At 43.0% G+C, this 288358-nt stretch overlaps 1 protein-coding gene across 1 annotated transcript; it reads left to right on the top strand.

Annotated features, from left to right (window-relative positions):
• The first annotated feature begins 93776 nt into the window (after window positions 1-93776).
• On the top strand, window positions 93777-249317 carry LOC126484830 (trissin receptor). Its single transcript, XM_050108426.1, has 6 exons — window positions 93777-93780; window positions 110407-110551; window positions 148807-148966; window positions 203000-203302; window positions 248694-249143; window positions 249222-249317. The coding sequence occupies exons 1-6, from the start codon at window positions 93777-93779 to the stop codon at window positions 249315-249317; spliced, it is 1158 nt and encodes a 385-aa protein (XP_049964383.1).
• Window positions 249318-288358: the final 39041 nt, after the last annotated feature.

Genomic DNA, 288358 nt, shown 5'->3' with positions numbered 1-288358 from the left:
AGTCCTGGCTCTGGCTCTCGGCTATGGTACTGAAAATAAGAATCTTAAAGCTACGTATTTTCTGCAACGTCGGGCGGCTGTGGAGAAAAATTAATATTATGTTAATAGCGAGCGAGTTTTTCGCTTCCGCTAATTTTCCATAAGTTAATGTCGCCACGTAATGGCGTCGTTGGCTGCATCGGCCGATGCGATTGTTGAACTGTAAATTATTTGAATGCAGGTTAATTCAAGGAAGGCGGACAAGAAATCGGGATCACCTCTTACAAATTAAAAGTGCACAATAATATTAAATCAATATATTATCTCCTTAACTCATACAAATATGCTTATATTTGCCAGCACTCGCAAGATGTCCGTCTACACACAACAAAGACAAGAGAAGAAGAAGTGAAGACGACTAAAAAATTAACAAAAGAGCTTATCTTGTCGTCTCTTTAGATCAATTTGTTATATTTCTTTGCATTCGAAACTTAGACAGAGAAATTATTGTTTTACGGCTACATGATAAAAATATATTATTCAATTTTTAACTGTCTCTTCTTTATAAATACTGTTTTTTAAGTCTTTTCGTAATATAGCACTGGGGACGCTATATTGCCCCCCGAAATGTTTATGTCATAAAAAAGTTCGTGTTTTTTGACATAAATATTTCCTCTTTCATGTCCATAGTGTCCACACGCAGATGTTTCTTTCACAGTCTCCATATATCACATCGTATGTTTAAACCGTTGTAATTACTGATATGTGTTGCACACAAAGTGTAATACAAATGAAGTTATCTACATAACAATATAATATACAATTGGTTACGTATACAGTCATGTACAAAAGGACATAGAATACAATTAGTTTCATTTTGGCTGCTTCTTTTTAGGGTTGCAACTTTTGCAGTGTTCAAGGTATACAACCACGAGTTAGTCCGTAAAGTTGAAGTCCCAGGGGTGTCAACTGTTCGCTCCCCGTATGAAAACCCTGGGAAAAACCTCGGCGGAGCGACAGAGTAACTACTTTGGTTACTTTCACTTAATTGTTTGTGGGATGTCATTGGAGTACAGAATGTGCATACATTACAAATAATTTTTTGTTGCACTATGCAAAAAATGAGGTAATCATAACAATTGATTGCGGTGTCGTTGATGACCTACGCCGCGACGTTTAGCTCGCGACGGCGCCGGTTGGTGTGTTTCGGTGCTCTGCGTTCGCGGCGGCTGCGGAGAGGTCAACGCCCGCTCGACGCCAGCGTGTCTCTCGCCGTCGTGGAACGTCAGAATCAGCTGATCGGCTGCACGGTTGGCGATGCGCTTCTGTCTCGTCCGGGCGTGGCGGAGTGGGATGATATTCACCCCCCGCGCTTGTGGACAGGAGTCAGCTCTGCTACGCATCTCCGACGTAGTACATGAGACATACATACAAGCAACGTAATACTTGTTTCCCGTTGCAGATGGTTACGCTAGTGGGAAAGAAGCATTTATTAGTGCGGCAGTTGTTGTTAAGTTTTCGCCAGTTTCCGAGTGTCAAGCCAGCACTGTCCTGCAGAATACATGACATGGATCTTCTCCCGTGAATGAAGTTTTGATGCGCCACTGTTTCCATTACACGTCAGTTTTTGTCTTGATAAAATTATTTATGTTTTCGGCGCACTCGAAGGCACTGGTGAGTGTCCCAGTACGAGCTTAGCACAAACATTCGCCGTTTCTGCGGTCGCTGTTTTGCAACAGTCCACGTATCGCATTCCAATCTCGCATTATTGTGCTCACTGAAACTACAGTCTGTCCCAAAAATATTGACTGTGGGTTCACTTCACGTTAACAGTTCACATTTATAAGCAAATTCACAGTTTTTCGTGCGTAATATTGGCATTTGGCGTCCTTATCGCTGTTGAACGTTCAATACTAGCACTTCACTGTCCGTATCACAGTTTCACCCTCACAGTTTTTCACACTGCTTAAAGTAACTGTTTCGATTAGTTCACAAACACTAATGTATTTCATTCAGTCTGAACTGGATTTTGGCTCGTGCTGGATTTTACCAGTCTCTCGCACTAATTATCTCTTTTCATTTTCCACTTAGAGTCGTACTTGCCTTCAGATTTTTTTGGCTATACAATTGTATTTCCGTCTCATCTGAGGTAAGTCCCCATGTCATGTCTGCCCACTCATTGCGTACTTGCCCTCCAGAGCCAGGCTCGGCTTTACAAAACTTTGCCTCTCGCATTATTGTACACATTTTATAATCTAGGCCTAGCGTGCAAGTTCCTAGATTAGTGTTAGATTTGTGACTTTTGTTTACACGATAAATTCGTGCAAATCTCTGCCTTAGCAGATGGCAATATATTTTAACAGTGCTTAGCGGTAGTCGCGTTTACTGATTTGCTTTGTACCTTGTCCACAACACATGAGGTACCTTGGGTGATGTACACCCTGCACTCATGTTGTTTAGTAAATTATGATTGAGCATATTTCAGGATCGGTATAGACATAAATACATGGAACAACATATACTCTATAATATTGAATTTCATAAGTTTCATTACTACTACAGTTCAAAAATATTCGTGACACACTAATGAAAAATTCTTTCATCAATAAATGCTGTTGAACTTTTTTAAATATTTTTAAAGCATTTTTAAACATGAAATTTGTAAAATATTCTTAAACCTACGTTCATTTTTCCTTCAAAATGAAATTACTTAAAAATACTGTTATTCCTTAACATCTACAAAATTGAATCGCACTAATCTTGCGTGCCTCATTGTCTTTAAACGTTACACTAAAATCAGAACATTTACACACAGAAAAAAATACACTATAAACTTAACCTACTACTCATATATGTAAACGTTGCTCTACTGAGCGAACTTATTTAAGTCTTTGTAAGTATTTTTCTTTTTTCCGTCGTAATTGCCTCCTTCCTTGACCACGGGATGGTGTAGTTTGCGTGACTTATAGTATCGTGAGGTACCACTTCGATGTTATAGGTGTATCCCTCGATAACACCGGGTTTTTCCGAAAACACATTCTCATAATCTGTAAGTAGCTGAGTCAATTTGTTTTGTTGTGCTTCAGTCAAATGTTCTGACGCCCTGACTTTCATGGCTATCAGTTTCCTTTTTTCCTCTTTGTCTTTAGTAATAAATTCCTTATACTTGTACTTAAGTCAGAATATAAATTCATTACCTGTATTCCTTCGAATCTCGACTGAAAGCTCCGGCAATATTTACCGTGCACTTCCCGTGTCCTCAACAATGGCAAAATTACACGTCTACCCTCATTCATAAGGCTTACTTCCCCGCACGAGAGGTCGATTTTTGCGTTCCTCTGGCGTAAAAATTCCATCCCCAGGATGCAAGCAACACCTAATCCCTTAACTACTAGGAACGAGCTTTTCATTGCTTCATTTCCTACCGTAAACTCGACTTGCACCTGGTGCTTTATGATATGAGATTGTGCGCCTGTTGCACCTGTTACACGAAAATTCTTCACTGACAATACTGGTATTCTATTATTTTGACTCAAGCACTTGTAAAAATTTGCACTCATGACATTGGTTGGCGCACCGGTATCTACTATTATCTAGCCTGCACAACACTTTTGTCGGTTCGGTTACATTTCTGCGGTATGTCTACAAGTTCCTTTTCTATTTTTATTCCCTCATTGTATCTCAGTATACAAAGTTTGTGGCTGTAATCCGTGAATGTGCCCTCACTACACCATCCTGCAGCCAACAACGGAGAACGTACTGTGGCTGTCTTTAGTTTAACGGAAGAGCATTAGTGGGTTGACAGTTGTCTGTCACTTCCACTAACCTCACATTGTGGTTCTGGTTGTTATTGTTGCTACTGTTGGGTTGGCCGCCCTGCCTCACCGATGGTGTATTTTGATATTGTGTATGGCTCTGGTTTTGCGGCGGTCGGTTGTAACTTCCGGACATGCTCTGTGAAGGACCTGGGTTGGCGTTCCATTGTGGCGCTGTGTTTTGTTGCCACTGTGGTGTCGGTTCATTACTACCACGCCACTGGTTTCGGTTGTTCCGCCAATGCGGATTGCCATTACCGTTATATCCATTAGTCATACGTCCATCATGATGTCTCTTTCGATTTTGACGATTATAACCGTTGTCGTTATAACCATTGCCACTGTTTGTGCTTCGATTCTGTTGCCGGTGCTCTTGCCTATTCCCGTTACCATTTGGTACTAAGTTACTACCGTTACTGTGGCTGCTATTGTAATCGGCTTTTTGTTGATTACAGCCTGCATGGTTCCACTTGTTTTCGGTTTTCATGTCTTCGATCAATAAGTGAACAGAATCCACTATTTCCATGAATTGTTCTATATCGTATTCCGGCACATTGATGAAATGTCTTTTAATTTCCCTGGGCAACTTCATTTTTATTAATCTGATTATGTCACGATCGGACATTGGCTCGTCCCAGTACCTGGTTTTGTTTATATACTTTTCGAAATATTTGCGTAACATTCCCATCTTAGGATTCTACATTTCTGGACTGTACAACTCCTTTCGTAGTCTTTCTTGGACGCTATCGGACCAGAATTTTTGCAAGAAAGCACCTTCAAACTGTTGCATCGTTAGACATTTTTCGGACACGTCGGTGGCCCACAGCGCCGCGTCACTCGAATAAGGGAGACCACGACCTGTATTCTTTGTCTTTCCGTCCATGTCCTGGGAAACACATTCCTGAAGCTCTTAATAAATACCACAGGGTGGACATTTCGTTTTTCGCTATTGAAGGGTTGGAATGTCCTGTGTTTTATTACATTGTCCTCTTTTTTGCACATCTGATTGCTACATTCTGTGACATTCATTACTTCGTGATGTGCGCTGCACGGTATCGCATGTTGTTCGTGCCCGTAATTCACATTAGGTTGCGGTTGCGCATTCGCACCCTGCATACAGTCTGCGTTATTATAGTAATCAGTACGCGGAGTTGGATTCATCATCTGTCCGCCACTGTTTACATTGCTTTCCAACACAGACAGTCTCCGCGCGACCTCCTGTTGCCAATTTGGCAACTCCGCTGTCACACGGGACTTGATCTGTGTTAATTCGGCACGTAGTGCAGCAGCGCTAGCGTCAATATTTACACTCGCGGCCGCAGTCTCTTGTTCTACAGCTGTTTTTACATCGCTTTCAATCCTTGCAGATATCTCGCGATCCTTTACTTCTAGCCATTCATTAAATTCTTTTTCGACTTTTTGAGCTTGCACTTCTAAATATGTATCAATACTTTTCCGTGCATCCATCTCCACATTATCCACGCGGTTGGTTATAAGTTTGGACATTGTGTTCAAGCCTAGCCTGCGATATCTGTAGTTTTTGCATCTCGCCGGCTAAGCTTTGCACAAGATCGGGTATTTCTTTGCACGCGTCCCGCATCTCGGCAAGTTCGCTTTGGATACTGTGTGGCTTCGCTTCACTGCGCTGCTCTTGCTCACTGAGCTTTTGCGTAAATTCTTTCCCTTGGTCATGTAGCATTTGCGTTAATTTTTTCTCCTGCTCATAGAGCATCTCAGCCAGTTTTTCGTCTCTTTGTTTTTCCCTCTGTTCTGACATTCTTTCTTTTCCATTTCTTTGTGTTCTCTTTGTTGCTCTTGCTCACAGAGCATCTGAGCCAGTTTTTCGTCTCTTTCCCTATCTCTTTCTTCGAGCCTATGCAGAAATTCAGCAAAAGGGTCTGCAATTGGTGAGCATACTGGTGCCCCGCTTAATCTAGCACTCGATTGGCCCCACTGCCCAGGCAGTGGAGTTGTTATTCTATTCCCATTCTGCTGTGGAGCGTCATTCACCGTCCACAGATCCTCGCCCCCCGCCCCGGAAATTATGTTATCCGAGGCGGTGGCTTGGGATTCGTTTGCGTATTGCAAATGACCGTCACTTTCCATATTAAGAAAATTTTGTTCGTCTGGTACGGATGCTTTAGCTTGTCCTATCTTACCCATAATAAATTCACTTTAAGCCACTGACGAATCTTTAACACTGATACAGACACGAATAATTATCCCCTCCAACAATAAACATATAGAAACACAAAACGAATAATTATCCCCTCCAAAAATAAACACATAAATACACAAAACACCGAAGGTATGCCCGCATCTCGTGGTCGTGCGGTAGCGTTCTCGCTTCCCACGCCCGGGTTCCCGGGTTCGATTCCCGGCGGGGTCAGGGATTTTCTCTGCCTCGTGATGGCTGGGTGTTGTGTGCTGTCCTTAGGTTAGTTAGGTTTAAGTAGTTCTAAGTTCTAGGGGACTTATGACCACAGCAGTTGAGTCCCATAGTGCTCAGAGCCATTTGAACCACCGAAGGTATCTCATGTGCACATGGGTTCGATATTCCGCACAGAGCTACACAGGATGCTTGCACAATAGGCCTTACCTTACTTATTTTTCTTTCTCGCAATCCTTTTTCTTTTCTACACTTTTTCTTCTCCAGATCTCCTCAGGGTGTGGTTTTGTTGTTGTACATGTAAAAGAATTCATATAGGCATTAATATCTTAGAACAATTAGACACATCTATAATTAAATTCATTACAATAGAATCATATTGATCGGGCCCCACGTTGGGCACCAATCTCGCGTCCGTCGGCCGTCGTAATTTAATATATTATTATTGTTATTATTATTTTTTTATTGTTGCCGACTTACGTGGTGGGCCTTAATTAAAAATGATATTTCATTTAATTTTGATTTACGATTAAATGCTTTCCTGAAGTTCTCCTTTTTAACAAAGTTAATCTCAAATTACTTGTTACGTTAATGAATGTTAGACTCGCTGAATCTTAAAACATGAGCATACAAGCTGAACAATGGAATAAACTTTTCATATTAATTTCCTCGGCTAGTCAGTTCACTTTAAAGCAAGAAATCTTTAGTTATTAATTACAATTGCGGCCTACACACGCGCGAGAGTATTTTTTCTTACCTCCGTTAACCATTGTATTGTAGTCGGAGTCCTGGCTCTGGCTCTCGGCTATGGTACTGAAAATAAGAATCTTATAGCTACGTATTTTCTGCAACGTCGGGCGGCTGTGGAGAAAAATTAATATTATGTTGATAGCGAGCGAGTTTTTCGCTTCCGCTAATTTTCCGTAAGTTAATATCGCCTCGTAATGGCGTCGTTGGCTGCATCGGCCGCTGCGATTGCTGAACTGTAAATTACTTGAATGCAGGTTAATTCAAGGAAGGCGGACATGAAATCGGGATCACCTCTTACAAATTAAAAGTGCACAATAATATTAAATCAATATATTATCTGCTTAACTCATACAAATATGCTTACATTTGCCAGCACTCGCAAGATGTCCGTCTACACACAATAAAGATAAGAGAAGAAGAAGTGAAGACGACTAAAAAATTAACAAAAGAGAGTATCTTGTCGTCTCTTTAGAGAACTTTGTTATATTTCTTTGCATTCGAAACTTAGACAGAGAAATTATTGTTTTACGGCTACATGATAAAAATATATTATTCAATTTTTAAATGTCTCTTCTTTATAAATACTGTTTTTTAAGTCTTTTCGTAATAAAGCACTGGGGACGCTATAATGTTCAAGAAGTCTGCAGCAAACCGTTGAGAATGTTGGCCTGTTATTTATCTGATCCTTTCTTTTACCCTTCTCATATATGAGAGTCCCATGATTTTTTTTTTTTTTCAGTCACTTGGGACTTCTCACTGGGAACGATACTCGCGATAAATACGAGCTAAGTAGGGGCAATACTGGCTCCTTAAAACAGAACTGGGAATCCACCAGGACTTTGCGAATGATTTGTTTTCAACTCAGATGCTTTTCAATATCAGGGATGTCTTTCTGTCCTCCATACTGGAGTTTGTGTGGCGTTTAACAATTCTCGTACTAAAATGCTACAGATAGCACCTTGCAAATTTTACAGAGTAATAATCGTGGCAGATCTAAGTTTTGAACGTGTAAAGCTAAACTTAATATCTGGAAGAATTTTTAATTCCTATAGTATTGACCCAGGAGCATTTATACGCAACTGAATGGCAGATTTAGAAGGAAATGTTTTCTGTTCACTTTCATTTGAGCCCCAGTATATAATGGGTTTGATAGTCGTCATGGAGATGAAGTAGAGTGGGAGAGAGACAGAACTGTCTGCAGTGTGTATGTACGAAACGCAAGAGACAGAATGCAGTAAAAACGTAGTAACAACAAGAGCTTTGTAATTATAAATTTATTTGTGTCTAAATATTGACACTGGAAACTATAGGCTAATAATTATGTTCAGTATACATGGTGTTAATAAATTCCCGTACCAGACTTGTAGGACTTGTACAGGAGTGTAAGTAGATAATATTTTTAAAGGGTAGTTATGGTGAAGGGAAGGGTGGAGGGTACGTCGGATCAGTTGACGTCATTTGACGTCCATCCTACCTCTCTGACCTTGTTCGAGCCTCATTCACGTGTCCATAAGTGTTAGAGCAATATAGTTGACTACACGTTTGCAGAACGCACCGACGAGGTCCTTCTGTACGGTGAAGTTCTCGGCAATGTAAGAACTGCTTGTCGCCTTGATCAACGTTGTTATCCACAAAGTCCAACTCCATGATATACGCTTTTCGCCAAAAAAAGCTAAGCGCTTCGAGAAAGAGGTAACTTCACCACCAACAGGCGTAACTCTTGTGCTCCAAGGAGATGCGACACACCCGAACTGGAAGAGGCCGTACTGTAAACCACAGTGTTTATGAAACGGGATTAAGTTTTTTTTGTTTCTTTCCTTATTAATGACTGGAACTGTAGAACAAGCGATGTACTGCATTATGCCTAATAAATTACTTGTAAAAGTGGCGGCGTTACCAACATGTATTCAAATGGTTGAAGCACGGAGACGGCACATTTCGGAACATGCGTTCCAATTCAAATTATTATCCTCTCATTCCACTCTAAAATTCCTAAAAGTCTGTAACTGGAATTTCCAAACAAGATGTAGAGAAAATGTGCATGGCATGTAGATTCTGAATGTACCTCAAGTACGTGATAAAAACCACCTTAAATATGATCTTGTACGCAAATATTCTGTTAATTATAAAGTAGATTCTCTCACTGTAAAAAAAATAATAACAAGTGAGACATCATAATTAAACAATTACAACTTCTTCTTCCTCATGGCGCCACCCCGTTGGAGCGGAATTCGTTTTTTGGGTAAACGTATGCCCTTTCTCATGGTCTAACACTTCCCGTGGATATAGGCTTCCTGATTTTAGGTCCATGTTTATAGTGATTAGCCACCGTTGTGCAGGTCTTCCACAATGTCTTTGGCCTTCGACAGTGAGATGATCGCCTGACCTGACGACTGAAGTAGTTGGCGCCCGTATGATGCGTACATGCCACCGAGTCTTCATTCTGGCATCTTTTCATTAATTGGAGCCTCTCCATCCAGCTGTCTGTTGTGGTCGAGCATGGAAATGGCTCACGATTCTCACTATCCGCCATTTCCATGAAAAATAGTGAGTACACAGCACTATTAGGTGTGGGCCAGCACCAGGTACCATTTAACGCAACTGGCCTCGACACTGATTTTGGATGGATAGGCATCATCTTATTACAAAGAATACTAGTGACGTTTCTGAATCGCATTCAGGTAGCTTTGATTCTTGGTTGCACACCGTCATCCATGTAGCTGTAACACTGTAGTCGAAAACCTAGGTATCGGAAAGTTTTCACCTTGGTAAGAGGAGCTCCATTAATGTGTATAGTTACAGGAGATGGATTCATTTCGAAGTATTCAGTCTTATGGTTGTTTAAAAGAAGGCCAAATCCTTGTAGACGATCATACGATGTTTGGACTTGAGTTTCAAGATCCTCCCTGGTATCTGCCGCAAGCATTACATCGTCATTTATTTATTTTTAATGTACCTTGTATGGTATAAATCTTGTAAAAGAAGTGCTCACAGACTAGTGAGTATGCAGACGTACAGTGCGGGTAGCGATTATACAACGAATGCATTGAAGCAAACGGTACAGACGATCGCCACAAGTGTAACAGAGATAAACGTTTGTTAATTTGCAGAATAAGATCCACTATCACTCAAAACTGGAGGTAATTTATTTAAGACACGACCGGTTTAGAACTTGTGTGTATCTTCAGGTGATTACACATTCAGTCACATATCTCTACATCCAGTGTTGGAGTTCACTGTTTAAATGAAGGGCAAATTACGTCATTCTGACCCGAGTAACACAACTAAAAGAATTGGAAGCGTCGAGGTGACATATGTTGGAAATATTTGTGTACTTCCACATAGCTGGAGTATCCAAATACTATTACACATCTTCAATACTTTTTATGAGCACGTTATCGATTTTCACTCTTTAACTGCATAGTTATCACCACAGTAATTAGCTGAATTACCGAATTATGCCTTTAACACAGTAACGGCATTTTAGATGTTAATAACTACAGATACGATAGGAACTCGCAACATCCAAAGTGTTTGCATTAGAATCCAGAGATTATTATCAAAGAACTTAGATCTAAGACGTGCAGAGACATTGCACACATACAATCGCATCAGATATTAAAAATTAAGAAAATGAAAATTTATAATATATAGAATGGTTACTGGTAAATTATATTATGTTAAATAGTAATTGTCAAATAATATATATCAAATAAAATGGAAGTGAGTTCAAAATGACCAATTTTCATTCTTTATTTTCATATGATTTATACAAATCAAGCGTTTACATAAAATTATCTTATGTTGTAAGGTGTTTAACACGTTTTTAGTGCTGTGACGGAGCAGCCGTGCGGTTCTAGGCGCTACAGGTTGGAGTCGAACGACCGCTACGGTCGCAGGTTCGAATCCTGCCTCGGGCATGGATGTGTTTGATGTCCTTAGGTTAGTTAGGTTTAATTCGTTCTAAGTTCTAGGCGACTGATGACCTCAGAAGTTAAGTCGCGTAGTGCTCAGAGCCATTTGTGAGGGAGCAATCAGTTACAGTTTTCTAAATATTCCATAATATTAGCTTAGAAATGACTCTGTAACGTCTACTTGTTCATTAAGAACGTGACCTGTTACAAAACTCTCAAACTGCCTGGAGAGGACGCTCAATACAACACTGACTTCGAAAAAATATACACTATTGGTCATTAAGATTGCTACACCAAGAAGAAATGCAGATGATAGACGGGTATTCACTGGACAAACATATTACACTAGAAGTGACATGTGATTACATTTTCACGCAATTTTGGTGCCTAGATCCTGAGAAATCTGTACCCAGAACAACCACCTCTGACTGTAATAGCGGCCTTGATACGCCTGGGCATTAAGTCAAACAGAGCTTGGAAGGCGTGTACAGGTACAGCTGCCTATGCAGCTACAACACCATACCACAGTTCATCAAGAGTAGTTACTGGCGTATTGTGATGAGCCAGCTGCTCGGCCACCATTGACCAGACGTTTTCAGCTGGTGAGGAATCTGGAGAATGTGCTGGCCAGGGCAGCATTCGAACATTTTCTGTATCCAGGAAGGCCCGTACAGGACCTGCAACATGCGGTCGTGCATTATCCTACTGAAATGTAGGGTTTCGTAGGGATAGAATGAAGGGTAGAGCCACGGGTCGTAACACATCTGAAATGTAACGCCCACTGTTCAAAGTGCCGTCAATGCGAACAAGAGGTGACCGAGACGTGTAACCAATGGCAACCCATACTATCACGCCGGGTGGTACGTCAGTATGGCGATGACGAATACACGTTTCCAATGTGCGTTCACCGCGATGTCGCCAAACACGGATCCGACCATCATGATGCTGTAAACAGAACCTGGAGTCATCCGAAAAAATGACGTTTTACCATTCGTGCACCCAGGTTCGTCGTTGAGTACACCATCGCAGGCGTTCCTGTCTGTGATGCAGCGTCAAAGGTAACCGCAGCCATGGTCTCCGAGCTGATAGTCCATGCTGCTGCAAACGTCGTCGAACTGTTCGTGCAGATGGTTGTTGTCTTGCAGACGTCCCCATCTGTTGACTCAGGGATCGATGTGGCTGCAAGATCCGTTACAGGCATGCGGATAAGATGCCTGTCATCTAGACTGCTAGTGATACGAGGCCATTGGGATCCAGTTCGGTGTTCCGTAGTACCCTCCTGAACCCACCGATTGCATATTCTGCTAACAGTCATTGGATCTCGACCAACGTGAGCAGCAATGTCTTGATACAATAAACCGCAATTGCGATAGGCTTCAAACTGACCTTTATCAAAGTCGGAAACGTGATGGTACGCATTTCTCCGCCTTACACGAGGCATCACAGCAACGTTTCACCAGCCAACGCCGGTCAACTGCTGTTTGTGTATGAGAAATCGGTTGTAAACGTTCCTCATGTCAGCACGTTGTAGGTGTCGCCATCGGCGCCAACCTTGTGTGAATGCTTTGAAAAGCTGATCATTAGCATATCACAGCATCTTCTTCCTGTCGGGTAAATATCGCATCTGTAGCACGTCATCTTCGTGGTGTAGCAATTTTAATGGCCGATAGTGTACTTATGATTAAATACCAGTTATGAACAGTAGTCTATACTTATTCATCACATCCACAATACCCATGATTAAGAAGTTCGTTTCATAGTAAAATAATTGTTTCAACATAACATCAGCGTATGGAAAATGAAAAGTTAACACAATGGTCTCGCACGAATAAGACTCTGCAGGTTATATCAGACATTGTTGTATACTGTTTAGGATCGCAATCATTTGAGCGTAGACCTACGGACACTTTGTCATTATCTTCTATATTCTCCCATAATACAGATCCTGCTGTGCCACTCTGATTTGCTCTGCCACGAACAGCGCAAGCAAAACTATTAACATTCGTTGTGTCTCCCTTCTTATGTATAGGATATTTTATGTGTTGATATTTTATGTATTGGATGTTTTGATTTCATTCGACATTTTCTCAGTTTGTCAGATATTCGACATGATCTATATAGTTTCTTTTAAGGTTTTTAGAACAGTTGATTTCAGGAGGTCTGCCAAAATTCAACCTTCAGCAGATGTTCTGCCATTTTTAGCCTTCTAATTTGTGTAGCAAATTCCTATTTATTTGGTGCTTATTAATCTGATTTTTTTTGCTAGAATTTTTTTCTGTATGCAAAGTTCAGCTTTTCAGCATTTTATTGGTTATTAAGTGACAATTTTCCATTTCCCTTCTTGTAGCTAAGAGTATCTTCAACTTCTGTGCGTATAAAGCATTTTCTAAGTACGTAAACATATTGCAGCCTTACCTGTTAGTAATAATACGATTCCATCAATAAATTAATTAACCCATTAAATGATAAATTATTTCTGTTAAGAATTATATGTCAAATATCACTGTATAAACGAACATGTTAATTAAGTAGCAAATTTATGACAACTTACTATAGTAGTATATTCCATAGTCTCCTGCTGCACACGTATTTCTCTGTGTTGTTCTCTGTGTTCGTTTTCAACTTTCTTGCAAACATTTGATAGCACTGCAGTACATTTACGGGAGTAAGCTGTCATCATCTAATCCCGATGGCGTCCTTCCCTCGTTTATTGTGTGTAATTAACCAGCCTTAAAGCAAATTGTGTCACTTCTACTGTTGTGCCTGACCTAATATTGATATTAAGTATCTCATTATTTTCCTTTCCTAAACCGTCCATTAATTTCATGAAACTTTCGCTCAACTTTAACCAACACATTGTGCTAAGAAGCCTGTCGATTCCGTTCAATAGGTTACCTTACATTTGCATCGTCCATAACTACTGATTCTCCGATGACCCTGAGAATTTTCATCCTGTAGCACTGCAGTTTTAATTTTCAGTCGTAATAAATCTATGATGTAAATAATCGACTAAAGCTTTTCAGCCTTTACTTGAATCACTTACGTATTTTATAAAGCCAGCAAGAACTATAGTAAAGGCTTTATATCGTGAGCTCTACAGAGGCACTATGTGTTCTCGACGTAAACCAGCCACCGTTGATTCTAATCTGGATTTTGACTTATAAACGCAGCCTCCTACCTCGCATGTTATGGAACACTCCAAAAGAATAATGGAGCTTGTTTTGGTTGCCAAGGGGACGCCGTACCCTTCTCGCTTTCTTGAGAGTGGCGGCAGAACACCTTTGAGTTTCATACTGCCTTTGCGCTTCGTTAGGCATCTGCCTCACTTCGGGGCACGCGTCTTGTGTTCACGGAAGCATGACGGAGAGGTTCACAAATTCACGAACAGGAAGTCGCAATAAGACAGCGGCCGTCGTGACGGAAATTTACCATATCATATGCATATTTTTTCACACACTTTCTATGGTCTGTGTCGTACACTGCTTCATAATTAAAACAAAAATGTTTGTTTGTGTATAAAGAATCAATTACACACGATTAATCAGCTAAAACGTGCATCAGAACACTTCTGAAATAGATACAGTAGTCTGCGCAGATATCGGCATTAATTGTTGCTTTGTGGATCAAAGAGTACGAGACTGCGGACATCATCAGGCTATATCAAGGTGTAATAATTGTTCTGTAGGTAAAAAGTAAAGGACGTCAGTCTTATTGTACATTTTCCATAAACTTGTGTCAGTGAACAACAGTGCATGAGTCTGCACCCACCGCTGTCGTATAGTTAAGTGTGTACGTGAAGTCTATGGTAATTCTTTGAATGGTTACAAGGTCTACGTATATCGGAAGTCCGTTTCCGTTCTTGCGCCTATGAGCTCGGCGATCATGGAAGACGTGACCGAAAAAAAAGGGCCGTCGTTCAGGCACATTGTTCACAACAAGGGACAATGCTTCGCGGTGTATCTGCCAATTTAATTTTACACCACCAGATGTCTACTTTTCTAAATGAGTTTCTGTAAGACAGTTCAGTGAACTAAATAATTACAGTCGTTTTTATTTTGATTTTTTAAATTATTATTTCAGAGTATAGATTACCACTAGTTAGACTTGACTCTGCGGCGCCCTGGTGAATGGTACATACGTCATTAACATCTGATGCGGCTAAAGATGGCGACATGTTCTTCTTCCTGCTTTTTGAACACTTTTAAATGTGTATTCTGTTTCCATCGTGTAAGCAGCTACGTTACATGTAATTCCTGTTTCTTCTGTAGTGACAGACCTGAAGAACGCAGTTTCGAAAAGCAACCACAATGTGATAATTAGGCTCTTCTAGGGCAAGATATTCTTTGGAGTTTTCGCCTCATGGTCTCACTACCCTCTGTTAATCACATGTATTACAAGTAACATTTGGTATGAAGCTGGTGAATCTATCAACGTTTGTGTTAAGTGTATTAGAAGTACAGGATGCAGTGCTTGTTACAGTGAGAAAAGTAAAACTGAAGAGCCAAAGAAACTGGTACATCTGCCTAATACCATGTAGGGCCCCCGTGAGCACGCAGAGGTGCAGCAACACCTCGTGGAGTGGAATCGACTAAAGTCTGAAGTAGTGCTGGAGGGAACTGACACCATGAGTCCTGTAGGGCTGTCCATAAATGTGTAAGAGTGCGAGGGGCTGGAGATCTCTTCTGAACAGCACGTTGCAACGCTTCCCATACATGCTCAATAACGTTCTTGTCTGGGGAGGTCGGTGGCCAGCGGAAATGTTTAAACTCAGAAGAGTATTCCTGGCGCCACTCTGTAAGAATTCTGCACGTGTCGGGTGTTGAACGAACATCGAAATGGCAGAGATAACCAATCGCGGAATTGAAAAGCACCTACAATCGCTTAGTAGTGGTAAGGTTTCAGGACCAGATGAGATAGCTGTAAGATTCTATAAAAATTACGCGAAAGAACTTGCTCCCCTTCTAGGAGTAATTTATCGTAGATCAAATGAGCAACGAAAGGTACCTAATGACTGGAAAAAAGCACAGGTCATTCCCGTTTTTAAGAATGGTCGTAAGGCAGATCCATACAATTATAAACCTGTATCGTTGACGTCAAACTGTTGTAGAATTCTAGAACATGTTCTATGCTCAAGAACTATGGCGTTTTTGGACAATGAACATCTCATCTATAAAAATCAGCATGGATTCCGCAAACAGAGATCCTGCGAAACTCAACTCGCTCTGCTCCTTCACGAGATCCACAGCGCAGTGGACAACGGCGCTCAGGTTGATGCCGTGTTCCTTGATTTCAGTAAGGCATTTCACACCGTCCCGCAGTGCCGTTTAACGAAAAAATACGAGCTTACGGAGTATCGGAGCAGACGTGCGATTGGATTCAAGACTTTCTTGCAGACAGAACTCAACACGTCGCTCTTAACGGAACTAAATCGACAGATGTAAAGGCAATATCCTGAGTACCACCGTTGCTGCTTACAATGTTGTTCTTGTTGTGGTCTTCAGTCCTGAGTCTGGTTTGATGCAGCTCTCCATGCTACTCTATCCTGTGCAAGCTTCTTCATCTCCCAGTACCTACTGCAGCCTACATTCTTTTGAATATACTTAGTGTATTCATCTCTTGGTCTCCTTCTACGATTTACAATACATATAAATAATCTAGTAGAAAGCGTCGGATGCTGTATAAGGCTACTCGCAGATGATGCAGATATCTATACCAAAGTAGCAACGTAAGAAGACAGTAAAAATTTGCAGAACGATCTGCACAGAAGTGATGGACGGTGCAGACTCTGGCAGTTGACCCTGAACGTAAATAAACGTAACATATTGGGCAAGCATAAGAAAAGAAATCCACTACCGTACAGCTACACTATTGATGACAAACAGCTGGAGACAGCGTCTGCCGTAAATATCTAGGCGTAACTATCCAGAGCGACCTTAAGTTGAATGACCACATAAAACAGATAGTGGGAAAAGCAGACACCAGGCTCAGATTCATCGGAAGAATCGTAAGGAAATGTAACTCACCCCCAAATGAAGTGGCTTATAACGCGCTTGTTCGCCCTATTCTTGAGCATTTTTCATCTATCTGGGATCCCTTTCAGATAGGACTGACAGAAGAGATAGAGAAAATCCAACGAAGAGCGGCACGTTTTGTCATGGGATCGTTTAGCTGGCGAGACAGTGTTACGGAGATGCTAAGCAAACTCCACTGGCAGACGTTACAAGTAAGGCGTTGTGCATCACGGACAGGTTTACTATTGAAATTTCAGGAGGAGTCTGACAACATATTACTTCAACCCACATACATCTCGCGTATTGACCACGAGGAGGAAATTAGAGAAATGAGAGCCAATACAGAGGCTTACCGACAGACATTCTTCCCTTATTCCCACGCACTATTCGCGAGTGGAACAGAGTTGGAAGGATCAGATTGTGGTCGGTAAGTACCCTCCGCCACACGTCATTAGGTGGCTTGCGGAGTATGATGGAGATAAATTATCCTGCTGGAATTCCCGAAGTCCGTCGTAATGCACAATGGGCTTGAATGGAAGCAGGTGATCAGACAGGATTCCTACGTACGTGTCATCTGTCAGAGTCGTATTTAGACGTATCAGAGGTCCCATACCACTCCAACTGCATATGTCCCACACCATTACAGAGCCTCCACCAGCTTGAATAGTCTCATGCTGACATGTAGCGTCCGTAGATTCATGAGGTTGTCTCCGTACCCATACACGTCCATCCTTTCGATACAATTTAAAACGAGACTCGTCCGATCAGGTAATATGTTTCCAGTCTTCAACAGTCCAATGTCGATGTTGATGGGCCCAGGCGAGGCGTAAGGCTTTGTATCACGCAGTCATCAAGGGTACACGAGTGGGCCTTCGGCTCCGAAAGCCCATATCGTTGATGTCTCATTGAAAGGTTCGCACGCTGACACTTGTTAAAGTCCCAGAACTAAAATCTACAGCAATTTGCGGAAGGGTAGCACTTCTGTGACGTTGAACGATTCTCTTCAGTCGTCGTATATCTCGTTCTTGCAGGATCTTTTTCCGGCCGCAGCGATGTTGGAGAATTGATGTTTTGCCGAATTCCTGATATTAACGGTACACTCGTGAGTACGAGAAAATCCTCACTTCATTACTACTTTGGAGATGGTGTGTCCCATCACTCGGGCGCCGACTATAACACCATGTTCAAACTCACTTAAATCTTGATAACCTGCCATTTTAGTAGCAGTAACCGATCTAACAACTGCACCAGACCCTTGTTGTCTTATATAGGTGATGCCGACGGCAGCTCGTTGTTCTACCTGTTTACGTATGTCTGTATTTGAATACGCATGCCTACACGAATTTCTTTGGCGCTTCAGTGTAATTTAGCTATGTGGCAATTGGTATATGCAGAATTTAATTTCGGCCGGAACGACATTCCGGCGCCTCCTTGGGAATTGTTTTCGAACTCACTGGAACAAGTCGGCACCAGAGACTTACAATGCATCCCTTGTATAAAATGGCATCTTAGCTATAATTTGCCGCTTCGCCAGCGCCAGTGAACGTTCCGAAGTTGTGATCATTACGCACGGCTAACCTTCGCGTCAACTGTCTTGTGGTTACGACTGTCAGCATTCTCAGCGATCTAGTAGCATGATGACGTTCCGTGTTATATGTTTCAGCGAGAATAGGATAACGTAAGAAGCTTTTCAACATGAGCGCCTATATAATGTGCTACTACAACAGACGTCAACCACTGTTTCAATTAGATATTGTGCTTACACTGTTTAGATTTTAAGAAATTATTTACAATGGTTGCCAGTTTCGCTCAGTACGCGACAGACCATTGATACTATGATGATAAGAGATGGTAGTGAACTGCGGTCAACTGCAGTTGACGTTCTTGGATTCGTAACACTTGCTCCGTTCACCGCCAGCATTGTATAATTTGTCTAAAGATGGTCACATTCTGAGCGGGACCTGTAACCGTAGTAAGTAAACATTTCACTGCGGTCAAGACTGTTTTTAACCTATTTTAAAGTATTTCTAGCTACACCACTCATAAATCACTCATAAGAAATTTTGTTTTAAAAACTAGAATTTCAGGGCAGTATTTAGTAAAAAATGATGTCTCATTGAGAATCGAAAGTTGTTTTTTTTGTGACTGGGGAGGGGGCGTTCCCGTACCTAAAATTTAAGGAACTGAGCACCCGATATACGTATCATAAACCATGTGACTAACGTTGAACAATATACAGCTTGTGGCTACTTGCGCTACTACTTCATTTGACTTCCTTTGCAACAAATATAATCCATAGAAAAATTCAGAAAACATCTTCAGTAATTATGTCAGTATGTTACAATTTGCCGTCGTATAAAAATATTATAATCTAAATTATGAGGCTATGCGTAAGATGTTAATAATCTGCTACGAAATTTCTTCTTCGTCAGGGAGTTTTTTCCATAAGTACGGAACAAATAGATTTTGTGACACCCTTACGTCAAAAAAATATTTAAATTTAACATGACTGCCACTGAATGCGTCCAGCCTTCATTGGCTTCATAGCTCAGTGCAGAATTCATCATCGGCAACGCGGGACAGGCACACTGCGGATGCGGATAAGAAACTGTAGGATGCGTATGCGGGTAAGGGTCTTGCGGATGCGGTGCGGATAACATTTTTCTTATCCACGAAGACCGCTCGCCTATCGATGTGGTGTTCTGACAAAAATAAAGTTTGATCAAGGGTCCACAACCTCAGGACACACACATTTTAATACTCACTAGAATCTATGTTTAATTTACGATGCCACATCTTTGAATGATACATGCCAGTTGATAGTAACATAAACAAGTAAACTACAATGCCAGATGTACAAGGGTTGCCCAGAAAGTAATGCAACGCATTTTTTTTCTTTCTGAACCGAAAACAATGCTACGGATTCGTAACCTTACGTACGTATTATTCGAAGTCTCCTGAGTGAGTGCGCCGAGTTTTCGTCACTTCCAACAGATAGCGTAGCTGCAGGACAGATTCAAATGGCGTCTGTAGGTGATGTACGTTACAAGCAATGTGCCGTCACTGAATTTCTCACTGCAGAGAAAGAAAGTTTTGGGAATATTCACAAACGCTTGTGCAACATCTGTTGAACATCCGGTGTCGACAAAAGTACAGTTAGTCACTGGGCACAGAGGCTGAGGTCGTAAAATGGCGGTTCGTGGGAGCTCCACGATTTGCAGCGGTCGGGGAGACCATCCACGGCTGTCACACCTGACATGTTGCAGCGAGCTGATGCTGTCATTCGCGAGGACAGACGCATTCGTGAAGGCACATTGAGGACGATGAGATGATTCACACAGTGAAGCACTGGCTCCATTACCAAGACAAGGATTATTACCGACAGGACATACATGCCATTGTTTCGCTCTCGAAGAAGTACATAGAACGGAATGGAGATCGCGTAGTAAAATAGCATGTATAGATAAAACACCATTCTTTTGTGTGTTATTCTTATTATTTTAAAAAACAATTGTTGGAAAAAATGCGGTGCATTGCTATTGTGTACATAGTTCCGCGTAGTCAGCACGTACACAACTTTCCCACTAGAGTGCGCTCCGCTAAGCACAACAGCGCAGGCGCAGCGCTCGTCCGTCTCCGCACTATGAGATGACGCTGCCTTAGAGACGGACCAAATTCTACTTCCGCCGATCCGCGTATTAATATATAACCCAGCCAATGAGATTGCTGCTAATGTAGAACATTTTCTCCTCACGGATCACACTCGCGCTGTGATACCTGAACGCGCGAGGTATTATAACGACTGTACAGACCTCTGATTAGTCAGTCTTCATTCGTCTGCACCTGTCTGTACCAGTCTGCATTAGTCTGTACCAGTCTATAGTCATGTTTCAGTCTGCACCTAATAAGATTATCATATTCCTGTAAATAGCCATGAAGATAAATGTATAGACACTTTGTCAAGTATCAGAGATATGTGAGAATAAGATTAACGTACCAAGACCAAAGGAACTTCAGATTGTCAATTGTAAATAGCATCCAGAATCAAGTTACATAATGTTTATGCTTGTTATTATTTTAATAAATGTGTGTGAAAATTAATGAAGTTCTGTTTAAAGTTGGTCACCGTCAATCTGCTGCTCTAAGCGTGCAAGTGGCATTTCTATCGTATGACCTAACGGCAGAAGATAAACGCGCCACGATAAGACCACGAGACATATTGCTGACACTCACCTACTTCGTTAGAGCGACAAGTCAAATAATGTGACGGTGTGTGTACCGAAGGTCTTACAGTACGCACACCACAATTACTTTCTGGGCAACCCTCGTACTTTCTTCACAGGATTCTAGTACAAGCAATCGGTGTGCTGGCAGTTGCCTGTTACATGAACCAGCACTAATGTAAAGGAAAGAGAGTTAAAAGGAAAGATGTTTTGGATTCTCAGAAAGAGAGAGAGAATTGGCCTTAAAGATGATGTTCAAAGGGCAGAGAACCTGCTTGAATACAGTCTTCCAGTCTAACTTGTAAAGTCTGATGATCTACAATTTCGTCACAAATTTCAACGCAAGCTGCACTGACATGGTGTTTCATATCGTGTGGTGCAGTCGTTGTGTCCTTGAAGAAAGTATTTTCTAGCTTTCACTGGAGGACAAAATATAGGACCACTTTGTCCAAACAATTGATTAGGAAACAACCGTTAAAGCAAAGACATAGTATATCGTGCACTAGACGCTGCAAAACGTCATGCAGGGAGACAGATTGTCGCTGGATCCAACGTACGGGTATCTACCTTGATGGCGTCCCGAGCGTGCTCATTAGGACTGAAGTAAAGCGACATCAGCAGGCCGTTACAAGAGCAGCAGAGTGTTATTTAAAACGAGTCGTTACGAATTCTGGGTGATACATTCAATTTCGGTGGTGATATAAGCGAACGAATGCACATTATTGGACACTAGATTCTTGCATCGTTGGCAGGTGACGAATCCTGGAAGACGTAGCTGTGTCATAGTGTCATGAAAACCATGTATGGAAGAATAAGATTGTTCGCATCTGATACTGTGATTAACCGCCCCCTCCTCCCAACACGTCCCCTCCGGGAACGTCTCATACCAGAGGAGTGTAACCCCAAATGTTTGCGTGGTAGAGTGATTATGGTGTACACGTACATGGAGATAGTGCTTGCTCAGTAGGCCCCGACATAGCGTAACTAAGGAACTAAGGCGGAGTAAGAGGATCCAGCCCGAATTCGCCGAGGCAGATGGAAAATGACCTTCAAAACCATCCACAGGCTGGCCGGCACACCGGACCTCGACACTAATCTGCCGGGCGGATTCATGCCGGGGACCAGCACGCCTTTCCGCTCAGGAAGCAGACCGCGCAGCTAGCCGGGCGGGCTCGGAAAAGATCATGCTTCTATGGCTTTAATTAGCCTGAAAAGTTGAGAAAATGTTCTATTAAATAGAAATAAAAAAAATTCTATGCATACTATACAATCTTTGCTAGTGAAACAGCGGACTCTAAGCTAGTATTATTAATAATAATAATGATGGTATTAATGGTAGTGACAGATACAAAGAAAAAGAATTTATAGGTGTACAAAATAGATGTTTTGTGCCATAGCGGATTCTGGGGAAAGGAAATTAAAGGAGATTGTACCAGCTAAGAATGCTGCGAAATGAGGAAGATCCTGTTGGAAAGAAGGATGTACAGGGGTAGTAAGTGCATACAAGGACAATTCTAGTCATTATTTTTGCTTCAGCAGATATTGAAACGTCCCCTTTGAACAATTATATACGACTGTGCTTAACCTGACACACAATATTTTTTGCGCAACGCAATCTGACTTTCAAAAATCCCTACAAAAGAATGGCCCTGACTAACATTAACCTATACCTTTCACAAATCACTTACCTCACAAAAATCTTCGTTACTGGAACTACTGCAATACAGCGAGAGCCATTACTGCGCAACGCTACGCGCTGTTCACAGCCAGCTGACGCTGCCCAACACTACAATGGCAGACAACAATGCAAACTAGACACAGACTGCATACAGCACAGACAGTGATTTTTATACAGAGGTGGCGTTACCAATCAAAAAACCTAAACAGCCTATTTACATAGCCCCCATTCTCCCCACAAAAAAATTTGCTAATTGTTTTGGGCAGTGGCCAATACAGATTTGAAAAAGTTTTTCATAATTACAATAACAAAGAAATCAAATGCACACACTTATTGATACAATGTTGGTCAAAAGCTAAAATTTTGTCACAGTCCATAAAGACAGTCCTGATCATTCATCATAATAGTAATTACAGTTTTTTTCACAAAGTCTCATTAGTAAAAGAAATTGCACACAGAAGTAGTGGATTTCCATGCAGTCTTGAAGAAGTAGTGTTGTCCTTCCAACGGAAAGAGAGCAGAGCAAACCCACAGCAGAGTCAGTCGAAGTTTTGAAGAATATTGGTAGGTAGGTCATCACAGAGTAGACCCACTGTAGTCCTGGTAGAGAGTATGGTACTGGTGGGCCACCAGCGGTGCAGACCCACTGCAGTCCTTGTAGAAATAATGGTACTGGTGAGTCAGCAAAGGTGTAGACTCACTGTAGTCCTTGTAGAAATAATGGTATTTGTGGGCCATCAAAGACGCAGACTCACTGTAGTCCTTGTAGAAATAATGGTATTGGTGGATCATCAAAGATACAGACCCACTGTAGTCCTTGTAGAGATGCCCAGCAGCCATCTGTTGTGACTATGCAGGTGCACAATCACCATTGAAGAGTTTTGTGGATAATATAGCAAGTCCATAAACCACCACTAGTGCACTCACAAAAAATTTGTTTGACATGTCCTTAGAACCAGCAATGCTGTTATCCAGTCCCTTGCTGAATTATTAACACACGTGCAAACAGTAACAGTCCCTACTTCTCACATATTGCCCATATACTATGACCAACAGAAACGTGTGCAGTGAAATGTAACTTACAAGGTACTTAATTTGATGAACTGGTGTCAATTACAATTTTATAACATGAGAATAGAATTACAAAGGTACAAAATACATCATTAAAGAACATAACAATACAGATAACATTTGTAGTAACACAGGCTTTACAAAAGAATCGAACTAACATATATATCAGTGTTACAGGAATTATGACATAAGTACATACATAAAAGATCAGAATAATTATTGAAACATCGACTTCACACATGAGCATGAAAACAGAACAGAATTAATAATATCTAACATCTTTACAAAGTAAATAACATATTATTAATGCAAATTATATTTGAGGATAACAGTATTCCTCGTCATCGTTCATGTAGCTGAGTATTAGAAACATTCTACAACATAAGTCTTATCAGATAAACATATTAAGACGGGAAAAACACAAATACACAAGGGAACACAAACACATACTGGGATAACATAAGGAAAAGACAGGGTTTCTTTTACTGCAGTATTTTGCAAACAAAACTTTCTTTACTTCTCGGAGATCTCCCTTCATTCGTCATTATTTCCAAAAATCCTATCTATACCTGCTTTCTGTATTCTATTCATATTTCTTTCAAAATGATTATTTCTCAGTGCACAATACTCATTTTTGCCAAATCTGTTTCTTATAGCTTCTCAATGCATTTCTTCCAATTCATCACAACTCGTTCTCTTATATAGCCTACACCATTTTAAGCTAACTTAAATCTACTGAGCTCAGATGCTAAACAAAGGAACGAGGCAATGCAGCAGCACAAAACAGTTAATACAAACAGCAATGATAAAAAATACAAAACGCAAAGCAAGCAGCATAAATTACAACTAATATAAGGCAATAAGCAGCAAACAAGAAAAATAAATCAGTAGTAAAACTGGCTTAACAGAGTAATGTATAGTGAAATTTAGTAGCACTATGCCTGGCAGACAATAGCAGAAAATGAAATAACTTATACCTAAACATGACATAGCTCAAGCAGAAAAAATAGTACACTGAAGATAACAATGCAGATAAGGGAAATGTATAATCACATCTTAATGTCTAAGTAATTAAAGTGGTGCACCACAACAACTTATTGTAAAAAAAATATTACCATGTACTTGAAAAGAAAATTATGAATACAGTTCCTGTGAAGGTAAATGTCTTTTTGTGCTCCCTCATTTTTTTGAAAAAAATTATTATTTACTCGATCTGTAGACAGAAAATATTTGTATTAGTACATCTATAAAATTTTATTTTAACCAATGCTGCAGTTCCGCTAGAAACTAGATATTAAACAAAATGAGCAATCTCTCAACTAGCAAGACAATCGACATAAAATGTTTCTCATCATTTCATTTCAGTAAATATCATAAATTAAGAACTCTACAGTGTAATCATGTTTTCAAGTTTGAGGGGGTCGTATTTACGATGCTTTCTACAAAGGAATGTCGATAGCGAGGATTATGGCCTCCCTTTTTTTTTTTTTTTTTTGCACCTAATGGCTTTCTTTTGTCAGATGCCTACCTCTCAGCTGTGCACCCAAAACGAATTACGCCAAGGTCACTTACCTTTCTTGCTGAAATATTTACGACGGCAGTTTCCGCCACAGTGACAGTCTCATATAAAAATATTTCACAGGTCAAGAATTTGGGTTACAAATCTATAGAAACAAAATCCTATAAATATAACAGCGTCCAAAAAATTTTCAACAGAATTGTGATACATTCACGCATATACACACATTTCATAACTCTTAAAGTACGATTCTTGGTTTCCAACAACCTTTTTCACAAACCAGAGTCCCTAACCACTGCTCATTATTCCTTACCTTATTCGTCGACACTTTTTCAATATTTCATAATTACAGATATGTAGCATAATCAAATAACTCATATAGCATCAGCTTACTGATCATAAACATACCGCAACAGCATAATACACATAGTCATCATAATAATAACATCATAACACCTCAGTCAACTCTCAAAATCGTTGTAGCTTCCTCCAATAATTTCAAAACCTAAAAAAATTCTCTGCTCATGTCAAAAGTGTCATCTGCCTCAAACGCACTTTAAAAATCATGATCCCATACCAAATACATCATTCAAAGCTCTCATAGTATCACAATGGTTCCGAAAATATAAGAACAGTTTACAAAGTACAGACAAAATACAGTTTCATAAGTGTGAAGTTATCCAACTGTGTAATTGCGTAAACATCTGTCACAGATGTAATAAAAAAATGTTTGTTTCTCTGTTAAATAATCAGATAGCTGTGTAATTCTGTGTTAGAGAAATATGGTACTGATGTGTAAAGTTGTATAAGCAAATACCATATTAGCTAGGGCTCCTTGTGCTTGCCAAACACATGGTACACAAAGTAGGCGTGTACCCCACTGAGGATTAATGTAATTATACCCTCACGTGTTACAGATTACAGCAATGGAATGAAATGTGTCATGGAAAACCTTTGTATCATTGTACTTCAAATATCTTTAAAAATAAATGATTTAAGTGCAAAATTAATCACTCAAATACGTGTCCTGTAGCGCTAAATGTGTGTCTTGCTGTAAGATAATCTCTGTGGAAGTGTCGTAGTTATTGTCCTCCGAAAGCTAAGTTCTGCAGAAGTCAATGTACTTACCTCATGATAAACAAAAGTGAAATGCTTTGCGTATAGATATCTTAGTTATTACGCTTATTGCCATGATGAAGAAAGTACTGTGCTGTAACGTATTGTTGTGCTACGGAAAAGGCAGTCTCATTGTAGCTATACCACAAAAGTTACTACTAAAACATATTTTACTTTGCAGAAGAATTCAAAAAAACTGTGCAGATATAAAGCAGATACAGCACAAAAGCAACAATGTAAATTGTGTCACACATTAGTAGCGTCGTGATATAATTGTGTAGCTGTCAAAGAAACCAAGTGCTAAGTCATCTTTAATCCCACAGAAAGTACTTCAAATAAAGAATGTATTTTCAAGTAAACCAAAATGTTGCATGAAAATCTCATTAGCAGTGCCGGTTTACGTTCTAAGTATGTGAGCATGATAGGTGTTACGCAATCGTGCAACTAACAAGCAAGAATGTACAAATACAACACTGTGTCGTCTGTTCACTATAACAATGCAATCGTATTTTCTGTTTAAAAATGTTCCCTAGGTTCTAGACTGGATATTTAACTTCAAACATTGTTACATGTTAACAGTTTCTTAAGTCTGACAAAGCATACTAGAAATGTGAAGTGAAAAGTTTTATGGCAAAGACAAAGTTAAAAAGCAGATTATCTCTCAATAAATGGTTTTACATGTGAAATGTGGTGTAAACCTTTACTCTTCCTAGTACGCAGAGTTTCAACTTCAACGCAATTATCATGTGGTATACGTCAGATTCTGTATGGTCCATTGTAAACTAGAAAGAATTTGTGACTCAAGTGTTTCTTCTTATGTGACAATGAATGAGCTTTAATGAGAACTTTCTGACCAATGTATAATTTCTTTGCATTTGCTTTACCGTGTAGTTTTCTCCTTTTGTCTGCTGCAGATTTTATATTTTTAATAGCCAAATCAATTATGTCTTTGTGTCGAAGTTTACGTGTATTCGGGAAAGGTACAAGCTCTCTGATTCTGTTCGGTGGTTCTTCATTCTTTAGTACAAGTGTAGGTGGTAAAGCAGTGGAGTCGTGAGGCATTTCATTCAGCACGTTTTGAAATAAGTGTAAATATCTGTCCCAATGCTGATGCTTTCTGTGACAATAAAGTCTGCAAAGCTTATTGATTTCTTTCATAATCCGTTCAGACGGGTTACAATGTGGTGAGTACAATGAAATAAAAACAGGTTTGATTTTATGATTCCGAAGCGTGCGTGACCAAACTGCAGATCTGAATTGCGGTCCGTTATCTGAAATGACTTTACTAACGTGTCCAACTTCACGTAAGAAATTTTTAACAAAGGCGTTGTATACAGACCGTCCAGTGGCTTTACGTAACGGAGTGAAAGAAACAAATTTTGAAGTAAGTTCAACAGCGACTAGAACGTACGAAAATCCATTAGATGTTCTGACAAGCGGTCCCAAGAGATCAACAGCAGCAAATTCTTTTAATTTAGAAGGAATAATAGGAAACAACGGAGCACGATGTGAGACAGTAGATGGTTTCGCCTTTTGACAAAGTTTACAAATAGACAAGACTCTTCGAATTCTTTTTTCCATATTGTTAAAATAACAAGTCGTTCGAAGAATATGATAACATTTTCGTGGACGAAAATGTGCGTAGCTGAAATGAATGTACCAAATGAGCTTATTAACAAAATCGTCTGGAATGCAAAGTACCCATAGCTTGTCATCGACAGTGCAGCGTTTGAAGAGTATGTTGTTTCTAACCAGGTAATAATGCCGAATCTGTGTGTGTGTCTTTCCATGCCATTTGCTCTTGATGTCTTTCCAAATCGGATCTTTATCTTGTTCATGAGCAATGTCCTTTAAAGATGTGGTGATGAAGTTTTCAAAGGCAACTTTCTGAATGTAAAGAATACCGAAATTTTTTTCGTGGTTGCCTTCTGTGTTACTTTTCTCAAGCCCAGCCAGTGCGCGTGACAGTGCGTCCCCAACAATGTCCTCCTTGCCGGGAATGTAGACTATTGTGAAGCGAACTCTTGCAGAAACAATGCCCAACGTTTTAACCTGTCATGATTTAATTTTGAAGACATAAGAAATTGTAATGCACGATGATCACTGTATACTTTTACGTGCTTACCAGAAAGAAAGAAACGGAATTTGTTAAATGCCCAAACGATAGCTAAAGCTTCTAATTCAGTAACGGAATAATTTTTTTCAGATTTTGTTAGCACTCAGCTAGCAAAAGCAATGGTTTTCTGAACAGTAGTGTCATTTTCTATGGCTTCTTGAAATAAATGGGCACCAAGACCGACTTTAGAAGAATCCGTGCTAAGGCAGAAATCTTGTGACAGATCTGGATGAGCTAGTATTGGCGCGTTAAGTAACGCTTCTTTCAAAGAATTGAATTCCAACTGTGATTGTTCGTCCCAGTTCCAAATAGTATTTTTTCCAGTGAGAGAACAAAGTTTTGGTGTAACAAGAATTTGCATATTCATAAAACGACGGTAAAAATTTACGACACCTAGAAAACTGCGGACTTGTTTTTTTGTGGATGGAACTGAAATGGCTCTGATTGCTTCTAACTTTTCAGGATCCGGCTGAATGCCTTCAGAAGAAATAATATGTCCCAAAAACCTCACGTTTGACCTACCGAATTCAGACTTTTCCAAGTTAATTGTAATTCCAGATTCTGCAAAAATACGTAACAGACTGTTGAGGATGCGATTATGTTGTTCCCATGAAGCTTCCGCTATTAGAATATCGTCCACATATAAGGTGATGTGACGTTTTAAGAACTCAGGTAATATGGAATTTAGCCCGCGAATGAATGCTGCTGAAGAAATGTTCAAACCAAAAGGAAGTTTCCGAAACTGATAACAAACGCCGAAACAAAGGAAAGCTGTGTATTTTCTACATTCTGGATGAAGTTCGATCTGATAAAAGCTGCATCTGAGATCAATAGAAGACATTAAAATTTTGAAGAAGTTCTTCCAACGTTTGCGGCCTGTCTGTTTCAGGAATGATGATAGTATTGATTTGTCTCGAATCTAAGACAAGCCTGATCGATCTATTTTTCTTCTCGACAACATGTAATGGATTGTTGTATGAGCTTACTGCAGGCTCAATAATGCCCTTATTAAGCATAGATTGTATTTCTGTTCTAACACGGTCCCTATAATGTGCTGGAATTACATATGGTCTAACACAAAATTTAGTATTGGTATTGAAATCCCTTGATTGTTCCTGTTTTGTGAGTAAAAACTGTGGAATGTGCTTGTAAAATCTCAAAAAGGTCCTGCCTATCAATGTCATTACAGTTCTCAATTGTTTGAATTTTATTTTGAATTAACTCATTAGTATCAAATATGTCGTCGATATCATCCCTGTCAGTACTTGCAGAGTGATTGTTAGTGTCTAGTTCCGTAGAAAACTCCGAACTGTTGTCTAACAGAAGGTAAAGCCGATTAATTTCCTCGTCATGGTTTGAGAGCCAATCATCAAATTTCAAAGCTATTGACTTACCTTCTTTCTCGAAACTTATTTCAGCATCGTGAAAGTTTAAGATTGCTTTGTATTCATTCAAAAAGTCTACTCCCAAATAATTTCCGTCGACAATAATGGAACAATAAGAAAGCTCATAGAGAAGCTGTGGCTTTGACAAAAGAATTCTAAGTTGGTTTGTTGGCGTACATCTACACTTTTTCCAAAGATTGCACCTTGTAATTTAATCTTACGTAACGGAAGTGTGGGGCAATCGTTCGATTTGTTACATTTGCTAAAGGCTGTTTCACTAATTACTGAAATGGGACTGCCAGAGTCAAGTACTGCCGTAAATTTTACGTCATTTACTGTAATGTGAATCACAGGATATGCAATGTTATGTTTTACGTCGTGTTCCTGGAATAAGATGTCCCTAATGTCTTCCATTTTTACGTAATTACTAGTTACGGCAGCTGCTTCGTCAGTTTCATACGTACGTTTCGTGGCTGCCAGCGGTATGAGTCATTGCCTATTGTCTCTTTGTTGGCGCGCGTCGTTATTGCGATTTGCAGACCTAACTTCTACAAATTCACCTCCTCGAGAGGGCCCTGCTCTGTTTGAATCCCGCCAATTCTGGTGCAATTCAGGTCTGTCGTTACGATCATATCGTCTGTCGTCATGTCGGTAGATGCCATAGTTTCTTTCTTGTCGGTCAGGTGGTGGAGAATTTCTCCCTGAATCGTAACTGCGCGCTGGACCGTTGCGTCTAAAGTTATTCTGTCTCCCTTGATAATAATTATTTTGGTTCCCAAATTGTCTGTTTCTCTGATTGTCTCTGTGATAGTCACTACCGCGGAGAGGTGATCTTTCCCTGTAATTATTACTACTCTGCCAACGGTTGTGATACGGGTGGTGTCTGTTTCGTTCACGATTTACGTTGAAAGAATAGCCTTGTCATATATTATTTCTGTCATCGCGGAATTGTGACGGATGTGATCTGTAATTGTTGTGCTCCTGTTTCCGCGTTCCCCGACTGTCAGTGTCAATTTCCAGTTCTTGTAACAGTCCCTGAAAAGCCTCAATGTCTTCTTTGCAACGTCCTGCTAAAATAATATGTCGTAAATGTTCAGGTAATTTGATTAAGCAAATGCGGATGAGTTCTGAGGGGCTGTATGGGTTTGTCAGGTACTGATTCTTGTGCAACATGTCTTCAAAATATTTCACAAGACTGGAAAATTCAGATTGTTCGAAATATTTCATCATTATGATGCTATGATTTACTCGGTCTTGTGTAGCTTGAGACCAATATGCTGACAGGAAGGCATGATAAAATTCTACTTCACTGTGACAATCGTGAATGACCGATCACATTCTTACAGCTGGTTCATTCTCTAAATAGCCACACATAAATTCTAATCTGTGTTCTAACGACCAGTTGGGAGGAAAACAATGAGAGAATTGATGGAGCCATGCCTGTGGATGAATGTCGTTGCCAGAATTCTTAAATGTTTTGAATTTACGTGTAGTAATGAACAGCTTATAGTCAAAATCATCATGTCGGCGAGTTGCATATCTGTCACTGTTAGGTCGTGTCGGCCGTTCCGTCTCAAAATTCGGTGCACATTGCCAATTTCTTTCATAACTTCCGAAATGCCCTGTGTTATTATTTTGCGGCTTTTCCGTATTTCTGAGTCCCTCTTCCCGTGTTGGAGCGCGAGTGTCCTCTGAAATTTGTAATTTTTGTATTACTTGTGCCAACTGATTATGTACTTCCCGGATTTCTCTTTTGTACTGTATATTGATTTGATTTTGATTGAATTTCCTAATTTGCTCGCACTCTTCTGTGTCATTAAAGACTACCGGTTTTTTGTCATTCAGATTATCATCTACCTTCGTAGATAAATTAGTGAACTGATCCGAAAGTTCGGCTACTTTTTCCGATAGTGTACTTATTTCCTCAGTGTGCTTTTCTGAACCAAGTTTCAGAGTATCTACTGTGTCCTTTAAGTTTTCCTGAGTTTTTGCAAGTTGCGTAACTGAATCGGTAGATGCAACTGAGTCAAATTTAGCTTGCAAGGTCTCATGATTTTCATAAACAATAGTTTGCAGTTCTTTTATGGCTGCTTCGTGATTCTGTAATGCATTTTCATGCCACGAAAAAATAGGTTGAAAATGCTCACAAATTTGTGTTTTTACGTCATTATAGACTTTTTGAAATTTCGATTCAATGTTATGTAACTCAGTTGTTATATCTTCACGTGTTTGTTCAAGTTTGGTGTCTAACTTTTTTAGATTTTGTTCCACTGTGTCTAACTTTTGAAGATTTTGTTCCATTGTGTCTAACTTTTGAAGCTTTTGCTGTGTTTATCTCTGATTTTGTTCCATTATGTCTAACTTTTGAAGCTTTTGTCCCATTTGTTGCATTAATTGTAATAACAATGCACTGGTGTCTGAAACATGTTCCTCAGTGCAATTCGGCAATGCATTTGAACCGGCAATATTCGCAGTTTGAAAAGCAGAAAATGTGTCTTGACTTATTTGAGAAAAGGGTGAGGACGCAAGATTGTGTCCTGTCATTTCGGATTCCTCAGGCAAGCTGTTGCCGACCGATCGATCGATAGTGCTTCCCTGTTCACTAATTGTTTCACCGTCTACACCATTCTTTGCAGCCCGCTCCATTTCCCTATGTACAATTACCAAATTACTACTTTGAACATTAGTTAATTCATTACTCGGTGGCGCTAACACACTGCTTTCGTCTTCACTGTCATTTCTCAGTTTACTTTGGAGCCTAATATTACGTTTTTCACACGCCATTATTGTCACAATATTTCACACGATAACACAGAAAAACACAATTTGAAGAGCAAAAATAAGAGAACACATTAACATAGCACTGAAAATAATATCTCGTTAATCGCAAGCGCAGCAACGAAATACTTGGTGCAAATGTACATGCGTGCCACAACTGTTTTACTGTACAACAATGAAAGGCTGCAACTACAAAGGAGATTCTCTGTACATTTACGCGCTAGCAATAAAAAATCTACACTAATTACACAAACTACAAGAAAAAAATCAGACGATTCCAGTGAGGTATCCTCGGCTAAGGGTCGACATATGAAACGTCCCCTTTGAACAATTATATACGACTGTGCTTAACCTGACACGCAATATTTTTTGCACAACGCAATCTGACTTTCAAAAATCCCTACAAAAGAATGGCCCTGACTAACATTAACCTATACCTTTCACAAATCACTTACCTCACAAAAATCTTCGTTACTGGAACTACTGCAATACAGCGAGCGCCACTACTGCCAGCTAAATAAAAGATTCAAACTTAATAGTCATAATATATATAGCAGTTCATGACAAATTACAAAAACTCCGCCATCTCTCTCCACACATCCACCACTGCTGGCGGCTCACCTCCAACTGCGCAATGCTACGCGCTGTTCACAGCCAGCTGACGCTGGCCAACACTACAATGGCAGACAACAATGCAAACTAGACACAGACTGCACACAGCACAGCCAGTGATTTTTATACAGAGGTGGCGTTACCAATTAAAAAACCTAAACAGCCTACTTACAATATGACAACGGTCTTGTGAACCTAAAAATGCTACACGGTTCTCTACATTACGCAAGAGTCGGGTGTTTCAAAATCGGTTTTTGGTTAAGTGCCGACACATTACCTGCGTATTCAGATATGCTGGCAACTGATGCGATATATATAGGGATCAAATCAACCCGTACCGTGTGAATAACAGCCTGAAGATATCGCATTGAAGCGCTGAAACTGGTTGTAACAAAATAAAATAAAATGAAAGGGCCGGCTGTAAGTGTTTTATTTTGTCACAATAGTAAACAGCTGTCGCCAAAAGGCCTCCTGCCAAAAGGATGGACATAGGGAATGACTTTGCTCTTACGAGAACGGATGTTCCTGCCATGTTGTTCAGACAAGAGCGTTAAGGTCTAAGAGAGATATGGGGGACAGATTACATTGATAAGACAGTAAAGAACACAGAAGGTATGCAATTGTGAAATATGATCAAAGAGTCGAACGTAGTAGATATATCGAACATAAACATCCAAAACCAGATCCAGTTGCCGTTAAGTTTACACACCTCTTGCACATCACGGTTATGCGCTCAGTCCAATTTAGATTTTCATCTGCTCCTAGGCTCTTTGCTAAGAGAGAGAAGTTAACACACGGCTAAGGTGGTTCGGGCGCTGCCGCCAGTATAGTTACTGTTAGAGTACTTTTACTACTACTATGTTTACTTCTACTACAAATAATACTAATACAGACTTGTAATATTGTAAAAGTTTTTCAAGGAATTATAGCTGAAATTGCTTAGATTTCCAACTTACATAATTAATCGAAGTTTAGAAATGTATGATCCTATAAATTCAGAAAATTCTCTTGTGTAGCAAGAGCAAGCTGTTCTTAATGTGGTATATATATGAGAGTCTGTCAGACTGGATTCTTGATGATGCTCGTAAACGAAAAGTGACCTCGCAAATATACGTCGAGCGAATACAAGAATCAGTTTTCAAAGCAACACAAACGGTCATGGGGTATTTATTTCTGTCCACATAGTCCATAAATAGCTTAAAATTACAAAATATTCCAATTCTAATTCTTCAAAAGTACAGCTTCTGAAGATCTCAAATATCCCATCTCCAAATAAAGTAATGTCAGCTGAAACGAATGAACTGTTGGTAAACAGAATCATTGGTTCGGGTGTTGAAAAAGGCTGAACCTGTTACTAATTTTTGTGACTAAGATTTCAAGTCCCTTGGCAAAAGCTAGATAATCATAGGTGGAAAGTGTGGTAGGAAATTTCTTTTTAAATGTGCAGTCCAAAATTTTAGTTTCCTTTGAACATTGTTTTCGATACAGAACATGACTGAAATGTTGAGAATTTTCCCTTTGAAATGGAGGTTTAATTCTCAAGTTTGCCAAGAAACCTAAATCTGGGAGACATGGTATCTCGTCACGTTCTTGACAATATAGACCTGAGAATGATTTCATAAAATCACATAATTCGCCCAGAAGACTGCAGAAAGAAAAGTCCCAGATTTTTCCTCCTACTAAGCCGTCTTAGGTCTGCACGAATAATTATTTCACCATGTTCAGAATCTGATACATTCAAAATATTTTTGAACAATCGGGGACATGTAGAAGATGATTTACTACACGAATTAAAACTTTCATGACGTGGTCGAACTTCAAAACCTTCCCACATTAGGCTTCTTAGTGGGTAAGGCAGTGATAAGAAAGATATTTTGAAAATGAATCACCTTTGCCACGAACAAAAAGAAACCAACTGCTCTTTCCAGTCACAGAGCTGTGTTGTTGTAGCGAGATGTTTCGAGGGTGGAAATTTGCTACATTTCGCAAATTTCAGAACTGCATTAAACTTATCTTCTCCTCTAACACGTTCATGAAGTTGCAACTCTTTTAGGGATTCCTGCTTCAATGTAAAAACATGAAACACTATTTTAATAAACAAATGCAACTCTCCAGTATCGGAAATAAGAGTGCTTCGATAAAAACGAAGTGAAAAACATTCACACTATTGCAAGTGGTGATATAATGGAGCTTCTAGATTTTTAGAATCTGTTCAACACAGCCGGCCGGAGTGGCCGTGCGGTTCTAGGCGCTGCAGTCAGGTGCCGGGTGACCGCTACGGTCGCAGGTTCGAATCCTGCCTCGGGCATGGATGTGTGTGATGTCCTTAGGTTATCATTCTATGTAGGCTTTCACAGCCGGCGTATTTATCAGTAAACTCTTCCGGGCTAAGTTGCCGTGGTCGATCTGTAGAACTTCTTCTCCCTGACGTTTCGTTCTCAACTACGGAGAACATCTTCCGAAGTTCGTCGACTCACCTCGGAAGATGTTCTCCGTAGTTGAGAACGAAACGTCAGGGAGAAGAAGTTCTACAGATCGACCACGGCAACTTAGTCCTTAGGTTAGTTAGGTTTAATTAGTTCTAAGTTCTAGGCGACTGATGACCTCAGGAGTTAAGTCGCATAGTGCTCAGAGCCATTTGAACCATTTTTTTTTTATCCAACACATCTAGAAACTGTTTAGTGAAACACTGAAATCTTTTTATAGGGGACGTAAGTGCAGGTTTATCATTTCAAGCATCGAACGTAGATTCTGCACCATTGATCATTGCTCGTTTAACTGCTTCCACATCACAGAATTTTTTTTTCTTATCGCTAAAACGTAACAGACTTCTTAAGCAGCCATCGTCACGTTGCTATTTTGCTATGCTGCCTTTGTAAACTCATTTTGACGTAATGTTAATTTAGATTTTAAGTCTCTAGCTTCATGTCGTTGTAATTCACAATTAACAGGATTTGTCGATAAATGACGTTGAGCATTACATTTCTTGGGAACAGACGCCGTACTATTACAAGATAATCACGCGGGTTTTTCCCTGTACTAGACAATGCAATACAACTCTCTCCAAGCACTGTTCTTTTAGCCATATTGTATTAAGAATAATCGATCACACACAAGACACTCACAAACTCTCAAGTTATACTGGATAGCGCCAAAAAACATTGCATTGGGAGGAGCTATCGGAACAAACAACTATGTTCAAAAAGAGCAAACGTATTGTTTCCGACAATTTTGTTAGTTTTAGGGAGACTCTGTCTCCAGCTACCAACTATTCAGGTATAATACTCGTGTAGGAAAATAAAGAATACAGATTTGTTTGTACAAAAACAGTATTCTGAAATTTTATTTAATATTAGAAAATGTTGAAACAGAAATTTGCTTTTGAAGAGCACCAGGAGAACATAAAAAAAGGCACCATGGCGCCCAGGGACATTACACTACGTTACGTAGACTCACCATAATAATAACAAAGGACATAAATTAACACCAATAAATCGAGATAAATTTTTTGAGAAAAGTGGATCCAATTCTATTCGTTTTTTCTTTCGATGACATTTCTGATATTTACAGTGAGGCGAGAGATGCAAAAGAAAGTGTCGGGCAACGAACATTAACGACATGTTTGCATCCTTCGGTTGGAAATTCTTTGCACAGTCCACATGTCATGCCAAGCGATTTGTCCATGTGGAAAGCATACCTGATTCGAAAGAGGTAAATAATGTAAAATTCGAAAATTGATGATAAAAGTATAACTGATTCAGAAACTGGAATGAATACTTGCCTGGGTCTCAAATACATAACAAAATAAATGTAGGAAAGTGATTTCTAAGACTGAATCAAGTGAACATTATAATATGATGTTTTTCATGCAATGATGCTTCCAGTGTAATATCAGAGGGTTATAATTAAAGTGCAACTACTCACATAGGTCCAGTGTGGGCTTGGTAGATACTCTAATGCATTAATGTGGAACCAACTTACGCTGGAAAAAAATAGTTCCAATTTTGGCAAATTGCTGTAGATGGAGCGCTGTGAATGTAAGGAAGAGGTATAGAAATATTTCCATATCTAATAGATTAGGAACGGGACATAGGCAGGAAAGGTCGAACAAGTGAGAAAGGTATAATGTTGATGTTATTACTAACCGACGCTTATCCAGTTTGTTGAATGTGAGTACCAGAGCCGCCAACGAGATGCTGTATTGCGCCATTTTTGCACCTGGTGGTCAAAATTGGAACCAATTTTTTCTAGCAAACTGTTCCACATTAACGCGTTAAAATATGCACCAAGATTCGCTGCCATTATGTTAATTACAGCCCACATGGAGCTCCGTAAGTAGTTGTACTCTAATTACAACCACCCAGTGTTATTCACCTCTAGAAGAATGATACTGGGCACTTTGGAGGGCTGGTGCCTATGTAGAACTGGTACCAGGGGGTCATTGGACTGTCCACTGCTGGCGTAAGTCATGAGAACGGGTATGGTTTGTGTGGGTTAGTTCAGTGGAGCAAGATATAGGTCGACATGTGGATGTGACATAATGGCAGAAACGAGCTCGCATGTTTGGACGTGTCCATACCACACCCTGTCTGAAGTTACCCAAGACGTTGGTATAGCAAAGTAGACTTTCCAACTTATCTACAAGGAATGGTGTGCCACTCACAGTCTTGTAAAAGTGATCGTAAAAAGAATCTTACCGATGGAGACGCGTGTCGCGCTTTGTAATGGCAGTTCGTTTCAAACATGAGAGGAAATACTACTTCCAGTGTATGCAGGTTCACTTTAACTAGTTTCAGGGTGACATTCATGATGGGAAGTGCGTGCAGTGAACATTTGCGATCGGGTACGTCATATGAGGCCACTATCTTCAGTGGAATATACAGGGTGTTACAAAAAGGTACGGCCAAACTTTCAGGAAACATTCCTCACACACAAATAAAGAAAAGATGTTAAGTGGGCATGTGTCCGGAAACGCTTAATTTCCATGTTAGAGCTCATTTTAGTTTCGTCCACCTACGCTCAATGGAGCACGTTATCATGATTTCATATGGGATACTCTACCTGTGCTGCTAGAACATGTGTCTTTACAAGTACGACACAACATGTGGTTCATACGCGATGGAGCTCCTGCACATTTCAGTCGAAGTGTTCGTACGCTTCTCAACAACAGATTCGGTGACCGATGGATTGGTAGAGGCGGACCAATTCCATGGCCTCCACGCTCTCCTGACCTCAACCCTCTTGACTTTCATTTATGGGGGCATTTGAAAGCTCTTGTCTACGCAACCCCGGTATCAAATGTAGAGACTCTTCGTGCTCGTATTGTGGACGGCTGTGATACAATACGCAATTCTCCAGGGCTGCATCAGCGCATCAGGGATTCCATGCGACGGAGGGTGGATGCATGTATCCTCGCTAACGGAGGATGTGTTTGAAGTCACGCTGATACGTTCTGTTGCTGTGTGTTTCCATTCCATGATTAATGTGATTTGAAGAGAAGTAATAAAATGAGCTCTAACATGGAAAGTAAGCGTTTCCGGACACATGTCCACGTAACATATTTTCTTTCTTTGTATGTGAGGAATGTTTCCTGAAAGTTTGGCCGTACCTTTTTGTAACACCCTGTATAACTGCGCGTCTTCATGTAATAAATCAATCGGGAAGTAGCTGATGTGCGACTTGTAGCCGAGATTTTCCTTCTTATCAAATTAGGCAAGGCACTCGATGGCGGAATGAACAGTTTAACCTGCAGACTGTGCAGGGTGCAGTTCCGACTAGAGGCGGTTTTATGATGATTAGGGGGTCACTTTCGTATCATGACTTCGGATCACTCACTGAGGTTACCGTTGACACGAACCTGGCTGTTTGTTGGCATTCTGAGTAGGATAGTGTTGCCCTTTCTTCTCCATAATAATGAATAGACTGTTGTGGACAGCCCTTCTTTCAAATGACAACATCAATGTTCATAGGACTGAATACATAGGCAGCCTATTTTATCTCGATTAGCTCCTTTCGTCACCCGATCATATTATCCAAAAAAACGTATGGAATTATTTCGAGCAGCAGGCGAAATGTAGCGGTCGGCGTTCCTGCAATGTGCAGTGTTCTCGTATGTATGTCGTATGGGTGCATATTTCCCCCGCTAATAAGCCACATTGTCTAATTCGTGGAGTGGTAAGAGCAGGAAATTGCGAACGCTTCGCATTTAGATGGTAATGCAGTCGCACAAGGAACAGTGAACGGCTTGCATGCAGCTTAATTTCATCATTTTTATCAGCTAGACGGGTTACAAAAAAAATAAATTTTACCTTATTATTTTGTTACTTTTTCCATGCTGAAGACGTAATAAAAATTTTATTTGATACTAACTGTCGGGGTACAGACATATGCAGACAAGTTCATAGATTTTCTTCTATCAGTTTGCCATGTAACAATGACTTATTTCGTTTCACATTCATAAAATATTGTTCACACACATACGTTGATAGATACATTATATCATTTTTGGAACCTTATTACGGAGAAACTTGATAGGATTAGAAAATAATCGCCAACCAGTCGCAGAATTAAAGGGTTAGTAACCCATTACCATGGTATCGAGAAATATGAATCTGTATTCTTCAGAAGGAAAATGGAAGTACTGAACAAATTGTTACAAAAAAGTTACAAATAACGACCAGAGAAGGAACCAAATTCGATAAAAACAAATTGAAAACAATTCTTAGAACAGCATGCTCACACCACAAATTTACATAAACGGATGTTGAAGCCATAAGGCTCTTGTCTTGTGCTTGCCACCCACAAATATCAATAATTAATATGCTCAGTTGAAGGTAGTAGCCCGATACTGCATATATATGGCTTAAAAATTTAAAATAAAAAACACGTGACATTGGCTCCAACAGACATTTAGTATGGCACAAGTATGGCACATACAAGGCTAGTGACATGAGCCAACTGACTAAGATGTGCAGACAGTGGACATAGGTAAACTATGCTAGGTGGCGTTTACTGCGCCAACGAGTGTGCACACAACTGCACTGTGTAGCAAATGCCTGATTCAGCAAATAGATTGGTTAAAAAAAATGGTTCAAATGGCTCTGAGCACTATGGGACTCAACTGCTGTGGTCATTAGCCCCCTAGAACTTAGAACTACTTAAACCTAACTAACCTAAGGACATCACACACATCCATGCCCGAGGCAGGATTCGAACCTGCGACCGTAGCAGTCGCACGGTTCCGGACTGCGCTCCTAGAACCGCGAGACCACCGCGGCCGGCGATTGGTTGAAAGCTAAAATTAAAAAAGGAGAAAGGGTGGGGTGAAGGGGGAGATGGGCAGGCGTTTAAGTGATATAGCATGTAAAGAGCAAGCAGGCTGAGGTACACAGTAATACTTTTTTGGATACACGTACTTAAAGGAGCTCTTGTGACCTTAGCAGTTGCAGATCAGACATCTCTGAAAATGACAGTGGGACGGCCGGTGTGGCGCTTCAGTCTGGAACCGCGCAACCGCTGCGGTCGCAGGTTCGAATACTGCCTCGGGCATGGATGTGTGTGATGTCCTTAGGTTAGTTAGGTTTAAGTAGTTCTAAGTTCTAGGGGACTGATGACCTCAGATGTCAAGTCCCATAGTGCTCAGAGCTACTTGAAGCATTTTTGAAATGACAGTGTTTTTGTCTGAGTTGTTATTTTCCACTTGCGAGCGTTCACTTGTCTCGATGGGCATTTATGAAGTGTCCCGTCTGGAAGCACTTTCACAGTAAGTCAGCTGACTACATTTAAAAATCATATTATTGACAAAATCAGTTCATGTTCACAGATATAAGTTCTGCAATCCGTTAGCAGCTCAAAATAAATAACAAAAGTGCTTCTTGAAACTAAAGGAATGACTTCTTTGACAACTTGAAGTTCTTGGAAAACGACGTAAGTAAATCTCTGCATTGCATGAGTGTATCTTTTGAAAAGTTCTCTTGACAACGGAACAGGCTACCTTCTTATATATCGACAGCAGGTAGCAAATTAAGTCCCATCTCACGAGTAGTGCAAGGATTTCCAGAGTCTGAGCGCACGGCCGCAGCAGCGGGTCGCATTGCTCGGTGGTCCCGGGTGGCAAGGGCGATGTCGAGTCCGGGTGGCGGCGTGGTGCTGGCGATCTTTTAATTCTACTGGAGGAGACGGAACTGCCTGCTAATGGCCCTGCAAGAGCAGTCATATCAGCTTGGGCCAGATATTTTTTGGTCTAGCGACGTGGCTGAGGAAAATGGCGCGGCGGATGCGCTCTTGCGCGCGCCGTGTGAACTATCCTGCCTCCTGCAAGTCAGGCGAAGCTCGGTTGACTTCTGCCAGTGCGCCTGCAGAGCAGGAGCGATGACACGCACAGCAGTGCTGTGTTGCGGGTTGGCGGCGTTGCGAAGACCCCGCGAGCACGCCAATTTACGTTCCTAATTATACGTTTATTCAGACTTAGCAGATAGCCGAAGTCAATTCGGTGCTTTCAGAGTGCTGGAGAAGCCGGCAGTGAGCAGGAAGCTGGTTCCCACGGAGGCTCAAGTAGCAACAGGACCAAATGGTGAATCACGAGTGTGGAGACGGGAACGCGAGACATGAGAACGGATCTTACTCGGTAGTAAAGATGCAGGGGAACAAGTACTGCTCTGAAGCGAAGGGCCAATTTTAATTGACTAAATAATCGTGATTAAAGTCATCTTTTCACACAAATGATAGTAGGAAAAACCTAGGGATCACCATGGCTTCACCACAACAATAATGCTATGCTCAAAAAACAAAAAATATTATTCACTTACTGTAGATGTTCGAACGGCTAAGAAGTTTTACAATGTAAGAGAGTGATTTTGGCAGCGCAGCAAGCTCGTCACTGAGCGATAGTACGTACTCAGTGCCTATTCATACAGGTTGAGAATTATTGAACTATATGAAATAAATCGTCGTAACTTCTGAACCGTTTGCGTTAGGACGTACAAACTGCACGGTTGGCGGCAGGACACGATGGGAATTAGTATACGCATGCTCAAACACTTGAAAATGTCACTTCAGGGGCATCTGGGGGGCTTAGAATCCGCATTTCGCGATCGAGAAGTCTCTTCACCGTCAATGGATGACTTTATGGTGTGCAAAGTCCAGCCTCAGAATAGTCGGTGCGATATTCCTTGATGGCACGGTGACTACCGAAGGGTAAGTGACGGTTTTGGAAGATGATTTCATCCCCATTACAAAAGTGGCCATGATTTTGACAACATATGATTAATGCAAGACAGAGCTTGATCCCATCGAAACAGAAGATTCTTTGATGTTCTGGAGGAGCACTTTGGAGACCGCATTCTGGTTCTGAGGTACCAGAGGCCACTGGCATGTTCCTCGATTGGCCGCCATATTCTCCGGATCAGAATATATGCGACTCCTTTTTGTGGAGCTATATTAAAGACAAGGTGTATAGCAATAACCGCAAAACCATACCTGAGCTGAAACTTCCTGGCAGATTAAAACTGTGTGGCGGACCGAGATTCGAATTCGGGACCTCTGCCTTTCGCTGGTAAGTGCTCTACCATCTGAGCTACCCAAGCACCACCCGCGCCCCTCCTCGCAGCTTTAACTCTGCCAGTATTTCGTCTCCCACCTTCCAAACTTCACAGAAGCTCTCCTGCGAACCGCACAGAACTAATACTCTTAGAAGAAAGGATAGCTCAGATGGTAGAGCGCTTGTCCGCGAAAGGAGAAAAGTCCCAAGTTCAAGTCTCGGTCCGGCACACAATTTTAATCTGCCAGGAAGTTTCACATCAGTGCTCAGTCCACTGCAGAGTGACAATCTCATTCTGCATAGCTGAGCTGCAAACAGTCATTCAGGAGGTCATCGCCAGCAGCGATGTTTCCACACTTCAACGGATCATGCATGATTTCGCTATTCAGCTGCGCCCCATCATCGCCAATGATGGCAGGCATACCTTTCTTTCTTTTTTTTTTATTTCAATCTCCCCCCCCCCCCCCCTCCGGGGGTATTGCGGGCTGCCAGCAGCGTCATATGCTGCTCTACAGCCTACAGAAAAGTTAAAAAACATAATGAGAATAGAAACAAACAAGAAAAACAGGGGACAAAACGGTGAAATAGTAAAAAACTGTAAAAATGGCGGTATGTTGTGGAATTTAAAACATAAAAACATAGCGGTGACGATAAGAATGAAGAAGTAGACAGGCACAATTAAAAAACATGGCGACAGTCTGGTTTCTGTTCCCACGAGATAAAAAACACAAATAACGAGAGCATGGCGGCTGCTCGCAACACTTACAGGGGATGCACAACACTACACATTCACTCATAACAGCACTATACAGGTGAAACGGTGGCCGATGGGGTGGGAGGGGGGGGGGGGACCCGGACCTATGACGGGGAAAACGGGGGGATGAGAGGAAAAGAAAAAAAGAGGGAGGTGATTGAGAGAGGAGACATTGAAAAGGGGGGCTAGACATACACGAGAAGGAGTGGGAAAGGCAGTGGACGGGAGAACAGAAAGGACTCAGGGGAGAGAAGGGAGACAGAGAGGATGGGCAGGAAAAAAAAAGGATAGAAGGGGGGGAAGAGGGATTCCGGGGAAAGGACAGAGGAAAGGAGGGGGAGGTGAGGATCAGACTTGATAGGAGGGATAAACGGAGAGAGAGAGAGAGAGGGCATCATCTGGCAGGGGGAGTTGACGGAAACCACCTTGGGAACGGAGATGAAGGGTCTTGAGATGGAGGGTAGGGGGAACACAACAGTTAACGCTCGGCAGAGGGCGGGGGTTGGAGAAGAGAGGAGCAACCAGGGGATGAGGGGGATCAAGGCGGTGGGAGGTGTAGAGTATGTGGACATGTTTGAGGAATAGGAGCAGATGGGGGAAAGGAATCAGGTCGTAGAGGATCTGCTTGGGGGTCGGAAGGCGTATACAGAAGGCGAGGCGGAGTGGGCGGGAGGCCGATACCCAGGCTTAACGGGCATAACAGAGGATGACACAGATTACGGATTTGTAGGTGTACATCGAGGAAGCAATGATGGAAATAAAAGAAAGGTTCAGGAGTGGAATTAAAATACAAGGTGAAAGGATACCAATGATACGATTCGTTGATGACATTGCTATCCTGAGTGAAAGTGAAGAAGAATTAAATGATCTGCTGAACGGAATGAACAGTCTAATGAGTACACAGTATGGTTTGAGAGTAAATCGGAGAAAGACGAGGGTAATGAGGAGTAGTAGAAATGAGAACAGCGAGAAACTTAACATCAGGATTGATGGTCACGAAGTCAATGAAGTTAAGGAATTCTGCTGCCTAGGCAGTAAAATAACCAATGACGGACGGAGCAAGGAGGACATCAAAGGCAAACTCGCTATGGCAAAAAAGGCATTTCTGGCCAAGAGAAGTCTACTAATATCAAATACCGACCTCAATTTGAGGAAGAAATTTCTGAGGATGTACGTCTGGAGTACAGCATTGTATGGTAGTGAAACATGGACTGTGGGAAAACCGGAACAGAAGAGAATCGAAGCATTTGAGATGTGGTGCTATAGACGAATGTTGAAAATTAGGTGGACTGATAAGGTAAGGAATGAGGAGGTTCTACGCAGAATCGGAGAGGAAAGGAATATGTGGAAAACACTGATAAGGAGAAGGGACAGGATGATAGGACATCTGCTAAGACATGAAGGAATGGCTTCCATGGTACTAGAGGGAGCTGTAGAGGGCAAAAACTGTAGAGGAAGACAGAGATTGGAATACGTCAAGCAAATAATTGAGGACGTAGGTTGCAAGTGCTACTCTGAGATGAAGAGGTTAGCACAGGAAAGGAATTCGTGGCGGGCCGCATCAAACCAGTCAGTAGACTGATGACCAAAAAAAAGGTGTGGAGGTTGGTAGATGCGTTAAACCCCCAAGTCTGGCCAGAGTTGAGTTTGAGGAGTCGGTGGTGGTTGTGGGCTTTTGATTTGATAGAGCAGAGATGAGGGATCCTGGTGAGGTGATGGTCAATGGTGAGGCCAAGGTAGGTGAGAGTGGGGGAGAGGCGGACAGGATGGGCGCAGATGGTAAGGGCGCGGGCATACCGAAAATTTCCTAACCTAAATCCGAATATCTGTAGTGACGCTTACATGTTGAATAAAGTGTCCGCACGTCGTAGTTTGTAACTAATTTACGTTTTTCGTATAGTTCAATAATTGTCATCCTGTACGTGAGAGTCGGTGGTGGTGGAATGTAGGTATATACTGTTCATTTTCATCATGTGGCTTTCCCACGTTCTCGGAACTTACGAGTGGCCAATTTCAGTGGAAAAACTGCGTAACTTGGTGTGGGACATTGTGGAATATTCCCCCTTCAGCCCTGTAGTTTCAGTCAATTCCGACATGTGGCGGCGCTATACGTATCCTTCAAAATGGCTTATGTAATGAAGGTCCGTTCTAACCAGAGAGCTTCCACTGAGTTTCTTTTGGCGGAGAAGAAGAGGATCGCAGGTATTCATAATGCAGAACGTCTATAGACACCTGGCAGTGAACAGAAGCATGGTGAGTCGTTGGGGGAGGCGCCAGTCATTATAGCAACAATTTTGCGCAAGCCTGTCCGATATCCTCGCTACACAACTCGACGTCTCTGTTGGTAGTGCTGACACACTAGTCTACCAGTTGGGGTACTCAAAGGTGTGCCCTTTGGGTTCGTCGTCGCCTATTACAAGACCGTAAGGGACACAGAAGACCGTCAGTGCCGAGTTGCTTGCTTGTTACGAGGCTTATAGTGACAATCTTTTGTCGACCTTCCTCACAGACGACGAAACATGGGTTCATCACTTCGAACCGGAAACAAAGCGGCAGTCCATGGAGTCACGGTACACAACCTCTTCTCCGAAGAAAAAGCTCTAAGTCAGTTGGTAAACTCATGGCGACAGCCTTCTGAGATTCTGAAGGGGTTATTCTGGTTGATGTCAGCGCTCATGGTGCAACCATCAACTCTGAAGTGTACTGTGCAGCCCTCAGCAAATTGAAGAAACAACTTCAGCGTCTTCGTAGGCACAAACATGCAAATAAACTTCTCCTTCTCCATGACATCGCCACGTTTCACACAAGTCTGCGCCCTCGAGAGGAGCTCACAAAACATCGGTGGACTGTTCTTCCTCACCCATCCTACATCCCACATCACGCGCCTGTTTGGTCCAATGGAGGATGCACTCGGCGGGGAGGAGTACGTGGATAATGGTGAGGTTACTGATGCAAGACGTTGGCTCCGACGTAGAGTAGCACCACGCGGACACACGGGCCCTCGCAGCACGGTGGGGCAAGGCCGTCGCACTGAGTGGAGATTGTGTTGAAAAATGGGACTATCTAGCTAAAGGAGTAGATAATAATATGGTGTATTGCAGCTCAGAATAAAAAGCCAACAAGTTTCCACGAAAAAAATGCATTATTCATTGAACGCCCCTCGTATTAACTTTGTGAAAGGAATCTTTCCATGATACTGTCACTGTTTTACGGTGTTCACAAACTAAGCACCATTATGGAAACCAGAGACTTATTTACCACTAATTAGAATTAAACGTCGCCTGCTTGCATCTTCCGAAGAATCTAGATCGCTACCAGATCTGCTTTTGGGGACATCATGTACGAGATCTCGGAGGAAACCCTATTCGCCCATTTACTAAAGTAATCCAAGAAAGGGCCATCTTAGTTAGTGCAGTCTCTTGCTGGAAGTCTCGACCAGTATAATGTACCTCCCCTAATCCATTTTCTACGCAATCGTTAACTGAACTGATAAACTTGAACGGAGTTTAAAATGTGGGTGGGGCGTTTGCACGCAGGCATACTACAGACATTCCTTGACCCTGGAAACAACCAGTCAAATAATAGATAACAAAAGCAAATATAGCGATGGCAAAGACGCACTTAAACGTAGAAGGTGATGATAACCTGTTTTGTTTAAAGCAGGTGTAAACATGTATTAAAGACGCGTTTCGCTTTAGTACAACGAAAAACCAGTCAAAAGTTGCAAATTTTATTTTTTTTTTGGTTCACTCGATGACCAGTTTCTGGCCCAGATCCATTTTCAAACCGTCGCAGCACAGTCAAAAATATGAAACGGACAGTTAAAGTGCGATGCAGATAAAGGTACGCGCCGTAACTGTTCGTTGCACATTTTTGACTTGGTTTTATCATCTTCGGAGATATCAGTTCTGACTATGTTACGATGATTTGAAAATTGATCTGGGCCCGAAACTAGCCAACGGGTGAATAAAAAATGTAAAATTTGCAGCTCTGGACCGGTTTTTCGTTGTACTGATTAGCAGAAGTTGCAGACCCACAGCTACTCCAACATGCTGGAAGCTCGAGTTTCGCCTTGTCGTCTGAAAACTAGGTAAGGACACGGAAATAAGCTGCAGTATCAGCACGTGCGGCAAGCGACACCACAGGAATGTTTAATTACGCAGGCAGACGTACACGCGCTGACATTTTGTAGGTGGCCCTCAGCGTGGAACGGCAACTAATTAAGCTTCCCGTCAGTGGCAGCCACGTGCACCAACCGTTATCCGCATATAATGAGCGTCGGCGGATTCAGGCCGTCTGCTTCGTGTCCAACTATTACGCAACGAGCCAAGTCTATCAGTTTCCGGTCACGAGATTCCCGTTTTCAGCCAGCCGCAATACTGGTCTATAGGGTTTGAATTTCGTAACGTAATGGTAATTGCTAAATAGTTTTTAAACGTCTCATCACGATAGCGCCTGGCGATTTCGACCAACTATTAAGCAGTGGACCAACTCAATTAATTTCTAGCCCCGAGATGCCCGTTTTAGGACAGCAACGGCGTGATCAATAGAGTTTATACTTCCTAACACAAGGATAATCACGAAGCGCTTTTTAAACATTTCATCTCGGTACAGAATCGCTATCAATTTCGTTGTGGAATCCATCTTTCGTAGGGAAAATTGCAAAAGAAATTTCACCATTTTAAATCGAATGAGAAACTATTTGGTAACATTTATTACTGACAGTGCTATTGCTTTGTCCAGGTAATAATAATTAATTCATGTTTTGGGGCATTTTCAAACTGCAACTGTTGTACAGTCTTCTTAGAATGGTCTGACTGTTAATGGCGATATTCTCTGAGGTGACAAAAGTCATGGGGTAGCGATATGCACACATACAGATGGCGCTAATATCGCATACACAAGTATAAAAGGGGCAGCACATAGGCCAAGCTGTCATTTGCACGCTGGTTATTCACGGGAAAAGGTTTCCGAGGTGATTATGGCCACACAACGAAAATGAACTGACTTTGAACGTGGAATTGTAGTTTTAGCTATACTTGTGGGACATTGCATTTCGGAAATCGTTAGGGAATTCAAAATTCCGAGGACTCTGCGTGAAATAACTGCAGAAATCAGTGTGGGACGGACGATGAACGTATCCGTCAGCATAGCGTAGCGAAATTTGGCGTAAGTGGGGTGTGGCAGCATACGGCCAACGCAAGTGCCTTTGCTGACAGCACGACATCACCAGCTGCGCCTTTTCTTGGTTCGTGACCATATCGGTTGGACCCTAGATGACTCAAAAACCGTGGCGTGGTCAGTTAAGTTCCAATTTCGGCCGGTAGAAGCTGTTGGTAGCGTTCGAGTGTGGCTCTTTCACGGACGTCATGTTCCCAAGCGTCGATGGAATATTTATGGATGATAGAGCGTTATGTCACGGGATGACAAAATTTCACGGTGGTTTGAAGAGCATTTTGGAAAATTCCAGCGAATGGATTTGCCACCCAGACCGCCTACTATGAATCCCATCAAACATTTGTAGGATATAATCGAGAGATCAGTTCGTGCGCAAAATCATGCGCCTCCCACACTTTCACAGTTATGGACGGCTACAGAGGCAGCATGGCTCAATATTTCTGCACAATAGCTCCAACGACATTTTGAGTCCACGCCTGCACTATTCCGAGCGAAAGGACAGCTCACACGATATTAGTAGCTCTCCCATGACTTCTGTCACCTCAGTGTAGTGTTATATATACCCACAGGGTAAGCCCACGTTATAATAAGAGATTATGTACGAGCTTGCTTGAATTAAACTGAAGGAAACATTCTTCCGAATATTTTATGAATGGGAAGATGTGGTCTGTGAAGACGGCATAAGTTTTAAAATTGTGTAAGGATGTTAACATATGTCGTCCGTATTGTTTAACATACCCGTTTCCATTTATACGTGTTGCAGCTACATTGCTAAACATGACATAACACAAAACCATATTTCAAAACTTACCAATACTGAATTCTTAGTGGCGGACATATTGGTCGCATACGATGTTAGAGATTACGTCAGTTCCGGACTCTGCGGATACTTTTTTGTTTGTATGATGTATCCTGGATTAATTTCATCCGAACAGTTATGTGGACATAAGGATTTGGAGGTCTCTTATTTCGTTCCCCTAAATATCGGGAACTCCAGTTCTTTCAGTTTGCCAAGGCAGCATCCAAATTATGTACTAATTTTACCAAAAAACTGATTAAATAACGAGTGATATGTTCTTGTGTGACTTCTCCTATGCTTTCCACCATCCATCATGTGTAGGTACTCTAGCTTATGTAATATTCACCCAACGTTTGGTTACCAGTGGCTCAAAAAATTTCATTTTGCAACCAGACATGTTCACTTTGTGCAGTAAATGATGGGGAATATCTACTAAAAGCCTTATATTTCCACGATGAAAATTTATTGTACACATTAAGCTTTATTATGCCAACGTAAGTTCATGGAATAAACCATACTCTTCAATTTTATCTCCCCTTGTTGAAGGACATGGCTAAATTTCATTTCAAAATTGCTTCGTTTCTTCCGAAATGTAAACTGAACTTTTGCGACCATTTTTATTATGCTTGTGGATAGTTTGGTTATGTAGGCACGTTCCTCCTGAAGCTCTAGGCACATCTGAAAATTCCATAAACAGAAGCTCATAGGTCGTAGGCCATTAAAGTATATCCTATATGAGCAATATGTGGCGTATGTGATGACACTTTCATAATGCAAAGAAATATTTTGCTCCTTTGCAACACCAGGTGTATCATTACTAAGATAAGCTTCTTTTCAGAAGTTTGGCAACCAAATATTGTAACGTTTAAAGTCTTCTGTTTTCAAGAGAGCAAAATTATATTTGCCTTTCTTCCGCGAACAACCCAGTATATGGTCTATCGCCTCCCTAACAGCCTAGCACCATTCCTGTTTTCTCGGTTTTTCTCTTTAACATTGCAGAAAGCTATCGTCCCTATCCCTTTCGGCAGTTAGTGGTGAATTACACCTGTTCCTAGAGATGCTTTATTGACTTTGGACAAGTTTTGTATCTGCAGTAAACGATGCGCCTACCCAGTTGGACTTCTTTGATGCAATAAAACGAATTGTAAAACGAATTTCTAAAATCTTGGACGCTTCCTGTCTGCAGTCTGTGATTCATATTAAAAACTCACATATTTATTCAGTGGTAAATTTATAACTCACTGTATTGTGTAGTGACACATCGAAAAAACAATTTACGCGTGTTCATTGTACGACGACCACAAAGGGAAAGAAAACTGCATCGTTTCCGTCTGCCAAAAGAAGAAAACGGCAGCAGCTATACAACTGCTCAAAGATAGCATCCTACCCGAAAACTTCTATAATGAAATACTGCACTAAAAAAAAAAAAAAAAAAGAGACAGGAAAATTACTATCGCTTATCGCTGACGGTGTAGTGTATACATCACAAGACCCTCAGTGGCTGTAGATCTATAACTGCCGTCGGTTTATTATCTGTGATTTTGGTGTTTAACTTTTAAGACTCGATATCATACAATAATACTGCTAAGAGTGCTATGCAAGGGTACTTTAGTTGCTATTTGGCTCAATTTAAAGAGTTTATACACTCCTGGAAATGGAAAAAAGAACACATTGACACCGGTGTGTCAGACCCACCATACTTGCTCCGGACACTGCGAGAGGGCTGTACAAGCAATGATCACACGCACGGCACAGCGGACACACCAGGAACCGCGGTGTTGGCCGTCGAATGGCGCTAGCTGCGCTGCATTTGTGCACCGCCGCCGTCAGTGTCAGCCAGTTTGCCGTGGCATACGGAGCTCCATCGCAGTCTTTAACACTGGTAGCATGCCGCGACAGCGTGGACTTGAACCGTATGTGCAGTTGACGGACTTTGAGCGAGGGCGTATAGTGGGCATGCGGGAGGCCGGGTGGACGTACCGCCGAATTGCTCAACACGTGGGGCGTGAGGTCTCCACAGTACATCGATGTTGTCGCCAGTGGTCGGCGGAAGGTGCACGTGCCCGTCGACCTGGGACCGGACCGCAGCGACGCACGGATGCACGCCAAGACCGTAGGATCCTACGCAGTGCCGTAGGGGACCGCACCGCCACTTCCCAGTAAATTAGGGACACTGTTGCTCCTGGGGTATCGGCGAGGACCATTCGCAACCGTCTCCATGAAGCTGGGCTACGGTCCCGCACACCGTTAGGCCGTCTTCCGCTCACGCCCCAACATCGTGCAGCCCGCCTCCAGTGGTGTCGCGACAGGCGTGAATGGAGGGACGAATGGAGACGTGTCGTCTTCAGCGATGAGAGTCGCTTCTGCCTTGATGCCAATGATGGTCGTATGCGTGTTTGGCGCCGTGCAGGTGAGCGCCACAATCAGGACTGCATACGACCGAGGCACACAGGGCCAACACCCGGCATCATGGTATGGGGAGCGATCTCCTACACTGGCCGTACACCACTGGTGATCGTCGAGGGGACACTGAATAGTGCACGGTACATCCAAACCGTCATCGAACCCATCGTTCTACCATTCCTAGACCGGCAAGGGAACTTGCTGTACCAACAGGACAATGCACGTCCGCATGTATCCCGTGCCACCCAACGTGCTCTAGAAGGTGTAAGTCAACTATCCTGGCCAGCAAGATCTCCGGATCTGTCCCCCATTGAGCATGTTTGGGACTGGATGAAGCGTCGTCTCACGCGGTCTGCACGTCCAGCACGAACGCTGGTCCAACTGAGGTGCCAGGTGGAAATGGCATGGCAAGCCGTTCCACAGGACTACATCCAGCATCTCTACGATCGTCTCCATGGGAGAATAGCAGCCTGCATTGCTGCGAAAGGTGGATATACACTGTACTAGTGCCGACATTGTGCATGCTCTGTTGCCTGTGTCTATGTGCCTGTGGTTCTCTCAGTGTGATCATGTGATGTATCTGACTCCAGGAATGTGTCAATAAAGTTTCCCCTTCCTGGGACAATGAATTCACGGTGTTCTTATTTCAATTTCCAGGAGTGTAATTAGCTGAAATAAGTATGTGAAAAATTTCATGTGTATGATATGTGTCAATACATTGCTGGAAAGGTACCTATCTTGCCTCATTTGTGATTGAGTTAAATTCATCACACTCTGACTTCTGTCGCTCTTAGTTAATAAGTATTCAATTCTTGTAACAAGAACTTCAGTGACTGCCAGGATTAAGCCGACTGCCAGGATTAAGCCGTCTACTTTTATTTTAATTCTTTTCTTTTGTTGTTGGCAAATTCACATGTGATATTTTCTACAGGTTAGCTGGAGCCTTGATGAGCCAGGAGTTTCGGGTCGGCCATCATAAGTGCAGGACACAAAAATGGGGGGGAAATGTCCACACGTGGCACGTACAACGCTACGTCCTATGCATTGTTTAGCTCAGATGCGTAAGAGTCGTGATCCAGTAGTTTTTCACATAATGCAAACTGTACTGTATGGTGTCTAGGAGCCTGTCCAAAAAAGTCGTATAACGTGCCAAGATGGGCAGCTGTGCTTGCGCAGAATCTCGGTTTTTACAGAATGAGCCGCCCGGCCAAAACACTTTTCAAAAGAATTGTTTTTCGCCAAAAGGTCACCTTCCTACAGCATTGTGGAGGAAGTCAGTCGCAGACATAGCTGTCTGTGTTCCGTGGGAAGCAACGGAGTTGCATTATGTCTGTTGAAGCACTGGGATGACATTCTTGCACCGGGTAACGTAGGGTGAACGCCCCTCTCTCTAAAATATTGCAAGAGTGTATCTCATTCGTAAATCTTAAAACATTGAGTTGGGGAAGTCAGGACGAAAGTTTCTGAGAAATCTGGATGGAGTTAAGCACATTGGCTGAAGTGAAAAACTTAACACAAGAGTGGGAGTGTAACACAGAATTGTTTTACAGCTGCGTACGTGGGAGTTAGAGGACGGGTTACCATTTTAAAACTTTTGCCAATAAGGAGTAAGTTATTTTGTTAACAACAGTATCATTGGTCAGCCGTTTTTTTCAGAGCCTTATTCTTTGCCGGCCAGGGTGGCCGAGCGGTTCTAGGCGCGACAGTTTGGAACCGCGCGACCGCTACGGTCGCAGGTTCGAATCCTGCCTCGGGCATGGGTGTGTGTGATGTCCTTAGGTTAGTTAGGTTTAAGTAGATCTAAGTTGTAGGGGACTGATGACCTTATAAGTCCCATAGTGCTGAGAGCCATTTGAACCATTTTGAACCTTATTCTTTGGAGCGTGGGAATTGCAAGGTCTCGTAGAGAGAAGAGAGATATTTGTTTCGGTAAGGAACACTTCACCTGGTTATACGGAATAGAGTACTTAGTTTTGGATTTCTGAGGACACACTTCTAATGGAGACGTCAGGAGAAGCACTTGCTCCTCAGAAGCTGAGATGATCGACTGCAAATATATAGAGAAGGTATGTTGCAGCAATCAGCAGGTGATTCGTAACAGACAGCAGTGCATAACGGCACTCGCAACTTCTTGCACTACGATACCCCTAATACGGTGAGAAAGGCAGCTTAGGCGAGCGGGCTATAAGACTTACCGAGCGTTTGTAGGCCCGATGTCAGGGACAAACAAGTTCCACAAATCTTCTATTCTTTTCGAGTGATTAAGGGCTCATTCCTGAATCGATTAGAGATCTTATTTGCATGTCGTAGATCCTAATACTTCTGACACAGTCAGGCAACCACTGCATGTCCACAGCAGATTTCTCTCCCAGTAACCAAACTGTCAGGTGCCAGGTTCTCTCCATTAAGCTAATCTCTTCGGTCTTTGCCAAGTCATTTAAGTGCTAGTTTTGAAGGATTCCATATATGTAACCGTCAATTTTCGAGTTCTCTACATTTTTCAGGATCGAATAGTTTTTGTGATTAATTCTTGTTCATACAATGACATGCCAAAACCTTATGACCACTGCCCACCGTGACACTGAATGGTGCTTGGTGGTGTTGCGGGCATGTGGCGCGGTAACAAAAGTTTGTAAGCGGAGCAGACACGGACCGGGGATCATCATAGCGAAGATATGAACGGAAAACTGGGAAAATTCATTCAGATATGTGACTTTGACAAAGGGCAGATTATTATTAAGCAGAGCCTGTGAACCAGTTCTCTAAAACGGCGAAGCTGGTCAAATGTTCACGAGCTGCTGCTGTGAGTACGTACGGAAAGAGGAAGAAGGATAGCGAAACTACCAGTAGATGCTAAATGGTTGAACGTCCACGACTCTTCCCAGAACTTGGGGTTCGGAGGCTTGACTGCTTTGTAAAGTAGGATAGATGTTGATCTGTGGCATCACTGCCGAAATATCACAATCCTGGTGCAAGCACAAGTGTTTCGGAGCACACCGTACATTGAACATGGAGCCCCGCAGCAGACCATACCTACGTGTTGACGTGTTGGCCCAACGACATCGTCAGTTACAATTGCAGTGGGCACGGGATCATCGGGATTAGACCGTCGATCAATGGAAACGTGTCGACTCTTTGGGCGAATCACATTTTTGGTGCACTAGGTCGGTGGTCATCTCCACAACCGCTCTCATTGAGGTGAACAGTGCAGCGCGCCATGGACGCATCCTGGTGGAAGGATTACTATGCTCATGTTGATGTCTCATGTAAATCCTATAGAACACATCTGGTTCACTATCGGGCACCATCACTGTGTATGCAAATCAGTGGCCCGTTATTTACTCGAGTGACATGACATCTAATACCGCATGTCTCCACAAACCTACCAACAAGGTGTCGGATCCCTGATACGCCGAATCACTGATATATTTCGTTCCCAAGGTGGGCAAATAACCTATTATGCAGGTGGTCAGATTGTTTTGGCTCATAATTGTATATGTGTTAGTAGAGAAAACCGAAAAGGCCATAAAGGCGTAACGATATCGACCAGCCGCCGTGTCATCCTCAGAACACAGGTGTCACTGGATCCGGATATGGAGGGGCATGGGGTCAGCACACCGCTCTTCCGGCAGTTTACGGGACCGGAACCACTGCTTCTCAATCAAGTTGCTCCTCAGTTTGACTCACAAGGGCCGAGTGCACCTCGCTTGCCAACAGTGCTCGGCAGACCGGATAGTCGCCCATCTAAGTGCTAGCCCGGCCCGACAGCCCTTAACTTCGGTGATTTGACGGGAACCGGTGTTACCACTGCTTCAAGGCCACGAGATCTGTGTATGCATAGCTGTTACTTGAACCTGTATTTAATTCCGTAATTAGATGATACACCTTCTTATTATATTTTGTGAGGTGGAACATATGTGTCTTATGTTTGCTAGGTCCATCCATGTCCTATTATTTATCCGTTGCGCTACAGTTTTACTAAAGCAAGTGACAATACAACCGAAGCGGATCATTCTGACGTCCGAAAGGATATGTCGAAGATCAATTAATCCCTTACTTGTATCAACAGCACAATGAGTGCAAGGTATGTCTGAGAAAAGCCATATTTTTGTTATTTGTTTTTTTAAAACATTGAACTGAAGAGCTAGGTTTCATTCTTTTCTATAAATAACGGAGAGACAGTTTACATAGCTTTTTATTACATGAACCATACAGTTTTCATCTTTTTCCAAACTAAGATCAACGCAGCAACCAAAATTCAGTAATGGCATGTTCAGTTATGAAATGCGAGTTCGTAAGTTGATGATTATTCGTCTCCTTCGTCCAAGCATTCGCCCAGTCATCGCAGGAAAACGACCCAAAAGCCTGCTACGAAGTGGCATCAACTGTTGCATTCTTCTGGACGTCAAATACTACTCATCTTGCGAAAGAAAAGTACAAGTTCTAAGACATTTCTCTGTTAGGATAAATAGCCTTATTTTCGTCTATACTGGTTTATTGACTTAGATGCACGTACAGTGGTACCTTCAAAAGATCAGTAACTTGTGAATCCGGAGATATCTAAAGCAATGAAAGATTTTCCACACACGCTATGCGTTTCTCTTCCGTTATTCTATGAACGCGTAGCAACTTCAGGTGTGTGTATCACACAAACACACTATCGCAGCCAAACTGCTTCGTCATGGGAGCTACTTACCCAATTATGAAATAAGCTATCTGTTATGGTTGAAACAAGTAAATGCTCTGAGAAAGGCGGAGGGTGGTATGTTCTGTATAACGCAGTCACCTTCTTATATCAATTTTCGAAGGTATTTTCGTAAAATTTGGGGTTAAACGTCCAGTGTCACCTTCCTGAAAGAAACATAGTCTGTAAATCCTAGGGATGCCTAGAAAAGGTGCAAAATCAATTAAAATAAATTTTTCTACGCCACAGCATACAAATATAAATACTAAGATCAGTCCAAATAAGTTTTTCCATGGGTTTTCCTACAAATACAGCATACAAAAAATTAATATTCGCTGAGTGAGTAACACATATTTCATTGTTATGTTTCAATGACACTGACAATGTCATCATCTGCTTTATGTTGAGGACATAGCCACTACCGTCATAGTTTCAATAAAATCTTTATGTTTGATGACCCTGAATGAAAATATGTGATAACAATGTACTGAAGATTACAGACTCTTAAAATGGTAGCTTTTAAAAAATTAGTCGACTCAAATAAGCCTATAAAACCACAGACCTTGATGGTGTATTTCTTTATACTGCACAGATTACAGGCAAGAGAATTCAGAGAGCCAAGTGATTAAGATAACTTGTTACATCCATTCCGCGAGTTGTTGTGTGTGACAAAGTTAAACCCCAAAGGGCTGCTGCAATTGGAGAGCAAGACGCTCGATGTACCTGTAGTGACTGCCGTTTCAACGGTTTCGGCGCTGTCTGTAAACTTAATTTAGTGGCGTGCAAGTTACGACACGGAACTAGGAACTAACTCCACTACAGCTTACCTGAAGTTCGCCATTTCTGAGGGGTGTTTGGCGCTAGTGCACGCAGGAGGGAGCAAACTGCACGAGAGCTTCCGAATGCGAAGGCAAAATTACCCTTCAAGAGTCCCAGTATTGACACAGACTTCTGTTTACTAAATTTAAACGATTTATTTTAACTGATCAAAGTTCACGTTAAACTACATTTAATTGGTAATCTTCGTTAAAAATTATCTACTAAAGAGTCAAATTTTTAGATGAAAATATAGTTCTCAAGATGATTTTTCAGTGAGCTCTATGCATTTTGTGATGCCGTGCTGTTGTGCGAGACTTTTTCGTTCCATTCAGGATTTATTCTCTCGTCATAATATCAGAACAAACTCTGCTAGATATTTCTTGGCATATTTGCTACAGTTAAGAAGAAATCAGGATAAATTCCCACAGGCCGTGGTGCGTTTAGCGGTTTAACTTCTTTGTTATCATTATGTAACATTGTTGGAGAACAGAGATCTTTATTGGCATCGCCGTCAGCCAATGAGCAAAGACTTACATGTCGTTTAGAGTCTTCATTTTTAAACATTTATATTTTAAATTAACTGATCAAGAAGAATTTATGTTACAACCAGCTTCATAAAATACAGTAAAATTTATTATAATTCGTTAACTGAGGTCCAGTACGTCTTCTGGAGGAAATAATTAGCACTAAAAGACAGTTAATTCTATAGCTATTGCTATTTATTCGTAGTAAACCCAAATTTATGACTTATTAATACGAAACTTATACACATTGACTTATTGGTATTAGTAGTCAGTTACTTAAAGTCTTAAAAATACTAGAACTAAATGCAATGTTGTATATGTGTGCCATCCCTTGGTGACTGTAATAGCGTATCAGGATGCCAGTAATAATATATCAGGACGCCGTTTCCATGGAGACATCCAGATTGACCCCTCTTTCAATTGTCAAAGAGGTATTTCACGCGCCGGCTGCTGTGGCCGAGCGGTTCTAGGCGCTTCAGACCGGAACCGCGCTGTTGTTACGGTCGCAGGTTCGAATCCTGCTTTGGGAATGAATGTGTGTGTGATGTCCTTGGGTTAGTCAGGTTTAAGTAGTTCTAAGTCTAGGGGACTGATGGACTCTGATGTCAAGTCCCATAGTGCTTATAGCCATTTGAACCATTTTTACTTATCGCTTGCATAGCACTGGAGGTCCATATTACTCACCAATGCCATTCGCCATTTGGTTTTACTACAAATAAATAACAGTAGCTATAGAATTCGCGATCTTATAGTACTAGTCACTTCCTCCAGACGACGTACTGGACCTCAGTTATCGAATTACAATAAATTTTAAGGCATTTTATGAGGCTGGTTGTGACAGATTATTAAACATAAATGAATATAAACTCACTTCTTGGTAAGTTTAATTTAAAAGATAAATATATAAATAATGAAGACTCAAAACGATGTGTAAGTCGTTCCCATTGGCTGACGGCGATGCCTCAGGCTCTGGAGCGCCCTCCCTCTACCTTAGATAACTCGTGGCTGCTTAGTCATCAGCATGAGTTGCATTGACTGAGGCCTCCACAGAGTGTCAGGCGCCATCGTCGTCGTCCAGATGGCTAATGATGCATCGTTTTAGAATATATTTTACGTCATTGACTTCTATATGTAATAAAGCACTTTTGCCTTTGTTATTACAGTGGACACACTGATGGTGGCAAGTAATTAAAAGGCCGAAACCGGTCAGAAGTTAACATCGGCTGTGATCAACACTGTTTTTAAATAATTTCTTAGTTTATTTGAGTGACATTTTTATTTCCTCGGCACTAAAAAGGTCTGGTCGGGGCTAGGTGTCTCCAAAGCCTGTGAATTAATGTTCGTGGCTTTGGAGACCTATTTTTCCAGCCATTTGGCGTCGAGAAAATAAAAATAACAAGTTAAAAAGCGAAAGACACTAGGGCCTGATGGAATTCATCCGGAATTTCTCCTTAACTGTGGCAAATATACCAAAAATGGCCAGCAGAGTTCTTTACTGATATCGTGAGGATAGAATCAGTCTGGGACTAAATGAAAAAGTCTAAAGTCATCGTTGTCGTTAAGCCATGAAGACTAATCAACGAATCGAAAAGCTATCGTCCAATAGCTCTTCCTAGATCATTATACAAGCTTCTTGAAAGAGGTATCTACAAAAGGATTTAGGTTATAATACTTGATGACATCCCGGTTAGACAATCTTGTTTTCCTCCAGAAAGGAGCTGTACAGACCAGATAATCATTTACCACCTTCACGGAATCAGGCTTTCAAAAGAACTTCATTAACTGCATTCGTAAATCTTTCAGCCGTTTATGACAAGGTATTGAGACATTGTCTTTTGTACGAAATCATTCACTTAGCCTCATGCAGAAAAACAGTCCAACTTCCGCAATACAACAAGCTCTTCAAAGACGCTAATTGATGGACTACCTCAGGGATCTGTCCTGTTTACTCTGTACATCTCCGATAGCCTAAAACTAGATCCGATAGGTTTTGATACACCAGGTGCTGGTAGTGGTACATCGCCATTTTGAATAAACGGAAGCCATATTAACATCTGACCTGACGATAAGGGGAAAATATTTTCGGAGACGGAGACTGAAACCAAACCCCACAAATACACAGACAGCTTGCATTTATTTGTGCAGTAGAGCGGCTAATAGACAGGTTCAGGTCTATTTTGGTGACAGACTACTTCACCACAATCAGGATTCAAAAGCACCTATGGGTTACATTGGACCGCGCATTGTCCCACTCGAAGCATGCAGAAAACATCACTCTGAAGATACGAACTGGGAACAACGTCCTACATAAGCTGTGCGGAAGAATCTGAGGCTCCACTGTTGAAAATCTGCGCTTTTCAGCACTTGAGCTAATCTACTCTGCTGCGGAATACGGTTCTCCTCTAGGGCTCAATAGTACACACACACAAACTCTCGACGCATACTTGAACAACACAATGAGAGTTATCAGTGGAACACGAAGATCAACCCTCATGGAATGGGTGTCCACATTGAGCCACATTTCAATTGGCTCTGAGCACTATGGGACTCAACTGCTGAGGTCATTAGTCCCCTAGAACTTAGAACTAGTTAAACCTAACTAACCTAAGGACACCACAAACATCCATGCCCGAGGCAGGATTCGAACCTGCGACCGTAGCGGTCTCGCGGTTCCCGACTGCAGCGCCTTTAACCGCACGGCCACTTCGGCCGGCAAGCCACATTTCACCCCCTGGACTTCGACGATCACCTGTCACAATTCGGGACAAGAAGGCATCTCCCTCAGCTTCAAAAATGTGCGATAAATCAAATCAAACTTGTTTAAGTGCGATTTGTGATCCACCGTTGGACACCGCGAGACCCCCCTTGCAGACACTTTTGAACATCAAACAGTGCAGATAACTGCATCCACACTTCCTTTGCTGATTAACAGATGCAGCGCCAACTGCCGGGTCGTAACGCGTCTGTTCTCGCAAATGACATCATCAGCTCGCTGCAGCATGTCGGATGTGACAGCCGTGGATGGTGTCCCCGAGCGCTGCAAATCGTGGAACTCCGCCGAACCGCCATCTGATGACCTCACCTTCCGTGCCCAGCGACTGAATGTACTTCTGTCGACAACAGATGCTCCATATAATTTGCACAAGCGTTTTTGAATATTTCCCACAGTTTCTTTCTCGGCACTTTGCTTGTAACGTACATCATCTACAGACGCCACTTTGAAACAGTTCTGCAGGCTCCGGTATCTGTCGGAAGTGACGGTGACTTGGCGCGCTCACTCAGGAAACTTCAAGTAATTCGTAGCGTTTCGCATTCGTAACATTGTTTTTGGCTGTGAAAAAAAAAATGCGGTGCATTACTTCCTGGGCAACCTTCGTAAAATCATTGGTCGGCATCTGCCGATGTGACGACATTCTGGAGCCAAAGACGTTGCTACACCATCGCATTGTTCTTCCTCTTATAACTGACTGTACTGAGAGCATGTATCAGAATAACAAATCCCGTGAGTTAGACGTAAATACCAGTGTGCTGTTTCGTCTACCATGTACATTGTGTTACTTTGATGTCTTCGTCTTACTATCTACGGTTCAGATAAGAGTGGCGTATTCTGGTGCAACAACATTCCAGATTAAGAAACTGGGATCGCTGTCAGCTCAAATAAATATTATAGAAGTGCCTACTTTATCTCTCCCTCTATAGCTTTGATTTTTATCTTAGAATTATAGATGCAAAGAATGAAAATTCCGGTTAGCTACGACTGCAAAGATGGTTGGCAAATAGTGGTGTATTTAAAACGGGACACTGTTTATACGAATGTACATAATTATTTTAGATGATAAAATGCCATAGAAGTCCAGATTATTGTGGGTGACTGACGTAAGATGCGGGTGCTGCAATGGGCATTGCACGGCAGTCAGTAAAGGGGAGACAAGTTGTGATCGCCCAAAACGCCCTGAACTGTCTTTCAAACTGCGGGCCGTGCGGGGTAGTTGTGCAGTCTAGGGCTCCTTGCCACGGTTCGCCCGGCTGCCCCCGTCGGAGGTTCGAGTCCTCCCTCGGGTGTGGGTGTGTGTGTTGTCCTTAGCATAAGTCAGTTTGTAAGTTTGATTAAGTAGTGTGTAAGCCTAGGGACGGCTGACCTGAGCAGTTTGGCCCCACAGGAACTTACCACAAATTTCCAAACAGCGGCAGATGGCGTATCGGTTTAAGGGGAACGTCCGATTTTTATATTTAGGACTAGAATATCAGTCGTATCTGCTCAAAGACTTGAGCAACATTATAAAGCAACGGTAGTGCATCGACTAACCAGATCAGAAAATTTGGCTTCATGTCTGTACTACAAGTAGCTCATACACTCTACGCAAGTTGTGAGGCATTGCTAATCCTGAGGGCATTTGTTCTATTGTTTATATATTCTTACATCGCTGTAGCTCGCAGGTTCGAATCCTGCCTCGGGCATGGATGGGTGTGATGTCCTTAGGTTAGTTAGGTTTAAGTAGTTCTAAGTTCTAGGGGACTGATGACCTCAGAAGTTAAGTCCCATAGTGCTCTGAGCCATTTGAACCATTTTTTGTACTGATCTTCAATATGAATTACAACAGTGCATCACACTTACTATGTTATGCTACACATAAGGGGCGATGAAAAAGTTTCCGTTCGAAGGCCTTGCAGTCCAGGATCGGTCTGCCAGCCAGGAAACACTGTTGCGAGCATTTAGGCATCATCCGACCAACGTATCAAGTTGAAGATACCTGTTTGATAAAACACCGAGTCCTGCTGCGCGAAGGAATCCGTAACTGCCTGCTGCATATATTCGTAAGACAGGAATCGTCGGATCTTCAAGGCTTTTCTCACGGACCAAAGGCATACAATCGCATGGTGATGGAGCAGGACTGTAGGGCGCGTGCTCATGGGCCTCCCACTTGACTTAACGCAAATTCTGCCTTAGAGTTGAGATATGGGAACGTGTGTCAAAATTAGACAGTTTGAATCTCTTAAAAGCGGGATTAGTTACAAAATTAATCTCGAGATGTTCTTTTTTTACCCTCTCACCGAAAGTAATCGGTACCCAGAGGATAGAAAGGGAATAAAGAATGATACCTGCCTAAAGACAATCTGGTAATATAGTCTAGGTCAGATAGCAGCGCATACACTAAAACACTAAACTGCAAATCTGAAGGCCAAAACATGGCAAATTCGTCATTAATGGTTCTTTCTGGCAGCCCATGTTGTAACCGTGGGGGATTATCGCAGACCGTGGGGCGTATTCACATCTGTAAGAGGGGCGGAACAAATGGTGCTTTTTTTGGTGTGAAATCTTATGGGACTTAACTGCTAAGCTCATCAGTCCCTGAGCTTACACACTACTTAACTTAAACTATCCTAAGGACGAACACACACACCCATGTCCGAGGGAGGACTCGAACCTCCGCCGGGAACAGCCGCACAGTCCATGACTGACCGCTCGGCTAATCCTGCGCGGCCAAATGGTGCTGGCAGGAGTCCTTGTAATGCAAAAAGACCACTAGGGTTGGCGGGCAGTGAAGATGGGCGTTCTGTATTTGCTTCGACGACTGTTCTTTTAGTTACTGATGTATGAAAATGTACGTGAATTGAATGATTGTCTTTTCGGACGCTTTGTCATGCAAGAAAGAAGATTTGGAACGTATGCTCACACACATTGGTTAGGTGGCTATCTAGAGTAACGTTTTTGCGGCGTTTCTAAATGGTTCAAATGGCTTTGACCACTATGGAACTTAACATCTGAACTCATCAGTCCCCAAGAAGAACTACGTACTTAAACCTAACTAACCTAAGGACATCACACACATCCATGCCCGAGGCAGGATTCGAACCTGCGACCGTAGCCGTCACGCGGTCTGAGACTGAAGCGCCTAGAACCTCTCGGCCACACCGGCCGGCTGCGGTGTTTCTAACAAATATTATATACAGTAGTCGGGTCTCATCGGTCGACTGATCCAGTCATTCGTGTTGCAATCTAACAATCTAACTAAGATGTCTTCAGAATGAGACTTTCACTCTGCAGAAGAGTGTGCACTGATATGAAACTTCCTGGCTGATTAAAACTGTGAGCCGGACCGAGACTCGAACTCGGGACTTTTGCCTTTCGCGGGGAAGTGCTATGCCATCTCAGCTACCCAAGCATGACTCACGCCCCTCCTCACAGTTTTACTTCCGGCAGTACGACAAAGGCTCAGATGGTAGACCACTTGCCCGCGAAAGGCAAAGGTCGCGAGTTCGAGTTTCGGTCTGGCACACAGTTTTAATCTACCAGGAAGTTTCATACGATGTCTTGTCACTGTATGTCTTGCAGATATATTTGATATCCTGGAAAGTGTCATTACAGAGTTTTAGGAACAGACAATTGACCTTTGTTAGTAAATATTATCTTGATTCATTCGTACAATCGACCATCACACCCATATCTTTAGTCGACACCAACTCGGTCACTTCCCAGTTTTTCAATAAACTGCACACAGACGGAGGCCCGAACATAGGCGCTTCTTACTCACACCCAAACAAGCCAAATAATTTACGTAAACCTGATTTCATAATCCAAGCTTATGAAACGAAACATTATGACCCCCTGTTCTGTAGCTTGGACAAGACCTTTGTAGGTATCTGTATGTATGTGGGATCGTATGTTTAGGAACAGGACACGTAATTACCGTATATTACGGACAGGGAGTATTTGATGTGGTCCATCGGGTTCACACATGGAGAATTTAATTGCCAAGTCCTCAATGTGAGTTAACTTTTATGAACCTCAGACCAAAGTAGCGCGATTCTAGCTTTGTGATAAACAGTTACCCTACTGGGAGATGCCGCAGATTGTCGCCTATCTTTTTTTTTTTTTTAACAGAGCGGGAAAGCTTTCACGTTCTGTGATGATGCATGGATGTCTGACAACTTGTCACCTACTCGTGGTGACTTCGATTGATGCTAACGACAGAAGCGCCTGAACAGCCTAGTGCTGTTTCTCAGATGTTCCTGCCCAGGTGACTGGCAATAAGGATCTGCCCTTTATAGAATTCGCGTATGTCGGTCAATTTCCCCGTTTATGGCCCGTGTCGTCGCTAGAATGATTACCCTCCCGTCTGTGCTCCACTCGTACTTTTACCTTACGTAGCTCATCACGTGCCTACAACAACGTTAGGTGGCACGCATCTTCCTAGTGAGTGGTGGTTTTAATGTTTTGGCTTAACAGTGTATGTCCTCAACGTTAGCACTCAATAATATTTCGGTAGACGCAAGATGATATCTTCTGAGTTGGTAACGGCAGTTGATTTATGTGAATGTTCTGAATATACATTTCAATTACTCAGATGATTAAAATACACTACTGGCAACTAAATTTGCTACACCACGAAGATGACGTGCCACAGACGCGAAATTTAACCGACAGAACTTCTGTGAGGTTTGGAAGGTAGGAGACGATGTACTGTCAGAACTAAAGGTGTGAGGAGGTAGCTCAGCTGGCAGAGCATTTGCCCGCGAAAGGCAAAGGTCCCGAGTACGAGTCTCGGTCCGGCACACAGTTTTAATCTGCCAGGAAGTTTCACATTAGCGCACAATCCGCTGCAGAGTAAAAATTCTACGAGAGAACTTTACCATTTATTTTCTGTCTGTGATATACAAATTATTAGCTTTTCAGAGCACTCACACAAGGTTGGCGCCGATGGCGACACCTACAACGTGCTGACATGAGGAAAGTTTCCAGGCGATTTCCATTCACAAACAGCAGTTGACCGGCTTTGCCTGGTGAAACGTTGTTGTCATGTCTCGTGTAAGGAGGAGAAATGCGTGCCATCACGTTTACGACTTTGAAAAAAAAGTCGGATTGTACCTTATCGCGATTGCAATTTATCGTATCGCGACATTGCTGCTCGCGTTGGTCAAGATCCAATGACTGTTAGCAGAATATGGAATCGGTGGGTTCAGGAGGGTAATACGGAACGCTGTGCTCGATCCCAACGGCCTCGTATCACTAGCAGTCGAGATGACAAGCATCTTGTTTGCATAACTGTAACGGATCGTGCAACAACGTCTCGATCCCTGAGTCAATAGATGGGGACGTTTGCAAAACAACAACCATCTGCACGAACAGTTGGACGACGTTTGCAGCAGCATGGACTGTCAGCTCGGAGACCATGGCTGCGGTTACCCTTGAAGCTGCATCACAGACAGGAGCGCCTGCGATGGTGTACTTAACGAAGAACCTGGTGCACGAATGGCAAAACGTCATTTTTTCCGATGAATCAAGGTTCTGTTTAGAGCATCATGATGGTCGCATTCGTGTTTGGCGACATCGCGGTGAACGCACATTGGAAGCGTGTATTCGTCATCGCCATATTGGCGTATCACCCAGCGTGATGGTATGGGGTGCCATTGGTTACACGTCTCGGTCACTTCTTGTTCGCACTGACGGCACTTTGAACAGTGGACGTTACATTTACGAGGCGTTACGACCGGTGGCTCTACCTTTCATTCGATCCCTGCGAAACCCTACATTATAGCAGAATAATGCACGACCGCATGTTGCAGGTTCTGTACGAGCGTTTCTGGATACAGAAAATGCTCGACTGCTGCCCTCGCCAGCTCATTCTCCAGATCTCTCACCAACTGAAAACGTCTGGTCAATGGTGGCTGAGCAACTGGCTCTTCACAATACGCCATTCACTACTCTTGATGAACTGTGGTATCGTGTTGAAGGTGCATGGGCAGCTGTACGTTTACATGCCATCCAAGCTCTGTTTGACTCAATGCCCAGGCGCATGAAGGCCGTTATTACGGCCAGAGGTGGTTGTTCTGGGCACTGACTTCTCAGGATCTATGCACTCTAATTGCGTGAAAATGTAATCACATGTCAGTTCTAGTATAATATATTTGTCCAATGAATGCCCGTTTATCGTCTGAACTTCTTCTTGGTGTAGCAATTTTAATGGCCAGTAGTATACTTGTTTGGCCAATTAAAAGTATAACTTTTGAGGAACTGCATTCATTGGTATGAAATGTATCAGTTAATTTGAGAAGAGAAGACTTTGAAAGTGTTAAAAATATTTTTTGTTCATAAGAAATAATAATTTATGTTGAGAACGTGAGTCAATGGCTGCTAGCTGGTGAGCTGCGGTGGTGGACGAGTCGCGGGGCCGAGGGAGCAGGAGTGTTTGTAGGGAGCTGTTCTCCAGAGGCTTTTTCGTCTGGTAAATAGTTAGCAAATTACCGTATTTTCGACGTGTACTTGTGATCACCCGAAAAACATACTGCTCACCATGTCTTTCATGCTTCCACCCACTGCCGACGGAAAGCGTCGGTTCTTTTTTCCAATCACGATTAAAATGATTTTGAAAGCGGAATTTTACGTGCCTATTGCATAGGGCTGTCCCAAATCAGTCTAGTGCGATATTTATTTTATCGATTTCTATTTACAGGGGCATTATCACACGAAGATTAACAAGTACTCCAGCAGCGACTCAGTAGCGCTTCTGCGTGGCCGTAACACTCAGTGTGGGTCAGGGCGGTGCTCCGTCATTGATGGAGTACTGGTCATTCTTCATGTTTTAATGCACCTATAAATACATAACGATAAAATGAATATCGCACTAGACTGATTTGTGACCGAATTATTGAATGGGCACGTGAAATTAGACTTAAAAAATCATTATGCTTCTAATGGGCATTCCGTCGATATTGGGCGACGAATGAAACACCATGAGCGGTATTAGTTTGGGTGGATTCTAATTATACACTGCAAAAACTAAACTGAAAATACCTGGCGAAGCACCAGAGAAAATGCGCCTGACGACTCTTTTGATGGACACTCTGCGAAACTTGCAGAAGAACTTCTGTGAGGTTTGGAAGGTAGGAGACGATGTACTGTCAGAAGTAAAGGTGTGAGGAGGTAGCTCAGCTGGCAGAGCATTTGCCCGCGAAAGGCAAAGGTCACGAGTACGAGTCTCGGTCCGGCACACAGTTTTAATCTGCCAGGAAGTTTCACATTAGCGCACAATCCGCTGCAGAGTAAAAATTCTACGAGAGAACTTTACCATTTATTTTCTGTCTGTTGCAAATCTGATCATGCACCCTGACTTGACTCCGGTCTACGGTACGGCTTCAGAATATGAGTGTTGCAGTTTTAACACTATCGTGAAAATGACTGGGCAGCGGAGATCCGTTTTTCTCCAAGATAGCATCTAATCGACTGCAAAAAAAGTAGTAAATGTCTATTGCTGCTTTCACCCGGAAAACTAAACGAAGTGTGTTATATTTCGGCCAGGTGAGCTGTGTAATGTGACAATACACACCAAGATCAAAATGGTTCAAATGGCTCTGAGCACTATGCGACTTAACTTCTCAGGTCATCAGTCGCCTAGAACTTAGAACTAATTAAACCTAACTAACCTAAGGACATCACACACATCCATGTCCGAGGCACGATTCGAACCTGCGACCGTAGCGGTAGCTCGGCTCCAGATTGTAGCGCCTAGAGCCGCACGGCCACTCCGGCCGGCGACAATAGAAACACACAACCACAACAGGATGACACAATTCTCAACCATTTTGGAGAAAATCGTGTCTGAACATTTTACGCGTATTTACATATTTTGTATGGTGTTCGAGCTCATGAAGTCCGCAGCCCAGCGTGTTCAGTGGTTGATTTCAGAAGTGCAAGGTCTTTGAATCGAATATCCTGCCGTCTATGAATGATTCGTATATTGTTTTCATAACCCTTATCCCGAAGAAAGACGATAAACATTTTCGCTTCGAGACTGGGAAAAAGTGGATGCACAAGAACTTTCAATCAAGTTATGTTTGTCATTTTATTTAATCTACATATTTCTTTATTTTATCTATATATGTGGCAAGTATAATGTGTAACCCATGGAGTACTGTACGAATCAGGATGATACTGATCATAGAAACACGGGAAGAAATACTCATCGCGACATACAGCACTTGTAATGAATGCTGAATCTTTGCATGTGCATGGTTCTTTCAATGTGTCTATTGGGCTACATTAGTTTCTGGGCCAACATACGATTTAGCGTAACATACACATATATAAGCCTACCAGAAACGAGATTCGATCCACAGAGTTCGCACTTACGAAACTAAGTGCTTACTTGTTTGGCTGCGGAATCTTTGATCTCTAGCGACCATATGAAATACGTAATATACGCGTGATATGTTCAAACTCGATTTTAGCGGTAATGGTTAAGAGTTGCATTTTAATGTTTTCATATCTTCAAGTCCTAGTCGTGCCCCACACAGCACGTCAATGTGAATCAAATCGGTGAGGGGATGTTCATATGGTCCTTTTGTAACCATTAGCCAACACGCCTCTACACCCTGACAACAGCTTCACTCGACGTCGTCTTGCCACAGATATGGGTTCATCTGTTACACTAAATAATTTTCCTCTCACACCTGTTATTTACTTGGTGTTCAAATTAAACCGCGATCTGTTTCGGAATCATCAGACTGGATATATGGGAGCTTTGTGTAATATAGAATTGTCAACACCGCTCTCTCTCAACAAGTGAGAAAAAATGAAATTATCCATGGATTCTAAACTAAAAACCGGCATGTATCAGAATCACCACCACGTTCCGTAATTAACCTGTCTTCTCGTTAAGACCTACAACAAAGCAACTAACATAGTTCGAAACACGGTTGTAAATTCACTTTTATAGATTTCGATATGGCGTTTGACAGAGATAATTGAGTGAAATTATCGCCAATGCTACAAAATAGGGCCGTCCACGCCCTCCTATTTTGTTAATAAGCGACCTGAGTACAAATTCTAATGGTATCATAAATACGGGAATTAACAGAAGTGAATTTTCGAAAGTACAGGACTTAGACGAAAGTGTAACTTATTACTCATTCTTTTTTATATATTGCCGACATTTTTTAAGAAACAAAATTTGATATTAGATCCAAGAATTAAATTATCAAACATCGTCTACTCAAACACTTTCTATTTGCAGACGAACGTATCATGATTCAAGTAAATGAGATGCAGTTACAAGAATAAATGCACCTTTCAAATTATCTGCGTAAATCTGGTGATTTGAAATTATAAGTTAATACAAATAAAATTATGGCTTTCAGACGAAACAATCCTTTCAGATCAGAGACTGTGCTACAAAATAATATCTTAGTGCACGTATCGAACTGTAAATATCTTTCCCATGACATAACGTTTTTATAGAGACAAGGACATTGAGCTACAACTTTGCATACTTCACTGTATCCAGGAACAACAAAATAAGTTGGGAAAGAAATGAAAATGAAATTTTATAAGATAATGGCTTTACTCAAATTTTTTATGGCAGCGACTCTGAAGCGTTTGAGTAAAATGCAATAGGCAGAAATGGCATTTTTAAGAAGTGTTAAACGATGTACGATGATAGATGGGATACAAAATGAAGATATTAGCAAACAATTAAATATAGAATCAGTACCTAATAAAACATTCAGTAACAGAATTCGATCGATTATGTGTAAAGAGTGGAAAATATAAGGCTCCCCAATACAGCGCCGGCCTGTGTGGCCGAGCGTTTCTAGGCGCTACAGTCTGGAACCGCGCGACCGCTACGATCGCAGGTTCGAATCCTGCTTCGGACATGGATGTTTGTGATTTCGTTAGGTTAGTTAGGTTTAAGTAGTTCTAAGTTCTAGGGGACTGATGACCTTAGATGTTAAGTCCCATAGTGCTCAGAGCCATTTGAACCATTTGAACCCAATGCAGCACTGGATTGCACGCCAGTGGGAAGAAAAGAGAGAGAGGAAGACCCAGGGTCCGCTGGTGACATCTGTGAAGCCGGAACGAGCGAGAATGCGTAACCCATAGCGTTAAGTACTAGTAGTAGTAGGAGGAGGAGGAGGAGAAGAAGAAAAAGAATAAGAAGAAGAAGAAGAAGAAGATATTGTCAACGTAGGTGCCCAACTTTTGCAGTAACCTTAAGTTTCCATTATATGCTACGAAATAAAATCCTGCCTGTTAAAAACTAACAACCCTTTAATTTTTTAAAGTTTCATTTAGCAGATCTTGTGGTGTCACCGCCAGACACCACACTTGCTTGGTGGTAGCCTTTAAATCGGCCGCGGTCCATTAGTATACGTCGGACCCGCGTGTCGCCACTGTCAGTGATCGCAGACCGAGCGCCACCACACGGCAGGTCTAGAGAGACTTACTAGCACTCGCCCCAGTTGTACAGCCGACGTTCATAGCAATGGTTCACTGACAAATACGCTCTCATTTGCCGAGACGATAGTTAGCATAGCCTTCAGCTACATTTGCTACGACCTAGCAAGGCGCCGTATTCAATTGATAATTAATATTATGAAGCATGTACCGTAACGAGAGATGTCCTACAATTGTGGATCAACTACTTACTTTATTTGCAATTCTCAAGATATTGTCCTGTTCCAGACCTCGCGCCACTCAGCGTGTAATTAAACGCGTGCATTTCGGCCTCCTCTAGAAACACAGTGTTGGCTCTTCTGCCAACACTACATATCTCACCAGAATTCCTTTCTAGTTTCTCACTAGCTTACGAAGGGTCAAACGTTACAAGAGTGATATGATGCTAGGAAACTCGTTACTTCGATTTCTAAAGGTAGCACGCACTTCAAGTTAGTAGTACATCGCACTGAGACATGTAACATATAAAATCAGTAATACGAACGATAAATGGTAATTACGATGCTGGGAAGAGTCCGGTATACTGTGGAGAATCTGTTAAGGAAATTGCCTACGAGACAGTTGTGTGATGTACATCAATGTGCCGCTCCTCTACCTTCGGTGAGTAGGGCTGCTGTTAATACATCTACGTCTACATGGATACTCTGCAAATCATATTCAGGTGCCTGGCAGAGGGTTCATCGAACCACCTTCACAATTCTCTATTATTCCAATCTCGTATAGCGCGCGGAAAGAATGAACACTTATATCTGTCCGTACGATGTTATGTGGAAGTAGACGACTCAAAGAAGCCTTCACAGCTGTTGTAAGTTAATAAAAGTTAATAAAGTCGTTCATATGATTCAAAATGTTTTCCTTAGAAACCTTGAAGACCTCTTTGAGTCGACTAACTAGACAGCGGCCTTGCCAGCAACTGCCCCACCAATATCAGCGAACGATCCGTCCTGCTATAGCAGGCATGCCGGCGCGGCGTGCAGACTGGTTTCGTAGCCACTGAAGAACTGGTAGAAAATATGATTTACTATAAACGTCACATTCTATTCCCAGTAATTTTAGTTACTTCACATAACTTTCTATTTTAAAGTTATAATGTTTCTTTCTTTTTCCACTTTTATTCTTCTACAATTTTATGCTTTTAATGTTTTAAAGTTAAGTTTATGTTACATAATTTGCATATACTACAATTGTATCGCAAAGGAATTTCATTTACTAAAAATACATTAAAAATATTTTATTGATCTTTTCCTTCCTGGGGACCACAGACTTGTAAAACTATTCGAAAAATTTTCCGCCATTTGATTGTAAATTACTATTACGGCTTTAGAGCCGTTCTCAGTTGCATGTGGAAATGTCAAAAAGCGTGACGACCACCTTGTCACATTTCAGCTTGCTGTTAAGAATGGCTGTAAAACAGGAATTACGGCTGGGTAAAATGAGTGAATAGAATTTCTTTCAAAACTTTTTTTCGCATTTAAATCCTTTGTACTAATGTTACCCCTCGCCACTCCTTCTCCTCCCTCCTTACCAATTCTGTCTCGTCCCCCCCCCCTCCCCCTCCACTAGTAATGAAATTATAACTATACCTAAAAAAATGGCTCTGAGCACTATGGGACTTAACATCTGAGGTCATCAGTCCCCTAGAACTTAGAACTACTTAAACCTAACTAACCTAAGGACATCACACACATCCATGCCCGAGGCAGGATTCGAACCTGCGACCGTAGCGGTCGCGCGGTTCCAGACTGAAGCGCCTTTAACCGCACGGCCACACCGGCCGGCGGGCGTTCAGTAAGTAATTGTTAATGTGTCGGGATTTGCCAGGAGGGGAAAGCAGTAGGAACCCGATGAGGTGAAGAATAAAACATAGTTTAAAATGTATGAAGTTTTAATGCCGTAAAAAAGGGCAGGCCTGGAGAAACCGCCGAGACTGAATGGGCCGCCGTCCAAGAGAGCAGGTGAGGAGGGCGTCTGTTCGGTTTGAAAGATGCCAGCAGAAGAGAGTGAACGGTGTGTCCGCTCCCGGTAGCTGGCCGCGGTTCCACCCCCATTTGACCACCTCCAAACCTCGTTAGACGTGTAGTTCGGTAGTGTCACCTCGTCAGCAACACGTAAGTTTAGCTGCTGATGGTTCAACACTTGAGTTTCAGGGTGGTTCTATCCGGTTTTGGGCAACGTGACAGACGCTGCAACTTAACCCCAGGCAGAAGGCACTGACGAATTATCAAGTGAAAAATAAAAATCTTTTTTTTTTTTTTTTGTACTAATAAATCCATTCATTATCGGCCCCCACTGTAGATAATGCAACACGTTTTTCTGAAAGCTGGTTGTTTTAATTCATGATTCCGATACGCCATACTATTCCCAACTCTTCTGGCTACAAAACCCTATTTTCCAACACAATCTCCATTTAGTGAGACAGCGTGATGCCACCTTGCTGCTAGGGCCTGTATGTCCACATGGTACCACTCTACTGGTCGAGGTTGGAGCCAAAGTCTCGCTGCATCCTGTGGTGTGGGTACTGTAAGACCTTCGGTACACACACCATCAGATTATTTGACTTGTCGCTCTAACGACGTAGGCGAGTGTCAGCAATATGTCTCGTGGTCTTATTGTGGTGTGTTTATCTTCTGCCGTTAGGTCAGACGATAGAAGTGCCACTTGCACGCTTAGAGTAGCAGATTGGCGGTGACCAACTTTAAACAGAACTTGATTAATTTTTACACACATTTATTAAAATAATAACAAGCCTAAAAACTACATAACTTGGTTCTGGATGCTATTTACAATTGGCAATCTGAAGTTGCTTTGGTCTTGGTATTAGTACGTTAATCTTGTTCTCACATATCTCTGATACCTGACAAAGTGTCTATACATTTATCTTCATGCCTATGTACAGGAGTATGATAATCTTATTAGGCGCAGACTGAAACTTGGCTATAGACTAATGCAGACTAATGCAGACTGACTAATCGGAGGTCTGTACACTCGTTATAAAACCTCGAGCGTTCAGGTATCACTACGCGAGTGTGATCCGCAAGGAGAAAAGGTTCTACGTTAGCAGCAATCTCATTGGCTGCATTACACATTAACACGCGGATCAGCGGAAGCAAAATTTGGTCCGTCTCTATGGCAGCGCCATCTCGTAGTGCGGAGACGGACGAGCTCTGCGCCTGCAATGTTGTGCTTAGCGGGGCGCGCTCTAGTGGAAAAGTTGTATACGCGCTGACTACGCGGAACTATGTACACAACACATCTCCATCATCCATGTACTGCTTCCCGCGGAGTGCAGCCTTCATTGGGCGAGACCGATGGAAGTCGGAAGGTGAGAGATCCGGCCTATAGGGTGGAGAAAGAGAAGTTCGTTTGCATTTTTGTGGCTACGGACACGCTGAGGTCGTTTCTTCAGTTTCATGAGGGTTGCACAGTACACCTCAGACTTGATGACTGCACAGAGAGGGAGGGAATCAAACAGGATAACCCCTTCAGAGTCCCAGAAGACCATTGACGGGCCGAGGATGCGTGTTTGAGCATTTTTCTCGAAGGAAAGATAGTGTGATGTCACTCTGTCTGCGACCGGAACACCCAGGCACGCGGGACATCGGACAGGATTGCGCGACCTTGTTCCGATGATGACAGTCGCCTCGCCCAATGACTCGACGTGCTTTTGTTCACTTCCATGTGTCTGTACACTTTCTGCAAGCGACTATGAATATCTGCGATGCCCCGGTTTGCCGCCAAATGAAACTGAACGACAGCTGTCTGCTTGGAACGCACCTCAGTTGCAGGCACCTTTTGGAAAGCTACGTATGGCAGTCCATCTATAGGGACTGAAGCGGAAATATACCACGATGTCCCACAAGAAATTCTGCACTTTTTTTCAACCGTAACTGACCGAGAAAGAAAAGTGTTGCACTGCTTATTGAACGCCTATCGTAAATCTGTTAATTTCACTAAATGGAAGCCACTAAGCAGCTGTGGTACGTGATTATTGAATTGCTACGTTTGTACACCGCTAATTATTAAAATTAGATCACCACGGAGGACAGAAGATAACAAACTTTTACGTATTGTGCGCATATGGTATACACCATATGGTGGTAACTTCGGGGTGTACCGGATACGAAATTAAGTACACAGGTCTACCAGTTCTGCAAGCAACAATGGTTATAAAGAGGTTGGACACTGTGTCATACTGATCTTGCACGACAGATAGAAGCTGCTCCAACTTTGTGGCATAGTTAATCAAAAAATGGTTCAAATGGGACTTAACTTCTGAGGTCATCAGTCCCCTAGAACTTAGAACTACTTAAACCTAACTAACCCAAGGACATCACACACATCCATGTCCGAGGCTGGATTCAAACCTGCGACCGTAGCGGTCGCGCGGTTCCAAAGTGCGGCGCCTAGAACCGCTCGGCCACCACAGCCGTCTGCAGAGTTAATCAACCCCATTGGCTGACGTGTGGTGGAGAGCCAGTCTCTCGGCCACCCATGACGCATGTGGGTAATGTTCTGGCCAGGGTAACAGTCAAACAATTTCTGCATCGAGATAGTTTAGTTCAGCACGGGAAACACGCAGTCCTTCGTTACGCGTTGAAAGATAACGTAACGGTGACCTAGAAGTTAGGGCACAGAAATAGCGTTAATACATCAGAAGTGTAACGTCTGCTGTCCATATTACCGTTTACGCGAACCGCTGGAGGTGACTATATTTTGTTCCCAACGTCATCCGTACAATCACTCTAGAAGGTGGACCAGTATGACGACGGCGATTGCAACTAGGAGCATTAGTTCTCCTCGGAAGCCCCATTCTCCTCAGAACCCCTACTCACGAATTCGTCTAGCGTGGTAATGTGCATAGTGCCGGGACTCAAAGAAAAGAAAGCGTGATGCGACTCCTGTGTCCAGTATTGTGGTTGTACGCACTATAGTCGTAGCGCCTCTCTCCACTGCCGCGTCAAGGGAAGCACCAACAAAGATCTTCACGCTGCAGACCATGTTACCCTAGACGTTGTCGCACTGTCCATGTCTTACAAGAGGAAGGCCTCAGACACGATCCGGCGCTTATTTGGAAGTCGCTTGTGTACAACCTAAAACGAAAGTCTCTGACGCCCCCGTCTTTGAGAAAACTACCCCTAAAATACATGACTTAGAATTAATTCAGAATTTACGGTATCGGAAGCAGAACATTTTTCATCAATATGTTTGGGGTCCGAAACTGCATATTTTCCAAGAAATCAAAGAAAGAAACGTTTTCGATCCCTGCTTACGAACTCAAAGTACGTGCTGTTAAACGAAACGGCTGCTGGTGTAGAGACCGAAACATCTGGTTGGGAAGCAGATCACCTGTATTCGGCTCTTATTTTCAGTCTGCAGTTTCCTGTGCATAGAAGCTGGTAGCAATAGAAGGATTATTAAGGTAAGTAAATCAATAACGAAAAATGACAAAGTAGGCAAATAAATTTCTCAAACAACTAGAACTAGGAAGGAATTAAAATGTTAAGCTGGCCGCTGAGGCCGAGTGGTTCTAGGCGCTTCAGTCCGGAACCGCGCGCCTGCTACGGTCGCAGGCTCGAATCCTGCCTCTGGCATGGATATGTGTGATGTCCTTAGGTTAGTCAGGTTTAAGTAGTTCTAAGTCTAGGGAGACTGATGACCTCAGATGTTAAGTCCCACAGTGCTTAAAGCCATTTGAACCATTTTTGAACATTTTAAGCTTCATTGTAGGAAAACAATTCCAACCAAGATTGCTGGAAGATGAGCATCTGCCGCATTTTATAACACAATGGAGAAAAACTAAACCTTGTCGTAGTCGGCAGTGTACATAAAATAACGCATTCGCGCATAGCACAACATTCCATCACAGCGTCTGGAAAATTGTTGCCTGAAATTTTCACGTGCTTATGAGCAACTATTGATTAATATGGTCCTAGCGGTACAAAATAATTCAATTGTTCAACAATTCGTTAAAAATTGTTTAATTCACTTGCTCCGAATGCAGGAAACAGAAGAATTCAATTTACAGAACGTGTCTTGAGATCATTTTGAATTCATACGTAGCTGATAACAGGTTTTGTCTGATAACAGGGTTGCTGACGTGCTCGAACTAATACCGTCATTGTGAACACTTGTTTATAAATCATGAGGCTTAACCGACTTGCACGGTAGAAGCAATACCGCCAACCCTGTGATGTTTACTTTTATCGGCAAGTTAAAAACATTATTTCGAGGCGTCAAAATTTGAGTCTGCTTCTGGACATCTAGCGTGAATTGCGCAATCGAGAGAAAGCAATGACGATTCATAGCATACTTCACGCTCAGCTTTCCGCGCCGAATGTCAGACAGTGTTACCATATGCGTGGTACGCATCAAAATTAATTCCCAGAAAAAGAAATATTTTAAAATGTAAACCAAGTTTCTTTACCTTCGAATCTTCGAAAGGCACGATGCAGTTGCTTTACGACTGCAATAGTTGGACGTTTTTGGTACCGCAGATACATTTAAGTCGAATTTTTGTGTGAGAAGTTGCTCGAAGGAAACTGAGGACATGCAACAGTGTAAGTGAAAGAGACATTGTAAATGGACCGGGGTTAAATTTTTAATTCTTTACTAATCCAAGTCACCTGAGACATTTATTTACCTACCTTGTTAGTATTCCCTATTGACTTACTCACTTTTATTTAGAAACGAAAGAAATACAAATGAAAAACGGTGCATAATGCCACTGGGGAACGAACACAGGTCTCCGCTCCTCAGTCAGACGCCTTCGTCGCTGCAGAAGCTGCGCCAACTCTTACCATATGAGTACTAAAGCTCCACTATAAAAAGTTTCTTTCCTCGATTTCTTGGAATCTATGGGTTTTCAGGCTCCGTTTGTACATATGAAAAGTGCTCTGTTTTCAGTTATTTGCCGGTTCCAGTCAGTTCTGATTCGATTGCACGTCATGAAGTTTAGTGGTAGATTTCTAAAAAACGGTGATTTTTTGACCCGAAGTATCTGAGAGGCTTTCATTTTAGATTGTGCACGAACAACATGCCAAATAAGAGCCGAGTCGTTTGGCCGTGTCTAGGGCTTCCTGTTCTCAGTGTAAACAAGCCCACTTCATGACTCAGAAAGGTACAGGAATTTGTATCACCGTGCATTGTCGTTCGAAGAATACTTCTGTCTTCTCGTCGATATTAGCTTGCGGCCATAAAGGTACAACATGGCGTTGAATATCGCCCTCACAACCTCGTGGATTCCGTATTCACACGACAGATGTGGATTTCCGACAGACGCGAGCTGTAATTTCGTGGAACGACAAACCACAATCTCTATACCGCACTATTCCAACAATCAAAATGAGAATCGTTCTGCGTAATCTTTCCTTATGAAGGAGCGGAGGAAGGAACTGAAACTTCATGTGGCTGAAAGGGTGTGGAATGTTATTTTGGTGATTAAAACATCGAGGCTATCATAGCACTAATTTCACGAGGGAAGACTGGAGACACTTGATGAATATGACGGAAGTAGGATATATCTTGGTCCAAAAATATCGGGTAACTCATGACCAGCCCTCATTTGTATTTTTTACAGTATTATTCCGTTTGCTAACAGTCACTCAAAGCTGTGAGAGGGAACTTATACTAATTAAATGGCTACATCGCCTGTCTGGGTATCGTTTCTGAAACAGACGTCTGCATCTACATCTCCATGGTTACTCTGCAATTCACATTTAAGAGCCTGGCAGAGGGTCCATCGAACCATTATCATTCTACTTCTCTACCATTCCACTCTCGAATGGGGCGTGGGAAAAAGGAACACCTAAATGTTTCCGTTCGAGCTCTGATTTCTCTTATTTTATTATGGTGTCAACAAAATATTTTCGCATTCGGAAGCGAAAGCTGGTGTTTGAAATTTCGTAAATAGATCTCGCCACAAAGAAAACCTCCTTTGTTTCAGTGACTGCCTCCCCAACTCGCGTGTCATATCAGTGACACTCTCACCCCTATTGCGCGATAACACGAAACGGGCTGCCCTTCTCTGCACTTTCTCGATGTCCTCCGTCAATCCCACCTGATAAGGATCTCATACCGTGCAGCAATATTCCAGCAGAGGACGGACAAATGTAATGTGGGCTGTCTCTTCAGTGGGTTTGTCGCATCTTCTAAGTGTTCTGCCAACAAAACGCAGTCATTGTTTCGCCTTCCCCACAATATTATCTATGTGGTCTTTCCAACTTAAGTTGCTCGTACTTGTAATTCCTAGGTATTTAGTCGAATTGACAGCCCTTAGATTTGTGCGATTTATCGTATATCCTAAATTTATCGGATTTCTTTTAGTACCCATGTGGATGACCTCGCACTTTTCTTTGTTTAGTGCCAATTGCCACTTTTCGCACCATACAGAAATTCTCTCTAGATCATTTTGTAATTAGAATTGATCGTCTTATGATTTTACTAGACGGTAAATTACAGCGTCATCTGCAAACAGTCTAATGGGGCTGCTCAGATTATCTCCCAGATCCTTTATGTAAACCAAGAACAGCAGAGGGCCTTTGACACTACCTTGCGGAATGCTAGATATCACTTCTGTTCTTCTCCATGGTTTACCGTCTATGACTACGAACTGTGACCTCTCTGGGACGAAATCACGAATCCAGTCACACAGCTGAGACGATACTCCACATGCACGCAATTTCATTAACAGTCGCTTCTGAGGAACGGTATCAAAATCCTTCTGGAAATCCAGGAATATGGAAACGATCTGAGATCCCTTGTCGACAGCACTCATTACTTCATGGGAATAAAGAGCGGGTTGCATAAAATGATATCGGTAGGAGAATTTTAACCAACCAGTAAACTGCTCCATGCCTAGTGAGGACAGTAAACAACAATAACACTAATGCACTTCTATCTGTCTTAGAGAATTACGAATTTAATCATTTAAATATCGACCGATGGAGTGTACTGCATGAAATTATATCGACCATGTCTTCTCGGTGCTTCATTTTTTCTTGTCAGGCAGTGTAGATGACGTTACTCTTACGTATTTTGTGCGGTTGCTCTGAAATGCTAGTCACTTACGTGCACAAGAACGAAGTACACATGAAACAAATTTGACTTTTCTTGTCGGCAGCTTCTGCGTTGTTGATGGAAATATAGCGATTAGCATTGTAGTCTGAGCGGTAGTTATCTCTCAGAAGGAAAATAATGCTATCTGCAGGAGGTCCCGGGCGGTAATTCGACCCCCGGTATCTGCACCTCGCTTTCAGCACCAGCAACGCTGCTCAGTCTTATCTACCGGCGTCGCGCCGCCTAGCCAGCTCAGTTAATTACGGCGACAGGTGCGAGGGCTCGGCCGCCCCCGCTCTGCCCTCGGCCGGATTAACCCACCCGACCGCCGCACTGGCTTTGCGACCTCGGCTAAATCCCGCTACACTGCCTTGTTCGGAATCAACGTTCACTTTGTGGAATGACTTCACTGCACCTATTTCCCAGGTAACCCAACAGCGTGTAGTTCATATCACAATACCACTTGGATAAAAACAGTCATTTTCACTGCACATATACAATGATGTGATAATTCTTCCAATCCATATGTGGCATACAGTAAACCACTGCTTAACAGTATTGGTTAAAAACAGACTTGGTTGCAATTTAAGTTTTTATATTTCAAAGACACGTTTCGCCTTATTTAGGCATCTTCAGGTTATCTTTTCTAGATGGACGCGAGAGGCACCAAGATATGCATAACGCGTTCCCGTCCACAGGAGCGAGTAACAAAGTAAGATGGGGGCTCAGGTAGTAAGCGTTATGCAGATCTTGGTGCCTCTCGCGTCCATTTAGAAAAGATAACCTGAAGATGATAAATAAGGCGAAACGCGTCGTAGAAAATAAAAAACTAAAATAGCAACCAAGACTGTTTTTAACCAATACTGAGGTGATAATTCATGAGAAAGAGACACGCACATATACTGATGGCCGTAGTATCGCGTATACAAGGTATAAAAGGGCAGTGCACTGGCGGGACTGTCATTTGTACTCTGGTGATTCTTGTGAGAAGGTTTCCTACGTGATTAGAGCCGCACGGCGGGAACTGTTTTTGATCGCACAATGGTAGTTGGAGATAGAAACATGAGACATTTCATTTCGCAAATTGTTAGGAAATTCCGTATTCCGACATCCACAGTGTCAAGAGTGTGCCGAGAATATATAGCAGGTGTTGACAGATGTGAAAATGTGTCAGGAAGTCGTTTCTGAAAGTATTTGTATGGAGTGTAGCCATGTAGGTAAGTGTAACATGGACGATTAATAGTTTGGACAAGAAGAGAACAGAAGCTTTCGAAATGTGGTGCTACAGAGGAATGCTGAAGATTAGATGGGTTGATCACATAACTAATGAGCAGGTATTGAATAGAATTGGGGAGAAGAGGAGTTTGTGGCAACACTTGACTAGAAGAAGGGATCGGTTGGTAGGACATGTTCTGAGGCATCGAGGGATCACCAATTTAGTACTGGAGGGCAGCGTGGAGGGTAAAAATCGTAGAGGGAGACCAAGAGATGAATACACTAAGCAGATTCATAAGGATGCAGGCTGCAGTACGTACTGGGAGATGAAGCAGATTGCACAGGATAGAGTAGCATGGAGAGCTGAATCAAACCAGTCTCAGGATTGAAGACCACCACAACAACTACACCAACCTCTCACCAAGGACAACGCGGTGGCCGAGGGCCTTCACTTTACGACCTAGAGCAGCGGTGTTTGCGTCGAGTTGTCACTGCCAACAGACAAGCTACGCAGCGTGAAATAACTGCAGAAATCAATGTGGGACGTACGACGAACGTATCCGTTAGAACAATTCCGCGAAATGTGGCATTAATGAGCTTCGGTAGCAGAAGACTGATGCGAATGTCTTTGGTAACGGCACTACGTCACCTCAGTGCTTCTCCTGGGCTCTCGGCCATATCGTTTGGGCCCTTGACGACTGGGAAACCGCGGCCTTGTCAGATGAGTCCCGATTTCAGGTGGTAACAGCTGATCTTAGGGTTGTCTTGTGGCGCAGACTTTACGAAGCCGTGGGCGCAAGTTCTCAACATGGCACTGTGCAACATGGTGGTGGCTCCATAATGGAATGGACGGGGTCCTCTTGTCCATCTGAAAGGATCATTGGCTGGAAATAGTTATGTTCAGCTACATGAAGATCATTTGCAGCCATTCATGGACGTCATGCTCCCAAACAACGATGGTATTTTTATGGATGACAGTGCACTACCATATCACTAGGCTACATTATTTCGCCACTGGTTTGAAAAACATTGTGGATAGCTCGAGCGAATGATTTGCCTGCGCATATCGTTCGACATGAATCCCATCGAACACTTATGGGACATAATCGAGAGGACAGTTCGTGCACAAAATCCTGCACTGGCAAAAATTTCGTAATTACGGACAGCTATAGAGGCAACATGGGTCAATATTTCTACAGGGGACTTTTAATGACCACGCCACGTCGAACTGCTGCACTACGGTCGGGCAAAAGGAGGTCCTCAACGATATTAGGAGGTATCATATGACTTTTCCCACCTCAGTGTAGGGAGCTCGAAATTACGAAGTGAACATGTCGCAGTCAAGCTGCTCACATCCAGAGAGGTGTATTACAAACTTTGCCTGGCGCCTTTAGTACAACGCTGTACGAGATACTCCTCGACATTGTAAGGGTACACATATCGTTCCTGTCCCCAGAAGATCGAATCTACCCTTATGGATATTTGTTCTAGAAAGTTAGCGTCGCTGACGAAGAAGTCCAATTGTACTAGAAGTGTGCGGCTTGGGGAGAGCTGTTCGGCTCGGAAGTGAGCCTCAGCAAGCCTGCATGGCAGGTCCCCAGCGCTAGCACGACCGCGCATAAAAGTAAACCGGTTTTCTGACACTGCGTGTGTTCACGCGGTAACCGATTGAGAATAAAAGCCATTACCTTATGCAGCTGATATTATTTAGCTAATCAGAGAATGATATTAAATGCAGGATGATCTTAAGGGTCTTACTCAAATCAGAAAGTGTTAAGTACACGATTGCGATTACAGAACGAGTGTAATTAGGCTCGTAGGGATAGTCTTGCTTGTGATTAAACTACAACAAACCGAGTGTAGCCAAATCAGTCTGAACTTTGTTTAACCTGGTCATATTAATGGCAGTAATTTGGTGTGAGTTTTGAACACGATTATGGGAACTGAAGGAATGTTTCGTGTCACCGGGCACACGGCTAAGAACTTTCTCCAACTGGCGTGCGTACCTTGAGAGGTAGTTCGCCCTCCATGTTGACTTAACCATCAAGTCTATTTAAAGTCAGACAGCCAACGTACGTGAGTCAACTTATTGTCTCTCGTCAGGAATTTTCCACATTGACTTAAAAGTACTACACCTAGGAGCTTAACATTCGTTGGACAGATGTAATGTAAAAATACAAATCCTTACTGACCAGTACATCACTAACAAGAAATAATTAAAATAACGAATCCTTGCTGAATGGCAACGTGACTGGAACGCGGGAAGTACAGTATGCCGGCTACATGGGATTTTCCCGAATATCTGTGAAGATTTCAACGAAATCATGTAAACTTCCCAAAAGGGATGATACATTTTGTTACACAAAATACTCTTACCCTGCTTACGTAGAATTAACAGGAGCAGGACACAGGACAACTGTGTATTGGTAGGTATTCATGAAAATACTTTGTTTGCATGTGAAATGAGGTATGGACGGCATCTTCGTCGACCGCACTTAGCGCATCGCGCGCCATTCACAGTCGCGTGTGAGACAGCACTAGTAAACCAACTGCTAATGCTCCGCCCAGCGAATTCGCTCTTTCATTCTTCGCTGTCTCTGATGGGGGACGCCACATGTGAAAGCCATCAGAGGACGCTAACTAACATGACCTCACTGCCTGCGACTCTGATTGGCGCGCGCATTCGGAGTTTCGCTCTCGGACTTAGTGAGTTTATAGACGTATGAACTATTGTGCGAAGTCTGCAGTGAGGAGAAATTACATTAACGTAGCACGACCCTAGTCATCATTGCACAGTCCAGCCACATTAATGTGGCGATCTGTTAGAAGCCTCAATGACTGCCTTATGCAGCGCAGAGGTGCAGGGAGAGAGTCAGTGACGTTCTGAAGGGAGCAACACGGATGTGTAGCCTTGCTGATTTGAGTGCCATCAGTGCCAGGTTTCTAGACTAAGGGTTCATGGCGCAAATATCCCGAGCCAAGGGCTCTTGAAAGACACTCGACCAGATTTAAATCCGTGGATTCTGGTGACCAGGGGAGAAGTGTAAACCCATCCTGTTCTCTTCGAAACAAGCACGTACACTGCGAGCTGTATGGCAAGCTGCTTTGTCCTACCAGTAGACGCCACTATGCGGAAGAAAAAACAAACTGCATGTGGGGATGGAGGTGTTCCCCAAAGATAGATACATAGCTCTACTGATCCACTGTGCCCTTCAGATTGACAATATCGCCCAGGAAATGCTACGAAAACATTCTCGAGTCCATGGTAGTCCTTCGTCCGCCCTAGACCCATGTTACAATTGTTGCAGGGCCGTACAAGTCAATGCCGTCTGTCCAATGGAGCGTAAAACGTATTCATCTGAAAAAGACACCTGACGCCACTCAGTGGACATCCAATTCGACACTGGCGTTAAAATTCCAGCCTTCGTCGTCGATGAACGGCAGTTAGCATGAGTGCATGATCCAGGTGCCCATCTCAGAGGCCCATACGTTGGAACGTTTGCTGAACGTCCGTTGAGAAACTCTTGGTAGCCCTTCGGTTAACCTGGGTGGTATATTGCTCAACAGTTCGTATGACTATTTAGCCGTACATCCCTCTGTGCAGGTGTTGTTCATCCCTGTCATCTATGGTCCGTGGTGAACCACAGTAACTTCGACCTCGTTTTTACATAGTGCCATTTTTCTGTTCATGCGAACACTTTACAAACAGCGGTTTAGGAAATGCTTCCTCCTTTGGCCCGAAAGCGAACCATCATGCTCTTTTGATCGTCGGCTAAACTGCTCCGTTTCCGTATTACGTCAACGACTGCATTGTTTTCCGTGTCCCTCGACACGCTTGTGCTGCCATCTGCCGACTGTAAGTTGTTATTGCACGTTACTGTACGCTATTGCAGCGCTGATTGTAAGTAGTTATTGCACGTGGGCACCGATCGTAGATGGTGGTCCCATTAATGTAACTGGAGCGTGTAGTTATCAGTGATAAATCAGATTGTGTCAGCATTAAAGCCAGCTTCTTTCAATCAAGAATGATATTCCCATTGTAGACAACTCATCATAACAAAAGGACATACGGCAATTCAAAGCTACATATATCTCAGTTATTAAGTCTACATACGTTTAATGAAGTTATTAATATGATGTCTTTTATTGATATCTCATCATCTTTATTGATGAACAACCAACACATCATGATCGATATATTGAATTTAGATAAGGAGTGGACATTTGAGCTGATAGTCTGTATGGCACACCCTCTAATAAAAATAATGACACACGCTTGATACTATAGCGAATAACATATCCACAACTAAAGATGAACTTCAGAACAGAAGGGCTCCAACAAGGAAGTCAGTTTAGCAGCCGTCGAAACAATACATTAAGCATTATAGACCAGCAAATTCTGACGTCCTCAGCAACTGGAGAAACATCACTACGACTTATGACAAGATCAAGATCATGGCTTAGCCTTTACATGACGCGAGCAGTCAAAATATAGTTACAGAAAACCAGTGACAAAAGAAATACTAATAGAAGGGAGTTTTTACAGGTATAAATCACGGAGTGAGACAGGGCGTCTGGTGCCATGTTCCCCCGAAACATTCCAGGAGAGGCGCCTCCTGCTAAATCCGGTCGAGGTGCGGTCGTGGAGGCTGCCACAGCGCCACTCTAGGGGTGTAGAGCCAACGATGCAATGCCAGTAAAATGGTGATCATCTCACGCTGAGAGAAACAAGAAATTCCAGTTGAGAGCTTACCACGTCTTATAAAACTTCAAAACAATTTCAAATAAATTTTGAACAAGCTTCAACACTCGTGTTAGTTTTCAGATAAAGAGATAAATAACTCTGGATAAGGGTAATCTGTTGTATAACGTATGTAATTACATGGTAGAATCTTCGCCGGCGCTAGAAGGTTGTTTCTGTAAGGCATTTCTAACCTGCAGAGATTGACTTATGTATAGTCGCTCCGGAAATAAAGACCAAACGTGTACTGAGTCTTCTGTTATAGGCTCGACTCGTGCGGGGGAGATATTCTTGCCGTTTTTTTATAGATATTATTCCAGAATTACTGAAGTAGAACCGTGGTCGCCACGCGGGACTAGCCGCGCGGTCTTAGGCGCTGCAGTCATGGACTGTGGGGCTGGTCCCGGCGGAGGTTCGAGTCCTCCCTCGAGCATGGGTGTGTGTGTTTGTCCTTAGGATTGTTTAGGTTAAGTAGTGTGTAAGCTTAGGGACTGATGACCTTAGCAGTTAAGTCCCATAAGATTTCACAAACATTTGAACATTTGAGAACCATGGTCAACTGAGTATTACTAAACTACTACTCCAACCTGTGTCTCAGTACCTTCATCAAGGCCTCTTCACCTGAAAAATGGGTCGAAAGGTAGTCGACGCTAGCATGGTAAAAGCGACTAGATTTTTTGGGTTCATAGTAAGCCTTAGAGGATAATAGGTTTAGGTGCCAAGAGGACAGTTCATGCCAGTATGAATGAACAAAGCCACGTGGCTACATGGGAGGAAGAAACATGTGCACGAAAATCTGTGACACTGAGTGCCATAATGTTTGAAAATAAATAGTACAAAAATGGTGGACCCTCATGGGCGGTACAGATCACCATACAACTGATGCACAAGTTCACGTACCACTTAATCATCTTCTAATATCCGCAATGAAACTTACAACGTGTTACCAATAGATTTTATGGGGGGGGGGGGGGGGGGACAGAGAAATATCGTAAACTAGTTATAATTATTGATGCAAAAGTTGTAACTGGATATCCCCATCCAGGTGTGCACGTCTCACAAAGAAATAACCAAGTCTCGTTGCAAATCGGCAAACACACCGTTCGAGAAATTACATTCAATGAAGTGTATTCGAAATACATGAAACATGAGAACTGTGTATGAGTCTCAGTAAAAGGCTTGGTTAGTAGCTGTAATAAGCACCAATCTTACTTACTGAGTCGCACCAAACAGCGCTCTGAAGCACCAAAGCACAATCATCTTCTTCCTGAACGTCTAAACTACACTGTAGCGGGAACCAGAACCAAAACACTGACTTCTTCCTTTCAGAGTATGTGGGTGCGGCTGAATATGGTAGCCTAGCCCTCTCATTCGTTAGCACTCATCTTACAAGAAGTTAACACAAGTTGCGATAGCAACTGCAACAAAGTTTTCGTTTGCATGTAACAATTTTACACATACATTATAAATATGCGCACAATATTTCCCATAGACAACTACACTGCACTTGACAATCTTGCTCAAGTTCAGTTACCGAGTTCAAAAAATAGGTTGTTAGCAACTCTTGGCAAAATATTACGAGGATAAACATCACCACATGGTATATAGTGCAGGAAATAGAGTTGCTTATCACAATAGGAGCACTTCATGAATGCCTGCATGAAGCAGTCTTCCGAATCACACTGCATTTGAAGCTCAAAAACACTTTCAGGCGGCGTGTGGAACCTCTGTAGTCTCAAGTCATCACATCCAGCTACTGTCCAGGGGTACCGAACGATGACTGAAAAACAGAACTAATTGTGTAGAATAAATATTAGCAACTAAATTGAATCCCTCGATGATGATTAGGATAGCCGTTAAGGATACTGTGATCTTCAGTCCATTTCAGCATTACCTTGAACTGAAGGAAGAACAGCACACCAAGTGGCTGAATGTAAGGTGTGCACGCAGGAGGGATGTATACACCGTGTTTCGGGGTCGTATAGTATCAATATGAGTCGTGTCACTATATGTGCCGAGCAAATCAAACAGAAGAAGAGACTCTTTCGTAGCATATTGCAAGTAGACATCTTCTAAAAAGCGTCAGGGTTTGTTTCGTTATGTGGCCGGACTTCGAGGCAACTCGAAATTAATTTTGCAGTTGCAAAACTCGCACTCCAAACTGACCTCTAGGTTCCTGTTAAATTACAGGCTTCTTTAGATACACGTATCCACTTGCCTAAGTAACGAGTTAAGTGGTGTAAGAGTGACTTATTGCTTGATCACTCTCCACCGAACTTCTAACCGAAAATGCAGAGCTCGCGATGAGGAAGGTTCTTTCCGTATACCACTTCGATCGGTACTATAAATCTGTAAACGCTCCACGACGTCCTTTAAGGACACTACTGCGAAACCGGTCACATCTTTCATTCATACACTACTGGCCATTAAAATTGCTACACCGCGAAGATGACGTGCTACAGATGCGAAATTTAACCAACAGGAAGAAGATGCTTTGATATGCAAATGATTAGCTTTTCAGAGCATTCACACAAGGCTGGCGCCGGTGGCGACACCTACAACGTGCTGACACGAGGAAAGTCTCCAATAGATTTCTCATACACAAACAGCAGTTGACCGGCGTTGCCTGGTGAAACGTTGCTGTGATTCCTCGTGTAAGGAGGAGAAACACGTACCATCACGTTTCCGACTTTGATGAAGGTCGTATTGTAGCCTATCGCGATTGCGGTTTATCGTATCGCGACATTGCTGCTCGCGTTGGTCGAGATCCAATGACTGTTAGCAGAATATGTAATCGGTGGGTTCAGGAGGGTAATACGAAACGCCGTGCTGGATCCCAACGACCTCGTATCACTAGCAGTCGAGATAACAGGCATCTTATCCGCATGACTGTAACGGATCGTCCAGCCACGTCTCGATCCCTGAGTCAACAGATGGGGACGTTTGAAAGACAACAACCATCTGCACGAACAGTTCGACAACGTTTGCAGCAGCATGGACTATCAGCTCGAAAACCATGGCTGCGGTTACCCGTGACGCTGCATCAGAGACAGGAGCGCCTGCGATGGTGTACTCAACGACGAACCTGGGTGCACGACTGGCAAAACGTCAGTTTTCGGATGAATCCAGGTCCTGTTTAAAGCGTCATGATGGTCGCATCCGTTTTTGGCGACATCGCGGTGAACGCACATTGGAAGCGAGTATTCGTCGTCGCCGACATACTGGCGTATCACCCGGCATGATAGTATGGGGTGCCATTGGTTACACATCTCGGTCACCTCTTGTTCGCATTGACGGCACTTTGAACAGTGGACGCTAAATTTCAGATGTGTTACGACCCGTGGCTCTTCCCTTCATTCGATCCCTGCGAAACGCTATATTTCAGCAGGATAAAGCACGACCACATGTACGAGCCTTTCTGGATACAGAAAATATTCGAGTAGTGCCCTGGCCAGCACATTCTACAGATCTCTCACCAATTGAACACGTCTGTTCAATGGTGGCCGAGCAACTGGATCGTCACAATACGCCAGTCACTGTTCTTGATGAATTGTGGTATCGTGTTGAAGCTGCATGGGCAGCTGTACCTGTAGACGCCATCCAAGCTCTGTTTTACTCAATGCCAAGGCGTATCAAGGCCGTTATTACGGCCAGAGGTGGTTGTTCTGGGTACTGATTTCTCAGGATCTATGCACCCAAATTGCGTGAAAATATAATCACTTGTCAGTTCTAGTATGATATATTTGTCCAATGAATACCCGTTTATCATCTGCATTTCTTCTTGCTGTAGTAATTTTAATGGCCAGTAGTGTATTACCACCTGTACTTTAGGTTTCAGTGTTTATACGTTTTGTTATTGCCCGTGAACCTTTTAAACCTTGCAGTCGATGCATGGATAGACCCAGCAAATCCAGTCACTCCTCTTCCTCATGCTTTTCAAAAACACAGGCTCAAATATAACTGTCATGAACATTAGCACCTACAACTGTTCTCTCCCACCTGTATATTTTATCTACATAATCGTCAAGCACGTGATGGTTTGAGCAATGACTTTCCTCTCCTTTCTCTACTACGTGACTTGAGTATCGTCGATGACGTATGTCTTGCACCATATGATATCGACTCTGTACTTCGTTGAAACTCAGTCTTTTAGTTTTCCCAGAATCGTGGAATGAAATTATGTCCTACGCCTTTTCAAAAGATTGTTGCGCCACTTCTTCGATGGGCTTGGTGGACAAGAAGGTGACTGTCTTCCATCACTTCGTAACAACTCTTCGTCACTATCTGGTCCTGGGACGTCCAAAAGGTTTTCACAATCAGTCAAGTCCTCTTCTATGTATTCATGTTCTGCAATATAGTATATTGTACAGGGTGGAGAAAAGTAAGTGGCCCGGAGAACAGGGTTCCAGGGTACAAATAACATAGCAGAGGAAAGGGAATGCAGTGTTAACCAGTCCATAGCTGGTGTTTAAAGTGAGCACCATTCACCTCTTGCCATTTTTGAGCCCTTGTCAGCAAGATGCTGAAGGTGGATCGAAGGTGGACTGTCGGAATTTCTGCAGTCAAATGGTTCAAATGGCTCTGAGCCCTATGGGACTTAACATCTGTGGTCATCAGTCCCCTAGAACGTAGAACTACTTAAACCTAACTAACCTAAGGACATCACACACATCCATGCCCGAGGCAGGATTCGAACCTGCGACCGTAGCGGTCACGCGGTTACAGACTGAAGCGCCTAGAACCGCACGGCCACACCGGCCGGCTTCTGCAGTCTCATCCGAAATGTTCTACTGCAGTTCTTGAAGACTATGAGAGTTGTTGAGATACACTTGTTGCCTACCCTACAATCTTAGCAACAATAGTACCAGTACATGTATTCCACTGTCAGGGATCAGAACGGTTTTTACTTGTAACTTTCGACTTGTTCGTTCGCACAAGGACCCTTGCCTCAAATTGATAAATTTATCCTTCTTCATCATGCTAAAAAGTTTGTAACATAATGCCGGAATCCCCTTTTAAAATACATGTATTTACAGGTCCCGGCACCCATAACTTTGACGCTCCGTAGCGTCGCTGAATGACGTTCCTGTGGAAAACTTGATCTACTAAGTCCCCTCTACAGCCACTAGAAGTGTATAATATGAATTGTTGAAAATCCTGTAGAGACGTATTACCGAATCAGGATGGGTGCCCACAAACAGTTATATCACAAGTCTTAAGAAAAAGAATAAATGTATCACACAAACTTAAACTGCTCCCTTTTAAAGAAATTAATCCTTCAAGCACTGTTAATAAATTTTGTGTATGCAAATGAAAACTGGAAATGGAGGAGATCGAATTCACAACACGAAAACTGGAACATATAGCAAAAACAACTCCGTAATTAAAGAACATAAACTATAAGTGGAAAAAGCCACTGAAAATCTGCCATCAAGTATTACAGACTACTTTAAACACAATGTATGGAAAAATCTGGACGCAAGTGAAGAACATTAGACATCTACATCTGATGTAAATAACAATGGTGTGTGGCCATACATTGGGGTACTTCAGGTACTGGCTGAAAGTGATAGATTCAACGACATTCTTTTGTTTAAGCAAGCACAAAAAATGTGAACATAAAGCTCCAGTTCCATGTCGATCTGCTCAAACAGAATAAATATCGTGGTCTGTACGTTGTACATCTAGCAACAGAACAGCTGTTTGTGGAGTTTAAAATTGACTCAATAAGAACTGTTAACCGTAAAAAAGAAGGAAAAAAAAGAAAAATAAAGTGCCTAAAATGTGAAATGATGGTACAAGAATAGCTGTACAAGAAAAACAGGATGCATATACACTCCTGGAAATGGAAAAAAGAACACATTGACACCGGTGTGTCAGACCCACCATACTTGCTCCGGACACTGCGAGAGGGCTGTACAAGCAATGATCACACGCACGGCACAGCGGACACACCAGGAACCGCGGTGTTGGCCGTCGAATGGCGCTAGCTGCGCAGCATTTGTGCACCGCCGCCGTCAGTGTCAGCCAGTTTGCCGTGGCATACGGAGCTCCATCGCAGTCTTTAACACTGGTAGCATGCCGCGACAGCGTGGACGTGAACCGTATGTGCAGTTGACGGACTTTGAGCGAGGGCGTATAGTGGGCATGCGGGAGGCCGGGTGGACGTACCGCCGAATTGCTCAACACGTGGGGCGTGAGGTCTCCACAGTACATCGATGTCGCCAGTGGTCGGCGGAAGGTGCACGTGCCCGTCGACCTGGGACCGGACCGCAGCGACGCACGGATGCACGCCAAGACCGTAGGATCCTACGCAGTGCCGTAGGGGACCACACCGCCACTTCCCAGCAAATTAGGGACACTGTTGCTCCTGGTGTATCGGCGAGGACTATTCGCAACCGTCTCCATGAAGCTGGGCTACGGTCCCGCACACCGTTTGGCCGTCTTCCGCTCACGCCCCAACATCGTGCAGCCCGCCTCCAGTGGTGTCGCGACAGGCGTGAATGGAGGGACGAATGGAGACGTGTCGTCTTCAGCGATGAGAGTCGCTTCTGCCTTGGTGCCAATGATGGTCGTATGCGTGTTTGGCGCCGTGCAGGTGAGCGCCACAATCAGGACTGCATACGACCGAGGCACACAGGGCCAACACCCGGCATCATGGTGTGGGGAGCGATCTCCTACACTGGCCGTACACCACTGGTGATCGTCGAGGGGACACTGAATAGTGCACGGTACATCCAAACCGTCATCGAACCCATCGTTCTACCATTCCTAGACCGGCAAGGGAACTTGCTGTTCCAACAGGACAATGCACGTCCGCATGTATCCCGTGCCACCCAACGTGCTCTAGAAGGTGTAAGTCAACTACCCTGGCCAGCAAGATCTCCGGATCTGTCCTCCATTGAGCATGTTTGGGACTGGATGAAGCGTCGTCTCACGCGGTCTGCACGTCCAGCACGAACGCTGGTCCAACTGAGGCGCCAGGTGGAAATGGCATGGCAAGCCGTTCCGCAGGACTACATCCAGCATCTCTACGATCGTCTCCACGGGAGAATAGCAGCCTGCATTGCTGCGAAAGGTGGATATACACTGTACTAGTGCCGACATTGTGCATGCTCTGTTGCCTGTGTCTATGTGCCTGTGGTTCTGTCAGTGTGATCATGTGATGTATCTGACCCCAGGAATGTGTCAATAAAGTTTCCCCTTCCTGGGCCAATGAATTCACGGTGTTCTTATTTCAATTTCCAGGAGTGTATAAAATACTTAAGTGACTCCGTAACTGAAAACGTGTAATCCCGTAAAGAGAGAAGAAATATTGCTAAAAGTGTTGTCAGAAAAGCACATCAAGAACATTGGGATATATTTGTCTCTAATATCGAGAATGATGTTCAAGAGAAATAGAAAATGGCCTATAAGATTTTAAAACTTTTAAACACAACAGAAAAGAGAAGATACAATTAAGCAACACTGGAGAAGAACAATGGGTAAAAAGTACTATAGTGTGACGATACAGCACATGAATCTGGAACTGAAACAACAAATGACAGGATGAAATACCATCTGACAGAATAAAATCCACCTCAACATCAGTTATCAACAGAAAACCTACAGGAAGAGATGGTATTAGTGCTAAATTGCTAAAATATTGAGAAATGGTACTACATCTACGACTGCTACATCTTTAAAGCGAATGTTGTAAGAGCAAGAGTAGCCCCAATGACTGGAAGATTGATAGAGTGATATAAATTTTTACAAAAAGGAGACAGATGTCAGTGCAGAAACTGCAGCGGAATAAGTTTGCTAGACTCATCACACAAGACACATGCTACGATTTTAAACGCAAGAATTAAATACATAACGGAAGTAGTACTGCACTAGGAACAAATTGGTTTTAGAAAAGGGCCCTCTTTGATGGATGCAGTTTTTCTTTTTCAACAGATAATACTAAAAGGCAGAGAATATAATAAAGAAACACAAATTGCTTTTATTGATTTTAAAGAACGTCTTTGACAGTGCCAATAGACAAAAACTTTGGAAGATGATTAATCGCCGATACCTGAAGCATCTAAACGGTACGATAAAAAGTTTGTATCAGAACACAACTGTCACTCTAGGTCTCAACAAACTAATGACTAATGAGGTACCAACTGACAAAGGAATGTGACAAGTCTGCTGTATCTCCCCAACTTTGCTTACCATTTACATACATTAAATAATACGTGTCTGGAGAACAGAATTTTAAAAAGGTGTACAAGTAGACAGGAGGACTTTTAAACAACTTAATGTGTGCTGACGATGCAGTGATCCCAGCAGATAAAGAAGAGGACCTTCAGAAAGAAATTTACTTACTGAAAAATAAGTGCAAAATTTGTCGTGGAGATAACAGAAAAAACTAAGACGATGGCTTTCAAGGGAAAGGAATGCGTTAGAAGATTTTAGAGTAAGTAAAATTTTTCAGTTACCTACTGTATGAGGTGACGTATGGGTACAACAAAGACATAGAAATTAAGCTTAGTAAATTTAGCCGGGTATGTGGAACGACTAACAGAAACCCTTAATCAAAACTAAGATACTCATAAATTCGACAAAAGAGATGCAGTTCCCATACTGTTCTAAGAAACCAAGACGTGTGTGATTAGCAGAAAGCAAGAAAGCCGCATTCAGGCAGAAGAAATGCAATTCCAGAGACAAGTTAAAGATTACACAATAGAAGACAGACTAAGGAATCAAGATATTACCGAAGCACTACAAGTTTTTGGTCTGTATGATAAAATTGTATAGTACAGGAGGAAATGGAACGAACACGTAGAGAGAATGAAGGGCGACAGACTCCCTTTAAAGGCTAGAAATTGTAAGTGCCAAGGAAGAAGAGATAGAGGAACGCACAGTCAGCGATGAGGGATTTTCGCTTAGTACCTGAAGAGAAGAAGAAGAAGGGTTTATAAACGTAGAAATAAATATATTTCAACAATGGAAGTTTATGTTTGCATAATAGATAAGTCCCTTATTCGCCTAGAGATACATTCGATTTAATGACTCACATTACCAGAGACAGCAAAGAGGGACTCAGCAGCGCTGCTTAATGACAGCGACATGCAGCACGAAATTTATTAATAAATGTTAATCAATCTTTCGGTGACAGCTTCAGAGACTGATCAGTACCGATGCAATTAGCCACTGTAATATTACAGGCCTACAAAATCACTTTCTATACGTTTTCCTAGAAAGGCCTGGTGTTCCAGCTTCCGTAAACTTACTTGTCCCACTCGTCTCGAATGCTGGGCCCTCGCCGTGCAGCCTGCCTGCTACGACCTCGCAGTAATGCTAGTCGCGGCTAGAGTTCCGGTCCTTCTCATGTTGCTGCTAATAAGTTTCTTTAACCATAGATTACTATACCCTCATAAAATTTACGATTACAGTAGGGTATAAAACAGGACATTTTTTACTTAATTTGGTATCTAACGTAGCACTGGGGATCTAATAACTGTTATTAGGTAGTGCATAACCTATGAATTATGACTTCCTTCGAATAAGATGTGAAGTTGTAAACTTTAAGATGGTTTAGTAGAAATGTAACATTCCCCCCCCCCCCCTTTTGTTAAACTAGAGTTCTGGTCCTGTCTAAGATCGCTAAGCGGGTCTAAGGCTCCCATTCTGTCCTTCGTTGACCAGTCTGGTGTGGAAGTTAAAGATAGCAGAACGAAAGCCAAAATTTTAAATTTCACGTTCAAGAAATCGTACACACAGGATAATTGTGCAAACGTACTGTCATTTGTCCATCGGACAGACTCCCATATGAACGACATAGTAATAAGCACCCTTGGCGTAGAGAAATAATTGAAAGATTTGAAAGCAAATAAATCACCAGGTCCATATGGAATCCCAGTTCGGTTTTACAAAGGGTACTCTACGGCAGTGGCCCCTTACCTAGCCTGCATTTGTCGTGAAACTCTCGCCAGAACGAAGTCCCAAGTCGCTGGAAAAAAGCGCAGGTGACTCCAGTTTACAAGAAGGGTAAAGGAACGGACCCGCAAAATTACGGATCAATATCCTAAAATTAAGTTTGCTACAGAACCCTAGAACATATTTGAGCCTTAGGTTTTCCGTGATTTCCCTAAATCGCTTCAGGCAAATGCCGGGATGGTTCCTTTGAAAGGGCACGGCCGATTTCTTTCCCCATCCTTTCCTCACCCGAGCTTGCGCTCCGTCTCTAATGACCTCGTTGTCGACGGGACGTTAAACACTAATCTCCTTCTCCTCCTCCATATCTGAGCCATGCTACGGCTCGCGTTTGTGCTGCTACAGGTTTCCGTCCTCTGTTGGAGGCTAGACTGTATCGTTTAGTTCACATGGTTGCGGTTGTTTGTATTCTTCTTGTACTGACTGGCGCCACTTGGTTTTGCAAGCGTTGCCTGACCGCTAGTGGCAGCAGCGGCGTTAACGATATGTAGTAACTGTGACCCTATCTTTAGAGTGACGCTGTTGTTCTCCGGGGTCGTATGAGTGAGCAGTTCGGTTGGGGACTCGAGAGGAGCCAAGAAGGCACTGCGAAAACACGCCGGGACCGCTGGCGGCACGCATGCGCTGTCGGATAGAAGGGCTGTGGCCGCGAGGGTACATGACCTAGTCGTCAACCAGATCCAACAAGTTTGAAGTTGAGTGGATTTTTATCCTACAAGTGAAACCTCCACCACTGCGAGATATCGCGATTCTCCAGTGACTTGGGTTCGTGACGCTGCTCGCAGTGTCGCCGAGACGAAGAGCAGCGAGTGCAGTGCTTGAGGAAGGCGGATCTAATTAGCTTTCCTCGACTTCTTGTTACTAATTGCTGCATTCTATGTGATACTATTTGCTAAGTTCAACCAGCGGTATTCTTCCTGCCTGGTGACCGCTAATGGTCCAGTGATCTGCCCTGGAGTTTAGTGTATGTAATGGCAGTGTAAGTTTCCTCGCCTTGCCGCTGCTGTCCAGTAGTTTTGACAGTTTTCTTTACTTGTAGGTCGGTTGGTGTTTCTTCTACTCTGTTAGTAGTGGTTCTCCTTCTGGACGCTCTAAACAACGCATTCTGAGGACATAGTGCTGACCGCCGGTTCCGGCTTTGGCGTGGTGTCCCATCGTTGCATTGGTTATCTGACGTCAGGTAACTTCAGCAGATTGTCATTAGTTATTCGTTATACTGCCACTGGTCTGAGTTACCATCTTTTGAAGTGGGTGCAACTCTTGGCTGACTTTCTCATCGCTCGTGAAAGTGTTTATGGCCTGACCTACTCAGAGGTCGATTCCTGGAGCACCATCTGTGACTAGCTCTTGTGTTTTATTATTGTGTTAGTATTTTATTATTGTATTACCAAGTAATCATCATTTGTCTCAGCTGTTTGGTGGTCAGTTGCTTATCTTTTAAATTAACTTTCGCTATTGCCTTGCTGCTGACAGTATGTTTGTAAATTTTTTTTTAAATAATTGTTATTCTTGGCGTTAAAGGCCTTAAGCCGCGACCGTCGCTACTTGTCTTAAAATTCTAATGTGGCAATTCTATTTTAGCAGTTAACATTAAAGACCTTGGTCACTTGACTTTTATATTTTAATAACTGTAGTTATAAGTTGCAGCAAGTTTAATCAATTCTTAATTTATTGCCATTAAAGCCTTCAGCCGTGAAACAATTCTTAAATTATTGCCATTATTTTAATTTGCTATTGATTTTAAATAAATTGTGTGTGATTAAAAGAAAAGCCAACCAATAGTAACTGATTACGGCCCTGTCCACAACCGTAACCGAATCCTGCCTTCCTTGACCACGAGGTCTCAATATCCTGAGTTGGAATATAATAAACTATCTTTAGACTTAAAAGCTTATGTCCAAGAATCAGCGTGGTTTTAGAAAGCATCGTTCGTGCGAAATTCTGCTTGCCGTTCTTTTATATAACATACTGCGAACTATGGATGAAGGCAACACCCAGATGCCATATTTCTGCGTTTCCGGAAGGCGTTTGACACGGTGACCCACTGCAGGCTGTTAACGAAGGTAGGAGCATATGGAATAAGTTCACATATATGCGAATGGCTCGAAGACTTCTTAAGTAATAGAACCCACAATGTTGTCCTCGACATCGAGTGATCACCAGAGACAAGGGTATCGTCAGGAGTGCCCCAGGGAAGTGTGAATAGGACCGCCGTTGTTCTCTATATACATAAACGCATGGCGTACAGGGTGGGCAGCAATCTGCGGTTGTTTGCTGATGATACTGTGTTGTACGGTAATGTGTCGGAGTTGAGTGACTGCAGGAAGATACAACAAGACTTAGACAAAATTTCTAGTTGGTATGACGAATGGCAGCCAGCTCTAAAGGTGGAAAAAATCTAAGTTAATGTGGAAGAGTAGGAAGAACTATCATGAAACCTTCCGATACAGTATCACTAGTGTCGTGCTTGACACAGTCAAGTCCTTTAAATGTCTGGCTATAACGGGGCAAAGCGATATAAAATGGAACGATCATGAAAATTGCGGTAGGGAAGGCGAATGTTGACTTCTGTTTAGTGGGAGAATTTAAGGAAAGAGTGGCACTCCTGTAAAGGAGAACCGCATTAGGACGCTGGTGCGGCCTATTCCTGAAAACTGTTCTAGTGTTTGGGATCTGTACCAGGTCGGATTGAAGGAAGACATTGAAAAAGTTCAGAGGCAGGCTTCTAGATTTGTTACTGACTGGGTCGAAAAACACGTAACCCTTACGGAGACGCTTTGGGAACTCAAATGGGAATCCCTAGAGGGGAGGTGACGTTCTTTTCGAAAGACACTACTGAGAAAATTTAGAGAACTGGCATTTGAAAATGACTGCCGATCGATTCTACTGGCACCAACATACACTGCGCGTAAGGACCACGAAGATAAGATACGAGAAATTAGGGCTGACACGGAGGAATACATACAGTCTTTTCTCCCTCGCTCTATTTGCTGCTGGAACAGGAAAGGAAATGACTAGTGGTGGTACAGGGTACCCTCCGCCACGCACCGGTGGCTTGCGTAATATATATATAAGATGTAGAGTTAGATATTTCAATAGAGTAATTTGGTCCAGATCGATAAAATTCTACTTTAAGATACTTTCTGTTTTAAACGAGGATGAAACAACCTTTAGAAGCAGTTGCAAAAGTACTGATACCGTAACAAGTTCAGAACTCCTCCAGTACAGGTAATATTCAAAATGTCACACCACCTTCATCACGGCAGAGCATATCTAGATGTACCGTCGACTGTCTTACAAGCTGAAATACTGTAATGTGATTGCCACCGCTGCGAACAGCTCGCTATAGCTTCGTCGTGAAGTACTTCCACGGCACTCACTGAACCCTTTCACTATTTATTAAAAAATGCCGTATATCACTGTTAACGTACAACTAACGCTTCCAGGGCAAAAATCCAGTCAGAAAAGAGCAATATTCAACGCAAGTTTGGGGGCGAAAAATGCAATGGGCAGTACTCTTGTCAACAGCAAGTACCGTGACGGAGAGTTTCTTTCCCGTGTTGTACAAATATTTTTTGTGCAAACAGTACAAATAGAAAGATAAATGGGAGCAAGAATTCACATGAAGTGCAATTTTTCTGTAACGAGCCACCAACGACCACGGATCACTTATGTTAAAATACCTCTAATGCATCCTTGTATGACCTTTTAATCTTTGTAGTGGTTTTCAGGCTCGCTCATTACATTTGTTTTATGTATGATTTTGCATCTTCCTTCAATGGGTCGATTTTTATATATCTGATTCATCAAATAATTTATAGATGTTAACAAATCTTCATGTAAATAACTGTCATTTCACGATGATCAAGGACTCATTAGCTGTGGTCCGTCTGGCAGCAGGAGGGGCCCAAGAAAGCAAAGAATATTACTGCCCTTTGTATTCGTAAGGAAGTGGGCGGATCGCTGCTCCGTATTTGCTAAAATGATTCATGTGTTACATATTCCATGTCCTGTAGATGTGACCTGTTCGGGTCACACACTGCAAAATGAAAGTAGATTTCTCTGGCTGTGCTGGTAAACGACATGCTCCTAGCGACTGCAGCATTTGTTGATAAAAAGTTGATTAAATTCCGCGCATGTCTGCAATTACCGCGTCCTAATTTGGTAAAAAGCAATCTCGTTTACTAGCCGGGAGGAAGGGGTATAAATGATCCAGATGCAAATGAGAATTAAAAACACGACTAAAGGGAAAAAATAACGTTCAAACCTTGTATGAAAGTCCTTCAATTTTCCCCGAAGATTGTAATCAGGATTAATATCACGCAATGATATACGCCCCTGCAGTGTAGATTAGTTCATTTGACTTGACGGTGCCAACAATGTGATACTGCGAAGTAGTTCTCTAAACTGCAGGAGTTTAAGCTATTCCCACGTATGCCAGTGAAGCCATTCAAATTATTTACTGTACACAAAAGTATCGTTAAAGCAAGAAACTAGTTATAACCTCACGTGCTGACAGTAATTTTCCTTGGTAAAAGATCAGCTTTCTGATCAGACGTAATTCATCATCAGCAACGATTAATGTTCTGTTTGATCTCAAAAGTTGTCTCTCCATCTCCTCTGACTTTCCTCTGTTTGCTTTCTCTATGGCTCTGTAATTACACATCAATTGTATACATTTGCTGTCGGGCATTCCTCAACAAGAATTAACAATTTTACCTTACGTTCTTCACTGTCTTCCAATAAACCATTACATCTAATATATGATTTATTTCTTCATTTCGAATACGATAAGTTTTTGTTTATTCTAAAGTCGAACGTAGATCTCATTTCTGCCTAAACTAGCTGCGTGTATGCTGTCGTGGGACCTTAGCTGATACGCAAGATAGGGGGCAGAATCATGATGTTTTTTATTCAATTTGCGCAAGGTGTGTAACGCAATCTTATAGTGGCTCTGATATAAATCCTGCGTTGGGTGACTAGCTTCTCATATTACTTACTCGTTATATAAATTGTTCAAAGCTCCCCTTTTTTAAGTTCCCCTCCAGAAAGGATGATGGAAAATAATTCTGCTGAATGTGACATTCTAACAGATATATGCCGTCCTAAAAGTTACAACTACGTTTAATTTCTCTAAATGGGACACAAAACTTACCATGAGTTTCTACAGGAACAATCCGGTATAAGAACATAAATGAAACATGTAAATAGTCCTCATCTGGTAGAGATGTTGGCAAGAACCTAATACGAATGACACTGCATGGAATCCAGTGTTCCTCTCAACAACGAGAAGAGATGAAATGTATAACATTGATAAATAGGTGGGTAATCAGATGAAGTGTGTAACCCATAAGATCTTCTGCAGTATAAGAACATAAATCAAACATGTAAATAGTCCTCATCTGGTAGAGGTGTTGGCAAGAACCTAATACGAATGACACTGCATGGAATCCAGTGTTCCTCTCAACAACGAGAAGAGATGAAATGTATAACATTGATAAATAGGTGGGTAATCAGATGCAGTGTGTAACCCATAAGATCTTCTGCAGTATTATCTAAAACAGGTTAGCAACATATGTAGAAGATATTCTGGGGGAGCATCAGTGTGGATTTCGGCTAATAGGTCAACAACAGGCCATATATTTGTTTGTTGAGGAAAATACATGAAAAGGCACATGAGGATAACATTGAATGTCATAACCTCTACGTAGCCTTTAATCAGGCCTTTGATAGTATCGACAGCACTCAAATGCTAAATCATTTGCTGCTGCTTGGTGTACCATCGAAGTATGTCTTCCTTATTCAAGTAACACTGACCGGTTATAAGGCTGCAATGTGACTGGGTGGAGAACTGAGCATTTGTTTTATTAGTAAAGAACAAGACGTAGAGACGCATCCTCTACAATGTTTTTCTATCTGACTCTTGAAGCAGCCATGCGAAAGCTTCAGACATCTGGTTACATAGACACGAAGTCGACTCAGATAAGCGCATATGCTGATGGTGTAGTAATTATTAGTATAAGAAAGGTATCACCAGAAAGGACATTATGTGAGCTGAAAGAAAGAAGCCTAGAGGCCATTCTGTAAATAAAACAAACACTAACTACCGGAACTGCATGAGGAAGGAAAATAATAATTTGGATAGCCTATCTGCAGACAGTTTCAACTTTGCACATGTGCAGAACTTTTACTATTTGTGCTCTAATATTGTTGTTGTTGTTGTTGTCTTCAGTCCTGAGTCTGCTTTGATGCAGCTCTCCATGCTACTCTATCCTGTGCAAGCTTCTTCATCTCCCAGTACTTACTGCAACCTACATCCTTCTGAATCTGCTTAGTGTATTCATCTACGATTTTTACCCTCCACGCTGCCCTCCAATGCTAAATTTGTGATCTCTTGATGCCTCAGAACATGTCCTACCAACCGGTCCCTTCTTCTTGTCAAGTTGTGCCACAAACTCCTCTTCTCCCCAATTCTATTCAATACCTCCTCATTAGTTTTGTGATCTACCCATCTAACAAATTCCATGTCAGCTGAAGTAGAACTTCGCATCTTAAGTGGTAATAGATGCTCGCACACGTTCAAGAAATTGTTGGCTTCTAGGTTATTAAATAAGCAGCTGATGCCGCAACTATATAAGGTCGTAATCAATGCTGTTGTAACCTATAGATGTGAAAAATGGACAGTAACGGGTGTTGATGAGCAGCAGCTCAGGATATTTGAACGTAGAGTGCTGCGCAAGATCTATGGGGCACTTCAGGATAATAATGGTTTCTGGAGATATAGGACGAATACTGAGTTGGACCGCCTAATACAAGGAGATAATATCGTAAGAATTATAAAAGTACGGGAATGGAATGGCTTGGACATGATATCAGGATGGGTACTGGAAGAACAACTAAAAAGATTTTTGAGTGGAGGCCAACCGGAAGAAGACAGAGGAAGCCCACGAAAACGGTTGATTGTTGATGTGGAAGGAGATACACTACTGGCCATTAAAATTGCTACACCACGAAGACGACGTGCTACAGACGCGAAATTTAACCGACAGAAAGAAGATGCTGTGATATGCAAATAATTAGCATTTCAGAGCATTCACACAAGGTTGGTGCCGGTTGCCACACCAACAACGTGCTGACATGAGGAAAGTTTTCAACCGATTCTCATACACAAACAGCAGTTGACCAGCGTTGCCAGGTAAAACGTTGTTGTCATGCCTCGTGTAAGGAGGAGAAATGCGTACCATCACGTTTCCGACTTTGGTTAAGGTCGAATTGTAGCCTATCGTGGTTTATCGCATCGCGACATTGCTGCTCGCGTTGGTCGAGATCCAATGACTGTTAGCAGAATATGGAATTGGTGGGTTCAAGAGGGTAATACGGAACGCCGTGCTGGATCCCAACGTCCTCGTGTCACTAGCAGTCGAGATGACAGGCACCTTATCCGCATGGCTGTAACGGATGGTGCAACCACGTCTCGATCCCTGAGTCAACAAATGGTGACATTTGCAAGACAACAACCAAACCATCTACACGAACAGTTATACAACGTTTGTAGCAGCATGGACTATCAGCTCGGAGACCATGGCTGCGGTTACCCTTGACGCTGCATCACAGACAGGAGCGCCTGCGATGGTGTACTCAACGACGAACTGGGTGCACGAATGGCAAAACTTCATTTTTTTCGGATGAATCCAGGTTCTATTTACAGCATCATGAAAGTCGCATCCGTGTTTGGCGAACTCGAGCTGAACGCACATTGGAAGCGTGTATTCGTCATCGCCATACTGGCGTATCACCCAGCGTTATGGTATGGGGTGCCATTGGTTACACGTCTCAGTCACCTCTTGTTCGCACTGACGGCACTTTGAACAGTGGACGTTGCATTCCAGATGTGTTACGACCCCACATTTCAGCAGGATAATGCACGACCGCATGTTGCAGGTCCTGTACGGGCATTTCTGAATACAGAAATTGTTTGACTGCTGCCCTGGCCAGCACATTCTCCAGATCTCTCACCATTTGAACACGTCTAGTCAATGGTGGCCGAGCAACTGGCTCGTCACAATACGCCAGTCACTACTCTTGACAAGGAGTAGGAATTGAAATCCATGGAGAAGAAATAGAAACTTTGAGGTTCGCCGATGACATTGTAATTGTGTCAGGGATAGTTGAACGGAGTGGGCAGTGTCTTCAAAGGAGGATATAAGATGAACATCGAGAAAAGCGAAACGTGGATAATGGAATATAGCCGAATTAAACCAGGTGGTGTTGAGGGAATTAGATTAGTGCAGGATTATTCTTAGAAAATAAAAACTACCTTAACTCATGGCACAGTATCAACATCAGAGTTGCGGATCAACGTCTGAGACGGGACGAATGGCCCGCAACGCTGTAGTGCAAGCCTACGTTCTTTCACAGTGTTGCCAGCCTCACTTGCTATGGCCACCTGCAAGCCAGTGGCTACAGGTTAAAGCGCCGGACTCAGCAAAATTGAACTGCCAGCAACACCTCTGTTGTTCAACGCTCATTCGCACACAAATGTAGGTTTATATTAATTCCGTAAGTTGTGAGTGCTCCGAAGAATGACTAGTTACATCAGACGTAAATACCATGCTGACAAAAGTCATGACATACCTCCTAACATCGTGTTGGACCTCTTATTTCCCGGCATAATACAGCACTTCTAAGTGGCATGGAAACAAGAAGGCGTTGGAAGCCCCCTGTAGAAATACTGAGCAATGCTGCTGCTATACACATCCATAGTTGCCGGTGCACGAGTTTTTGCACGAACTAACCTTTCGATAAAGTCCCATAAATGTTAAATGAAACTAATGTCGGGCTATCTGGGTGGCTACATCGTTAGCTCGAATCATCCTGAATGTTCTTGAACCAATCGCGAACAGTTGTCGTCCTGTGACATGGTGCACTGAGATCCTTAAACATTCCATCGTTGCTTGCGAACATGAAGTCCATGAATGGCTGAAAATGGTCTTCAATAAGACGAACATAACCATTTTCAGTCCATGATTGGTTCCTTTGGGCTGGAGGACCCAGTCGATTCAATGCAAGCAAAGCCCAACCCTTTATGGATCCGCAACCACCTTGCAAAGTGTGTTGTTGACGACTTCCGTCCATGGCGTCGTGGGGTCTGGGCCACTCTCGGACCTTACCATCACCTCTTCTTACCGACTGAAATTGGGACTCTTTTGACCAGGCCACGTTTTTCCTGTGACCCATCCAGGACCCAGCTGATATGCTCAGGAGCCCAGCAGAGCCGCTGCAGGCATTGTCGTGCCGTCAGCAAAGGCACTCGGCGCTGGTCGTCTGCTACCATAGCCCATTAACGCCAAATTTCACCCCACTGCCCTAACGGATATGTTCGTCCATCGTCCCAAATTAATTTCTACGATTATTTCCCGGAGTGTTGCTTGTCTGTTAGATCTAAGCGAACGCCGCTGCTCTCTGTTATTAAATTAATGCCATCGGCCATTATGTTATCCTTGGTGAGAGATAATTCCTAAAATTTGGGTTCCTCGGCACACTCTTGACACTGTGGATCTAAGAATACTGAACTCCCTAAAGATTTCCGAAGTGGAATGTCCCATGGGTCCAACTTCCATTACCATTCCGGATTCATAGTAGGTTAATTCCTGTCACCCAACCACAATCACGCCGGAAACATTGAGTCACCTGAGCACAGATGACAGCGCCACCAATGCATTGCCTTTCTATGCAGAGTGTACGCGATACTACCGTCGTTTCTGTATGTGCGTGTCGCTATCCCATGACTTTTGTCATTCAGTGTACAACGAACATGTGCAATAAACGAAAACTTTTCACAAGTGCCAGCTATGAAGAACGAAACTGAATGTGGAGATATACTATCATTACACTGTTTCACTCACTTTCCTCTTACAGTTAAGTAACTTTGAATAAAAACTAGAGCCTCAGTATTGTGTGAATGTAATAGAGACCATCTCGCGTTGAGAATGAAGAGCGGCAAAACTAGAACTTCTTTCAGGAACCAAACTGGATGGTCTTGCACACAATATTCTTCTGACTCTTTTCAGAAGTGTCGGATAATTCTACTCGTTCGGGTTCCAGTAAGAACAAATATCTTCTGCCGTTGTACAGTTTTTATTTAAATATCAGTCCATTTCGTCTTTTGGAGTAGCACTATCACCGACATCTACTCTGCAAAGCAAACTTCCTCACTTTCGCTAGTAGTAGAATCTGATAAAACAGTTTTCTCTTACTGTCTCGTATACGGGTCTTTCAAACTATAATGGGTTTTACTTGTTTGTAGAAAGACCTTAAGAGCAGAGTAAAATCAAAGAGAAAATTAATTGCTTTGGAGTTACAAGAGTAATTAAGAAAAAGTTAACTAGTGAACTGAAGGAAATTTGAAACTGAATAGCCGCTGATAGCTATTTAAATGAAGTGTCAAAAAGTTCATCTTTCGAGGCGTAGCTATTTTCGCGTAAGAAGATACACTGGCGTGATAATTGTCAATAAAAAACTGAAGTAAAAATTAATTTTGAAAAAAACGGTCATGTTTTGAGGACTGATTTGTCTAAATGTAAGAAATAAAATAGAAAAAAAAAACATTTGACGCGCCCTTGAACGAATGTCGAAATCATGTACACAAATTACACGCCGATTGAGAATTTGAAGACCAATGCTTAACATAGAATCTTAAAATTTTAAAGAATACATGAGGATATTTCTCTGGTGTATAACGCGGACAATCCAGTATCATTTTCCGCTCATGTTACCCAGCGCAAGGAAAAGGCCCGTCAAATTTTTCTCTGATCTATTTTATTTCTTACTGCCAGATAAATCAGTTCACAAAACATATGACCGTTTCTTTTTTTCAAAATCTTTTTATTAATAAATCGTTTATCAAATCAGGGCTAATGCGAGTCGTGCTGTGAAAATGCCTTTGGAAACAAAAATAAATATTCAGTTCTTCAAGATATTTGAAATATTTCATGGTGTCTTATCCCTCTGACAAGGTCGGCCAGCTTCAACCAAGCGATGCGGTAAAGCATACCTACATACTCTCTTCACTCTTATCTGTGATAACAAAAAACTGGGAAAGTTGAGGGTAAAGTAATGTAACCGATACGATACTCTGCACCATACAGAGCATACTGGTGGCAGATACTCAATGCTTCACCACATAAAATCTAGTGTCCCTGTACCACGGGTCGAAGCTGATAACTTTTGTTGAACGTAAATTTTCAGTTTTCGCATGATCGAATTTATCTTGAATGTGTATGTAGAGCCGGCCAGTGTCGCGGAGTGGTTCTAGGCGCTTCAGTTTGGAACCTCGCTACCGCTACGGTCGCAGGTTCGAATCCTGCCTCGGGCATGGATGTGTGTGATGTCCTCAGGTTAGTTAGGTTTAAGTAGTTCTAAGTTCTAGGGGACTGATGACCTCAGATGTTAAGTCCCATAGTGCTCAGCGCCATTTGATTTTTTTTTTTTTTTGTGTATGTAGAAAATGATTTATTCATTGCAAGTATGGCTGCTAAATATTAACTGCCATGTTAAGTAAGATTCGTGAATGGTACGCAAGGAAAGTTTGTGGAAGGCATGTACGAAGCGCTACGCAAGAGAATTTTATATGGTACAACACTGGTGTAGACATTTCAAAGCTGTAAAGAGGACTATGCACTATTTTATATCTATTTGGGGCTCACTATAGAAATACAGGGTGTATTAAAAGAACAATCCGATTTGGCTAGTCTATATTTCTGAAACTAATAAACATGTACACTGAATTTTGTTTTTTGATGAACGGGAAACTCAAAAATGTTCTTTCGTACCTTTTCATCGGCGTTCAGTATGACTCTTTTGAGATTCACGGCATATGTTGAAATGATTCAAATGGCTCTGAGCACTACGGGACTTAACTTCTGAGGTCATCAGTCCCCTAGAACTTAGAACTACTTAAACCTAACTAACCTAAGGACATCACACACATCCATGCCCGAGGCAGGATTCGAACCTGCGACCGTAGCGGTCACGCAGTTCCAGGATGTAGCGCCTAGAACCGCTGGGCCACCCCGGGCCGGCCCCCCGGCATATGTCAAGGTGGTATTCATAGATATTCATATTGTTCGCAAATTGCAGCGAGCATGTCTTGAGTTACAGCTACCACTGCTGCTGTTAAGCGATATCTCAGTTCATTCATTGTTGTTGGTAACAGAGGCACACAAACTGAGTCTTTTATAAACCTCCACAAGAAAAAATCACATACTGTCAGGTTTGCTGACCTTGGAGGCCAGTAATGTAAGGCTAAATCGTTTGGTCCACCGCGACCGATCCGTAGTCGTTCGAAGCAGTCTCCAACTGCGGCGAAAGAAAGTTCTCAAGCATATCGAGACATGTGCTTCCTGTAGCAGGGTTCGTGACAAAGAAGAATGGACCATACACCTTTTCCTAAGAAACTGCGCAAAACACATCAAGTCGTTGTTCCGTACCCGTATTCTCACATTATGATGGTTGTTCTTTCATTTAAATAGAATGTTGCCTCGTCACTAAACACTAAGCGTGGAAGAACACTGTCATTCTCCATATTTCCAAGAACGAAATTACAGAACACCACACGTTGTTATTTGTCGACTTCACGTAGAGCTTGCAGTAGATGAACGTATCATTTCGTGTGTAAACGTCGACGCAACACACGCCAGACGGACATCGGGAGCATGTTCCGCAGCTGAGCTGCACGGCGGACGGATTTCTGCGAACTCCTTGTTAAACTATGACAGTTGCGTTCGACGTCTTTGTCAGATACTCCGCGACGGCCCGGCGATTTGCCTTTAGACAAACAACCTGTTTCTCGGAATTGCTCATGCCATCGTCTAACGCTCTGTGCTTGTACGAGTATCCACGCCATACCTGGTCACGCTGAACAGTTATTACTGACCCGCACTGCGCAAAACGTAGAACACAAAAGGCTTTCTGTTGTCCAGACACCATTTTTACTAGAACTAAATTGGGCGCATACTGTTGCTACCTAACGGGAACCATGTAAAATTCGAAAGTTTGCTCTTACCAACAATACGTTGTTCACGCACATATCTCAAACAACATAATAGTTATGATTTTTTTTAAAAAAACGGATGATTCTTTTTGATACACCCTTTTGATACACTGAACATATGATCTAGAAATAAATGCCCTGTCTTCTTGACTTCAAACGAGGTAGGACACGCTGATTTAATGTCGTCTAGAAGAAATGGTTAAATTACCCTTAGCTCATTCTTATTCAGATATTCAGTGGTTCTACTAAATCACTTTAGAAGAAAAGTAAGGTTTTCATTCAACAAGACCACAACCTGTATACCACTCTAACCTGCACCAAATCAGTTTTTATTTTGCTCCAATTAACTTCGTCGTCGGCAGAATGTTGTGCTCTAAGATTAGTTGTCTGTCTTCCTAGAGACACCAGAGACCGAGAAAAACCAAACAAGAAACGACTACAACTGCAGAAGGACATGTGAGCATGTAGGTAACCTTCCTGCTGAACTGCCATATAGACAGAACAATATACAGCAAGGGTAATAAGCAACATGCTGTTGTAATTGGTCGAGATTCTGAGGGTACGCTAACGATACATTATGTCAATAAAAAATGTTATTATGCTATCGATTACAGCTGGAGCAGAATACCTCCCATTCCTATTTTTAGCAGTCGAAAGTTTTGCAAAACATTGTTCGTGAATGTTTGGGAAACTTTGAGATGAGAAATTGCTCAGAGGAAAATGTATGTCGCCTTACACATTATTTTATTAAGACCGTTAATTTTTTTTCTCGAATCCATGCAGTTACAATACCGAAATGAAATCTATAAATCGTAAAGCTAGTGTAACATGCAGTAAAAGCTTTTGTAATCAATCTATTGTTGTTCAGCTGCCCAAGCACTTTTCAGTAGTTACAATATTTCGAAGAACGAAGCATTATTACCCACCGCACAAAGAACAATTTTGGGGGGGGGGGGGGAGAGCTACATATGCAGAAATTCATTTTACGAAAATATTACAGCTGCGACTAATTTATTTCAGCACACGAATGTATTTTCAGAAATGCAAAACGGAGAAACAAAGGTGAATTTTACTGAATGTTCCTGATCTTGTTCCGCAGGGAATCTGATGGTGATTGTGGTGGTAACCATGTCACGGCGGCTGCGGTCCGTTACCAACTTCCTGCTTGCCAACCTCGCCTTTGCTGATCTGTGCGTCGGCATCTTCTGCGTCTTCCAGAACCTCTACATACACCTCGCCACCACGTACGTATCCTGTGCAACTCGCTGTTGTTTTCACTGAACATCAGATAATATACGAGGGTTGGAACTTTAATAGTGGCAACTATTTATTTACAGCTCGTACAAAATATATACGTGTTTCAAAGTTTTACTGACCTTCAGAGTAGCCACCAGCATTGTATATAACCCGTTGCCAGCGATGTGGAAGTCGTAGGACACTCTTAGCAATACCAGATGTGTTGTGTCAGGTAGCGGGCGAGTTGTGGCGCCCTGGAAATGCTCTAAGTTCAGAGTTGGCGCCCACCGCTCGGGCCGCTTGGTGCCTCACAACGGCAGGAGCACGTGGTCCATCGAGCACGTGGCTGGGAATTCCTTGGTGACGCTGTGCGCCGAGAGGGCCAAAGATAACGGACTTTGTGAAACCTTAATGGCAGACATTTCACAGTTCGTCTAGAAATTAGTAGTAGCCAGATGAATGATGATACCTCAAAAAGAAACATGTACATTACCATTATTTGCACGACGATTCTGATGGTGTATTCAGATTTTCAATACACCCACGAAAGGCAAAGGTCCCGAGTTCGAGTCTCGGTCCGGCACACAGTTTTAATCTGCCAGGAAGTTTCAGATTTTCAGTATTTTTATTAGTTTAAAGTTTACTATCTGCAGGTAAATTATACAAGTAGCACCCAGCAACGAATTTTCAAAATTTAAACACTTCATCCGATTTCGTCGATCGACGTGTCTTTGGAAAGCTATTAGTGTAAACCTAAACTGGTATAAATTACAGGCATGTTACTTGAGTAGTACATGAGTCAATGGAGGTCAAAGTGGTTCATCACTATCGATGGCGTCAGGCCATAAGTACTCCACAGTTACACGAAAAAACGGTAGCAGCATGCTTATAAATATATTTATTCATCTATGTCTCTGTTTATATCCGATATATACTATTCATGAAGAAATTGGCTAAATATTTACTGTGTTTTAGGAAGCACAGAGACATTAGGCTACTGGCCTACCGTTTGTTCTATTCCTTTGATATATGTATATTTAATTTGTTTATGTATCTAATAATGTGTGTGAGAGCGTGTTTATGGTCCAGCCGTAGGAATATTTATTTAATTTGAAGTTATTTAACTGTAAATCCAGTATTTCGAATGTGTTTCATTATCTTTGTGTGGCTGCGTTGGTTTGAAGACATGGCGCGAGTGCTCTAGCCTATCACAGAGATCGTGAATGGGGAGACTGGATGGAAGCGAGTTCGGGAGAAGGGGTCTCGGAACAGTGCGGCGCGAGAGACGTCGCACAGTACACGTGGAGGGCTGGACGTGAAGGCGCGACGTACGGTCACGGGAAAGACTTGGAGTGGAGTAGTTTGTGCGTGATCGCGAGAGATAGAAATATTTCCGAGTGCCAACTTGTGTTCTTGTGAGATTTCCGTGGCTTCAACAGCGAAGACGCAGTGTGCGTTTAGAAGTGAATATCTCGCGAGCTATGTGGTTGTTCATAACTAATTACGTGCGGTGGGAATCAATTGTTTCCCTGTTATTCAACTTATGTTTCATTTAATTGCTGGACCATCGACACCAATAAGCGCTCTGCAGAAATATACCGCATTCTCAAAAGTATTTCTGCTATCGTATTCATCATTTAAAGTCATTAAGATTGAACCTGCAGATTTTATTTAATTGCAATCTTTCATTTATTAACTTATATGTTACATTCATAATTCTCAATTGCCGAGTGATAGAAACCTTCGGCCATTCGATTCATGTGTGTATTCTTATCGTATACTGTAGACTCAGCAGTATTTGGCCTGTAAATCGGCAACTACGTATCCCAGCCCCTAGAGAACGAAACCACCCAAAGCTTTTAATATTTCAATTCTGAGTCAGAGGGGGCGTAGTTGAGAGCCACGCCATCACATCTTCCATCATTTTATTTTGAAATCCCGCAGTTGACAGTTCAAGCGGCGTGGTCTATTGCCCGACGAATTTGTATCAGTTCTGAGGCCAATGCCATGAAGTGTTTCCTTCAATTTAGAAGTTGCGTTGAACTTACAAGGGCTTAAGTCAGGGGAGTACAGTAGGTGGGATAGCACTTACCGGCCCAATCAGTCAAACAAATCAGAAACAGAAGGCACTGTACGTGCTTGAGCATTGTCCTGCAAAATGATGGTCAGGTCGTGCGGTAGGTGTCATCACTTCTCTCTCTATGCTATCCATTTTTGGAACACAACCTACCACCAGCTTAGAGACAGACCTGATGACACTTTCAGCAGGACCTGACCATCATTTTTGCAGGACAATGCTCAAACAAGTACAGTGCAAGCTGATTTATTTGACTGCTAAGTGTTATACCACCTACTGCACTCCCCTGACTTAAGACCTCGTGAGTTCAATTCGATTTCTAAACTGAAACACTTCACGGCACTCGCTTCAGAACTGCTACAAATTCGTCGGGCAATAGACCACGCCGCTCGAACTGTCAACACAACTGGCACTGCTAATTGCATCCTACGACTTCCACATCGCTGGCAACGGGTTATACACAATGCTGGTGGCTACTCTGAAGGTCAGTAAAACTTTGAAACACATATCTATTTTGTACGAGCTGTAAATAAACAGTTGCAGCTATTTAAGTTCCAATCCTCGTATAAAATTAAAAAGTAACCGAAAGATCTCTAATGCTGTTGTTATTCAAATTGCCACCATTTACGTAATTACTAGTTGAGTAGTCGCGTTCCGGTGTATGAACGTTTATTCCAGTCCATTTCCTCGATACCCCTCTCTCCGTCTGTCTCTTCGTCCCCCCTCTCTCCGTCCACCTCCTCTGACCTCAGTCTGTTCATTTCCTGGGCCCTACTCTGTGTCAACCTGCTCCTGCCGCATCCGCCCGACTGCTCATTACTTCTCTATCTTATCCACCCCTCTAATTCCACCCACTCCTCGCCATTCTCTCTCCTCCTCAGTCCTTTAAATATACCTGCTTCTCCTCTGTCTTCATCTCCTCCTCTCCCCTCTCCTTGTCCATCTCCAATTCCACCTCTCACTGTCCATCTCCACTTATGCCTTCTCACTGTACATAGTTTTCTCCCCTCTCTCTCTGTCCAATAGCTCCACCCCTCACATTCTGTCCATTTCCTCCTATTTCCTTACAATAACTATATTTTTTCACCCCTTTCCTGTCCTTCTCTTTCTTCGTCCGTTCCCTAACAAACCTCTCTCTGTCCTTCTCAACCCCCCTCCCCCCCTTCTATCAAATCTACAACCGCCCTCTGACGATCTCCACGTCCGTTTTCTGTCCAGTTCTCCCTCCCCCTAGCACTGACGATCATCTCCTCTTCCCTATCGGCGTCCATCTTCCTCCCCTCTGTCCATCCTCTACTCCCCTAATATTACCACATCATCACTACCTCTCCAATAAGAGATTGCTTGTTCGTATCCCTATAGTATTTCTTTGTACACACATCAAAAAAGTTTTGCATCATCCCAGTTCCCAGAACTTCTGAAGATAGCTGACTGTGGTTATTGTATCACGATGACTTCCTTCAGAATAGTGACATGGCTCGACTAGAGTGGCCAGCAAGTTCTCCACTCATGAACCCAATCGAACATGCCTGGTATTGATTGAAAAGGGCTGTTTATGGGCGACGCGACCCACCAACCACTCTGAGGGATCTACGCCTAGTCGCCGTTGAGGAATGGGACAATCTGGACCAACAGTGCCTTGATAAACTTGTGGATAGTATGCCACGACGAATACAGGCAGGCATCAATTCAGGAGGACGTGCTACTCGGTATTAGATGTACCGGTGTGTACAGCAATTTGGACCACCACCTCTGAAGGTCTCACTGTATGGTGGTACAACATGCAATGTGTGGTTTTCATGGGTAATAAAAAGGGCGGAAATGATGTTTATGTTGATCTCTATTCCAATTCTCTGTACAGGTTCCGGAACTCTCGGAACTGCGGTGACGCAAAACATTTTTGGTGTGTGTATTATTTTTAAAAGTCGCTGTGAACATACAACTATAAGCCAAAGCATTATGACTCTCTGCTTAACAACGTGTTGGTCCACCTTCGGGAAGCAAACAACAGCAATTATGCATGGCATGTATGTGACAAATCACTCTTAGGTTTCCGGAGATACGTGGCACCAGCTGTCTAAACGCATCATGCAATTCCCAAAAAGTATGGGGTGATGGTGCACACATTCCAAACTGGCACACGATTTCCATCGGTATCACATCAGGCTAACTTTGTTCACTCTCGCGCTCCACAAACCACTGTGGCACGGTTGTTGCATTGTGACAACGGATAGTTATCCTGCTGGAACCCGTCATGGCTGTCATGGAAGACATCGAGCATAAAGTTACAGCTGAGTATGATAGCTTTGAGTACTACCACAAGTCCCATGCAACCCAAAACGAATGTTCGCTATAGCATAAAACTCCCCAACCAACATAGTCCCTTTTTTGTGGTCTGAATCCTCCATAAGAGTTGGCCCTTGTGTTTTTCATGCAACCGATATATCTCTTGTTCCCCTATCGCGTATTATTGTTGTGACTTAGGCTTACACTTTTTCACAGTGTCGTCGTGTTACTGAGATTCACCAGAGTACCTTAGTAACGGGAGGAGGACAACGCAGCATTCCTCTGAGATTCAGAGAGGTTGAAAGACTGTTCAAATCCTATAATTTTTGCTGTTCTTTAATGTTTAGTAGCAGATTGTTCTACGGAAGCGAATGCGCAGTTCTCAGGAAGAACCTGCTCCTGAAACGGAACAGTATTTATGAGAGTTCAACATCTGTCTTGCCAGCGCAGACGTGTGGAAATATGACTGCAATGATTCAACACTGATCAAAGTTTTGAAGTTTCGTAACTTGGCGAATAGAAGAAATAAGCAACTAAATATGAAAAAAATACAGAATTGATACTGAGAACTTCAATAAACAATTTGAAAAATGTTCTCTGGGTTTCGCGGGACAGGTTCATGCGCAAACTCCAGCTGTCGATGACTTTGTCATCATTGTCAGGAATTATCCGGAGCCCGTGTAGTACTTCTTTAGTTAGCCAAATTATCGCACGTAGCTTCCATATCCTACCAGAGATTACGAAACCATTTATGATGGTGGAACAGTGGTAGTGATGCTGAGTTTGTTAAACGGTGGATAAACAAAATATTGTACCGTATGAAATGGAAAACATCTGAAATCTTACAGCAGTATTTAACAAAAACAGCAAGATGACGGCTATGCGTTATCAGAAATAATAAACTGGTGTAGAAACTGTTCAACTGTTGTACTTTGTGGCATTATCACAAACATGCATGCCTGAAACTCTCCACTATAGTGTACTATTTTTCATTGCACAAAAAAATTCGTGAACGGCCGCTTATCAGTGAACACCGTAAGCACGTCACTAAGTTAAACTCCTCCGACAAAGGGGAAACAGTTTTCTCAAACTTCAGCTCAATGCAAACAAGTTTTTTGCCTCTTTTTCCGAGTGATAAGCTCCAAAGTATATGTCCTATTAAAATCTCGCCGCAAGAAAATAGCTGCTTTTGGATAAGTAACATTAACTCGTTAGTTTGTCTCTGAAAGGTTTTCTAGTTTTTAATAAAGCTATCAGCATTAATCATAATTTCAAACATTTATTACATTTAGGCGACGGAATATAGGAAGAACTCACTGAGAAAATTACATGAGAAGCTGATAAGAACGATAGATGACATAAAAATTAACAAATAGAGGAATGTTCAAGGAGGAAATGACGTAACTAATTTGCTTTGCACTCACGGTTTGCAGATGAGCTGCAGTAGCAAAAGATTATTTCTCGTCGCTGTAATACAAGAAAACGCGACCCGGTGCTGTTCACAGGTAACTTAAGGGCACATTTGCGGCATATTTCTCACAAAAGCTACTTTAAGTAATTATTTTTTACCCTTTATTTTTAAGAAAAAACAAAAAAGAAACATTAAACTCACTTAAAGAGGTACCCACCGTAATGCCGCATTCCCAGCCATCTATATCGAGAATTTTTATTGGAAGTAACGTACATTTAAACTTGAAAAACAGGTTTCGCGTTCACTGAAGTTGCAATAAACTTGTTAATGAACGCCGTGGGCATAGCTGCGTACATATTATCTGATACGGAGCAGATATTGAGTCAGAATGTAATTAAAGCATTCCATGTCCGTCTGCATCAACTGTACACAATCAGGAACAGGCAAAAAATTACCAGCCAAGTAGAGCTGTTCACAAAAGAAATGCGCACACACACACACACACACACACACATACCTACATGCAGATACATTCTCATCAACACAGCTGTATTGGCAGAACCTATGCCACATCGTTCGAATCCAGTAAAACTGTTTTTCTGGAAATAGTAGAAGATCCTACCGCCGCAGCATTTCACCATTTCTTTTTCTATTTTATTTATATGTCTGTTTAGCTTTGCAAAAATATTTACCCTTCAAAACAACGAAGGTGTTTAAAAAATTTAAATGGAATTTTGTTACAAAGAAGTGCTTATATAGATTGGCAGGACTACATATTGAACGCTACTCTTTACGTTGGTGATAAGAAGAGGAATATGATTTCTCAAATGAGAAAAATCCTCTGATAGTTTTGTTCCTTGGGGCCTAATAATAAATTGGATGATGTGGTTTACTTAAACTTACTTTAGGTTACTGGCATAGTATTGTAATAATTACATATTAATACGAACCGGCACGTATGTGTAAAAAAGTTTCGAAAGAATCGAATTAGGTATCGGTTACTTCATCCATGAAGAAGATAACTCTTAGAATCATCGTTCGACAGGGTTTAGCGTACAGCTTGTTTATGTGAGAGAGTTTTACTAGCTAACATCAACACAAGATTTGCAGAATGTATCTGCATATTACGTCACGGTTCTCTTATCAAGTATTCATTGACGCTCGAACACCTCCTGCGTCAAGCGTTACAAAAAATGCAGAGTTTGTCAGGGAAAGACTTTCTTGTAAAATTACAAAATAACGCGTTCCGAGCAATATCATGCAACCTATTCGGTCCTTCGACAGATACCACACTCTAAAATTAAATACATTCATGCTTATATGTCGGCTACATGTCACCAGTCAAGATGACAAGAGTTCAAGCCTTAGGCAGTCGTACGATTTTTTTCGGTCATTTATCATTTCTTTTGCCTCTGTCAATGATTTTTTTTCTGCCAATAATACCAGTTTGCGCTTCGATTTGAATTGCACGCAAATCGGTACTTCTAGAACTGTCAGCGAAGGTAAGTTCTAAGTTCGGAAGAAGTAAAGAGAGATTTTCAGTGGGATAAGACCTACGAAAGCAATGCGGTTGCGCACCTTCGAGTAGAGCACAGCTTTATAACAGCTTTGCCGACGGTCATCCTTCTTGCAGAGCGTACGGTGACGTAACAGGAGGCGTGACGTTCTAGTCCTACTTTGTGTACCGTAAACTGCAGTTTGCCGGGTATAGGCGTTGATGCCACTGTGAAAGTAGACGTAGGCTGGATCTAGCAGTAACATGTATAGGAAGCAACATATCATGTGATCTGCTGGTTGATTAAAACGATATTTTCTGAAAATTAGATCAGACTGCGGGGCAGTTTGTAAATTTGTGGTAAGGTTATATGGGACCAAACTGCTGAGTCAGCGGTCCCTAGGCTTACACACTAATTAAACTAACTTAAACTAACTTACGTTAAGGACAACACACACACACATGCCCGAGGGAGGACACGAACCTCTGACGGGGATAGCCGCGCGAACCGTGACAAGGCGCTCGAGACCGCACGTATCATAGCGACTATGAATACGAAAGTTAATAAATCAGTTAAGAACGCAAGGAGAGTGTTTCTGCTAGAAAGAGCAGATAAGCAGTTTGTAGCACCTCACTTATGAACTGACATCATGTAGTTCCTGTGTGATGGACGTAGAGGAATTACGGGTAACGTTTAGGTTGGAAATCTTGCTCCGGAGAAGTATGTGCCCAAAAGCAGATTAAAGACGGAAAAAGCTGAGGAAACAAAGACAGTTGCACTTTCATTTCAAAAGAGAACGCGCAAATGACGACAGGTGAAGCTCTGCGGAGATTCAGGCACCTCTGGGAAGATGTACACGCGAAGCATAGAAAGCCGAAGTTTTAAAATTTCGCGTTCGTGGTTCACGCAGGAGAATCGTACAGTCATACCGTCGTTTGACCATCGCCCAGAGTCCCTTATGGACACAATAGTAATAAGCATTCCTGACAGAGGTAACTGAAAGAGTTGAAAAGAAATAAGTCACCAGGACCTTATGGAATCCAATTCGCTTTTACAAAGACTACTCTACGGCACTGGCCCCTTACTTAGCTTTCATTTATCGCGAATACTCGCCCAGCGCAAAGTCCCAAGCAACTGCAAAACGCAACTATTTATAAGAAGAAAAAAATACATTGTTTCAAGAGACATTGTTAGTGCAGCATTTTATTTATTTATTTATTTTATCCCCCCATGAACCATGGACCTTCCCGTTGGTGGGGAGGCTTGCGTGCCTCAGCGATACAGATAGCCGTACCGTAGGTGCAACCACAACGGAGGGGTATCTGTTGAGAGGCCAGACAAACGTGTGGTTCCTGAAGAGGGGCAGCAGCCTTTTCAGTAGTTGCAAGGGCAACAGTCTGGATGATTGACTGATCTGGCCTTGTAACAATAACCAAAACGGCCTTGCTGTGCTGGTACTGCGAACGGCTGAAAGCAAGGGGAAACTACAGCCGTAATTTTTCCCGAGGGCATGCAGCTTTACTGTATGATTACATGATGATGGCGTCCTCTTGGGTAAAATATTCCGGAGGTAAAATAGTCCCCCATTCGGATCTCCGGGCGGGGACTACTCAAGAGGATGTCGTTATCAGGAGAAAGAAAACTGGCGTTCTACGGATCGGAGCGTGGAATGTCAGATCCCTTAATCGGGCAGGTAGGTTAGAAAATTTAAAAAGGGAAATGGATAGGTTGAAGTTAGATATAGTGGGAATTAGTGAAGTTCGGTGGCAGGAGGAACAAGACTTCTGGTCAGGTGACTACAGGTTTATAAACACAAAATCAAATAGGGGGAATGCAGGAGTAGGTTTAATAATGAATAGGAAAATAGGAATGCGGGTAAGCTACTACAAACAGCATAGTGAACGCATTATTGTGGCCAAGATAGATACGAAGCCCACACCTACTACAGTAGTACAAGTTTATATGCCAACTAGCTCAGCAGATGACGAAGAAATTGAAGAAATGTATGATGAAATAAAAGAAATTATTCAGATTGTGAAGGGAGACGAAAATTTAATAGTCATGGGTGACTGGAATTCGAGCGTAGGAAAAGGGAGAGAAGGAAACATAGTAGGTGAATAGGGATTGGGGGACAGAAATGAAAGAGGAAGCCGCCTGGTAGAATTTTGCACAGAGCACAACATAATCATAACTAACACTTGGTTTAAGAATCATGAAAGAAGGTTGTATACATGGAAGAACCCTGGAGATACTAAAAGGTATCAGATAGATTATATAATGGTAAGACAGAGATTTAGGAACCAGGTTTTAAATTGTAAGACATTTCCAGGGGCAGATGTGGACTCTGACCACAATCTATTGGTTATGACCTGTAGATTAAAACTGAAGAAACTGCAAAAAGGTGGGAATTTAAGGAGATGGGACCTGGATAAACTAAAAGAACCAGAGGCTGTACAGAGATTCAGGGAGAGCATAAGGGAGCAATTGACAGGAATGGGGGAAATAAATACAGTAGAAGAAGAATGGGTAGCTTTGAGGGATGAAGTAGTGAAGGCAGCAGAGGATCAAGTAGGTAAAAAGACGAGGGCTAGTAGAAATCCTTGGGTAACAGAAGAAATATTGAATTTAATTGATGAAAGGAGAAAATATAAAAATGCAGTAAGTGAAACAGGCAAAAAGGAATACAAACGTCTCAAAAATGAGATCGACAGTAAGTGCAAAATGGCTAAGCAGGGATGGCTAGAGGACAAATGTAAGGATGTAGAGGCCTATCTCACTAGGGGTAAGATAGATACCGCCTACAGGAAAATTAAAGAGACCTTTGGAGATAAGAGAACGACTTGTATGAATATCAAGAGCTCAGATGGAAACCCAGTTCTAAGCAAAGAAGGGAAAGCAGAAAGGTGGAAGGAGTATATAGAGGGTCTATACAAGGGCGATGTACTTGAGGACAATTTTATGGAAATGGAAGAGGATGTAGATGAAGATAAAATGGGAGATACGATACTGCGTGAAGAGTTTGACAGAGCACTGAAAGACCTGAGTCGAAACAAGGCCCCCGGAGTAGACAATATTCCATTGGAACTTCTGACGGCCGTGGGAGAGCCAGTCCTGACAAAACTCTACCATCTGGTGAGCAAGATGTATGAAACAGGCGAAATACCCTCAGACTTCAAGAAGAATATAATAATTCCAATCCCAAAGAAAGCAGGTGTTGACAGATGTGAAAATTACCGAACTATCAGCTTAATAAGTCACAGCTGCAAAATACTAACACGAATTCTTTACAGACGAATGGAAAAACTAGTAGAAGCCAACCTCGGGGAAGATCAGTTTGGATTCCGTAGAAACACTGGAACACGTGAGGCAATACTGACCTTACGACTTATCTTAGAAGAAAGATTAAGGAAAGGCAAACCTACATTTCTAGCATTTGTAGACTTAGAGAAAGCTTTTGACAATGTTGACTGGAATACTCTCTTTCAAATTCTAAAGATGGCAGGGGTAAAATACAGGGAGCGAAAGGCTATTTACAATTTGTACAGAAACCAGATGGCAGTTATAAGAGTCGAGGGACATGAAAGGGAAGCAGTGGTTGGGAAGGGAGTAAGACAGGGTTGTAACCTCTCCCCGATGTTGTTCAATCTGTATATTGAGCAAGCAGTAAAGGAAACAAAAGAAAAATTCGGAGTAGGTATTAAAATTCATGGAGAAAAAGTAAAAACTTTGAGGTTCGCCGATGACATTGTAATTCTGTCAGGGACAGCAAAGGACTTGGAAGAGCAGTTGAATGGAATGGACAGTGTCTTGAAAGGAGGATATAAGATGAACATCAACAAAAGCAAAACAAGGATAATGGAATGTAGTCTAATTAAGTCGGGTGATGCTGAGGGAATTAGATTAGGAAATGAGGCACTTAAAGTAGTAAAGGAGTTTTGCTATTTGGGGAGCAAAATAACTGATGATGGTCGAAGTAGAGAGGATATAAAATGTAGGCTGGCAATGGCAAGGAAAGCGTTTCTGAAGAAGAGAAATTTGTTAACATCCAGTATTGATTTAAGTGTCAGGAAGTCATTTCTGAAAGTATTCGTATGGAGTGTAGCCATGTATGGAAGTGAAACATGGACGATAAATAGTTTGGACAAGAAGAGAATAGAAGCTTTCGAAATGTGGTGCTACAGAAGAATGCTGAAGATTAGATCGGTAGATCACATTACTAATGAGGAAGTATTGAATAGGATTGGGGAGAAGAGAAGTTTGTGGCACAACTTGACCAGAAGAAGGGATCGGTTGGTAGGACATGTTCTAAGGCATCAAGGGATCACCAATTTAGTATTGGAGGGCAGCGTGGAGTGTAAACATCGTAGAGGGAGACCAAGAGATGAATACACTAAGCAGATTCAGAAGGATGTAGGTTGCAGTAGGTACTGGGAGATGAAAAAGCTTGCACAGGATAGAGTAGCATGGAGAGCTGCATCAAACCAGTCTCAGGACTGAAGACCACAACAACAACATTTATTTTATATATGTATATTTTTTTTTTTTTTTTGTCAGGCAATTGATTTCAAGTTCTATTTTTAGAATTGGTACTGTATGTTCACAGTTCTCTTTCAATGTGACAAATAACCATCTATGCTTTGATAAGTGGAATAACAAAAAGCATTGTTTGAATGACAAAATTTTCACATTTACCCGTGTTGTCTTATTAAACTTAAATTTTATATGGGACTTTACAATTAAGTAGACATCATAGAGTCTAACCCTTCTCGTTGTGACAAAATCTCTTGTCTTTCTATTTTTATTTTTGCCATTGGTGTTCACAGAGATTTAAAATTAGTAGTGCACATACACTAACGAGACAAAACATTATGACCGCTGCCCACCGTGTGTGACTGCCGCCAGGAGTAATTGTGGGTATGTGGCCCTTTAGGGGTAGCACGTAGCTGACTGGGGGATCGTGTGAACTTCCCCTCACCGATTTGATTCAAATTGACACAATGCATAGGGCGCGACTACGACTTCAACATATTTAAACAGCAAGACGCGACTCCCAACTGCTTTCGAGAACATCGACATTTAAAATTGTATGCGTATTTATAAATTTTGTCTGGTGAACGCAGGAAGTCCATAGCCGAACGTGTTAAGCGGTTAGTTTCAGAAGCTCGTGCTCCATGGATCCCTGCACTCCCTTTTTTTTATTTTTTAGATCCCATCTAACTGTCGTTATTGAATGATTCATTTATTATTTTCATAATCTCTATCGTGAAAAACCGAGAAAAAACTTTCGTAATGAGACTACAAAAAATGGACACACAAGAACTTTCAGTCACTATCTGTATATTATTTTCTGTATGTATGTATCAAGTACAATGTGTAACCTATGGCGTACTATACGAATCAGGATGGTGCTGATTATAGAAACATGGGAAACAATATCTACGACTTACAGCATTCTTATGAACGCTCACTATATCTACAGGCCTCGCGCTTATGAAACTAAGCGCCAACTCGCTTGCCTTTCAAAATCATTGAATGCTAACGAACATACGTAGTAGGTAAGCACGCGTAAATGTTTTCTCGAAAACGTCTGAGAGCTGCGTCTTGCTGCTTACATGTATTGAATGCCTAGTCGTGCCCTGCACAACCAGTCAATATGAATCAGATCGCTGAGGGGATGTTCGTACGGTCCTCTTGTGAGCTGGGACGAAAGGGGAGCCAGTCCACCGACGATACGAGTAACAAATGAGGAAATCCACTGACATAAGTGGATTTGATAAAGGGTAGATTCTTAATGCGAAACTTGTCGGGTGTTAAAGAGCTACCGTCGAATGTGTCTACAGAGAGTGGTGAAGCGACGTTGCACACTCGAGTATGCTACAAGGTCTTTTTTCTTCTTTTTCTTCTTCTTCTTTTTTTTTTTAAGTCCACGCTTCATCAAAGAAAAGCAGGTTAAACGGCAGTGTGTGGCAGATCAGACTACAGAGTGCTACTCTGGTGAGGGTAGAGGTATTTCGGAGTAACTCTTTGAATGCACAGTTCTGAGCATGGGACTCAGATGTAGAGTACATAAACCGATGTTGATTCACGACATGATCATTTACGGTTACAGGGGGCACGAGATCGTCGAGAATGACCGTGAACCAAACGAAACATGTCGCCTGATCGTAAGAGCTACGTTTGTTGTTACACCAGTTCAATGGCAGTGTCCTGAGAAGCCGTAATTCAGGCGGACGGATTCTCGAAACATGCACCGCGCCACGGACGTAGGGACTTTCACCTGCGCTTTTACCAGAGATTCACTCGCCCACACCCCGTCTAAACACCTTTACAATTTATATGGGCTTCGTGGGACCTGTGGTTTAAACAGCGGGCTACATGAATATTATTACGGACCACGTGCATCTTTTCATGTCAGGTGTCTTCCCTGACGACGATGATATCTTCCCGCAGGGTAACTGCGTCAAAAGGTCAGAATAATACTACAGTGGCGTGAGGAGTGTGATAGTGAAATCACGTTAATGTCTTCGTCACCAAGTTCGCAGGATCTGAAACCATTGGAACACAATTGTGACGCTATCACATGTCGCTATCTGTGATGCGTCCAGAAACCACTGGCCAATAATTTACGAGAACTAAGTGACTGTTTGTGTAGAAAACATACCTCCAGAGACCACTAAGGTCTAGAGTGACGACGATTTACTGTGACGTCATCAGCCGCTCGCGAGCGGCGGTTGAAACGTTCAACAATATGAACACCTTTCACTGTCGACAGCGGTATATGAACAATGCCTTTAGTACGTTCTGCAGTCTGGGTTCAACGCTCTTTCTCCTACCATATTAGTCCAGCTGGTGATCACAGATTTTTCTAAAGTTGTGTTCAAGCAGAGCTTTCTGTGTGCAAATTTTATTAACCTTCGTAGAATGTCCCCTAAGATAAAGACGATCATAACACAAAACAATTACCTTGGAAATGAAACGTAAAACCATTGAAAAATTCGAACTTGGTGTGAACGTTGCTGATTTAGAGCGTGCATGCAATCGGTCTACGTCAACTATTTACACTATCCTTAAGAACAAGGACAAGATTAAGGAGATAACTGCTTCAAAGTGAGTGATTAAACAATGGTTTCGTATTCTGGACGATGTCGAAAGATAGTTCCTTATATCGATAATGAAAAGCAATTGCAACTCGACACTATTAACGAGAACATTATTTGTGAGAAAGTGAGAATGATTTTCGCCGACTTCGTTAAGAAGACGCCACGGTTATCAACGGTCGAAGAAGTGTTTAAGGGAAGCCGTGGGTGGTTCGACAAATTTAAGAGAAGAACCGACATCCACAGCGTTGTGAGGGCAAGGCGAAGCAGACAGCTCCGACACAGACAGCAGAGGACTTCATCAGGAACTCCAAGATGCTGGTAGATTTTGAGGCTTATCTGCCGCAACAAGTTTTTAATTGTGACGGGACGGGTCTATCCCGGAAAAAGATGCCGAATCGTACCTTCATAATAGCAGGGTAGAATGAATTTCCCGGTTACAAGTCAATGAAAGACCGTCTCACACTGCTATTCTGTGCCATTGCAAGCGGCAATTTGAAAATTGAACCGCTTGTTGTTTACCATTCAGAAACTACGCGAGCCTTTAGGAAGTGTAGTAAAGTCCAGATCAGCACGTTAAATGTGATGTGGAAGTCCAACAACAAGGCTTGGGTAACACGTGATTCGACCAACGAAGTGTTTAGTTCTGCGGTGAAAAACATTTGCTTGAGATGAATTTGCCACTCCATGTCTTAATGGCTATGGGCAACGTTCCTGCCTGTCCTCCAGCCTTGAAGAATTTCAATTCATCTAGATCCAATTTATGCTCCCAGCACCACTCCGTTACTCCTGCCTATGGACCAGGAGATTATTTCTAACTTTAAGAAGCTCTATACTGAAGTACTCTTCGAGCATTGCCTTGAGCTGACTGAAGCTACCAATCTCATTCTCAGAGAGTTTTGGAAATACCACTTCAACATGGTAGCCTGCGTGAAAATAGTAGAAAAGGTGTGGGATGGGGTTACCACGAGGACTCTCTCTTCTGTTTGGAAGAAGCTTTGGCCGGAGTGCGTCGCCGAATGTGACTCTGAGGCATTTGAGTCGGTCAGTACCTGTGGAGCCTGTAGATGGTGTCTTTGGCCAGGAGCATGGAATTAGAAGTGGATAACAATGACATCGATGAGCTTGTAGCAAATCACAGCCAAGAAATGATCACCGAATAGATCATGCAGTTGCACTATGTTTCACAGCAGGAAGTTGTAGAGAGGAATTCTACAGACGAGGAGGAGGAGGGGGAGGTGGTAACAGGGAAGCTGCAATCTTCTCGCGCAATAACAGAAATGCTGAAACCATGGGAATCGGATGCATCATACATTAAACATCGTAATCCCCATAAGGCAATGGCTACACGAGCTAAGAATTTACTTGACGATAATGATGTGTCGCATTTTCATCAAGTGTTGAGGCATCGGCGGAAAAAAATGAGTATAGGCAGATTCATAGGAAATAATAAACAGTTATGTATCGTGAATAATAAAGTACATGATACGGTATGTATTATTTTCTTTGAATAACTGACAAGAATATGATAAAACCTTTAGCACTTTTTCTGCATGGAAAGCACTGTCGTATTTTGCATTAATTTATATGAGATAAATAGTTTCGCCTAACGAGAGTGACGCGCTACGAGTAAGATTCTGGAACGGATTATGCTTGCTATGGGAGGATCCACTGTAAAATATGTACAGGGTAGTCAATTGATAGTGACCGGGCCAAATATCTCACGAAATAAGCATTAAACGAAAGAACTACAAAGAACGAAACTCGTCTAGCTTGAAGGGGGAAACCAGATGGCGCTATGGTTGGCCCGCTAGATGGCGCTGCCGTAGGTCAAACGGATATCAACTGCGTTTTTTAAAAATAGGAACCCCCATTTTTATTACATATTCGTGTAGTACGTAAAGAAATATGAATGTTTTAGTTGGACCACTTTCTTCGCTTTGTGATGGTGCTGTAATAGTCGCAAACGTATAACTACGTGGTATCACGTAACATTCCGCCAGTACGGACGGTATTTGCTTCGTGATACATTACCCGTGTTAAAATGGACAGTTTACCAATTGCGGAAAAGGTCGATATCGTGTTGATGTATGGCTATTGTTATCAAAATGCATAACGGGCGTGTGCTATGTATGCTGCTCGGTATCCTGGACGACATCATCCAAGTGTCCGGACCGTTCGCCGGATAGTTGCGTTATTAAGGAAACAGGAAGTGTTCAGCCACCTGTGAAACGTCAACGACGACGTGCAACAAATGATGGTGCCCAAGTAGGTGTTTTAGCTGCTGTCGCGGCTAATCCACACATTAGTAGCAGACAATTTCCGCTGTTGTTGTTGTGGTCTTCAGTCCTGAGACTGGTTTGATGCAGCTCTCCATGCTACTCTATCCTGTGCAAGCTTTTTCATCTCCCAATACCTACTGCAACCTACATCCTTCTGAATCTGCTTAGTGTATTCATCTCTTGGTCTCCCTCTACGATTTTTACCCTCCACGCTGCCCTCCAATACTAAATTGGTGATCCCTTGATGCCTCAGAACATGTCCTACCAACCGATCCCTTCTTCTGGTCAAGTTGTGCCACAAACTTCTCTTCTCCCCAATCCTATTCAATACTTCCTCATTAGTTATGTGATCTACCCATCTAATCTTCAGCATTCTTCTGTAGCACCACATTTCGAAAGCTTCTATTCTCTTCTTGTCCAAACTATTTATCGTCCATGTTTCACTTCCATACATGGCCACACTCCATACGAATACTTTCAGAAATGACTTCCTGACACTTAAATCAATACTCGATGTTAACAAATTTCTCTTCTTCAGAAACGCTTTCCTTGCCATTGCCAGCCTACATTTTATATCCTCTCTACTTCGACCATCATCAGTTATTTTGCTCCCCAAATAGCAAAACTCCTTTACTACTTTAAGTGCCTCATTTCCTAATCTAATTCCCTCAGCATCACCCGACTTAATTAGACTACATTCCATTATCCTTGTTTTGCTTTTGTTGATGTTCATCTTATATCCTCCTTTCAAGACACTGTCCATTCCATTCAACTGCTCTTCCAAGTCCTTTGCTGTCTCTGACAGAATTACAATGTCATCGGCGAACCTCAAAGTTTTTATTTCTTCTCCATGAATTTTAATACCTACCCCGAATTTTTCTTTTGTTTCCTTTACTGCTTGCTCAGTATACAGATTGAACAACATCGGGGAGAGGCTACAACTCTGTCTTACTCCCTTCCCAACCACTGCTTCCCTTTCATGTCCCTCGACTCTTATAACTGCCATCTGGTTTCTGTACAAATTGTAAATAGCCTTTCGCTCCCTGTATTTTACCACTGCCACCTTCAGAATTTGAAAGAGAGTATTCCAGTCAACATTGTCAAAAGCTTTCTCTAAGTCTACAAATGCTAGAAACGTAGGTTTGCCTTTCCTTAATCTTTCTTCTAAGATAAGTCGTAAGGTCAGTATTGCCTCACGTGTTCCAGTGTTTCTACGGAATCCAAACTGATCTTCCCCGAGGTTGGCTTCTACTAGTTTTTCCATTCGTCTGTAAAGAATTCGTGTTAGTATTTTGCAGCTGTGACTTATTAAGCTGATAGTTCGGTAATTTTCACATCTGTCAACACCTGCTTTCTTTGAGATTGGAATTATTATATTCTTCTTGAAGTCTGAGGGTATTTCGCCTGTTTCATACATCTTGCTCACCAGATGGTAGAGTTTTGTCAGGACTGGCTCTCCCACGGCCGTCAGTAGTTCCAATGGAATATTGTCTACTCCGGGGGCCTTGTTTCGACTCAGGTCTTTCAGTGCTCTGTCAAACTCTTCATGCAGTATCGTATCTCCCATTTCATCTTCATCTACATAATCTTCCATTTCCATAATATTGTCCTCAAGTACATCGCCCTTGTATAGACCCTCTATATACTCCTTCCACCTTTCTGCTTTCCCTTCTTTGCTTAGAACTGGGTTTCCATCTGAGCTCTTGATATTCATACAAGTCGTTCTCTTATCTCCAAAGGTCTCTTTAATTTTCCTGTAGGCGGTATCTATCTTGCCCCTAGTGATATAGGCCTCTACATCCTTACATTTGTCCTCTAGCCATCCCTGTTTAGCCATGTTGCACTTCCTGTCGATCTCATTTTTGAGACGTTTGTATTCCTTTTTGCCTGTTTCACTTACTGCATTTTTATATTTTCTCCTTTCATCAATTAAATTCAATATTTCTTCTGTTACCCAAGGATTTCTACTAGCCCTCGTCTTTTTACCTACTTGATCCTCTGCTGCCTTCACTACTTCATCCCTCAAAGCTACCCATTCTTCTTCTACTGTATTTATTTCCCCCATTCCTGTCAATTGCTCCCTTATGCTCTACCTGAATCTCTGTACAACCTCTGGATGTTTCAGTTTATCCAGGTCCCGTCTCCTTAAATTCCCACCTTTTTGCAGTTTCTTCAGTTTTAATCTACAGGTCATAACCAATAGATTGTGGTCAGAGTCCACATCTGCCCCTGGAAATGTCTTACAATTTAAAACCTGGTTCCTAAATCTCTGTCTTACCATTATATAATCTATCTTATACCTTTTAGTATCTCCAGGGTTCTTCCATGTATACAACCTTCTTTCATGATTCTTAAACCAAGTGTTAGTTATGATTATGTTGTGCTCTGTGCAAAATTCTACCAGGCGGCTTCCTCTTTCATTTCTGTCCCCCAATCCATATTCACCTACTATGTTTCCTTCTCTCCCTTTTCCTACACTCGAATTCCAGTCACCCATGACTATTAAATTTTCGTCTCCCTTCACAATCTGAATAATTTCTTTTATTTCATCATACATTTCTTCAATTTCTTCGTCATCTGCAGAACTAGTTGGCATATAAACTTGTACTACTGTAGTAGGTGTGGGCTTCGTATCTATCTTGGCCACAATAATGCGTTCACTATGCTGTTTGTAGTAGCTTACCCGCATTCCTATTTTCCTATTCATTATTAAACCTACTCCTGCATTCCCCCTATTTGATTTTGTGTTTATAACCCTGTAGTCACCTGACCAGAAGTCTTGTTCCTCCTGCCACCGAACTTCACTAATTCCCACTATATCTAACTTCAACCTATGCATTTCCCTTTTTAAATTTTCTAACCTACCTGCCCGATTAAGGGATCTGACATTCCACGCTCCGATCCGTAGAACGCCAGTTTTCTTTCTCCTGATAACGACATCCTCTTGAGTAGTCCCCGCCCGGAGATCCGAATGGGGGACTATTTTACCTCCGGAATATTTTACCCAAGAGGACGCCATCATCATGTAATCATACAGTAAAGCTGCATGCCCTCGGGAAAAATTACGGCTGTAGTTTCCCCTTGCTTTCAGCCGTTCGCAGTACCAGCACAGCAAGGCCGTTTTGGTTATTGTTACAAGGCCAGATCAGTCAATCATCCAGACTGTTGCCCTTGCAACTACTGAAAAGGCTGCTGCCCCTCTTCAGGAACCACACGTTTGTCTGGCCTCTCAACAGATACCCCTCCGTTGTGGTTGCACCTACGGTACGGCTATCTGTATCGCTGAGGCACGCAAGCCTCCCCAACAACGGCAAGGTCCATGGTTCATGGGGGGCCCATTAACTCAACTTAAATATTGTAGAATGTATGTACTGACTTGTTGAGTGAATCTGAGAGTGAGTGTATTCGCCGAAACAAATACCCTCTCCTGTCACAGTACACAAAAAAAAAATAATAAGCCTGTTCTGTCTGGAACCCTCTTCAAGACATCACAGTCTGGGGGGCCGTGTAACATTACGAGTCAAGACAGCTGTAACGGAACTTGAATAGCGTAAAGTTATCGTTAAAAACGCACGCCGCGCGATTTGTTACGATTTGGTCGGTCATAATAGTAGTAACATGCTTTTGAATAGAATTAAAATATAGCGGCGATACCTGTTTAGCATTATTGGAAATAATATGTAGTAAATTAATGAGTAAGGTAGCCGATCCTATAAGAAGAGGTAAAATTGGGCATATTAAGGTGTTTTGCTTTATATCGACTAAGCCGATGATACGGCGTCTTTTTTTCCGTTTACTCTTAGAAGAAGAAAAAAAAAGAAAACAAGTAACGAAGTGCTAATTGTGCGTTGTGAAAAATAAAGGGGCGAATTTTAAATAGCTACAGTGTATAATCAGATTAACCAATGGACATTCAGTTACGCGAAATAGCCGACAGTGAAGTGTGGTCATTAAATTGAGTACACCTACAGGGCGGTCAATTCCAGGATAAGTCTATTCGCGTCTCAGGAGGCACGCGGTATTGAGACCGGTTTTTTTTTATTATATCACGGAGAGCGGGCTTCAATTTATAAAAAGGAAAAAAGCTGTATCATTATCATTGACTGTTGGTGTTAAGCAACCAAAACTGTTCATCAAAGGGTTTCGGTGAATGAGTGGTGAATGCGAAATGAAACTGTGAATGAAGTTATGTTAAATAAAGCAGAAGAGGCAAGACAGTTTGGTCGTATCTGTTATTATTCCATAAACCGTTGGTTTGACAATTTCCGCGAGAATCAAAAATCTCAAAAACGTCGTTGTTGAGAATGATACATCAACATCGATTCAACCCGTACCATATTTGTATGCACCAGGAATTGCATGGCGACGACTTTGAACATCGTGTACAGTTTGGCCACTGGGCACAAGAGAAATTACGGGACGATGACAGATTTTTTGCACGCGTTATATTTAGCGAAGAAGCGTCATTCACCAACAGCGGTAACGTAAACCGGCATAATATGCACTATTGTGCAACGGAAAATCCACGATGGCTGCGACAAGTGGAACATCAGCGACCTCGGCGGGTTGATGTATGGTGCGGCATTATGGGAGGAAGGATAATTGGCCCCAATTTTATCGATGGCAATCTAAATGTTGATTTCCTAAGTAATGTTCTACCGATGTTACTACAAGATGTTTCACTGCATGACAGAATGGCGATGTACTTCCAACATGGTGGATGTCCGGCACATAGCCCGCGTGCGGTTGAAGGGGTACTGAACAGCATTTTTCATGACAGGTGGATTGGTCGTCGAAGCACCATACCATGGCCCGCACGTTCATCGGATCTGACGTCCCCGAATTTCTTTCTGTGGGGAAAGTTGAAGGATATTTGCTATTGTGATCCACCGACAACCCCTGACAACATGCGTCAGCGTATTGTCAATGCGAATATTACGGAAGGTGAACTACTCGCTGTTGAGAGGAATGTCGTTACACGTATTGCCAAATGCGTTGAAGTTGACGGACATCATTATGAGCATTTATTGCATTAATGTGGTATTTACAGGTAATCACACTGTAACAGCATGCGTCCTCAGAACTGGTAAGGTCACAAAGGTACATGTATCACATTAGAACAACCGAAACAAAATGTTCAAACGTACCTACGTTCTGTACTTTAATTTAAAAAACCCTGCCTGTTACCAACTGTTCGTCTAAAATTGTGAGCCACATGTTTGTGGCTATTATAGCGCCATCTATCACAAAGCGAAAAAAGTGGTCAAACTAAAGCATTCATATTTCTTTACGTACTACACGAATATGTAATAAAAATGGGGGTTCCTATTTTAAAAAACGCAGTTGATATCCGTTTGACCTATGGCAGCGACATCTCGCGAGCTAACCATTGCGCCATCTGGTTTCCCCCTTCAAGCAAGACAAGTATCGTTCTTTGTAGGTTTTTCGTTTGGCGCTTATTTCGTGAGATATTTGGCCCGGTCACGATCAATGGACCATCCTGTGTATGTACGTCCCTCCCATCTCACATAACTGGGTATGCATATTTTGTTATTACATTTTAGACCACTAATGATGTCTAATACGAGAGGGTGCAACGTATTGGCTTGATAACAAAAAAGCATTCATTTGTAGAAGATGGATAGTATATGTTCTTTTCAGCATTACAGACGTCCAGAGACCCAGCTTCGAATAGGCTACAGCTCTGGTAAGTTGAATCTGGAGCGGAATTGATTCCAAATAATAGATTTAAGTGAAATCAGTGTTTATGCGAGATAAGACTTGGAAATGTGTTAACAAAATTAATATTCGACATTTCAATGGGGACTATGTGATTAATAAGTCGTTATGAAATAAGATACATCCCAATTTAAATGTTTCAAGTGTTGAAGCTCCTAAGAAATAGCAGTTGTATTACACGGTGTTTGATTTAAAGGGAGGAGGTACCTTCCATCTCCACTATGTTAAACTGATCGTTTTCAATGCACGTTTTGTCAAGGAGTCTTAACAGTGAAAATAATTTTTTCGCACACATTTAAACTATTTGATAATAAGCTAACATCTTTCATCAGTAATACATTGTAACCGAATTTTTAAAAAAAATATTTTGATAATGATCCGCTTTTAGGGCTACTTTTAAAATAAAAAAGGGCATAAGGTCCTTTCTAAAACAGCTAGAAATCTAAAACCAGATGATACTTTATGCACGTGTACTAAGACAATTGACTGTCGCAATTTCATTCCTCTATGATAAGTCACGGATACACTGAACTAGAATTGTTACTAAAATTGTATTGTGGAGCATCTTATCTTTCTTTTCTGATACATTCAATTTTTTTTGCCAGAATTTTGTAAATAAATGAACATAAAGACAAAACAACTCAGGATATTTTACCCCCCCTCCACCCCATGAACCATGGACATTGCCGTTGGTGGGGAGGCTTGCGTGCCTCAGCGACACAGATGGCCGTGCCGTAGGTGCAACCACAACGGAGAGGTATTTGTTGAGCGGCCAGACAAACGTGTGGTTCCTGAAGAGGGGCAGCTGCCTTTTCAGTAGTTGCTGGGGCAACAGTCTGTATTATTGATTGATCTGGCCTTGTAACACTAACCAAAACATCCTTGCTGTGCTGGTACTGCGAACGGCTGAAAGCAAGGGAAAACTACAGCCGTAATTTTTCCCGAGGGCATGCAGCTTTACTATATGGTTAAATGATGATGGCTTCCTCTTGGGTAAAATATTCCGAAGGTAAAATAGTCCCGCATTCGGATCTCAGGGCGGGGACTGCTCAAGAGAACGTAACGTCGTTATCAGGAGAAAGAAAATTGGCGTTCTACGGATCGGAGCGTGGAATGTCAGATCTCTTAATCGGGCGGGTAGGTCTGCACCCGTGGTCTAGGGGTAGCGTCTTTGATTAATAATCATAACGTTTTCGGTCCCTGGTTCGATCCCCGCCATTGCCTAAATTTTGATAAATAATCAGCATTGGCGGCCGAAGACTTCCGGCATAAGAAGTCAGCCTCATTCTGCCAACGGCCTTGTCAAAGAGGGTGGAGGAGCGGATAGAGGTTCAGGGCACTCTCTTGTCCTAGGGGTGGGAAATTGCCCCTAAAGGCGGAAGAATCAGCAATAATCAACGACATGAGGATGCAGAAGGCAATGGAAACCACTGCATTGAAGACACGTAACGTGTATCCACAGGACATGTGGTCTGTAATTGAAGAAGTGTCATGATGATCTCTCCATTGGCAAAATATTCCGGAATAGTCCCCCATTCGGATCTCCGGGAGGGAACTGCCAAGGGGGAGGTTACCATGAGAAAAAGATTGAATAATCAACGAAAGGATAACGTTCTACCAGTCGGGGCGTGGAATGTCAGAAGAACGTGGTAGGGGAAACTAGAAAATCTGAAAAGGGAAATGCAAAGGCTCAATCTAGATATAGTAGGAGTCAGTGAAGTGAAGTGGAAGGAAGACTAGGATTTCTGGTCAGATGAGTATCGGGTAATATCAACAGCAGCAGAAAATGGTATAACAGGTATAGGATTCGTTATGAATAGGAAGGTAGGGCAGAGGGTGTGTTACTGTGAACAGTTCAGTGACCGGGTTGTTCTAATCAGAATCGACAGCAGACCAACACCGGCAACGATAGTTCAGGTATACATGCCGACGTCGCAAGCTGAAGATGAACAGATAGAGAAAGTGTATGAGGATATTGAAAGGGTAATGCAGTATGTAAAGGGGGACGAAAATCTAATAGTCATGGGCGACTGGAATGCAGTTGTAGGGGAAGGAGTAGAAGAAAAGGTTACAGGAGAATATGGGCTTGTGACAAGGAATGAAAGAGGAGAAAGACTAATTGAGTTCTGTAACAAGTTTCAGCTAGTAATAGCGAATACACTGTTCAAGAATCACAAGAGGAGGAGGTACACTTGGAAAAGGCCGGGAGATAGGGGAAGATTTCAATTAGATTACATCATGGTCAGACAGAGATTCCGAAATCAGATACTGGATTGTAAAGGCATACCCAGGAGCAGATATAGACTCAGATCACAATATAGTAGTGATGAAGAGTACGCTGACGTTCAAGACATTAGTCAGGAAGAATCAATACGCAAAGAAGTGGGATACGGAAGTACTAAGGAAAGACGAGATACGTTTGAAGTTCTCTAACGCTATAGATACAGCAATAAGGGATAGCGCAGTAGGCAGTACAGTTGAAGAGGAACGGACATCTCTAAAAAGGGCCATTACAGAAGTTGGGAAGGAAAACATAGGTACAAAGAAGGTAGCTGCGAAGAAACCATGGGTAACTGAAGAAATTCTTCAGTTGATTGATGAAAGGAGGAAGTACAAACATGTTCCGGGAAAAACAGGAATACAGAAATACAAGTCGCTGAGGAATGAAATAAATAGGAAGTGCAAGGAAGCTAAGACGAAATGGCTGCAGGAAAAATGTGAAGACATCGAAAAAGATATGATTATCGCAAGGACAGACTCAGCATACAGGAAAGCCAAAACATCCTTTCGTGACATTAAAAGCAACGGTGGTAACATTAAGAGTGCAACGGGAATTCCACTGTTAAATGCAGAGGAGAGAGCAGATAGGTGGAAAGAATACATTGAAAACCTCTATGAGGGTGAAGATTTGTCTGATGTGATAGAAGAAGAAACAGGAGTCGATTTAGAAGAGATAGGGGATCCAGTATTAGAATCGGAATTTAAAAGAGCTTTGGAGGACTTACGGTCAAATAAGGCAGAAGGGATCGATAACATTCCATCAGAACTTCTAAAATCATTGGGGGAAGTGGCAACAAAACGACTATTCACGTTGGTGTGTAGAATATGTGAGTCTGGCGATATACCATATGACTTTCGGAAAAGCATCATCCACACAATTCCGAAGACGGCAAGAGCTGACAAGTGCGAGAATTATCGCACAATCAGCTTAACAGCTCATGCATCGAAGCTGCTTACAAGAATATTATACAGAAGAATGGAAAAGAAAATTGAGAAAGCGCTAGGTGACGATCAGTTTGGCTTTAGGAAAAGTAAAGGGACGAGAGAGGCAATTCTGACGTTACGCCTAATTATGGAAGCAAGGCTAAAGAAAATTCAAGACACTTTCATAGGATTTGTCGACCTGGAAAAAGCGTTCGACAATATAAAATGGTGCAAGCTGTTCGAGATTCTGAAAAAAGTAGGGGTAAGCTATAGTGGAGAGACGGGTCATATACAATATGTACAACAACAAAGAGGGAATAATAAGAGTGGACGATCAAGAACGAAGTGCTCGTATTAAGAAGGGTGTAAGAGAAGGCCGTAGCCTTTCGCCCCTACTCTTCAATCTGTACATCGAGGAAGCAATGATGGAAATAAAAGAAAGGTTCAGGAGTGGAATTAAAATACAAGGTGAAAGGATATCAATGATACGATTCGCTGATCACATTGCTATCCTGAGTGAAAGTGAAGAAGAATTAAATGATCTGCTGAACGGAATGAACAGTCTAATGAGTACACAGTATGGTTTGAGAGTAAATCGGAGAAAGACGAAGGTAATGAGAAGTAGTAGAAATGAGAACAGCGAGAAACTTAACATCAGGATTGATGGTCACGAAGTCAATGAAGTTAAGGAATTCTGCTACCTAGGCAGCAAAATAACCAATGACGGACGGTGCAAGGAGGACATCAAAAGCAGACTCGCTATAGCAAAAAAGACACTTCTGGCCAACAGAAGTCTACTAATATCAAATACCGGCCCTAATTTGAGGAAGAAATTTCTGAGGATGTACGTCTGGAGTACAGCATTGTACGGTAGTGAAACATGGACTATGGGAAAACCGGAACAGAAGAGAATCGAAGCATTTGAGATGTGGTGCTATAGACGAATGTTGAAAATTAGGCGGACTGATAAGGTAAGGAATGAGGAGGTTCTACGCAGAATCGGAGAGGAAAGGAATATGTGGAAAACACTGATAAGGAGAAGGGACAGGATGATAGGACATCTGCTAAGACATGAGGGAATGACTTCCATGGTACTAGAGGGAGCTGTAGAGGGCAAAAACTGTAGAGGAAGACAGAGATTGGAATACGTCAAGCAAATAATTGAGGACGTAGGTTGCAAGTGCTACTCTGAGATGAAGAGGTTAGCACAGGAAAGGAATTCGTGGCGGGCGCATCAAACCAGTCAGTAGACTGATGACCAAAAAAAGAAGGTTAGAAAATTTAAAAAGGAAAATGGATAGGTTAAAGATACATATAGTGGGAATCAGTGACATTTGGTGGCAGGAGGAACAAGACTTTTGGTCAGGTGAATACATGGTTATAAACACAAAATCAAATATGGATAATGCAGGGGTAGGTTTAATAATGAATAAAAATAATAGGAGTGCGGGTAAGCTACTACAAACAGCATAGTGAATTCATTATTGTGGCCCTGAGATAAAAGAAATGATTCAGGAAGTGAAGGGAGACGAAAATTTAATTGCCATGGGTGACTGAAGTTCGAGTGTAGGAAAAGGAAGAGAAGGAAACATAGTAGGTGAATATGGATTGGGGGTAAGAAATGAAAGAGGAAGCCGGCTGGTAGAATTTTGCACAGAGCATAACTTAATCATAGCTAACACTTGGTTCAAGAATCATAAAAGAAGATTGTATACATGGAAGAATCCTGGAGATAATAGAAGGTATCAGATAAATTATATAATGGTAAGACAGAGATTTAGGAACCAGATTTTAAATTGTAAGACATTTCCAGGGGCAGATGTGGACTCTGACCACAATCTATTGGTTTTGAACTGTAGATTAAAACTGAAGAAACTACAGAAAGGTGGGAATTTAAGGAGATGGGACCTGGACAAACTGATTAAGACAGAGGTTGTACAGAGTTTCAGGGCGAGCATAAGGGAACAATTGGTACAAATGGGGAAAGAAATACAGTAGAAGAAGAATGGGTAGCTCTGTGGGAGGAATTAGTGAAGGCAGTAGAGGATAAAGTAGGTAAAAAAACGAGGGCCAGTAGAAATCCTTGGGTAACAGAAGAAATATTGAATTTAATTGATGGAAGGAGAAAATATAAAAATGTAGTAAATGAAGCAAGCAAAAAGGAATACAAACGTTTCAAAAATGAGATCGACAGGAAGTGCAAAATGGCTAAGCAGGGATGGTTAGAGGACAAATGTAAGGATGTAGAGGCTTATCCCACTAGGGGTAAGATAGATACAGGTAAATTAAAGAGACATTTGGAGAAAAGAGAGCCACTTGTATGAATATCAAGAGCTCAGGTGGAAACCCAGTTCTAAGGAAAGAATGGAAAGCAGAAAGGTGGACGGATTACATAGAGGGTTTCTACAAGGGCGATGTACTTGAGGACAATATTATGGAAATGGAAGAGGATGTAGATGAAGATGAAACGGGAGATACGATACTGTGTGAAGAGTTTGACAGAGCACTGAAAGACCTTTGTCGAAACAAGGTTCAAAATGGTTCAAATGGCTCTGAGCACTATGGGACTCAACTTCTGAGGTCATTAGTCCCCTAGAACTTAGAACTACTTAAACCTAACTAACCCAAGGACATCACATACATCCATGCCCGAGGCAGGATTCGAACCTGCGACCGTAGCGGTCTCGCGGTTCCAAACTGCAGCGCCTAGAACCGCACGGCCACTTAGGCGGCTCGAAACAAGGCCCCGGGAGTAGACAACATTCCATTAAAACTACTGACGGCCTTGGGAGAGCCAGTCCTGACAAAACTCTACCATCTGGTGAGCAAGATGTATGAGACAGGTGAAATACCCTCTGACATCAAGAAGAATATAATAATTCCATTCCCAAAGAAAGCAGGTGTTGACAGATGTGAAAATTACCAAACTATCAGTTTAATAAGTTACAGCTGCAAAATACTAACGCGAATTCTTTACAGGCCTCGGGGAAGATCAGTTTGGATTCCGTAGAAATGTTGTAACACGTGAGGCTATACTGACCTTACGGCTTATCTTAGAAGAAAGATTAAGGAAAGGCAAAATATACGTTTCTAGCATTTCTAGACTTAGAGAAAGCTTTTGACAATGTCGACTGGAATACTCTCTTTCAAATTGTAAAGGTGTCAGGGGTAAAATACTGCGAGCGGAAGGCTATTTGCAATTTGTACAGAAACCAGATGGCAGTTATAAGAGTCGAGGGACATGAAAGGGAAGCAGTGGTTGGAAAGGGAGTGAGACAGAGTTGTAGCCTATCCCCTATGTTATTCAATCTGTATATTGAGCAAGCAATAAAGGAAACAAAAGAAAAGTTCGGAGTAGGTATTAAAATCCATGGAGAAGAAATAATAGCTTTGAGGTTCGCCGATGACGTTGTAATTCTGTCAGAAACAGCAAAGGACTTGGAAGAGCAGTTGAACGGAATGGACAGTGTCTTGAAAGGAGGGTATAAGATGAACATCAACAAAATCAAAACGAGGATAATGGAATGTAGTCGAATTAAGTAGGGTGATGCTGATGGAATTAGATTAGGAAATGAGACACTTAAAGTAGTAAAGGACTTTTTCTATTTGGGGAGCAAAATAACTGATGATGGTCGAAGTAGAGAGGATATAAAATGTAGACTGGCAATGGCAAGGAAAGCGTTTCTGAAGAAGAGAAATTTGTTAACATCGAGTATAGATTTAAATGTCAGGAAGTGATTTCTGAAAGTATTTGTATGGAGTGTAGCCATGTATGGAAGTGAAACATGGATGATAAATAGTTTGGACAAGAAGAGAATAGAAGCTTTCGAGATGTGGTGCTACAGAAGAATGCTGATGATTAGATGGGCAGATCACATAACTAATGAGGAGGTATTGAATAGAATTGGGGAAAAGAGGAGTTTGTGGCACAACTTGACTAGAAGAAGGGGCCAGTTGGTTGGACATGTTCTGAGGCATCAAGGGATCACAAATTTAGCATTGGAGGGCAGCGTGGCGGGTAAACATCGTAGAGGGAGACCAAGAGATGAATACACCAAGCAGATTCAGAAGGATGTAGGTTGTAGTAAGTACTGGGAGAAGAGGAAGCTTGCACAGGATAGTGTAGAATGGAGAGCTGCTTCAAACCAGTCTCAGGACTGAAGACCACAACAACAACAACATGATAAATGGTTTCAGGGGAAAGTTACATTTAGCTAGAAAAAACAGTGAAAGTTGTATGAAATTATGTTAAAAATTATAATGCACTTGTAATGCATGCACTCATAATTTAAATTAATTTTTTTTCATACTATTAGTCATGGATTCCTCTGGCACTGATATGCAAGCAGCTTGCGGTATAGTACTACATTTCTCAATGGGACTAATTCCTCATACTACTTCCTTTGTTCCGATAATTGGCTCCCTGTCTCATAATACTCAGTTAATGGCCATTTATCGCCATTTGCGGTACCCCGTATATCGCTGTTGTAGTGCACGTGTGCTTATTTCTCGATTTAATATTTACTTCCTGACGAGTGTCTTTCGTTACCCAATGCGCTATTCACGTATTTATCACTTCTGGCGTTGTATCAGTGTGTACTAATAATCCGTAAACAATTCATATCATTCGTATGCTATGCACATGAGATATTGAGACCAAAATTCTACGTCACATGAAGCAAACTATAAGAATAATTTTGTGTGGTATTTAGCTTCCATTCGCTGTTAGACCATTCGTAGTCTTTCTAATACGAGGCTAGTTATACAGTTTTAATTATCGCCGCGAAAAAATTGCGTTATGTAATTTTTATCTACTTGAAATCCCAGTGCCACGTTATCGTAGCACACTGCTAGAATAGCCAAAACAGAACGGCGAAGTGCGCTGACAAAATGTACCAGTGTGCGGCTATTCGTGTTCTTAGTTTGAAGGGGAACATAGCTGCAATGGTTCCAACAGTGGGAGAACGAGGACAGAGTCGAAGGCGACATCACTGAGTCATCAGGTTGATACCATCCTCCCACCTGACAAAGGCCGACTGCCTTATGTATAAAATGATGAGAAATTCTAATTTTAGCGGTAAATTAAAAATTGTTGGTAATTCAACTGTGTTTTCCCACTCATTTGGAACTAGGAAGTATAACTTTGTGAGAAAATAAAAAATCCAAGATGTCGCATTGGCATGCTGTCTGACTTGAAATAGTGAGATTGCCTCTAACGTATCAAATAATAAATGTTTATACTTGGAAGGAGAGACAGTATTGGTCGTATTTTTTTTGTTTTATTAACCGCAAAATCGATTTTCGGTCACTTAGTGACCATCCTCAGTGCTGTAATATACAATGTAAATTGGTAGGCACTGGTGTCAACAAGCTTAGAGCGATCACATAATAAATGATTAAAGTAATTCCTCGTGAAATTGCAATTTATGTCCAGTATTAGATAAAAAAAATGGCAAAACCTTTATAATCCATCCGATCATTAGGAACGCTACCAAGAAAAAGGCAGGAGTCAATATCGAGGTTCCAGCATGAAATTCAGTCAGATAACACACTAATAAAATTCATAACTTTGCAACTAGGAAGCTGTGGGGATGATTTCAAAACGTTTTGTGAGATATTCCAGGGCATCTATCTTGGACTGAGACGTCATAAAACCTGTCCCAGTATTCCAGATCAGCCAAAATGACAATGCTCCATCTTGGATTTTTTAATTTCCCGCCAACTTATACTTAGGACTTGAGGGGGGAAACACGCTAGTACTACTTGACAATTACTTGAATTTCCCAGCATTTTTTAATTTTCTACCATTCTGTTCATAGGGCCATGACCTTTACTACATGGTGAAGAGGGTACGCAATATTGTCAAGAAGCCTGAATGACGAATAACGGTGACAGACCGCCTCTCTAACAAGAATCGGGGGATGCATAGGAAGTAGAGACCGTGGTATTCGAAGATCTACACATCACAGCCGAGTAGATAGTGAAAAAAGTGAAAACCAGTCATAAATCAGTTTTCAACAGTTTTGATCCTGAGAAAAACCGCTCTCGGCTAGGTCCTGTCACGGCTCACACCTAATAACAGAGCCTATGGAGCCATAGAAGCGGAAATGTTGCAACTGTGCCACAGCAACGCAGGTGAATTCTTTAGTCATCTGGTTACTAGCGACGTGTGCTTGTATCACTTTGACCCAGAGGCAAAGCTGCAAGACGAGCAGTGGAAACATATGGATTCGCGAGCGCCAAAGAATGCGAAGAGCCAGCCATGGTGATGCTGATGGGTTTTTGGGACAGGTATGTTGCGATGCAAAGATGTGCTCGTAAGGAACAGACTATCATAGGCTGTCAGAACGAAGCGTCGTGGAACGAAGTTCCAGGGATCGTTCTTACTCCACGACAACGCCCCTTCTTTTCTATGAACGCAGTAGCAAACACGCTCATTTCGGATAAAAAATCGTGCCTTGCTCCCCCCGTGTGCTGTGACTGCTTAGGCTGATCACCCTGAACATTATGACCACTGCCAAACGCGACGCTGGATGCCATCTCGTGGCGTTGTGGGTACGTGTCGTGGTAACTAAAGTATATAAGCGGAGCAGAGATGAAAAGGTGATCAGCCTAGCGAAGATATGGGTTGCATATGGGGAAATCCAAAGAGCAGATTATTATTTTGCAGAATCTGTGAACAAGTGTCTCGAAAACGGCGTAGCTGGTCGAACGTTCGCGTGCTCCTGTCATGAGCATCTACGGAATGAGGTAGGAAGACAGTGAAACTATCACTAGGCGCTAAATAGTTGGACGTCCACGACTCTTCATTGAAAGTAGTGTTCGGAGGCTTGACTGTTCTGTAGCATTTCTGCTGAAAGAGCACAAATGTTTCGGAATACACCGTTCATCGTACGTTGTTCAACACCTAGCTCTGCAGCACACCACCCCTACGTGTTCACATGGTGACACAACGACGTCGTCAATTACGATTGCAGTGGACACGGGACCATCGGGATTCTACCGTCAATCAATGGTAACGTGTCAGGTCTGCAGGTGAATCACATTTTTACTACAGTAAGTCCATGGTCGTCTCCACAAACGCTGTCATCGAGGGGAACGGCGGCTCTAGACGTGCAGTGCGCCGCGGACGCAGGCTGGTGGGAGCAGTATTATGCTACGGTAGGAACTATCCTGCGTTTGCATGGGACCTGTGGTAGTAATCTAAGAGGTGCTGACAGCTGCGAGCAACTTGCATAACTTCATGCTTGATGTCATCTTTCAGCAGTACATTTATAATTGTCCATGTCTCGGGGCCAAAACCGTATTACAGTGGTTTGAGGAGCATTATAGTGAAGTCACGTTGATGTCTCGGAGACCAAATTCGACTGATGTAAATCAAATCTGTTTCGCTTCGCCATCACTGCGTACACACATCAGCGGCCCCTTATTTACGCGAATCACATGAGTTGTGCGTAGACTTCTAATTGCACATACCTCCACAAACCTAATAAACTGTCGGCCCTCTGATACGCAGAATCAGCTATGTATTTCATTTCAAAAATCGACGAACAAGCTATTAAGCAAATGGTCATTATGTTTTGGTTCATCAATTTATTTTTTCCTCTACATATATATCTACATCAATACGCAACAAGCAACCCGACAGGGTGTGGCTTAGCTGATCCCACCTTCCCTGTTCCAACCGCGGGTGGAGGAATGATTGTTAGCAAGCCTCTGTATTAGCTCTGATTTCCTTATAATTTTTCGTTGTGGTAATTTCGTGAGTCATTTTTGGGAGGAGGTAATATGCTGTCAGACTTTCAGAAAGTACTCTCTCGAAATTTCAATAGTACACGTGTCCGGGATGCACAGTGCCACTTTGTAGCTTCTGCCACTGGCGTTTGTTGAGAATCTCTGTAACACTCTCTCGACGTCCAAACGATCCAGTGACGAAACGCGCCGCTCATCTGCCAGACCTATCTGATAAAGGTCCCAGAGTGGCAAACGAAACCTCAAGTTTCGCACAACAAGCACCTTCGTGGATGAGTTACATTTCCATAAGATTCTTCCTGTTAGTCTCAGTCCGGTATCCTCTTTAACTACTCTTCGTTTTATATCGTCTTTCTACTCAAGGTCGCTCTGGATAGTTACTCCGAGATATTTTGCTGTAGATACTCTATCCAGTAATTTGTCATTAATATCGTACTTGTAGAGTTGTGGGTTACTTTCCATACGTATATATGTTACATTCATTCACGTTAATGGTCAACTGCCAAAGCCTGCAGTATTGATCAATCCCCTGTAGCTCATTCTGCAAATAGATATAGTCTTGTAGCGTTGCTACTCTCTTAGAGACAACCGTAGCTTCTGTCAACAGTCATAAAGAGCTTCTGACGCTGGCCGTGCAGTTCTAGGCGCTTCAGTCTGGAACCGCGTGACCGCTAGGGTCGCAGGTTCGAATCCTGCCTCGGGCATGGATGTGTGTGCTGTCCTTAGGTTAGTTAGGTTTAAGTAGTTCTAAGTCCTAGGGGACTGATGACCACCGATGTTAAGTCCCATAGTGCTCAGAGCCATTTGAACCATTTTATTTCTGACGCTGTCTACTAGATTATTACATTATAAACAATAACGGTCCTACCCCACTTCCTTGGAGGACTCAGGAAATTGTCTTTATATCTACCGACGTTGTTGTGTTAAGATCGACGTTTTGAGTTCTATCTGCAAGGAAGTCTTGAACGCAGTCGCATATATGGACCGATACTCGCTAAGCTAATTTTTTTTATTTTTTTCGGTAAACGGCAGTGCGTCACCCATTGGATTAACGTTATTACCAAATTTTACGAGATAAAATTAATACTTACATCTACATCTGCATCTACATATATACCATCTGCAGACACACTTCGCAATCCATTGTATAATGTGTCTTTCTTTTCTTTCTTTTGCTTGTGCCATTTTTCCCGCGGAGACGCAGGGTCGGCATGGTTAATCGGATTTGGTAATGTTAGTTGAAGGGGTGGCCAGATGCCCTTCCTGCCGCCAACCCGTACCCCCTGGGTAGGAATTAGTTTACCCCAACTGTCTGCGGCCGGCCGAAGTGGCCGTGCGGTTAAAGGCAGTGCAGTCTAGAACCGCAAGACCGCTACGGTCGCAGGTTCGAATCTTGCCTCGGGCATGGATGTTTGTGATGTCCTTAGGTTAGTTAGGTTTAACTAGTTCTAAGTTCTAGGGGACTAATGACCTCAGCAGTTGAGTCCCATAGTGCTCAGAGGCATTTGAACCATTTTTTTGAACTGTCTGCGACTAGTGTAATCCATGAAATAGTGCGAAAGTGTTCAGATGTCTGTGAGCCGTGTAACTGAGGCGGAACGTGAGGACCAGCCCGGTATTCACCTACGGGGATGTGGAATACCTCCTGAAATCCATATCCAGGCTGGCCGTCACGAATGCCGGGCATTTGCCACGCCGGACATTAGCCACAGTTGCCCCTTCGCCAGGTAGCTTGAGTAGCGATCCCTCAGGTAACGGACGCCCTTCCTCGTACTACTTCTGTCCGCTTTCGAACCACAGTCTCCACACTTTACTCGATTCAACCAGTACATAAGGCACCTACTTCTTCGACATCTTGGCGAAATACAGAGCTTCTTTTCCGAAATCGAAATATTTATAACTTTTGGGAAACGAAAGCAATACCGACGATTATGTCAGTATGTAATTAGTTCTGCCAAGTCTGTCTGCCCTCTATCTGTACGGTAGCTTCTTTTCACGCTTACTGATTGCGATAGAAACAGTCCATCGGCAGGGGAGCAACAAGAAAGGAACGATGTAAAGAGAATGGGCATGTGACGCAAATTATTTCTTTTTGGCCAGTGTATTTGTGCTTACTTTAATTAGTACAATTGCATACCCAAAAGACAATAAGGAAAGAAGAAATGGGAATGTGAATGTTTGAAAAGAAGAACGACATACTCCATATTAATTTACTCTCTAAAATCCGATATTCCTTGCGGCAAAACATAGTTAATAAAGTGTAGCGTGACAATGATCAAAACATGACTGAAAATAAGTTCACTAAATAGAAATAAGAAAATCTATGATTGACATGTCATCTAAAGTCGACATTTTAAAATGTTAGAAATAAGGAAATGAAGTAATACAGAATGCTATGCTTGTATCGTATGTTGTTGTTCTACATTGTTTAGCTCTGGTATTTACAGGGTCACAGAGAAAGCATCCTAGGTTTTCGAGGGAAAAGCCGTAATTGTAATGATCTGCACTACACCAGAAACAAGAAGCACAACTTAAGGAAAAATAATGTAATGTGTGTTCCAGCTCACAAGCGACATTGAAGCAGATAGTTCCTGTGACTTAGCATGGGCAGAGGTTATATTCGACAACCGGAATAAATTAATAACTGGTTCCTTTTACCGACCCCGGTCTCAGATGAAACAGTTGCTGAACAGTTCAAAGAAAACTTGAGTCTCATCACAAATAGGTACGCTACTCATACAATTACAGTTGCCAGTGACTTGAATCTACCTTCCGTATGTTGACAAAAATACATTTTCAGACCCTACTGTAGATAGAAAACAACTTCCGTAATTTTTCTAAATGCTTTTTTTTAATTATTTTGAACAATTAGTTCACGAGGCCATTCAAATTGTAAATAGTTACGAAAAGACACTTGAACTCTTAGCCACAAATAATCCTGAGCATCACGACGGATACAGGGATTAGTGAACACACAGTCGAGCGTGGCTCAGTTCCGTAACAAAGAAATTCACCAAAACAAACGCGAAATATATCTATTTATAAAAGCAGCTAAAAATTCGCTTGACGTCTTTCTAAGAGACAGTCTCCAATCACTATGTAAGTGAAGACCATATGTGGCTTAAGTTCAATGAAATACTATTAACAGCACTCGAGAGATTCATAATAAATAAATTATTAAGAGACGGATCTGATCCCCCATGGTAGACAAAACACGACAGAAAGCTGTTGCAGGAGCACCGAAAAAGGCACGTATAATTTAGACGAACGCAAAATCTCCAAGATTGGCGAAGTTTTGTTGAGGCATTTAATAGTTCCCATAACGAAAGTCTCTCTAGAAATATGGCGGAAAATCCAAAGAGATTCTGGTCCTACCATAAGTAAACCAGCGGAAAGGCTCAGTAAGTACCTTTACTGCGCGACAGCGATGAGAAGGAGGAGGGGGAGACAAGGGACCCAACCCTTCGGAGCAGGTAAAATCGTGGCAAATGTCTGCACGCCGGCCGGCACACCGGCCCTCGTCGTTAATCTGCCGGGCGGATTCGATCCGGGGCTGGCGCGCCTATCAGAGTACAGGAAGCAGGGCAATGGCGCGCTCGGCTAACCTGACGGGTAATGCATTGGATAATGTGTGCCTGAGGGTAACTCTTGCAAGACTGCTAATTTGCTTCTTTCCTGCTCCGTTCGCAAAGAATGTAAAGAAGAAACGACTGCCTACGAGTATATGCGTCCTAAGTGCCAAAATTTCTCTTAGCTTATCTTCGTAGACCTCACGCAAAATGTTCGTTGGCGGCAGTAAAACAGTTCCTCACGCAGCTTCAAATTCCTTGTAGTGGGGAACCTAGGACGGGGAGGGGGGAGGGGAGTGGATTTTTTTTTTTAATACGAATGGCGACGTATAACTAACCACAAAAAGTTCCAGGCCCAGCTTATAGCCTTCGATCTTTAAACCTTTTCTTTAAAGAGTTGCATCTGACTACACCATGTTTTCTGCATTCCCGGAGATCGCGGTCCTCCCTTGCCTCCCAAGCATGGGCTGCGTTGCTCCAGGGTTTCTTATTGGTGCTCATCTCCAGAATATTTGCGTGTTGATCGAACCTACCAGTAACAAATTTAGCAGCCCGCCTCTGAGTTGCAGCCTTACACATAGATATTTAGTCGACATGACTGTCCGCAGCTCGTGGACGCGCGGTCGCGTTCTCGCTTCCCGAGCACGGGGTCCCGGGTTCGAGTCCCGGCGGGGTCAGGGATTTTCACCGTCCTCGACCGGGTGCTTATGTTGTCCTCATCTTTTCATCATCACTCATGATGCTGGCGAGTTTGCACTGAGCAAAGATTGGGAATATATACGGGCGCCGATAACCGATCAGTTGAGCGTCCCACAAACCAAACATCGTCATCATCGACATGACTGTCACGCAGCACGCTACTGATGCTGTTTTCGAACAGTGCTGGATTGTTATTCCTGCTCATCTGCATTAACATTTTTCTACGTTGACAGCAAGCTGCCATGAAACACACCAGCTATAAAATATGCCATCTCCAATTGTCACTCAAGGACGATACCTGCCCGTACAACATAGCTTCATTATAAAACAGCCGCACATCGCTGCTCACCCTACCCGTCAGCTTTTGTGGATATCCACTAGTAATTAGATGCAAAAATTACTAACGTCCTTGAATGTAGGTGAATGTAGGTGATCCAAGCATCTGTTCATCCTTAAAGGCCAGAAAGACATTTACCTCAAGTGTGGTATGCGGCGTAGAGGTGCAAACGTGAGAAGAGGAGACAGACCTACAACGTGGATGACTTCTTAATTTTGTTGCACGACATAAGCCACAGTAGTAGAGCGCCACGCCACTAATCCAGTACATACAGCTTTAGAAATGAAGCCCGCTTCCCTGTGTCCTATTTGCAGGTGGGTGCTGGGCGACGCGCTGTGCAAGATGTTCCAGTTCGTTCACAGCCTTAGCTATACGGCGTCCATCCTCATCCTGGTGGTCATCTGCAGCGAGCGCTACGTCGCCATCATACACCCTATGGCCTGCAAGAGCATCCTCACCCCGACCAGGCTCATGGTAAGGATTCACCTGCTGACCTCTGAATCGCTGCAAAACAAGCTAATTATGACGACACATTGCATATTACATGCAGAAACACTTCTTTGATTTTCACACTCCAGAGTTAAACCGAACGTTCTGAGACTGTTTTCTCTTTACTTATTCTGATCATTTCTAAACTGGTACACAGTATTTTAGCACAACGCAATCTGGCTTTCAATAATCCCTGCAAAAGAATAGCCTTGACTAACAATAACCTATACCCTTCATGAATCACTTACCTCACAAAAATCTACGTTACTCGAACTACTGCAATACAGCGAGAGCCAATACTGCCAACTAAATAAAAGATTATAACTACTGAAGGCACTAACTACTGATAGGCATGTAGATAGCAAATGAAAGATTTTGATAGAGAAAAAACAATGTATTTACAATAATAATGTCATCATATATATACATCCAGTTTAACAAATTTCCTTTTTCTGACGGACACACGTCCACATCGTCCGTTCTCCCCACATCCATCACTCCTGGTGTCTCACCTGCAACTGCTCAACTGCCTTTTCACATCCAACTATCCAACACTACACTAGTGGAAAACTTCCAGCAATGAATCTAACCAGCCACAGACTGCACACAGGGCAGTCAGCGATTTTAATACAGAGCGCTACGTGGCGTCACCAACATAAAAACGTAAACAGCCTACTTACAATTTATACGAATCAGTAATGAACAGCGGCTTCGGACATCATCTGAACTGTGCCAACAGATCGCTTTTATTAAAAAAAATGTTCTAATCATTTTTTATGGTGGCAGAAATCCAGAGTCGTTAGGAATGAATTGATACGCTGTTGTAGCATTTTTCTTTTAGTTATATAGTCCGTAATTTTTACAGTTATGCATGCTACACGGGTTTTTGGCTTCTGTTCTCATTTCTAAATGGTTATCAGTCACAGTAAATGATGAAAAACCTTGTCAAATCAAAGTATATGGTTTCTGATACCTTTTCCAGTCTCAGAAATTTATGTTGTATACATACAGACTGAAGCGACGAATGAAAATATCTGCGAAGGCCGAGGTTCGAAATCAGCTTTCTTATTCACGAAGCAGATGCGCTAGCCACTAAGCCACCTTGGCACAGTGGTTTTGCACGTATGCATGGACTAGCATAGCACGCTTCCCTCCCCAATCCAAATTCCCATAGACGTAGTTTCTTTTGATTAAAGCACATATACCTGGGTTTCAGGCTGGATCCCCGTTTCGTTCGATGCTAAGGTGCTATTCCAGTACAGTTGGAGAGTTTGGTGGGAATATCAAGTGCCTGGGCAGTGAATGGGAATCTGGATTGAGGAGGGAGGCATGCGAGAGAAGTCCGCGCAGTTGTGCAAACCCTCTGTGCCGGGGTGGCCTCGTGGTTAGCGCGTCTGCCTAATGAGCAGGAGACTCATATTCCAGGCTTAGTGCAAATTTTCATTTGTCACTTCAAGTATTTCTAGTGAAAGAGAATAGCTGAACCGAAATTCAAGAATAAATCATATAAAAAGGCTATTTTTAAGCACAGGTGCTTTCAGTTTTAATAACACTGCTGGACAGTTTTTTTTTTTTTTTTTTCACGAAGATAGTTCGGCCGTGATTTCAGATTTAATTTCAGATGGTCCATTTTGATGTAATTATAGTTTTTTTTTAATGGTTACGGCAGCCTTGCAGCCTTTGTCGGTAAAATGAAACGCTTTCGTAAATGAGATTTCCAAATGCAAACAGTAAAAAAAAATCTTCTTTGGAGAAATACTCAAAAACCAAATGACATGGCGGTGACGATAAAAACACATTTTAGTGTCGTGATGAAGAAGATTCCATCGCCGTGCGGAGTAGCTGCGCGGTCCTGGGCGTCTTGTCACGGTCCGTGCGGCTCCCTCCGTCGGAGGTTCGAGTCCTCCCTCGGTCATGGGTGTGTGTTGTCTTTAGCATAAGTTAGTTTAAGTTTTATTAAGTAGTGCATACCCTTAGGGGTCGATGACCTGAGCAGTTTGGTCCCGTAAGACCTTACCACAATTAAAAAAAAAATTTAAAAATTCCAGCATATCTCCTTCTCCATCTTATGCACCATCGTCAATGTATTCGTCTTTACTTTCACATTATCAGAAGGCATACATTCATGTAAATGGCAAATGAGGATACTGCACAGTTTTTCTTCTATTCAAGGTAATTCCACACTTTTCATCTGATTAGAAGACCAGTCCGTTGCGTGGTTCTCTTAAATCAAGAGGACAGCAAAGTATCCCTCTAACCAGTCTATCATAAGTGGAATACATAATGAACAGATATTTATGGTAGCCCAGTTCTTGTACTGCTCATCACTCGTATATCCAAAATAAAATTCATACAACTAATTTACAAGAGAATTAAGTTTTCGTTATTGGCGTTTCAGAGTTCACCCTCACACAACAGAAGCAATTTGCGCTATTTACACAGATATGAGGCATTTCTTCTTCTGAATTAACACGAAGCTCAAACCTTCACGAAATTTGCACACTGTTTGGCGGCTGCTAACGATCAGAGACATTGTTGAACAGGAGTAACCAATGGTTATTCGTATATTTGTAGTGAAAAATGATGCAGTTTTCACCATATGGGAAAAGGGGATAACAGACATAAATAACATTCATATTTGACACAGCTTAGTTTGCTGACATACAGGTCGATATCGGACTCTCAGTAAGGAATACGTTTCCTCGGGCATCAGCGCACTTCACCTGCTATTCATGCTCGTTACCAAACTGTTGAGAACTCCTTGGAGGATATCACCCCAGTCATCCTTTAAGGCTCTTTTCAGTTCTTGCGCGGTCTGACGAAGGGGTGTTTGTTGAAAAACACGTCTGCCAAGAGCATAGCAGGTAATCGCTGTAGGGTTTAGATCCGGGGAATATGCAACCCATTCCATACGTTCAATATCTTCGCTTTCCAGTGTATCCAACACGTCGGAGCCCCTGTGTGGGGCACCCCTAAACAACACCCAATTATTAGTGAGAAATCTGCCAGCAATACCGCTGTGCTGTAACTGTATTTCGCGCAAGGATATGCTACGGTATTCGGCCATTTTGCGTAATGCCTATGCACTCCATAACGCCTGTGCCGTACCAATGACGTTCATAAATATTCTGTGGTGTGTAATGTATTCAGCTCTCTCTCCTCCCTAACTGGTGGTTGAAATGGAGATAATTACCCCTTCTGCATTCGGCCAGGAAGAAAAACCGGGAAGGGCTGGACCAGTGGGGATTCACTGGTAGAACATTATTTCACACAGTTTCCATCACGTTGCAACAAATTACGCTTTTATGTATTTTTTAAATTAATTAAAAGACCAAGCAATGTGAAACTCATTTAAATTTTAATGCCAATTTAAATAATTTACAGAAAATAATGGGTTTAGCCTACGATGACTTCATATCGTTAAGACATACTCTATATGAAGCACAGAATGTAATAAGGCTAAAGGCTTAACAAAGGCAGACGTAAACCTAAAAAACAGTACCAGAACGGACCAGAACCGCCTTAATTATAAAATGGTGAGAGTAAAACATGATTTTAAATTGACTGATTAAAAAAGCCTAAAACCATACTTAAAACAATGAGAAACAATTTAACACCAATATCTAGGCAAGATAATTTTAAACCCACAAAAGCACATCAATTGAAGATTAACCAGTTTTCAATAACGCGAGAATAAGTTACAACAGGTTAAGTTATATGTTAAGGTCCCAACACGTCAAAATTTGCTTAAGTTGAGGGCAAGCTAACGGATACGAATTCAGGGTTATTCCAAGTATTAACGTAACTTGAGCAGGAACATTAAGCAGTGCGGCCTTGGTTGGAGGAAACAGCGAGAAAGACAGACAGAAGCGAGAGCTGCCGAGCGTACGCACTCCAAATGACAAAAATGGTTCAAATGGCTCTGAGCACTATGGGACTTAACTTCTGAGGTCATTAATCCCCTAGAAATTAGAACTACTTAAACCAAACTAACCTAAGGACATCACACAAAAATGACTCTGAGCACTATGCGACTTAACTTCTGAGGTCATCAGTCGCCTAGACCTTAGAACTAATTAAACCTAACTAACCTAAGGACATCACACACATCCATGCCAGAGGCAGGATTCGAACCTGCGACCGTAGCGGTCGCGCGATTCCTCACTGTAGTGCCTAGAACCGCTCGGCCACCCCGGCTGGCCCCAAATGAGAAACAGGCGGATAAGCAGTCCGACGAGGCGTAAGTGGAGCCCGATCCTGAGTAACACGTACCATCAATAGAGTGTAAAAGATTATTTATGACAATTTGCTGCAGCACGAACAATTTTAATCAGAATTCCAAGCGGTGCATCAAGTAAATAACTCTTAGGATAGAATTAATAAATCTGAGTTCTTATCCAAAGTAATGACATCTTAACTGCCTTTTAACAAGTTCACCAAAAGATTTAAGAAACCAGTTACAAATACGAGTATTTTTAAAAAAATGATTTCAGCAAGAAGATGGTAAAATCAGAAAAATTTTCCTTTCTAGCAAACCATTAAAGCAGCCGCAAGGACACTATCATCACATTCAAAGCTCATCAATTCATATATTAGTCCATATCTGTTCGGAAAAAAACATATGCCCCCTGGAACAGACAAATTTATGTGAGCCACTTAAACATAACAGACGCAGTATGTAGTTTCTTAGACAGCATAGGGCTTTAGCATTAGCTTCAAAGGAACCAGAACAAAGAACGTAAATTATAAACAGGCCAATAAAACAGCAAAAGAGACATTCTGACATAAATAATTTATCATCTTTGGTAACTGGTAATACTAACCGTTTCACTGCGCCTCCCACTGAAAATTATATGACTTGTCACTTAACTTAAAAATTTACAAAAATTAAGGCAAAGTGGACATGAACAGGTAACGCATATACTAATGCACACTCCCAACATTCAAAGTAAGCTTTGCTCTAGAACACGGTGCTTAACACTGCCTAAGTTTCACAAGCACCACGGAAACATAATGTTAACGCTCGAAACAAATTATGAGATAGCACCCAATTGATCGGTTTAAAATGTCCACCAGATCTTGCAATCACATTGCCCTTCAAATACCACGGAGACATGGGCACGCATACCCAACAAACAGAAGAAGACGGACCAAAATGACAGTGAACACTGCCCTGACAGCTCTGCGCCCTCCTGATAAATCACAGCATAAGCCACATCGGTACGTGATAACTTATACGGGGTTACATCATCCCAATATTTGCCGGCCGCCAACGGATAACACCACAGCGAGCGGGCCCCACGGAAAGCTCGTTACGGCTTCGTTCCTCAGCTCACACTCCCACGAAATCGTCCATCAAGCCCGGAGACGCCGCACCAGAGGGCACCGCCCTCCAACGGCAACATGTTAGTCAAAGATAGTATGATTTGCGATATCGATATATTGGGGGAAAACCGTCAGGGCAAACTGGCCAGAATCGCTTGACGCAGTGTTGCAGGATTCTTCAGAGAACTTCACACCATTGTTGCTGAACCCATCCAATGTGCTCCCTACACCCCTTTCTCTCTGATGGAGTGCTTGAAGTGAGATGCGTTTAACAGTCTTCAGAGCATACAAATCAGCCTGATATAACCGCCTCGAAATGGTTCTGCCGATGACTGGTGTACCAGTAGCGGTTGCAAGGTCTGTAGTGATCACCCCACATTTCCACCTTCAGTGGCCTTTTTAACTCTCGAGATTACATTTTTCGATATAACCATTACTGTAGCCGTAGCAGGGACACTTTGACCGGCTACAGGTCGTCAAAATGTTCGTCTTCTGTCGTAAGCACTGAGATAATGTCTCGCAGGCATACTGGCTATAATACGGAATCACACACCAATCGGATCCACAACAGCCTTCATCGAACACCATATTTCATTGACTGTCGTACGCGCACAGGGAGGCGCGTCAATGCACAGGCTGCGCTGTAGTGAACTCGCCCCGCCATCTACATGTGCTTTTGCTGTCACTGGTCGGGTGTTCCATAGCAATTGTCGGTTGTTCCGTAGGAGCTGACGATTGTTCCTTAGCAAGTATGTGTTGTTACTAAGCAATTATCAAGCAGTGTATAACAAGCAGTCACTATCAATAATCGCCAGTACTCTAAAAGAGAGGGCCAAATGATTATAAACAATAAATGATTCACTGGCAGTGCTGCCATACGACCTTCATTTCCTGCAGTTATTGAAACCTGATTGGTAGGTAGGGAGGGAGCATGCAGGATAAGGTTAAGGTTGTGGATGGAGACGTAAAACCACACAGCAAACTCAAGAACGGCTGAAGGCCTGGCTTAGAAATCAAAAGTAATTTAAAATAGAAGGACAATTTTTTTTTCAAAAAACATGCAATGACAACAATTAACGGCTGAAGACCTACATTACACGTCTGAAGGACAACTATAACTAAGGCACATTAACAAGCAGTTTTTAAGCAAGAAAATTTCCATTTAAAGTTACAGCAGAACGGCCGAAACCTGACTAACTTATTGCACGGCTGAAGGCCACAAACAAATTTGAAGCAACAGCTGAAGGCCTGAACAAAAAGTGAGATAAATAATTTAGAATAAACTCGTTGCTTCTTATAAAAAATTTTCCTTTAGATAATACACGCGGCTGAAGGCCTCATTCAGGGGTTCACGAAAATCCTTAGCTGAGGGTCACACATAACACATGGAACAACTAACGGCTTAGGGCCTGAATTACAAACAATTTCAGATAGAACCATTTCTAACAATAAATTTTTTTCTAAAACAATCAATGTTCAAAATTTTAATTTAACATTGCTGAAGTCCTTTATGTAAAACTTTAAAAAAACTGAATTAATAAACAGCCAAAGGCCTCGCACAATACTTCAACTAAAATGAAAAACACAATCTAAAACAAGCAGAACAAGTGGTGCTCAGAAGTGTTCCAAGAGTCGGCCTGGAAAGTTCCTTAAAAGTAAGGTGAGGTGAGACAGGCAGCCAAGAGTTGAAGTTAGGTAATCGGATGGCAACCAAACCAAGGGACGGCTCAACAATTTAACCAATTCCCTACTGTCCAACCAATGGCACAACGATGGAGAATATCGGCCGAGGACGAGAATGCGAACAGCACTACGACTCCATAAATTGGCGTCTAAAAACAGCCAGGGAACAATAGCCACTCTAAGCAAATATGAACCAAACAACTTAAAAGCTGTCGAACTACACACCATGCCGCCGGACGGGATGGCCGAGCTGTTCTAGGCGCTTCAGTCTGGAACCGCGTGACCGCTACGGTCGCAGGTTCGAATCCTGACTCGGACATGGATGTGTGTGATGTCCTTAGGTTAGTTAGGTAGTTCTAAGTCCTAGGGGACTCATGACCTCAGATGTTAAGTCCCATAGTGCTCAGGGTCATTTGAAGCATTTACACACCATGCTGGACAGCAACAACATGACGAGGAAAAGCACACTGCTAACAAACTACGCTAACGACCAGGGCAGGTGACTGGAGAGTTAACGGCCACGGGGCAGAAAATATCGCTGGTGCACTTCACTGATAAGTAACGGTCAATTTAATAATTAATCACAACATAGGAAGACGGCTGCAAGATTTTTCTAACATGTCATACAATGCTGCTAGCGTGAACGGCCAAGGGGGCAACAACCCGCAAATGAACAGAGAGTTGTCACAATAGTTGAGGTTTCATAACAGATGAACTGATCACTCAACTTCAACATCCAAGTTTGGTGGGTAACGAACTTGTCACTCTCGCAGGTAGCGCCTCACGATCCGACAGCGTTTGCACGCCGCCAGCAGCCCTGGCCTGGCCACACGCGATGGAGACTTGCTTGCTTCTCCGTCCCAACCGACTCACTAGCCAACACACAGAGAGCGCTGCAATAACTGGATAGTCAAAACCACAAGCTACACACGGTTCCGCGGAAGCACTTCCACAAACAACTCGAACGATACAAAAACCAGTCACTGAGGAACAACAAGGACGAATCACAAGTCGACACACACCGATAACCCAGAAGCGGTCAGCAACCAAATACACGTCGTCCGATGAGACGACCGATAGAACGACCAACCAAGGTCGTGCCCACTCAAGTCATGTGTGTCGGCAACGAGTGGTCGAGTCATGGCTGTCCCGACCCCACTACTGCTCCGTCCCGACTCAACTCTCGATTTCGTGGCATTCATTCACGTATTTTTTTATACCTGCTAAGGCTCTTTCGAGCGGATTCCGAGTAGTGTCAAGTAAAAATGTTCTTCACTGCCACCCGGAATAAACATTCGTGAGTTTTACTTTGTTGTTGTTGGTGGTGGTGGTGGTGGTGGTGTTGAGACATTGGTCTTCTGACTTGTTTGATGCTGCCCGGCACGAATTCCTCACCTGCGCCAACCTCTTCGATTTAGGGTAGAGCATTTGCACACTACATCCTCGATTATTCGAATTGGCGGCCGAAAACTTCCGGCATAAGAAGTCAGCCTCATTCTTCCAACGGCCTTGTCAAAGAGGGCGGAGGAGCGGATAGAGGTTCAGGGCACTCTCTTGTCCTAGGGGTGGGAAATTGCCCCTAAAGGCGGAAGAATCAGCAATGATCAACGACATGAGGATGCCGAAGGCAATGGAAACCACTGCATTAAAGACACGTAACGTGTATCCACAGGACATGTGGCCTGTAATTGAAGAAGTGTCATGACGATCTCTCCATTGGCATAAGATTCCGGAATAGTCCCCCATTCGGATCTCCGGGAGGGGACTGCCAAGGGGGAGGTTACCATGAGAAAAAGATTGAATAATCAACGAAAGGACAACGTTCTACGAGTCGGGGCGTGGAATGTCAGAAGCTTGAACGTGGTAGGGAAACTAGAAAATCTGAAAAGGGAAATGCAAAGGCTCAATCTAGATATAGTAGGGGTCAGTGAAGTGAAGTGGACGGAAGACAAGGATTTCTGGTCAGATGAGTATCGGGTAATATCAACAGCAGCAGAAAATGGTATAACAGGTTTAGGATTCGTTATGAATAGGAAGGTAGCGCAGAGGGTGTGTTACTGTGATTAGTTCAGTGACCGGGTTGTTCTAATCAGAATCGACAGCTGACCAACACCGACAACGATAGTTCAGGTATACATGCCGACGTCGCAAGCTGAAGATGAACAGATAGAGAAAGTGTATGAGGATATTGAAAGGGTAATGCAGTATGTAAAGGGGGACGAAAATCTAATAGTCATGGGCGACTGGAATGCAGTTGTAGGGAAGGAGTAGAAGAAAAGGTTACAGGAGAATATGGGCTTGGGACGAGGAATGAAAGAGGAGAAAGACTAATCGAGTTCTGTAACAAGTTTCAGCTAGTAAAAGCGAATACCCTGTTCAATAATCACGGTAGGAGGAGGTATACTTGGAAAAGGCCGGGAGATACGGGAAGATTTCAATTAGATTGCATCATGGTCAGACAGAGATTCCGAAATCAGACACTGGATTGTAAGGCGTACCCAGGAGCAGATATAGACTCAGATCACAATATGATGAAGAGTAGGCTGAAGTTCTAGACATTAGTCAGGAACAATCAATACGCTAATAAGGCGAGTACACCGTTCGCTTGTAGGGTAAACATAGTCATGTGTAGGGACTGTGGTTGTTGTGAGCGGACGCAAGGAGAATTGGCCACTCTTCGGGGGCAGGTGGAGGCTTTGTCTGTTAGGCTCATCGAGCTCGAGGCGCAGGCGTCGGCTCGTAGTGGCGTTGGGGCAACTGTGGTGAGACCTATGCCTACTTCGGTGGCCTTGGAATCGCATGGAACCCCTGATGTCGCTGCGTCTTCCGGCAGTGAGCATCTTACCGGTCAGCCATCACTCCAGGGTGAATGGCGGACAGTGGTGGGCTCGCGCGTGCCTGGCCGAAAGGCGAAGGTGGGATCTGGCCTCGTGGCAGCTGCCTTACCCCTTTCCAACAGGTACGGGGTGCTTCCTAGTGGTGATGACATCGTTTCCGAGCCACCACAGGATGCCTCGCCTGTTGGGCCAGTGGCCGATTCTCCGGCAAGGTCCCGACAGTCACAGAGGGCGGGCCTATTAGTTATAGGGAGCTCCAACGTTAGGCGGGTTATGGAGCCCCTCAGGAAAATAGCGGGTAGGTCGGGGAAGAATGCCAGTGTGCACTCGGTGTGCTTGCCGGGGGGTCTCGTCCGTAATGTGGAGGAGGCCCTTCCGGCAGCTATTGAACGCACTGGGTGTGACCGGCTGCAGATAGTAGCACATGTCGGAACGAATGACGCCTGCCGCTTGGGTTCTGAGGCCATCCTTGGTTCCTTCCGGCGGCTGGCTGATTTGGTGAAGACAACCAGCATCGCACGCGGAGTGCAAGCTGAGCTTAATATCTGCAGCATAGTGCCCAGAGTCGATCGCGGTCCTCTGGTTTGGAGCCGTGTGGAGGGTCTAAACCAGAGGCTCAGACGACTCTGCGACTATAATGGTTGCAAATTCATCGACCTCCGTTATTGGGTGGAGAACTGTAGGGCCCCCCTAGACAGGTCAGGCGTGCACTACACACCGGAAGCAGCTACTAGGGTAGCAGAGTACGTGTGGCGTGCACACGGGGGTTTTTTAGGTTAGAGGGACCCCCCCTTGGGCGAAACGATAAAATACCTGACGGCTTACCAGAGAGGACATTATCATCGTTGATAAAGAACGTCCGTCCTCAGAGACCAAAAACAGGAAAAGTCAACGTAATATTGGTAAACTGCAGGAGTATCCAGGGCAAGGTTCCTGAATTAGTATCTCTTATTGAAGGAAATAGTGCGCATATAGTATTAGGAACGGAAAGTTGGTTAAAACCGGAAGTGAACAGTAACGAAATCCTAGACACAGAATGGAATATATACCGCAAGGATAGGATAAACGCCAATGGTGGAGGAGTATTTATAGCAGTAAAGAATTCAATAATATCCAGTGAAGTTATTAGCGAATGCGAATGTGAAATAATCTGGGTTAAGTTAAGTATCAAAGGTGGGTCAGATATGATAGTCGGATGCTTCTATAGACCACCTGCATCAGCAACCGTAGTAGTTGAGCGCCTCAGAGAGAACCTGCAGAACGTCGTGAAGAAGTTTCGTGATCATACTATTGTAATAGGGGGAGACTTCAATCTACCAGGTATAGAATGGGATAGTCACACAATCAGAACTGGAGCCAGGGACAGAGACTCTTGTGACATTATCCTGACTGCCTTGTCCGAGAATTACTTCGAGCAGATAGTTAGAGAACCAACTCGTGAAGCTAACGTTTTAGACCTCATAGCAACAAATAGACCGGAACTTTTCGACTCCGTGAATGTAGAAGAGGGTATCAGTGATCATAAGTCAGTAGTTGCATCAATGACTACAAGTGTAATAAGAAATGCCAAGAAAGGAAGGAAAATATATTTGCTTAACAAGAGTGATAGGGCACAAATCGCAGAATATCTGAGTGACCACCATCAAACGTTCATTTCTGAGGAAGAGGATGTGGAACAAAAATGGAAAAAATTCAGAAACATCGTCCAGTACGCCTTAGATAAGTTCGTACCGACTAAGGTCCAAAGCGAGGGGAAAGATCCACCGTGGTATAACAATCATGTACGAAAGGTACTACGGAAACAAAGAAAGCTTCATCATAGGTTTAAGAGTAGTCGAATCATAGCTGATAAGGAAAAGCTGAACGAAGCGAAAAAGAGCGTAAAGAGAGCAATGAGAGAAGCATTCAACGAATTCGAACATAAAACATTGGCAAACAATCTAAACAAGAACCCTAAAAGTTTTGGTCATATGTAAAATCGGTAAGCGGATCTAAATCCCCTATTCAGTCACTCGTTGACCACGATGGCACCGAAACAGAGGACGACCGAAGAAAGGCAGAAATACTGAATTCAGTGTTCCGAAACTGTTTCACTGCGGAAAATCGTAACACGGTCCCTGATTTCAGCCGTCGCACGGACGCCAAAATGGAAAATATTGAAATAAACGATATCGGAATTGAAAAACAACTGCTATCACTTAGTAGCGGAAAAGCATCCGGACCAGACGAGATACCCTTAAGATTCTACAGTGATTATGCTAAAGAACTTGCCCCCTTTCTATCAGCAATTTATCGTAGATCGCTGGAAGAACGTAAAGTACCTAGCGACTGGAAGAAAGCGCAGGTCGTTCCCATTTTCAAGAAGGGTCATAAATCAGATGCGAATAATTATAGGCCTATTTCGCTTACGTCAATCTGTTGTAGAATAATGGAACATGTTTTGTGTTCTCGTATTATGACGTTCTTAGATAATACAAATCTCCTTCATCATAACCAACATGGATTCCGCAAACAGAGATCATGTGAAACTCAGCTCGCCCTATTTGCCCAAGAAATTCACAGTGCCGTAGACACTGGCGAGCAGATTGATGCCGTATTCCTGGACTTCAGGAAGGCATTTGATACGGTTCCGCACTTACGTTTAGTGAAAAAAATACGAGCTTACGGAATATCGGACCAGGTTTGTGATTGGATTCAGGATTTCCTAGGAGAAAGAACACAACATGTCATTCTTAACGGTTCAAAATCTGCAGATGTAGAGGTAATTTCGGGAGTACCGCAGGGAAGCGTGATAGGAACTTTATTGTTTACAATATACATAAATGACTTAGTTGACAACATCGGTAGCTCCGTGAGGCTATTTGCAGATGACACGGTTGTCTACAAGAAAGTAGCAACATCAGAAGACTCGTACGTACTCCAGGAGGACCTGCAGAGGATTAATGCATGGTGCGACAGCTGGCAGCTTTCCCTAAACGTAGATAAACGTAATATAATGCGCATACATAGGGGCAGAAATCCATTCCAGTACGATTATGCCATAGGTGGTAAATCATTGGAAGCGGTAACGACCGTAAAATACTTAGGAGTTACTATCCGGAGCGATCTGAAGTGGAATGATCACATAAAACAAATAGTGGGAAAAGCAGGCGCCAGGTTGAGATTCATAGGAAGAATTCTAAGAAAATGTGACTCATCGACGAAAGAAGTAGCTTACAAAACGCTTGTTCGTCCGATTCTTGAGTATTGCTCATCATTATGGGACCCTTACCAGGTTGGATTAATAGAAGAGACAGACATGATCCAGCGAAAAGCAGCGCGATTCGTCATGGGGACATTTAGTCAGCGCGAGAGCGTTACGGAGATGCTGAACAAGCTCCAGTGGCGGACACTTCAAGAAAGGCGTTACGCAATACGGAGAGGTTTATTATCGAAATTACGAGAGAGCACATTCCGGGAAGAGATGGGCAACATATTACTACCGCCCACATATATCTCGCGTAATGATCACAACGAAAAGATCCGAGAAATTAGAGCAAATACGGAGACTTACAAGCAGTGGTTCTTCCCACGCACAATTCGTGAATGGAACAGGGAAGGGGGGATCAGATAGTGGTACAATAAGTACCCTCCGCCACACACCGTAAGGTGGCTCGCGGAGTATAGATGTAGATGTAGATGTAGAAGTGGGATACGGAAGTACTAAGGAATGACGAGATACGTTTGAAGTTCTCTAACGCTATAGATACAGCAATAACGAATAGCGCAGTAGGCAGTACAGTTGAAGAGGAATGGACATCTCTAAAAAGGGCCATCACAGAAGTTAGGAAGGAAAACATAGGTACAAAGAAGGTAGCTGCGAAGAAACCATGGGTAACAGAAGAAATACTTCAGTTGATTCATGAAAGGAGGAAGTACAAACATGTTCCGGGAAAATCAGGAATACAGAAATACAAGTCGCTGAGGAATGAAATAAATAGGAAGTGCAGGGAACCTAAGACGAAATGGCTGCAGGAAAAATGTGAAGACATCGAAAAGATATGATTGTCGGAAGGACAGACTCAGCATACAGGAAAGTCAAAACAACCTTTGGTGACATTAAAAGCAACGGTGGTAACGTTAAGAATGCAACGGAATTCCACTGTTAAATGCAGAGGAGAGAGCAGATAGGTGGAAAGAATACATTGAAAGCCTCTATGAGGGTGAAGGTTTGTCTGATGTGATAGAAGAAGAAACAGGAGTCGATTTAGAAGAGATAGGGGATCCAGTATTAGATTCGGAATTTAAAAGAGCTTTGGAGGTCAAATAAGGCAGAAGGGATAGATAACATTCCATCAGAATTTCTAAAATCATTGGGGGAAGTGGCAACAAAACGACTATTCACGTTGGTGTGCAGAATATATGAGTCTGGCGACATACCATCTGACTTTCGGAAAAGCATCATCCACACAATTCCGAAGACGGCAAGAGCTGATAAGTGCGAGAATTATCGCACAATCAGCTTAACAGCTCATGCATCGAAGCTGCTTACAAGAATAATATACAGAAGAATGGAAAATAAAATTGAGAATGCCCTAGGTGACGATCATTTGGCTTTAGGAAAAGTAAAGGGACGAGAGAGGCAATTCTGACGTTATGGCTAGTTATGGAAGCAAGGCTAAAGAAAAATCAAGACACTTTCATAGGATTTGTCGACCTGGAAAAAGCGTTCGACAATATAAAATGGTGCAAGCTGTTCGAGATTCTGAAAAAAGTAGGGGTAAGCTATAGGGAGAGACGGGTCATATACAATATGTACAACCACCAAGAGGGAATAATAAGAGTGGACGATCAAGAACGAAGTGCTCGTATTAGGAAGGGTGTAAGACAAGGCTGTAGCCTTTCGCCCCTACTCTTCAATCTGTACATCGAGGAAGCAATGATGGAAATAAAAGAAAGGTTCAGGAGTGGAATTAAAATACAAGGTGAAAGGATATCAATGATACTATTCGCTGATGACATTGCTATCCTGAGTGAAAGTGAAGAAGAATTAAATGATCTGCTGAACGGAATGAGCAGTCTAATGAGTACACAGTATGGTTTGAGAGTAAATCGGAGAAAGGCGAAGGTAATGAGAAGTAGTAGAAATGATAACAGCGAGAAACTTATCATCAGGATTGATGGTCACGAAGTCAATGAAGTTAAGGAATTCTGCTACCTAGGCAGTAAAATAACCAATGACGGACGTAGCAAGTAGGACATCAAAAGCAGACTCGCTATGGCAAAAAAGGCATTTCTGGCCAAGAGAAGTCTACTAATATCAAATTCTGGCCTTAATTTGAGGAAGAAATTTCTGAGGATGTACGTCTGGAGTACAGCATTGTATGGTAGTGAAACATGGACTGTGGGAAAACCGGAACAGAAGAGAATCGAAGCATTTGAGATGTGGTGCTATAGACGAATGTTGAAAATTAGGCGGACTGATAAGGTAAGGAATCAGGAGGTTCTACGCAGAATCGGAGAGGAAAGGAATATGTGGAAAACACTGATAAGGAGAAGGGACAGGATGATAGGACATCTGCTAAGACATGAGGGAATGACTTCCATGGTACTAGAGGGAGCTGTAGAGGGCAAAAACTGTAGAGGAAGACAGAGATTGGAATACGTCAAGCAAATAATTGAGGACGTAGGTTGCAAGTGCTACTCTGAGATGAAGAGGTTAGCACAGGAAAGGAATTCGTGGCGGGCCGCATCAAACCAGTCAGTAGACTGATGACCAAAAAAAAAAAAATTCCGATCTCTGTCTTCCCAACAGATTTCACCATCTACAATTCCCTCCAGTACCATGCACGTTATTCCCAGATACGTTAACACATGCCCCGTAATCTTATACCTTTATCTTCTCAGTGTTTTCAGTGTGACCCTTTCTTCACTGATTCTGCAGAGAACCTCCTCACCCCTTATCTTACCAGTCCATTTGATTTTTCAACATTCTTCTGTAGCATTACATATGAAAGCTTCGATTCCCTTCTGTTCCGGTTTTCCCATTGTTCTTGTCTCACTATCATACAATGCCGTGCTCCAAACGTACGTTCTCAGAAATTTCTTCCTCAAATTAAGGCCTATGTTTGACAGCACTAAGCTTTTCTTGGTCAGAAATGATATCTTTGCCTGGGATAGTATCCCCCTTTTTTAGGCTGTCATGGGTTACTTCGTTTATAGGGTAGCAGAATACCTTAACTTCATCTAATTCGTCACCACCTGTTCTGATGTTAAGTTTAATTATATTCTCATTTCTACTACTTCTCATTACTTTTGTCTTCCTCCGATTTATTATCACACTGTCCTCAATGGTCAGTTCGTTTCAGTCAACAGATCCTGTAGTACTTCTTCACTTTTACTGAAGATAACAGTGTTATCAGCGAACTCTCATCCGGAATCTTAATACCAGTCTTGAACCTTCCTTTTACTCCCACCATTAGCACTTCGATGTATGGGTTGAACAGTAGCGGCAAAAGTTTGCGTCCTTGTTTTGTACCTTTTCAATCTGGACACTCCGTTCTTCGTGTTCCATTCTTACTGTCCCCTCTTGTATTTTGATCGTCTTTCCTCGTAGCTTACCCATATTTCTCTCAGAATTTCGAGCATTTTGCATCAATTCACGCTGTCCAACTCTTTTTCTAAATTGAAAAGTCCTATGAGCGTATCTTCAATTTTCTTCAGTTTTGCTTGAATTATCAAGCGCAAGGTCATAACTGCTTCTATGGTGTCTATACCGGTCCTAAAGCCAACTAATCTCATGTGACAGATCCTCAATTTTATTCTTCATTCTTCTGCATATGACTCTTGTCAGTTTCTTCTGTCAAGTCATCAGACAAGGCCTCGCTGACATAGAGGCCTTCTATCTGTTCATATCTCTACATTTAACAGTGGAAGCCCCATTGCACTGTTAATGCCACCAGTACTGCTTTCAGTTCCACAAAATGTTTCTATACATTGAGTCAGTTCTCCAGAAGATTATTTCACTTTTGATTTCCTTACATTTTTCCTGCAGCCATTCCGCCTTTGCTGTCAAGTACTTCCTATTTGTTTCATTCCTAAGAATTTACACTGCTATGTTCCCGTATTTCATCGAACAATATTTTACTTCCTCCTTTCATCGAGCAATTGAAGTATGTCTTCTGTTACCCAAGGTTTTCCGGTGTTACATTTCTCGTAACCTATGATTGACTGGCAAACACATGTGTGTACTCTTTTTAGATATGTTAACTCTTCTTTAACTGAACTGGCAAAGTGATATTCCTCATGCTATATTCCTGTCTTTCCTTGAAAATTTTCGTAATTCCTCCTTTTGTCGACCCATTGAAGTGTGTCTTCTGTTACCCAAGGTTTCTTCAGTGTTACCTTCCTTGTAATCTATGTCTGACAGGCCAACATATTAATCTTTTTAGAGATGTTCATTCCTCTTCAACTCAAGTAGCTGCTGTGATATTCCTTACCGCAGTACCAACATCCTTAGTGAAATTCATCATCATTCCTCAGTACTTTGTTTTGCAGGTTCGGACACGTTAGGTGTTGTTGTCCCATGGAATGCAGGTAAACAGCAACCAGTTATTTCTCCTCCAGAATGCCTTTGACAGTGCTCGGCAATCCTTCCAGAAAACACCTGTTATTGGCTACATCAAGGAAGGCACAAAATCCTCTGAGATAGGTGTGGTTCACAAGGTCAACATTCCAGGAGTGTCTTTGTTGGCATGTATATAAGAAACGGGGTTCGCTACGCTAGTTTCAACTACTTTTCAAGATCACGCCAACAACCTACTCCCCTCATTCAAAACACCTACATATAGAATATTGATCATTCTATATAGAATAATTTTTTTTTTTTGTTTTTGCTGGGGAGTAACTCTAGCAAGTCTCGTACATGACTATTGGATGTGGATAGAATATTTTCACGACCAGTCTACCACTAGGGCGTTGCTCCAGCTAGAAATGAAGGCCGGGGTTCGCAGCAAGGGGCAGGAGACGGGCGGCATGTGAAATGGAGAGGTAAGGCAAGTCGGGAGGGAGCGCAGAGGTACGAAGGGGTACACTGGAAAAAGAGGGGGCAGAGGAGGGAGGAAAAACTGCTCAAAGGAAGGGAAGAGGAGGGTAACGGAGCCTTGAGGGGTGGAGGGGGGGAAGGTTGGGGTAAGAGATGGTAGGAGAGGTAGATATCAGGGCAAAGCTCCATAATCCGAGATGGTAGGTGCTGGAAGTTGCTTAGGGAAAGGAGGTGAAGGGTGTGGAGATGGAGAGAGGGCAGGTAACACCATGGTAATGATGCAGCAATGGGCTGGTGGTGGAGAGGATAGAAAACACCAGGGGGTGGGGAGGTTCACGTCTGCGGATGATGTACAGAGTGCAGATGTGTTCAAAGAAAAGGAGAAGATTTGGAAAGGGGATGAGGCCGTAGAGGATCCACATGGGAGCCAGGAGGCGGATAAAGAAGGCGAGGCGGAGTGTGTCGCGTTCAAGGATTTAAGGGGGCCTTATAGAAGCTGGGAGGGGTGACAATCCAGGTGACACTGGCATAATAAAGGATGGGGAAGATCAAGGATTTGTAGTTGTGAAGGATGGTGGAGGAATGCATTCCCTAGGTCCAGTCAGACAGGAGTTTGAGGAGGTGGAGGCTATTGTAGGCTTTGTGTTGGATTGTAAGGAGATGATGTGTCCACGTGACGTGATGGTCGAGGGTAAAGTCAACGTATTTAAGGGTAGGAGCGAGATGCATAGCATGACCATAAATGGCGAGGTAAAAATCGTGGAGCCAAAAGCAGTGGATGGTATGACCTATGATGATTGCCTGGGTCTTGGAAGAGTTGATGTGAAGGATCCACGTGTTGCACCAGGGGATGAACTGATCTAGGTGGGTTTGAAGGGTAGGGATAAGGGCCAGGAAGGAGGTGTCATCAGCAAAATGGAGGAGGTGAACAGATGGGGGAGATTTGGGCATATCTGCAGTATTAAGGAGATGGAGGAGAGGGGAAACAATGGAGCCTTGGGGCACACTGGCAGTGAGATAGAAAGTACGGCAGTTGCTATTGTGGATAGTGACATAGGAGGGATGACAGGAGAGGAAGGAAGCAAGGAGATGGACGAAACTGACGGGAAGGGCGTAGGTCTGGAGTGTAAAAATGAGCCCGGGATGTGAAACAAGGTCATAGGTATTCTGGATGTCGAGGGAAACGAAGATAGTGGAGTGAGTGAAGACTGGTAAGGTTAAGGAGCTGGTCATCAGTTGAGCAGGAGGTCCAGAAGCCAGGAAGGAGGTGGTGCTCATCAAGGTGGTGATGAATAGGGTGGCAGAGGATGGACTCAAAGAGCTTATTGAACATGGAGGTGAGGCAGATAGGACGATAGTAAGAGGTGTGAAAGGGGAGTTTCTTGGGTTTAGGGAACAACAGGATACAGGAAGTCTTCCACAGATCAGGGTAAAAGCTGGTGGAGAGGAGGACATTATACAGGCTCACAAGGACAGCAGGGAAGGTGGAGGGGGGGGGGTATTCTTTGAGGTGGCAGTAGGTGACACCGATATGATCAGGGGTTGTGTCGCATTTGGAGTGGAGAATGATTCTGATGTCTTGTGCAGTAATGGGAGTGTTTATGTCTGAGAGGGGTAACTGATCCAAGTACTGAAAACTTGGATGGGACAGAGGTATTTGTGCATTCATGGGGTTTTGATGAAGCGGGAGTATTCAAAATTGAGATCATTGGAAATGGAAAAGATAACAGAGAGGTGGGAAACAAAGTGGTTGGCCTTACTGAGGTTGTCAAGGAAAAGGTGATTGTCAGGAGAAGGGGGTACTGCAGGATGGGATGGCTACAGTAAGGAGGGGGAAGGCAGACCAGTACTTGAAGGGGTTGACATGGGGGACAAAGTTGAGGCATGTACAACTCTGGCACCAGTCCTGGCGTTTCTTTGCTGTTACGAGGTTTTGGATGTCTCATTGTAATTGCCAGTGGTAAAGGAGTGTATCCCGATCACGAGTACAGAGGAAGGAGCAGTAGAGCCTGTGGTATTCATGGAGAAGAAAGACGCCCTGCAGAGGAAGAGTAGGACTGTGAGAGTGGATAAGTTTGGTAGGAACGTGAGCCTCCATGGCGTCGTTGATGGTCTTCTGGACAAAGGGCAACGCATAGGTGACGTCAGTGGGAAGCCACACTGAGTAACAGGAAGGATGTGGCTTTCGACTTGCTAGGCAATGGATTCTCGGTAGGCATCCCAGTCGGCGTAGCGGTAGTCATAGAGGGGCAGCCCGATGGGGATCTGGAGGGGGGCGGTGGACTTAAAAGATGGTGAAAAATACTGGGAGGTGGTCGCTACCAGTGGGCATGAGGTGATGTGGCCAAGGAGGTTGGGGGAAGTGAGGGCGACATCCGGGGTGAAGTTGCTTTCACGATGGCTGTGCTGTGGGAACAAGGTCACCATCGAGGGTGTCGAGGAACTGATGCCACCGCCGAATGGTGACAGGGTCACAGCTGTGGATGTTGGGGTCTGCAGCAATCACATAGGCAGAGAGGGTGCAGTCAACATGGGAGATAAAGTTGTAGGGGAGAGGAGTTGTGGGAAAGGCATAGACAGTAGCATAGGTGACGGCGAGGGAGGGAAAGTAGACGCTCCATTATTACTAATTTTTTCGTGACCGTTTACTAATACACAGCGTCTCCGGTTCAGATCCGGTCCAACTGTCTCGGTGGACAAGTTCGAGGAGACTCAAAGCAATGGCTGAATAACAGCCAAGCATAGCATGTTGAAGGTGTGGCTGTGGGACTTTAAGTTCCGTGCCACCCTCCAACGGTGGAAGTACAGAGGATGGATGCTGTAATGCGCCAACTCTATTGTCAAAAAGGAAAAAGTGGACGGACGAGAACAGGCCACTGTTAGTGACTGTACGAAGATGGACAGAAAAACATGGACATATTTGGCCTATCGTCAGTCATAGCCGAATCCGAGTTCTCTAGGATGGTGATCGGAACGGGGTTTCGGTGCCAGCGCCGTGGAACTATGGTGCCGATGGTTTGTAGTCCTGCGACCGTGTCAGGGAGGGCGTCCATTTTACTGTATAGTTGGCGAGCCTTAAGGCGAATCGTCGTCCTGAGAAGGGCCGTATTTGTCTCCTCATGCAGAGTGACAATCTTGGTGAGCAGAGGGGCATGAAGTGTCCACCTGAGAACTTTATTCCGTAGGGTCTGGATTGTTGCTATAAACCCGTGCTCGCTATATATAGGAGTCATGTAGCAACATCATTGGGGAATGAAACACACTTATACCTATTTACAAGTCGCAAGTTGCATCCTAGCCAATACAAACATGGGAGGTACACCTTACGATTTTTTTACGGGTCTAGTTCTCATTATCTTACATGAACACTGCATCTCAAGACGAAAAAATTGACCAATCACATCCAGTCTAGTCCAGTGCCACCTACTGAGTGTATGTTGTACCTGAGGAGCCGACCAGGCAGAGATTTTCTTTGTGCCTGTCTGATCACTATAGGCTGAGCCACAGCTTCCGTCAGACGAGCCATCATGACCATACCTGCCGCAGGCCGTGAACTGGCGTCGCTATCTTCCAACATGTTGTGAGACAAGAAGATGTGGCTTGGGCGTAAAGATCCAACCGCAGTTCCACTCTAACATAGACTCGACAGTTTAAAAAATTAAATTTATCCAATCCGAGACGGGGATATTGTTGTACCTACACCTAAACTTTCTCGTCCAAAATGTAGATTCCTCGGTTTTATGCACGTTATTTTCGAAGACAGAAGGCATTGGGGAGTACAAGCGTTTTCATATCGCTAAAGTATCGTTACTTATTCATTCTTAGTTTAAAAATCCAGTACAACAGTGTGGCATAAGCTGCATTGCCTCTAAGTATTCTCTCATGTGGTAAATAAATCTGTTCATATCGGCTTAATATCTGCCATCTCTTGCATCGCAGGACTAAAATATTAAAAATGCTCTACCTCTGTCACAGGATGCCTCCTCACCTTCGAACTCGCTAGAGGTAGCCTCATACCTCATCACCTATGAAGTGTCTTAACCTAGCCAAGTATCAACGCAGAGAAGTCGTAATATCAGGTTAATACGACGTATCACTTTATCATTTCGGTAATATAGTTGATTTTATTACGGTGGTCAGCTCTCACTGTGTGGGTGGGAAGACCGAAATTTCGTTGAAAGATCTGGCCGTAACGAAACACTCCTGATTACAACTAGCAAATCATATCCGTGATACTCTCGCCCTCCTTTCCAGCTTCTCGGTGGCACATCATTGATGTTAAATTGATTGACTAATTAATTAAATATTTCTTGAGTGTATCTTTACGTGCTGAGTAACTTTTTTCCTGAAGTCAGATTACACTCGCCAGGTAAATCAAATGGGAATCCCTGGGGTAGGCAATAGTCTTTTCGAACAACGCTATTGAGAAAATTTATAGATCGACATTTAAACCTGACTGCAGAAGGGTCATACTGCCGCCAACATACATTTGGAGTGAGGACCATGAAGATAAGATAAGAGAAATTTTGCGCTCATTCGCATGCATATGCGCTGCGTTTCTTTCCGTCCCTCTGTTTGCGAATGGAATAGAAAAGAAAATGACTAGTAGTAATGCATGGTACCATCCGCCACGGACCGTATGATGGCTTACGAAGTATGCATACAGATGTAGATTTAAATTTAGTCAGCCTATTTACACTCATACTCATAAATTAAGGATAACTGCAGAATGTGGTGCCACACAACGTGGCACTACACAAAACTAGCTCTAATAGCATAGGCACATAGGGAACACACACGACACAGATCTGTAAGTCCACGGTATATAAGTTGAGAAAACCGCCCCGAAACACACGTGCTACAAAACGCCACTGTTTCCTGCGCTTGTACCCTGACATCAATGTGGGATATGATCACCATGCACACTTACACAGGCCGCACAACGGGTTGGCATACTCTGGATCAGGCGGGGTATAGCCTCAGGGTATAGCCCCCACTCTTACACCAGTGCCTGTCGGAGCTCTTTAAGTGTAGTAGGGGTTTGAAGATGTGCAGCGATACATCGACTGAGAGCATCCCAGACGTGCTAGATGGGGTTTAGGTCTGGGGAACAGCCAGGCCACTCCATTCACGTTCTGTTTCAAGGTACTCCTCCACGATGGCAGCTCGGTGGGGCTGTGCGTTATCATCCATCAGGAGGAAGGTGGGACCTACAGCACCCCTGAAAAGGCGTAAATACTGGTGCAAATTGACGTGCCGATACACCTGACCTTTTACAGTTCCTCTGGCAAAGACATGCAGAGGTGTACGTGCACCAATCATAATCCCACCCCACACCATCAAACCACGACCTCCATACAGCTCCCTTTCAAGGACATTAATGGGTTGGTATCTGGTTCCTGGTTCACACCAGATGAAAACCAGGCGAGAATCACTGTTCAGAATATAACTGGACTCGTCCGTGAACATAACCTGAGACCACTGTTCGAATGACCATGCACAATATTCTTGACACAAGGCTTCACGGGCTTCTTGTGACCAGGGGTCAGTGAAATGCACTCTGAAGGTCTCTGTGCGAGTAAACCTTGTATGTTCAGTCGTCTGTAGACTGTGTGTCTGGAGACAACTGTTCCAGTGGCCGCGGTAATGTCCCAAGCAAGCCTACCTGCAGTACTCCGTAGCTGTCTGTGGGCACTGATGGTGAGATATCGGTCTTCTTGTGGTGTTTTACACTCTGGACGTCCCGTACTGTACCGCCTGGACACGTTTCCTGTCTGCTGGAATCGTTTCCATAATCTTGAGATCACACTTTGTGGCACACGGAAGGCTCGTGCTACGACCTGCTGTGTTTGACCAGGCTTCAGTCGCCCTAGGATTCTACTCCTCATAACGTCATCAATATGTGTGTTCTTTCAGCCATTTGCGACACACAGTCACCATTAGCTCCTCTGAGAACGTCTGCACACTTACTCGCTGCACCGTACTCTGACATGCACCAACAAACCTCTGCGTATGTGGACTGCTGCCAGCGCCACCTAGCGATGATCGCAGGTCAAATGCACCGCATGGTCATACCCCGAGGTGATTTAAACCCGCAAACCGCCCACCAGAGCGTTGTTTCACCATATATCAGCATTAGCCTTAATTTATGAGCACGAGTGTAGATGTCAGTCCACCCCTTGATAGGTTCAGAAAACTCACAGAGGGACGTTGTCCCTTATTTATCTAGAAAACAAAAAAAAACTGTTCTTCTGCTGCTGATTACCTCTTAGTAAAAATCTTCATATTAGCGTCTAATTTTCTCACCGCAATCGCTTCGCGAGATGTATGTGAGAGGCTGTAGTATGTCTGCCCACGGCAGTGTACAGACCACCTCTCAACTCCTCTTTTGTCGGAATGTCGTTTACCAACTATATTCTAAAGAATCTTCTAGTCTTTGATACGTAGCAATTGTATCCATCCGATACTGACGAATAAGAGTGGAAATGTGGTCTGATCATTTAATATTAAAATACTACGACCAAGGTATGGACGGGACCAAGGAATTGACATATCAGACGTGATTTAACATATAACTAATTTATTCATAACATACAATACATAACACCAACTACTAATATAATTTTTTAAAATAATAATAATACAACACATAAGTAAGCGCTAAGTGAACGCACTCTTAAATATTTAATTATTAATCACAAAGGGTGGGTTTACCACATTTAAATTCTCATTGCCATATAAAACATAAATACATGAATTCAAAACACAGCATGGCTTGAAAATTTCTACCTGGACAACCTATGGTCCTAAAACTTTCGTATTACACTCCAGCCAATCACATTAATAACTTATAAAAACGGTTGGTAAAATACAAACGTTTGCACTATACTGAATTTTAATAATCCACAATCACTCAAAAAACAACATCGGAAGTTCGATACGGAGCATGTAAGCCTGTTTATACAATCTTTCGGACCAAAATAGGCACGAGGGCCACCATAACATAATTGCGCTAGTTGCTTTCAGGATAGGTGCTCCCATTAGCTTAATCACTGAGCAGATATTTACATAAGTGACAGGTAAGATAGTTAATGCAAATAGTAGGGGTTTGAAGACGTGCAGCGATACATCGACCGAGAGCATCCCAGGCGTTTTTTTTTCATCCCTTTTAACAAGGGGGTTTTAGTAAGGTGTAAATTACACTTTGAGGAGACGCAATAGCAATCTAGCGGGCACGCCTTCACGAGGACGCCATGCCACTACACACGTACTAACTAGCCGCGTGTCCGCTGTTCAAACCAAACATCAATAACACAGTTCCATATTCCTGACACCCAAATAGTCTGGATCAAAACAAAACCAAAAATACCAAGAGCGCAAGATCCAGCAAAGCTTCAGAACAGATCTTACTTCATGCGGTTGCCTTCACACATACAGATATCGAAATGAAAACAAGAACGTGTAACAACATTCCCTAATCAGCACAATGTTCTTCGTTAGGTCCCGGTAGCGCTAGACAACGCTGACATGCCAATGTTAACAAACCTCTAAGGCAACATTCTCCAACTGACAAGCCGAAACCAATGTGACCCCTTACCAGCTCCGTGATAGGACTCGAACCCCCAACTACTGTCAGTGCAACTCACTTAGAATAAATACAGCGCAAATAGTATGGTGGACACATACACCCAGGGATTAACAGAACACTAGACTGAACTTGAATTAACCTTAATAATAGAGCACTAGATCTTGGGAGACAAGGAACTAACTCCCCACCCGTAATTCTGCAACCACAGGGCGGGAGGATGAACTACCAAAACACAGAAGTGCAAACGTACACAAATAACTACCAAAATACACCACTACACCGGTTAGCAACGATGCGTGGAGGAATCTGCACTGTCAGAATTGCACCAGTGAACAGAACAGAGGATTGCCACCGCGGTGGCCACAAGGCGGGAAAGACGACTGGATGAACTCAATCCCAAAGGACGATGAACTTGAAACATTCACACTTAGCTTCTTTTCTCCTTTCCCTCGGCGCACTTCGTCGCTTGTCCGGGACTGCTGTGCACAATTCTGAGCCGTCCCCAGTCGTCTCGGCAGACACCGACCCAGCCGAACTGCTCCCGGACTCAAACCCTCGCCGAACGGTGGCTCCACCGCCCCAGGATGGTTACTGTTTCTTTGTCTTCGTCGACGCAGGCGATGATTAGACTGCCATCCGCCTCCCGCGGACAACCAGTGAAGAGCGGCCAGAGGGGCCCAACCAGGCCGGCGTTCCTCCACGGGTAGAAGTGCGGGTTCGATAACAACACCCGTACGTGGAAGGCAGGATGTCGACGTCATCAGACCAGACACGAAGGCCACAGAACGACAACCTCTCCCAGCGTGTTTTTTTTTTTTTTTTTCTTTATTGTGATTTTATCACCTTACACAAGGCGGGCTGTCAGCAGCTGAGTACGCCGCTGTTCAGCCTTGAGATTTACAATAAGTAAGAAATAGAGACGGGCACAGAGAATACAATCAGAATGGCGGGCAAAACAAGGTAGACACCAAAAAACAAAAAAACACGGAGCCGTTCACGCCTGACTAGAAAACATCACTGACACTAGTTGACACGGAGCTCAAAACAGGGATGATGGCGATGGTACACGTGAACAGTGGCGGCGTTTCGGCGAACAAACACTAAACACAAACGAAGGCACACACACGAGACACTAATGGCGATGACCTCTGGCGCGCGAATGTTCACTATGCGTGTGCGAGTCCGGGGACCTGCCAAGAGAGGAGGAGGAGGAAGGGGAGTGGGAGAGCGAGAGGGGAGGGCAGAGATGCCACGGGATGGGGAGATAGGGGGGAGGGAGAAAGTGGGAGGGGAAGCCCAGGGGAAGAGGGGTGGATGGAGGGGACGGGGGAAAAGGAAAGAGAAGGGAAGGGAAGAGAAGGGAGGGAGGGTGCCTAACGAAAAGGACACCAGAAGTGGGGGGTGGGGCAGGATCAAAGTTGATAGGAGGGGTAGATGGAGGGGAGGAGGACATCATCAGGGAGGGGGAGCTGGCGGAAGTCACCTTGGGAGAGGGTAAGGGGGGGTGGAGAGATGGAGACCGGGTGGGACATGGGAATACAGGCGCGGCAGCGGGCGGGGGTGGGAGAGGATCGGGGAGACGAGCGGGTGAGGAGGATCGAGCTTGCAGGAGGTGTACAGGATCCGTATCCTTTCAAGGAAAAGGAGGAGGTGGGGGAAGGGGATGAGATCGTACAGGATCCGCGTGGGGGAGGGGAGACAGATGCGATAGGTGAGGCAGAGAGCATGACTTTCAAGAATTTGGAGGGATTTATAAAAGGTAGGGGGGCAGAGATCCAAGCCGGATGGGCATAACAAAGGATAGGGCGGATAAGGGATTTATAGGTGTGGAGGATAGTGGAGGGGTCTAGACCCCACGTACGGCCGGAGAGGAGCTTGAGGAGACCGAGTCGGGAGTGTGCCTTGGCTTGGATTGTCCGGAGGTGGGGAGTCCAGGAGAGGCGGCGGTCGAGGGTGACGCCAAGGTACTTAAGGGTGGGAGTGAGGGCGATAGGACAGCCATAGATGGTGATATAGAAATCAAGGAGACGGAAGGAAGGGGTGGTTTTGCCTACAATGATCGCCTGGGTTTTGGAGGGATTGAACTTGAGCAACCACTGGTTGCACCAAGCGGTGAACCGGTCAAGATGGGATTGGAGAAGGTGTTGGGAGCGCTGTAGGGTGGGGGCAAGGGCAAGGAAGGCGGTGTCATCGGCAAACTGGAGAAGGTGGACGGGTGGTGACGGCGGCGGCATGTCCGCCGTGTACAAAAGATACAGAAGGGGGGAGAGGACGGAGCCTTGGGGCACACCGAAGGAGGGGAAAAAGGTGTAGGAATCAGAGTTATGGATGGTGACATAGGAAGGACGGCGGGAGAGAAAGGAGCCGATCAGACGGACGTAGTTAATAGGAAGGGCGAAGGTTTGGAGCTTGAAGAGGATACCGGAATGCCATACGCGGTCATAAGCACGTTCGAGGTCCAGGGAGAGGAAGATTGCAGAGCGACGGGAATTAAACTGTTCGGAAAGGAGATGAGTGAGGTGAAGGAGAAGGTCGTCGGAAGAGAAGGACGGTCGAAAGCCACACTGGGAAACGGGAAGGAGGCGGTGCTGGCGGAGATGCTGGTGGATACGTCGGGTGAGGATAGATTCCAGGACCTTGCTGAAGACCGAGGTAAGGCTAATGGGACGGTAGGAAGAGACAGCGGACGGCGGCTTGCCAGGTTTAAGGAACATGAGTATATGGGAGGTTTTCCACAGGTCGGGGTAGTAACCGGTGGACAGGACTACATTGTAGAGCCTGGCCAGGGTGGAGAGGAAAGCGACAGGAGCTTCACGAAGGTGACGGTAGGTGACACGATCGTGTATCAATGCGGAGTGTATCAATGAGATCCTGTGTAGTGATAGGGGCATTGAGTTCCGTGTGTGCAATGTTGTCCAAGTACTGGAAACCTGGAGCGAGGGGAGGGACAGAGGTGTCAGTTCGATCGCGGATATCCGGGAAGAGGGAGTAATCGAACTGGGAGTCATCGGGGATGGAAAATACATCGGAGAGGTAGAAGGCAAAGTAATTGGCCTTACTAAGGGTGTCAGGGAAAGGGTGATCATCATGGAGAAGAGGATAATAGGGGGAGGGTTTAGTTCTGGTAAGGCGACGGAAGGCCGACCAGAACTTGGACGAGTTTATTGGGAGGGTAGCATTTAAACGGGTGCATGTCTGTCGCCAGTCCCGGCGTTTCTTAGCCGCGAGCCCATTACGAATGTGTCGCTGTAGTTGCCGGTGGCGTCGTAGTGTGTCCGGGTCACGCGTGCGGAGGAAGGCACGGTAGAGAAGACGGGATTCACGGAGGAGGAGGACGGCCTGTGGGGGTAGGGTAGGACGGTGGGGGTGGACGGCGACAGTAGGGACGTGGGCCTCCACGGCCTCAGACAAGGTCTGCTGGAGAAAGGAGGCGGCATGGGTAACATCGTCAGGGTGGTGGTAGGTGAAGGGGTGGCTATCGACCTGGGTGGAAAGGGTATCCCAGTAGGCATTCCAGTTGGCACGAGAATAGTCATGGACATACTTGGGGGGAGGGTCATTACGAGGGTCGGGGCGGGGCGACGACCGTCTGAAACGGTGAGGAGGACAGGGAGATGGTCGCTACCAATAGGCTCCAGTCCCAGCGTGACCGCTCTCGCCTATAAATAGTACGGGCCAAAGAGTCTGGTGCAGTAAACACGTGAGTCGGTCATGTTACCAACCTACGATTTCTAAGTACACCAAAGACAGAACTCGCAATCGATAGTGGGTACACTAAGGGCGGGAGTTCAAACGAAAGAGCTTCATAAAAGACCAACCCTGAACAACAGCGGAAAAACGAAATAGAAGCGAAGCAATAAAATACAGCAACTAAATGCTAGAGCCCGATCGCGCCCAAACACTGTCGATTACCAAAAATATTGGCTCCACACGACGCTCAGGAAACGAGCCGTGGAAAGATGGAAATAGACACGGCTCAAAGAGATGTCGCCCACAAATCACAGACCCCGCTAATTCTCTCGAGAACCTATCATGTTCCGACAGGGCTGTTCCATCAGTTACAAGGCGGTCAAGGTCCCCACCAGTCACTTAGTAGGTAAACAGCTATTACAACAAGGAAAATAGTGGATCATTTTTCTTTTCCTGCAGCCATGTCGCTGTCGCTGTCCTGCACTTCCTATTTATCTCGTTCCTAAGATATTTATATACACTACCCTTTTTGGAAACTGCAACACGAAGAAGGAAACACACGAATTCAATTAATTTAATACCACAGGTTAGGAACAAGACAAGTAACAACAAATGATTAACGTTCCAAATCTGTATCAATCCTTTGAGTCCTACTATTGAGTATGTTGCGTGGCCACCATGCGCTACAATTAGAGCTGGTATACGACGTGGCATTGAATCAATAAATTTCTTGGGAGTCCTTAGGTACTTGGTTGAGAGGGGAAAGAAAACCAGTGTTCACTCCGTGTGCATACCGGGTCGAGTCATGCCAGATGTGGAAAGGGTCCTCACTGATGCCACGAAGAGCACAGGGTGCAGCCAACTGCAGGTGGTTGCTTACGTCAGTACCAATAATGTGTGTCACTATCGATCAGAAGAGATTCTCTCCGGTTTCCAGCGGCTAACAGAAGTGGTAAAGGCTGCCAGTCTTGCTTTCAAAATGAAAGCAGAGCTGTCCACCTCTGGCACAGATCCGAGTGGAGGGTCTGAATCAGAGGCTCAGACGGTTCTGCGACCGTGTAGGCCGCAGATTGAGCTAAAGGGTGGTTGGGTTTCGGGTTCAGCTGAATAGTCAGGCGTCCACTATACGCAATAGGCGGTTACACGGGTAGCAGGGGCTGTGTGGGGTGGACTGGACGGATTATTACGCTAGAAGGTCTCGGGAAAACACAAGAATGGCTTCAGTCACAAAGGGTGCAGGCTGAACGCAGGAAGAACGTTGATATAGCAACCATTGATATAACAGTTGTAAATTGCCGCAGCTTTGTTGGGAAAGTAGCTCCAAGGGCTAACAGAAAGCACTGATTCTCAGATCGGTATAGGCACTGAAAACTGGCTACAGTCGGATATAAGCCCTGCCGAAATTTTTGCGAAGAACCTAACGGTGTTCCGAAAGGATAGACTAAACACAGTTGTCGCGAAATTGAAGCAGATACTTCCTGCGAGTTAGTATGGGCAGAGGTCATTGTCGGCAACATAATAATTGGATCCTTTTAGCGACTTTCCAATTCTGATGATACAGTTGCTGAAAGGTTCAAAGAAAACTTGAGTTTGATTTCAAACACGTACCCGACTCACACAATAATAATGGTGGTGACTTTAATTTACCCTTGATATGTTGGCGAAAATACATGTTTAATTCCGGAGGTATGCATAAAATATCATCCGAAATTGTGCTAAACTCATTCTCTGAAAATTATTTCGAGCAGTTAGTTCATGAGCCCACGCGAATAGTAAACGGTTGTGAAACACGCTTGCCCTCTTAGCAACATATAATCCTGAGTTAATAACTAGCATCAAAACCAATACAGGAATTAGTGGAAACAGGGTTGTCGCAGCGAGACTGAATATTGTAATCCCCAAATACTCCAAAAATAAGCGAAAAATATACCTATTCAAAAAAGCAGATAAAAATTCTCTTGGCGCCTTCCTGAAGATAATTTTCACTCATTCCAAATTACTAATATAAGTGTAGACCAGATGTGGCTTGAATTCAAAGAAATAGTATCAGCAGCAATTGAGAGATTTATACCAAATAAATTTACAAACGACGGAGCTGATCCTCCTTGCTACACAAAACTGGTTAGAACAATGTTGCAGAAACAACGAAACAAACATGTAAAATTTAAACAGACGCAAAATCCCCAAGATTGGCGATCTTTTACAGAAGCTCGAAATTTAGCGCGGACTTCAATGCGAGATTCTTATAACAGTTTCCACAACGAAACTTTTTCTGGAAACCTGGCAGAAAATCGAAAGATATTCTGATCGTATGTGAAGTATGTTAGCGGCAAGAAACAATCAATGCCTTTCTCTGTGCGATAGCAATGGAGAAGCTATCGAAGACAGTGCTGCCAAAGCAGAGTTACTAAACACAGCCTTCCAACATGCCTTCACAAAAGAAGACGACGTAAATATTCCAGAATTCGAATTGAAAACAGCTGCCAAAATGAGTAACGTAGAAGTAAATATCCTCGGAGTAGTGAAGCAACTTAAATCACTTAATAAAGGCAACTCTTCTGGTCCACACTGTATACCAATAAGTTTCCTTTCGGAATATGCTGATGCATTAGCTCCATACTTAACAATCGTATAAAACCGTTCACTGGACGAAAGATCCGTACCAAAAGACTGGAAAGTTGCACAGGTCACACCAATATTCTAGAAAGGTAGTAGGAGTAATCCACTAAATTACAGGCCCATATCGTTAACGTCGATATGCAGCAGGATTTTGGAACATATATTGTGTTCGAATATTATGAATTACCTCGAAGAAAACGGCCTATTGACACACAGTCAACATGGGCTTAGAAAACATCGTTCCTGTGAAATACAACTAGCTCTTCACTCACATGAAGTGTTGAGTGCTAATGACAAGAAATTGCAGATAGATTCCGTGTTTCTGGATTTCCGGGAGGCTTTTGACACTGTACCACAGAAGCGGCTTGTAGTGAAATTGCGTGCTTATGGAATATCGTCTCAATTGTGTGACTGGATTTTTGATTTCCTGTCAGATAGGTTACAGATCGTATTAACTGACGGAAAGTCATCGAGTGAAACAGAACTGGTTTCTGCCGTTCCCCAAGCTAGTATTATAGGCCCTTTGCTGTTCCTTATCTATACAAACGATTTGGGAGACAATCTGAGCAGCTGTCTTAGGTTCTTTGCAGATGACGCTGTCGTTTATCAACTAATAAAGTCATCAGAAGATCACAACAAATTGCAAAATTATTTAGAAAAGATATCTGAATGGTCCAAAAATTGGCAGTTGACCCTAAATAACGAAAAGTGTGAGGTCATCCACATGAGTGCTAAAAGGAGTTCGTTAAACCTCGGTTACATGATAAATCAGTCTAATCTAAAAGCCATAAGTTCAACTAAATACCTAGGTAATACAATTACGAACAAATTGAATTTGAAGGAACACATAGAAAATGTTGTGGGGACGGCTAACCAAAGACTGCTTTTTATTGGCAGGACACTTGGAAAATGTAACAGATCTACTAAGGAGACAGCCTGCAACACCCTTGTCCGTCCTCTTTTTAGAATACTGCTGTGCAGTGTGGGATCCTTGTAAGATAGGACTGACGGAGTACATCGGAAAAGTTCTAAGAAGGGCAGCACGTTTTGTATTATCGCGAAATATGGGAGAGAGTGTCACAGAAGTGATACAGGACTTGGGCTGGACATCATTAAAAGAAAGGCATTTTTCGTTGCGACGGAATCTTCTCACGAAATTCCAATCACCGACTTTCTACTCCGTATGCGAAAATATTTTGTTGACACTGACCTACACAGGGAGAAACGATCACCACGATAAAATAAGGGAAATCAGAGCTCGTACGGAAAGATACAGGTATTCGTTCTTTTCACGCGCCATACGAGATTGGAATAATAGAGAATTGGGAAGGTGGTTCGATGAACCCTCTGCCAGGCACTTAAATGTGATTCGATGTAGATGTAGATGAATACGTTTCTGAGGGATTTACCTCCACGCAGTGTGTATCCGAGCCCACATATCCGTGACACCAGTTGTTGGAGGACTGTGATGCCGATCGACCATATCCCAGGCATGTTCGATGAGCGACATGTCCGGCTAACGTGAAGGCCAGGGAAGCATTGGTACTCGCCGCTCTATGAAGAAGGCCTGTATATTCCTCGCAATATGTGGCCGGGCATTTTCCTATTGAAATGTGGACTGTGAAGATGCCTGAAGCAGGGGGAGTACCTCAGGCTCCACAACCTCCGTTAGGTACCGGTTGCTGTTCAAAGTGCCCGCAATACGTACGAGGCGAGATCGGTTGTTGTAACCAATGGCTCCCCAAAACATCGCACGTGGTGTTTGTCCATTTTGCCGCTCCACAATGCAGCCTTCCAGGTTGAGCTCACTACGACGCCGCCGGACACGTACGCGGCCATCACTACTGTAGGACACTTTGAAGGGGAACTCATCCGAAAAGATTACATGTTGCCACTCAACATCCCAGTGTCGGTGTTCACGTGCCTATTGCAGTCGGAGTAACTTACGGTTTTTGGACAATGGAAGCCGACGTAATGGCATGCTTGCAACCAGTTAACCATGCAACAGATGGCGACGAACCGTCGATGCAGACAAGTTCACACCTATTGCAGTGCTGACGCTGTACGGTCCGTAATGGCCATGCGGACAAGATGGAGCTCATGTCATGCTGTGGTCATGCTCCGTGGTCCAGTTCCCGCTCGTCGCTGCGTACGACCTTCCTCTATCCACTGCTTCCACACACCCATCACTGCCGTAGCAGCATGCCCTGTGCGAGCCGAAATTTCACGGTATGACCGATCATTCTGCCCCGTTCGACCTCGCTCACTTGCTGATATGGCTCCCTTTGACGTTACGAGGGATACTGGCTCTCACTGTATTGTTCCCACATTGTGAGACAACTCTGTACCGACTATACTAGGCGCAACACCGACCCTGTCGGACCGATACGAGAGGCCTCTGCTCGGCCTACGTGTACCCGATCTCGTTGCAAAAGGTATCGCGTATTGCTTGCACACCCGTCGCCACTTCCACCAAGTGTGGCGCTGTTCGGGTAATTCCTTCTCGGTGCTGCACTTTTCAAAACGGCAATGTAGTTGTATTACCATCTTTCCATTAACATTTTTTATATTTCCTCGATCAGTTCGTCGCCAACTGAGATACAACAGGTAATTTTCTCATTGCAGTCATTTCACAAGACGTATATGAGAAGGAGTACTATGTTGCTCACAACGTTTAGAAGAATCGGTAAAGAGATCAAGTCTCAGCCTCGCTTTTGTCCAAGTATCACTTACCCCCCATATTCGCACGGACCTTCCAGTCTTCGATATAAAGCGACAGACACGAGTTCGCAGACTCCTGTTTATTATCTAGAAATATCATCACCTTGCGATAGCACTTTTCTATTAGTTAGAAGGCTGTGTACCTCTCTACCCATCGTTGGCTATGTAGAGAGCTATCGCAACGAGAAAAAATAGCACACTAACCTTCAGGGAGAATTACACCACCATGCGGATAGTCGCATCCAGATATTTATTGCGATTGGTACTGCTTCTACTGATTTGCAGTCAATGACACCGTAGATCAGTAGCACGTCTCTTTGGGTATTTCAGATTCAACAGCGACATTTTATCTGCATGCAATCCTCAATCCTTTTCAGATCAGTATGGCTTATTGGAGTTACAACTCTGGTGTGTACAGGATCGTACATTTAAATACGTACTCCACGGCCCGCTACACGGTGTGGAGTATATCATAGCATTATTATGTCGTAGCAGTGTTATCGATTTCTTCGTTCCCTTTCTAGTTACATGCTTAATGACCTACTAAAAATGAATGTCTATACGCCTCAGTCGGTACTCTAATCTCATCTGTGATCGCTACGCCAGATATAGGATCTTTTAATGCCCAAGAAAGTCTTACTGCTACACTTTTACTGTGCGAGGATATCTGATACAACTGCAATTCTTCGAGGTCGAATGATTATCTATAAATATGTCCCTGTACGTGTCCTAATCTCCTTTATCGTATTCCATGATCACTACGCTAGATACGCGATGGCATAATGATATCAGAGTCTCCGTTGATAGCATAATGTTTCATGAGAAACAGTTTTTCAGTTGGGATATATCTCCATAATACAATACTAACAGTATCACAGAACAGTGTTCATTTTTCCCTCATGCGCTCTTCGGGAACAGACAGACCATGATAGTGTATTCCGTCTAGAACAGAGTATATCCACATACGCGTAGTGTAGTTACTTATTTAGAAGCAAGCCCATTACCTAACTCCTTATCCGACTATCGAACATCGAGAGCCAATTAACCGACAAGTACAAGCCAGACCAAATCAGTGTGGTGTTTCCTCCAGCAATAACAGTCATCTTAGTGCCTCTTACACCTGTGCCACAGTCTCCTGGAGAGGTACAGCCGCTCGCCTCCTGCACTGTCGCTTCTTAGTAGGTGGATTACATCCCCTTAAAATTCCATGCAAATGAATTTGAATCTGATACATTCTTCTGTCAGTCCACAATCCTCTAAGATTCCACCACATGAATCTGACCCCGACAAGTTGAAACGTCCCCTTTGGAAATTAAGAACGACAGTGCTGGAAAAACTGTTACGTTATTTGATTTTCAAACAGCTGGGCAAAACTCAACGTACTCACACAGTTTTCTCTGTACATATTCCGATCATCACTAAACTGACACACAATATTTTTTAGCGCAACTCTATCTGACTTTCAATAATCCCTATAAAAGAATGGCCGTGATTAACAATAACCTATAGCTTTGATGAATCACTTACCTCCCAAAAATTTTCGTTACTCGCACTGCTGCAACACAACGAGCGCCAATACTTCCAGCTAAATAAAAGATTCTAACTAATGAAAGGTTTTGATACAGAACAAACAATGCATTTACCTTAATCATATATATATATATATATATATATATATATATATATATATATATATACGAAAATCGCTGACTGCGCTGTGTGCAGTCTGTGGCTGGTTGGACTCATTGTTGGAAATTTCCTTTTTCTGGCGGGCACAAGTCCAGATCGTCCACTTATAGTAACCTCTCAAAACTCTGATATCTCTCTCTCCACATCCACCACTGCTGGCGGCTCATCTTCAACTGCCCAATGCTGCGCGCTGTTCACATCCAATTGCCCAACAATACACAAACGAATATTCCAACAATGAGTCCAACCAGCCACAGACTGCACACAGCGCAGTCAGCGATTTTCGTATAGAGCACTACGTGGCGTTACCAACAAAAGAACCTAAACAGCCTACTTAGAAAGTGCTTATTGATAGCCATTTTCCTACGGTTAACGCTTCGGATGACAGTGTACAGGATTCCTAGTCTTATTAAAGTGCAAAAGATTTAGTTCCGTTATGGTCAACTACCAGCCCCACCATAGGTCTTTCCGCCTGCTTGCAGACAGCTCCATCACCTGCGAAAACCCTACATATAAAACAAATACGCCGCAAGCTGCTGTACTTCCTTGCCTCGACTTGCGCCATAGGGTGGTGGGGTTTCGGGTTCCGCTGGATAGATCAGGAGTCCACTACACGCAACAAGCGGCTACACGGGTAGCAGGGGTTGTGTGGCGTGGGCTGGGCGGTTTTTTAGGTTAGATGGCCTTGGGCAAGTACAGAAAGGGCAACAGCCTCAAAGGGTGCGGGGCAAAGTCAGGACATGCGGGGACCAAGCAGCAATCGGTATTGTAATTGTCAACTGTCGAAGCTGCGTTGGTAAAGTACCGGAACTTCAAGCGCTGATAGAAAGCACCGAAGCTGAAATCGTTATAGGTACAGAAAGCTGGCTTAAGCCAGAGATAAATTCTGCCGAAATTTTTACGAAGGTACAGACGGTGTTTAGAAAGGATAGATTGCATGCAACCGGTGGTGGAGTGTTCGTCGCTGTTAGTAGTAGTTTATCCTGTAGTGAAGTAGAAGTGGATAGTTCCTGTGAATTATTATGGGTGGAGGTTACACTAAACAACCGAACTAGGTTAATAATTGGCTCCTTTTACCGACCTCCCGACTCAGCAGCATTAGTGGCAGAACAACTAAGAGAAAATTTGGAATACATTTCACATAAATTTTCTCAGCATGTTATAGTCTTAGGTGGAGATTTCAATTTACCAGATATAGACTGGGACGCTCAGATGTTTAGGACAGGTGGTAGGGACAGAGCATCGAGTGACATTATACTGAGTGCACTATCCGAAAATTACCTCGAGCAATTAAACAGAGAACCGACACGTGGAGATAACATCTTGGACCTACTGATAACAAACAGACCCGAACTTTTCGACTCTGTATGTACAGAACAGGGAATCAGTGATCATAAGGCCGTTGCAGCATCCCTGAATATGGAAGTTAATAGGAATATAAAAAAAGGGAGGAAGGTTTATCTGTTTAGCAAGAGTAATAGAAGGCAGATTTCAGACTACCTAACAGGTCAAAACGAAAATTTCTGTTCCGACACTGACAATGTTGAGTGTTTATGGAAAAAGTTCAAGGCAATCGTAAAATGCGTTTTAGACAGGTACGTGCTGAGTAAAACTGTGAGGGACGGGAAAAACCCACCGTGGTACAACAACAAAGTTAGGAAGCTACTGCGAAAGCAAAGAGAGCTTCACTCCAAGTTTAAACGCAGCCAAAATCTCTCAGACAAACAGAAGCTAAACGATGTCAAAGTTAGCGTAAGGAGGGCTATGCGAGAAGCGTTCATTGAATTCGAAAGTAAAATTCTATGTACCGACTTGACAGAAAATCCTAGGATGTTCTGGTCTTACGTTAAATCAGTAAGTGGCTCGAAACAGCATATCCAGACACCACGGGATGATGATGGCATTGAAACAGAGGATGACACGCGTAAAGCTGAAATACTAAACACCTTTTTCCAAAGCTATTTCACAGAGGAAGACCGCACTGCAGTTCCTTCTCTAAATCCTCGCACAAACGAAAAAATGGCTGACATCGAAATAAGTGTCCAAGGAATAGAAAAGCAACTGGAATCACTCAATAGAGGAAAGTCCACTGGACCTGACGGGATACCAATTCGATTCTACACAGAGTACGCGAAAGAACTTGCCCCCCTTCTAACAGCCGTGTACCGCAAGTCTCTAGAGGAACGGAGGGTTCCAAATGATTGGAAAAGAGCACAGATAGTCCCAGTCTTCAAGAAGGGTCGTCGAGCAGATGCGCAAAACTATAGACCTATATCTCTTACGTCGATCTCTTGTAGAATTTTAGAACATCTTTTTTGCTCGCGTATCATGTCATTTCTGGAAACCCAGAATCTACTATGTAGGAATCAACATGGATTCCGGAAACAGCGATCGTGTGAGACCCAACTCGCCTTATTCGTTCATGAGACCCAGAAAATATTAGATACAGGCTCCCAGGTAGATGCTATTTTTCTTGACTTCCGGAAGGCGTTCGATACAGTTCCGCACTGTCGCCTGATAAACAAAGTAAGAGCCTACGGAATATCAGACCAGCTGTGTGGCTGGATTGAAGAGTTTTTAGCAAACAGAACACAGCATGTTGTTATCAATGGAGAGACGTCTACAGACGTTAAAGTAACCTCTGGCGTGCCACAGGGGAGTGTTATGGGACCATTGCTTTTCACAATATATATAAATGACTTAGTAGATAGTGTCGGAAGTTCCATGCGGCTTTTCGCGGATGATGCTGTAGTATACAGAGAAGTTGCAGCATTAGAAAATTGTAGCGAAATGCAGGAAGATCTGCAGCGGATAGGCACTTGGTGCAGGGAGTGGCAACTGACCCTTAACATAGACAAATGTAATGTATTGCGAATACATAGAAAGAAGGATCCTTTATTGTATGATTATATGATAGCGGAACAAACACCGGTAGCAGTTACTTCTGTAAAATATCTGGGAGTATGCGTGCGGAACGATTTGAAGTGGAATGATCATATAAAATTAATTGTTGGTAAGGCGGGTACCAGGTTGAGATTCATTGGGAGAGTGCTTAGAAAATGTAGTCCATCAACAAAGGAGGTGGCTTACAAAACACTCGTTCGACCTATACTTGAGTATTGCTCATCAGTGTGGGATCCGTACCAGATCGGTCTGACGGAGGAGATAGAGAAGATCCAAAGAAGAGCGGCGCGTTTCGTCACAGGGTTATTTGGTAACCGTGATAGCGTTACGGAGATGTTTAATAAACTTAAGTGGCAGACTCTGCAAGAGAGGCGCTCTGCATCGGGTTGTAGCTTGCTCGCCAGGTTTCGAGAGGGTGCGTTTCTGGATGAGGTATCGAATATATTGCTTCCCCCTACTTATACCTCCCGAGGAGATCATGAATGTAAAATTAGAGAGATTAGAGCGCGCACGGAGGCTTTCAGACGGTCGTTCTTCCCGCGAACCATACGCGACTGGAACAGGAAAGGGAGGTAATGACAGTGGCACGTAAAGTGCCCTCCGCCACACACCGTTGGGTGGCTTGCGGAGTATCAATGTAGATGTAGATGTACTTCATGGTGGAGCTCACGTGGTTAGTGGACAGCAATTGTCAAATGTCAAATCGATGTTACTGATAATCAGTGCGTATCTTTCAATCTCAAACGGGTCTATACGTGTTAATGTCTGGATAGCAGCTTTTAGTGACCTCAAATTTATAGTGGAAGCTTGGTAAGTGTGGTGAGGTACGACAGTGAGGCTCGTTCAGATAGAGCAGGAGAAGCTGTGCTGCAAACTGACTTATATTTCGAGTGGCAGTTGATAGTTAAGTGCGGCAAATTCTCTCTTGGCATTCCCGTCTCAGACAGCATCAGTGTTAGTACATCGTTACTCATTATGCTTGGTGTTGCTACGTTAAAATTAACAGCTCGTGAGTCATCGCAGAGCGTATTCCTGAAGCATTAAAGTATCAGGAATATAGCTGGTCTCCAGGAAGCGGTAAGTGCATCAATGGAGCGGTAGCAGATCTGTGGTACTGTCTTGCTTAAAATAAGAGCAGTATTGAGGTAGAGATGTGTTACTCGTGATTTATGTCACTGAATTATTCTAAGACCAACGAAAGTTCAAATCAATGTGGCATACCTACCCCAATAGGTTTCCGATGCAATAAATGTAGAATTAAGAACATACGAAAACAATAATTTACGAAATACTGTCCACAAACGTAAGTCAGTGCTGTTTAAGTAAAGCGATACTGTGTGTGTAGTGCTCCCTCCCACAACTAGCAAATGTTCCATTACAACCGCAGTCTTCCGTGCCATAACACGCTTACAGAGTCCCTCCTGATTCCGAGATGTAATGTGCTTAGAAAACAAATACCCAGTAATTCAGCGGTGCAGTGGAATGAGACGCGTGTAACATCGATCCCAAATGACCGTCACGACTGTTTAACTATAGTGTTGCTGTGTGTGGTTCTCCCTTCCATAATTAACAAATGTTCCTTTAAAACTATAGTCTTCCACTCCATATATATCCCACACTTGTTTTGAAATGTACTTTAGTATCACTACCATTTAGACAAGACCAAACTCGAACACTCCAGTTTCTTCCACTCTATTTGAACGAGCCTCACCTTCGTTCCTCACCATACATTCTCGACTTCCACTATAACTTTGAAAACATTGTCTGCTGCTATCCAGACATTAACACGCATAGACCCGTTTGTATTTAAATGATATGTATCCCTTAACAGCTCAATAATACACAGTCGCTGCCCACCAATCATGTGAACACATATCACTTCGTGTTACGTGGCTGGTCCGCAAAAGTAAAGGATCATATAGATGCTGCTAGGATCGTATAGGTGAGCATACTCCATTCAAATATGCAACGAAAAAAATCTCTGGGAGATACTACCTGTGTCTCCCAGAATATTAAGGGTGCACCAGTAAGACTTCCTTGGCCAATAAAAAGAGGCTAATATGAAGAATTTTACTAAGATACAATTAGCAGCAGAATTTCCTTTTATTGTTTCCTCAATAAATAAGAGACAGCATTCTTCCTTGAGCTTTGTGTGCGTATGAAGGGATGGAGTCACATATTAATAGGTAGACCAAATTTACGTCTACCACAATACGCATACCTCGCAAGCCATCTACGGCGCGCCGGCCGGGGTGGCCAAGTGGTTCTATGCGCTACAGTCTGGAACCTCGCCACCGCTACGGTCGCAGGTTCGAATCCTGCCTCGGGCATGGCTGTGTGTGACGTCCTTAGTTAGATTTAAGTAGTTCTAAGTCCTAGGGGACTGATGGCCTCAGAAGTTAAGTCCCATGGTGCTCGGGGCCATTGGAACTATTTTTGAACCATCTACGGTGCGTGACGGAGGGTACCATGTGCCACTAATAGTCATTTCCTTTTCTATTCCACTCGCAAAAACAGAGCGAGGAAAAAGAAAGACTGCCTGTACGCCTCCGCATGAGAGGTTATTTCTCCTGTCTCATCTTCATGATCCCTACACGAAATGTACGTTGATGGCCATAGAAAAATTCTGCAGTCAGCTTTAAATGTCAGTCTCTAAATTTTCTCAGTAGTATTCCTCGAAAAGAGGATTGCCTTCTCTCCAGGGAATCCAGTTTAAGTTAGCTGGCGAGTCTAATCTGGCTGCAGGAAATAATTACTCTCCTGGTAAAGGGACTGTCATGAAAAACTTAATTTACTAGTCAATCAGTTTGATATCAATGACATGCCACCGAAAGGCTGGAAGGGAGCGCGGGAGTGTCGTGGATATTATTTGCTAGTTGGAGCGGTAATCAGGCGTGTTTTCGTTTTTTTTTTTTTTTTTTTTAACGAGATTTCAATCTTTCCACTTACACAGTGAGAGAAGGCCATCGTAATAAAATCAAATACATTACCTAATTTACAAAGTGATACGTAGTATTAACCTGATAGTTGCAACCCTTCTGTGCTGCCACTTGGCTGCCTTAAGACTCTTCATAGGTGACGAAGCGTTAGACTACCTCACGAGAGTTCGAAAGTGAGGAGGCATCCCCTTTCAGAGGTAAAGCATGCTCTTATCACTCATTTATGAGGCCAAAATGAGTTTAATATTCTATTCCTGTGCTGCAAGACGTAACAGATGTTGAACTGATAAGAACACATCTTTTTTTATCCAGTGAAAGAAAGAGGCGCTATAGCCTGTGCCATGCTGTTGTAAGAAAATTTCTCACTAAGAATCAACAAATAACAATAGGCCTACTTTAGCGATGAGGAAACGCGTGCATGCTCCGATATCACATGTCTTCGATAAAAGCACGCATAGAAGTGTAGAAACTACATTTCGCATAAGAAATTCTACATGTACGGATAGCAGCATCCCTGTCTCGGATAGCGTAAAGCGGATTTTTTATACTGGGAAGTCAATATCGGGGCTAACTGCAGTTAGAACTCTACACACAAGCCGCACCTCTTTGTCTCGCAGTGTTCTAGCAGTTAGCAGCGCCGTCCATGCCCTGTAGCAGGTGTAGTCACGTGGCATTGGTTGCAGGAAGCTGCAGCTCAGGTGCAAAGAAAGCTCTGGCCAGTCGGCTCTTCAGGAACACAATATACTCGGTAGATGAGCTTGAATAGACTGTATGTGACTGGCCAGTTTTTTCATCTTTAGATGCAGTGTCCATGTAAGATAATGAACATTAGACCCATAAAAAATATCGTACATTGTATTTCCCATGTTGCTGTCGGCTATGATGCAACTCGCTACTCGTGAATCGGCACTCGTAAATACACTACTGGCCTTTAAAATTGCTACACCAAGAAGAAATGCAGATCATAAACGCGTATTCATTAGACAAATGTATTATACTAGAACTGATATGTGATTACATTTTCACGCAATTTGAGTGCATAGATCCTGAGAAATCAGTACCCAGAACGATCACCTTTGGCTGTACCAACGGCATTGATACACCTGGACATTGAGTCAAACACAGCTTGGATGGCGTGTACAGGTACAGCTGCCCACGCAGCTTCAACACGATACCATCAAGAGTAGTGACTGGCGTATTGTGACGAGCCAGTTGCTCAGCCACCATTGACTAGACGTTTGCAGTTGGTGAGAGATCTGGAGAATGCGCTGGCCAGGGCAACAGTCAAACATTTTCTTGTGTGAATTCTCCGAAAAGCTAATCATTTGCATATCACAGCATCTTCTTCCAGTCGGTTAAATTTCGCGTCTGTAGCACGTCATCTTCGTGGTGTTGCAATTTTAATGGCCATTAGTGTAGGTACGCAGTGTTTTTGCTACGAGGCTTCTGCGTACAGGAGCATAGGTTTATAGCAGCACACCTACCCACTCAACCAATCCAGATACCCTCCTGCGCCACTACATCCATATTCGACATCCAATGCACCTCCATGCCTTATTGATTCTCTCCGACCGGAATTTTTACGGACTCCCACTCCCCGACGAGAAATCCGTTCCGAGATGCACCCCTCATTTCAGCCCCAATCACAACACTTCACCCACACTGTCCTCCAATTTTCTCTTTGCCCTTCATCCACCTTGCTTACTTATAGTCGCTATCTGTGGTCCTGCAGAACCCCATACCCATACTTCTCATCACACCTTCTTCATGACGATTTTTTGCGTGTCAATTCGCATCACCATTACACCATGCAATCACTCACATTCAAGAGTGGCTATATTTTACGTGTAGTGTCAAACCGTCAAAAGAGTTTTAAAAACCATCAGTATTTTCATCTATGTGTATTTTACAAATCCTCGTCTACTGTCACTTGTTTTTATATAAGAAAATGTTCAAATGGTTTTGAAGTCTTATGGGACTTAACTGCTAAGGTCATCAGTCCCTAAGCTTACACAACTACTTAACCTAAATTATCCTAAGGACAAATACACTCACCCATGCCCGATGGAGGACTTGAACCTCCGCTGGAACCAGCCGCACAGTCCATGACTGCAGCCCCTAGACCGCTCGGCTAATCCCGCGCCGCTTTTATATAAAAGTCGTCAATATCGTCCACCTGTGTGTGCTTTACAGAATCCACTATTATTGTCACCTTTTATATGTTTTAACCATCTTTAAACACAGTTTTTGTAACCGTTGGCTAAAGAGTGGTTTTTGTCTGTCACCAGCCCGACCCCGATGAGAGGGAATTGAAATAATAATAAAGAAAAAAAATTGCAGCACTGGGCCATTGGGCCGTTGTCATATACTATTACCCATTCTTATGTCCCTCCCAGCAGCTGTTCACCTGTACACTAGCAGTATGCTACTCACCTGCACTTCAGTGATAATCTGCTGTCGTATTTTTACTACCTGTTGTTCCAACACAGGGCTACTGGCTACACTGGCTGTGAAACACTCTAGTGCCAGACTAACAGGGAAAATGTCCTCTCTCCATCTCATAGTCGTTGAGAAGACTGGCTAGAGCTACTCTCCAGCAAAAATCGAACTAAATCTCCTATACAGAATGATCAATGATCTACATATATGTCTTTTGGATGGGGAAGTGTATAGTTGGGTGACCTTCAAAAGTAGTTGAAACTAGGTAGTTTATGTGTAACAAACCGCGTTTCTCACATATTTGAACTCCGACAACGACTTTCCTGAAACATTGATTCTGTGAACGGCAACTGATCCAATGGATTTTGTGACAATTTCGATGTAGCCGACGATAGTTTTTTTCTGGGGAGAACCGGTGAGCACTGACAAAGACATTTCTGGAGGAGGAAGGACAGTTTGCTGTGTCTCCTGCGTTCTGTAGGACAACAACACATAACGAGTCTTTACCTGGTGACCAGGTTTTTCCCTCTGTATAAGCGCTCCTATTGATTTCTTCCAATTTTTCTCCTATGACGTCATAAGTTAGAGCGTCCTGTTGTGGCGGTAATGTGAACCACGTGAGTTGGTCTCCACATTTCAACCTGTAAACATGCACAAAAAAATTGGTAAGCATTTTCCGACATGATAATACCCCAACATAAAGAAAATACCAGTCTATGCCATTCCAGTCCTATAGCTCAGCACAGACAGAGCTTTTCCCACCAGTTTCCTACAGGATGAAACCCGAAGTAAAGTAAAAAATGAAGAGATAATAATAAGAAGATCTCACACTTTAAAATGCGAAGTTTGATCATTTCTTTTTTCACATATGGACCCTGTTCTTCACACGTTCCAATATTTACGACACTTGACCGCTCGATCTATTCCCAACCGATTGCTTCAGATGAAATCTCCTTTGTAAAGTACGAGTATAAACTAAATGTTACAACAGAAGAAACTTTGGTTACTTACTGTTTCAGCTCATAACTTACGAAGAAGTTTTCATGTGAAGCAATCGAATGGGAATTAGGTCGCGTGAGCAAGTATAAATATTTGAACGTGTGCAAATCTGGTGCTGTACAGCATCTGGTTTATCAGAGTCCGAGGTTTTCTTTGTATTATATGTGTATGGAGCTTTTACTGTTGCAAGTCAGTAACAACGTTGCCAAGACACTGTGTTGCAATAGCATAAGAAAGACAGTGAAGAGTTAAGCCGGAAGGAAGTCACTGTTCTCAGGCACAGATTCTCTAATATCGCCATGCTCCACAAAAAGATGTCGTGAAGTCCGTATACGTGCTCGCTGAAATTTTGTCTAACAACACATTAATGATCGGACCAGGACAATTTCAGGCGAAGGAAGCAATACGGAAAGCCTGAAATGATATGCTCAGTCCAGACTCGAAGATTACATTACTGGCAGAAAAACCATGCATTGTGAGCACTGAGAATTGGACACAAATGTGAATGCCAAGCTTAGTAAAGTGCATATAGTGACTACATATAAATTTCTTGACATTATCCTTTCTTTTGTATTCGCTCTCTTTACTTGAATTACTTTATCAGATTTTTTGGTAAGGTTCCGTCATCATATTTGGTTTCTCTCTTCTCTAAGATGTATTCTAAGTCAGAAACACCTAACATTCTATGCGACATAATGGATTTTATCGGGGTGGTTTCCCTGAACTAACCCTGCGTAGCATGATATGAGACCACTTCCCGTCTTAATATTGGTTTTCGAAGCAATTAAGATATTTCAGTCGAAGTATGATTTTAAAATAATTCGATTCACACAACTAGTCTTACTTAAAAGAGAACATTTTAATTAATAAATAGTAATTAAAACATATTTATTGATGTCGGTAGAAATGCGTCAATAACAAACGTAATACTTTGCCTGTACAAAATCTGCTTTCATTTTCGTAAGCTTCTGACGAATCGCAGTCTTTTATATACATTTTACAATAAAATTCTGTTCGATTTTTATTTACGTATTCTTATAGTAGTTTTCGTTTCTATGTATTTAACCCTTCTACTCCCTACAATCTGTATGCGAACAGAACAAGTAATCAGAAAGGAATTCCAAATATCATTTAGGTGAAATGAATTATTCACATAATTGGCTATCAGCTTAACTTACAATTATATGAAACTTAATTTCTTTTCCTATCTGTTGCCTTTCGGAACATGCTCATACTGCCACTTCAGCACTGGGAAAGGTATATTACAGTTTGTTGCGACAGTTTAGAAAAGACTTTAGCTGTAGTCATATCTTGGTAGAAGTTTCATAGGCTTAACAAAGGACTGATTCCGACATAAAACTAGTTTTAAAAGCACAGTATACTGAAACCAGTTCAATATTAATTTGATTCATTAGACACGTCAAAATTCTGACATGGGACGTGCCTGATACCTAGGAAATGACGTCACAAACTACCAGCATAAAATAAGTGCTTCGGATGGAAGTAGATACTTGTGATGAGTCTCAACACGATATCGGTGGTTGTAGCAAGTACACGTTTTGACAACTATAGTTGTGTATCGTTTTCCAAGTTGGCGCTGCATTGTTTTTACTAGCACACATAGGGCAACACCGATGCAACAAGATATCTCGGTAATTTCACTTGCGTTCTTTTTTTTTTTTTTTTTACTGAACGACAGTGGAAAAATACTCATAGTTTTGCTGATTATTTTTAAAGCTAAGAAAACGTCAAACAGAAAAGAAAACTGGAACTCTGAACAGCTAGTGACCGCAAGTATGTATATCCACAAGAGTTGTAGATTTAGGCAAGTACATTATTAGCGGGGACTCGTGTTCATGTGACCTGTCATAAGCTTAGGTAGATCACGGAACCTCTGGACATCATTCTATCTTATCTAAGATTTGAGAAAATTCCTCGAGTTTACTTTCTCACAAACTGAAAATACCAATTTAGTTGAGCTTGATATAATATTAATCTGAAAAAATCAATAAAATGTATGACATTGTCACCGCAACAGACACAGAGCTTCGTCTCGCAATCTGTTACCCGCAGACGACTTCACATTCAGTGGGTTTTCGTGCCTGGAGCGTATTAGATTCCTTCGAAAGTAGTCCACACATGCAAGCTCGGCACTTGTTTCGCAGCGCGTCGCGAAAGCCACGCTGTGTTTACAGTTCCGCGCGGCCAGGGCATTCGTGCCTGAGGATATTAGATTCCTCCGGAACAAGCTTAACACTGGCTCTGAAGTCAGCAGTCGTTCCGCCACGCAAGCAGTGCCACAGCTTCTCCGGCAAGGCGTGACTCGTTTACACCTACGAGTCGATGGTGTTCTTGTTCAGTAGTCCAGTTCTCGAGTGGTGTATGAAGCTAACATACTACAACAAAGTGACCTACAGCAAAGCCCGAAGTACATAGAAAATATCGCACCTTTGTCTGTGTCATAGGCAATCTATAAGCGTTATCTCTCAATCTGTAATGCATAGACAAAGAAATTGAGCCAGGTTAGTTTATTACTCTAGATTTTAAATAAGCCGAATTTCGAAATGATTTTGCAACAACATAAAACATTACAATGTGTTGTTGGCTATTTAGTTTATTCGTCCACATATTCTCTAGGTAGGATGGTCAGAAACAGTCTGGAAATATTGTAAGGTTTTTGCAGGGTATGTTGTGTTGAAAAATAATTTTAAAGAAAATAATTCTACACGTTGCCCCTTTTCCGAGTTAATTAGCGTTGAAGTTAACCAACCAGGCCGTTGCACGCGCGAATTCAAGCGGTGCGCCAAATATAACTAGTGTCAGTTGTCCCAATAGCGTAGGTGACAGCGCACAGGACTGCTTGACCTTTGGCTTGGGTCCGGTCCTTATTACCGTCCCATGTGCAATTTTTATATCTCTCTTTCGTTCGGTTTTAGGAAATTAAACGGAAAACACAATGGGAGACATATTCTCTAGAGTGACGCTTGAATTTTCGTGTGCAACAGCCTGATTTCCTAACTGCAATGCTAATTAACTTGGAAAGGGTTGAACGTACCGAACTTTTTTTTAATTACTTCGCAGCACAACTTACCCTGCAACGCCGTTACAAGATTTTCAGACTACTTCGGACATTTACATGTTGCATACGATGATTTTTGTATTTACATACCCGTATTTACGAATAAGTTAATAATCTCAAAAAAAAAAAAATGCTGGTACACTATTCATAATGCTTATCATAATAAACGCCTGTCCACGCACAGTATATCGCACACACTGCATGCACACATTTCTGGCCAACATTAGGACCATGAAGTTGTTCCTGTCATCTGATGTTTTCTCTGTGGTTTACCATTTATCCGTCTGAGAAATTGAGTTAACATCCCTCGACATATATGCGAGATGCTGAGCTTAGGAAAATCGAACGTGGTTAGTATATTATGTTACAGATCTTGGATATAAGATTTTATTGTAAGTTTTAATGTATTTTGATTCCATAGTGTAGAATGCCAAAGACTTTTATTATTAATGTATGCTGCTCTATGCTCTCTAAGTGCTCTTTAATGTGCAGTATGTATTATTTAAGAGGTATGCCGTAACAATTTTTTTTTAACTACCTGGATTTTAGTAGTTCTTTAATCTCCGTAGACAATTTTATGGAGCGTCTCCTGATAGAGAACGTTATTTTGTGGTTATTTTTTTCTCAGAAAACGTATATTACAGCGAAGTAGTTTTCTGTGTTGCATCGTACTTCACACTAATTAATGGGCAACTGGAAACTTGACACTCCGGTTAGGCACAGATTTTATTGATATACTGGGCCTTGTCTATAAGTTCTAATCTTTGATCTGATGAGGGCAAGAACCGAAACGGCGTTGTAAATGAAGACATGTATTATGAGATCTAGACGGCTTTAGACGCAAAATAACCACCGAGGTTGTGGACTCACATAGGAAATTTATTTCTTTTTGTAATATAGTGTATCTGGAAGGTATTATCTGGGGGCAACTGAAACGTGGTAAACCACTACACATAATTATTCGCTGCCGCTACAAAATAATCCTTAGTCTCCATAACTAATTTAATTTTTATGATACAAAGCAGAACAGTGACAAATATTAAAACAATGAAGTCATAAAATCTTTATGCGGTCTTAAAAATATACGCAAGACCTTAAGAACCCACCACTGAACCCGTCACACCTAGCTATCAGGGATATGATATGTCACTTTGAACTGTGTTGTTTTGTATGGAAAATATGGCGTGGTATTCCTGGAACATCTCGTGCTTCGCCACTCAGAATCCAAACTATCCAACAAAAACAAAGTATAGCTACCCCGAGTCACTACTCATTACATTACCCCAACAGCACTACTATTGATTCACTCTGTCCCACCCAGTCTACTGGAAGTTATTCCGACGCGAAACTTGATTTTGTCTGAGTGTGAGACGATCACCGAATCATCAGGAGAGTTTTCCTGGCGTCTCTTTGGAGGCTCTACAAAGAGTAGTACCGGGCCAGCATCTGTCACTTCATGCCCAACGGACTCATTAGGAGCCACTTCTCCTGCAGTGACCACGACACCGAGCGCCCTAAACTGCACCCTTAGTTATATTCGGAAAAACTGTCTGCTATTAACATTACGTACTTTGTCACTTATCTTCGTAGACTGTTGACTACTCCGATTGAAGAACCAAGTTGGATTGACTTTATGGTAACTCGTAGTGGTGTCTGCTACTTCACTTGGCTGGTGTATGTACCTCATGAGCTATCGGGTTCGCCAGACGGTCTTGTTAGAAGCCAAATATAGCATAAAGGATATTTCCGTACAGTGGGTACCAAATTCTACTGTTTTGCCACGTCATCGGGGTAATCAGTGCAACCGAAATATATCCATGTTAACACCTCAGTAGTGTCTTTCTCATTCATGGTTATCTAAGTACAAAACCACCTACGGCAGACTAGATTGAACACGTTACAATAAAAGGTATCTATACAGCGCTTTAAAAATTTAGTTCGTACTAATTCTAGTAACCATCATTCTGTCCCATCAAGTTGATGCAATCAACACATGACTAAGCAGCCTAGGCAATGCAGAATATAATTTTATTTATGCAGGTGCCCTTCGAGAATAATGTGCACACGGTTGTATTTAAGGATTATAACTGCATAAACGGTTTTTGTTTATAGAGTGTGTATACACATTTCCACTGTAAATGGGCCTTACTTTAAATGAAATTAGCTAACAGCAATTCACGATAGCATTTAACATACAAAGTACGAATACTGTTTTATTAATTTTTCTCTGCGACTACGAATAATCACAACATGGATTAAACAAAATAGTCCCTATTGATTTTAGCAATTATTAATATAGCATTTCACTTTTACACAAGTGAACATTCATCTAATTTTAACATCTGACTACTTTATTATATCTCAATGCTCTTCCAGCATGCTGCACTCGTTTTTATCATAGAGATTTATTTTTACCGCCAAATATAGTTGATGCTTGTAGGCGCAGGTGTAAACATTTCACTGTAACCGCTTAGAATTAAAATATAAATTGTTTTCCAACATTATATATTGACATACCTAAGAAAAAAATATTATTGTCTTAATATTGGGTCTTGGCTATGAGTAATTTTCATGAATAATGCGACATAAGCACAAGCACTTTGATCTTATAACCGGTAGGTTCGACAACTTGTAACGTACGGTACACGGGTTATATATGTTGTTTATGCACTGATGTAGTAATTTGAAAGTTTTGCTGTGTGAGAGGGTGTATCTGATGATAGGGCTGGCAGTCCTCCAAATTGATCGTGTATTAAAGAAAGAAATAAACAATCCTTGCAGCCAAGGGCTAATTTATTTATAGCTCCAAACCGTCACACGGCTTCGTTCCCATCATTAACCGAGAAGAAATGCTATATAACAGTCGTTTTATTGTATCATAAGCTGCTAAGGGTTATTATTTTATTAATCGACCTTGAGGTCGTAGTCTCCAGAAATTAAAAAAATAAAAGAATACGTGTTGAATCCCACATTCTCTCAATTTTAAAATTGATATATAATTGTTTATCATGATGCGTGCAAGTGGCCCTAGCATATGGCTCGACATCGTTGCGATTGCAACACAGTCATTTTCTTTTGATATAAATTATAAATACAAAAATATTGCGAAAGCGGAGGATTACATTCTGAGGCCATTTAAAAAGAATTCACGTGAAGGAACTGACAGGAAAAGACTTCCACTTCCTTGACAAGAATCTAAAAAATCTAATTTCGTGTTTCTTCTGACGCTTTACAGACGTTCAGAAAGGTCTACAGGAGTTGAGAATAACATACACACACACACACACACACACACACACACACACACACACACACACACACACACACACACAGAAAACAGACATGAACTCAAGGATAAGTTAAGAAAAGTTAAGTGCTTCCAGAAGGAAATAAAAAGAGAAGAGGCTTGTAAAGAAGAAAGAAAATACTTACAGAGAGCAAGAATAAAGTAGTATCGGGAAAGTAATATGCCATCATAATCAGCTTTCGCACAACGTCCGGAGTTGCCCACATTCGAATAGTATCTTATATGAATGCGTGATGTCCAAAAGGACAGACGTCACACGGAATGTGCGGGCTTGATACATAATATGGAATCTGACGTGGGGCTGGGGGGACAAGACAGGACAGGAACTAGTGACGTCAGATGCATTGGGACTTTACGCGGAATCGGCAACGACGAGTGAATATGTGTGCCGCCGCGCGGGATTAGCCGAGCGGCCTAACGCGCCGCAGTCATGGACTGTGCGGCTGGTCCTGGCGGAGGTTTGAGTCCTCCCTCGGGCTTGGGTATGTGTGTTTGTCCTTAGGATAGTTACAGTTAAGTAGTGTGTAAGCTTAGGGACTGATGACCTTTGCAATTAAGTCCCATAAAATTTCACACACATTTGAACGATTTTTGAAAGTGTGTGCCAGACCAGTATGCGAACCAGAGATCTCCTGCTTACTAGGCAGTTGCGTTAAGCATTGCGCCGCCTGGACGCATGTGTTTATCGCAAATGCGCGGCCGGCCGCTGTGGACAAGCGGCTCAAGGCGCTTCAGTCCGAAGCCGCGCTGCTGCTGCGGTCGCAGATTCGAATCCTGCCTCGGGCGTGGATGTGTGTGATGTCCTTGGGTTAGTTAGGTTTAAGTAGTTCTAAGTTCTAGGGGACTGATGACCTCAGAAGTTAAGTCCCACAGTGCTCAGAGCCATTTGAACCATTTTTGAGCAAATGCGCGTTCTGCCTCGGCACGCCTCTCGGCCGACCGACATTCCCATCCAACGCCACCTATCCACAGTCCCCGTCCACGTCCTCCATTCTCGCTATTCTGAGATTCCCGCAGGAGGTCGAACGTAGTTGTGCATCCTCACTGAATGTAGTTGACTCATTGCCCATAGAGCCAAATCAGTTATATTAATGAGTTGTGTCTGTTCTTTCGGACATGCAGCTGACATCAGTAGTTCTTTCCCTTTCCTCTCTAAATGGTTCAAATGGCTCTGAGCACTATAGGACTTAACTTCTCAGGTCATCAGTCCCCTAGACTTAGAACTACTTAAACTTAACTTACCCAAGGACATCACACACATCCATGGCCGAGGCAGGATTCGAACCTGCGACCGTAGCAGCAGCGCGGTTCCGGACTGAAGCGCCTAGAGCCTCTTGGCCCCAGCGGCCGGCCGCGCATTTGCGATAAACACATGCGTCCAGGCGGCGCAATACTTAACGCAACTGCCTAGTAAGCAATATGACGGTGGGTCGCCAAAGGCTAGTGGAAGAAAACCTCGCTTACTTATTACCCGGTGCAGTTGAGTTAGTAGCCAACTTGTGCAAATAAACGTCATTACTCATCAGCTTCAAGGGAAAGATCAGTCCAATTCAATGGATACAACGTCAGTAAAGATAAAGTTCTGGTTCTGAGCACTATGGGACTTAACCTCTGAGGTCATCAGTCCCCTAGAACTTAGAACTACTTAAACCTAACTAACCTAAGGACACCACACACATCCATGCCCGAGGCAGGATTCGAACCTGCGACCGTAGCGGTCGCGCGGTTCCAGACTGAAGCGCCTAGAACCGCTAGGCCACACTGGCCGGCCCTTTGCTCTCTCTCCCCCCCCCCCCTCCCCCCCGCCAACACCATCAGTTTACATAATATCGAATAATATTAAGAATAATATATAGCAGCTTCTGATGCTTATTTGTGAGTTACAATCTTGAAGAAGTCGTACCTTACCCTAGGTCAGTATGCATGCACGACGGTAAATAAGTATCGATTGCAGTTTTAAAATTGTAGGCATTTTATCGCAAGTTGTAATAAAATTTGTGCCAGATAACGACCTCAAGGTCGTAACTTGTTGCACAGTAATAAAGTAATGACTTCTAGCAGTTTGTGGAGGCTACTTATAGAAACAAAGTGTGTGTGAAAACTGAGGTGCACGAATGTAAGGTAGCAGGTAAAATCCCGAGGAACAGCCCAGACGGACACGAGTGTTCGGGCGCAGGTGGTGGTGTCTACCGTGTGGTTCCTGTCGGCGGCGTACTCGGCGCCGCGGCTGGGCTGGATGCAGACGGTGCGCTTCAACTTCAGCGGCGGGCCGCCAGAGGTGTACTGCCTGTCCAACATCGCGCGCTACAACCGCCAGCTGTTCGACGTGCTGACGTTCGTGCTGCTCTACCTGCTGCCGCTGGCGATCATGATGGCGCTCTACTCGCGCATCGCCGTCGCGCTCTGGCGCAGCAGCCGCGGACTCGAGGACGTCGAGGTGAACGTCGACCCGCGACGGCAGCCCAGCTGCAGGAGGAAGGTGAGCGAGTGAGGCCCGCTGCTACACCTTATGCCCTTAGCGCCATGGTAGCCACCATCTGACGCACCGGACGAAGTATTGTCTGACACAGACTAGGTACATTTCCTTTCTCTCATGTTTTTCTTATTCTTCCCCTCGCAGCGCCATCTTGTACCATAGAGTTTATTTCCTGATGTCAAAACACGTCCTATCATCCTGCACCTTATTCTTTTTAGTGCTCACCATATGTTCCTTTCTTCGTCAGTTATGCAGAGAACTTCTTCGTTCTTTATCTTAGCAATATAAATTTCTCGCCAAGTGAAATGCAAACGTTTTGCTCATATCTAACATATCGTCAGTAGTTCGCCATGTCCAGCACCATAAAGTCACAGGTGTCCCCCACGGTTTCGTATTAGTTCCTATACTCTTTTCTTTGTACTGTAAATGTGTGTCGTCAGTCTTGTCCTACCGCAAATACCACATGTATTCTGACGACCTACAATTGTATCTAAATGCAAAACCTATAAACCTCAACACATCTATCGAGAATATCAAAACCGACGAGTGTTCGCTATCAAAATGGGCGCAGAACATAGGGTTAAAACTCAACAAACCCAATAACCCCAAGAGGTACTGGTTGGTCATTATCGGCTCAAAAATAGCCAAAAATAGAGGATAACAATCGTCTTTAATTCTAAACGGGACAAATATCAACTTCTCTCCTGCAGCGAAAAGCGTAGGAGTAATAGAGATGAAAATTTAAATTTATCTGAGCATGTAACTGCAGTATGCAAAAAGGCACCAGCATCTCACCGTGCCCTACAAAAATATAAGAAGCTCTTTCTCTTCTCATGCAAAATAATCTCGTACAAACTGTTATGCTTCCAATTAGTGATTACAGTGATGTTATTCTGCAAGACCTTTCTCAGAAATTTCTGTAGTTGTATATATATGTATGGATGTAGCAGTATTGCGTTGATGTACTGATGGATATTGTGTGGTATGACTCCTGTGGTTGATAGTGTAATTGGTATAATGTCAACTTTATCCTGATGCCACATGAGGTGAACTTCTTTAGCCAGAAATTTGCTATTTTATCTTTTCCAGGGGCTTTCCAGTTGTGCATAGAATTAATTGCTTGGGTGACTTCATGTTGCAAAATTATCACTTCAGGCATTTGTGGTATCATCTTGTATGTGTCTGTTTCTGCTTCTATCCACCGTGCATGTCTGTTATGTTGTACTGGGTTTGATCATATGTTGTTCCAGAAGTGTTCCATGTCTGGTATGTTTGGTGGATTGTCTATTTTAATGTGCGTGTTATTTATTGTCTGGTAAAATTTCTTTTGGTTTGTGTTGAATGTTTCGTTTTGTTTCCTTCTATTTTCACTTTTTTTTGTATCTTCTAAGTCGTTTGGCCAATGCTTGTAATTTCTGTTTCTTTTCATCTAATTGCTCTATCGCTTCTTGTTGTGAGATTTTACCTAACGTTTTTCGTTTTTTGTCTGATATTTCATTTCTTATAAATTGTGTTAACTGTCCGATGTCTTTTCTCAGTTTTTCTATTCTGATCTGTAGCCTGTGTTTCCATGCTGGTTTTGTGAGTTTCTTCTGTGTCTTGGTTGGTTCTGATCTCTGCCTAGTGTGTATATTTAGTGTAGTGAGTGCTCCTATATAAACCAGTAGTTGTAACTCTTCCATAGTTGTCTTTTCATTTATTTTGTTGTGTATGATTGTGTTGATAGTTGTTATTGTTGTTTCGACTTGTGGGTTATTTGGTGGTCTATGCAAGAATGGTCTAATGTCTGTATTTGTGTCTTTGTATTCTATATAGGTCAGCTGAAATTTTTCTTCTACATGTAACATGTGTGTCACTTCGTGTTCTATTTGTGCTTGTTCTGGTGGCTGTCTTAAGATTTCGTTTTCCTCTGATTGTCTATGTAGTGTTGGCAGAAGAGCCAACACTGTGTTTCTAGAGGAGGCCGAAATGCACGCGTTTAATTACACGCTGACTGGCGTGAGGTCTGGAACAGGACAATATCTTGAGAGGTGCAGATAAAGTACGTAGTTGATATAATACTTAACTTTAATCCACAATTGTAGAACATCTCTCTTGATGATACATTCTTCACATAATAAATATCAATTGAATACGGCGCCTTGCTAGGTCGTAGCAAATGTAGCTGAAGGCTATGCTAACTATCGTCTCGGCAAATGAGAGCGTAATTGTCAGTGAACCTTTGCTATGAACGTCGGCTGTACAACTGGGGCGAATGCCAGTACGTCTCTCTAGACCTGCCGTGTGGTGGCGCTCGGTCTGCTATCACTGACAGTGGCGACACGCGGGTCCGACGTATACTAATGGACCGCGGCCGATTTAAAGGCTACCACCTAGCAAGTGTGGTGTCTGGCGGTGACACCACAGTTTATATGATGCGTGTTGTTCTTAGTTTGTTTGCTCTGGGTTGTTTGAGTCCGTTACTGTATTTTATTCGATTGTACATTATTTTGTTCCAGTATTCGTTGTACTTGTTGTTTGATGTTTTCTAATTCTGACTGGGGTATCCTGTTATTATGATTATTTCACAGATCTAATCAGCTAGTCGTTGTTCTGTTAAAAAATTTTAATTCTGTATATCTGGTAATAAATGTTGTGCATACTTGTGATCTGTGTGCAGTTGCGTTGGTTCCTAAGTTTGTTGCTTGGTAATAACAGAACATGAGGTGTCGCTTACCTTCATCTGATCATCTCCTCCTCTGTCTTTTTTTTCCTTCTAGAGTGGTTGCAGGAAGCATATCCTGCAAAAAAACACCTCTACTTGGATTTAAATCATTTTCCATGCGGCTAGCAGTGTGTTACCACTGTGGACGGGCATAGCGTTCAAGTGTCGTCCCCGACCATGACAGCCCTTGTCCGAGGCTACATTAGTTCTGTCCCGAACCAACTAATCACACTAAAAGGGGGGTTAGCCCTATTAGTGGTTTGTTCTTTTCGTCGCCTTTTACGACTGGCAGAACATATCGGAGGCCTATTCTTTTACCGGGCCTCCACGAGGTTTGTTATTGTTATTGTTATTATTTGTATTATTATTATTATTATCAATATCAGTAGGTCAATCTATAGTAGTACAAGTAAAGCCACTGTCAACTTCGTTAATTCATAGACTGATTCACTCACACAGCCGATTCAGACACTCAGGTTATTTTAATACTTTTTTCCTTAGGTAACTACGTTATTCTAGACACTGTATGAGCGAAACGCTGGTTCAGTGTAAGAGGGGGTCTGATGTCCCTAGTCAGTCGAGATTAAATAAATAAAAAGAAGGGTTGAAGTGGGCTGTTTGATTTGTTAGTCAGGTGACATCCAATGACCAGACCGCGATCGAAGTCACTGAGGAACCCATTCTGCTATTACTGGTTTTTCAGTAATACCACAATACTCCCTGCCTCGTTATATACCGGCGAGTGCGCCTTCCGTACTTGCACTAGTCATACACGCTGCATTGCATACATGTCTCCAGATCCAGGTGATTTCAGTACCTTACATTGTGAGATATGTTTACATTTTGAGCGCCTCTTATTCCGCGGCGGTGCTCAAGTTGATACAGATTATTTCATCTCTGTGCCTGTTCAGCTAATACATTATTACGTAATGTACTTAAAACATCGAAAGATGATTTGGTAATAAGTCTAAACCGTAAAAATCTCATTTATGGGACCTGATGATGAAATATATCAAAGCAAGTTGTGTCTGACTGCTCTCTAGAGTTCTATCTTTACCAAATTAAACTTCACGGAATTGATAATTGGCGTACTACATCACTTTCTTTGACAAGTTTAGCTTTCTGTTCACATCGACTTCAATATAAAATGATGTAAATGGAAAAACTTAAAACACGAAGCACCAGTGCGGTCACATGATAGATGTGCGTCATGATTTAACCTTCTTTCCACTGGGAACTTCGTCCATCACCATCCATTTAACAAGCACGAATACACTCCTACACTCGTTGTTACATGGAAGAAAACAGAATTCCGATAGCATCTTAACGAATGTCTTCACATTAAGGGCCAGTTCATTAAGACTACCGTTTGTTTTGGAGGCTGGTTAGGAATTATACAAAGTATCCCAGACATGATCTGTGGGTTACAAATCAATGGACCTGACGGGTTAATTAAGATTCATACGTTTCTCAAGGTGACTGTGATGTGAAATTAAACGCGGAGGTCTTGCATTATGATGTTGGAATACGCAGTCTGGTAACCTGGTCATGAAGTGTATGACAACAGGGTTTACCATCTTGCAGCGGACTGGCCTGCATTCAGCCTCCCCTGAAAATTTACCAAATCAGTCCTGCTTTGATATGTAATAGCTTGCCGTACCATAATTCCTGGAGCTACCCACGTATATGTCTCCATAATTGCTGCTTGCTGGATTCATACCCGGTATGAAGTCTGGTCAGGAGAGGTGAGGATATGGTGTCAGGCTAACGGTAACCAGACCTCGTGAATGTTGTGGATTATATTCCAAAAACGTCCTCTATGAGTTATGCAATTTCGATAAAGGACACTGGATGTTAAGTTCGACGGCTCCCTTGTACAATTAGAAAGGGGAAAACTTGAAGCATACTGTCACGACGAATAATATACTGGTTGAGTTAGCCGATAGTGAGGTAATCGTTGGTGCATTCTCACTGTGGTGAACCTTTAAAGGAGTCAGTTTCTAAGTAATACAGTGCACTGCGTTTAATCCAATATTCTTCTGTCAAGATTAGGACGATACGTAAGGTTTTGCGCCACACAGAACGAAGCTTCTAAAAGTTTTGCAGAGCGTAAGCCCCATCTATCCACGTTAAAGTTTTTGTATGGAAGTAAAAGTCATTAGTCCTTACACATTTATTTTTCCCCACATTGGCTGTTACAAGTATCACAGGGGATTCTCCGTTAATTTTACTTGGGTGACATGTGGATCACAATTCATTCTATGACGTGACTTTCTTGAAATACTATGGTATCTTCTAGGTACTTAGCAAATGCGCTAAACTGCATAGAACTGTAGATGAAGACTTAACTGTATTCGATTGCACTACAATTTAACATCAAATGTGTGACTGACCTTTTCTCGTACTACTGCTTACTGTTTAACTACCAAGTATTTTCGGATACTGGACGTTCCAGCCTGTTTACACACGAGTGAAACAGCAACATGAGAAGAATTGGTTGAGAAACCATTACTGAGGTGCTAGTCCGCCGCTTTAGCAGAGTGGTCAGCGGGTCTGACTGCCATGCAGTGGGCCCTGGGTCGATTCGAGTCGGGATCGAAGATTTTCTCCACTCGGGGACTAAGTGTTGTCCTCATCATCATTTCGTCGTCATCGACACGCAAGCCGTCCAATATGGCGTCAACTGCGAAGTCTTGCAACTTGGTGATCGAACTTCCCCAGGTGAAGACTCCCTGACCATCAACGGCATACGATCCCTTTCTAGTTTTGAAAACGGATTACCTACAAATGTAAGTCAGAATTATGCCCTGAATTGAATGCCCTCTCATATATACCCATGAATTTATAGAGCAGCGCTATTTTAATTCGTTATTTAGAAAATATGACATGCAGCCAGTTACACTTACTTCGCTCTATGTAACATAACAGGGAAAGTAAATTGTGAATAGATTTACTTGAGCTCAGTTAGTCGTAATAAACATGTGAAGTTACGTGAGAAAACGTGTAAACACTGGTCACTGTAGCGCCATTGTGTGCAATGGGCATTTTGTGCCCACCGAGTTAGCATAGCCCACAAATACACGAAATACAACAGTCGCGCTTGATATGACGAAGAACTGCAACATTGTCGTCGCCAACAAACTCCTTCACTACCTTCTCTTCTGAAAGGCATCCAAGGAATAACAAAACGTAATGTTCATCGCGATTGTTCGAGAGTTGAGATTAATCGTAAAATAATTTTAGAAAGTGCTATCTTTGCTGAAGGCAAAGTGGCGCACCCTCTATCTCGAGGTACTGTGCTGTCTGGAATTGCTACTCGTCATAAATCCGTCCTCATAGGAAATTGATTTCCAAGAAAATCATATTGATTTAGTAAATATTCGAGTAGAACAGTATATAATTACGTCCACAACGTAGTTGTTGTAAGGTTTTATGGGACCGAACTGCGGAGGTTATCAGTTCCTAAGCTCACACACTACTTAACCTAACTTAAACTATCTTAACGCTAAGGACAACACACACACCCATGCCCGAGGCAGGACTCGAACCTCCGACGGAGGGGATCCGCGCGGGCAGTGACAAGGCGCCCCCGATCGCACAGCTACCCCGCGCGCCTCCACAACGTAGTGAATCCACGATGGCACGTACGACATCAGTGCGTAGAACACAGCAATAGGTCTACTGCTCGGATGGATAAATAGCAAACCGATTGTGTACCATGGATCCAGTTCTACCCACTTCACAAAAGGCAACATCTCCACATGTGTGTGTGTGTGTGTGTGTGTGTGTGTGTGTGTGTGTGTGTGCCGGCCTGTGTGACTGAGCGGTTCTAGGCGATTCAGTCCGGAACAGCGCTGCTGCTACGGTCGCAGGTTCGAATTCTGCCTCGGGCATGGGTGTGTGTGATGTCCTTAGGTTAGTTAGGTGTAAGTAGTTCTATGTCTAGGGGACTGATGACCTCAGATGTTAAGTCCCATACTGCTTAGAGCCATTTGAACCATGAAGCATTCGACGGAATTTTCCACTTCCAACTTCGCAGTGTAAACAAAAAAATATGTTCGTCTAAACCAAACAATATCTGTGAATGATTAAAAGAATGGTCATCCTCTACAGAACCAGTCAGCATCTAACCGTACCATAGTGTCCCACACAGCGAACCACGCGAGCACACCGACCAGACAGAAAACTCCACACCAGTACCCAAGTGATTGCGTTGCAAGCACGCTGCCTACCGCTCGTTACAAGGGGTGCATCAGTCTAACTGGCCCGTGCAATCGAACTCAGTCATTCCAACCAAGATTAAACAATGCCCCGAAGATACTTATGCCCGTAGAAATGCACACCTAGGTATGGACGTGTATCTTTGTAATGAGCCTGCGAGCTAATGATACGCGAAATAATTTAAGTAGTGAAGTTGCAAATGCAGAGTCAGTTTTCGTACATTTTTGTATTAACTGTTGAGGTTATTTTGTTACGTATTCAATCATTGCTGCTTAATATTCGCTGGTGATCTTCACTGCGCTGAGGTAAGGCATGCGTTATCTGCAATGCAGTGAAGATCACTGGTGACCGGGGAAGTTTATTTTATCATAGTTGCTTGTTATATTTCCAACACAATTTTATTTGTGACGGAAAGTAGCTATTTAATGTCTTGCTCCACAAGCACCTAGACTACGACAGATTTAACTATGGTGGCGATCATGTACTGTGACACTCGGGTTTGGCCTTTTTACATTTTCAGACTGCATTGTCACATAAACTGCTGAAAAAACGCAGAGACGTGGAATGCGGCTGTGATCATTTTACAACAGCTACATCCTCGTTCTGTTACTGCCAGTATCATTATCCCACAGTGAGATGCAGGTGTGAGAAAAGAGTGATATTCTTAAAAGCGTTTGCGGACGGAAAATGAAATACTCAGATATCAAGCCCAAACTGGGGTCAACCCACCAGCAGAGTAACAAAGGCTAGAACTGAATGTTTATCATTAATCTGGCAGTGGAATGCTAATACAGGCCTCAGTCTTGCGGAAGGCGGTGGACTAATTTGCATCTAATTGAGTTCTTTCTGAGAAGTAACTTCAACAGAAAGTTTGTTGGAAGTCCGGATTATAATCAAAAACCTTTGCCGAGCAACTTGCTGGTACTTCGTACATATAGCATTATAACGCAACCTTTCCTACGCTGCCATCAGAATGGTTTTGTTCCCACTGCTCATAGCTAAATAATGCACACATATCAACAGCTAAAATGTTCATTCATAAGGAGCATTCAAACATTGTTTAATTTTTTAGGTCAAAGATGCAATTATAATTAATGGGTGAAGTTTATATAGGCAGTTCCTTGAACCATTTAAACTCTCTACAACATTTTGCATTGTTTTATGAATTAAAATGATTCACAACAATACTTTCTTACTTCAAGCGATACGCATTTATTAAAAGCAAGGTACGAAACTTGTCCCTATCTACGGGAAATATCGATTGCTTGATTGTCTGAAGCATCTTTTGCTGACAACTTCTGGAATGTTACGAATTTAGAATTGATTTCTGTACATTCGCCTCTTGATCCAAATTTTTTTACTGCGGGTATGTGCTCCAAAACTTACATACTTCAGTCCATTCAGAGACAGTCTGCAATTCCCTCTAGTACTGTTTTTGTGACCATCACTCTTATTTACAATAAACATTAATTGTTGACACCAATTTTCGTAAGAGAATAAAATTGAAGTGAAACAGTTGCTAGTGCTTACAGGTGTTGTCCTTAATTCAGATGATACATAGGCGCTTGAGCCTCGTAATTAACTCCAACTGCTTTCCTTTGTCGTTTACACAGTTATCCGAAAACATTATTAGATAGATCATCAATGAATAAAAATGTGTGAATTGCGTTTAATTACCGATTTACATCGAGCGTGGCTTATGTGATTCTTACTTTCCATGAAAATCACGGTGTTAGTTTCGTAGATTGAGTTTCCATCAGTGCGTAACCATAGAAAGTTAACGTTTTCCACACTTTTGACATATCTGTTTATTGCTTTGATCGACGATATTCCCTACTTTACGTCAAATATGTCTTTCCAAAGTTTAAGGTAATTTCAGTGTTAAAAAGTTAATAAGTGTCGCAAACCATTTGCATTTGTATTTATCGGCTCTCTTTGATTCACTTTAAAAACTGTATAACTGCAAAACTGTCTAAATCTCCTTTTTGTAGCAGTTAAGACACTCAAACATCCACATCTTGTTGGAAGAACAGAGCACACATCATTAATACTTGTGGAACGAATGTTGTAGTTTCGTCCTACATTGTGGTGTCCATATGTTATTTCAGACATATCACGTAAGATCAAGAAAAATTTTCCGTGTGATCAGTCGGTGTATCTGTCACAAGAGACTGATCTTTCCGAAATCCAAAGTGTAGTTAGATGTATCATTATTAAAAGACTGGTAACACACGATACTGTTAACTCGGCAAAATTTTGGTAAAATTATCGTAATAAATTATATTTTGAACTTTTTTATTATTCTTTTACTTTAGACCAGCAAAGAGCTTAAATTGCAGTTACCGAAGTTGTCAAGAGCTAATATTTTAAATCTAAAACAGGAGACGTTTTTGTCGGTGTGTAATCTAAAAGTACTAAATTTGTAGCCGTGTGTCGATGACACAGTATGTCCACGCCATGCTCGTGCCATGCAGGTGAAATCAAAACTAGGAGCTGGCCCAATGTGGCAGCCATATGTTTTCCAGTACACTTGGCGTATGTGGAATTTGGGGATCAAAACACTAGAATTGTTTTCCGGTGTTTCCCCACGCACTGTTGCATGACTGTTGCTTTTTCTCAGTTATTGTCCTGCTAGAAAGTATCACGTCTGGTGGCGAAGGTTTCACACATACATTTCTTATTAAAATTTATTGTAAGACAACTTCAGGCGCTTTCTATAGTGAAATAAAAATGGATTATTAACTGGTAACATTTATTCGATTTATAGTTTTATAATTATTATTATGTGATTTTTTGGGAAACTGAGCGCCATATATAACAAGCTACACAACGGTCTGGAAAGGAGATCTATCCTGTTCGGGGAAACAGTTCAATCATAATTTTGTTTTAATTCAAGATTCGCCAATTTTTATTGAATACTTTTTTATTATTGTTTACAAAAACCGTGTGGGCTACGAAAACTTTTCTCAAAGAATTATACCTATTTTCTAAGTGCTTCGACTGACACGCAATGCGTCGATTCTTTCTGAATGGATAGAGTTCATGGCGGTAACAGCGACTTTGTGAAGAATAAGCAGCATTACTTGCGGTTGATCACGTAACTGGCTTACTCCACACCTGTGTCATTCACCTCTCTGCCATTCCTACCCTCTGCACACGATATACAGCAAGCCCCAACGTATCATGTGCAACATAGAATTCATCGCCGGCAGACACGACACCTCTTAGTAAGAAATACAGCAGCAGAGTCGCTCTGCTAGTACTCAGAATCCCTTCGTCACTTGAGCCGATTCCAATAGCTCCGCCTAGATCGTCAGATTACAGAACATAAATGAATAGTTTTTAGCGGAAGACTATGTTCAACTAAGATGGGAGGAACATTCTGTTTCTTCCTAGTTAATTGCAATGGTCAATATTAGGACTGAGAGGCCTTTCATAGTCTCTGCGCTCGTGTTCCTAGCTGCCACTCTTTCTCACGACGTATTCTGTTGTAAACAACGGAAACCAAGATGCTTTTGTAGCCAAAATCTCTTGAGTCTCCTTATCTGCCCTGGCAGAAAGCCTCTGAGGCTAGCTCACCTTGACTGCTAACGAAGCTACTTGAGGTATTCAGTGATAATTATAATCTTATGAAGAAGTACACAAGGTGCCTGAAACCAGTATAGAAATAAAATTTGTTTTGTGCAGCTGGTTGCTGATTATTTCTACAAAACAAGTATACAATTGGTGAAGATGGGTAAAACATTATATTTAGAAACAGTGACTGGCCAAAACAGTGTGATCACATGCTTAAAAGCGTGTTGGTTCACATTTGGAACGCATCATAGAAGATATTTTGCGTGGTGTAGGTTAGACAAATGCTTAGCAGGTATCCGAAGGGACGGGCACTAGATGTCTACACTCAGTCACACAATTAGCATAAATTACGGGCTGGTAGTTTGTGGACTTCCCAAATGTGTTCCATCGGGTTCAGGTGAGGTGCATTTGATAGCAAAGACATTAACGTGAGTTCACTATCGTATGCCTGACATCACTGTTTCACATTGTTGACCTTGTGAAACGGACAGTTATCCTACTGGAAGATGTGACCACTGGGGAAGACCTCAAGTACACTGCAGTCCACTTAGTCCACAGTTGTCACGGTGCCTTCGATTACTACCATAGATCCCACGGAATCCTTCGTGACTGTCCCCGAATAGCGTACTACTGCCTCCATCACGCTGCGTCTGTGGCGCAGTATATGTTTCGAGTAGTCATTCTTCTGGATGGCGGTGTATTCGAACACCGCCACCCACCGGTTGTAACAAGAAACATGGTCCATCCGACCAGCCATTGAGATACTGCCGAGTTTCGATGATCCCGCGGCTACTACAATATTAATTGACGGTGGAACTAGGTCATCGTGGGAACACGTAGGGTTCTTCTGCTGTGGAGTCTCATCTTCAACCTTGTGCTCTGAACGATGTGCTCCGAAATACTTGCGCCGGCACCAACATTGTACTCAGTCGGCAGATCTGCCACACGTCGCCGTCTGTAATTGATAAAAAGCGATCAGGTACTGTTTGGGTGGAACTAGGTCATCGTGGGAACACGTAGGGTTCTTCTGCTGTGGAGTCTCATCTTCAACCTTGTGCTCTGAACGATGTGCTCCGAAATACTTGCGCCGGCACCAACATTGTACTCAGTCGGCAGATCTGCCACACGTCGCCGTCTGTAATTGAATAAAGCGATCAGGTACTGTTTGGGTGCTCTTTGGCCAGCCCACATGAATGCTCCTCTTTTCAAAGCTAAAAAGCCTGCTCTCGAATTCAGAAGGCAGAACATACTTCTATTGTGAATCCACGATTGGGCCATACGACCTGTTCCAGTCTCACTATATCTTCCTCGGGCTTCTCGCGCTACTTTTTCCAAATGGATTGCATTCCACGGCTTGCCGAGCGATTCTCTCAAGTGAAATGCGCAATCCTGCATTCGGTGGATTATTTTTACAGTTAACGGCTCTATCCTCGGTTTTTTCCTTATTTCGTCCTTTCTTATTTTGTCTTCCCTTGGGTAGCCTTTCACTGGTCTAAGCAACCTCATTTCTAAAGTTTGAAGTTATTTTGGTTTCTTTTTGTGATGCACTGCAATAGAAATTGGGGAGGATTACTTGCTCGCTCTTCATGTTACTTACAAACCCATGAAGGAGGGAACTACATGACCACAATTCGGTAAACTGCCTTCCCTAGCTTCTAACCTCCAACCCTGCCTTTCCACCTTGTTACGCCGCCAGAATACGGTTCCACTGCACCTAGATGTGATACCACCATTTAATATTTCTTCTTAACCCAATATATTTAACAATATACAATTTTTTGTACCATTAAATCACTATTTTTAACAACTGCGGGAACAATCTGCGCGAACTATTAGTCCCGGAGAAAAGAAAAAAGAATAGGATCTCTCCAGTAAAAAATTTAATTTAGTTTCATTATGTGCAGGTAAGCCTTTTTTGTAAGCCACGGTTTTCGAGACAGTCGGGAAGAATGTAAAACAACAGGTCTTTAGACGCAACCCACAGCCCCACGCTCACATCCCACCGTTCATGCCTTCTAGTATATTATTCATTACACTCCCCTACACTATTATAAAAATTTGCGACTACACGACTATTTCCCCTAATTTTCCTCCATTGACTGGATTTCTAGTAGATATTATTGTATTAAGAAACTGCCACCACTAGCTTACCGTTTTATGATAATTCGCCACTGTATAACCGAACTGCAGCTGTTTCGTACCATCGCTATTTCCCCTAGCGGCTGCAAGAGTTTGACTCACTTCTATGTGACTGTGGCGCGGAGGGCAGCGGCTCTATCATTTTCAGCTGCCCATTGTGACAGAATGCGGCAACCAATTTACTACTGTGCTTACTACTTCAAATGGTTCAAATCGCTCTGAACACAATGGGACATAACATCGGAGGCCATCAGTCCCCTAGACTTAGAACTACTTAAACCTAAGTAATCTAATAACAGCACACACATCCGCGCCCGTGGCAGGATTCGAACCTGTGACAGTAGCAGCAACGCGGTTCCGGGCTAAAGCGCCTAGGACCGCTCGGCCAAAACGGCCGGCACTTACTACTTCATGGACAACAGCTTTCTACCAGCTTTCTTGCAGTTAATGTTGTGTCACTACATAAACGTTTACATTTTAGTGGTAGAATACATTACTATTTAATTAACGTGTTCACATTGTATGTAAGCGTTCTATCACATGCTGGCCGTGCCAGCCCCAGATTTGCAATATTTCCGAACCGGAGCAATAACTTGATAGTAGCCACCCCCCCCCCCCCCCTCTCCCTGGAGCGTTTGAGATAAGGCGTCAAAAATATTAAAAATTCAATTTTTCAAAAATATGTTCATTTTCAGCGCACGTCTTTGTGAAGAAAAACATATGCTCGAGGAAATATAAGACATGTTATTCAGTCTTAAGTGTGCCAAAGTGCAGTGCCACACGTCTTCGTAGAGCTTTCTTCTATCGCATGTCGCTGAGTCTTGCTCTGTGGAATATAAACGTACATATTATGTAATGGGAGCCATCAAACCTTTACTCAGGACAGTAAAAATTAAAATGTCCTGTGGTGCCTCTCCTGCTTCCAGTCGGCCGGTTTGACATCATACTATCCCTTACAAAAACTCACAATTAATTGTGGGTGGGATTATTTGTGACTGGAGAATAACAACGCTGCAGAAACAATGTTCAAATGTGTTAAATACTATGGGACTTAACTGCTAAGGTTATCAGCCCCTAAGCTTACACACTACTTAACCTAAATTATCCTAAGGACGAAGACACACACCCATGCCCGAGGGAGGACTCGAACCTCCGCCGGGCCAGCCGCACAGTCCATGACTGCAGTGCCATAGACCGCTCGGCTAATCCCGCGCGGCACTCTGCAGAAAGTAATTTTTGAGAACATTTCTCTTGGAGTACAGCTAAACGAGCATTTATCGTTCCTGGAGTCGTAACACCTGCTCGTTCACAGACACCGTCTACCATCATGCTGAAAGGTCTGAAGATGGTCTAAAACAGAACGAAACCGGTAACCTCATAAAAAAAGAAATTTCTTGCGGTTGTGACTGTTCATGTTCTTCAGAAAATTTGCCGTCATTTTTGCCTATTAGCTAATAACTTTCTTTTATGTGGCATAAAATTAAATATAGGAAAGAAAAACCAGTAAACACAGGAAACAAGAAAGACATTTCTTCAATCCTTAGGTCCCAGCATTTTTGTCAATATTGCCGTTCGAAGTGCACAAAACGTACAAAGGAAGACAATCAGAAATCAATATATGCGTATGGAATAAATTGACAAACCTAAGTATAAACAATTTTTCAATTACATCGAACAAACATATGTAATTTTGGTACAATAAGAAGGTAATAAGGCAAAAAGAGGTTCGTCGTTCTTACGTATCAGGCGGAGAGTATGGAACGTCCAGAACTCTATGTATTTTCATTCTACACTGGGAAAAATAAATGCAGCATCTGCAAAAACAGTCAAATCGTTTAAATGGCTCTAAGCACTATCACAGGTCATCAGCCCCATGGACTTGGAAGTACTTTAACCTAACTAACCTAAGGACATCACACACATCTGGGCCCGAGGCAGGATTCTAACCTGCAACCGTAGCAGCAACGCGGTTCCGGACTGAAGCGTCTAGAGCCGCTCGGCTACAGAGGCCAGCCAAAAACAGTCATTTTATTGACAAGTGAGGTGACATTTCATCATTGTAAGTGTATACAATTATAAGCACAGATGAAATGAAATAAATTTCTCACAGTAAAGGTTGTCCAAACAGTTGCATCAGTACACAATGTGCAAACCTTTGGCATCCTGCTTCCCAAGCACCTTGCACCTTTCGTTGTAATTTGGCAGTGAGTCTTTGCGGGTCCTGGAGAGCATGCACAATTAGCGAGAGATCAAGTGATCTTGTTGCCCAGGACAGTAATTGTACTCCACGAGGAGGACGTTGCATCGCAGAAGCAGTATGTTACCGTACCTTGATCTTCTGAAAAAACACATTACTTTCTTGTCTAATAAATTGCAGTTGCATGCGAGTAATAGCCTGTGCAATGTAGCGAGCGCTGATTGCTTTATCCTGCAGAAACACCAAATGTGACAGCGAGATGTAACTGATGGCCCCTCACACCCTAAAGCCTGAGCTGGGACCTGAATGTCGCGCACTCTGGAACAAGTACCTCACCAGCTCTGCGTCATACGTACGTACGTCCATCACTCGCATACAGACAGAGCCTGCTCTCATCACTGAAGACAACACCACACAGTGTCATTCCACTCACCAGTCAACTAGTTTACGACACCAGAGTAACCATGTCTGGCGATATCGTGGTGTCAATAGTAGCCTGGCCAGAGGCAGAAGTGATCGAAATCCTGTTACTTACTGACGGTTCCAAAATACTCCGAAATAACACAGACAATCCAACATGCTCCCGGACTTCGTACCTGGATTACGTTCTGTGGGCCATCGCTACCCGACTATCTTGACATGTGCTGTACAATGTCGATGTATAGAACCAAGCCTACAGGTGTGGGAATATTACACAGATGGTTGTTGAATGCAACACACTACTAATACGTTGAGTCCAATACGTTCTGTGAAGCTACATCACACATACATCCAGCTTTCGACAGATCCGCAACGTCGAAACGCTTCGAAAGGAGAACGTACTAGTCAGTGGCTCACGGTTCTACCCTAAAATGAATGATGGGACACGGGTGTACCCTAAAATGGAAGTGGTACACGCTGTACTCCTCTAAACTCAGGACAGCTACTGCTTGCGGTGTCAAAACAGAGAATGCGCTGACAGACCATCAATAGAACCACATCATCCCGATTGCCGTGACAAATTAATAACACTAAACCCCTCATTCTGCGGATATTATATCCTGCTGCCAGAGAATACAGATCGTGAGGATGTCACTTTTTTCAGACAGTGTAGTTTGCATTACCAACGTCTTCAGATCAGTGCGGCCCATTTGTATGGAAGCGACGTACGTTTCCAGTTCTGTGAAAAATCCTTCAACACTATTGTATAGTGTTGAAGTAACACGCATGTATTGGCAATTTTATTCCGGAAATTTGTAGCGAAACAGTGATGTTGAGAGGACGCTGTGGCAGCGTAATGTTAAGATATCGCAAGAAGCATATTTTAGTAGGGGAAGTATGTACAGCAACTATGGTCTTGTGTACAAGGCGCTAAAAAGTGGAGGAAGTTGCTAACGTCAACTTTAAGGTACTCACGAACAGACGATTAGGCTAGCCGGAGTAGCCGAGCGGTTCTACGTGCTACAGTCTGGAACCGCGCGACCACTACGGTCACAGGTTCGATTCCTGCCTCGGGCATGGATGTGTGTGATGTCCTTAGGTTAGTTAGGTTTAAGTAGTTCTAAGGTCTAGGGGACTGATGACCTCAGAAGTTAAGTCCCATAGTGCTCAGGGCCATTTGAACCATTTGAACAGACGATTAGGTCGTTTCGGTGAATAGTATATAACGATCTAAATAATTAAATTTTTCCTTCAATTCGTTTTGACACTTCTGTCTGACTGGTGAGATTCCGGAAGTTCAGAGGTACATTCTGTTTGTTGCAATGCTGCTATTTATTGTGGCGGTTAATTTCCGCCATATTAAAGCACAGTTTGAAGGCTTCAGCTTTGATCCTTGTAAATTACTACGAGTACGCAGGATTAAGGTTGAAGTAAATTCGAGTGAGGTATTTTGAAATTGGACGTGAGCGCCTATGGAACATTCAGCGAATACCAGGCTGCGGTCCGCAGCTGTGAGTATTCTCCATTTTATTGAAGCCTGTGGAGCTATTGGATTCCGGAAATGGAAATATCAGCTTATGCTGATATCGTCCCTCTCTTCACAGGTCGACAGGCAGCTTGGCAGAGTTCACAATGTAGCAGGAACACATATTTTGATGTCGGAATTACGAAATATCAGTTTACAGTACCACTGCAGAGAATTTTAGGATATCTTACACAGAACTTCGCTGATACAAAATTCATTAAATCAAAATAAATCAATTTATTTACCAGCAGTTCATTTAAAGCTCTGCTGTCGTGTGTTACACTAAAGGAATATTAATATTCCAATAACAGAAACGTCGTTTTCGATGGTTTAGTTGTTTCCTCATTATGTGGATCTGAAGTTGAAAGCAGTAACCAGTTTACCCAAGTCAACGACTACGGAATGAAAACAATTTGGATTACCATTTTTTTCATTCTATCTATATAACCTGTTTTGCATATTGTAGACTCTTTCTGCCCCAAATAATTTTTCCTTTTAATGCATCTTCTGGCGCTGAGATAACTGTGGAAGCGTCTTAGCAGAAGAAAGACACGTTAGCGCTGCTACAGCATCCAGTACAGAATCCTTTCCTATTCTCTGTAGCACTTTCTCATTTCGTGCTTCATTTGTTAAACTTAATAGTTAACAATCTTCGGTAGTACCCCATTTCAAAAGCTTTAATTTCTTCTTCTCTGTATTTAGCTGTACTCCAGAAGTATAATTTCCGGAACGCATTATTCATTTCCACGTGCAAAATACTGTTCTGTTCCCTTCTTCGTAATCTTATGTGTCATCAAATGTAATAATATAAAATATTTAATATATATGTAAGCATATGTAATGGATTCTTTCACTTCTCCCTTTACTGCGACGATCGAAATATTATGTAAAGTAAGCCGTTATTCGTGTTACTGTAAGGCATCCACATCTTCGACTTTATACTTAAGACGTGTGCCTTGTACGTAACGAAGGTACGCATAGAAAATTTAGGAAGCAAGATGGAATGAGATTAGCAGACGACATAGTGCAGTTTTGTCGGATGTAAATCAGACTTCAAAGACCTGTTTTGTTGTTGTTGTTGTGGTCTTCAGTCCTGAGACTGGTTTGATGCAGCTCTCCATGCTACTCTATCCTGTGCAAGCTTCTTCATCTCCCAGTACCTACTGCAACCTACATCCTTCTCAATCTGCTTAGTGGATTGATCTCTTGGTCTCCCTCTACGATTTTTACCCTCCACGCTGCCCTCCAATGCTGTTCTATGGAACTTATTTTGGATGTTGTGCTGAAGAGAAAACCTTCTCACACTCTTCCTTCCTTTCTTTGCAATTTTTGTACAATAATTTCTAGTTCTAAATACTGTATATTTCTTGTTAGGAAATTATTAAAGAAACAATGAATTTTTCGTTGGTGTCTTAGTGTAAGTAACTCTTTTTTTTCTAGAATATGATAAAAGAGAAGTGTACCAGATCGAATCCACTTTGAGGCACAGAGTAGAAAGTGTAGTAACTATACCTATGACGAGATGGAAGACAAAATTAGTGACGTATATTTTTCGCTGTCAGTTGCAGAAAGGGCACGACTGTGTTTAGGGCAAAAAGCTTTGTGAACATCTAACACAGCAAACCAATAAAGGCAAAAGTATTCTGGTCTAACAACTCCCAAATAGAACGATTATGTTTAATTTCATAACTATAACTTCTCCATAAAAAGGATATTCTGGAGCACATAAGACGCAGTCCAAAAAATTTTGTTTCAGTTTTCTTTTTTTAATCGTTATTTGCCATGCCAGCGCTGACAAACAGTACATAGTTTTGAAAAAGTTGTTCGGTATTACTACTTCTGCGCCACCTTGTCACTTGAAATTCTTAAAGTTGATTTAGACGTTTCCTATTTTCACCTTTTTGCAGGGTTAAAGACCTAAATTTAAAAAATAAAATAAAAGAGCATAGAATACTGTAGCCCATCGTTCTTGAGAGAAAGCACTGGTACACTGATAGTCAGAGGGTGTAGAGTGAGTATCCAAAATGCTTAACAACCTTGACCTACGTACCTTATGACGAGCTTAGCGATTTTTCCGCGACGTACCTCATTGTCGTGGATCTACCGTGTATGGGTCACGCCTTGTTTCCTAAAGACAGAAAACGCCAAGTCTGTGGCACCATTATCGCCAATGGAACATAATCTCTTTCTTAATTAATGGTATGTTGGAACACAAGACTGGGAACAAGGAAAATGTAGTAGCTCCAGCAGTGCCAAACTGCAAGTACTTACCAGTCTACTCTTCTGGTACGAGTTTTTTATAACCTTTCTTCGTCTACAATTCCTCTAGAACCTCTTCGTCTGTCCACTTTCGTCCTACTGCAGCTCCGTACTTCCAGTGTTTCAATTTTCACCTCCTTCTTTAGTCCAAGGACTCATTTTATGTGCATAGAATACCTGCCCCGAGCGTATAATTTTACAGATTTCTTCCTCAGTTCCTAGTTACTGAGATCCTGTTTTTGGGATTATGACAGAAAATATGTATGTATGTTAAATCCAATGAGACTTCGCTAGTAGCAGCGGACATGAGTTCCACCTGAAACTGTCCTGACTGAAGGTGACCTCTGGGCCTACGCAAAGTCAATACAGTCGAAAGGAAGTAATATTATTACCCGATCTGGCTCTCCTCTTTAACGATTCGTCACAGACACGCGTATGTAACGCAACAGAAACTCTTTTGGCATTTGAAATGATCTGCGATTGATTGTCAGCTATTAATGCGAGGTTGTCACGAAACATATGAATGAGACGACAGAACAGCTGCTCCCAAAACTCTCGAGGCATACTTACCTTCCGTAACCTGAAAATAATTTACTGACGCTAAGAAATGCAGAGGGGGCTCTAATTGAACTATCGATCGAATTAAAGCACGAGAATATTTCTGTAATTACTTGTGCCATTAGTGCAAGCCTCAAAGTTACTCAGTATTACTACCCTGAAGAAACATACTTCACTTAACTTCATTTAAAACTTCCGGGCTAATAGGCCGTGGTCGATGTATAAAACTCTCCCCTGACGTTTCATCTCCGACTGCGGGAAACATCCTCCGAGTTAAAACGTGAGGGGAGAATTTCATACATCGACTACGGCCTATGAGCCCGGAAGTTTTAAGTGAAGGCAATACCGACCGTGAAAGCCTGCATTGTATGACACTTAAATTAGATTGACGAAAGGAATGAAATAGCAATGAAAACAAGAGATTATCTTCTAACTTCATAGTTATTATTTGATGCCCCGATGACTAATCAAAAACAACGCGTAAACAAAATGAATATGCCTCACATTCATCTTAACCGCTAGTGCCATTCTGCCACTCATTGCCTAAGAAGCCACACTGTTCCGATATAGCTTACCACAGCGCAAAATAAAGACACATATTACTTCAAGCTGCAGAATAAATGTTTAGAGAGGAGCTGCCTTTACTTGTTATTTCCACTTTCTCAATAGAAGCACATTATTGCTTTCTCTCTATATACTCGTATGTTAATGCAGCCACACTCATTACTACGCCGAGTCACACACACACACACACACACACACACACACACACACATACACACAGTCACAAACGCTCTCGCTAGATATGGCCGAGCCACATTTGCCTCAACACCTCAGACCGATATACCAGAATAGCCGAAGCACCAGTAAATATGTTTAGCTCGATCAATGTGCCCTAGATACAATAACACAAATTGTTCATGAGACGAGGCTACGTGAAAGCAGAATATATACAAATAAATATTAAACTGCACTTAGAATTATGATTTTGAGTTCTCTAAAAGTGAGACAGAAGTGGTCACTTATAGATGCCAAAAACTGGTCCATAATAAGTTCACTGTGGACAGAACCATATGTACTACTATGCTCAAAGTATCCGAACGACCCTAACTGCGTTTCACCCGATTTTTAAACAGCTCGTGAAACTGTCTTTCAGGTCCTCTGCTTTCTTTTCGGTACAGTCGTCTTAAAACTAAAAGTAAACTCCGCCAGAACAAGCCATGAATGTCCAATGACACCAATCGGCTGCCGTGTTATTCTTTTCCCACAGGCGTCATTGTAAGCAGATATGCAGGGGCATGTGGTCAGTACACCGCCCTGCCGACCTTATGTCAGTTCACGAGACCGGAGGCGCTACTTCTCAATCAAGTAGCTTCTCAGTTTGCCTCACAAGGGCTGAGTGCACCCCGCTTGCCAACAGCGCTCGGCAGACCGGATGGTCACCTATCCAAATGACAGCGCAGCCCGACGGCGCTTATGTTTGGTAATCTCACGGGAACCGGTGTTACCACTGCGGCAAGGCCATTGGCACAACAGATGTCTGACTGTACAAAATGGTTAGTTAAAGAGGCCACAAGAGATAACTGCTCTACATGGATATAATTCGAGAAGAAATTGATATCCCGATGATGCAAATATTAGAAAACACGTTATTAGATGTGACACACCCATTACTATTGCAAATTCAACTTTATTACAGTAAATAACATTTCAAAAAGCAAGATTCAACATGAAATTACTTAACGAATATATTTGCACTGGACTGAGGCCCTACACTCCAATCCAATAACTATGTTTCCTATTAACTAACAACGAAAGATCTTAAATATGGTTCCGATCGCAAGTAACAAAATATGACCAGGTTTTGAAATGACAAAGCATAAAGTTTTCTGTTGGACTGAGATTCGAACCCAGCACTAATCGAATTATTAACTAAGCGCAATCAAATTTTAGAAATTGTAATTTTTGGCCAATAGCGAGCTGATTGGAACTGAAATGATGAAGCGGAAAAGTTTTCACCTACCTGGATTTGGATCCAGTAGCTCTTGTATTGACGTCTAGTCATGAATAGACACTAAAAATCGGTTTATTTCATTTGTAGCGAGATGTGCACTTACCTGAAATGAAAATAACATGACAAAGTCTTGTGCTGACTGGGAGTTGAACCCCGTACACACGAAGAAACATTGACTATCGTGTGGCATGTTTGAAATGAAATGACATGACGTAAATTTCTATGTTTAACTTGGAGTCAAAAACTGTACCAACCAGTATTGTTGAAAACACGCGGAGCGGTGTGAAAAATCATAATAATTTATCACCTGTCGTTTGGTATGCGCATACTCCAATCTGAATTGACACGATGAAAGCTTTTGTGCCACATCAGAATTCGAACTGAGACAGGCGCTTCCTGTAGATTTGAGGAATTCTGAATCTTAGGAAAACAATGAAACGATGGAAACCCAGCGAAAGGAGAGATCTGTGTTCAAATCCCAGTCGAGTAATAACATTTTCAATATCTCAAGTTCAGACACAATAAGAAATAGTACCTGTTCACATTTCATGACGATTCGTTCATTAATAACAAAAAAAGAAACTCATATAAGAAATCAACCTGGTTACATAGTTTCTACCTCGCGTAACTACCGTCTCTGTCGTGCCCCAACCCACATCGACTCTTCGAACGTAGGCAGCGAAGGGACGTCTTCTCTGATCTGGATCTGAAACGGCGGTGCATACGCTACATTGTCCAACCTGTGGTACCGGAGGTGAAGAGAAACTGTTTGTACTTGCTAAAAATGGTTGGCTGATGTGTGAATCGAATCCGGATCTTAAGCATACGTCGCTAGAATCATTCCAACAAACCACCAACCTACACAGAGGGTTGAGTCGTAATTGTGTCGTAAAGAAGGATGTTCCATACGGAAAGAGAATTTCGATTCTCTGGAGTCTGACTACAACCTGTTTGATACATTCATTTCCTTGTTCGTCCACATCGACATGCACTAGCTGTCTACCTAATGCGTGTCCTTGATTTGATTTTTTAATCCTGAATTAATGTTACACAACAGCCAGCTTCACGAGTTGGCAACACTGTAGGATGTGGAAATTTCTAATGAAGTGTGTCCATCCGATTGTAATCGTGTGCCGATGTATGTATTTATGGTCTGCTTATAAGTATAGCGCACTGTAAACGTAAAAGCCACACATCGATCACATTCTCATGTTTACATTTCTAAACCGCATTTCGTTTGATATAATGACGTCGGTAAGGGGGTAGTGACCTTTTCTCATGCAGGATAAAGAGTATTACCGTATGTCTAGATCTACATCTATGTGATTACTCTGCTATTCACAATAAATTGCCTGGCAGAGGGGTCAATGAACCACCTGCAAGCGGTCTCTTTACCGTTCCACACTCCAACGGCGCGCGGGAAAAACGAGCACTTAATTATTTCTATACGAGCCCTGATTTTTCTTATTTTATTGTGGGTGCCAACAGACTGTTTTGGCAATCGTAAGAGAAAACTGGTGATTGAAATTTCATGAAAAGATGTAATCCACCTGGGTAATGTTTACTTAAAAAGCCAGACAAGCGCGAATAGGACTCGCGTTCTGGGGATTCCATTCAAACTTAATTATATTTATAGATAATGTTGTGACTTGGCAAGACAGCCAAGCCACTAGGAGGAAGCCGAAAGGCACGCGTTTAAGCTCACGCAGGCTGGCGTGAGGTCTGGAACAGTTAAAGGAGTTGAGTCTAGTAAAAAAGTACGTAGCTTCTGGAATACTTAACTTTAATCCATAATTGGTGAACATCGGTCTGACGGTACATGCATCACAAGATAAATAGCAAATGATAATGGCGCCTTGCTAGGTCGTAGCAAATGACGTAGCTGAAGGCTATGCTAACTATCGTCTCGGCAAATGAGAGCGTAATTTGTCAGTGAACCATAGCTAGCAAAGTCGGCTGTACAACTGGGGTGAGTGCTAGGAAGTCTCTCTAGACCTGCCGTGTGGCGGCGCTCGGTCTGCAATCACTGACAGTGGCGACACGCGGGTCCGACGTATACTAACGGACCGCGGCCGATTTAAAGGCTACCTCCTAGCAAGTGTGGTGTCTGGCGGTGACACCACAGATAATAATAATAATAGCAGTTATACTAATAGCTGCGCGTGGCTCAAAGCATTTGTGCAAGTCTTTCTATTCGGCGCCACTTTCTCCTTTTCTTCATTATTTCTTTTCTGGTTTGTTTTGTTTTGTTTTTGTTTACGAATCTCTTTCCTCCACTTGAGCCCTTCTTTATCCTTACCATAAGCGCCTTCGGCGCCATTAATTTTCCTATTTCAAGAACAGAAGTGTCTCGAATGAAGTAAGTAAATGCTCTCTTGAAATAAAAAATGTCTTCCTTATAGAGAACAAAAATGAAAGCTTACTGCATGAACAAAATATTGCAGGTAATGCTGAAGTAAATAAAATCTATAAGTTTTGAAAACAAAAGACGGTGTTCTTCATCAAATAAAAAAAAATTCTTGTAAACGTTAGTAAGCATGTTTTTTCAACATCAAAAAATGCCTCTAAGCACTATGAGACTTAATACCTATGGTCATCAGTCCCCTAGAACTTTGAACTACTTAAACCTAACTAACCTAAGGACATCACACAACAGCCAGCCATCACGAGGCAGAGAAAATCCCTGACCCCGCCGGGAATCGAACCCGGGAATCCGGGCGTGGGAAGCGAGAACGCTACCGCACGACCACGAGCTGCGGGCTTCAACATCACTTCGACGGCTTGCGTGTTCCTAAAGTACCCCACTTATCCAGCCGGGCAAAGGGAACCTTCACGTTATCGTGGACTCCTCACATCGTTAAGAGGTGAAGGTTAAGTTCAGACTAAGTGTCAAAGATTTTTGTTCCAACCGAGACTCAGTCCCACAACCTATCTGTTTCCACGCACGCTCTTTACCGCTTTTTGCCATTTGGATCGCTATTGTCCTCGGCATCTGTTCCGGCCGAGCGTCATACGACACCTGTTCAAGTTAATCGTCGAATATTTCACTCAGTTTTTTCTTATTGCAGAGAGCAGCCAGCCCTCTGACCGAACACGCTGAGCTGCCGTTCTGGCTATCCGCTAGACTACCAGGACCTACGTGGCCGTGCGTTTTCGGCTACAGTATTTGAAACTTGAGTTTTCATGAAAATATGTGCCATATATGGTGATATTGTTTGACTGCATTGTCTTAGAAGCTTAAATTACTTACACTCCCAAGGGGCTGGCTGTTGTGGCCAAGCGGTTCTAGGCCGGTTCTGTCAGGAACCGGGCTGCTGCTACGGTCGCATGTTCGAATCCTACGTAGGGCATGGATGTGTGTGATGTCCTTAGGTTAGTTAGGTTTAAGTAGTTCTGAGTCTACGGGACTAATGACCTCAGATGTTAATTCCCATAGTGCTCAGAGCCATTTGAACCCCCAAGGGACCGTAGACCTTGGTGTGTCATTAATTTGAACTTCATACCTCTACCCGTTCTTGAGAAAATGGGACCTTTGCAGACGGCCGAATCGTTTGTTTGCACTGAACTAGAACACTTTCTTTTTTTTTAAAAAAAAAGGATACAACTGTGGGAGCATAAGGCAGTGTGAATCCTCAAAATACAACTCTATGCATCTAGTGGATCAATCAAGATATTTCGTGTTAATTACTGCACCCCAGAGGTATGTCCACTGCAGTTGGTATCTGTTTCAACAACTCAAGTACCTTGCAGTCGCATCATAGGAAAAGCGTCCTAGCAAACAGCAAATGGTGTTGCTACAGTACGAGAACGCCCGTCTACACTCCACAAGTATCACAAAAGAAAATAACTATGGGCCTGGCTGAAGATCAATCGGTACTGCACTTCTTCTGATCTAGAGCCGTCAGACGTGTATCCTTTTCGCTCCTTATCCAATCACTATCACGAAAATTTCATTGTGGACGGAAATGCACATTAAATTTGGATTAATAACATTTTTATCTCCAAACAGGTGGCTGTCTACAAGCGTTGAATTCAAGAAGTGCCTGACCATCGTCAGACTGTTGTAGTTAATAGAGGGATGTGGTTATATTGTTGCTGATTAACTTCTCTTTTATGAGTTTATGATCTATTCAGTAAAACAGTGAGATGCACTGTAAAATATGCTCTGTCCTAGTACACGTGAAATATAATTTAGCAGGACACTCTTACGACGAAAGTCTAATTTAACAGAACGAAATTATATATGTAACACGCGCCACGCCAAACCATCATGCGTTAGAAAGATATGCGCAGTTTTGAGCCTAATGCGGTCTGTGTCTTATCCAAGAAGCACTTCGGGATTACCACAAAAATGTATAAACCTCGCAGTGAGAGCAGACCCAAAAAGAAATCCAGCTAATAAATTATTCAGTGCCACACAAAATCTACAGAACTGTGTTTGCCGCGCGGAGTAGTCGCGTGGTTCGAGGCGCCATGTCAAGGATTGCGTGGCCCCTCTCACCGGAGGTTCGAGTCGCCCCTCGGGGATGGATGTGTGTGTTGTTCTTAGTTTAAGTTAGTTTAAGTAGTGTGTAAGCCTAGTGACGGATGACCTCAACAGTTTGGTCCTTAGGAATGCACATATATTTGAACATTTTTGGACTGTGTATTCACAAAAACTAAGATCGAGTTACAAGAAAAGTATAAGTAATAACAAGGATGGAGTGTCATAATTTCTTTAATTTTTCAACTTTATATCTATTGGGTACTAAACCGAAACTGTGATAAGACTAAAGATGGTGAAGTTAAGATTTTCTTAGTGGTTTTCGATCTGGAAGCTTATAGTTCATTAAGAGAGGTCGCAAAATGCAAACGGAATGATGAGCCCTATTGAGAGGCTAGAACGGAGGGCTAACATAGCGTTTCTCTTCACAGCTCGGTCACGTTGCCGCTGAGCTCGCCAGCCAGCACTGCTAAGAATCACCTCTCACTGCCGTGTTGTTGCTTAAGAGAGATAGCGTTAAATATGGGATTGCTTACAACTTCTGTGTGGAATGACCCTCCTGAAATCAGATACTAAATGACACCCCAATATTAAACCTTAAGCGAGATTACTTACCGGAAATGACAAGGAAATATCAATTGAATGTAGCAGGACAGTTCTGAACTACACCGTGAAGTAAATCGAAGATCATGTCGTTGCCAAACGTATTTTACAATGATGCAGTTATCCATTAGACTAACAATAGCGAATGTGATGAGATGAGTAGGAATAGGAAAGCTCTGTTTTCGAAGATGTTGCGAAGCCTGCTCCTACCGTATTGACTGGCAGCCGAAATATCCGAAGCATAGTCCAATGAGTTTTATTTACATTCCTGTGACTATGATTTAAATCTAAGGCATAGTTACAAACCCCGTCCAGAATTACCGACTATAAATTAAACATCATAAATCAGGAGCAGGGGGAATAATTTGGATGGCCCTACTCTTCAGTAGCTGTCGCAGCTATTTTTTTTTTTTTTATGTGTCGTGTGTACCGCAGACTTGAAGCTGATTCACCATAATTACGTGATTCGCTTTTTCATCATCGCGTGATACAATTATCATTGCGAGAAAATTATTCCTTATAATATTATTCACATAAAGCAGTTTTCCTTAAGAATCGTTTCATTGGCACCGCCTCTAAAATATAATAACACAAATAAAAAGACAACATAACACTGTTTACAAAACATTAATATCCACATACTGTTTCACAAGCTGCAAAGAACACACAGTTTGAAACCGCAAAAGCAAACAGTGCAAGGAATTCTTTCTTAATGAAAAAAAGAAACAGAACTCAAAAATCAATGAAGAAAATGAAACAAGTGAATTAGTACAGCGCAACCTCGGAAATATTAGACAATGTGGGAGACTACTATGCCGACAATTAACGTATTTCATTGGTTTCTCTGCTGTGTTCGATAAACTAATTCAAAAACGCTATAAAGTGTGCACTGCACTGATAAAAATGAGTTCCAGCTTACCATCGTAACTTTACAACAGAAGTTTTCTATTATAAAATAAAGAACCTATAATTCAGTCGTTTCCAAATCGTCACGAATTAGCAAGTTATTATGCACTTTTCTCTGGCTATGCGCATTTCATGATCATAATCAAGTAGCATTACAACACTACCCTGAAAGTACGGAAATTTAGTAGCGAACGCAGACAGATAACGAAATCCAGTTAATAAACTAATCAGTGCCCCAATTAAGGCGCTAAAATTGTTCATAAAAACTAAAAAAGTAGAAAAGCAGCAACAACAAGTGTGTAGGTATCGAGGGTTTTAATTTTTAGAACTGCTGGGTACTGAATCGAGGTAGCAAAAAGGCGTATGAGGGAGAAGTATTCTAAAAATTTCTTGGCTGATTGTCGATCTGTCTGGTTGTAACTTCGTGAAAGAAGCAAAAATCTTGTTTCTCACGAAATTCCATCCGACACCTACCACAGTCTTCCCTTTAAAAGGTGAACAGTTTACCGTTGAGCCACCGGACAGTGGTCGAATGGAGCTCCTCTTTGCCCTAGTGATAGACAAGACGGATAGTTTGCAGTGTAAGACGAGAGTCTTTGTAGGTTCTACTTGGTACGGTCTTCCTGCCTCAGAAACGTAAATTTTCTAACTTTGTCTCATCCCTTAAGTGAACCATTAGGAATATTAAACAAATTGACAAAAAAAAATATTAGGCACATATAGAAGGATAATTCTCTTCGCCTCAGGAAGTAAGTCGTAGGCCACAGTGTTGCCAAATATACTCTGAGATGTCGTGTCTCTAGCTGTTTTATTGAATCATCAGTGTTCTGACTTGTCTTATGCGGCCCGAGACGAATTCCTCTAATGTGCCAATCTCTTTATCTCAGAGGAGCACTGCCAACCTACGTCCTCAATGATTTGCTGGATGATATGTAACAGATTTGATGCCTGTATTCCAATATCTGTCTTCCTCTACATTTTTCCCCCTACAGCTTCCCCTGGTACCATAGATGTCATTCCCTGATGTCGTAACAGATGTCCTATCATCCCACCCCTTCTCTTTATCAGTATTTTCCACATATTCCTTTCCTTTCCGACTCTGCGCAGAACCTACTCATTCCTTACCTTATCAGTCCACCTAATTTTCAACATTCGTCTGCAGTACCACATCTGAAATACTTCGATCCTCTTCTGTTCCTGGTTTCCCACAGTCCGTGTTTCACTATCGTATAATGCTACGCTCCCAATGTATATTATCAGAAATTTCTTCCTCAAATTAAGACCTATGTTTGATACTAGTAAACTTCTCTTGCCCAGGAATGTCCTTTCTTCCAGTGTTAGCCTGTTTTTGATGTCCTCCTTTCTCGTCCGTCATTCGTTATTTTGCTCCCTAGGTAGCAGACTTCCTTACCTTCATCTACTTCGTGACCATCAGTCCTAACGTTAAGTTTCTCGCTGCTCTCATTTCTGCTGCTTCTCATTACTTTTATCTTTCTCCGATTTAGTCTAAATCCATATTCTGTACTCATTAGAATTCAAGAGATCAAGTAGTTCTTCTTCACTTTCACTCAGGATAGCAATGTCATCAGCGAATCGTATTATTGATATCATTTCACCTTGAATTTTAATTCCACTCATGAACCTCTCCTTCATTTCCATCAATGCTTTTTCGATGTACAGATTGAGCAGTAGGGGCGAAAGACTACATCCCGGTCTCGCACCCTTTTTAATCCGAGTGCTATGTCATAAGTCGTCCACTCTTATTATTCACTTCAAATGGTTCAAATGGCTCTGAGCACTATGGGACTCAACTGCTGAGGTCATAAGTCCCCTAGAACTTAGAACTACTTAAACCTAACTAACCTAAGGACATCACACACATCCATGCTCGAGGCAGGATTCGAACCTGCGACCGTAGTGGTCGCGCGGTTCCTAGAACCGCTCGGCCAATCAGCCGACTTATTATTCACTCTTGGCTCTTGTACGTATTGTATATTACCCGTCTCTCCCTATAGCTTACCCCTACTTTTCTCCGAATTTCCAACACCTTGCACCATTTTACATTGTCGAACGCCTTTTCCACGTCGACAAATCCTTCAAAATTTCTTGATTTTTCTTTAGCCTTGCTTCCATTATCAACCGCAACTACAGAATTGCCTCTCTCGTTACCTTTCCTAAAGCCAAGTTGATCGTCATCTAATACATTCTCAGTTTTCTTTTCCATTCTTCTGCATATTATTATTGTAATCAACTTGGAGCCCTGAGCTGTTAAGCTGACTATGCGATGACGCACTTGTCAGCTCTTGCCGTCTCCGGAATTTTGTGGATGATATTTTTCCGAAAGTCAGGTGAAATGTCGCCTATTCACGCATTCTACACGCAAACGTGAATAGTCCTTCTGTTGCCACTTTCCCCTATGATTCTGATGGAATGTTATCTATCCCTTCTACCTTATTTGATCTTAAGTCCTCCTAACCTCTTTTTTTCTTTTCTTTTTTATCTTATGGGACTTAACTGCTAAGGTCACAGTCCCTAAGCTTACACACTACTTAACCTAAATTATCCTAAGGACGAACACACACACCCATGCCCGAGGGAGGACTCGAACCTCCGCCGGGATCCTAACCTCTCTTAAATTTTGATTCTAATACTGGATCCCCTATTTCTTCTAAGTCGGCTCCTGTTTCTACTTCTATCACATCAGACAAATCTTCACCTTCTTAGAGGCCTTCAATGTACTCTTTCCACCTATCCGCTCTTTCCTCTGCATTTAACAGTGGAATTCCCGTTGCACTCTTAACGTTACTACCTTTGCTTTTAATGTCACCGAAGGTTGTTTTGACTATCCTGTATGCTGAGTCAGTCCTTCCGGCAATCATTTCTTTCTCGATTTCTTCACATTTTTTAAGCAGCCATTTCGTCTTTGCTCCACGCACTTCCTATTTACTTCTTGCCTCAGCGACTTGTATTTCTGTACTCCTGCATTTCCCTGAACTTTTTTGTACCTCCTTCTTTCATCGATCAACTGAAGTATTTCTTCTGGTACCCACGGTTTCTTCGTAGTTACCTTTTTTGTTGCTATCTTTTTCTTTCGAATTTGCCACGTGGTCTAAGGGGCCTTGCCATAGGTCGGGCGGCTCCCCCCGTCGGAAGTCGAGTCCTCCCTCGGCCATGGGTGTGTGTGTTGTCGTTAGTGTAAGTTAGTATAAGTTAAAATAAGTATTGTGTAAGCCTAGGGACCGATGACCCCAGCAGTTTGGTCCTATAGGAACTTACGACAAATTTCCAGTTTCCCTTCTTTCCAGTTTCTGTAATTGCCCTTTTTAAGAGGTCTCCATTCCTCTTCAACTGGACTCCCTAGTGAATTATTCCTTATTGTTGTCACTATAGCCTTAGAGAATATCAAGCGGTATCTCATCATTCCGTAGTACTTCCATATCCCATTTATCTGCGTATTGATTCTTACGGACTAATCTCTTAAACTTCAGTCTGCTCTTCATCACTACTACAGTGCGATCTGAGTCTATATCTGCTCCTGGGCACGCCATACAAACCAGTATCTGATTTCGGAATCTCTGTCTGACAATGATGTCATCTAACTGAAAACCTCCCGTATCATCCGGCCTTTCCCAAGTCTACTTCCTATTCTTATGATTCCTGAACACAATATTCACTATTACCAGCCGAAATTTATTACGTCACTCAATTATTCTTTCTCCTCTCTCATTACTTGCCCCAAGCCCATATTCTCCAGCACTTTCTCTTGTACTCGTTCCCCTACAACTTCATTCCGGTCCCCGATGATTATTAGATTTTCATCTCCCTTTACGTACTATATCACCCTTTCAATATCCCCCTATACTTTATCTCTTCATCTTGATCTTGTGACCCCGGCATGTATACTTGAGCTATCGTTGTGGGAGTTAGTTTGTTGTCGATTCTGAGAAGAACCACCCTATCACTATCTTGGTTGGTTGAAATGGCTCTGAACACCATGGGACTTAACATCTGAGGTCTTCCGTCCCCTAGAAGTTAGAACTACTTAAACCTAACTAACCTAAGGACATCACACCCATCCATGCCCGAGGCATGATTCGAACCTGTGACCGTAGCTGTCGCGCGGTTCCGGACTGAGGCGCCTAGAACCGCTCGGCCACCGCGGCCGGCTGTCACTAACTGTTCACAGTAACACACTCTCTGTGTTAGTTTCCTATTAATTACGAATCCTACTCCCGTTATGCGATTTTCTGCTGCTGTTGATATTACCCTATATTCATCTGACCAGAAATCCTTGTCTTCCTTCCATTTCACTTCGCTGACTCCTACTATATCTATATTGATATTAATAACGAATCCTACTCCCGTTATGCGATTTTCTGCTGCTGTTGATATTACCCTATATTCATCAGACCAGAAATCCTTGTCTTCCTTCCATTTCACTTCGCTGACTCCTACTATATCTAGATTGAGCCTTTGCATTTTCCTTTTCAGATTTTTTAGCCTCCCTACCATGTTGAAGCTTCTGACATTCCACGATGGGACTCGGCGAACGCTACACTTTCGTTGGTTATCTAATCTTTTTGCCATGGTCGCCTCCCCCTTGGTAGACTCCTCCCGGAGATACGAATAGGGAACTATGCCGGAATCTTTTGCGCATGGAGACATCATGATACGTTTTCAATTACAGGCCACATGTCCTGCGGATACACGTTACTGTGTCTTTAATGCAGTGGTTTCCATAGCCTTCTGCATCCTCACGCCGTTGATTTTTGCTGATTCTTCCGCCTTTAGGCGCAATTTCCCACCCCTAGGACAAGAGAGTGCCCTGAACCTCTATCCGCTCCTCCGCCCTCTTTGACAAGGCCGTTGGCAGAATGTGGGTGACTTCTTACGCCGGAAGTCTTCGGCCAATGCTGATTGTTAACCAAAATTTAAGAGGTGACGGGTTTCGGACCCAGGACCGAAGATTTCTTGATTACTAATGAAAGGGAGGGATGGGAGCAAAGTGTCCTAGGGTCGCAACCCGAGAACTCGCCACCATGTCCCGTTCCCATCATCCAGGAACCAAGGAAAGCGTAGGGAACGTGGAGTAGAGGTACAATGAACATTGATTATTTATTTATTTTTCTTTTCGTCCTTTTTTTTATTTATTTATTTTTGTCCTTAATACCATCGAGAATATCGGGTAAGTAGCGTCACGCGAGGAGGAGGACGCAGCAAGACGTCAGACCATCAACGTATAGTTTTTCCGAGAAGAAAATTCCGATTACTAGTGAATATATCGGTTCTAAGTGTGGAAGAGGCGGGAATCAACTCTTCTTGGCAGAAAACCCCAGCTGTGGGGTGGGTTAAGGAAGGCACCGCAGAGGAAATTAGAGGAGAATTGTCTGTATTTTGGATTTCGGACAACTGCACAATGGCGTTCAGTAAGGAACAGCAAAAAGTCAAGGATAGTTTTCTCGCCTTCAGCTAACAAGTAGTGTGCTGCGTGTCCACAAATCCACCTCACAAAGTTCGTCTTCACTTGCGGGAAGTACCCCACGTAGGGAAAGAGAAGAAGTTGAGCGGGTATCTGATGAGGAGTCGTGTGGGTATTTAGGAACAATATCTGTGGCACCAAGAACCAGTCACCTCTCGCCGATCTGCACACCCGGCGGTGTCTGCCCTTGCCCATAACAACACAGTCGAAACACAACAGGGTATCTGCAAGGTGAATCCTTTTTTCTATCCGTTATTAAACCTACTCCTGCATTACCCCTATTTGATTTGGTATTTATAGCCCTGTATTCACCTGACCAGAAGTCTTGTTCGTCCTGCCACCGAATTTCGATAATTCCCACTATATCTAACTTTAACCTATCAATTTCCCTTTTTAAATTTTCTAACCTACATGCCCGATTAAGGCATCTGACATTCCACGCTCCGACCCGTAGAACACCAGTTTTCTTTCTTCTGACAACAACGTCCTCCTGAGTAGTCCCCGCCCGGAGATCCGAATGGGGGACTATTTTACCTCAGGTATATTTTACCCAAGAGGACGCCATCATCGTTTAATCATACAGTACAGCTGCAAGGCCTCGGGAAAAATTATGGCTGTAGTTTCCCCTTGCTTTCAGCCGTTCGCAGTACCAGCACAGCAAGGCCGTTTTGGTTACTGTTACAAGGCCAGATCAGTCAATCATCCAGGCTGTTGCCCCTGCAACTACTGAAAACGCTGCTGCCCCTCTTCAGGAACCACGCGTTTGTCTGCCCTCTCAACAGCTATCCATCCGTTGTGGTTGCACCTACAGTATGGCTATCGCTATCGCTGAGGCACGCAAGCCTCCCCACCAACGGTAAGGTCCATGGTTCATAGAGGGACCTAGAACTTAGAACTACTTAAACCTAACTAACCTAAGGACATCACACACATCCATGCCCGAGGCAGAATTCGAACCTGCGACCGTAGCGGTCGCGCGGTTCCAGACTGAAGCGCCTAGAACCGCTCGGCCACCACGGCTGGCATTTGAAAGATATTTATTTCACAATTTGACTAAAAGTACAAATAGGACATGCCCTGACGCATCACGGAATCATGCTTTGGTAGAGGTTGGAGGAGTGTGTAGGGTGAGGGATGGGGGAAGGCAGTTGAGAAAGGCCACAGTTTGGATATGGTAAGAAGGTCCAAATGGCAGCAGGTTGCAGCAATTAAGTAGAGGTAATGCACTTCAGACTGAAGACCACAGCTGCAACAACAGCAACAACATACTCTCTAATGAAGTGTTTTGTTTCCTCCAGTCTTTTGAATGATTTGATGTAACTTGGTCACGACTTTCTCTCCTGTACCAACCTCTCCATCTGCACTAAACGTTATCAGTTATATGATGCATGTATTTCAATATCTGTGTTCCCTTGCAGCTTTTGCGTCTATAGCTCTCTCTCTCTCTCTCGCGTACCACGGATATTTTCGCCTACTGTCTGAACACTTGTTCTGTCACCCTCTTTTCGTTAATATTTTCCAGTGTTACTTTCGTCGTCTTTTCTGCAGCTAAGCTCCTTTTTTATTGTCATCATTACTGTGTAAAACTACACGTCAAACGAATGCACTCACTTCTTTTCCGGTTTTCAGTTGAAAATATAATTGTGTCACAAAAATTTTCATAGGTGAAAATTCCTGGATAAAAGTTTTAGAATGAGACATTCGATTATTTTGAATATATCAGGCATTTTCTAGGATGGTAAAAGACGGGAGTAGCAAGTATCTCGGCTATCGCCAGTTGTTTTGAGCTTTTGTAAAGAGGCGTTAATTTGTGAAGTCGAGGCAGTGCATCAGAAGTGTGGTACAGACCGAAATATGTTTACAAAACTCTTTACACTCTTGGGAACGTTAATGCAGGACGTGCTAACTTTCAATGAAATTCTGAACATTGAAAGGTAGGTGTCGGTGAACTGGTAGCACACGGAACATGTGCAGCGACCATAATTTCGCTGGTGTGCCAGACGATAAGATTTGTTATGCAAATTATCTACTGATTTAACAGGGGCGGTTTCAGGCCCAAGCGACACAAGACGCCGCTTGGTTTACCAAAGTGAGAGGGGTGCCAGAGGCGCAACAATACTGAGATTTGCATACAGGACTATCATAATCAGTTGCTGCCGCTTGCTATGCCCCTGGCTCCCAAGTATAGGATTTCTATATTGTGCATATCGCAGTTGGTAGAAAAAATTGACACGGATGAAAATGCACGAGGGAAAAGGGGGTTGGCGCGCCTTAGAATAAGTCACTTGTGTGCAACAATTTTCTCGAATCGGTCCTGGGAATTAACACAATAACTGTAGCAAACAACGAATTATGGCAGTAAGCAACAAACTGCGAAGAAGAGGTAATCCCGTACAACAACGAAGAGTCTGGAGCACAGTTGCCACCAGTTTTGATTTTCAACCGATGCAACAAGGTCTTTGAGATTTTGTGAAAACTCTTCGTAGAAATTTGTTGCTTACTGTATCACTGCTTTCAGAGCAGTTCGGGCTTATTTTACGTATCATCAGGAGATGAAATTAAAATTAGGGCCACCGATTCATCCATATTCAGCCACAAGTACAGTACTATTCTGTTTATTCAGTACTAGTCTATTATAACAACTACATTATCTTAGTTCTCATACGAAGATTCTGATACTCTAGAGGCTTCGCTAGTACAAAAAAATCCGGAACTGATGTTAAAGCGAACATCGCCATTTGCGAAGCGCTGCTTAGAAATTTCGCGCCAAACTAAGATAAAAGGACCTCCTACAAATATTTTTATTTCACTCTGTCAGAAATTCACTGCATGTTGAGACGGCCATTCATCAGACGCATTTCACTCTCGCTGACAAAGCAGTATCAGCGATTATACTGTAATTAATAAAAAGTACATGTAATTATTCGTCATTCTGACTATCGCAGCCGGCCGGTGTGGCCGAGCGGTTCTAGGCGCTTCAGTCTGTAACCGCGCGACCGCTACGGTCGCAGGTTCGAATCCTGCCTCGGGCATGGATGTGTGTGATGTCCTTAGGTTAGTTAGGTTTAAGTAGTTCTAAGTTCTAGAGGACTTATGACCTCAGATGGTAAGTCCCATAGTGCTCAGAGCCATTTGAACCAGTTTTGACTATCGCAGAGAGAATGACAGTATCGCTTAATGAGGACGATTTCAGGCAATAGAGACGCACTGTCAGAGTTTTATGTTCCTTTTTAAATGTACTGATGATAACTGCTTCTCCCTTTGTGTTATCAGAAGCACAAATCGGGTTTTCTCTCCGGGCCCATTTGTTTACGAGTCTTTGAGCGAACTTCGCTTCCTTGACTTGAAACCTTATGTCGTGCCAATGAAAGTGTTCTTAAGAAAAATTGTTTGTTAGTTCTAATTATACGAGAGTTGACTGAAAAGTAATGCCTCCACCTTCATAACTATTCAACAGTTGGCAGCACTGGTATGCGGCAGGTACTGGTTAGTTTCGTAGCCTCTTCTCTACAGCTCCAGTTGGCAGGAAGCCTTAGCACTGAAAGTTTGAGTTGTTACAGTGTAAAGTACGGAACCTATGCAGACGGTCGGTTAATGCGATTTAAGCAACGTGCAGTCATTGAATTCTGAACAGCAGAAGATGTCGCCCCAAAGGAGATACATCAGAGAATGAAAGCAATTTATGGTGATTGTGTTGATGTGAGTACTGCGCAACTTCATTCTCGTAACACGAGAGGAGTTCCTGGCAAATCTCAAGTCTGTGCGCTTTCATTTCAGGATTCAACATCGGGGATACCCATCGTGCACAGATCTTCCGATAGCCAAGCAAAGCAAGAATGTGACCCACACGTTCTTGTGAAATGCTGATTGTGCTTGCAATTTCTCTCTGATTCAGGACGATCGTCATATCACTCTATCTGTCAACATTTTGCTTGAGAAACATTAACACAATCGCCATAAACTGCTTTCATTCTCTGATGAATCTCGTTTGGGGTGACGCCTTCTGCTGTCAAGAATTCAATAACTGCACGTTGCTTTAAATCGCAATGACCGACCATCTGCGCGGGTTTCCATACTTTATCCTTTAACAACACAACCCGTTCAATGCCAAGGCTTCCCGCCAACTGGAGCTGCACAAAAGAGGCTACGGAACAAGCCAGTACCTGCAGCACACCAATGCTGCCAACTGTTAAAGAGTTACGAACGTGGAGGCATTACTTTTCAGTCAACCCCCGTAACAAGAAGAGAAAGTCACATTTCCTCATAATCTTTACAGGATAACCACGAGTGATGGTGAAAAATAAAAAGAAGTGAATTGCGTCTAGCAAATGAGTTTCTCAGATCGGTGGAAAAATAATTAAAGCAGCTTCTGAAGAGGAGGTCCATTTAAATAATTATTCCTACTCTTTACTTACGGTGTTTGAGTTACATTTGATGACCCTTGTCATTATACATAACGACGCCTTAGATCAAAATCATTGGTCTATGCTTCAAAATTTCGGCTGCCAGTAAACGCGGTAGCAGCTGGTGTTGCCGCGTCTTCAAAAGGTGAGCTCCACAACGACCAGCCAGCTTAGCACGTCGCCTGAGCAAACGTATTCCTCCTGTCGCTAGTCTAATGGAGAATTGACAACATTGTAGCATATCACGAATTCTCTGCTAATCAACAATACCACAGTGAGATAGGCTCTAGCCGCACTGGCTCACAACATCAGTGGTAACTCAGCCGTGATGGGAAACGCTGTATTGGCTCTCGGTTCTAACATCACAAGAGGCCTCAAAATCATGTCTGCTCTTTACCTCTCCTCTCACCGAGCTATAAGCTTCCAGATCGAAAACCATTAAGGAAAACTTAATTTCACCATTTTAAGACTCATCGCAGAATAAGAAGTATAGTAGGGATTGCTCCGTAATAGGGTTCCTTGTGATATGAGCAGAGTGTAGACGAGTGTTCTAGTATCGTAACAACACCAGTTACAGTTTCCTAGCTCACTTTTCGTATGTTGCGACTGCAAGGCGCCGAAGTTGTTGAAACAGATACCAACTGCGATGGAAGCACCTCTGGGATGCAATTATCATAAATCATCTTGTTTGTGCCAATAGATGCACTAGTTGCATAATGTTATGTTTTGAGAACTTACACCGGCATATGCTTCCGTGATTTTTTAGGGTCAACCGTTATTTTCTGACTTTTAAATTAATCCGCAGTGGTTCAAATCCCCGTCTGACCGTGATGATGATTATGTAGATGTCTGCGTAAGGTCTCGGTTCGATTCACACATCAGGCAACCACTTCTGACAAGCACAAAAAGACCATCTTCCCCTCTGGTAATGCAAGTTGTACAATGAAGTTTTGCATCGTGGTTCTGAAGTCTCTTTAAACATGTCCTTCCTAGCTCGTTAGGAGAGAGGGGGAAAGTTTGGCATGGCAGTGACGGTAGTTATACCAGGTAGAAACTACGTCACAAGTTGCGAATGTCTCAGTTGGGATCCTGATCTAGCACAAAGTTTCCTTCGTACCATTTCAACTTGTAGCATGTGCGCACCAATTACGATTTTTAACACCTTCCCGTGCGTTTTCTACAATAGGGGTGGCTACCGGTTTCGACTACAAATCAGACACAATTTCAGGCTCGCACATGCCACTCTTAGTTACTGGTGAAAAAGAATTCGATAGTCAACGTCTCCTCGTACGTAGTCAACGACGATAAGTCGAGTGTTCGACTCCTAGTCAGCACAAAACTTTCCGTCATGTTCTTTGCAGTTCAGACATGTGCACATCTCGGTATAGGCAAAATAAACCGATATTTAACGTCTTTTCGTCACTGGAAGTCAATGACAACAGGTACTGCGCTAGAAACTCAGTAGTCTCGTCACTTTAGTTTGAGTCACTTCGCTATTGGTGAAAAATTCCGATTTCTATCACTTGATTGTGCTTACTTAACAATTCTATTAGGTGCTTGGTTCGAATCACCGTCAGAGCAGTATGGCCTCTTGAAATAACCATTTAGTGTTGTCAAACGACTGTACCGAAATGATAGCAGAGGACCTGGAAGTTAATTACGTTATGTGAGTTGCATACAAATCAAGAGAAACGCAATTAGGTCGTTCAGATACTTTTGAACGCGATAGTAACTTTCATCTACTTGTCCATCCAACCGTCATCGATTCTGAAGTAGTTTGAATTATTTGCGGTCCCCTATAGCGCACACTTAAAAGTTTAATAAGGCTATATCGTAGTAAAACGCGATTCAGGTATGGTTGCTGAAGCACGTTTTAGTGGATGGGCACCTTGTGTGCCTAGGAAAGAAAAGTAGGCAGAATCCAGTGTATAAAAATAAAATATTTTACAAGCGCTAAAGGTTGCCCAAACATTGCTCATATTAGAAATGTAATCTTGTGACCTGAATCCAACATATAAAATAATTAAATACCTCAAAATCCGGTGTGGTATAGACAACCAGACACTTTTCAAATTAGCATGTACGAATACATTAGGAAGTAGACAGGATGTATGGCACCCTGAAAAGAATGAGCAAACAATTCATGAAGCAGAATATTCTTAAAGACAAATTCAAGAAGTAAGAAAACCGGAAAAAGAGTAGAAGAAGAGAAAATTATTTCAAATTAGAATTAATGTACACATACTCGTATGTTTATGAGAAACAGTCAATGATAACTAAATTTGAATGCGTGGAGGCGTAGCCTTATTGCCTCTTGCAGACTGGTAACATTTAACTATCCTTTACAATATGTTATAAAACCCTATATCAGACGAATTTCTAATAAGCAGTCAATAACGGAAATAAAAAGCTGTCAGTATTTTATATCTTTTAACTGTGTGTGTTTCATAGTCAGCACACAAAGAATCTGCAAGTTTACATTAATGTCGGAATTGGTATCCTGACCAGTAAGATAACATAGCATCAACTGGAATATGGACCTAGTGATTCGAAAATGGACCTAGTGATATTCATTTCCCTCCAAGTTTAAATTTGTATCCGGATAAACCAACCTCTTAATTTTCATGGCTACTTCAAAGACCTCATTGTGTTGCTGGCAAACATTCCTCGTCGAACGTATTCACCAATTACAAATATAAATGATATTCAAGGATGAATTCAAAATCGGGAATGCGTCTCTAACAGGGGCGTATATCATGATAATGCCATGAAATCCTACCTAATACATTATATCTGCAGCCTTTGGTTTCCGTTGTTATTTCAACGATTTCGAAAATGATGCCCTAACACCCTGCCGCCCGTTGAAGAACTGACTGAGAAGAAACCCACATGCCATCAGTTAGCTGGCATCAAGTCCTTAAAGTCTTGAAGACCTTAACGTCTGTACACGCGTAAGGTCACCAAATGTTTGTCATAGAGCCAGTGATTTAGGTCCAAGTATCTCTGCTTTTCATTTTTTAATATTATGACAGAAACTTCGACGGTGTATCACGTTTACAGTGTATCTCATGTTATGGTAGCAGGGTGCCGACTTAAATATCACGCAATTTTTCTCGCCCCCGACGTCCGCTAGTCTCAGTGACGTCGTTTCCGAGTTAATTAACACTGGAGTTAGCCAATCAGGCCGTTGTGTGCGCAGATTGAAGAGGCGTGACAGGCAATGAGTCCCACGTCCAAATTTTGTATCGCTCTTTCGTTAGATTTTATGAAACCAAACGAAGAACACGCCTCTTCAATATGGTTACGCAAGGGTGTGACTGCTTAACTTCAATGACAATTATCTCGGAAACTGCGCAAGGCATCGAAACTTTTTTTTTTTTTTACAATTGTTTCTCATCACAACGTACCGTGAAACAAGCTTGCAAGGTTTTCAGACTGTTTCTGACCACCCTGTATGCCTACATTGGAGTCACGCTACGTCGCCTGTACACTGCAGCAAAGTACTCACACGGAAACTTTTTGATCGCTTCTTAGCGTCGTTTCACAGTTGTCCAGCTGTCGGGAGGTACATCGTGTGAGAACATCCTACGACACCATAATTGCTGGTGCAGGCTAAACGGCACCCAGCAGCCACGCTACCGCCATAGCCGGGTGCCGTCGAGTGCAAACCAATGCGACCAACGAAACAGGTGCTACTTGAGATTGGTGGCGTTCACGTCTGGCTGTATTTGACGTCTTCTGTTGCAGTTGGCAATGCATTTGTGTTCTGTGATGTGAAACGATACTAGTTGTTACCTGTTTTTATCGTGATAGACGTTGGAACGTTTTAGAAACCAACTTTACTTAAAACGAAAGGAAGAAAAACAGACCCAGTTCAACTTGAACTAACTGCTGCCTTGAAACAAAAGTCAGATCGCCATACGTCTTTTTTCAGTCGGATAGGTCCACCCTTAGATTGATTCAACGACGATGAAGTAGTGAAATTTGAGCTGAGAATGTTACAAATATTTTCTGAAATCAAAAAACACAGAAAAGGCAGTAAATACAACTGTTTAATTTTATCCATATTTTCCAGCTTCAGACGTGAGTGTACTCAATACACTCGAAGTATGAATTGAAAAACGCCTTCAGTCACAATTTTTGTGTTTTATTCAGATGCATTTCGGACTCTGTGGGTCCATCATCAGGTGTAATTCGCCTTAATACATGATTTATTTGTTCTCCTGAATGAGATGAAATGCATATTTCTGTTACGAAAAGGTTTGATGTTAGGTTACGAACTTCGTAGGTTAGACGCGGAAAATATATGTGAAATAGTGGGAAAGATGAATAGTGTAAACTTACTAAATAATCCAAGAAAAGAGTTTTTAACGTTTTAGCAACAGTATAAGTTTTTTCATCCATCCTTTTCAAGCATAACATTTCATTCAAGAGGCACATTCGCAAGCCCATGTTTGTAAACACTTCACAGATGTTTTTGTACATTGTGTGGTCAAAGATGAATTTTTCGTAGTGCTAAAGATATAATTATTAATCAATTGACATATGCAGGAAACAATTGACATATGCAGGAAATAACTTTAGAACAGATCTTTAAAATTGCTGAAATAATTATGGCTTGCGAAATCTGTTTGTTCATTTAAAGCCGATTCTGGTTTTTTTTTATTTATTTTGTGAAGGTATATCTTCAGTTGTTCTAACAGATATAGGGTGTTACCATTGGCTTCATTATGTAATACTACCAAATTGTTTTCTAGATTGTTGATGACATGTTTCGTTTCTAACATATGTTGTGCAACGACTGATTTTTCAAAGTGGTTCTTGAAATCGGGTTTTTAAGTTTCTGCCTGTTTTCCTTACATAGTAGGCAGGACAACTGGGGCATGATACTTTGTACACTCCACTATTGTTGTATGTTTGTGTATTTGATTTTATGTTATGGATGAGTAAGTTTCCTAATTTACTATTAGTTGATAATGAAACGGTTATATTCTTTTTTTTGTAGGTTAGCTATTTTTTGTGATACGGGGCCCAGGTATGGGATACTGGCGTAATTTTCTTTTCTTTCATAGTGTTGTCATTATTTGTCTTGCTTTTGTGTATTTGTCTGTCTAAATTGTCAATTGTTCTTGCTCTGTAGCCATTGCTTATGGCAGTGCTCTTTATTGTATCTATCTCATTCTTGAGGGTGTTTACTTCTAGATCAAGAGAGTGTACTTTGTGTAGCATGGACCTAAATGCAGCATGTTTCTGTGTGAAGGGATGGCATGATGAGTTGTCCGGTGTTAGCCGGCCGGTGAGGCCGAGCGGTTTTAATCGCTTCAGTCTGGAACCGCGCGACCGCTATGGTCGCAGGTTCGAATCCTGCCTCGTGCATGGATGTGTTAGTTAGGTTTAAGTAGTTCTAAGTTCTAGGTGACTGATGACCTCAGCTGTTAAGTCCCATAGTTCAAATGGTTCAAATGCCTCTGAGCACTATGGGACTTCTGAGGTCATCAGTCCCCTAGAACTTAGAACTACTTCAACCTAACTAACCTAAAGACATCACACACATCCATGCCCGAGGCAGGATTCGAACCTGCGACCGTAGCGGTCACGCGGTTCCAGACTGAAGCGCCTAGAACCGCACGGCCACAACGGCCGGCTAAATCCCACAGTACTCAGAGCCATTTGAACCACTTGTCCGGTGTTATGTCTGTCTATGTGTGTTGTCTGCTTACACTAGTACATCCCATAGACGACTTTCACCATAGGGTGGCCACCTCCATACGCTACAGTTCTATTACCAAGTCTGCACACGGACATTTTGCACATCGCTCGCTGTCTCAGGCCACTCCGAAACCAAGACTTCTGTATGTAGCAGTTTCATATTTTAATACATATGTAATTGGTTATTAAAGTCTTCCAAACACATAATATTATACAATATAGTTCACTGAAGCCCTCTGAAACATGAACAGAAAGTACAGTAAAATTTTAAAATTCCATTTTCCCTGACTGTGACTGCCAAAATGTGCATGGGTTAGTTACATTCTGTAAAGGATGCGCTGCAGTTTTGGATTGAATCCTCTATTCGTACTTGCTCGTCGTCAAGCGTGCGCACTTATCCTACAGCAGCTGAAAACTTTATTACCGTCGTTTTTCAGGTTCTCAGAACCTTTAAAGAATGCCTCAACACCGTATCTTCTCAGGTTGATTGGGTGAAGGCTTACATTCTATTTCTTCTTTCCTTCAGGCGACTATAAAACAACATAAACGCAAATAATATATTGCAAGACTTACTTAGCTCATAGTCAAACTTACGCCTTACGTACTGCTGTCGCTACAGCCCGTCAGCTACACTACTGGCCAATAAAATTGCTACACCACGAAGATGACGTGCTACAAACGACAGGAAGAAGATGCTGTGATACGCAAATGGTTAGCTTTTCAGAGCATTCACACAAGGGTGGCGCCGGTGGCGACACCTACAACGTGCTGACATGAGAAAAGTTTCCAACCGATTTCTCATACACAAACAGCAGTTGACCTAAGTTGCCTGGTGAAACATTGTTGTGATGCCTCGTATAAGGAGGAGAAATGCGTACCATCACGTTTCCGACTTTGATAGAGGTCGGATTGTAGCCTATCGCGATTGCGGTTTATCGTATCGCAATATTGCTGCTCGCATTGGTCGAGATCCAATGACTGTTAGCAGAATATGGAATCGGTAGGTTCAGTAGGGTAATACGGAACGCCGTGCTGGATGCCAACGGCCTCGTATCACTAGTAGTCGAGATGACAGGCATCTTATCCGCATGGCTGTAGCGGATCGCCCATCCACGTATCGATCCCTGAGGTGGGGACGTTAGCAAGACAAAAACATCTGCACGAACAGTTAGACGACATTTGCAGCAGCATGTACTATCAGCTCGGAGACCATGGCTGCAGTTACCCTAGACGCTGCATCACTGACAGGACCGCCTGCGATGGTGTACCCAACGACGAACCTAGGTGCACGAATGACAAAACGTCATTTTTGCGGATGAATCCAGGTTCTGTTTACAGCATCATGATGGTCGCATCCGTGTTTGGCGACATCGCGGTGATCGCACATTGGAAGCGTGTATTCGTCATCACCCGGCATGATGGTATGGGGTGCCATTGGTTACACGTCTCGGTCACCTCTTGTTCGCATTGACGGCGCTTTGAACAGTGGACGTTACATTTCAGATGTGTTACGATGCGTCGCTATACCCTTCATGCGAGCCCTGCGAAACCCTACATTTCATCAGGATAATGCACGACCGCATGTTGCAGGTCCTGTACGGGCCTTTCTGAATACAGAAAATGTTCGACTGCTGCCCTGGCCAGCTCATTCTCCAGATCTCTCACCAACTGAAAACGTCTGGTCAGTTGTGGCCGAGCAACTGGCTCGTCCCAATACGCCAGTCACTACCTTCATGAACTGTGGTATCGTGTTGAAGCTGCATGGGCAGCTGTACCTGTACACGCCATCCAAGCTCTATTTGACTCAATGCCCAGGCGTATCAAGACCGTTATTTCGGCCGGAGGTGGTTGTTCTGGGTACTGATTTCTCAGGATCTATGCATCCAAATTGCGTGAAAATGTAATCCCATGTCAGTTCTAGTATAATATATTTGTCGAATGAATTCCCGTTTATCATCTGCTTTTCTTCTTGGTGTAGCAATTTTAATGGCCAGTAGTAGTTTCGGCACACGCTATCGCTCCGTTTGCACGCCAGCCATGTTGACACAATAAGTACCCATCCGACAGCCGTGCACCCGGCCCTATTTACAAGGCAGCCAGACAAGCTAATCGGCCGGTAGCGTAGGTTCGAAACTTGCTTTCGCCACCTAGTCTAGTCGTGTGAACTTGCCCTAATTGAACGCCACTGTGTGATGCAGGTGGGAGGCAGCGGCTCCTTCAAAGTGCGTTTCTCCGCGGGGCGGGCGGTGCGGTTGTCGACGCGTGGCAAGAGGACTCTGCTGGCGGTGGCGCCGGTGGCGGACACGCCGTCCGCGTCCCCGGAGCTGCAGAGTGGCCACGGCCACGGCCACGGCCACGCACACAGTCATCAGGAGCAGCGGCGCGCCTCCGCGCAGAACGTGCTGCGCGCGCGGCGCGGCGTCGTCCGCATGCTGATCGCCGTCGTGCTGGCGTTCGCCGCTTGCAACCTGCCGCTGCACGCGCGCAAGATGTGGCAGCTGTCGCCCAGCTACCCGTTCGACACGCCGTTCGCCGCCGTCTTCTCGCTGCTCACCTTCCTGGCGACGTACCTGAACGCGGCGCTCGACCCGCTGCTGTACGCCTTCATGTCGCGAAACTTCCGGCGCGGCGCGCGCGAGCTGCTGTGCGCGCACCTGCCGGGCGCTGACCGCAGCAGCGCCGCCGCCGGCGGCGTGGGCGGCAGGGGTGGCAGTGGCGGGTCGCAGGCGCGCCGCCGCCGCCAACGCCCCCGCTCCTGCTCGCCGCTGCAGAGGCGCAGCTCGTCGCGGTCCGTGTCGCGGGCCGCCAGCGGGCACAGCTGACAGCCGGCGCCCAGCCCGCGGCTCGACCACGTGTGAGCCACCGAGGCTGGCAAAGCGTCGCCCGTCTGCTGTCACTCCGGCCACTGTGCGAGCTCGAGACACTTTGCACACGCTCGAGATGTGACATTGTTGTGGAACGTATTGCTGTATCCACACCAGCCACACTGACAGAGCAGCATTACGTGTCTAAGACATATGAGAGCTGCGATAGCTGAGTAGCTGAAATTGACTGTCGCTAACTAACCAACCCCTATAACACTTTCTAAGCGGATGATGGCCAGAAAAAAGGTTTACTTCTGCGTCTTTTTTCTGTCCTGGATAAATACCTGGTGATCAAAAAGTCAGTATAAATTTGAAAACTGAATAAATCACGGAATAATGTAGATAGAGAGGTACAAATTGACACACGTGCTTGGAATGACATGGGGTTTTATTAGAACCAAAAAAATACAAAAGTCAAAAAATGTCCAACAGACGGCGCTTCATCTGATCGGAATAGCAATAATTAGCATAACAAAGTAAGACAAAGCAAAGATGATATTATTTACAGGAAATGCTCAATATGTCCACCATCATTCCTCAACAATAGCTGTAGTCGAGGAATAATGTTGTGAACAGCACTCTAAAGCCATTCCGGAGTTATGGTGTGGCATTGGCGCCGGATGTTGTCTTTCAGCATCCCTAGAGATGTCGGTCGATCACGATCCACTTGCGACTTCAGGTAACCCCAAAGCCAATAATCCCACGAACTCAGGTCTGGGAACCTGGGAGGCCAAGCATGACGAAAGTGGCGGCTGAGCACACGATCAGCACCAAACGACTCGCGCAAGAGATCTTTCACGCGTCTAGCAATATGGCGTGGTTCTAATAAAACCCCATGTCATTCCAAGGGTGTGTGTCAACTTTTACCTCTCTATCTACATTATTCCATGGTTTATTAAATTTTCAAATTTGTACTGACATTTTGATCACCAGCTATGTAAATTTAATCCAGTGTTACTAGGAATTTTATGTCCCCGCTGAGGCATTCAACTTATCTCTCATCCCAGATGTACTTGACGGAAGGGTTTTCACCACGTCGTTCGCCAGTTTTACGGCACTAGTATTGTCGTTTGGCATCTTGGTTGTTGAACGTAATCTGTAACAAGTAGTTGGCGACTGCACAAAAGGAAAGGACTGACGCAGTGGATTTATAACACAGTTTCATTATTCCTCAATCAATGTGACTGCACACAGTGGAAAATCCAAGATCCAATGATGAGAATATTTTGAAAAAGCTAGACTGCCATTCACCGTATAGTGAAGATATCAAGTGGCAGAAGGCACAACAAAAAAGACTGTTAACCAAGTGAATTTTTGGCTAAAGGCCTTTATCTAATGTGGACGATACATATACATTCATGAAGCACAACTCACACACACATGGCCACTGTCTCAGGAATGTGACGCTTTTTATCGGAATCTTCTGGCTAGTGCGCTTTACAACTTTTATGGGTGGACACTCTTGAAGTATACTAGTAACGACACGTAAAGTCTCATCCACAACTGAATTTCCGAGACTGTAATGTCCTCTTGTCACAATGGTATTTGCCTCCTGCGTTCTCAATAATTTGTTGAATGTATTCCAATCTCTTTCATGCGTACAGTTTTTACCCTCTAAAACCCTGGAAGTCATTATCCGATATCTTAACCCAAGTCGCATCATCCAATCTCTTCTTATTGTCATTATTTGCCAATTGTTCCTTCATTCACCGATTCTGTTGAGAATCTCCTCATTCTCTATCTTATCAGACCACTTAATTTTCAACATCCTTCTGTAGCTCCACATCTCAACGCTTCGTTTCTCTTCCTTTTTGTTTCTCTGTACTCTGCAATACCGTTTCCACGTCAGGAACGAAGCGTCATTATTTTTCCTGTTATAGGAAATCAATAGCCAACTGAAGGTTATAATGAACAAAATCGATATCATTATGGGATAATATCCGTCACCGTAACAAAGGCCACAATAAGCACTAAGTGCTAAGTAGATTTCCAAATTTATTTGTCTTGTAGCTAAAGTTATTACAGCCGCAGTGATGTTATCATAGACACCGTTATTGCTCTATGTAGACATCAATCAGTTCATGATTTCAGCCCCCAGGGAATAATTCACTAAACAACAACTATCTGTACCAGACGTTGGTGGTCACAGTTGTTGCCCAGGTATTATAGGTAACTGGGATACATACTGACTACCCATGTTGCGAACAACTTTCTGCATGTAAAATTCATGGTTACAAGTGTTGCTCAAGCTTTACTTGTATGACAAATACTACTGGTAAAAGGGATACGATTAATCACTCTGCAGTGAAAGACCGAAGACGGTGAAACCATGAGTCGAGAAAGAAGCTACTCACATTTAAATACCACAATTATTTATTACTTCGGCTTTTGTCATTGCTTCAGTACACAAGACTGTTTACAGAGCTCAGAAAGTATTCCTAGTAAGTAGTGCATTAATATTTGTCACTTACAAGATATTAAGCGCACATCGAAATTTCAGTAGGTACGCATATAATTTATACACAGTGCCCAACCCCTCGACGGTTGCGCAGTTTCAAACAAAATCTAGAAAACTCACAGCTCACCGGTAAGGACTCACCAGACGAAATACAAGTGGCAACAGATCCTTCAGAGCGCAGCGTTGCCACCGGTGTAGTGGCGTTCCACTTTTCGTTTAATGAGTGCATAAATACCGTCTATAGGTAGTGCAGTAGTTGCTCTAATCTTACGTTACAGACCTCATCTTATTAGAGGTAACCACAGATGACGTTGACGAGTTTGTATTTCTCGTCCAGCGGTTTAGCATCTCAAGTACTTTATGCGAATTTTCCTCCATTAGAAATGAAGTAGATAAATCTCTAGCTAGCGGTCGTAATCAAGTATAGAAACTTAAAAGGTCACACGTCAATCTCACAATCATGTTTGCAGGATTATACCGCTTCTCTATTGACAAATTTCGTGATACCTCCAGATTATGACTGAATAGTCGATATCTTACGCTAGTTATAGAGGCAGTACTTTCGAAAAATTCCCGAAGAGCTCGACCATAGTGTGCTTCATCACCAGAGTATGGACAACTAGTATGTACCGCAGCCTCACGAAGCATCCATTTTCACTAAACGTAATATGTATATGACCACAGCTAATAGATAATGTATCTATGATCAGAACTAGTAATTGTGAGTTGCTTGCTGCGCCACTCAAATGAGCTGTTTGACAAGAAAATCTCTAACAGAAACAAAACGGCAGGTCAATGATGATGGAACTGCAAAAGCCTACTTCCCAGTATGAAAACCTTGTCTTTGAAACAACATTCTAAGCTTTTCAGTGGCATAAATGCTTCATCGCAGCTTAATAATCTTAGGCACTCATTCTAATTTGATGAACTACATTCTACTCACTGCCTCTGCACATGACGGCAAAAATCTAGAATTGTGCGTTCACTGATACATGCTCCATCAATCCTTAGATACAGCGACCAGGGAAAAATGTGAAGTAGGTCATATTCTCCAATTAGCCTACTTATAAAAATAAAATTGCACTTAAAATCTGTATATTCTGTAATAATGGAACATTTTTAAATGCTTTAAATAATGGCGGAGATTGTGCAGAACGTTACTGTAGTGAGGCATATGTAATAAATTAGCCACTAGGCTTAGGATGAAACCAGGGGAAGTAGCAAGTACCACCAGTCTATAAGAGATGTTGTTCCTTCGAACAATAACGGATTCGTCCATGATATTATTCTCCGACTGTTGGACAAATGCGTGAGTTGGATGCCACAGCCTACAAAGGTATTCTTATTATACACGTAACAACAGGAACAGATATGAAAAAATACTTGTGCAGCGCAGGGAAAATATTTGCTATTGATGTTATGAAACGTTTTTTATCGGTCATAAATCGAGAGTACTTCAATCTGCAAAAATCACTTTTCACAATTGTATAATACTTTCCATAGCAAAAAAAAATAAATATCGCGAAGGATCCATTTAACACTGTCCGATTACACTCTATGACATATTAATTTTTCTCGCCGAATATGCTCAGTTCGTGAAACCACGAGGCATTTGGGAACAACGAATATAGGTTGTTGGAACTTCTCTAAAAAGTAATCATTATTTTTGTATGAAGCTACGCCATTTATTCTTGCTCCAGAAGCTTTCCATTACGAAATGGCACAGTGGAATCGTATGAATAATCTGCGACCTTGAATCATACAAAGAAAACTTCTTGCAGTAGACATCTTGCTATAAACTGTTGTAATGGTTTTGATGTATTGAATTAAATGTAAACTGTTTAATGTGTTTGTTTCTAAGCGCCAGGAAAGATACATATGTGTGTTTGTTTGTTTCTGAGCCGTCAGGAAAGATACATATCTTGAAGACAATACTATGGTTACTAATAAATCTGCCTGCAATTGAAATCTTTAATTGGACTTGCACATATGTGTAAAGTTTCACTATACACGATTATTTCATTTTTAGTTGTCTTACACCGCCTCGCTCAAGTGTGATATTAAAGTAATGAAATTAAACTGTTAATGTATTATGTACATAAATAAATGGATGTCTATGGCTGTGATTCTTCACTAATTGTTTTATTTACTACATAAATGTCTAAGCACCTGATGTCCTCTTAGAGAACTTCCAACAGATGCTACCATTTCAGTAAACTCTATAATGTTAATAGTTATACTTTTATGACACTCATTTGCAAACATCGTGAGACCTAATGGACAATACAATGGAGCAGCAATTGAGACGTTCTGTTTGTATTAAGAGCACATATAAAATCACCATCTATTCATCATTTCTTTAGTTTTCTGTTGTTACCCAAAATCAGCTCAGATGTCAGTAACATTATGGAAATAAAAGAAGTTGCTTCGTGAAGTAATTTTATTTCAATATTTTAGAAACTTTCTGTGACTTAAGGGGTTAGATTACACTGTCTCAAAATTTTAATTATAATTTTTGAATAAATATATTATTTTGAGGAATGAAAATTGCCATGTTTGTAGGTATTGTATGATATTTGATTAACTGTTTTAAGAAATCCGTTTGTTGGTTTGCACACGCCCTATGGGTGATATGTATGTTACTCCAACACATTCAGAGAACATATTACTGCATAAGTGTATACGGCTTGGGAATAAAGCCTATCAACTTCTCATACGAATCTTAGAATTTAAAATTCTTTATTCACTTTGTGTGTGTTGAACCAGGAACTACAAGGAATGTTCCGCTGTATTTGCCCACACTACAGTCCTTTATTGTGTTTTGATACTTACGTTCTTCTTCCCATTGCGTCTTGTTCTCCTGTATGAAGCAGTCCTCACGTGTGGCTACAGTAGTTATAAATTTTTAATTGTGTCTTTTTCACAGTAGTTCCCCTAAGTCAATGATTATTTAATTATATTTAATGTTAGCTTGGCCCCCAATCAACATAAATTTTACCACCTTCCTGAGATTTGGTGGCTTTCATAATTTCCATATCAGTGTAGTAGTATTCTTAAGAAGAGCTGGTGGTATCTTCGAACAAACATCCATAGTTTGCGAGGATCAGTGCAAACATATGTATAGCCGCAGCTTCAGTAGAAGAAATAAATATCTCACTTGGAAGCAAAATCGATCTTTCTAACCGAACTTGGAGCTTATACACGCAAACTATTTTGCCTTTAGCTACGGTTTTGGACAAGTCCGTGTAAACCTCGAAATACTCTCATAACTTAGCAGTAAAGAATTTCTTTTCTAAATGCTGTGTTCTGCCGCAGGTATTGTTGGAAAGTAAAATATTTAATTACTGAATCTAATTCAACTACTAGACTCCCGTAAATACCTGAGTGAACCGGTTCTCAGGTAATGTTTAGTAGATGTCTGTGTTGTTCAAATCAACCTTATATTCTGCAGCGAAATCGAAGCAGAAACGAATATGATGTTACATGCAAATGCAGTAAAATGAAAAACTGAAATGACATATGATCTATATGATCTTACTTAAAAACTGAACAGCCGCTCTTCGGGCCCCTATTGTGGAACGCAATGTGAACGGAAATGACAATGCTCCACTCTGGGTGGCGAAAGAGTGAAGTTTTTATGTACGAATATTATGTATAAATCATCTGTTCAAAATTCTCAAGGCCAGTTTGATGAGGCACGGACAGTGGTCATGTAGGCATGATGCAATCTACAATATTTGCAGGTGTAGAGGCCTGGCCTGACGTCGGCGTAACATGTCGACCTCCAGGTGAACCGTCCGCAGTTCGCGGTCGCATTCTTGCTTCCCCAGCGCTGGGTTCCGGGCTCGATTCCCGGCGGGGTCAAGGATTATCACCTGCCTCGACATGACTGGGTGTTTGTGTTGTCCTTATCATTTCATCATCATTCATGGCAGTGGCGAGATTGGACTGAGCGAAGGTTGGGAATTTGTACGGGCTCTGATAACAGCGCAGTTGAGCGCCCCACAATCCAATCATCATCATCATCCAGGTGAATCAGCGTGTTGTCTCATGGCTATCGGTTGACAGATGGTGGAATTTAATTCTACATATCCAGCTTTGAAACGACACTCACAAAAGCATAACCCCTGTGTAATCACTCTCTAGCAATCAGTGCCGCTTTATTGTATTCTAATGGCCATGGCCACACTCCGGCCCCAGTTCGCAATTAGCGCCTCTGTTCTGCAGTAATTATACAGCAGAGGCAATGTCTGAGTTATAACGGGAAGCGGAGGTCAGATGATGGTACACGCCATGCTGTATAAAGATTGAAACATCGGACCACAAGAATGACCGTCCTATACAGAACGACACAATGTGACAGTAAATCCTGAGGAGAACGCACGTATCAGAATCATAGTCTGAAAATTGATTAGAAAACAGGCTGACACGCAAAGACGGAACATTAACAGGCTGACATGCAAAGACGAAACATTCTATGTTAAACATCATGCAAATAGCTTAAACTCTCTTGAAAGTATCCTGAGGGACTCTCCAGTGGGACCCTCAGTATCACCAATGTTCTTCTTTCTCCCCTCCTCTTCTTCAGCGCACTGAATTTCCCTTCGTATCATCTTTCCATTGGTGAGCTCAGTTTTAATGTCACCCAATGAATTTTCGACAGTTGGTGAATACCTCTGTCAGTCTAGGTTACAGGGTGACAACCTCTCCGATCTTGCTTGAAAAGTCCTTAGGGGGCACCTAGCTAGTGTCAAGAGAGACCAGGACGCGTTCTCGCTTCACCTCCCACTGCGGCTCTTGGCACTGTTCATCACCAGTTCGGTAGCAGTTTACATATTGAAGTTTCTTGAGAAAGCCGCTGAGAATGCCTCCAGGTGTTTCTCTGTATTCCTAAGTCACCAAGAAGCCTGCAGCTGACCGCAGTCCCATTAGACTTTAACATGAAGGTCTTTAAATATCCTCGTTCTAGTGACCCACGTCCTCAGAACATGGGGGCATCAGTAAGCTGTCAGTCAGGCTTTAAACGGGACACATCTCTCAGAGCGAAGCACATCACTTGCAGACCGTATGTGTCCGTCTACGTTACTTAAGGTAAAGTTCCATGATAACAAGGTGTAGTGTAATTAGAACCCTCTTGTCCACAGCACTGATCTGAAAAGAAATAGAAGTTCTGGAAATATAATTTTTGATGTCTTACCTCGTCAGTTCATTGTTTGCTATCGTCTTTCAAACATTAATTTATCGAGTGGCAGAAATTTTCCCACCCTGATAGTAGAGCGCATTAACTTCTGGTTTTCGAGATTTCGGCAGCTGCATAGGCCTCCAGATAGAATCCGCCCGGTGGATGAATGACGAGCCTGGATATGGTGTTTGGGTGGTTTCCCACATCCTGCTTGGTGAATACCTGGCTGGTCCCCAAGTCTCTCATCACTTCTGTACGATACATACTATTCGCAAACATTTAGAAAACGTTCGCACAATTTCATATATAGCACTACACGGAGACAGGGTACACATATTTCCTGCCAGGGAGGTGGGGGGGGGGGGGGGGGGCGATAAGGGAGTTGGCATCAGGAAGGGTATCCGGACATCCCTTCAGTTAATCATGACAACTGCGACAACCACCTTGCCAAACCTAATTGGATGCGGGGAAAGTGAAAAGAAGTAGAAGAGTGGGAGAAATTTAAATGATTGATTCTAACTGCAATAAATATTACTGGTAATCCGATATCAGAACATTACTATGTTGTTTAAGTAGTTTAAAATGTTTAACTTGCAGATATAAAATGACTAAGATTTCTCACTAAAATAATAAAAGGAAATTAGGGAATATTTTGAAAAGAGTCTCTTCTTTTTCTTTGCAGATTACTGAATAAGCCTGCTACAAGTTGTCTTCCCATCTCCTCTCAATACTTTGTCATCTTTTCTGCCCTTGGGGGGAGGGGGGGAGTATTGCTTTTAACTATAGTGCGGCTAGTTATAGATGGATAGACGATACAATTCCCAAAATCAGAAACGTTCTGTCTTTGTTGTTCTGTACTACCTCTACTGTATTTTCTGCAGCTAGTCTTCTGAAATTCAGAAATGTTTAGAGCGATTTTATCAAAAAAAGTTAGTAGTGGGACGTTTCACACTGCTATGACTGTCATCCCGTTCAATACAGAACGGAATCCAACCACTTCACAGTCGAGTATACTATAGTAGACAGAACTTGTTACAAATCTTACACAATTACCTTAGGTAACCGAATATACAATTACTTATACAATAAACCTGCACACACAAATCCTTAAATAACTTTTAAAATTAATATTGCACGACATAAAACTCCTGTGAATTCGACATTTCTAGAAGACAACACGCCACAAGACATATCCCTTCAGTTCTACACTGACCAAGTCCAACGTAATAATTTTTAATGTATTTCCACTGAGCGCCATAAAAAAGTACAGTCCAGACATGCAAATTAACTGGAATACTATAAACCAAAAACGTTTCAGAGTGTGGGCGATAAAATGGAACAATTCGTAGTGTGGAGTCGTGAACATACGCTCCTAAAACGTAATTCCAGCACTATATGCGAGGAAAATTTCCAAGTTTGATCATCGCACATTTACATATAAACTGCATAGAACATCTAACATTCTACGGTGAAAGTCTCTCATAACACAGTGATCACCTATTTTGCTACTATCTGCAGCATGCAAGAAACCCCCATCCGTAGCTAACCTCCAGAAATGTCTCAGTTTAGCCAGTGAGTCCGTAGATCGTAGTATAAGGGGCGTACAGTATAAATGGCTCAGCTTTCCTACCCAAGTTTTGCGATAGTTAAACCAGTCCATCTTTGAACTAATTTAGTGAGCAGAAGCGTAGGAATTCTTCATACCTTTTATCTGAAATACTCTCGTAGTTTTACGTCCCTTGCAGAGTCGTAGCACTGCTGTCGGATTCTGAACGAGCAATACTACTGTCTATGCTCTGCGTAATGAAACAGGAGTATGTTATTTTGTACAAATAATTTTTACACGGGGTGCCACTATGGTGCGTTTATTTAAGAAACACCGTGAAGTTGTTCACACCGATTATAAGCTAACTATTAACAGTATGAGAGCCTGGTCTACTACTACATGACTAGATCGAAAGGTGTCATATCAGCGACTGCCGAGCATGTCTATAAGTTGAGCGTACAATCGGTATAGTTCGTATAAGATTATATATCTACGGTTATGCCAAAGTTTTTCATTTATTTATTAATAGGGATAGAACGTCAAACGGGCTGACTTGGAGCTGGAGAGGTACCGCAGGACATTTTAATTTACACTGTCTATACTTTTACAAATAAATTCATAAAACTTTGTCAGCATGACCAGGATTCACTCTCATAGCAGTGGAAGATCAAAAACATAACAAAATAATTTTTTACGTGTGAAATTTCATCATTTTTCAATTACTATTGGCTGCATTTGTTGCTATAGCTACACTTTTCTTCAGAAGTAAGAGAGATTCTTCGATGAATTTTGCACAGCATACAAACCATACTTACAGGTGTATGAAACTCAACAATTTATTTAATTTATGAACAATGAATGAGCTCTTACATTTTTAACTTCATGTTTAGAAAATCCTCAATTATCTCAATTTTTACCACAGTTTTAAATAGATCTGAAAAATTCCACAGTTTCATACACCTGTAAGTATGCTGAAAATATGCTGAAAAAATTGAATTGGTAGACGCTTGAAGATAGACGCCAACTATCCCTAGGAGACCTGTTAAAAGGCCGGCCGCGGTAGTCTAGCGGTTCTAGGCGCTCAGTCCGGAACCGCGCGACTGCTACGGTCGCAGGTTCGAATCCTGCCTCGGGCATGGATGTGTGTGATGTCCTTAGGTTAGTTAGGTTTAAGTAGTTCTAAGTTCTAGGGGACTTATGACCACAGCAGTTGAGTCCCATAGTGCTCAGAGCCATTTGAACCATTTTTTTTAAGTCCCATAGTGCTCAGAGCCATTTGAACCATTTTTTTTGAACCTGTTAAAAAAAGTGTCTAGTATCAACTTTAAGCGATGAATCTAGGAGTAATCGCCTACATATCGCTCTCGCAGGGATCGCGACGAAAACATTACACTTAATACATTGTGCACAGAAGTGTTCAAGCGATAGCTCTTCGCTCCTTCTGAACGAGAGGGAAAGGGCGAAGTAGAGGGTACAGAGAGGGTACAGTACGCCGCACGGTCTGCCATGCACTGCCCCGTAGTTTGCAGAGTATAAATGTCTCACAGATGCTGATCAATAAAACAGCCAACCAGTTGCAAACAGTCAGTTAGTAAAGCGATGCAACATCTCCACATGAAAAGTGTCGGCAACGATCTGTATATCCATTTGTAAACGTTAAGAATTCTAAAATCAGTTACATAAAATGCTAGACCTTGTTAAGATCTACATACGGACTCAACTACAACAGGCTGACTTTCTTATTCACCTGCTGTTCTGTAACAGTTTCTGAAGTGCAATGTAGATATTGATGTATATTTGTTCTACAATTACACGTATTACTCCACTCCCTGATTCACGCTCTGAACAATTTGGAAGAAACAACGGCCAGTACATCATTCTTCTTTGATCTCGTAGTCCCGTAGTCATTGAGAATTAACAAAACTTCTATTATTAACACACGAACTGCACTGAAAAGCCAAAGAAACTAGTACACCCGCCTAATATCGTGATGGCCCCCGCGAGCACGCAGAAGTGCCGCAACAGGACGCTTCATGGACTCGAATAATGTCTGAAGTAGAGGCAATTGACACCATGAATCTCGCAGGGCTGTCCATAAATCTGTAAGAATGCGAAGGGGTGGAGGTCTTTTCTGAACGTTGCAAGGTATCCGAGATATCCTCAATAATGTTCATGTCTGGGAGTCTGGTGGCCAGCGGAGGTGTTTAAACTCCGGAGAGTGTTCCTGGAGTCACACTGTAGCAATTCTGGACGTATGTGGTGTCGCATTGTCCTGCTGCAATTGCCCACGTCCGTCATAATGCACAATGGACGTGAATGGATGCATTTCTTCATGCAATAATTTACCAACAGCCGTATGTATTGTAGAAATTTATTTTATGAACTTCTTATGTGCTACCAGTTTCGGCATTACATTGATGCCATCTTCAGGCCCCACACGTCATGGTCGTAAAATCGCTATACAAGGAAGGAGCCATATAACTGGATCCGTGAATCAAATCGTTATGCAACAGTCTTGGTGTTCAGGCGACACAGACTGGGCCAACCTTGCCCAGTCTGGAAGAGAGAGCAGATATTGAGCCACTTCTAGTAGTTAGTTGACAGTGTTTTTCTCATGAGAAACGACAGCAAGCCAAGACCGGCAAAAATAGTTTAAGGTTATATGTAAATATCATAAAAAGTTGATTCACAGACAGAGAAAGTATGTAAGGACATACCACAACTAAACAGACATGAAAATGTAACACTCGTCTGTTATTGAAACGCTGTAGTAAGGGAGACTGTCGGAGATACTGGGCTTGGTATTAGGAGCTATAGAAGCAAAAGACTAAGCTTCACCTTGTAATAGCGAATACAGTGTTCAAAAATCACAAGAGGAGGAAGGAATACTTGGAAACAGCTCAGATACACGGAAATATTCCAGAGCTGGAAACAATCCTGTTGGAAGAACATCCACAACTGAACATTATAGCTCCCCCCCCCCCCCTCAACCCCAGACCCCCCCCCCCCCCCCACACACACACACAAAGTAAAAAGATAAATAAATGGATAAATAATAATAATGAATCCTGAAAACTACTGTCACACACATACACACTCTCTCTCTCTTCCTTTTCGCACACACACAAACACACACACACACACAAAATCCTAAAAGCTCCTGTCACACTCATACACAAACACACACACTCTCTCCCTTTTCACACACACACACACACACACACACACACACACACACACAGAACAAAATAATTTCAGGCATAGAAATAACAATTTTTCAAATCGTAATTTTTGTCTTAAACAATTTATCTAATTTAAGGTATAAGTGGTTGCAGATGACAAACTGTGGAGCAATATAGTCACTGTAGAAACCCAACACATAATTTATGTGTTTTTCAAATATCTGTATTTACGATTTAAAAACTAATAGTTTCATTTATACAAACAGTATAGAACAATGTTTATCTTTAACAGGTGAAAAATAAAAGCCCACTGAAGATGCTGCAACTACAGTGAAACATGTTTGGGTTAAAAAACAAAATTGTGTTTTGCTAAAGGCGGACCCTATCCAAAGACATACGTTTTGTTAAAGCAAACACGGAAAGAAAGAGCTTCAACCCCAAGATGATCATCTTTCTTCGATTTACTCGTAATCCGTATTTTATAAACATGAGACTGTTCATTCGATTCTGCTTATCATGTAATTCTTCTTTACTTTCAGTGAGAATAGAATCTTCTCATTGATATCCATTTACCATAAATTTTAATTCCACTCATGAACCTTTCTTTCATTTCCATCATTGCTTCTTCGATGTATAGATTGAACAGTAGTGGCGAAAGATTACACCCCTGTCCTACAGCGTTTTCAATCCGAGCACGTAGTTCTTTGTCTTCCACTCTTATTATTCTCTTTTGGTTTTTGTACATATTGTATATTAATCGTCTCTCCCTACAGTTTACTCCTATTTTTCTCAGAATTTCGAAACACTTACACCATTTTACGTTGTCAAATGCTTTTCCTTGTCGACGGATCCTACGAACGTGTATTGTTTCTTCTTTATTCTTACTTCCATTATCAACCACAACGTAAGAATTGCCTCTCTCATGCCCTTACCTTTCCTGAGCCCAAACTGATCGTCGTCTAATATATCTTCAGTTTACTTTCCCATTATTCTGTATATTTTTCTTGGCAGCAACTCGAATGCGTGAGCTGTTAAACTGATTGTGTGATGATTTTCGCATTTGTCAGCTCTTGCAGTCTTCGGAATTCTGTGAATAACTTTTTCCGAAAGTCAGATGGTATATCGCGAGACACACATTCTACACACCAACGTGGATGATGGTTTTGTTGCCACTTCTCCCCATGATTTTAGAAATTCTGATAGAATGATAACTATCCCTTCTGCCTTATTTGTCCTTAAATCTTTCAAAGTTGTTTTAAATTATGATTCCAATTCTGGATCAGCTGTCTCTTCCAAATCAACTCCTGTTTCTTCTTCTCTCACGTCAGACAAATTTCCACTCATAGAAGCAATTTAATTTTTTTTTTACCTCTCTGCTCTCTTCTCTGCATTTAATAGTGGTATTCCCGTTGCTCTATTAATATTAGCATCCTTGCTTTTAATTTCATCGGGGCTTGTTTTTACTTTCCTATACGTTGAGTCAGTCCTTTCGACAATCATATCATTTTCCATTTCTTCAAATTTTTCATGCAACCATTTCATCTTATCTTCCCTACGCTTCCTATTTATTACATACCTCAGCGACTTGTATTTCTGCATTCTGAATTTCTGTGAACAGTTTTGTACTTCTTTCTTTCATCGATCAACTGAATTATATCTTTTGTTACCCATGGTTTCTTCGCAGTTACCTTCTTTGGGTCTTTGTTTTTCTTTCCAACTTCTGTGATTATTGTTTCTAGAAATGTCCATTCCTCTTCATTTGTACTCTTTACCGAGCTAAACCTCACTGCTGTATCTATAGTCTTATAGAATTTCAAGCCTGACTCTTCATTCTGAATTACTTCCGCGTCCCACATGCTGTACGATCAGTTATTAGAGAAGGTTGACTGTGAAACTTCCTGGCAGATTAAAACTGTGTGCGGGACCGAGACTCGAAATCGGAACCTTTGCCTTTCGCGGACAAGTGGTCTACCATCTGAACTACCCAAGCACGACCAACGACCCTCCTCACAGCTTCAGTTCTGCTAGTACCTCGTCTCCTACCTTCCAAACTTCACAGAAGTTCTTCTGCGAACCTTGCAGAACTAGCACTCATGGAAGAATGGATATTGCGAAGACATGGCTTAGCTACAGCCTACGGGAAGTTTCCAGAATGGTGGAAGGTTGACTGTGTTTGTAATGCAGAATTCAATCGCAGCTAGATGCATGCAGATACTTAATGTGGAGGAGACGAGTGCTTGTATTCATTGGGCACCACAGCTGCAGCTGGTATCACAAAATTGTGGCAGTTCTGGAAGAACTGCGGGGCCGGGACTTTCACGTGGCGGAAGCCGCCACAGAGTACGCGGCCCAAGCCACAGGGGGTCAGTGGCTACAGGTACATGGAGCGAAGAGCCAGGAGCAGAGGGCCTCAGCGTGTTGTCACTCCAGCAAGAGGAAAATCAAGAAACAGTTCTCACAATTTCTTTTGCAGAGTCGCGTAGGAAAATGAGAGCGGCAGTTGTTCCCGGACGAGGCAAAGCACAATCCACCATTTCGACAGGGGACTTCATATCGTTTCCTTCTTCCGTTAAGATCGGTATCAGCTTTACTAGCGAAAACGTTTTGCCTAAGCACTGCTGGTGGCCAGCAGTGGGTGGCCAAGAATATCCTCTCCGTACAGCATGGTTTCACGTTCACGCAAAATATCAATGTGTTGATTGTACCATAGTCTCTGACATCAGAAATCACTGCAGCAGACGTCTGTTGATGTACTGGGATTGGAGGCACCGCTCCCTCCCGACTTACGGGGGAAGAATATGAATTGATGAGCATTTGGAGTAGGACTGTATTCCGAATTTTCAACTCGCGGTTTTAGTTTTGTTGGCGAAAACTACAGGCGGAGCTCTTCCACTGTCTCGCAGATACTGTGAGGAGCAGTAGATTTGGTGGCGAAGGATGGAGGAGTGCGGACGAGAGTCAATCGCATTCTCCAGAGGACTTTTTTGAAACCTGGCCTTGAAGATGCATTCGACCGAGAGGAGGTGATAAATGTCCAATTTTCCACCATATGACTCGATGCCGTAGCACACAGGGGATTGTATCTCGAGTTTTCTACATTTCACAGCACCGTCTCTAGGAATCTTTAGAGTGAATCGTCTTACTCTACTGAGCGACCACAGCAGCAGTTATTGCCAAATTTAAGTGCACTGTAGTAGTCTGTTTCAGGGTTCGGTTCACAATCACTGTCATTCGTATTAATCAGAGATAGATCACATATTCCATGTAAGCCACAATTAAAGTTGAGTCATCATCCTTTGTTCGAAACTTCCTGGCAGATTAAAATTGTGTGCCGGACCGAGACTTGAACTCGGGACCTTTGTCTTTCGCACGCAAGTGCTCTACCAACTAGGAGAGCTTCTGTAAAGTTTGGAAGGTATGAGACGAGGTACTGGCAGAAGTGAAGCTGTGAAGGCGGGGCGTGAGTCGTGCTTGGGTAGCTTAGTGCTCTCTGTAATAAAAAAACTGAGTCAAGGAATGAACGATCAACTTGAACGGATGTCTTGTGACGTCCGCCCAGACCAAACGCAACGAACTATAGTCTACCGAAAAAAACAGAAAATAAAAGGTTGGTAAAGCACTTGCCCGCGAAAAGCAAAGGTCCTGAGTTCGTGTCTCGGTCCGGCACACAGTTTTAATCTGGCAGGAAGTTTCATATCAGCGCACACTCCGCTGCAGAGTGAAAATCTCGTTCTCGATCCTTTGTTCGGCTTTGTTGACCAATATGCGATTTAACTAATGTTTTTATGAATAAATCTGTCGTGATATTTAATTCTTTCTATCATTCAAGTTCACAAAATCCTGTCATCACCTTTGAATATTTTATGAGAGATAATAGGAGTAATTTTCCAGTAAGAAATGCAATGTGTCATCCAGAGTTTCACTACACAGGACCATATTTTATAGTCACTTGCGTTTAAATCTGTTGCGTTTAACTTTCATAATAGTGTAACTGAAGTGGTGACTCCGTGTCTTAGACTTATTGAGAGACAAATGTTCATAAGAGATACCTGCATGGCTGCCCACCAGAGACACACATCGTAATGTGTAATGTGTAATGACATCAGTGGGTAACTTCCATGGTACTAGATAGAGCTGTAGAGGATTAAAATGGTACGAGACGGTAGTGATAGGATTATACCCAAAAAATAATTAGGACACTGGCTGTAAGCGCGACTTTGAAATTTTTGTGCTGGAGAGAAAGTCACGGGGAGCTACATTAAGCTGGTCAGAGGACTGACGACTCCAAAAAAATCGATACTATCTCAATTTATCTACTGTCGTAAACTGCACTGAACGGCTTCTAAAGTCTTCCTTGCTTTACATATCGTGACCTGCCGATATTACCGTCAATTTTCTATAGCCGATTCTATTTAGCATCTTCCTAAATATTCTTTATTAAAGACAGTTATTAGACTCTCCTGATGAAAGTAAGAGGTAACAGCATGTTTCATTCGATATAGTGGTATCTGCAGAGACGTATCGAAAGCTTTGCTGCAGTCCATAATCTTAAATTGTTCATAAACGACTATGTTGAACTCACGACAAGTTTCGCTAATGATGTCTCGATACCCTCCTAAAACACCTAAGATAGAAATTCCCGTTACACCACTTTATCAGATCCTCTGTAAACGTTCGTTGTCAGCAACTCTAAACTGTTCTCGCATCCAGCGTTTCAACAGGGTACTCTGCTTTTTTCATATAATATATCATGAGCGAAGCAATCCATCGTTGTTTTGTGGGATCTTTAATATGTAAGAAGGTGTAAGTTTTACTGGCATTGTACTGATGATCGAAATCGTGGGTCTTTCCATTTGTAAGTAGGCTGTTTAGGTTTTTATGTTGGTAACGCCACGTAGCGCTCTGTATGAAAATCGCTGGCTGTGCTGTGTGCAGTCTGTGGCTGGTTTGCATTGTTGGAATATTTGCTATTGTAGTGTTGGGCAGTTGGATGTGAATAGTGCGTAACGTTACGCAGTTGGAGGTGAGCCGCCAGCAGTGGTGGATGTGGGGAGAGAGATGGCAGAATTTTGAGAGCGGACGATCTGGACTTGTGTCCATCACAAAGAGAAAATTTTTAATACTGTATATCATGAACTCATCTATATATATATAATGACTTTTGAATATTATTAAGCTAAATACATTGTTTGTTCTCTATCAAAATCTTTCATTTGCTAACTATGCCTATCAGAAGTTAGTGCCTTCAGTAGTTAGAATCTTTTATTTAGCTAGCAATTTTGGCGCTCGCTGTATTGCAGTAGTTCGAGTAACGAAGCTTTTTGTGAGGTAAGTGATTCATGAAAGGCATTTATTGTTAGTCAGGGCCTTTTTTTTTTTTTTAGGGATTATTGAAAGTCAGATTGCGTTGCGCTAAAAATGTTGTGTGTCAGTTTAGTGTTTATCAGAATATGTAAAGAGAGAAATGTCTGAGTACGTTCAATTCTGCTCTGCTGTTTGAAAATAAATAACTTAAGAGGTTTATCAGCACAGTAATTCATTAATTTTTCTAAGGGGATGTTTCATACATTCTTTTCATCTTGTATACTCCACTTATGTTTAACATCAAAAGTTCTGTGACAAAGCTCATATACATTTCCTGATTACCTTTGTAGCCAAGTTTAGCGTCCTGATTAATGCTCTATGCTAACAAGGCGGCAAGTGTAAAAAACATTAATTCTGCGTACCCTGCAGTGCCTAAATTGGGTAATCACTACTAACGGTGACGCGTCGGTATCTTGGATACCAGAAAACAAAATAAATATGTTATGTAAGGAATATCAAAAAAGCCCTCAGCTGTAAGGGCATCTCCATTTTGCAGGTTACCGTTTTCGGTGATATGATACTATATATAAAGTACCTCGAAGAAAACGGTTTATTGACAAGTAGCACGGTTTCAGAAAATATCGTTCTTGTGAAACACAACTAGCACTTTATACTTATGAAGTAATAAGTGCTGTCAACAGGGGATGTCAAATTGAATCCATATTTTTAGATTTCCAGAAGGCTTCCGACACCGTTCCTCACAAGCGTCTTCTAACCAAACTGCGTGCCTACGGAGTATCGCCTCAGTTGTGCGATTGGATTCGTGATTTCCTGTCAGAAAGGTCACAGTTCGTAGTAATAGACGGAAATTCATCGAGTAAAACAGAAGTAATATCCGGCGTTCTCCAAGGAAGTGTTACAGGCCCTCTGTTGTTCCTGATCTATATTAACGACATAGGAGACAACCTGAGTAGACGTATTAGATTGTTTGCAGATGATGCTGTCATTTACTGTCTTATAAAGTCATCAGATGATCAAAACGACTTGCAAAATGATTTAGATAAGATATCTGTATGGTGCGAAACGTGGCAATTTACCCTGAATAAGGAAATGTGCGAAATTATTCATATGAGTACTAAAAGAAATCAGCTAAATTTCGATTACGCGATAAGTCACACAAATCTGAAGGCTGTAAATTCAACTAAATACTTAGGGATTACAATTACAAATAACCAAAATTGGAACGATCACATGGATAATATTGTGGGTAGAGCAAACCAAAGACTGCGATTCATTGGCAGAACACTTAGAAGGTTCAACGGGACTACTAAAGAGACTGCTTACACCACGCTTGTCCGCCCTATTCTGGAGTATTGCTGTGCGGTGTGGGATCCGCATCAGCTGTGACTGACGGATGACATGGAAAAAGTACAAAGAAGGGCAGCTCGTTTTGTATTATCACGTAATAGGGGAGATAGTGTCACAGACATGATACGTGAATTGGAGTGGCAATCATTAAAACAAAGGCGGTTTTCGTGGCGACGGGATCTTCTCATGAAATTTCAGTCACCAGTTTTCTCCTCCGATTGCGAAGACATTCTGGTGGCACCCAGGGAGAAATGATTATCACGATAAGATAAGAGAAATCAGGGCTCGCACAGAAAAATTTAAGTGCTTGTTTTTCCCGCTTGCCGTTCGAGAGTGGAACGGTAGAGAGACAGCTTGAAGGTGGTTCATTGAACCCTCTGCCAGGCACTTTATTGTGAATAGCAGAGTAATCACGTAGATGTAGATGTAGGTGCAGATATAGTGGCTGATTTTATCGTTCACCAAAAGCAGAATGTGGTCTCAAGTTCGTTATTTTAATTAATATGCTACTGCAACTGGAATAATCATTGCTGATAAAATATCACCAATATCCATTAGCATTAGGTCTGCAGTGTGATAAGTAGCCACATCAACAGGACTAAATCACAAAGGGCTTTATATATATATATATATATATATATATATATATATATATATATATATATATATATATATATATAACGCATAGAGTATCAGGTTTAGATTTCCTGGAATCACCACAGTAGAATACTCAGCTGTCACAGACTGTTTCCCGCACCATCTCTCATCACTTTCAATATTTGATTTGAAGCCCGCTCCTAAGCTCTGAGGGAGTGCCATAACGAATGCGCCTTCTCCCTGTGTATGAGAATCAGCTGCTGAAAATGTTCACTCAATGACCTTTCGGTAATTTATACCTGAGTACTAACGTGTGTGAGCCGTTTCCATGCACCGAGCGAGTTGTTGCAGAAGGAAGACAGTAGATTCGTATTCGGGAAGATGGCGTTGCAAATTTGCATCCGGCCATCCAGAGTTAATTTCCCTATATCATTTTAGGCGAATTCCAGAATTATACTTTTGGAAGACATGGCTCATGTCCTTCCCAATACCCCAACCCTACCTTGCTCTCCGACATTAATGGGATCCCTGTCACCCGGACGTTAAACCCCGCTATTCCTTCGTTTCCGCATTTCCATCTAGACTCTAAAAGTACATTAATAGAAATGAAAAGTTATATAACAGAAAATAAAATGCGATTGTTTTTGTTGTGTCTAGACAAGACAGCCTAGACACAATGAGAGGAAGCCGAAAGGCACGCGCTAAGCTAAAGCAGGATGGCGTGAGGTCTGGAACAGGATACGTAATGAATGCTGGGGCGAGAGCTAGTCCGTATCTCGAGACCTGCCTTGTGGTGGCGCTCGGTCTGCGATCACACAGTGGCGACACGCGGGTCCGACATGTACTAATGGACCGCGGCTAATTTAAAGCTATCACCTAGCAAGTGTGGTGTCTGGCGGTAACACCACATTCCTCCCCCGCAAATCGGCGAACGGTCGTGTTATAAGGCTTCCGCCCGCCGTGGGGAGGACCCCATGATGACGTATGCGAGGAGGTGGGGAGCCTAACAACAGGCGAGGCCGTGCCACCCGCACCCGGCCATTCGGTCCGAGGGGATCTAGGAAACGCCTGAAAACCTAGTCCAGGGTGCACGTCAACATGCGGTGTATGCGCCCGTAAAGAGACAGGAGGGGCCGAAGGGTCGACCTCCATTGCGTCGGGGTACCCGACGCGCGATGACGCCATGTGGTCCGGAGTGGGCAAGAGTTCCATGGCGGAGGACGGCTGGTCACAGGAAGCGATCGGCGGCGCGTGACCCATGGAGGCGCCCGGCGGCAGCAGCGAAGCGTCCACTGCGGGCGTCGCCGGCGGGAGAACAGGCGGCGGCGGCGGCAGCAGCGGCGGCGCGTCGCCATGGGGCAAAATGGAAGGCATCGTCGCTAACACCTGGGGATGAGGCGAGCCAGTAGATGGGTCCCCAGGGCGCTGACCGGACGGCACCGTCGCTGAAAGCAGACGGGGAGCGGCAGAACCCGTGCGACGACAGAGGCGCAGCTGACGAGATGCCGACGCACCTCACCAGAGGCCCCCGAAACCAAATACATCGCGCGGCCGAGGCAGCGAAGAATGCGCCTTGCGAGCCAACGCCGTGAACCTCGATAGTTGCGATAGAATACAATGTCGCCTGGAGCAAAAGCAGAAGTCTGCCGCTGCACAGGAACCTGATGCGGCGGGTGCAGCAAAGACATCAAGGTTCGATGACGACGACCGTGGAGCAACTCAGCCGGCGAGCGACCATCTCGGGGCTGAGAGCGATACGATGACAAAAGGAGCAACAACGCGTCCTCCTGAGAATGCGACTCTTTCAACTTCAACATCTGTGACTTGAAAGTGCGGACCAATCGTTCAGCGGCATCGTTTGACTGAGGCGAAAACGACGCAGATGTCAGATGTTGAATACCATTGGCCTTGCAGAAAGACTGAAATTCTGCAGACATGAATTGTGGGCCATTGTCGGAAACAATAGTCTGTGGAAGACCTTCAATGCAAAAGATAGCAGACAACGCTTGGATGGTGGCAGTTGACGTCGTGGAAGACATCCGGACAACAAAAGGAAAATTACTGAAGGCATCTACCACAACCAACCATCTAGCATTCCTGAATGGACCAGCAAAATCGATGTGCAAGCGTTGCCAAGGGGAAGTGGCTTTTGGCCATGCAAAAACTTTCCTCGGCGGTGTGATTGTTGTTTGGCACACGCCATGCAAGAAGAACACATATTCGTAATCGCAGCATCGATTCCGAACCAAGTACAGTGCTGACGAGCAAGTTGTTTCGTTCGCACTATACCCCAATGTCCTTGGTGAAGAAGCCGTAAAACAGTGGACTGTAACGAACGTGGGACCACGACTCTGGACTGATCATTATCAGAGCGCAACAACAAAACACCCCGTCGTACAAAAAGTCTCTCCGTATGAGCAAAAAATCGGCGAACCAACGGATCCTCGATCCGAGACTTTGACAAAGGCCATTGCGTAGCAACAAAACGCAAAACGGTAGCAAGGACCGGGTCAGCAGTTGTGGCTGTAGCTACACGACGAAAATCAATCGGAAACGATTCGACCACGTCATCGGTTTCCGCATCAATGAACATGCAAGCAAGTTCGGAAGAATTCAATGCTCTATCCTCAGCAACAGGCAAACGGGACAACGCATCGGCGTTTCCGTGCTTAGCAGTGGACCGATACAAGATATCGTAGCGGTACTGCGAGAGGAAAATAGACCAGCGAATGAATATCTGCACTGTACGTGGAGGTACAGGCTTGTTCGGATGAAAAAGCGACGTCAAAGGTTTTTGGTCTGTGATGATGCTAAAGTGACGACCATACAAGAAATCATGAAACTTTGTAACACTAAAGACGAGAGCCAAAGCTTCTTTCTCTATCTGCGAGTAATTTCTTTGCGCAGACGAGAGCAATTTCGACGCAAAGGCAATAGGGCGATCATGCGATTCATCTTTGTGCGCAAGCACAGCACCGATCCCGAAATCCGATGCATCTACCATCAACAAAAGGGGTTTCTGGGGATCGAATGGCGTAAGGCAAGCATTTGAAAGCAACGCCGATTTCAACTGGCGAAAAGCGCGTTCACAGTCCGTCGTCCAGACGAACGGAACACCTGTACGGCGTAAGCGATGTAGCGGAGCTGAAATGGAAGAGGCGATACAAGTGAGACTCTTTAGATACATGCAGTGTTACTAATGGCGCCTTGCTAGGTCGTAGCCATTGACTTAGCTGAAGGCTTTTCTAACTATCTGCTCTGCAAATGAGCGAGGCTTCGTCAGTGTGCATCGCTAGCTACGTCGTCCGTACAACTGGGGCGAGTGCTAGTCCGTATCTCGAGACCTGCCTTGTGGTGGCGCTCGGTCTGCGATCACACAGTGGCGACACGCGGGTCCGACATGTACTAATGGACCGCGGCCGATTTAAAGCTACCACCTAGCAAGTGTGGTGTCTGGCGGTGACACCACAGTTTTCATCATTCTTCTGACTGGTTTGATACGTACCGCCTTGATATTTTCCCCTTTATCATCTGCATCTCAGAATAGCAATTGCTCTCAACTCCCTCATTTATACCAGTCTCCGTCGTCCCCAACAGGTTTCACCCTCCACAGCTTCCTCCAGCATCACGGAAATTATTCGTTGCTGTCATAACACATACCATGTCATGCTGCACCTTGTTGTTATCAGTGGTGTCCACATGTTCCTCTCCTCACCGATTCTGAAAAGAAACCTCATTTCTTATATCAGTCAGTGAATCTTCCGACAACCTTCCACAGCAGCTAGCCTCAAACAATTCTATTACATTTTTTTTTTACAATTTCCACACAGTCCATAATTCTCTTTCATTCAGTGCTACGCACCAAAACACACATTCTCAGTAACTTCTTCAAGTTAGGTCCTATGTTTGACACAAGCAATGATCTCTTTGGCTGTAATGGTTCACTTCTTATATTTTCCTTGCTTCGTCTGCGACACATAATTTTCCCTCCAAGGTAGAAGAATTTCTTCACTTAATCTACGTTGTGTTCCATAATTTGAATGTTAGGTTTATTTTTGATCTCATCTCTTCCACTCTTAATTAATTTAGCTCATTGTTCATCCTCAATCCATAGTGTGTACTCATTAGAATGTTCATTCAATTCCAAACGTCCTCGAGGGGGTCACAAAGGATATGAGTGCCATCAGCGAATCACCTTTATTTGTAATACCCGTGTCTAAATATTTCTTTTATTTATGTCATTAGTTATACGATTTATAGATTGAGCAGTAGAGATGAATGACTGCATTCTTGCCTTACACCGTTTTTAACTCGAACACTTCGTGTTTGATCTCCCATGTGTGCCAGTATACGGAAGAGATCTGCCTGTCGAAGCCCTCTGTGGAACAGCTTGTGGCCATTTGTCTTTAGTGGTGTCTCAGAGAGTGTTCCTGGTCGGTGCTCCTACAGCAGCTCTTGTGGACCCTCGAGCTCTTTCCGATAACGTAGTGAGGCGGCCCACGACTCTCCGGCGCCAGCTGTCAGCTCACCGCCGCAAATATCGTTCGTCTCCATCTCAAAGAAAAGCATTACATCCTACAAAGACAGGCAAGCTTCTTGGATCTGTTTCCTTCTGTACAGCTTTCTCTTTCACCTTTTCCGTCTCACACAAGCCACAAATGAATTTCAGATCTAGGTTTTATCGTCCTTTTCCTTACCAGTGCTCTAATACGCTATTCCATCTACACGTTATGCAAGTAGTAAAGGACACCAAAGACAAATTTGGAAAGGGTATTCATCTTCAAGAGGAAGAAATGAAAGTTAAAGAAAATAGAATTTTATTCACATTTCATATGACATTGGATGAAGTATGAAGAATTTTCTAGTTTAGTACTTGGATAATCTGACTGGCTATTAGAATAAAGATTTTCAGGCGAAGCACCTCGTGCATCATCGGATTCCACCAAAAATACGCGCCGAGTGAAGTGATTCGTGCCGGTCAAGTCATTTTGATATGACCAGTCGGATATGTGAGTCGAGAAGGTACAGTTAGGCATAGAGAGGTCGCACACTTAAAAACTGAGTTGCTTCTTGCATATAATGATCTTAAATAATCGAGACTGTCTGAGTAATGATGAGAAGACAAGAATAGAAAATGTGTAACTTGATTTGTTAATATATTTTCTGTTAGCTACGTAATGTCCTGGAATTATGCTCCATACACTGACTGTGATACTTGTGGCTTTGTAGGCGTATATTTGTAAAGTATTTTGCTAGCGGTTTGTGGCTTTATTTGTTACTTGATTTTGTGGCAATTAAAAAAGCCTCTGGCATTCCATATAGAACTCTGACTATTTCTTAGCATGGAGAGCTTTAGCCTAGTCAATATATAGTTTCCTTCAGGTTCACCTCAAGAACTATGGACCTAAGTGCTACACCTGCGCAGCTACATGGACGGGCATTTACAGTCTGTTCTGCCTTCACGTTACAGAGTACAAATAGTTCCTTCACATGTTCTGCAGTTCCACAAGAGATAGGAACAGTTACATGCTGTCTGTGGTAACGCAGAGGAGGGAATGAATGAACACACAGGATGCTTGTTGCATTGGACACTGAGTGCAATCATCACAAATGGTTGCTACACTACTGGCCATTAAAATTGCTACACCACGAACATGACGTGCTACAGACGCGAAATTTAACCGACAGGAAGAAGATGCAAATGATTAGCTTTTCAGATCATTCACACAAGGTTGGCGGCGGTGGCGACACCTACAACGTGCTGACATGAGGAAAGTTTCCAACCGATTTCTCATACACAAACAGCAGTTGAAACGCCGTGTTGGATCCCAACGGCCTCCTATCACTAGCACTCGAGATGACAGGCATCTTATCCTCATGGCTGTAACGGATCGTGCAGCCACATCTCGAACCTTGAGTCAACAGACGGGGACGTTTGCAAGACAACAACCTACTGGAAGAACAGTTCGACGACGTTTGCAGTAGCATGGACTATCAGCTCGGAGACCATGGCTGCGGCTACCCTTGAAGCTGCATCACACACAGGAGCGGCTGCGATGGTGTACTCAACGACTCAGGGTGCACGAATGGCAAAACGTCATTTTTTTCGAAGTTCTGTTTACAGCATCATTATGGTCGCATCCGTGTTTGACGACATCTCGGTGAACGCACATTGGAAGGGTGTATTCGTCATTGCCATACTGGCGTATCACCTGACGTGATGGTATGGGGTGCCATTGGTTACACGTCTCAGTCACCTCTTGTTCGCATTGACGGCACTGTGAACAGTGTATTTATATTTCAGATGTGTTGTGACCCTTGGCGCGATCCTTCATTCGATCCCTGCGAAACCCTACATTTCAGCAGGATAATGCACGACAGCATGTTGCAGGTCCTGTACGAAAATGTCTGGTCAATGGTGACCGAGCAACTGGCTCGTCACAATACGCCAGTCACTACTCTTGATGATCTGTGGTATCGTGTTGAAGCTGCATGGGCAGCTGTACCTGTACACGCCATCCAAGCTCTGTTTGACTCAATGCCCAGGCGCATCAAGGCCGTTATTACGGGCAGAGATGCTTGTTATGGGTGCTGATTTCTCAGGATCTATGCACTCAAATTTCGTGAAAATGTAATCACATGTCAGTTCTATTATAATATACACTCCTGGAAATTGAAATAAGAACACCGTGAATTCATTGTCCCAGGAAGGGGAAACTTTATTGACACATTCCTGGGGTCAGATACATCACATGATCACACTGACAGAACCACAGGCACATAGACACAGGCAACAGAGCATGCACAATGTCGGCACTAGTACAGTGTATATCCACCTTTCGCAGCAATGCAGGCTGCTATTCTCCCATGGAGACGATCGTAGAGATGCTGGATGTAGTCCTGTGGAACGGCTTGCCATGCCATTTCCACCTGGCGCCTCAGTTGGATCAGCGTTCGTGCTGGACGTGCAGACCGCGTGAGACGACGCTTCATCCAGTCCCAAACATGCTCAATGGGGGACAGATCCGGAGATCTTGCTGGCCAGGGTAGTTGACTTACACCTTCTAGAGCACGTTGGGTGGCACGGGATACATGCGGACGTGCATTGTCCTATTGGAACAGCAAGTTCCCTTGCCGGTCTAGGAATGGTAGAACGATGGGTTCGATGACGGTTTGGATGTACCGTGCACTATTCAGTGTCCCCTCGACGATCACCAGTGGTGTACGGCCAGTGTAGGAGATCGCTCCCCACACCATGATGCCGGGTGTTGGCCCTGTGTGCCTCGGTCGTATGCAGTCCTGATTGTGGCGCTCACCTGCACGGCGCCAAACACGCATACGACCATCATTGGCACCAAGGCAGAAGCGACTCTCATCGCTGAAGACGACACGTCTCCATTCGTCCCTCCATTCACGCCTGTCGCGACACCACGGGAGGCGGGCTGCACGATGTTGGGGCGTGAGCGGAAGACGGCCTAACGGTGTGCGGGACCGTAGCCCAGCTTCATGGAGACGGTTGCGAATGGTCCTCGCCGATACCCCAGGAGCAACAGTGTCCCTAATTTGCTGGGAAGTGGCGGTGCGGTCCCCTACGGCACTGCGTAGGATCCTACGGTCTTGGCGTGCATCCGTGCGTCGCTGCGGTCCGGTCCCAGGTCGACGGGCACGTGCACCTTCCGCCGACCACTGGCCACAACATCGATGTGCTGTGGAGACCTCACGCCCTACGTGTTGAGCAATTCGGCGGTATGTCCACCCGGCCTCCCGCATGCCCACTATACGCCCTCGCTCAAAGTCCGTCAACTGCACATACGGTTCACGTCCACGCTGTCGCGGCATGATACCAGTGTTAAAGACTGCGATGGAGCTCCGTATGCCACGGCAAACTGGCTGACTCTGACGGCGGCGGTGCACAAATGCTGCGCAGCTAGCGCCATTCGACGGCCAACACCGCGGTTCCTGGTGTGTCCGCTGTGCCGTGCGTGTGATCATTGCTTGTACAGCCCTCTCGCAGTGTCCGGAGCAAGTATGGTGGGTCTGACACACCGGTGTCAATGTGTTCTTTTTTCCATTTCCAGGAGTGTATTTGTCCAATAAATACCCGTCTATTACCTTCATTTCTTCTTGGTGTAGCAATTTTAATGTCCAGTAGTGTAGAAGTAATTAGGTCATTCTCCCGTGATCATCATTCTTTCATTGTATCGCCGTTCATGGGGTCCATTATGAGGATATCTTTGAAGGTCAGTCTTCGATATTTTTGAGTATTCGAGGCATAAAATTATTAGTCAGGACAGAGAACGGTAGAAACGGCGGAAGGGAACTCTGTCTGTGCTGTACTCGGACTGTGCAGAACTGTATTAGGACTGTATTTGAATGCGACTGAATTGTACTTGAACTGTCAATAGAATTCCTCAGGGTATGTGACCATAATGTCTGCAATGTTTCATCCATTGCTACAAATGGCGTTCCTCTGCGTGTTGTACATTGTCAGTACGTAAAGTACCAATGTTTCGGCCACTGTTACGAATGGCTTTCATGAGAGCTGGCAGTCAGTACAACAACCTGAGGAAGGTCATTCGTAACACTGACCGAAACGTTAGGGCTTTTACATATTGACAATGTGGTCACATACCCTGAAGAATTTTGCTGTCATTACCACAGACCATGGAAACCTATGCTTAAACGTATTTGAACTGTAATTGAACCGTGAGGACATTTGCCGAGACCATGAGGCTAGGAGTTCAGTTTACACCAGGACTTACTAATCAATGTTAAATCAGTGATCGTGAGAGTGGTGCACGGATTGTATGAGTGCTGATGCCACGAAGATTTCATAGCACAGAAAGACTACGCAACACGGAAGGCATCTCAGCGGAGCCACGAGAAGCGGATAATGTCAGGCCCGAGCGGATTATCAGCAATGCCGAATAAGGTGTTTCAGCAGTCCTGAAAGCAATATGTCACTCCAACTTCACTGCAGCCGGCAGTACAGTCAAAATCTCTCGGCGGCAGCAAGGAGAATAAAGCAGATGTAAATGTTATGCCCGCATATCATAGACCACAACGCGTAAAGGGTAGGAATTTAGCAACTTCCTACTTGTGTGATTTACAATACTAGACAAATTGTGTGCGACTTAAATACCAGTAGGGAACATCGTTGTGTCTGCTATGCTCTTGTGTTATTCACGAGTAGTGTTCATTTTTTATATATCTGATGTCCTGCTTTCTTCCACTTATGATGTTATAATTAACGGAACAATTAGAGGATAAAGCTGGAAGTTTGTGACTGGCGGCTATAAGAATGCTTTTCTTCACGTGGATGTTGAGCTATTGAAGTAGAAGGTAATGTGGTTTCTGCCAGTGATTAATGAAGCGTTAGAGAAAAGACACATGCAGCTGCTAAATACGAGATACAGCATTATCAGTATGAAGCCCACAAACGAAACAAGAAATAGTACGTAAAAATACGGAGAACAGTGCCGTAGTCTGCTCTGAACATACAGGACAGTCATTCAGGTAGTAAAAGTTACGATTACTCAAAGGATTAACTCGGTGACATAATACTTACTAGCCTCATGGGATGTTTCACACTTTTCATACCTTGAGAAACTGATCTATGTGTGCACATAAATAATGAAATTGTCTGTCTTGATTGCTATTATATCTTTCGTTTTTAAAAATATGGCTTGACGCGTTTCGGCCACTGTCATCATCAGAATCTGTCAGAAAAACGTATAAAATGAGAAATAATATTTCTACAATAATACGCTGTATAAACACAAAATGAAGACACGCAACATTTAAAAACTTGATACACAGTATCCCGTCAGTTACACGTACACTTCTACCTTGACTAGAGCTATTCAGGGAGGCAGCCTGCCTTAAATAACACTCCGTGGCCGTTAGGTGGCGTTAATAGCAAACGGATTTCTCAATGGTAATTACAAATAAAGCTTACAGTCATTTCACAAATGTAAAAAACATCGAATGGGGACTGTCACGCTAAAATTCAAATTAAGGTCTGCAAATTGAGCGTACAGTCGTTACATAAAATTAGTAAACAGGACTAGTCGCGCCAAAAATTCTTACGTCACATATTCAGAACACAGTCATTGATCTTTAAAAATTGAAATGGAGAGTTTTGATGATAAAACTATTTAACATGTAGCTATAACTCCATACAAGGCAGAGCTTGACGTAACTTTACCTCTACTACCGTAAAGGTATATGAGGATATATTTCAACCTCCTTTTATTTTCCTAAGTTGAGGATATAAAAGCGTAATGACATTACATTAAAGTACATGGCAAGGCATTATCATATTAACATAGAAAGAACTGTAGGCTTTGGTTCTATCGCCATCTTCGTGGTGTTCTGTTTATTTCTGACCTTGACGCTGCAAAAGTGGCCATTGCATAAAATCTTCTCGGTTTTCTAGCAGCGTCAGTTCCAACAAAATTCTCAAGCTTTCGATGGATAGCTCCGCCATCGTCGTCAGGAGTACTGACTGCCAGGACAGTTTTTTTTTCCTTTGTTGTGATGAGGGCCCCACATGGGCAGGAGGGCACAATCCACCGCTCTTCAGCCGAGTGATGCACTTAATATATAAAAGAGGCTATTAAAATGGGGGCATAACAACACAATAAGGGGAGACAGTGGGGGTTAAAATATACACTTTCAAGGAGCCATTCATTTTGGTCTCTTCAGCCGAGTGATGCACTTAATATATAAAAGAGGCTATTAAAATGGGGGCATAACAACACAATAAGGGGAGACAGTGGGGGTTAAAATATACACTTTCAAGGAGCCATTCATTTTGGTACAGTTAAACAAGGCCATATAAAGATAAAAAAAACACAGTTGGCAGTGTGCATAGGACGTAAAAATATACTGAAGTCATATACAGAACTTAAAAGTTGCTCACAGTATTAAAATACACCAGAACGACACTTTAACAGCCACTGCAAGAGATGGAGCACACACGACAAAGAGTAAAAACTACCAGGAGTTATCGGCCGAGGTAAGGGAGGCCTTAGAGGAGGGAAACGAAGGGAGAGAAGAGGGCAGCGAGGCAGGGGGGATGGAGAGTGGGATGAAAAGAAATGAGGTTGAGGAGGGCACCAACAGGCAGGAGATGGGCTGGGTGGGATAAGGAGAGGGAAGGCAAGTTAGGAAGAAGCCCAGAGCCAGGGAAGGGATGCACTGCAAAGGGAGGAGGTGTAGCAGGGAGGAAACAACCACTCAGGAGAAGTGGAGGGGAGAGAGAGCCTTGAGCAGGAGGAGAAGGAAGGTAGGGTTAGAGTTAGTAGGAGGGGTCGATATCACGGCGAAGCTCATCATCCAAGAGAGGTAGGCGCTGTAAGTTGTGTTGGGAAATGAGTTGGAGTGTGTGGAGAGGGGGAGAGGTTGGGACACAATGGTAAAGGTGTGGCATCAGGCTGGAGTTAGGAAGGATAGGAGACACTAGGGGGTGGGGGTATGGAGTCTGTGGATGATGAACAGGGTGCAGATGTATTCAAGGAAAAGGAGAAGATGTGGGAAAGGATGAGGTCTATTCAAGGGTTTGGAGAGCTTTATAGAATCTGGGATGGGTGGAAATCCAGGTGATGCTGGCATTACAAAGGATGGGGTGGATGAAGGATTTGCAGCTGTGAAGAATGGTGGAAGGATGCAGTCCCCATGTCTGGCTGGATGGTGTTTCAGGAGGTGGAGCTATTGTGGGTCTTGTGTTGGATTGTAACGAGATGGGGAGTCCAGTTGAGATGACGGTCGAGGGTGAAGCCACGGCCCTTCAGGATAGGAGTGTGTTGGATAGGACACTGTAGATGGTAAGATAAAACTCATGGAGTCAGAAGGAACAGGTTGTATGACCTACATTGATTGCCTGAGTCTTGGAAGGGTTGACACAAAGGAGTCACTGGTTGCGCCAGGTGGTGAACTGGGAGAGGAAGGAAGCAATGAGACAAACGAAATTAATAAGAATGGCATAGGTGTGGAACTTAAAGTGGAGCCTGGGATGCCAGGCATGGTCATAGGCGTTCCGGAGGTCGAGGGAAACAAAAATAATGGAGCAACAGGAGTTAAGTTGGAGAGAAATAAGATGGGTAAGGTTAAGCAGTTGGTCGTCAGCGGAGAAGCAGGGCCAGAAGCCAATCTGGGTAAGGAGAAGGAGGTGGTGATAGTTAAGGTGGTGATGAGTACAGCAGAAGAGGATGGACTCTAAGGCCTTGCTGAACATGGAGGTGAGGCAGATGGGGCGATAGGAAGAGATGTCAAAGTGGGGTTTGTTGTGTTTAGGGAACAGCAGGACGCAGGAAGTCTTCCACAGGTCATGGTAAAAGCCAGTGAAGAGGATGATGTTATACAAGGTAGCAAGGACAGCCAGGAAGGTAGGCGGATTCCTTGAGTTGATGGTAGGTGGCACCATTGTGACTGGGGGCAGTGTTGTGTTTGGATTATGAGTGTGCAGTAATGGGAGTGTTTATGTCTGAGGGGATAACTGATCCAAGTACTGAAAACTGTGATTGACTGGTGGGACAGAGGTATTGAGGCATTTCAGGGGTGTGGGGAAGAGGGAGTAATCAAACTGGGGATCTTTGGGAATGGAAAAGACCTTGGAGAGGTGGGAAGCAAAATCGTCAGCTTTACTGAGGTTGTCGGGGAATGGGCAGTTGTCCTGGAGAAGGGGGTAATGCATGGCAGGATGGTTACCACTAAGGCAGTGGAAGGCAGACCAGTACTAGGAGGAGTTGTCAGGGGGGACAGGGTTGAGTCGTGTACATGTCTGATGTCAGTCCAGATATTTCTTTGCTGTTAAGATGTTGTGGATGTGTCACTGTAATTGCCAGTAACAGTGGATCTATGCCGGTCACAAGTGCAGAGGAAAGAGCGGTAGAGCCTGCAGGATTCACAGAGAGGAAGGATGGCCTGTGGAGGAAAATTAGGGTGGTGAGGGTGGATAAGTTTGGAAGGAATGTGGGCATCCACAGCATCAGTGATGGTCTTCTGGAGGAAGGATGAGGATGAGCTAAGTGGGTGGCTTTCGACTTGTGAGGCAGTAGATTCCCAGTAGGCATCCCAGTCAGTGCAGCAGTAGTCATGGACAGATTTGGAGGGGCAGCAGGGTGGGTGTCAGGAGGGGGGAGATGGGCTGAGAAAATGGTGAGAAGGACTCGGAAGTGGTCGCTGCTAATGGGTTGAGGACAGCTGTACCGATATGACTGAGGACGTTAGGGGAAGTGAGGATGACATCTGGGGTGGAATTATTTTCAGGCATACAGGAATTACTCCCATTCTGTGGGAGGGGAACAAGGTCACCGTGGAGGGTAGCAAGAAACTCATACCACCATCGAAGGGTAGCAGGGTGACAGCTGTGGATGCTGAGGTCTGTGCCAATCACATAGGTGGAGAACGTGCAGTCAGCATGGGAGATGAATTCGTAGGGGAGAGGAGCTGCAGGATGAAAATAGATAGTGGCACAGATGACAGAGAGGGAGGGAAAAAGGATGCTGAGGATGAGGTGTTCAGTCAGATTATTGAGCAGGGTTGTGACTGGACAGGGATATGCTTGTGGTGGCCAATAGTGACCTGACATTAGGCGAGGGGAAGGAGATTGTCAGTGTGGTGGAGGAGGTGAGGAGAGATATGGACAACTTCTTGAGGTTGGAGGAAGGTTTTGTTAAGGATGAAGGAGTCGACCTGGTGCTGGGACAGAGTAGGCATGAAGAGGTATTTCTTAGCAGGGAGAAAGTGAATGTTTAGGTAGAGGGGACACTACTGTTACCATGCCAGGGGGCAATTGGGAAAGGGGGCAGATGGAGGAGGAGAGAGGCTTAAATGTGGGTGTCTAGGTGGTGAAGGTCAGGTGGGCCTAGTTATGGGAGTATGTGGTGAAGGTATTCAAGTGGATTCACAGCAAGGGAAATCTGCTGGAGGCAGGCGGCGTTTAAAGAGGTGGATATTCTGGAGGATGGTGGTGACCACAGGGCTTAGCTTTGTGATCACAGCAGTGAGGGTTTGCAGATGACGAGGGGGTTGAGGCTGACAGGGAGAGTACGAGGTAAGGAAAGGTGTGAAGGAGCATGTGGGTCAAAGGTGGTGCAAAGAAGTTTTTGGGGGAGGTCAGTGTGGAAAGAGGGAGAGGAGGATTTGTTAAGGACAGAGTCTCTGTGGGGAATAAGTTGGGCAAAGAGGGCGCTGGGGATATACTTGTGGACTTCGAGGGTGGGGGTGCAGGTATTGAGGAATTTAGGATCAGGGTTGGAAAGGACAAATTTATACAGGGCAGGGGCAGGGGATGCCGGGGGAGGGGCATTGTCCATGGGGGATCAGAAACAAGACGGATGGGTGATTGTTTCTTGGAAGAGGGGGTGGAGGCGAGGTCAGCACTCATGTTTTAGGGGTTTTTTTTGGTGGGGTAGCCTGGGAGATGGTCTGAGGGTCTGGCTGGAGTGAAAGATGATGGGACGCAAGCCCCTTGTGTAAAGCAGAGACACTTTGAAAGGAGGGTGGGTGCTCCATGGTGGCAACTGTGGTGCAGTCGGCAGTGGCAGAGGTAAGGGAAACAGGGGCGGTCATAGCAGGGCGAGAGATGAATGGGGGACATTCATCTTGATGGGTGGTAGCGGAGGGAGTGGGGGCAGTAGCATGAGTGGGAGTAGGGGCAGGAGCATTATACAGGTGAGAATACAGGGGTGGTGAGGAGATAAAAGAGGAGGAGACTGTGAGGATGGAAGGTGGAGCAGACAGGGAAAGCCCAGAAAAGGCACTCTAGGAGATAATGGTGGGGGCACAGAAAAGGGGAAGTGTAGATGACTGTGGTGGTGAAGGTATCCATGGTGGACTGTGCAGTCTACTGGTGACAGGTGCCGCCAAATTAGGGAAAGAGAACGAAGACAGGACAACGGGGAGATGGGGACAGGACGGAGGCGGCAGCAGTCACGGGCAGCGAGCAGCAGGCAGTGGAAGGACAGACGTACAGATGGATGGGTGGCAGCAGATGGTGAGAGACGGCAGTAGACAGGAGATGGTGATGGAGCGTGGGGGAGGGGTCGTCCAATGCTTCGACTTCGCCCTTGAGTGTAGCCCACACAACAGAAATCTCCCAATTTGGAAGTTGTGGGACTCTAACCCACAGGATGCTACCAGAACTGGCATTATATCCAGCTTATATACTTAAAATTAAGGCTACCAGCACACATCAGAGACAGCCGAAACGACACATGCGAGAAAGGCGAGTTGGGTAGCTCCTAGCAGGACCACCCATTGCAGGAGCAAGCAACATCAAGCAGCACGAGGGACCTGCGCCACATTTGAAACTGCCACTCCCACCTCCCTACAAGCGATAAGCATCCACCATTGCTTCCCTTCAACATTCCAAGCTCGTGGTGGGAGCTGCAGTTTCAACTGTGGCACTGGCCCTCATTTCACCTGATGACACTTGGTCTCATGGCGGGCCAGAGCTGCTATGAGCTACTCAACTCACCTTTTGTGCTCTTGTCGTTTTGGCCCTCTCTGATGGGTGTCAGTGGCAATATTCATAGGTATATAAGTGGCAAGCATGCCAGTCCTGGCGACCTATGAAAGACTTCCCATGTCCTGCTGTTCCCTAAACCCAGCAAACCCCCTCTCACACCTATTCCTATCGTCCCATCTGCCTCACTTCTGTGTTCAGTAAGGTCTTCGAGTCCATCCTCTCCTGCCATTTCACGCCAACTTATCCAGCACCACCTTCTCACCTTCTTCCCCTTACCCAGTGTGGCTTCCAGCCCTCCTTCTCAGCCAACGACCAGCTCCTTAACCTTACCAATCTTCTTTCCCTCCAACTTAACTCCCATCACTGTGATATCTAGTTTCCTTCACCCTTCAGAATGCCTACGACCATGTCAGGCATACCGGGCTCCTCTTCAAACTCCAGATCTATGCTCTCCCGATCAATTTCGTCTGTCTCCTCGCTTCCTTCTTCTCCCATCGTTCCTCCTATGTCACTATCCATAATTCCCACTCCTATACTTTCTAACACTCCACCAGCATGCCCCAAGACTCCAGCATTTCCCCTCTCCTCTATCTCCTGTATACTGCTCATATGCACAAACCTCTCCCACCTGTTCACCTTCTCCAATTTGCTGATGACACCTCCTTCCTGGCCCTTTATCCTATACTTCAACGGTCTCAACGTATCCTCCAAACCCACCTTGACAAGTTCACAACTTGGAGCAACCAGTGGTTCCTTTGTTTCAACACTTCCAAGACCCAGGCAATCATCGTAAGGCACACCACCTGCTTCCATTTACAGTGTCCTATCCACCTCATTCCTACCCTAAAATACCTTGGTCTCACCATTGACCGCCATCTCACCTGGACTCCCCATGTCCTTAGGATCCAACACACGGCCACAATACACTCTGCCTCCTGCAACTCCTGTCTGGCCAGACATGGGCACTGCATTCTTCCACCATCCTTCACACCTACAAATCCTTGATCCACCCCACCCTTTGTCATGTCAGTGTCCCTTGGATGTCCACCCTTCCTAGATTCCACAAAGCCCTCCAAATCCTGGAATGCCAAGCACTCTGCCTTGCCTCCTGTATCCATCTACCATCCCCCAAGCACATCATCTATTACCTGATTCCCTTCCCGATCTCCCTCTTTTCCTTAAACACATCTGCACCCTGTATAACGTTTACTGATTCGATCCACCCCCCACTTCCTGGTGTCCCCCTTCCTCTCCACCCCCAGCCCATTGCCATACCTTTACCATTGTGTTGTGCCCTCTCTCCATCTCAATACCTTCCACGTCCTTTCTCAACACAACACCCCGCACCTATCCCTCCTGGATGATGAGCTGACATCTACCCCTCCTACCAACTCTAACCCCCTCTCCTCCCGCCTAATCCTCAGGGCTCCCTCTCCAATCCCCTTCCTTTTCCCTGTGCGGTTTTTACACACTTCTCACATGCTACCTCCTGCCTTGCCTACTCTCTTCATCTCCCACCCCACCCGTTTCCTGTCTCTTGGTGCGCCCCCTGCAGCCCCCCCCCTTTTTCTTCTTCCTGCCGGCCACCGAGTGGCGCAGTGGTTAGCACACTGGACTCACATTCGGACCCGCGTCCAGCGATCCTGATTTGGGTTTTCTGTGATTTCCCTAAATCGCTCCAGGCAAATGCCGGGATGGTTCCTTGAAGGGCACAGCCAACATCCTTCACCATCCTTCCCTAATCCAATGAGACTGATGACCTCACTGTCTGGTCTCCTCCCTCAGTAGATCTACACAGTCCTCCACACTTCAGCCAAGTGGCTTTACAAAAAGACATGAAAAGGTGAACTCTTACATGAAGAGGGGGACAAAAGGGGGACATATAAAACAAGGTAAATGGAGATGATGGGAGTTAAAATATACACAAACACAGGAACATGCACTATGGGCAGTTAAAAAGTCGACATAAAGTTAAAAGAACACAGCTAGCAGTTCATGGCGCACTTAAAATACACTGCACTCAAACACAAGTTAAAAGATGGCCACACTATAAAAATCACACATAGCGAGACACTTAAAGAAAATACCACTGCAAACGGCAGGAGCACTCACGAAGAATAAAAACCACTGGTAGGGACTTGCCGAGGGACTGGAAGCGGAAGAGGAGGGACAAAGAGGGGCCGAAATATTGTGACAATAGGACACTATGAACCGGCAGTATACCCGTGGACTGTTCGAGCAGTCTTAAAATTAATCATCGGGAAACTTAAGAACCACGAAGACATAGCGGAAGGAGCAGATAAGGGTAATAGAGCCGTTGTCATTTATAGTGCTGAATACGTATCCAAAAATATAAAAACTTTTAGGGAAAACGGTACTGAATCCGTTGACCTAAATCAAATGCAAACTTCTGCTAGACAACTGCGCATTTGTGCTCTTTTTTCCAATAACATCATTGCCCCCGAAATTCAGAATGAATCGCAGTACTCCAACCCTCCACCCTCAAGTTAAGACAAAAAATGGTTGAAATGGCACTGAGCACTATTAGGTCATCAGTCCCCTAGAACTTAGAACTACTTAAACCTAACTAACCTAACATGCCCGAGGCAGGATTCGAACCTGCGACCGTAGCAGTCCCGCGGTTCCGGACTGCAGCGCCTAGAACCGCACGGCCACCGCGGCCGGCGAAGTTAAGACACATAAACCAGAATTTCCTGTGCACATCACTGTTAATTGCATTGGTAATCAGGCAGAAATTGCTGCCAAATTTGTTCGGAAAAAGTTACAGAAATTTTGTGTTTACGAAGCCAATTACTCAGTTTCAAAAAAGAAGCGCTTATTGATAAATTTCAGAGTAAAGTAATTCTCCCGATGTGAAAAACTTGAACACGAACACACCTATCGATGAAACTGTTCTCGGTATTGTTGATAATCCAAAAGTAAGAGTGGACACATTCCCGATGAAATCGATGAGCTCGTATTCCTCCGCAGAATCATTTCATCATACAACTATTCTTCCGTATAATAGCCGCATTTATAAACAAAAAGACGGACTAGCGATGGGAAACTTCTTAGACGGCCGTTTAGTTGACATTTTCGTCTACACATTAGAGAAGAAATACTTCCAACAATCACCGCTCAGTAGAAAGTAGGCCTATCTTCGTCGTATTTGGCGCCCAAATTAACAAACTAAGTTTGTTTGCGGAAGAATTCTGCAACCTTCATCCCAAACTGAAGTTTATATATGGGTTCATGACTTCAGATCAATTTCTTCATTACCTTGCCTTAAATATTCGTTTGGTTGAGGAACAGATTATATTTAACATTTTCCGAAAACCAACCACAAGCGATGCTATTATACATGCTTCGTCATGTCATTCCATCCAGCAGAAGGATACCCTTTTTTTCCTCAATAGAATAATCACCCTGGCTGCAGCATGGATCAGTCTAAGCTCATGCCATGCAAGTTCACGCTACAAATGGCGGAGTCACGTCCCGACGTCGCTGTCGCTGGTACACCCTAACCAGCCCCCGGTAACTGTGCGAGTTAAAAGAACCCTTTATCTGCATTTTTATGAAAAAGTGATAAAAGAGTGTCAATTAAATATGTGGAAAGAACTTGTAAATCGTATAACAGCAGTGTTTTATAGAAAGAGAGCGTCAATACGGCAAGATTAATATGTGATAGAGTGAAACAAGGACAATTTGTATATGAAAAATTTGTTTATAACAAATACAAGTGTTAGTGTTAAATTTTTCAGTTTGTTATAAGGCTGCTCATGCTCTATTCCAGCAGAAAAATATTAAATAAAATCTTAATTTCAACGTGATTACAGGATTGCTCATTCACAATTCCAACAGAAATATGCTAAATAATAAATTAGTGT

Source organism: Schistocerca serialis, chromosome 6, assembly GCF_023864345.2.
Source record: "Schistocerca serialis cubense isolate TAMUIC-IGC-003099 chromosome 6, iqSchSeri2.2, whole genome shotgun sequence".
Lineage (NCBI taxonomy): Eukaryota > Metazoa > Arthropoda > Insecta > Orthoptera > Acrididae > Schistocerca > Schistocerca serialis.
This window is presented reverse-complemented; position numbering and strand designations above follow the sequence as displayed.

Bases quoted from the DNA above. Each gene is read 5' to 3' on its own strand.
- LOC126484830 (XM_050108426.1), top strand. The intron at 110,552-148,806 runs GTACGTATCCTG...TCCTATTTGCAG, and splicing joins TACATACACCTCGCCACCAC to GTGGGTGCTGGGCGACGCGC. The intron at 203,303-248,693 runs GTGAGCGAGTGA...TGTGTGATGCAG, and splicing joins AGCCCAGCTGCAGGAGGAAG to GTGGGAGGCAGCGGCTCCTT.